The 221210-nt window shown below is 44.4% G+C and overlaps 1 protein-coding gene and 1 long non-coding RNA gene across 4 annotated transcripts; both read left to right on the plus strand.

Moving 5' to 3' along the window:
* Positions 1–40053: 40053 nt before the first annotated feature.
* On the plus strand, positions 40054–220247 carry LOC121656050 (spectrin beta chain, non-erythrocytic 1). Of its 3 annotated transcripts, XM_042011042.1 has the most exons (44): positions 40054–40169; positions 73020–73309; positions 95326–95477; positions 115804–115977; positions 121088–121179; positions 126166–126246; positions 127223–127338; positions 127422–127534; positions 133334–133521; positions 133669–133786; positions 136127–136285; positions 136673–136768; positions 136975–137181; positions 138126–138279; positions 138358–138509; positions 139144–139362; positions 139442–139522; positions 139683–139889; positions 139990–140201; positions 145075–145212; positions 145645–145765; positions 145955–146170; positions 146257–146676; positions 148621–148823; positions 159929–160019; positions 160103–160249; positions 160324–160587; positions 160680–160904; positions 161063–161152; positions 161241–161519; positions 161744–161874; positions 162129–162333; positions 162405–162779; positions 163436–163522; positions 174665–174822; positions 190970–191108; positions 191302–191386; positions 191593–191789; positions 191867–191967; positions 197864–197918; positions 206610–206803; positions 214813–214986; positions 216058–216100; positions 216952–220247. In XM_042011042.1, exons 2-44 carry the CDS (start codon positions 73159–73161, stop codon positions 217156–217158), a joined length of 7017 nt encoding a protein of 2338 aa, XP_041866976.1. In that variant the 5' UTR covers positions 40054–40169; positions 73020–73158; the 3' UTR covers positions 217159–220247. The 3 variants fall into 3 exon arrangements, with proteins under 3 accessions (XP_041866976.1, XP_041866975.1, XP_041866974.1); XM_042011041.1 differs by lacking the exon at positions 40054–40169 and having other exon boundaries at positions 72977–73309; XM_042011040.1 differs by lacking the exons at positions 40054–40169; positions 73020–73309 and adding an exon at positions 84286–84958.
* Positions 97643–110915, plus strand: LOC121656051. The gene is made up of 3 exons (XR_006013366.1): positions 97643–97655; positions 105729–105739; positions 110744–110915. It is a non-coding gene; the product is annotated as an uncharacterized LOC121656051 (long non-coding RNA).
* Positions 220248–221210: the final 963 nt, after the last annotated feature.

A 221210-nucleotide genomic window follows, 5' to 3' on the forward strand; every position in this document is an offset into this window, starting at 1 on the left:
TGCTTATGCACCAAATAGCAGTTCAGATTACCCACCCTTTTTGGAGTCCTTGGAGGGGGTGTTGGAGAGTACTCCTTCCAGGGACTCCCTCGTTCTGCTGGGGAACTTCAGTGCTCACGTGGGCAAAGACAGCGAGACCTGGGGGGGCGTGATTGGGAGGAACGGCCCCTAATCTGAATTCGAGTGGTGTTTTGTTGTTGGACTTCTGTGCTTGTCATGTACTGTCCATAACGAACACCTTGTTCAGACATAAGAGTGCCCACATGTGCACTTGGCACCAGGACACTCTAGGCTGCAGTTCGATGATCGACTTTGTAGTTGTGTCGTCGGACTTGTGGTCGCATGTCTTGGACACTCGGGTGAAGAGAGGGGCAGAGCTGTCAACTGATCACCACCTGGTGGTGAGTTGGCTCAGATGGTGGGGGAGGATGCCGGTCAGGCCTGGCAGACCCAAGCGTGTTGTGAGGGTCTGCTGGGAACGTCTGGCGGAGTCCCATGTCAGAAAGAGTTTCAACTCCTATCTCCAGCAGAGCTTCAACCATGTCCCGGGCGAGGCGGGGGACATTGAGTCTGAATGGGCTGTGTTCAGTGCCTCTATTGTCAAGGCGGCCAGCCGCAGCTGTGGCTGTAAGGTTGTCGGTGCCTGTCGTGGCAGTTACCTGCGAACTTGTTTGTGGACACTGGCAGTAAGGGATGCCGTCAAGCTGAAGGAGTCCTATCGGGCCTTTGTGGCCTGTGGGACTCCAGAAGCAGCTGATGGGTATCGGCGGGCTAAGCGGAGTGCAGCTTCAGCGGTCGCTAAGGCAAAAACTCGGGCATGGGAGGAGTTTGGAGAGGCCATGGAAAATGACTTCCGGACGGCTTTGAGGAGGTTCTGGTCCACCATCCGGCGGCTCAGGAGGGGAAAGCAGTGCTCCGTCAACACTGTGTACAGTGGGGATGGGGGGCTGCTGACCTGGACTCGGGACGTTGTGAGGCGGAGGAGGGAATACTTTGAAGACCTTCTCAATCCCACGGACACGTCTTCCAACTAGGAAGCAGAGTCTGGGGTATCTGGTGCTGGCTCTCCTATCTCTGGGGCTGAGATTACTGAGGTGGTTAAAAAGCTCCTCGGTGGCAAGGCCCCGGGGGTAGATGAGGTCCGCCCAGAGTTCCTTAAGGCTCTGGATGCTGTAGGGCTGTCTTGGCTGACACGCTTCTGCAGCATCGCGTGGACATCAGGCACAGTTCCCCTGGACTGGCAGATTGGGGTGGTGGTCCCCATCTTCAATAGGGGGACAGGAGGATGTGCTCCAACTACAGGGGGATCAATCTCCTCAGCCTTCCCAGTAATGTCTATTCAGGGGTGCTGGAGAGGAAGGTCCGTCGGATAGTCAAACCTCGGATTGAGGAGGAGCAGTGTGGTTTTCATCCTGGTCGTGGAAAAGTGAACCAGCTCTACACCCTCTTCAGGGTCTTTGAGGGGACATGGGAGTTTGCCCAACCAATCTACATGTGCTTTGTGGACTTGGAGAAGGTGTTCGACCGTGTCCCCCGGGGACTCCTGTGGGGGGTACTCCGGGAGTATGGAGTGCCGGACCCGCTTGTACGAGCTGTCCGGGCCCTGTACGATCAGTGCCAGAGCTTGGTCCGCATTGCCAGCAGTGAATCAGAATCATTTCCAGTGCGGGTTGGACTTCACCAAGGCTGCCCTTTGTCACCAATTCTGTTCATAACTTTTATGGACAGAATTTCTAGGTGCAGCCGAGGTGTTGAGGGGATCCAGTTCGGTGTGGCCGCAGAGAGAGAAGTCTGGGTTTCCCTGCTTTGGCAGCTGCCCCCTCGACCCGACTTCGGATATGCGGAAGATAATAGATGGATGGATGGATAGTTCCATGGCAACTCCCCTTATGTCCTTGCTCAAAGGTAATCCACGCTCACTCACCTGGAATCCAGAGGCCGACGACTTACGGCAATTACAACATGCCTTTACTACCGCGCCTGTCTTGCACTACCCCGAACCAGAGCTTCCTTCTACCACTGGAGTTTGCGCAGTACTTTCTCAACGCCTTCATCTGTGTGCCTTCTTTTCAAGGAAGTTAAACTCTGCTGAGTGTAATTATGATGTCGGAAACTGAGAACTTCTGGCCATCGAGTTGGCTCTGGAGGAGTGGTGACACTGGCTGGAAGGTGCCCAATACCCCTTCGAAGTGTTCACGGATCATAAAAACCTGTCATACCTCCACGAGGCCCGCAGATTGAACCCTCTGTGAGCAAGGTGGGCTCTTTTTTTTCACAAGATTTAACTTCTCCATTATGTAGATTCCAGGTACCAAGAATCACAGAGCAGACACCCTTTCCAGGGTGTATGAGAAAGAGGAAACTGCGAAGGACAAGGAGACCACTCTACCCTCACAAGTGGTGGTAGAGGCAATTTAATGGAATGTGGAGGATCCTATCTGGGAAGCCCTATTCTATTCTATTCTACAGTCATGTAGCAGATGCTTTTATCCAAAACAACCTACATTTGAGAGTAACAACAACACAAGAATAATTCAAACAAGATGGACGTCATCATTAAGTGATTAGTGATCAGATTACTGGGAGTCCAGTTGGACCCAGGTGCTGTCATGTAGTGCTAGAGGCAGTGCATATAAAAAAAAAATTTTGTCCTTTGTTTAAATTAAAGATCATGATGTCATCACACAACATCTTCTTGGGCATAAGTGCAGCAGCTTCTTCAGTACTTGGTTGAGCGAAAGAGCTGGACAAATCTTTCTAACTCCTATATTCTCAAACTGTGGTACGTGTACCACCAGTGGTACGCGAGAGCCCTCTTGGTGGTACTTAGAGGAAAGTCATAAATATTTTTAAATAAAATTATTAAACATTAAAGGTCGCGGGTAAGCTGGAGCCTATTCCAGCATTACCGGTGAGAGGCAGGTACACCTGGACAGGTTACCTGTCCATCGCAGGGCCAACACATAGGGGACAAACAACCACAACGGTGGAAGGAAGCTGTAGAACCTGGAGAGAACCCAGGCATACACGGAGAGAACATGCAGACTCCACACAGAAAGGCCACAAAGTTCGAACCTCCCCCTCCAGCTGAGATTCAAACCAGCGATCTTCTTGCTGTGAGGCTGTGGTGCTAATCACCACACCACCGTGCTGCCCAGTTCCTTTATGAACTCTCCATAGCTAATAGCTATGTATGTTATAGCTTAATATGTTTCCTACTGTATGTTCAGGTTTTTCATGATGGTGGTACTTGGTGAGCTCGATATTTTCTCATGTGGTACATACTGTAAAAAGTTTGAGAACCACTGTTCTAACTCATTCTGAGTAGAAGAGTTAAGCTACGTGTGGAAATGCTCCTTAAACAACTGAGTCTTTAGCTTGCTTTTAAAAGTGGATAAGGACTCTGCGGATCGGACGGAGTTTGGTAGATCGTTCCACCACCGGGGAACAACAGAGGAGAAGAGTCTAGCTACTGATGTGGCGCCACCTTGTGGTGGGAGCACTGGGCATCTTTCACTGGCAGAGCGTAACTGTGGAGAGGGAGTGTAGCTCTGGATTAAGGAGTGGAGGTAGACCGGAGCCGTTTGGGTTATTGTTTTGTAAGCCAGAAGCAGAGCTTTGAATCTGATGCTCTGCAACTGGAAGCCAGTGGAGAGCGATTAGCAGCGGAGTGACATGAGCTCTTTTGGGCTGGTTGAAGACCAGACGTGCTGCTGCATTCTGGATCATCTGCAGAGGTTTAACTGAGCATGCAGGCAGGCCACCCAGTAAGGAGTTGCAGTAGTCAATGCGTGAAATGACCAGAGCCTGGACCAGGAGCTGGGCCGTGTCTTCAGTCAGGTAGGGTCTGATTCTCCTGATGTTGTAGAGAGCAAATCGGCAAGATCGAGCAACCGAGGCAACATGGTCCTTAAAGGTCAGCTGGTTGTTCACCATGACACCAAGATTCCTGGTAGAAGATGTAAACACAAGCGTGATGGAGTCAAGCTGCAAGCTTATCTGTGGCGGTAAGGAAGGATTGGCTGGAAAGACAATAAGCTCGGTCTTGGACAGATTTAGCTGAAGGTGGCGATCCTTCATCCATGCGGAGATATCAGCAACATGCTGATATTCACATTGAGATGTTGCGTCGTCAGGTGGGAAAGAAAGAAAAAGCTGAGTGTCATCTGCATAGTGGTAGGAGAAACCATGAGAGCTAATGATGCACCGAGTGAGGAGGACTTGGTCCTCATTTAGAGAGTGGAAGGAGCAGAGTGAGGCACCAGTAGCTGGTTTGGTAAGGCTGAGTTGGTCCGGCTCAGTGAATTGGTTACTGATGGTAGCGACCTTTTCAGTGAAGTAGGAAGCAAACATTTCTGCAGTCAGCACAGTGGGAGGCTGAGCAGGTGGTGGAGATAGAAGAGAGTTAAACACCATGAACATGTCGTGTGTTGGGAGCATTGCGGATCTTGTTCTGATAAAAAACTATCTTGGCCGCCTTTAGGCTGAATGTGAAAGTTTCAGGTTTTTGCTGGTACTCAGACAAGTCAGTGTGCTCTTTTGATTTGCGCCACTTTCTTTCTGCAGCCCTGAGTCTGGCTCTGTGCTCCCTCAGAACCTCTGTGAGCCATGGACTGGGAGGGTTTCGTCTGGCTGGTTTTGACACCAGAGGACAGAGTTTGTCCAGAGAGGAGGCGAGAGAGGAGCAGAGTGTTTCTGTAGCCTCATTAACAGACAGTAAAGAGAAGTCTGAGTGGGAAGGGAGGGTAGAGGAAACCTCATCAGACAGCTGTGTAGGTCTGAGGAATCTCAAGTTTCTGCGGTAGGACGCCATTTTTGGAGCCGCTTGAGTGACATGAGGAAGGAAGACAGAGAATTTAACCAGGAAGTGGTCTGAGAGATGCAGCGGGGTGACGGACAGGTCGGCTGTGGAGCAGTTTCTGGTCAGTACCAAGTCAAGAGTATTACCAGCTTTGTGTGTTGGAGGAGTCTGAACCAGTTTGAGATTGAAAGAGTAGATGAGAGCCAGAAAGTCAGTTGCTGTGGTTTGTCAATGTGAATGTTCATGTCTCCCATGACAATTAATGGTGTGCCATCTGCTTTTGGGTCCTCTCCAAGTCAGGCTCCAGGCACTGTGGGGTGACTCCAGGCCAGGCTCCTCCTGCGTCTCACCAGGTGCAGTTCTGGTGCTGTGACACTAGTACCTTCTAGACACCATTCACCTTGGCAAAAGTAGCACAACAACCAGATACTAACTCACATGAAAAAAAAGAGAAATTATCTCTTAGTATACAAACACACTGAACACCTCAGTGACTGTGTCAGCATGGTAATTGGTAAATGGACTTGTACTTATACAGCGCTTTTCCAGCCAGTTTGACCACTCAAAGCACTTTACACTACTTATCACATTCACCCATTCACACACACATTCACACCCCGATAGGCACATCGGGAGGCAACGTGGGGTTAAGTGTTTTGCCCAAGGACCCTTCGGCATGTAGTCAGTGGAAGCGTGGAATCGATTTGCCTAACTTCCAGTCGAAAGACGACTGCTCTTCCTCCTCAGCTACAGCCGCCCTTGCATGCAGTGGATGAGGAATGAGGAGGGATCAGTGATGAAGAGTGGTGAGTGAGATCATGAAAATGTGACCTCGCCAGGTACCGGCCATCCAGGGCGGCCTGAGCGAAGGGTCCAGGGCCCAAACAATAACTCCAATTATGCTTCCAAACTGTATAACAACTTAATAAAGTTTTTAACATTTAAGAAATTATGACGTCCCATCTTGTTTGAATTCATGCTTGTGTTGTTCTTCCTCTCAAATGTAAGTCGTTTTCGATAAAAGCGTCTGCTAAATGACTGTAGAATAGAATAGAATAGAAGAAATGTACAATCTGGTCATCACTTACCAGCATAGCACATCACTGGTATCAACAAAACAGGCTATTTGAGCAGATTGTTCTTTAGGGCCTGGACCCTGGCTGAGCAGCGGGTACCGAGGTTCATGAACACCTTCTGAACTGCCTAAAAAATGTACTTAAGCTCCTTAGGATAGTTTAAGTTCAGAGTGTATGTAAGGCCAAAGAGAAGAGCAAATACTGATGTCATCTAGAAAAATCTGCTCTTCAACAACCGAGGCAACTCTTCTTGTAGTTGGAGCAGAGCTGACGGTTCCAACATCGTCTTCGACAGCAGTGAGTAGTTTCAAGCCTTTAACCGACAATTCCTCCAGGTCAGCATCCTGCAGAGAACAATAAGAATGTCAAAATATGCAAAGTACAGTTTTATTAGGCCAACACCTCCAAAAGCAAAAAGATATGCACACTAACAAACTGCTTACTTCCTATCAGTGTGTGCCATGTGGTATCATAGGGCCAGTTGTTCAAAAGATTTAATCTGGATCAGAATTATCCAGGTTTAGGAATCCCATTTTTTGCTGTCCGATCTGGTAAACCATCTTAGGCTGAATCCCATTTCACACCTTGGCCCTACCACTAAGCCCTACCCCTCCGTTTTGCGCATTCTTGTGTAGGGGTAGGGGTGTCCCAATTTCTTTTAGGACAGAGGGGTAGGGGTAAGTGGTCGGGCTATTAACCCCTTCAAACGAAGATTTTTCAGAGGCACACTTCAAACGGAGGGGTATGAAAAATATTCCATCCTATATGAAAAAGCAAGTGTTTCTACGCACATCACACTATCTTGAGGTGCAGGGCAACACACACTCACAAAAAACGCCACAGAAAAAAAATTATGCCTGTAAACACAATGTTTTAATTGCACGCAAAAGTTCTACATTAAGTCCTATTAAGGACTGTCGCGATAAGTAATAAATCAAATAACTGCACGGTAAGGAAAAAATTAGATACGTTTGCCGGCCGCGATAGTTTTCATTAGTTTTTTTTTATTTTTTTTTCCTGTCATACTTTACTATAGATTTTGGCCCAATCCCATTTCTCTTTGTATGACAACAGGTTTCACTATGGAGCATCTCGACTGAACGCTCTTGCGGAGCGATCTCTCTTGTGTCATATTTGACAGCAGCATGTTGCAGCACCAGACTGTGGTGAACCACCCGTGCGAGCTGGTTGCTGCATTCGTTTACAGGGCTGCCAACTCTCACGCATGTCCCGGCGTTAAAAAGACGCAGCGTCGCAGCAGCGCGGTTCACTCATTGCTCATCAGTCTGACACGCAGCAATGAGGGGAGATATCTCTGCTTAACAAACAGCAATGATGCACAGTATATATTTTTTTAATACAACTGGCAGTTTTACTGGGTTTTGAAAGCCAATTTTGTTTATAGAACAGAGACTTTATTAGGCAAGGCAGTTTATTTGTATAGCACATTTCATGTACAGGACAATTCAAAGTGCTTTACATAAAACAAAGACATTACAGATATTTAGAAATAGTAAAAGGCATCAACACATAATCAACACATAATTACAATAAAATAATAAATTACATTAAAATGATTAAAAGCAAGATAAGTTAAAAAGTTACCGTGCAGATTTCATGCATAGGCGCATGAGAAAAGAAATGTTTTTAACCTGGATTTAAAAATGTCTACATTTGGGGAAAGTTTAATCTCCACTGGCAGTTTGTTCCACTTGTTTGCAGCATAACAGCTAAATGCTGCTTCTCCATGTTTAGTCTGGACTCTGGTCTGGACTAGTTGACCAGAGTCTTTGGATCTAAGAGCTCTGCTAGGTTTATATTCTCTGAACATATCACAGATGTATTCTGGGCCTAAACCATTTTGGGATGTAAACAAGCAGAAGGGTTTTAAAATCTATTCTGTGACTGAGTGGAAGCCAGTGTAAAGATTTCAAAACTTGTGTGATGTGTTCAGATCTCTTAGTCCTGGTTAAAACTCTAGCAGCAGCGTTCTGGATGAGCTGCAGATGTTTAATGCTCTTTTTAGGAAGTCCTGTTAAAAGACCATTACAGTAATCCAGTCTACTGGAGATGAATACATGGATGAGTTTCTCTTGGTCTTTCTGGGAGACTAAACTTTTAATTCTGTTGATGTTTCTGAGCTGGTAAAAAGCTTCTTAGTGAAGCTTTGATGTGGCTGCTGAAAGTCAGATCTGAGTCTATCAACACTCCCAGGTTACGAACTTGGTTGGTGATTTTAAGAGCCTGAGTCTCCAGGTGTTTGCCAATGCTGACTCTTCTGACCTCTTCTCTTTGCTACCAAACAGAAAAATCTCAGTTTTATCTTCATTTAATTGTAGGAAATTCTCCTTCATCCAGGTGTTTATTTGCTCCAGACACTGACACAATAAGTCTATTGGACTGCAGTCGTCTGGTGACAGAGACACAAAGTTGTGTATCATCTGCATAACTTTGATAACTAATGCTATAGTTCTGTAATATTTGACCCAAAGGGAGCAGATACAAGTTGAACAGAAGAGGTCCAAGGACTGACCCCTGGGGGACTCCACAAGTCATGGCCACTCGCTCGGATTCATAGCTGCCGATCGTAACAAAATAACTCTGGCCTTCTAAACAGGACCTGAACCAGTTAAGAACCGCTCCAGAAAGTCCAACCCAGTTTTCCAGCCTGTGCAACAGGATTCTGTGATCTACGGTATCAAACGCAGCACTGAGATCCAACAGAACCAGGACCGATACTTGGCCAGAATCAGTATTCAACCTAATGTCATTTAGCACTTTGACCAGAGCTGTTTCAGGGCTGTGATGAGGTCGGAAGCCGGACTGAAATTTATCCAGATTTCCACTTTCATTTAAAAAGTCATGAAGCTGGTGAAATACAACTTTCTCAGTAATCTTGGAAATAAAAGAGGTTAGAGACGGTCTATAGTTGTTCATTATAGACGCTTCTAGAGTCCTTTTCTTTAGGAGGCTTAATAGCAGCTATCTTTAGTGACTTGGGAAAAATGCCTGATGCCAGTGAGCTGTTAACTATCAGTAGGAGATCACTTTCTACTGAGGTAAAAACTGTTTTTAAAAAGTCGGATGGTATCATGTCCAGAGTGCATGTTGTTGATTTCAGATGCCAAACTGTTTCTTGTAGGACTTTTAAATTCACCATTTTAAATTGCGACATGATATCAGAATTATTTCCGGGTTTTAGACACAGACTAGTTTCTTGTGTGACTGTGTGGAATTAATATTTTGCCTGATTGTTTTAATTTTTTGGCTAAAAAAGTTTGCAAATTGGTTGCATTTCTCAGTGGAAAGGAGCTCAGGGCTTATCTGTTTAGGAGGATTAGTAAGTTTTTCAATCATAGCAAACAAAGAGAATTGTTGACGTTCCTGTTAATCATTCCAGATAAATGCAGCTCTCTGGCCTTCACAGCTCATTGTTATAGTTACGCAGGCTTTGTTTCTACAGCTCGTAGTAAATTTGAAGTTTATTTTTCTGCCATTTCCGCTCAGTTTTTCTGCATTCTCTTTTTAGGCTGGTAATCACAGTGGTGTTTCTCCATGGTGTTTTCTGTTTGATCAAAGTGCTCTTGATTCTTATTGGTGCAACAGCATCCATTACATTCAAGACTTCCAGATTGAAATGATCCAGGAGTCCATCAACTGACTCTGCTCTGGTTGTTGGTAACATAGCTATGGCCTCCATAAACTTAGCACTTGTTCTTTCATTAATGTACCTCTTCCTAACCGAGGAGCAGGTTGGTTGGACATTCTGAGTGATCAGTAAATCAAACAAAGTACAAAAATGGTCAGACAAGGCCGAGTCAGTGACCGTAACAGAAGAAATATCAACACCCTGAAATAACCAGGTCCAGAATGTGACCTCGACTGTGGGTCGGTTCTTTTACATGTTGCCACAAACCAAACATCCAATATGGAAGAAAATTCCTTGACATTACCATCCGTCATGTTATCTATGTGGATATTAAAATCTCCAGTTATGATGAAATGGTTAAAATCAGTAGAGATAACCGACAATAATTCAGAAAATTCATCAATAAAATTTACACAGTATCCTGGACGTCTGTAGATGATTAGAAATAGGATTTTAGGAATGCCCCTTAAAAAAATTATCTATCATACTTATTGTTTTTGGCTGTGTTTGGCTTTCGTTCATTGTTAATGAGACTGAGAGTCCATTCTATTTATTGTTTTTGTTTTCTTATTTAAAATTTCTCCCAGTTCCAGTGTAAAATGTTCTTTCGTGATTACTGATAACGTATGTGATTGTTGAAGTGGTGTCCCAATTTGTAGGGGTTGACTTTTAGCCCTACCCTTTCTAGCTCAGTTTTTAAGGGGCAAGGGGTAACAAAGAGAAATGGGATTGGGCCTTACTCTCATGCTGGTTTTTCAAAGCAACATTGGACTGGATCACCCTGATCCAGATTTGTGGTTTTCAAGATTACCAAATCCCAATTACCAGAACTTAAAACAACATGGGCTATCAGGTATGTAAAGAACAGGTAGAAGAGCCGGTATGGGGTCACTAAGTGGTTTTCATTTTGAAACAAAACAAACAAAAACCCAAACCCATTTTGGGCTCATGAGTGTGTGTCCCAACATTGCAGGGGCTGGACACAGCACTAAGGCCCTCTTATGTGAAGCAAATGCTGATTTGTGGCCATATAAATTTGGACCAATGGCCCGTTGGTGGCAGACATGTGGTCCCACGTGCCCCAGGCACCTGGGTTAGTGTACTTTCCTCACGCCTGTGTGTCCCCTCTTTCTAACAGTCCAAGTTTGGAGAAAATCCGACACCTTCCATTTTCAGGGAAGTGCCCCGGTCTGCTGAGAGTAGGACCCTCGCGTAGTGCTCTTCTGCCGAAGCGCTGGCATGTCTGAATGGGGTGCATGCGCCCTACGGGCACCGCGGGGTAGCTGAGCAAAGTCGGTCATAATCCAGATTTCGGGGGAATATCCCAGAGGATGGGAAGGGGCCATGGGCACAACGAGGGTATTTCTACGACCGAAGCGGCTGGGCCTACAACATATCTGTGGGTCAGGGGCCTGCGGTCACTTTTTTGTCCGAAGTCTGCCCTGGCCCCAAACGAGCCTTGATCTCTCAAAGGGGGGGCATGGACTAGCTGGGAAGTGTTCAAACTGTCCCCCTAGGTCCCACGGTCTCAGAGGAATTCAGCTGAGAAATTAGTTCAAAAATGAATGGGGATCAATGTGAATGTGGCGTTTTAGAAGTACAAAATGGCTGCCACCACTGGGTTGGGGTTAGCGATGGGGCTATGAAAGTAGCCAAAACGGGAGCCTCGGAAGGGCCCGGACAAGCCCCCAAGTCGGTGAGTCCGTAACTCCACTTCTAAAATTACATGTATTCTGGCCTCTGGAACTCTGGAAAACTCAGATTCAGCTAAGCCCTCTGCCCCTCAATGGCTGAGGGAGCGGGGGATGGGCAGAATTACAGATTTTTACCAGAAGGTCTTAGAGACTCGCTAGGGGTGTCTACGGAAAGGTCAGACTCCCCTGAATGAGAAAATGCATGAATGGGGCCTCTGCAACCCACCGTTCAGATGCTAGGTGGTGCCAATGAGTGTGGGAAACTGGCACTTTAAGGCTCATTACCTCGCCACAGGAAGGCCGCAGAAACCAGACGGGGGAATCGTTGCGATCAGTACAAGAGGCCCGATTGCATACAGGGCAACTGGGCATATCGCAGCAACTTTTGGCAAAAGTTGTTGGCATGCCCCCCCCAATTCACACTACAAGTGGTGCTTGACACTGCGAGTGCAACTACAGGCCAACCACCCCCCGATTCCACAACCCGCCCCCACTTCTGCCCTTGAAAAACAACACCATAGCTCTGCCGCTCCGTCAGCTACGCACACGTGCCTGACATATGTTGTAGGGCGGGCTGGGCTCTACATGTGGCTCAAAATTCAACACTCTGGCTGCTTCCTGTGGGGTTGAAATGGCCTACTTCCACATTCCAAATTCCTATTTGTTTGGGTTAGTTAAAATAAAATTTTTATTAAATAGGAAAATGGAAATGGGCTGAATGAGATTAAAATGTGTGAAATGAGAGAGAATAGGCTACAAAGTATATTTCCTGTATATGTGAGTCTCCCTGACTAGAATGAGACCAATATGAGTTCAGTGGGAGTACCTTCCAATTTGGGTCCAATATTACCGAGATATGCCCACACTAAAAATTCATAACTTTGCCAAATCAACTTGTTTCATTCTTGCTCCTCTGAATAGCCCTGTAAAAACGGAACATCTGCAACCCACCGTTTGGACACTAGGGGTCACCAAAGAGTGTGGGAAACTGGCACTTTAAGGCTCAAGACTCGCCAATGGAAGGCTGCAGAAACCAGACAGAGGCATCGTTGTGATCGGTATTGAAGGCCCGAACTCATACAGGGTCCCTGGGTGTATTGCAGCAACTTTTGGAAAAGTTGTTCGCATGCCCCCCAAAATAACACTACAGGTGCCCCTTGACACTATGAGGGCAGCCACAGGCCGCCCACCCCCCAATTCTGCCCCTGAGAAATGACACCATATCTCTGCTGCTCTGTGAGCCACACCCACGTGCTTTATATATGTTTTAGGGCGGGCTGGGCTCTACATGTGGCTGAAAATTCAGCACTCTGGCTGCTTCCTGTGGGGTTGAAATGGCCCACTTCCACATGCCTATATATTTGGGTTAGTTAAAAAAATTATTTAAATAAGAAAATGGAAGTGGGCTGAATGAGTTTAAAGTATGTAAAATGAGTGGGAGTGGTCTGCAAAGTATATTTCCTGTATGTGTGTGTGTCCCTGAGTAGAATGAGACCACTGGGAGGTAAATGGGAGCACCTTCCATTTTGGGTCCCATAGGAATGAATGGGGTTTCAAAGTGGAAGTGGGCTGAATGAGGTGAAAATGAGTGGGAGTGGGCTACAAAGTATTTTTTCCATACGTGGGAGTCCCCCTGAGTGGAATGAGTCCACTTTGAGGTCAATGGGAGTACCTTCCATTTTGGGTCCCATAGGAATGAATGGGGTTTCCAATTGGAAGTGGAATTTTGGAAGTCTCTGAAGGCCTAGTTAGGAAGTCTTTTTCTTGTTTCTCTTCCAGTGCCTGCCTCGCTCCTGCTGGATTGTCAAGGAGGAAGTTCACCTCACATTTTCTTGATTTCTTTATGCCTCTTTTCTTCTCTTCAGCATCTTTTTGGTTTATGGTGACCTCGCTGCAACCTGCCATCCTTAGTTTTTGACAATAGTTGCCAAGCTTGTATTTGATGCTCATAACCCACCCATGATAACCTGATCCAGTTCCTGGGTCTTTCAGACATGGGTGCTTCTCCATTAGAGCAATAGCAGCTGACTCCATTTCCTGGTTGTTAGGATTTGCCTTGTAAGAAGAAATAGCCTTTGCTATGTTGTCAAGGACGTCCATTTTCATCTCCCTTGGCATAGTGAGAAGTGCTCCAGTTTCTCTGAACAGTTCATTTCCTTTTGCAAGCCTCAGTTCAACATTATACGAAAACAATGGGACAGAGACGGGTGATGGCCACTGCTCTGCTTTCTCCTGCTGCATAAGCTTTACTGTTGTACCTTGGCTTGCACTGGTGGATGGAAGAGCTTCACTTGAGGATGTCGTAGAGATGGAGGACAAAGATGCTCCTTCTTCCTGTTGTCCTGATACTTTATACAGGATCCTAAGTACTGCTTTGTCTTGAGGAAGCTCTTTAATGTCTGTTAAATTGCACAGTTTGTTTCCAAAATCAGGATCCTCATATTGAAAAGTCACCTCCAATTTCAAGACGTTCTTTAAGAATGTTCTTTAACTGTTCAACACAGTCCAGATTTTTTGATATCTCCACCTGTTTTCAGGCGATACAAAGACACAAAGCAACATGATCTGTGAAGGAATACATTTTTAAATTAAAGCATGGTCACTGACTGAAAGACACACTACTGTTTATTGTGAAATGTAAATACTTTTACCTCCTCTCCATTAACTTAATACCCTAACATCTTAATATTATCAAACAGAAGTTATACTTTCTTACCTTAATTGTTTCAGTGGAGGAGGAACTTCTTCAGAGAGATAACTGCCTTCCCTGAATAATGTGACATGGAAGAGGATGATAGTCATTTAAGTCCTCTACCTCAAGGATTTCAGCATCAGTTGTTTCATACACTTCATAACACCTTAGGTGTTCAACATACCATGAAGCAAGCTTTCTGCACAGGAAAGACACCTTGCTGCCTGAAGAGTGAACAAGGACGTAATAATGCTAAAGAACTCTGGCAGGCCACTGCAGTGCCCTAAGATAAGACCATGCTTTCCATTTGTGGGTATTTCTATGGACCGCTTGTTTTTGGGACAAACAGTCTGCACTTACAGTTCTGATGTTTTGCACTGACAACAACAGTAGAAAGAGGATAGGACCACTGAGACATCATGTTTGTTTACCAGAGTGAGCAACATATTTTTGACATCATGCACAACCTTTGTTGTTGATACAAGGCACCCATTGTATCCATTACTCGTTCACTCATCACTCATACCTGATGATGCTAAGCTACATGTAGCCACAGCTGCCCTGGGGCAGACTAATGTAGATGTGGCAGCACCTATGGCCTCTCCGACCACCACCCAACATTCTCCACATTCATTAAAATGACACTTGAGGCAAGGAGGGTGAAGTGTCTTGCCAGATGACAGATGACTTGGGGAGTGGGAATCAAACCGCCAACCTTGCAATTATTGGATGACCCTCTCTACCACCTGAGCCACTACCACCCCAGTTGGTTTGTAATTCCCTCCCATGCGTTTAGCTAGTCAGCGTTTTGTTAAATGTCCCGGCTATGATGTCTTTTCTTTTGTTAGGAGCGTCTCCTCCTCTTTCCAGTTGGGTTTTCTTTTTGATTCCATGTTGGTTTCAGTGATGCGGACAGTGGCTGCGGCAGGAATATAGTAGTTAAGAAACCAGCTTCAAGTCAACAAGCAGCAAGCACTACGTAGAACGACGTTAAACTGGAAATAAACCTGTACAAATACGTTTTTCTGATTCACTGCTAATGTACATATTTTGTATAATTTTGTTGAATATTGTTCAAATATAAACTTTATCCATTTAATGATTCAGGGATGTCGCTTTGAGATATTATGAGATATAGTTTTCTTAGAGAAATGGTTCAGTTCGGTGATTGGTCAGTTCAATGGATTGAAAGTCATCTATTTACGGCATCTAGTGCTGTCATAACCCCGCTCTGAGACCGAGGCCTAAGATTGAGTCCTACACTTCGCTAACAGTCTGAGACACTTGATGAGTTCGGTGCAGCTTTAGCGAGGACGTGGACGTGGACTCTTACAGACAGACAGACAGACAGACAGACAGACAGACAGACAACTTTATTTATCCCCGAAGGGAAATTGCGTTGTTACAGTAGTCCAGTGTCATACGTGGCATAAACTATGAATAAAAAATAGAAGTAAAATATACAATATAAGTAAAGTGGAATAGAAGTAGAAATAAAATATAGATAGAAATCCAGAGTGGAATAAAATTAGAAATAAATAAAATATGAATACAGAGTGGATTGGCAGATAAAGTGCAGTGGCAGTAATAATGAAACTAGCTATCAGATATTAATATGTCAATATGACTATGTAAATAAAGGATGTGCAAAGATGATACAGAATGTTGGATGTGCAAAGGATACAAATATTGTATAATTATATGATATATAATATCAAGCGACAGTTATAGGTTGCAGTAACCTGTGTTTTAGGAGTAATCCTAAGAAGCTGGATAAATATGGCCCCTGATCTTTATGCTGAACTGAATACTGGTCTGGGATTTTATCAGATGAGGACATCTGTTGGGTTCACATCAATATTGTCCACACCGCGGTGCAACCTACTTTCATCAACAGAAATGTTCTTTCATCCTTCAGTACAAGAATCCACTGCTTATATTCATCCACTTAACAAAGTCTGGAAGGAAATAATAATCCTGAGAAACCACTGTTACCCAGCACATCATCGTCCTGAGAGCGCTAATAACAAAATCTTTTTGTGATCACTTTAACTGATTATAACGGCTTAAAGTTTGTGACGTTAGAGGAAATGTTGTTTTCATTTGCTCTCTTTTTAATTGCAACCCATGTTGACGTTATCATCATAGACGTGGCCCTTGGTGATGAGACCCACCAGAGTTGGGTCGTCTGCAAACTTGATTTTTTTGTGCTGGTGATTTGTGCTGCAGGTTATTGTGCAGTGGTGTGTCAGCAGGGTGAAGAGCAGGGGGCTGAGCCCACAGCCTTGGGGAGCCCCTGTGCTCAGTGTGATGCATCTTGAGGTGTTGTCGCCTACTCTTACTGCTTGTGATCTCTGACTGAGGAAGTCCAGCAGCCAGTTGCAGAGGGAGGTGCTGATCCCAGTTTGTTCAGGTTGCAGATGAGGTGTTGTGGACCAACATTTTTTTAACAAAGCTCCGCACTGTCGGGACAGAGAGAGGTCGCTGCGTCATACATCATACATAATTATGTAGATCAAGTCACATCTCTGAGAACTGGAGTGCACCTTTCTCTCCACCTTCCTCGTCCTCTCCTCTCTCTGAACTATCTGCAGCTTGATTCATGATGAGGAAGTTTCTGGCTTAGTGGCTGCTATTATCACATTAATCATGACACAGTGGCAGTTAGAGAAGAGTTTATTTGTGACATAAACTTTTACATTGACTTGCTCTAAAATACCTCCTGATCTCCATTTTTTTCCTCGCTCCTGGAGTTCTGACTGAAGGAAACGTTAGCATCGCTGACACTAATCAGAAGTGCTAACCTAAAGCTAGCTAGGAGCGCTAGCTCTTTGAACAGAGTGACTGACAGCAGGAACAGCTAATCATGTAGCAACAAACACAAGCACAGAGCCAGTCAGAACAGTTTAAATAGTTAAAAAGGCGGGGCTTAAAGCAGCACAGTAGCTAGCTGTCCTGTGCCACGGAGCACGGCCGGGACCACACAGGGGTTGCTGGATATTAGTGGGACATGTCTATTGTCCCTACCCAGTTCTGCACTCACCCACCAGGGACGTATCATGATTTTTGTCATCTTATGTATTCATTATTCATCTGTCTTTACTCTGCAATGCATAAAAAATTGGACAGTAAAACCAGACCAGAATCCTAACGCTCTCCCTCCTTAGCCATGCCTCTGGCATGTAGCAGAATGTGCTTCCTCGTCATCTTCTAGAGCAGGGGTGGCCAATGTCGGTTCTCAAGAGCCACAATCCTGCAGGTTTTCCATGCATCCCTGCCACAACACACCTGACTCAAATTAAATGGATCCAACAGCCTATAAGGATTTGCACAATGACTCATTAGTTTGAGTCAGGTGTGTCGGTGCAGGGATTCATGGAAAACCTGCAGGATTGTGGCTCTCGAAGACCGACATTTGCCACCCTTGTTCTAGAAATTTTAATAGATGTCCCTGGAAAAAAGAAGACAGCAGTACCCTGATCCACCCCGGTACGTAAGAACCCTGATCCACCCCGGTACATAAGAACCCTGATCCACCCCGGTACGTAAGAACCCTGATCCACCCCGGTACCTTTTATTCCAAATGCAGTTAGTTAAGCCTTCTGTCCTCGGACGTTTGAATCCCATCTTCTGCAAAGTGGACCATGTAGAACTCAGAATACAGCAGAGACCAGAGGAAACTTCAGAAAGCTGCTGGACTTCATATCAGATCTCTGTTAGTTCATGACTTCATCGTTTATCAGGTTAGATTTTCTCTTCCTGACAGAAACGTGGTGAACAGAAGACACAAGTGCTGCAGTTCTTAATGAAACATTTTAGGTTTAGGAATAAATGTGGACCTGGAGGAAAGGGGGAGGAGAAGCTGCCTTATTTACAGATTCATTCCAGGGAAAAGAAATTTCATTTGCTGGTTTTACTTCTTCTGAACATTTTAGTTTTATTGTAAGGCTGTTTCTAAAATCCTGTTTTAATCGTCTCCAGACGTCCAGGACTCTGAGCAGAATTTACTGAAGAATTTTCTGGATTATTGTGGTTATCTCGACTGATTTTAACCATTTTATCTGAACATCCACATGGATAACGTGACGGATGGGAATGTGAAGGATGTTTCTTCCATACTGGAGGTTTCCATGGCAACATGGAAAAGAACCAACCCACATTCCAGGCCACATTCTGGACCTGGTTCTCTCTACAGGTGGTGATATTTCCTCTGCGGTGGTCGCTGACTCGGCCTTGTCTGAGCATTTCTGTATTTAGTGGGATTTCCTGATCACTCAGAATGTCCAACCAGCTGCTCCTTGGTTAGGAAGAGGAACATGAATGAAAGAAGAAGAGCTCAGTGTGTGGAAGGCAGAGCTGTGTTACCAACAACCAGAGCAGAGTCAGCTGATGGACTCCTGGATCATCTTGAATGTAATGGATGCTGTGGCCCCGATAAGAACCAGGAGCACCTTGAACAAACAGAAACCAGCATGGAGAACCACCACTGTGGTCACCAGCCTACAGAGAGAAAGCAGGAAAACTGAGTGGATGTGGCAGAAAATGAACTTCAGACTGACTCTGAGCATAAATGATTCATGTGCATTACAATGTTGTAAAAGAAACACCTTCATATTTATATTACATAACTCAGAAAAGTTTTAAATGATCTAATAATCCGACGACATGTTCATACAACATAATTACTCAGCTAACACGTCAGTCTGGCATCAGCCTGTAAACCAGAAACTAATAATATAAACGTCCTTATAAATTAAGCTAAATAAAGCAAACGGGTATAAACGGTTGTTGTTTGTCTGCCAGTGTGTCTACAGGTCCTCCCAGCACCTGACCGACTCTCCACTGAAGCGCTGGTCATCATGGAGGTCTACAGCCTGCAGCAGACAAACTTCTGGATCTGCTCTCATTGGTCCTCTTGGTGACTAATTTACACATAGTTTACAGTTTTTAGCACAATTTCTCGTTTTATTGTTTCAGTGCTGAAATTTCCATCAAAGATGTGAAATTCTCTCTCTACATTACTTGAAGATATTCTATACTATTATACGTTATATTTTATACATTTTTTAAATACTTCAAAAATGCCTTTGACACACTTTATTATTCATGTTTAAGTCATGTACAAAAACAAAGAAATTGCACATTTTTGCTGCACAAATAATATATATATATATATATATGTATATATATATATATATATATATATATATATATATATATATATATATATATATATATAAAAAACATCTAACTGTATGACTGCACACACACATCATCTTCATCATCATCATCATGTGTCTTATCCTCTGATCAGCTGATCTCCATCTTCTCCAGCCTCTCTGGTCTGTATCTGAAGCTTTCCCCTTCAGCATCAGGTGTCCTCTTCATGGTCTGTAGATCTCCAGGGTCTGCATCCTGGTGGACTCCGTCTCTGCTGCTGCAGCGTCTCTTTCCTCAGCTGATCGTCTTCTTCGTCCTGCAGACCTGCAGCGTTTGTGGGTGGAACTGATGTGTCCTAGAAGCAGGGATGGTGTCCAGTCTGAGCCTCCATCATTTCTTAAGCTGGTTGACCTGCAATCACATGTTTGTTATTAAAAACTAGTTAACACTGGATGCTTCCATTAGTTTCACAATCTGAACCACTTCATCCAACCAGTTAACATCCATCAGGTCTCAGAGAACTCTGGGTATTTACCTGCATCTCTAAAATCATTCACTCTGTTACGTTTTATATAAAGATGATTAAATAAAATAAACTTTGATCAAACACAAACAGATGAACTCATTTCTATTTCCCTCCATCTTTGGGATCTAACCCATAACCCTATCCCTCCATCTCTGCCTCTAACCCTAACCCTTTACAAGTGAAGTTAATGAATGTGAATATAGTGACTTTAAAAAGCCAAATAAAGTATATTCATTTACATTACTTACACAATAAAAACAAAAACTCTCCTACTTGCCTTTATGAAAATGCCGACAGCAAACAGCATGAAGAGATGGTGTTGAAAGTGACGTCCTTCCCTCACCGCTGCGATCCAATGCCTCAGTTACATCCTCCACCTGCTGTCCACAGCCTCTTTTAAAAGTGGAAACCAAACAAATATAACGTCGTGGCTACTTTTCTACCTTTTTTAATCGTGTGAATCAGTATGGCCGTCTTTCACATAACACGAGACTCCCATTTTATCAAAGATTATAATGCAGCAAAGACGATGCAGTCGTTTACAACGATGCAACCAACATGGCGACCGACTGCGGCTATCCCAAGTGTGACGTCAGCTGACAGACTGATAGCTGGTCTCTGACCTCCTTTATATCTAGACTATTGAGAAAGTTGTATTTCACCAGCTTCATGACTTTTTAAACGAAAGTGGAAATCTGGAAAAATTTCAGTCCGGCTTCCATCCTCCAGGGCTCAGTCCTTGGACCTCTTCTGTTCAACGTGTATCTGCTCCCTTTGGGTCAAATATTACAGAACTTTAGCATTAATGATCAAAGTTATGCAGATGATACACAACTTTATGTGTCTCTGTCACCAGATGACTGCAGCCCAATAGACTTAATGTGTCAGTGTCTGGAACAAATAAACACCTGGATGAGGGAGAATTTCCTACAATTAAATGAAGACAAAACTGAGATTATTCTGTTTGGTAGAAAGAGAAGAGGGTCAGCATTGGTAAACACCTGGAGACTCTGGCTCTTAAAACCACCGACCAAGTTGGTAACCTGGGAGTGTTGATAGACTCAGACCTGACTTTCAGCAGCCACATCAAAGCTTCACTAAGAAGCTTTTTACCATCAACAGAATTAAAAGTTTACTCTCCCAGTAAGACCAGGAGAAACTCCTCCATGATCCTTCTCCAGTAGACTGGAGTAGTAGTTAGGCCCAGAATCCATCGTGATATGTTCAGAGAATATAAACCTAGCTGAGACTCTGGTCAACTAGTTCAGACCAGAGACCAGACCAGAGTCCAGACCAGAGTCCAGACTAAACATGGAGAAGCAGCATTTAGCTGTTATGCTGCAAACAAATGGAACAAACTGCCAGTGGAGATTAAACTTTCACCAAATGTAGACATTTTTAAATCCAGGTTAAAACTTTTTCTTTTTACTATTTCTAAATATCTGTAATGTCTTTGTTTTATGTAAAGCACTTTGAATTGTCCTGTACATGAAATGTGCTATACAAATAAACTGCCTGGCCTTCCTACCACCTCCTCCATCCTGTCCTTCCTTCCTTCCCTCCATCCTCCTCCTCCTTCCTCCTTTTCTCCCTCCCTCCTGTATTATAGAAGGAGGGTCTCCGGTGGGGTCTAGTGGCCTGGGTGAAGAACAGCTGTGGTGGGTCGGGTCCAGGGTCTGGCTGACATGGTGGGGCAGATGTGACCTCAGCGCCATGACAAAGGGTTTTGCTTTTTGAATGTATAACAGGGTTTATCATGATGGAAATGTTCCGTTCATCTCTAAGTTAGATTAAATAGATCTGATCTCAGCCCTGATGGTTGGGTGTGATCATGTTGTTCAACCACTAGAAGGAGGTCTTTCACAGCATCAGAGTCCATTCAGGTTCTTCAGTTACATCACTGACACCAGCGGAAGGAAGTCATCATTTACTGCTGGAAGAACACATGAAATCACAATAAACTCCTGATGGATCATATATATATATATATATATATATATATATATATGTATATGTATATATATATATAGGGCAGTAGTTCACTTCAGATCTTCCTGGTTTTTCATACCAAAAGCAGAACTTGATTTGTGGTTTGAGTTTGAGAGAGTTTATTGTGCTTTCTCAGATGAGTGTGATAGATTGCCAGCTTGTTCTTCAAGCTTTCCATCCAGCATATCCAGTGAGGGAACCTCTCTCAGTCAGGCAAGGATGTTTGGAGATGAGGGCTCTCCTACTCTGTTAAACTCTTTGTCAATGACATAATTTTTGTACTGAAGTATTTCTTGCACTAAACCTTGTACAATGTTTGCCTTCAGTTTGTGATCTGGAATAAGCAAAGTACCAGTTTCCCTGTAAGCTGCATTGCCCTGCTGAAGGTTCAACTCTGCATCATAAGTAAACACGAAAGATGTTTGGCCAAAATGCCCGAGAGCTGGATGACTCTCACTCCGGGGAAGAAAGTATGTCTGTGTCAACACATCCACTGGACAAAGATGAAGATTCATCATGGGGCTGATGGGAGAGAGCTATAGCTGGCTTGCAAGGCATATTGGCACATATTGACTCCGATAGTCCCTCTATCCTGAACTTCATCCATTGAAGAGAGGTTCATAAAGTCATTTCCAAAAGGTACATCCATAAACTGCAGTCGGAACTTAAAGTTAAGTCCACACTGTCTTTGTACTTCATTAAAAAGTTTGTCAGCAGATCCAGGAAGTCCATGTTTTGGCTGCTGTTGTCACTCAGGATGACTTTGAGAAGTTCTGGGCCATTCATCCTTCTATCTCAATCTGTGGAGAGAATGAAAGAGAAAAATAGATTTTTTTCAGTTAGTGATTTTCTGTTAATATTTTTCTTGTTGAAAGACAACATTCATTCAACAGGAAGTCAAATTAATTTGATATACAAAAAACAAAACAAAACAAACAAACAACAAAACAAGAAACAAACACAGGCAACACAGCAAAAGTGAACAGACTGCAAATGTCAAGACAGAACTCAGCATTACCACCACAATGTGGAACACCTGATAAGAGCTGAACGATGCAGAAAAAAATCTTACTGTGGTTATTGTGATATTATTCAGAATGATTTGCAGTATTAGAGAAATTAATCATTTTATGTGATTGTCATATTAAATTCATCTACATAATCACAGAGTGACTTTTGTGGGGATCTGTATCAAAAAAGACAAAGACCGTGTGGGACAGGATGTCTCCATGCTGTCATTTTGATCAAATTTTATTAAGTGTTCAGCCCTACTGCTAATCACCACTTTAATAATCGCTCAGAGGCTCTGCAGTGTGCTTTCACAATGTGCAACAACCTCTCATTTATTACACACATCTGAATAATCTCAGCAAACTCTAGTAATCTACCTGGTGACCCATGGGCAACAACCATCCCATTGCTGTAGGTTATGCCATTGTTTGATGCCGTCTTGGCAAGATGCACTTCAGATATGCAGGGACACTTTAGTTTTATAGCCTCAGCCACTTCATCCTTCAGTACATCAACTGGAACTGTGGTTGGATACTTCTAAGCTAGTTGTACCGGAGGATGGTGAGTTTACATGGAATACTATCATCATTTGATGTTTTGAAGCCAAAGTCAGAGGTACATTCTTAAAAAAATTAGTGTGTTTCACAATGTTCTTAAAAAAACTATGTTTGGCTTCAAATCACATTGTCCAAACTGTGACTAGAGGGCCTAAACACCTTATCATCTGTGTGTAGTGCTCGAGGTAGTGGTGTTTGGGTAGAAGTCTGACACCAGGGAATAGCTCTTGGTACCTCTGTCTATGTTCAACAATTTTGCTTTCAAGGTATGAAATGGATTCATCTGTATGCACTGGAGCAACAACTAATTCCACAATATCTTTTAAATCCATCAAAACAAGCCATGCTGGCTCATTCTCTGGCACAAGAGGTCCTATCACAAATGGGAGCAACCGCAGTAGACTCCAATTTTCATGAGCATTGCCCCCAACAGTTTTTCGACTTAAGAAACTCTGTGGTATAATATGTGGCTTGTTTGTCTTGTCCGACCACTTGTATGGGAAAGCCAATATAGCTTTATTCAAGTCATCAAATGTAAATAACTTTTGGTTTTGGTAAAGACACACTCTCTTTTCACTCCAAAGCAGTGTGCATCTTTCTCACAAGCTAGTTTTAGATGATCTGCATGGCCCTCTCTAGTTCTGAGGCTAAAAGCACCAGATGCAACACATTGACTCCTGATATCACAACTCTTTCCTGTGCAAAAGCGACAGAAAAAATCTCCAGAAAATTTTCTACAAAGCCAGCAATGCTGTGTTCCCCTAAGTTATCAGCCACAATACTCAACACTGTACCTTTAAGAGTTTTACTTAATAAAGGAACACACACACCATGGTCCTCAAGAGTTTTAATATCTTGAAGTGGTTCCAAAACTGTATCATAACCATATGTTTTTAAGTCACTACTTCTGCAAATTACTGCAAGATAAATGGATGATAAAGCTGAGTGGGAGCCTGGTGGCAGGTTACCCAAAACCCAGTAAACACCACAAAGCTTGTGCTTTTTTCGGGAAGTGCCTGAGGGGTTGCAGATCTCAAAATCATCCATATACAGACGCAGTGATATTCGTAATTCCTCTGAATTCAAGAAGCTGTTGTCCTTATAATGCAAACCATCCTCAGGGCACCTGAATTGAAGAGTTGGACCCAGTTCAATGTCCTGCTGTCCTCTATCATTTTCAGTTATCTTATCAAGAATTACCTTGCTACCTAAAAATCTGCAATAAGGATTTTAACAGTGGAACATAATGAAAGGTGTGTTATTTTATGATCAAATATGTACGTAACTGGTTCCACAACACAAACATTTTCCTAATAATATTGTTTACATTGATATGATGTGCTAAGACGGCCACCTTTTTCATTTGCTTTTGGAACAGGGTTAGATGAGCAGACTGCTGTAGTAATTTCTGTAATTACAGAGTCATCAACCTGTAGGTTGTGATGCTGAAAGATATCTTTTACAACATCTCTAGAGAGTGGGATGGATGCAAGATTGATCAAATAGTAAAGTTCTTGTAAGAAATCATCAACTTCTGTACCTGTAAGTATTCCAACTTCAGTAAGGCTGCTGTTCAGTTGCACTTGGAAGTGCCTTGTGTTGCTCTAGGGATGTACCAGAAGTTTGCTTTTCCTCACACTCTTTGTCCTGACTATTGGCAAATAAATCATCTAATGACGGAGATACTGTACTTGTTCTCACAATGGCTGGTAAAAAAAAATCAGTTAATATATGAGGTGTGTGTCGCTGGCTCTTATGAGATTTAAAGGTTCCATAAATACAGGTTTGAAAATTGGAACCAGCAAACATGCAATAGACAACTTCATTTCTCTTCAGATGAGTGTTGACATGAAGAAAAATATGAAGCAGAAGCCAAACTTGTCAGTGATGAGAGGCAACCAGCTTTGCTAGAACCACAAGTTTTACCCACCCAAATGTGGAGCGTTAGCTTTGACAGGTCATCAAGAGCTGTGATGGGAGTGACATGTGTAGACGAAACAGGTGTAACAACTGTCCAGTTACCAGACTGCACTGCTGTAGCTGCGAGGTCAAGCAGGTGGATGCTGTGACATCAGTGAGAGGTGTGCTTTGTCAGTAGCATGCACTGTGCAGCACTGGGGAATGGAAATATTTTGTTCAGTGTGGACCGTAATGGACTGCTGGACGTGGTAATGCCCCAGGATAGATGCAAGAGAAAGACTTTATCCTATTCCTTGACTTTGCAAAACATACAATAGTCAGCGCAGAGAAAAAGGGTTTGCTTTTTTTAAATACACACTATTCACATCCTGTATATCAGTGAAAGCTTTGACTTCTGCAAAGAAAAGGGGGTTGTTCTACTTCCAGGACTCCTGGCCACTGCCTCCTATCTTTCAGCTCCAGTATGGACTCTGACTCCTCCACTATTCATGATGTAAGCTCCAGCTGAACCGACCACCTCAGGGTTGTCTCCTGCTCAGACATTCAATCCTTCAGCGATCTGGCCTTTTCCAAATGCAGGGCCAAGGAAAACTACTGGCAGCATCAGGAAGAAGAGGCAGTTTGAAATACTCACAGATACACCAGTAAAACCAGCATTGATGGAAGAGAACAGAAGAAGAAGAAGCAAAATCCCCCAAAAAGCTGAAAGGCAGAGTTGAAGACTGAGACTTCCGATGAGGACAAACTGCCAGTCGTAGTCTTCGGGTCCACCGAGTTTGAGGGGCACCAACATTCATCCTTCACCACTCTGATTTGAGAACATAGTCAAGCAAAACCGGTACACATTGGCCCTGGTTTTAGTTGTATTCTTTGTTTTTTGTATGCAAAAAGAATATAGGCTAGATATCACAGGAGTATTTCTCACACGAGTATTCATGGAGCAGCCATGCTGTTATAAAAGTTTGTTCAGGTAGTCACATTTATACACAGACACGCACACTCCTGATGCAAACATGAATGTTTGAGCCATAGTCAAAGAGAAAGACATTCTAGATTTTTCTTATTCCAATAAATTCATTTCTGAAGCGCATTATATGAAGTGACGTCTGCTCATGCCTGTTTGTCCAGTTGTTCCCTCCCCAGTATGTGCTACAACCTGCCCAGTAGTGGGCTAGGTTGTAACAGAGGACCACCATGTGCTGACATTAACATAGAGGTTTGAGTTAGTGCCTTTTTTAGTAGAACTGTAGCTCAAAAATTAAATGAGTTACAGGTGTTGAAGCAAAAACTGTTACTACCGTCCCCGGTCTCCCTCATATACAGGTGTTCGTCATAAATAAGAATATCATGAAAAAGTTCATTTATTTCAGTAATTCCATTCAAAAAGAGAAACTTGTATAATGTCGACATTCATTCCTCACAGACTGAAATATTTAAATGTTTATTTCTTTTTATTTTGATGATTATAACTGACAACTAATAAAAACCCCAAATTCAGTATCCCACAAAATTAGAATATTACTGAAGACCAACACAAAACAAGGATTTCTAGAAATGTTGCCCAACTGAAAAGTATGAACATGAAAAGTATGAGGAGTCCATCAGTCTGTGGCTCTGCTCAGGTGTTATGAGCCCAGGTTGCTCTGATAGTGGCCTTCAGCTCTTCTACAATGTTGGGTCTGGGGAATCGCATCTTCCTCTTCACAATACCCCATAGATTTTCTACGGGGTTAAGGTCAGGCCAGTTTGCTGGCCAGTTAAGAACAGGGATACCATGGTCCTTAAACCATGGAAGATGGCGGCGCGCATGGATGCAGCGGCTTACGGCTCCTTCCAGTGCTCTTTTCTCTTTCTTTTTCTGTGATGGGGTGATAAGGCTGCCTACAGGGAGGAGATCCTGAAGCTGGCTGCTTGGTGTTCTGAGAACAACCTCGCTCTCAACACCAAGAAAACCAGGGAGATTATCATCGACTTCAGGAGGTTCAGCACAGACCCAGCCCCCCTCTACATAAACGGCGAGTGTGTGGAGAGGGTCCACACCATCAGGTTTCTTGGAGTCATCATCTCGGCCGACATCTCCTGGTCAGAGAATATCACGTCAATCACTAAGAAGGCTCAGCAGCGGCCACAATTCCTGAGAGTCCTCAGGAAGCACAAACTAAACTCCAACCTGCTGCTGACCTTCTACCGCTCATCCATCGAGAGCCTGCTGACATACTGCATCACAGTATGGTACGGCAGCTGCACTGTAGCAGACAGGGAGAGGCTACAGAGAGTTGTAAAGACAGCACAGAAGATCACTGGCTGCCCTCTCCCCTCCCTGATGGACATTTACACCTCCCGCTGCCTCAGCAGAGCCAGAAACATCACAAATGACAGCTCCCACCCTGGCTCTGATCTGTTTGCCCTGCTGCCCTCTGGGAGGCGCTACAGGTGCATCAGGACTAAAACAGACTCAAAAACAGTTTCTTTCCAAAAGCAATAACTGCCCTAAACTCCTGTAGGACTTCAAATGTGAAATACTCTGGAAACTAACGACATATGTGCAATACATTCTGTCATGTGAAATATACAACATATCATGATAAGTGCAACAAATACTCCGAATATGCAATATATTTTCTGACTACATCATACTTATATCTGCAAATAACTCAAGTGTGCACATCTGTTTATTTCTGTAAATATTTTATAACTTAGATCTTTTATTTATTTATTTATCTTCTATACTGCTCTCTTTGCACTGACATTGGGGATGGCTTAATCTCATTGTATATGTGTATAATGACAATAAAAGGCATTCTATTCTATTCTATTCTAAACCAGGTCCTGGTAGCTTTGGCACTGTGTGCAGGTGCCAAGTCCTGCTGGAAAATGAAATCTCCATCGATTTTCTGCCGCTTATCCAGAGTCGGGTCGCAGGGGCAGCTGCCTAAGCAGGGAAACCCAGACTTCCCTCTCCCTGGCCACATTCACCAGCTCACCCGGGGGGATCCCGAGGCGTTCCCAGGCCAGCCAAGAGATGTAGTCCATCCAGCATGTCCTAGGTATTCCTTGGGGCCTCTTTCCGGTGAGACGTGCCCGGAATACCTCACCAGGGAGGCGTCCAGGAGGCATCCTAACCAGATGCCCGAGCCACCTCATCTGGCTCCTCTCGATGTGGAGGAGCAGCGGCTCTACTCTGAGCCCCTTCCGGATCACCGAGCTTCTCACCCTATCTCTAAGGGAGAGCCCGGCCACCCTGCGGAGAAAACTCATTTCGGCCGCTTGTATCCATGATCTGGTTCTTTCAGTCATTACCCACAGCTCGTGACCATAGATGAGGGTAGGAACGTAGATCGACCGGTAAATCGAGAGCTTTGCCTTTTGGCTCAGCTCCTTCTTCACCATGACAGACCGATGCAGAGTCTGCATCACTGCAGATGCCGGACCGACCCGCCTGTCCATCTCCTGCTCCATCCTTCCCTCACTCCTGAACAAGACCCTGAAATACGTGAACTCCTCCACTTGGGGCAGGACCCTATTGCAGACCCGGAGAGAGCACTCCACCCTTTTCTGGCTGAGGACCATGGTCTCGGACTTGGAGGTGCTGATTCTCATCCCAGCCGCTTCACACTCGGCTGCGAATCGCTCCAGTGAGAGCTGAAGATCACGGCCCGATGAAGCCAACAGAACCACGTCATCTGCAAAGAGCAGAGACCCAATCCTGAGGCCACCGAACCGGATCCCCTTAACACCTCAGCTGCACCTAGAAATTCTGTCCATAAAAGTTATGAAAGGAATCGGTGACAAAGGGCAGCCTTGGCGGAGTCCAACCCGCACTGGAAACGATTCTGATTTACTGCCGGCAATGCGGACCAAGCTCTGACACCAGTTGTACAGGGACCAGACAGCTCATACAAGCGGGTCTGGCACTCCATACTCCCAGAGAACCCACACAGGACATGGTCGAATGCCTTCTCCAAGTCCACAAAGCACATGTAGATTGGTTGGGCAAACCCCCATGCCCCCTCCAAGACCCTGAAGAGAGTGTAGCGCTGGTCCGCTGTTCCACGACTGGGACGAAAACCACACTGCTCCTCCTCAATCCGAGGTTCGACTATCCGATTGACCCTCCTCTCCAGCACCCCTGAATAGACCTTACCGGGGAGGCTGAGGAGTGTGATCCCCCTGTAGTTGGAGCACACCGGTCCCCCTTTTTGAAGAGGGGGACCACCACCCCAGTCTGCCAGTCCAGGGGAACTGTCCCCGATGTCCACGCGATGCTGCAGAGGTGTGTCAGCCAAGACAGCCCTACAGCATCCAGAGCCTTAAAGAACTCTGGGTGAACCTCATCCACCCCCGGGCCCTGCCACCGAGGAACTTTTTAACCACCTCAGTGACCTCAGCCCCAGAGATAGGAGAGCCAGCATCAGCTACCCCAGACTCTGGTTCCTCATCGGAAGACGTGTTGGTGGGATTGAGAAGGTCTTTGAAGTATTCCCTCCACCACCCTCAGAACACGCTTGGGTCTGCCAGGTCTGACCAGCATCCTCCCCCAACATCTGAGCCAACTCACCACCAGGTGGTGATCATTGGACAGCTCTGCCCCTCTCTTTACCCGAGTGTCCAGAACATGCAGCCGCAAGTCCTTTCTTTCTTTCTTTCTTTATTTCTTTATTAAGATCCCCATTAGCTTTTGCAAGGCATCAGCTATTCTTCCTGGGGTCTTTAAATTTTTGCAATTGACAATAAAAGCACAATTCACACATAATACAAGACAGTACATATAGTACATGAACACAAACTCACACAACATACCCACTCTCCGTAACACAAATGTAACACTAAGACTGCAACACACATCACAAGCTCCTACACTGAAACATCATTAAAGAAAAAAATATGAAAAAAAAAATAGTTAAATATACAACAAAATAATTGTCTTACTCTAGGATACCATGACCCCTCAACAGGCCTGAACACAAAGAAATAACAGTCAACTCAAATCAGTACAGACTGTTACAATCAACCTAAATAAGCTATATTATAAATCAAAATTACGTGCTAAATAATAATCTTTTAATTTCATTTTAAAATTTACCATATTATTCTGTTTTATTATATAATCAGGAAGTGAGTTCCATTCCTTCATTGCTCTAAATATCACTGTAGATTTGACAACTATCTTGCTTATTGGCAAAGTAAAATAACCTCCACTAGCATGTCTTGTTGTATAGTTATGCATCTCTGAACTGGAGGACAATTTACTATACAAAATAGTGGCTTTTTTGAAGTAATTATGTTTCTAATGAAGACCATCAACAGAAATAATAATCTATATTTCACCTCTAGCCAATGAAGATGGTCATGCATTTTACTTATGTTTGTCCGTATTCCACAGCAGAGGGCCACTCTTGCTGCTTTATTTTGTGCCATTTGAAGTTTCCGGATGTTATTTAATGATGTATTGGACCAAACAACTGTACAGTAATTGATATGTGACAAAATCAGAGCTTGACATACCTGTTTAGAAGTTTGTGGTGTGAAGAATTTATAACATCTTCTAATCATAGATAAAATATTTCCAATCTTTATTAGTATTCTCTGAACATGCTTAGTCCAGGATAGTTCATGGTCAATAATTACACCTAACAATTTTACTTCATTTTCTTGTTGAACTCGTGTACTTTTAATGGTAAGTTCAAGCTTGGGATTTGAACGCAGTCTGTGTTTAGATCCGATCACCATGCTAGTAGTCTTTGACACATTCAACATTAATCTATTGCAATTAATCCACTCTACTACAGACTTCAGTTCGTGATTTAAATTTGCATTCAGTTCCTCGATGGTGGCTTCTGATAAGTAAATTGTTGTGTCATCAGCATACATTGCCATTTGAGCTTTCTGTAATACTAAGGGAAAATCATTTGTAAAAACTGAATACAGAAGAGGCCCAAGGCAACTTCCTTGAGGTACTCCATGTTTAACATATTTGATGTCTGATTCACTCCCATTCAAATAAACCAATTGCTGTCTGTCACACAGATAATTTTGAATTGTCAATAATGCAGATGATGAGAAACCATAACATTTTAATTTTTCCAATAACAACTCATGATTCAGTATATCAAATGCTGCCGTAAAATCAAGAAACACAACTCCGATTATTTTCCTTTGCTCAATATTATTGTGCCAATCATCCACCATTTGTGTTAATGCTGTTTCTGTTGAATGTTTTTCCCTATAAGCATGCTGGAAGTTAGTAAACAAATTATTATTGGAAAAATAAAACTGAATTTGTTCATAAACAATTCTTTCCATAATCTTACCCAAAACTGGTAAAAGACTTATGGGTCGACTATTTAGCTCAGAGAACTGCATCTTTTTATCTTTTGGTATTGGTACAATTTTTGCAATTTTCCATGCTTGTGGCCATTTGTTCTTTGTGAAACATAGGTTAATTATATGTGTAATCACTGGAGCTATGATAGAAACAACTGGTTTTAACAGCCTTCCATCTAGAAAATCAACCCCTGGTGATTTATCTTTACAAGTCATTAACATCAACTCCACTTTAGATGTAGTCACACTTTTAAAATTAAAAATACAATTTTTGTTCATCATAATCTGCTCTATTGATCTCACTGTGATATCATTATTTGTATTCTGCACTGTACTCTTCAGTTTGTCAATCTTTTCAATAAAATAGTTATTCAAATGGTTTGCGATTTCTTTAGGACTTGTTAGAAGCTCTCCTCCTACTTCTAAATACTATGGTATAAATTTGTTATTTCCTTTAAAGTATTCCATAGTAGTCCGACGATACGACTACAAATTCGATCATCAAACTGTGGCCTAGAGTGTCCTGGTGCCAAGTGCACATTTGGGCACTCGTATGCCTAAACAAGGTGTTCGTTACGAGCACAGAAGTCCAGTAACAAAACACCACTCAGATTCAGATCAGGGGGCCGTTCCTCCCAATCACGCCCCTCCAGGTCTCGCTGTCATTGCCCACGTGAGCATTGAAGTCTCCCAGCTGAACAAGGGAGTCCCTGGAAGGAGGGCTCTCCAACACCCACTCCAAGGCCTCCAAAAAGGGTGGGTACTCTGAACTGCTGTTTAGTGCATAAGCACAAACAACAGTCAGGACCCGTCCCCCCACCCGAAGGCAGAGGGAGGCTACCCTTTCGTCCACCAGGGTAAACCCCAATGTACAGGCGCCAAGTCGGGGGACAATGAGTATGCCCACACCAGCTCGGCACCTCCCACCCGGATCAACTCCAGAATGGAAGAAGGTCCAGACCCCATCAAGGACAGTGGTTCCAGAGCCCAAGTCTTGTGTCGAGGTGAGTCCAACTATATCTAGCCGGAACCGCTCAACACGCTTCAACTGTTTTTTATTTTTTTGCTACCTTAAGAAGCACAACTGCTAATTGACTGTACCGCTACAACACCTAAATTTCCCAGCTTGGGATGAATAAAGTACTTCTATCTATCTATCTATCTATCTATCTATCTATCTATCTATCTATCTATCTATCTATCTATCTATCTATCTAACTTCGTGCACCAGCTCAGACTCCTTCCCCATTAGAGAGGTGACATTCCAAGTCCCTAGAGCTAGCTTCTGCCCGAGGATCAGATCGACAGGGTCCCCACCTTTGGCAGCCACCCAGCTCACACTGCACCCGACCCCTATGGCCCCTCCTGCAGGTGGTCAGCCCACGGGAGGGGAAGCCCATGTCACCCTTTCGGGCTGAGCCTGATCGGGCCCCATGGACAAAGGCCCGGCCACCAAGCGCTCGCCTCCATGCCCCACCTCCAGGCCTGGCTCCAGAGGGGGGCCCGGGTGACCCATATACGAGCAAGGGAAACCCTGGTCCTTCCTTTGTCATCATCATAGGGGTGATTTTAGCAATACTTTGTCTGGTCCCTCCCCTAAACACCTGTTTGCTATGGGTGACCCTACCAGGGCACGAAGCCCCCAACAACATAGCCGCTGGGATCATCAGGACACGCAAACTCCTCCACCATGATAAGGTGGCGGCTCAGGGAGGAGAGCTCTAGTAATGTCTGGAAAAATCCATTTAATTGTATTTCAATTCCAAACAGTAGAAACAGAAATAGAAAACATCCCTGGTGAAAGTGAAAGTATCATCTTGAATCCTTTAACCAGCAGCTCCAGATGTTCTCTGGTTAAGATTCTACAACATGTTACAGAAATTTAACTTTGAACATGTTTTCCTCCACAAGCTTCATTAACAGGCATTAACATGTGATGGTAAGCCAGGACGGGATCAGCCAGCAGCAGCTTCCAATCTGGTCCTGGAGCAGAGGAGATGTCTCTGGACCTGGAAGCTAATGGAGGGGGGAGGGGCCTACTGATGAGGGAGTGGCCTGTGAAAGGGGGCGGGGCAGAAGATGCTCATTGAGAAGAAGTCAACATGCTTTCACCTCAGTTTCTAAAAGTCTCCAGTAACACCAGAAAATATCTCTACATGTGTTGCTAGTCGCTTCGTTGACATAGAGTCACTAGACGGGTCTGAAAACTCGCTAAATATAGTGCCAACATAGCTAAATTAGCATCACTGATTTAGCCAAGATCTGATGTGTGCGTCGCTCTAATTGGTGTAGCAGAGCTTGTACAGTGACAACTCGTGCACGTTGTTTGGAACACAGTTAATTAAATTCATTTTTTGTAGTTAATTAATCATATTTCATGTGTTAAAGTCCCGCCCCTACTATATACATGTGTAAGAAAGCAGAAATGGACCTTTAGCCTGATGGTTAGCTTAGTTGTTAGCCTAGCTGTTGGCCTGGTTGTTGTGCCAGAGGTGAAAAACAGATCTCCTTGGAATGTTGCTTTGTTTACATCCTGTTTGATCAGGACTGCTTTGTTTACTCAGATCTCAGCTGCTTATTCTGTTTGTGTAACTCTGTTATTTCTCATACAATTAATAAAAACCCACCAAACTTGGTGTAAAAAGCAGGATTATTCTCTTTATGGGTGGAAGTACACTGTCAGAAAGGTCCCCACAAGTATAGTGGCTGCACGTATGAGTAGCTGCCGACTACCAACCGCTGGAGGCTGAACGCTAAGCCGTGTGTAGACGATAGTGGGTCATGAAGCCGACCAGTCCCATATGCAGAAATTATTTGCCAATAAAAAAAAGTAGGACATAGAACGTCCCCCCAAGTCTCTCTCTCTCTCTCTCAGCTCCAGTCAGTTTATGGCATTGACCCTGATCTGCTGAAATCTCCTCTAATCTACAGACACAAACTCACAGCTGTCCAATACAGTCAGATTCTCAGGCTAATGTATAAATAACTGGAAGAATGCTTCTGTTTTCCCATCATGCCTCCAGTTGTCCAGACACAGCCTCGACCCCCAACCTTTCCATCCCTCTCCACTTTTTGTCCCAGCACATTGAGGTTCGCCTGTCATGCAACATCTGCAGTCATGAAGTAAAACAATCTTTTTTAATCTAAACCAGTGTGTAGCAGCTGGAGCTTTTAATCCCAGTCAGCATCATACATGATGTTTCCAGCCTCAGCTGTCAGATTATGAGGCTAAAATGATGTAAAATGAATGTATGAGTAGATATAGCAGCATAAAGGCCGACCAGAAGAAGAAAGCAGAATTTATTACTAACAGAACTTTGTAGAAATAACACACAGATCAACAGTGACCAAGTCTTTTCTCATCTCATTGTTCTCTCAAGTCTTGGCTTTCAGGAGGAAAAATATTGTTATTAAAACAAACACACAACAGAAACTATTTCTATGTTTCCACTTTTTCCTCATTTCCAGTTATTCCTGCTACTATTTACCTGCTATCCTCACTAAACCAACTCCAGCTCAGCTGCTTTGTGGCGCCACCGTGCATCAGAAACGTCTTCTCTCTGATTGGTGGACAGTCTGACAGGAAGTGGCTTCATCATCATGTCCATTGTTTATGGAGATGCACCTTGCAACAAAGGCTTATTATGACAGTATGGCTGGATCGTAGCCCCAACTGGGCCAGATGACAGTAGGAAAGAGAGTTGTGGACCTGTTAACTGCCAAACCCTGGTACCTTGACCTTCTGGGTGCACCTGGCATGCTTGCTGATGCCAAAGAGAACATATATGCTTTGCCTGAGGTCATTTGATCATCCAGCCCCAAGTTCATCCATGTCCTGGGTGTCTGCCTTCAACCCTCCGGTTTCCTATTTACCCAGCCCATGACGATACATGGAAATGGAAATACGACGATGACTATGGAATGCATATGTGATAAGATTATGCAAGAACTGAGATGGCCTGCGGATCCACCATGCCAAGGTGAATGGTGTCCAGAAGGTACTAGTGTCACAGCACCAGAACTGCACCTGGTGAGACGCAGGAGGAGCCTGGCCTGGAGTCACCCCACAGTGCCTGGAGCCTGACTTGGAGAGGACCCAAAAGCAGATGGCACACCATTAATTGTCATGGGAGACATGAACATTCACATTGACAAACCACAGCAACTGACTTTCTGGCTCTCATCTACTCTTTCAATCTCAAACTGGTTCAGACTCCTCCAACACACAAAGCTGGTAATACTCTTGACTTGGTACTGACCAGAAACTGCTCCACAGCCGACCTGTCCGTCACCCCGCTGCACCTCTCAGACCACTTCCTGGTTAAATTCTCTGTCTTCCTTCCTCATGTCACTCAAGCGGCTCCAAAAATGGCGTCCTACCGCAGAAACTTGAGATTCCTCAGACCTACACAGCTGTCTGATGAGGTTTCCTCTACCCTCCCTTCCCACTCAGACTTCTCTTTACTGTCTGTTAATGAGGCTACAGAAACACTCTGCTCCTCTCTCGCCTCCTCTCTGGACAAACTCTGTCGTCTGGTGTCAAAACCAGCCAGACGAAACCCTCCCAGTCCATGGCTCACAGAGGTTCTGAGGGAGCACAGAGCCAGACTCAGGGCTGCAGAAAGAAAGTGGCGCAAATCAAAAGAGCACACTGACTTGTCTGAGTACCAGCAAAAACCTGAAACTTTCACATTCAGCCTAAAGGCGGCCAAGATAGTTTTTTATCAGAACAAGATCCGCAATGCTCCCAACACACGACATGTTCATGGTGTTTAACTCTCTTCTATCTCCACCACCTGCTCAGCCTCCCACTGTGCTGACTGCAGAAATGTTTGCTTCCTACTTCACTGAAAAGGTCGCTACCATCAGTAACCAATTCACTGAGCCTGACCAACTCAGCCTTACCAAACCAGCTACTGGTGCCTCACTCTGCTCCTTCCACTCTCTAAATGAGGACCAAGTCCTCCTCACTCGGTGCATCATTAGCTCTCATGGTTTCTCCTACCACTATGCAGATGACACTCAGCTTTTTCTTTCTTTCCCACCTGACGACGCAACATCTCAATGTGAATATCAGCATGTTGCTGATATCTCCGCATGGATGAAGGATCGCCACCTTCAGCTAAATCTGTCCAAGACCGAGCTTATTGTCTTTCCAGCCAATCCTTCCTTACCGCCACAGATAAGCTTGCAGCTTGACTCCATCACGCTTGTGTTTACATCTTCTACCAGGAATCTTGGTGTCATGGTAGACAACCAGCTGACCTTTAAGGACCATGTTGCCTCGGTTGCTCGATCTTGCCGATTTGCTCTCTACAACATCAGGAGGATCAGACCCTACCTGACTGAAGACACGGCCCAGCTCCTGGTCCAGGCTCTGGTCATTTCACGCATTGACTACTGCAACTCCTTACTGGCTGGCCTGCCTGCATGCTCAGTTAAACCTCTGCAGATGATCCAGAACGCAGCAGCACGTCTGGTCTTCAACCAGCCCAAAAGAGCTCATGTCACTCCGCTGCTAATCGCTCTCCACTGGCTTCCAGTTGCAGCGCATCAGATTCAAAGCTCTGCTTCTGGCTTACAAAACAATAACCCAAACGGCTCCGGTCTACCTCCACTCCTTAATCCAGAGCTACACTCCCTCTCCACAGTTACGCTCTGCCAGTGAAAGACGTCTAGTGCTCCCACCACAAGGTGGCGCCACATCAGTAGCTAGACTCTTCTCCTCTGTTGTTCCCCGGTGGTGGAACCATCTACCAAACTCCGTCCGATCCGCAGAGTCCTTTTCCACTTTTAAAAGCAAGCTAAAGACTCAGTTGTTTAAGGAGCATTTCCACACTTAGCTTAACTCTTCTACTCAGAATGAGGTAGAAAGATTTGTCCAGCTCTTTGGTTCAACCAAGTACTGAAGAAGCTGCTGCACTTATGCCCAAGAAGATGTTTGATGAAATCGTGATGTTTGTATTTAAACAAAATGACTTGCAAAATAAAAAAACTTAAAAAAAAACTTAAAAAAAAAAAAAATTAGATGCACTGCCTCTAGCACTACATGACAGCAGCTGGTCCAACTGGACTCCAGCAGTCTGACTTTCACTTAATGATGACGTCCATCTTGTTTGAATTCATTTTTGTTGTTCTTCCTCTCAAATGTAAGTCGCTTTGGATAAAAGCGTCTGCTAAATGACTGTAGAATAGAATAGAATAGAATAGAATAGAATAGAATAGAATAGAATACGAATGTTGGAACAATGATTTGCTAGCACAATGCTGACCCAACGCAATGGGATGCCAAGAATTTGTGGGCCAATCCCTCTTAGTTTACTGTCTCAGGTGAGTTTAGTTTCTCTGGTCGTTTCTCAAGTGAGTTTATTTTCTCAGGTGGGTTTAGTGTGTCAGGTGAGTTTTATTTACAGATTTATCTGTACGGTACAGCTTAACCCTTTGAATCTGGCCATAGGGAGGTTCAACCAGTACAACCTGAAAGTGGACCAGAGTTGGTGTAAACTTGCTTTAGACCCTGAGCTGGTTCCTCTTCCCCATTCAGCCATGGATCTGGCTTTTCTGGTATCTTCCTTCTGTCCACATGGGGTTACTTTCTCAGACCTGAAACCACATGCTGCTGTGTCGGAGATCATCTCAGCCCTGACGCTGTGCTTTCCTTGCTTGTTTTATGTCCATGAACGCCCCCAATAAAGGCCATCCAGTCTCACCTCTCCCACTCTGCTTCTCACATTTCTCTGTTAAAGCTGCTGCAAACAAAAACGCCTCCATGATGGTGCCCACCCACACTCTTCATCATCCTGACCTCTTCTGCCGCCTCCTCTCCCAGCAACTGCTTTGGCATCCCATAGTCATCTCCATGGAAACCACCCTGTGTCTGGGTGTTTTTGAGAGTGATACAGAAGGGAAAGAAAACTTGTTCTTGTTGTTCCAGCCGTCCTCTCTCCTCTTGATCCATTTGCTTTCTCCCTGAATATCAGCCCACTCAGTTGTCCCCTTCGTTCCCACCACACCTGAGTGGGTGCTGAAGACCAGCTGTTGCCAGGCAACATGATGAAGTTCAGTCCAACTTTGCTGAGACAGAAACTCTGGCAAAATCACATCACACTAGAAAACACACACACACACACACACACACACACACACACACACACACACACACACACACACACACATATATATATATATACATATACATATATATACTGTCTAGGAGCAGGTGATAGATTCATCTTCTCTCCATCATCTTCCTCACTTTTACTCTTTAATGACTTTTTCTTCCAAATGGAAGATGTAGATAGACCTCCCTCTCTCTCTCTCTCTCTCTCTCTCTCCCCTCTTTCCCTCCTCTCTCCTCTCTCTTCCTTTCTCCTTCTCCCTGCAGAGACTCCCCCTCCCACTCAGATCGGCATGGAAGTGCTTCATATTGACACCTATGCAGCTCAGATGGGTGGAGACAATGTAGTGATACAACTTGACTTCCTGGTTTCCAGTGAAACATGTTCAGAGATGTTTATGTGTTTTCTCGCTTTGTTTGAGTTTTATTTGTTTGTATAAACAATTTAATTAATAACTGAATGTTTTACTTACATTTATTTTAAAAAGATGCATAAGCTGCATAATTTTTCTCTGTAAAATGACTCTGCAACAAATGAATAAATAAATCATTATTTTAAATAGAAGGAGTTGTACTGGATCAGCTGGATGAAGACTCTTGGTGCATTCCAGTTATCCTTGGAACTCGGAATTCAGAGGAATTTCTTGTTTGTCCGAGCAGCCAACTCGTAAGTTTTAGAGGACCTCGAGATTCCAGATTTAAAGATGGTGGCACCCAGCGCTACCAGTAGTCCATTGTTGTCTTTACTGAAATCCTTTCAATGTTTAGTGTCATTAAGTTTCTAGTGTAAACAGCAGTAAGTTGTTATTGACGCTGTTAAGGTTAATTAATCGTTGTCACCAGTACCCATGGGGACACGTTTACAGTGGACCTGGGATTTTCTTGTATCACACATCAGCTGCTTTGCGTCAATTTGTTCCGAGTTGGTGCAGCTGGAGTTCCAACTTCCTGGTGATCGACTGCTCGGAATACCGAGTGATAGCTTGTTTTTGAAGTCAGGTATGATATCAGATGAAATCATTTAAATAATTTGTGATTTTCAAACCGGATTCTGTTGTCGGCTGAAGAAAATGGACGTAACGCTTTGACTGTTTACGTTTTGAACGGAATTCCAACAAATTCTGAACACTGAAAAAACTTTGTGCTGATATACGACCTGTTCTGCGGTTTTAAAGGGTTAAGGAATGTGTCTGGACTCTGTCCTTGGAGTCTCACGACAACCAGACTTGTGGCACCATTCAGGAACATTTAGGGTGTAGCTAGACCCTAATCTAGACTCCTGTGTCTAATAAAAAGTTCAACTCAGTTCCATAATGGATGGATGGATGGATGGATAAACATCTGCATGCGCCGTTAATGATTCACTGATGTCAGTCAGGTGTGTTTCAATAGGAAACATTTAAAACCTGCAGACTGTGGCCTTGGAGGTTCGGACTCGGCGGTCTCTGGTCTACAGGCTAAAGACATCTCTGCCGGTGTGTTCGGGTGAATGAACCGAGCGCCAAGCGCGCTGCAGTCCGGGCCGAGCTGAGGGCGGGGATGAAGAGGAGGAGGATTTGAGGACGTTGTTCTCCAGCCGTGTTTTCACTCCGAGCTTCCAGCCGTTCGTCCTTCACTCCAGCGGGACTTGAGCGTAGTTCTAACGGCCTCCAGGTGGGTAAAAAGCCGCCGTATGTCACATGTTTTCCAGGCTCTTTGCTCGAATTTGTGCCGCTGTTATCAACTGCTGGTATTTATCCACGCGCGCTACTGCTGGGCCGTAGCTGTTGCAGGGATGCGCGTGCCCTCAACGCCGCGGCTCGAGCTGATTGTTTCAGCCTTGGACTAAACCACCTGTGTGGATTTTGGTGCAGCGACGCGGGATTGGAGGAAGGAGAAGTCGGGTAGAAATCCGCTCCAGGCGTTTTTGTTTTTTATTTCGGGCTTTAAAGCAGCTGACGGCTGTTGTTGTTTGTTTTGTTCACACTCCGGACAGTTTATGACCTTTTCTCTCTGGGGTGACGATGGTGGGGATTATGGAGGCGTGGTCCACTGACCTCAGAGTAAAAAGCAAAAATTCCCAGATTTCCTGCTGTAACAATCCCGCAGGAGCTCTGCAGGGCGAAGATCTCAGACCTCTGTGTGCTTCATAAATCTTTCAAACCTTTCATTACTCTGTTGAGTTTTGGATATAGTTTGGGTGGGGACTGTGCAGGGTTTGGGTGTAGTTTGGATCAGGACTGTACAGGGTTTGGGTGTAGTTTGGGTGGGGACTGTACAGGGTTTGGGTGTAGTTTGGGTCAGGACTGTACAGGGTTTGGGTGTAGTTTGGGTGGGGACTGTGCAGGGTTTGGGTGTAGTTTGGATCAGGACTGTACAGGGTTTGGGTGTAGTTTGTGAGGACTGTACAGGGTTTGGATGTGGTTTGGGTGGGGACTGTACAGGGTTTGGGTGTAGTTTGGGTCAGGACTGTACAGGGTTTGGGTGTAGTTTGTGAGGACTGCACAGGGTTTGGATGTAGTTTGGGTGGGGACTGTACAGGGTTTGGGTGTAGTTTGTGAGGACTGTACAGGGTTTGGGTGCAGTTTGTGAGGACTGTACAGGGTTTGGGTGTAGTTTGTGAGGACTGTACAGGGTTTGGGTGTAGTTTGTGAGGACTGTACATGATTTAGGTGTAGTTTGTGAGGACTCTTCAGGGTTTGGGTGTAGTTTGTGAGGACTCTTTAGGGTTTGGGTGTAGTTTGTGAGGACTCTTTAGGGTTTGGGTGTAGTTTGTGAGGACTGTACATGATTTGGGTGTAGTTTGTGAGGACTGTACATGATTTGGGTGTAGTTTGTGAGGACTCTTCGGGGTTTGGGTGTAGTTTGTGAGGACTGTACATGATTTGGGTGTAGTTTGTGAGGACTCTTCAGGGTTTGGGTGTAGTTTGTGAGGACTCTTTAGGGTTTGGGTGTAGTTTGTGAGGACTGTACATGATTTGGGTGTAGTTTGTGAGGACTCTTCAGGGTTTGGGTGTAGTTTGTGAGGACTGTACATGATTTGGGTGTAGTTTGTGAGGACTCTTCAGGGTTTGGGTGTAGTTTGTGAGGACTCTTCAGGGTTTGGGTGTAGTTTGTGAGGACTCTTCAGGGTTTGGGTGTAGTTTGGATGCTTTCGGTATCTGCCTGAGGTGCTCCGATATGCCCTGTAATGACTCAGCAGATTTCCTTGCTGACCTGGGTTTAAACCCTGAACCAGATCCAGACCGGACCGCTGCTTTCACTCCTCCTCCCTCTTTTCTCTGTTCTTTTCCTTTAACTTCTTGCTTTTTCTTGCCTTTTTAGTTAGCTAATTTTTCTTTATTTTCTTCTTTCCCACTTCCATCTTCTGCGTCTGCATTTTTCCGTCTTGTCCTCCTCTCTGGGCTTCCTCCTTCCATTCCCGACTCTTCCTGAAAGCGGTCGTAGGAAACATTCCCTTGTTGACCGGAGCCTTAAAAAATGTGTCAGCGAGGTGTCTCCTGCTTCTAGTTTTCCTTCATAAATGCTGCAGTAAAAACAGAAAAACTCCTAATCCCAGTTTTCCTTCTGGATTTGTTTTTCTCCTTATTTAATGTATCGGTGAGTTTTCCCTACCAGCCAACACACTCGTCCTCCGAGTGTAAAGGGAAAGTCTTCTGTGGTGCAGATATTTAAATCCGTTCTTGATGCTCATCAGACCTGCGGAGGAGATTCGATTTTCACTGTTGGACCATCAGAACCAGGCCGGCTGCATTTAGTTTGAATTCCCATCTTGGATGCTGGTGTTTATTGTCCCATGAGAGAAGTTTGCTTACTGGAGTTCAGCATGCGGTTTGAACTCGGATCTACTGGATAATGTGGGCTTGGTGGTTCTGTCTGAAGACGTGTGGTGTTTCCATTGGCAGATTCGGATGCAAAGCACGGTGTTCTGGCTCCGAGTCAGGGTTTTCCGCTGATCAGTAGTGTGGATCCAGGCTTGGTGATGCAGGCGGAGATCTGAGGAGATCCGGGCCTCATGGTTCTCATACCGAGCATATTGAACCTAACTGCTCAGGCTGGGTTTCTTCAGCTCTGTCGGATGGCGGATCTGCAGCCAGAGGTTCATTTTTAAAACTCCAATAACTAAATTAAAGCTGCAAGCAGCACTGAAGGCCCTTGGACCTCTGGCGCCGCTCCGGCCTATTGCACCACCGCATCAGCCGGCAACCTCCTCCCGCAGCACGCTCGCTGTCGCCCGCAGATATGTGGCCATTCTTCCAGAGGTTGTCTACATTAAGGGGTGATTTTCCTCATGGGAGGATACACTGGCATCTCAGTCTGACCAGTGATGACATCTGAATCGTTCATGACCTCATTTCTAACAAGTAGTGTCATATTCCTACAAATGGGAGCATGATTTTATAAAGAGGAAAATTTCACGTGGCCACTGGGTGGCGCCATGGTCGTTTTTCATGTACAAACATGTTCAGGTTGGAACTCTGAGACCAGAAAAATATGACCTCTATTGGTCAACTGACAGCAGGGTTAGAGTCACTTCCTGTTTCATGGTGAATAATTTAACCATCACAGTCATATTTTTAACCATGAGTTCATGAAGGATGACATTAATGAGTTTTAATTGGTTTTACAGGTATTAAAAGGTTAAAATGGTGGGACTTCCTGTTCCCAGGGGGCGGGGCTATGGCGTTGACAATATCAGGACATGAAGAGGCTTTTTTGTATTTCCTGGCATGTTCTATAAATATGCCACATTTCATGAATGTCAGTCAAAGCAGTGGTTGGAGCTGATAGATTAAATATTTGTAGGGGGCGCTATAGAGCCATATTACCAGCATCTGTCTATTTGAATCAGTTCCAGGCCTGACCACTGTCCTCCCTGCCGAGTTTGGTGGAGATCAGGAGTACATTGGGTCAGTTACAAGTACTTCCTGTTTCATAGCGGTGGATGCCATTCGCCATAGTTTTGCTTGAGGAAGGAACTTGAGTTTTTTTTTCTGTAGTATCATGAAAGGGTTTGACCTGATCTGAAGCACTTTTGAGTGTGTGAGGTTCATTCCTGAGGAGAGGGACCCAAGTGTCTGAAAAAGACACTTCCTGTTTCAAGTGGGCGGGGCTTAGGCCAAGACCAGAAGTAGTTATATGTATTTGTTCAGGAGCAGACCCTGATTAATCACTGTAAGTGTGATGGTGATTGGATGAAAATTGAGGGATTTATACTGATTAATGATGTCATGGAGTCTTATCAAAGTTTGTCATGGCACCACGGTCTCGCCATGCAGCGTTGAGCAATTTTCAGGTGACAACATCTGGACATGTAGATGTGGTCGGCATGGAACTGAAGTGAAACGTGCAGTTTGGTGCAGACTGAGTGTTGTATGTCAGAAATACTGGATTCCGTGCTTGATGGCGAAACATCAAAACTTGATGAGGCGCCGCCGCTGAATGCCACCTCCTATTAGAAAATTTTTGATAACTTTTGACCACACATGCCTCTGGAGTGTTCAGACTGAGTTTGAGGTAAATACGATAAAATCTGTAGGAGTTCGTTTAAATGCAAGGCAAAGAAACATGCAAAAATGACCGCAAAAATGACACTTTTTTCAAAATGGCCGACTTCCTGTTGAAGTTATCATATAGGTCCAAGAGGCTTTTTTGTACATCCTTCCAAGTTCTATCAATATGCCGGATTTCAGCCATATCGGTCAATGTAGTGGGCGGTTGTGATCAATTAAATATTTGTAGGGGGCGCTATAGAGCCATATTGCATTTTTTCCAGCATATGTCAATGTGGCTGAGTTCTCGGCCGGTCCGCACTCCTCCCTGACGAGTTTGGTGGAGATCAATGTTACAATGGGTCAGTTACAAGTACTTCCTGTTTGATGGCGTCGGACCACTATTTGCCATCGTTACATTTGGCGAACGAACTTAAGTTTTTTATTGTGGTATCATGAAAGGGTTTGACCTGTTGTGAAGCACTTTCAAGTGTGTAAGTTTCATTCCTGAGGAGATGGACCCCGACGTCTGAAAAAAGCACTTCCTGTTGAAAGTGGGTGGGGCTTAGGACTAGACCAGAATTGGTCATACGGATCTGTTCAGGGCCAGACCCTGATTAGTCCCTGCAAGTCTGATGGGGATTGGGTGAGAATTGAGGGATTTATAATGATTTATGATGTCATGGCGTCTTATCGAAGTTCGCCATGGCGCCACGGTCTCGCCCTGCAGCGTAGAGCAACAGTTTTCTCTGGATATCATCGCCAACCTGTTTTCTGCTGTCTGATCCAGTTTGGACCTGGTTGTGTCCAAAATGTCAGAGAAGTGGGTCTTCGAGTAAAAACCATGACTTCCTGTCGCCAGGGGGCGTGGACAATTCATAATCCAAATATTGACATGTAGATGTGTTCAGGATGGGACTGGCATCATTTTGGTTCAGATTTATTGTTTAATGTGGAAGTTATATCACTTTTGTTTTTCATAGCGAGACGTCAAACTTTGAGGCCCTGCCCCCTCTATGCCCTTTCTCCTATTAGGAAACTTTTAATAATTTTAAAGACACATGCCTTATGAACATCCTCAGCCATTTTGGTGGCGGTACGATAAAATTTAAGCAACGTGAGCAAAATGCCAAAATGGCAACCTTGACCCAAAATGGCCTACTTCCTGCAGACGCAGTATCAGCTACGCCGTAGCCGACCGCATGCAGACTCCGTGTGTCAGGCACATAAGTGCCGATCACAGGCATAACGAGGGGGCATGACATCCATGGGTGAGCCTGTTGGTTTAAGCTGACCAGTTATGTCCTCTAAGACACTGAAGGACACCTTTTTCTGTGTCCTACTGATGTAAATATGCAGGAACTTCTCGCAGCTGCTAAAGATGCTTCCAAACCATCAGGACGAGGAGGTTTCCGGACACTATTTATGGTGTTAGAAAGCACACGGTGGTTCTGGGACAGGATGCGACCCGACAAATATTTAGTCTCAGCTGTTCTCACAGTCCTCTGATATTGAAGCCTGCTGCCCTTGAAAATTTCAGAAGACACCTGCAGCTTATCCTTCTACCACTCGCTCAGTCCTTCTAAACTCTTTCCTGCTGCACGAGTGGCATCATTCAGCCATGGCTCAGCTTTAAGCTTAGACGTCGTGTTTTTAACAGGCGACCTTGTCTAGGACGGCTTGGAAAGTTGTGTGAAACTGGGACAGAGGCCCGTTAGTATCAAAGCATGCATTGAAACCTTCGTTACCCAAAGAAGTTTTTAAAAACTCAGCTGAAAATATTGCAGGAGTTAACGAGTTAATAATCCTGTGTTGCTGCACACCAAGCGACAGCTTGACAGGGGAGGGAAATGTCACAAAAAAGGGGACAGTGATTGCTTCACAAATCACTAAGTTTCACACAGACAGACCACATGACTGGATCAGGAGTATGACCCGTCCATGAGTGGGACCAGAAAGCTGAAAATTAGGAGTCAGTAATATTTAAGAACTAACAACTATCACCAGCAGTCAACAATCTGTCATACCTGGGTGTCATTTAAGTCACAAAGTCTGAAAAATCTTTCAGAAAGTCCTAATTGTGCTTGGGTGGTCGGCACACCACAGAACACATGCTGATTACGACCCAGCTAGAATAAGTTTAATATTTAATAAGAAAAAGAAGCTGGAGGAGCTTCCTGCTCCGGTGTAGGTGAAGACCTTCACGTCCATTGGGAAACGTGAACAGCTGAACAATCCGTCTCCTTGTGAGGCTGAAAATCCTCATGCCTGAAAGGTTAGAAATGATCCTGCTTCCTGTCCTTCCCACATAAAAACACACATCTGAGTGTATTTTCACAATTTCAGGAGACTGGAACCAACAAGGCTTGATGATGTTATCTGACAGTTATTTAAATGTCAGAGGCCAGCATGGCCGGCGAGGCCGTTCTCATCGTCTCTGGGACCAACAAACGCGACATGTTGACCTTGAACAAAACTCGGTCTGATTAGATTTCTGTGTTGTCTGACTTCTTTAGCATACCTGATAAATGAACCATCGGGTTTCCACTACCCCCCTTGTCTGCTGGTGTTTCTAGTCCAGATCGGGTCAAGACCAGGACTTGTGGCTCACTATCCTAGCATGCTGGGTGTTGGAGAAAACCCAGCAAGTGAAATAGATTTAGGTCGCATGGGGACACCCGGAGGTGTCACTGTGATGGTGAGGGGCGGGGGCACTTGGTCCAGGTTTTACTTTTTGATGTGGAACTGGGACGGTGGTCCCAGGCTTCGTGTCGGACACTGGAACCAGACGGGATGTGGAACTGGGACGGTGATCCCAGGCTTCGTGTCGGACACTGGAACCAGACGGGATGTGGAACTGGGACGGTGGTCCCAGGCTTCGTGTCGGACACTGGAACCAGACGGGATGTGGAACTGGGACGGTGGTCCCAGGCTTCGTGTCGGACACTGGAACCAGACGGGATGTGGAACTGGGACGGTGATCCCAGGCTTCGTGTCGGACACTGGAACCAGACGGGATGTGGAACTGGGACGGTGATCCCAGGCTTCGTGTCGGACACTGGAACCAGACGGGATGTGGAACTGGGACGGTGATCCCAGGCTTCGTGTCGGACACTGGAACCAGACGGGATGTGGAACTGGGACGGTGATCCCAGGCTTCGTGTCGGACACTGGAACCAGACGGGATGTGGAACTGGGACGGTGATCCCAGGCTTCGTGTCGGACACTGGAACCAGACGGGATGTGGAACTGGGACGGTGATCCCAGACTTCGTGTTGGACACTGGAACCAGACAGGATGTGGAACTGGGATGGTGCAAAGCTTCAGACTCTGAGCTGAATTGAAAGTCTTTCATGTTTCAGTTTCTGCAGGACTTACATCACCCCCTCATCTGCAGCTGCAACATGATCCCATGTCTTCTTTCATCGGGGGGGTATTAAAGGGCTTTACAGCTGTATTTTCTTACCCACACATGCCTGCTGACACACTCGGCATCCTGGGAAATGCCATACCACAACGTAACTCACCTGAGATAAGAACCAACAGCCCATCCAGTACCCCCTCTATCGTTCTGGACCAGATCCAGAATATCAACATGATCTGGGTCAAACAATGTTGAAATATAACATCTACCATGATGTCTACATACCAGAATAATCTTTGGCTATGCTCCAACAGATGAACGAGGAGGACTCAGGTGGAGGAGCAATGATCAGCTCCTCTTACTGCAACAGGACCAAGTTAGGAGGCGATGTGATGCCGAGCCAGCATTCATCTCCAGCTAGAACATGGCCTGTCGGGGGATTTATAACGTAGACATGGTTGCACCGATGAAGCGGTCCTCCACCGGAGCTGCATCCATGTCAAGATGACACGCCATGCGTTCATTACGTAGTATTACTGGTAAATTACTACTATTACGTACTGCACGGTAAGTGGTGTTATTGCCTCTGGGTTCAGTGATCCAACCTGATCATCTTGATCAGTCATGCATCCAGTAAACTTCTGTCAAACATTATTGATAAGAAGAAAATGTGCCCTTTGTGGTCTGAACAGAAGCGATTGAGTTAAATCCCCTTTGATTTTGTCTCATATTGATCAATGGATCCTGAACCTGATGGATCAAGGGTCTGGTATTACGACCCAGTGAGTCAATAAAATATGGCCATCGAACTGGTGGTGAATTGATCATCAGCTGATCGGCCATCAGGACGATGGCGTCTGGTCTTCCATCGGCAACGCTCTGATGGAAGATTCTCTCCGACGTGGCTGGAAGCTTTATCATGTCTGACGTGAATAAAGAAGCTGTGAGTCAGGAGCTAAAACCTGGTCTGGTGGGTCGATAGCAGGCTGGAGCGAGAAGGAGGAGGAGAACGGAAGAGGAAAAATGGACGAAGGCTTTAGAGGAGAAATTGAATGTGTCGATTAAGTTGGTGGAGGCTGAAGGAAAATAATAAAAATATTAAGATAAAACGCCTGATGGTTGAAATGAGATTTTCTCAGACTTTCCTTCCTCTTTTCTTCTGCTCCTCACCCTCTTCCTTTCCTTCCTCCCAGCCTCCTTGACGCTCCACCCTCCTCCTCTGTGATCTGTCCAGCTTCTGTCAGAGTTTGGGAACAACCAGTCCTCTGCAGACCCCGTCTCCAGAGACGAATCCCCACCCATCCTTGTGTAGATTCTACCGGTCTGCAGAGCTGCAGCAGCCTCTGTCTGCTTCCCTGCTGCTTTAGAATCTGACGCACTTTATTAATCCCAGACTGGGAAATCTCAGCATTAACAGTGGCATAAAACACCAAATAAACCTTTGTGGCTTTCCCAGGATCCGAACTTTCCTACACTTTTGTGTCTCATCGAAGTTGCAACTTTGGGCTTTGGGATTTCTCATTGCAGACGTGTGGTTTCAGGGTTTTAGGGGCCGGCTGGGCGTTGGCCTCCTATAATAGTGAAGAACTAGGAGTTTATGAGGATTCAGCACCATCAGGATGCAGGAAAAACAGCTCTGCAGCTGAAGGACATGTCATGAATCTGACGTGATGACAGATTATTTCATGACTTTATTCTTCTATGACATGTTTAAATCAGAGGGAGGCCATTTTTACTTCGAGCGTTGCAGGAGTTCACCTTGAGGAAAAGCAGTTATAGTATCATCAGCTGGAAATTTCAGTAATATTGGTTGTGCTTAGGAAACCAGTTGTGTTTAAGGAAAACCAGTCGTGTTTAGAGAAAACCAGTCGTGTTTAGAGAAAACCAGTCGTGTTTAGAGAAAACCAGTCGTGTTTAGGAAAACCAGTCGTGTATAAGGAAAACCAGTCGTGTTTAGAGAAAACCAGTCGTGTATAAGGAAAACCAGTTGTGTTCAAGGAAAACCAGTCGTGTTTAGAGAAAACCAGTCGTGTTTAAGGAAAAGCAGTCGTGTTTAGGAAAACCAGTCGTGTTTAAGGAAAACCAGTCGTGTTTAGGAAAACCAGTCATGTTTAGGGAAAACCAGTCATGTTTAGAGAAAACCAGTCGTGTTTAGAGAAAACCAGTCGTGTTTAGGGTTCCTTCTTTCATTATTTACTCGTCCCGTTTCATAGGTGTTCTTCCTGGCTGATTTAATTCTCTTCATATCTTTGATGGGAAATGTTTGCAAAATGAGGCATTCTGGGTGACTTTCCTCCAGAAGAATCCTGAAACATTCCTGCTGCAGGTTCATGAAGACGTGGACCTGCTGCGTCCTGGTCTCTGTGCTTCAATTTGCTCTGTTTAGTGTAAGAGATAAAATTCCTCCTATAAGCAGTGAAAGGAGGTTATCTTTTCCCCGTGGAGTTCCATTTGAACCTCCTCTTCCTCCTCCTCCCAGTCCTCCTCCTGTCCTTTTACCTCAAGGTCACTAAAACAAAATGTCTGTTTCTTTCATGTCGGAGTGTTTTTGTTTAGAGCTGCAGACCGCTCTGATCCGCATCGGTCCCACTGCTTTCCACAGGTGATCAAACTGCATCTGTTACATCAGTTCTTATTTCCACTTTGTCTTAACCTCCACATCTTCTTTCCATATTTGTTTGACTGTTCTTCCACTAAAACTGATCCTGGGACAGTTTGCATTTCACCAGAATCAGAAACTGCTGCAGCATGTTTAGTCTGATGCATCAGAAAGAGCCGGTGTGCTTAATCCAGATCCTCATCTGTTCTTCATTCCCACGCACCCTGGATTGTCCTGATTTTTCTGGTTCATGGAAAGTTTAGGTTTTCCTGGTAATTTGATTGGGTTCTGTCTGAAAGGTCAGACATCCAGGCAGGAAAACCTGCTGTAATGAGAGGAGTAAAAAGACAGTTTCTCTCAGCTTTGGAAAATTAGAGCTTTACTGATTCAGTGTGGCAGCGTTGGAGCCGAACTCGCTTCCCGATGCTCCATCTCAATGTGCTTCTGTCGCTTTCCGAAGTTCCTGGACAACAATCGGCCATCTGTCTGCTTTCTCACACACACTATCCAGACATGGATATGAGGAAAACTGCTGTTCATCAGAGAATATAACATTCATTCCAGAGCCATGACAGCATGTGTGGAAGATTTGAGGGAGTGGGAAAAGGCGTATTTCAGGGCGTATTGATTACCAGGATAGTCCGGAGGTATTCTGCACCCCGCTGTAATGCTTTTAATGTTTAATGTAAAGCACTTTGAGTTGTCTCGTAAATTAAATGTGCTGTACAGATAAACTTGCCTTGCCATGAAAAATGTCCCATCTTCCGTTTTTCAGTCTGAACTTTACTAAAGCGAGCCAAACCACCTGGACAGCTTCAAGTAGTTAGAACACAGCCAAACACTGTCGCGTCACAGAGCCAAACACTGTTACTATCATGGAGCTAAACACCCTTTCTGATGATTAGCGTCATGGAGCTAAATGCCATTTCTGATCATTGAGCTTAACACAATTAGCATCATGGAGCTAAACAATGTTAGCATCATGGAGCTAAACAATGTTAGCATCATGGAGCTACACACCATTTTTGATCATTGATCTTAACACACTTGGCATCATGGAGCTACACACTAAAGGTGTCACAGAGCTAAACACCGCTAGCCTCATTGAGCTAAACACTGTTAGAATCACAGAGCTAAACACCGCTAGCCTCATTGAGCTAAACACTGTTAGAATCACAGAGCTAAACACCGCTAGCCTCATGGAAAATTTGGACTGGGACCCAGGAGGGGTAGAGTGTGAGGAAAAGGAGGGGACAGATCTGCTAATTATCACATAACTACCTGATCCATCCTGGCTAAAATCCTGCAGTTTGATAAAAACTGAGTATCTTTTATTAAAAGTATCATTTAGTGGAGGATTAGATGTTGGTGGAGATGCTAGTGAAGGAGGAGTCATTGGTGGAGGAGGAGACGCTGGTGGAGGAGGAGCCAGGAGACTCTAGTGAAGGAGGAGATGCTAGTGGAGGAGGAGTGGCTGGTGAAGGAGGAGATGCTGATGCTGGTGGAAGAGGAGCCAGGAGATTCTAGTGGAGGAGGAGACGCTGGTAGAGGAGGAAACACTGTTGGGGGAGGAGACGTGGGTGGATTAGCGGACGTTGGTGAAGGAGGAGATGCTGGTGAAGGAGGAGTGGCTGGTGGAGGAGGAGACACTAGTGGAGGAGGAGTGGCTGGTGGAGGAGGAGACGTTGGTGGAGGAGCAGACGTTAGTGAAGGAGGAGACGCTAGTGAAGGAGGAGACGCTAGTGGAGAAGGAGACGCTGGTGAAGGAGGAGACGCTGATGGAGGAGGAGTGGCTGGTGGAGGAGGAGACGTTGGTGGAAGAGGAGCCAGGAGATTCTAGTGGAGGAGGAGATGCTGTTAGAGGAGGAAACACTGTTGGGGGAGGAGACGTGGGTGGATTAGCAGACGCTGGTGAAGGAGGAGACGCTAGTGGAGGAGGAGACGCTAGTGAAGGAGGAGTCGCTGGGGAAGGAGGAGACACTAGTGGAGGAGGAATGGCTGGTGGATGAGGAGACGTTGGTGGAGGAACAGACGCTAGTGAAGGAGGAGACGCTAGTGAAGGAGGAGAAGCTAGTGGAGGAGGAGACGCTGGTAGAGGAGGAAACACTGTTGGGGGAGGAGACGTGGGTGGATTAGCAGACATTGGTGAAGGAGGAGACGCTGGTGAAGGAGGAGTGGCTGGTGGAGGAGGAGACACTAGTGGATGAGGAGTGGCTGGTGGAGGAGGAGACGTTGGTGGAGGAGCAGACGTTAGTGAAGGAGGAGACGCTAGTGAAAGAGGAGACGCTAGTGGAGGAGGAGTGGCTGGTGGAGGAGGAGACGTTGGTGGAAGAGGAGCCAGGAGATTCTAGTGGAGGAGGAGATGCTGGTAGAGGAGGAAACACTGTTGGGGGAGGAGACATGGGTGGATTAGCAGACATTGGTGAAGGAGGAGACGCTGGTGAAGGAGGAGTGGCTGGTGGAGGAGGAGACAGTGGTGAAGGAGGAGACGCTAGTGGAGGAGGAATGGCTGGTGGAGGAGGAGACGTTGGCGGAGGAGCAGACGCTAGTGAAGGAGGAGACGCTAGTGGAGGAGGAGTGGCTGGTGGAGAAGGAGACGCTGGTGAAGGAGGAGACGCTAATGGAGGAGGAGTGGCTGGTGGAGGAGGAGACGCTAGTGGAGGAGGAGTGGCTGGTGGAGAAGGAGACGCTGGTGAAGGAGGAGACGCTAGTGGGGGAGGAATGGCTGGTGGAGGAGGAGACGTTGGCGGAGGAGCAGACGCTAGTGAAGGAGGAGACGCTAGTGGAGGAGGAGTGGCTGGTGGAGAAGGAGACGTTGGCGGAGAAGCAGACGCTAGTGGAGGAGGAGTGGCTGGTGGAGAAGGAGACGCTGGTGAAGGAGGAGACGCTAATGGAGGAGGAGTGGCTGGTGGAGGAGGAGACGTTGGCGGAGGAGCAGACGCTAGTGAAGGAGGAGACGCTAGTGGAGGAGGAGTGGCTGGTGGAGAAGGAGACGCTGGTGAAGGAGGAGACGCTAATGGAGGAGGAGTGGCTGGTGGAGGAGGAGTGGCTGGCGAAGGAGGAGACGCTGGCGAAGGAGGAGACGCTGGCGGGGGAGGAGACGCTGGTGGAGGAGGAGACGTTGGTCCACGAGGAGACGCTGGTGAAGGAGGAGATGCTAGTGGGGGAGGAGACGCTGGTGGAGGAGGAGACGCTGGTCAAGGAGGAGACGCTGGCGAAGGAGGAGACGCTAGTGGGGGAGGAGACGCTGGTGGAGGAGGAGACGTTGGTCAAGGAGGAGAAGCTGGTGAAGAAGGAGATGCTAGTGTAGGAGGAGACGCTGGTGGAAGAGGAGCCAGGAGACTCTAGTGTAGGAGGAGATGCTAGTGGAGGAGCAGTGGCTGGTGTAGGAGGAGATGTTGGTGAAGGAGGAGTGGCTGGTGGAGGAGGAGACAGTAGTGGAGGAGGAGACGCTAGTGAAGGAGGAAACACTGTTGGGGGAGGAGACGTGGGTGGATTAGCGGACGCTGGTGAAGGAGGAGACGCTGGTGGAGGAGGAGACGCTGGTGAAGGAGGAGACGCTAGTGGAGGAGGAGTGGCTGGTGGAGGAGGAGACGTTGGTGGAGGAGGAGACTCTAGTGGAGGAGTGGCTGGTGGAGAAGGAGACGCTGGTGAAGGAGGAGACGCTGATGGAGGAGGAGTGGCTGGTGGAGAAGGAGACGCTGGTGAAGGAGGAGACGCTGATGGAGGAGGAGTGGCTGGTGGAGGAGGAGATGTTGGTCAAGGAGGAGACGCTGGTGAAGGAGGAGATGTTGGTGAAGGAGCAGACGCTAGTGGAGGAGGAGTGGCTGGTGGAGGAGGAATCATTGGTGAAGGAGCAGGTAAATTAGATTCTGTTTCAGGGTAAATTAGATTCTGTTTCAGGGTAAATTAGATTCTGTTTCAGGGTAAATTAGATCCTGTTTCAGGGAAAATTAGAACCTGTTTCAGGGTAAATTAGATTCTGTTTCAGGGTAAATTAGATCCTGTTTCAGGGAAAATTAGAACCTGTTTCAGGGAAAATTAGAACCTGTTTCAGGGAAAATTAGAACCTGTTTCAGGGTAAATTAGATCCTGTTTCAGGGAAAATTAGAACCTGTTTCAGGGTAAATTAGATTCTGTTTCAGGGTAAATTAGATTCTGTTTCAGGGTAAATTAGATTCTGTTTCAGGGTAAATTAGAACCTGTTTCAGGGTAAATTAGATTCTGTTTCAGGGTAAATTAGATCCTGTTTCAGGGTAAATTAGAACCTGTTTCAGGGTAAATTAGAAGCTGCCGGAAGACAGCTTTTTCTAGAACCTGACTAAGAAAGGGGAGGTTTGTTATCGGCCTGTAGCTGCTCATGAGGGACGAGTCCAGGTTTTTCTTTTTCAGTAGCGGCTTGATGACAGCTGTTTTTAGGGTCTGAGGGAAGACGTCTGAAAGCAGAGACGTGTTTATAACCTGGAAGAAATCTAAGGCCATGCATCCTGAAACATTCTTAAAAACCCGGTTGGCAGGACGTCAAGACAGCAAGTGGTGGTTTTCAGATGGACAAGGATCTCATCCAGGTTTTTAGGACTGACTGGAGAAAAGTGTGTCCTGGTGTGACATATGTCCTCCCCCCTGGCATGGAAGCACTGACTGACTGCCTGGTTTTCTGGATGTAGTCAGTAAAGAAAGAAGCAAACTCATTCCAGGCCCGGTTGGATAGAAGTTCTGGGTTAGAAACTATGGAAGGCTGGTAGAAACATTTCAGTGGGATTTTTACCAGTGTACCGTTTTATGATAACCTCTCTTTGGGCTTTTTGTTGACATTAACAGCATCTCAAAGAAAAACCCAGGAATGATCAGACAGAACAACATCAGTTGTTCAGCAGTTCACGTCATCAGAAACGCTGCTCAGTGTTTAGGTGGTCTGTATATGTCAAGGACCACCACACGAGAGGGGAGGTCATCTGGAGAGACAAAGTTTTCTAAGATACCTGCTGCATTGGAGGGAATTATTAAAGCAAACGGCCCCTCCTCCACCTTTCTGATGCGATCTAGCTCCACCCACAGAGCTGAAGTCTGGAGGGGTTGCTTCTATAAGAACAAGCATCATTTTCTCTGTCTGACCAGCTTTCTGGTGAAAACTAGACATTAACTTTGTGCTTTGTAATAAAATCATTGATTAAAATGTTTTTCCAGCCAGAGATCTGACATTTAGCAAAGCTAGCTTCAATGTACTAAAAACATTACCTGTCCAGGTGTTATTCTGGTCAGGCTGAGGCTGATGAGGAATGAACACAAGATGTGATAAATGTTTAGAATGTATTGGGTGAATCTGGCTTTTCTGAACCTTTATCAGTCTTACTGTTGCCTATAAAAACAGGGACAAAGGAAACTACCTGCATGTTGGCCCGGCTTATCGTGGAGAACCATGAGTACCCACAGAGCTGCAGCCTGGACCAGCTCAGATCCATCAGATGCTGGTTGTTATCAGGCTGGAGACAGATGAGGAGTTTGGTTCAGTCCAGGAGGGAGGGGAGGATGGGGGGATGGGGAGAGGGAGGGTGACCTGGGTATGATGAGATGAAGGGGGTGGGTCCTCACTGCAAGCTTTGGGGGGTTCTTCAGGAGGGGCTGAGGTGGTTTTTCTCAAGGTTTCCTCTAGGCGGTTATCCTCCTGCTAGACTCACCTGGAGAAGCCCAGCTCTGTGTGTGTGTAGGCGTCCTTGGTCCTGGTCTCGGTCCTGGTCTTGTCTCTCTTCAGCCTCTGCAGACATACGGACAGCTGCGTTCCGAAGAAGTTTGTTTGTTTGTTTATTTAAGATCCCCATTTGCCTTTGCATAGCAGCAGCTATTCTTCCTGGGGCTGCACAATTTATATGGTGACGATTTAACTCTGCGATTGTCGGACTGATCACTGAGGACCACGACATGGACTACAGAGGACTGATGCAGAACTTTGTGGACTGGTGTCAGCAAAACCGCCTCCTGATCAATGCAGGAAAAACCAAGGACATGGTGGATTTTCAGACGCCGGTCTGCTGTCCCCTCACCGGTAAACATCCAGGGAACAGACATTGAGAAAGAACTTTTATAAGCACCTGGGTGTTCACCTAAACCATAAATTGGACTGGACTCACAACACGGACCATGGTACACGAAGGGTTTAGAGCAGGTCTATCTTAAGAGGAGACGGCGGTCTTTTGGAGTGAAGGGGGGTGTACACACTCACCCTGCAGACCAGAAACTGGACATGTTTTTACTGACTGTGTGCTTATGCAACTCCACCTGTACTGTTCCCCACTGAGGGACTGATAAAGGTTTCTGTTCTCTGCTTTTATCAGAATTTTCTGCTTGAATCTGAACAAAACAACTCGCCCGGCTGAGCAAACGTGGCCCCATGACTTATTGATGACCGCCCCCATCTGTCTGGCTTGCTTGGTTTAAAGTCGGCTCGACACAGGTCAGGCTCAGTGTTTTTGTGACAGATTTTTACAACAAGAAAAACACAAGTTATTGATCATTCTTATTAGTTTCTCATTATCATCATAATCAATCCCTGAATTCTCTCGTTAGTCCTCCTGTGGTCACCCTGGAGGTTGTCGGGTAGGTGGAGAGTAGCCTGAGGGGGCCGGGGAGCGATGGTGCCCTTTTACTATATGGTGTGGATGCAGGATGCACGAGTGATCATTAGATGGTGGAGGTGTTTGCACATGTATTTGTTTAAAAGGGTATGAATGGGTATGTTATTATTATTATTATTATTATTATTATTATTATAACGATTTCATATTATTATTACTACTGGTACTCCCCTCTCTCCAGGGTGTGGTGTGGATCCCTGGCTGCTGTTACTTTGGGCTCTGGGCTTGGTGGGGCCTGGTTCGTCCTGCCCTGGGAGGGGTCCTGAGAAACGGGTGCCTGCTGCTCCCAACGGGATGGCTCTTCTGGGAGGAGGTTCATATCAATCCTTAAAACCCTCCTTCCCCTACTCTTCCATTTACATCCACAGACTTGGTTCTTTGGGGAGCGTACACGCTGCATGGGTGTGGTGGAGGAGGTCTTAGTGACTGCTTCTCCTGCACCCTGGGATGGCTTGCTCTTCAGTTTTAATCACACTTTAACCTCATTTCCACCAGTCGGTCAGGATGGGACGGTTAGGGTGTGGATATGGTCTGTAAGCTGTAATCTAGTTGCGTTTCCACAGCAACCGTAACCTTACCTGAGAGGCGGAGCATCAGCTGGATAGCGATTGATGCCTCAGCTGCGTAGCAGCATGATGCCATCGCAGCGCGGCTCCTTCCTTAGAGTAGAGCCATAACATGGCTCAGAAACTAAGGAGGAGGATCGAGGTCATCCACCAGTTTGTGTTCTTTCTTCTTGGCGGCGCTTCGTGACGCCATTTTAACGGAGATTTAATCAACAAAAAGAAAATCTGCTGCTCTAAACAAGGATCTGTTCCTGCTTTGTTTTTATGCCAAGGCGCACTGGAAGGGACGTTTTTTCTCAATCAGTCATCGGGTTGCAGTGTGTCAAGCTCCAACTTTTCAGGTCGGTTAGATTGGTACCCCAACGGAAGGGTCCCAACAAAGTAGGACGGGTCAGATATTGGGGTTCCCTTCCTAATTTTCACATGTTGAAATACAAAGAAATGCTCCCCAACCCAACCCGCACACAAGGCTTTGGGGGCGAGCTGTGTGGTATGTGGTAGGCGGGGCGCTTTAGTCTTCCTGGCAGGCGATGCCACCAGAGCTGCCCCTCAGTTTGATTAACTGCTTTACAAACATACACTGTCCAAGTACTTGGGGGGGGGGGGGGGGGGTCTTTGTACAACTTGGTTTCCTGGGAGCTCCCTGGGGGGGATGGTTTGGTCTGCTGGCTTGGGGTCTGGGCTGGCATCACTGCTGGGGGCCTGTGGTACTGTGCTTCTGAGGGGAGGGGGGTACATGCTTAAATACTTAAATATATCCTCCGGAGACCCTGCAAATGCATGTGTCTGAACTGGCCCTGCCGCCCCGGGTGTCGGGCTAGGCCTTCCCTGGGGTGGTGGGTGGCCCTCGGTCTTGTGGGGTCCTGGGCTCTGTCCATGGCTCATGCACGGGGGCCCGGTGCCCGGTGGGCCTGGTGGACTGCTGTTGAGTTTCTCTGTTGAGCTCTGATTGCAGCAGTTGTGGTTTGTTTTCTGTCTTCTCTCTTCCTGTTTCTCCTCTATCCATCTTTTTCCTTCTGTTTCTCCGGTCCAGCAGTTAGAAGCAGAAACATTTTATAAATAATAACAAAGAAGAACATTTAGTTTGAAGCGGAGCCGCATGTCCAGAAGCACATCCTGACAGAGTAAATTAGTTCAGGACAACGCGGCAGCCAGACCATCATGCTGCCGCCACCATGCTGGATGTAAACATGTAAACAAACATGTAAAGTGGATTTAAATCCCGGCTCTTCTCAGTTTTAAAGACCTGGTTTTAACCTTGATTCAGGGAATCCTGCAACCGTATGACTTCAGACTGTCTGCAGCGTTTCGTGCATCACAACTTCCTGTTTTTACCTGCTTGAGATCACACCTGTCTGAGAGGTTACTGTTCTGCTAATTCCGAGTGTACCCACCCTTCATATTATTGCTGCAGTCCCAAATCAATCTGGTCCGGAATATTCTCCAGAAGAATCCTGGAAGCAGAACAGTTCATGCTGCACCTGGATTAATAATCTGACATGAATCTTCCTGGAGATCCGTCCTGCTGAGACCTTTCTGCTGCAGGTTTGGCTGCTGTAGGGTTCGTAAAGTTTACTGATGATGATGGTGATGAAGACAACCGGTGGGAACCAGGTCAGTGGCTCGGTATTTTTTTTCTCTCCGTTCGTCCCATGCTCGTTCTCCTAGCCATCTCTGTTGGAGTGACCTCATCCTCTCCAGCACATTCCTGCTTTCCAACCTTTTAATCTCCAGCCTTCCATCGTTGTGTGAGCTGGAGAGGAGGGGGCCCCGGGCCCCTGAAACCCTCAGACTGCTTCAACTCCTGCAGGTTCAGAGTCTGGGAAGGTTGGTTTCTTGTGTGACTGAAGGCTCCATCTGCAGGCGTGAGCGATGCTTTAGAGGACGGGACGATGCCAGGAAGTGATTCAGTGTCAGGTCGTAGAAGGTTTAGGATGATGAAGATGTGCTTCGTCCACATGGAGATGCTCAGAAAGATCTGGAAGCAGCTTCAGCTGGAGGGGAGAAGCAGAGAAGGCTGCTTTGCATGTCTGTGTTTTTGGCCCATTTTACTTTTGATTGATCAGTGTAACCATGGCAACCGCTAACTGCAATAGCAGCCAACCTTATCAGATAACCTAATTTAGGGGAGCAGAGATGTGGAGTGTCATACAGAGAGTTTCATCTTTCTCAACAGAGGTCCTGCAGCCGTGTTTGGTCTGACAGGCAGCAGAGGAAAGCAGGTAATTATACAGGAAGTGGCCGGACCGATCTGATTGGCCCACAGACGATCACACTTCAGTTCACCTGTCAACAGATGCAGGAGCATAAAAACACATCTGTCATTTCATCAGCTGTTTGAACAGAGGCGACTCGGCAGGGGAGAAACCGCTCGCTGGATCGTAAAATGGAGAAAGATGACATGATTCCAGTTTGAATCTGGGAGGAGTCTCTGTTGGCACCAGATAAAGGACCTGCTGCTGTTTGCTGGTTGCTGTGTGAGACGAGGACGTGAAAACACACCGTCATCCAGTCGGCTTGCTGCCTCCCAGATGTTCATGGTGATGTTTGAGTGGAAAGAAGATGATGAAAATGAGATCAGCTGCAGGGCTAAAGAACAAGTCTGTTTCTGTAAACATGGAGGGCAGTTGGTTTCCATGGTTACTGGTGACTGAGTTGCCCTCCTTGGTGTTAAAAAGCAGGATTGAGTGTAGCTGGCTGCTGTGGACGGAGGGACGCTGGACCCAGGCTCCTGAATCTGGGTCCAGTAGTAAGCTGGTATATAGGCCACCTCATGGTGGACGCAGCGCCCCCTGCTGACCACACAGCTGCTTGTTTACGGCTAACTGAGGATATAAAAAGGCTGTTGGGTAAAACGGGTCTGACGGAGTTTTAAATTCTCGTCCATCATCAGCCTCGTGTCTTTGTTGTTGTTGTCCTGCAGTGTTACTGAAAGAACACAAAGACAGAAATCATGTCAGGTTTCACTGGAACTTGATGAATCTGGTTTTCCCAAACTGGAAGTGGTTCCATCCGTCATCAGGATGAAAACGTTGCTCCATCTTGTCCTCCGCCCGCCGTGGACAGGCTCAGGTCAGATACTGCTGCTGTCCTACATGGCTCTGCAGCGTGTCCTACATAACGCTGCAGACAGAGCGTGATGGATGACGTTCCTGCTCCATGTCCTACATAAACACACCGCTTCCTCATCGCTGTCTGTAGAGGACTGAAGGTTGGACTGACCTCATCCAGAACTTTCAACATGTTTCTGAGTTTAGACCAGAGACCTGAACCAGGAAGCTGGATTTTCTCTCATCCAGGTAGGTTTGGGGTTGACCCTGGGTTTTCTGTCCTACGAAGCTGGTTCACTTCTTACCGGGTAAATCACCATGGTAACTTACACTAGCGGCTAACCTGATCTGGACCAGGTTCTGTTCTGGATCAGAGATCAGTGAGTATAAAAGCTCCACCTCCTGACCAATCAGATCTCTCTCTCCTAACACCCAGCACCACCCCCTCTCAACACCACCTCCCCAGCACCACCCCCTCTCAACACCACCTCCCCCAGCACCACCTCCCCTCAACACCACCTCCCCAGCACCACCCCCCAACACCACCTCCCCTCAGCACCACCTCCCCTCAACACGACCTCCCAGCACCACCTTCCCTCAACACCACCCCCCCAACACCACCTCCCCAGCACCACCTTCCCTCAACACCACCTCCCCCAGCACCACCTCCCCTCAACACCACCTTCCCCAGCACCACCTCCCCTCAGCACCACCTCCCCTCAACACGACCTCCCCAGCACCACCTCCCCTCAACACCACCTCCCCTCAACACCACCTCCCCAGCACCACCTTCCCTCAACACCACCTCCCCCAGCACCACCTCCCCTCAACACCACCTTCCCCAGCACCATCTCCCAGCACCACCTCCCCAGCACCACCTTCCCTCAACACCACCTCCTCTCAACACCACCTCCTCAACACCACCTCCTCTCAACACCACCTCCCCAGCACCACCTCCCCTCAACACGACCTCCCCAGCACCACCCCCCCTCAGCACCACCTCCCCTCAACACCACCTCCCCAGCACCACCTTCCCTCAACACCACCTCCCCCAGCACCACCTCCCCTCAACACCACCTTCCCCAGCACCATCTCCCAGCACCACCTCCCCAGCACCACCTTCCCTCAACACCACCTCCTCTCAACACCACCTCCTCAACACCACCTCCTCTCAACACCACCTCCCCAGCACCACCTTCCCTCAACACCACCTCCCCTCAACACCACCTTCCCCAGCACCACCTCCCCTCAGCACCACCTCCCCTCAACACGACCTCCCCAGCACCACCTTCCCTCAACACCACCCCCCTCAACACCACCTCCCCCAGCACCACCTCCCCTCAACACCACCTCCCTAGCACCACCCCCCCTTAACACCACTTCTCCTTGCCACCGCCTCCTCCACCACCTCCCCCACCCCGTCGCTGTTTGTCATCATGAAGAGGTCGGTCTGACAGCCGGCTGTAGGCAGCTCGTCCTGCGTGGGAGTCTTAATGCTGCTCTGGATGCTGCAGGTTACAGTTGCCATGGTGAACAATTCATAGTTAAAATGGAAAGTTGTCAGGGCTGCTAAAAATACTGAGGATGGAGATCCATCTGCCTCTATCAGGCAGGAAAGTGCAAACCGGTGCACATTCAGGAGATTCGGTCCATCCCAGCTGCAGATGTCCGCCAGCTGATCCGTCCTTGCTTACAGTGAGATATAAGTGTCCACCTTATAGACTGTAGACAGCATGCTGTAGTCTCTTCGTTATCGACCGGCTGGGCTTGGTGACGCGTTACTGGGACCAGTTAACTGCGTGTCTCTGGAAGCCAGAGAGGATTAATGCATACACAGAGAGAAAATGCTAATTCCACACACAAAAGTATTTTTTATTTAGTGTAGTTTGTTTTTTAATCAGTGCTGAGCAACAAATAAAATGTTTTTTTCACGATTAAAATTAAATGATAATGTAAAATTGGTTTATTAGAAACTTTTATAAAAGTTCCTTCATATGAATAAAAGTTCAAAAACTTTTGTTTAAAAAGATATTTTTGTAAAAAAATAAGCTGATTTTTAATATTAAATTTAGTTTAATTTTTTCCACGGATTCAGTTTGGTTCTGATGGAGAAAACAATTCACTGTGTTTTATGTTTTCTCTTTGTGTTCTTTAAACTAAAGATAAAAAAGTTCAGACGGGTTCAGACTTCCCTGATGAACAGGAAGAAATTAAATCTAAAAAGAAATAAATTCTTTTTACACTTTTGTTATTTATAGAAAAAAAATCTCCAAATAAATTTATTACATTTCTGTTAATCAATCAGTGATCAATGAACTCGTAAATATAACAAAGGTTTTCTCTTGACCCAGCAGTTCTGTAGCACTTAGTGTTGGTCTGGGTCTGGTTCTGGGTGTGGTTTTGGGTTTAGGTTTGGGTCTGTTTCTGGTACTACTTATGGGTCTAACTCTGGGTGTAGTTATAGTTATGGGTCTATGTTTGGGTCGAGTTCTGGTTCTAGTTGTGGTTCTGGGCCTAAGCCTGGACTTGGGTTTGGATCTGAGTCTAGTTTTTCTTTTCGCTGAAGCTCCAGTTGAGTTTTTGTGAATGCTGTCGATTTGTTTTCATGGGTGACCTCATACACAATGGATGCCGGGCCAGGTCAGATGCCGGGTCGTTTTTGTTCTGACAAATGAGAAGCACTGCTGCTGTTGACCCCTCCCATATCCCTAGCAACGATGGAGCTTATTACGTCACAGGCTGTGTTTGTAGCCTAGCAACGATAGAGCTTATTACGTCACAGGCTGTGTTTGTAGCCTAGCAGCGATGGAGCTTATTACGTCACAGGCTGTGTTTGTAGCCTAGCAGCGATGGAGCTTATTACGTCACAGGCTGTGTTTGTAGCCTAGCAGCGATGGAGCTTATTACGTCACAGGCTGTGTTTGTAGCCTAGCAGCGATGGAGCTTATTACGTCACAGGCTGTGTTTGTAGCCTAGCAACGATGGAGCTTATTACGTCACAGGCTGTGTTTGTAGCCTAGCAACGATGGAGCTTATTACGTCACAGGCTGTGTTTGTAGCCTAGCAACGATGGAGCTTATTACGTCACAGGCTGTGTTTGTAGCCTAGCAGCAATGGAGCTTATTACGTCACAGGCTGTGTTTGTAGCCTAGCAACGATGGAGCTTATTACGTCACAGGCTGTGTTTGTAGCCTAGCAGCAATGGAGCTTATTACGTCACAGGCTGTGTTTGTAGCCTAGCAACGATGGATTAATTCAATCATTTTTACCAATTAAAACAATTTATTTAAATTGGTTTAACAATTTTCTTTTTACAGTGCAATGAAACCAGAATAATTAAAAAAAACCCTCACATTTTATGTTTAAATCTGTTTCATCTTCAGTGTAGAGCTGTCAGCTGTTAAACTGAAAGTCTGATGTCATGTAGAGCTGCTCTCTGATTGGCTGATACCTCTGACCTCCATCCCATCCCTCTCTCTGCAGTCCACTCTGTATTCTGGCTTCTCCCACTGACGTTTAACTCACCCAATGAGATTATTGCTTGTCTAAGGAGAGTCTGCAGAGCAGCAACCGTTGCTGTGCACACACACGTTCACACTAATGTTCTGTGTGCATGCATGTGCATACTGCCACCCACTTACAGCCCAACAACCAGTCAGGATGGAGCTGCTCATGTTGCTACGCTAAAAATACGCCACCACCAGGACCCTGACGGCGTGGGAGCATTTCCAAAGAGAAGCCGACACAATGTGCTCTCATGTAGAAAGAATAGAGCCCACACACACATGCACACCAGCTGGGTCACAACACACACACCGGAGACTGGGACCATGGAGCTATATAATGGCAGATAAATGCTTTGATCCAGAAAGTTTGTGGAATAAAAAATGGTGCTGTGAATGAAATCTGAGATCTTTAATCCTGAAAGAGGAAGAGCAGAAAGTAGTTGAAAGCTGTTCTGAAACGGAGCTGGAACAAGTTTAAATGATCACCTCTGTCCTGAAACCACTTTCATCTGCAGTGGAGGTGGTCGATGTCTCCATCTCTGCAGCATCACCATCATCCAGCAGGTTGTCAGCAGGTCCTCCAGAGAAAAAAGATGCTTGACTTGTTTTAAGCAAATGTTAAAATGCATCCAGCTGTTCTACCTCGCCTCCTTTAGGAAGATCAGACCATAGTCTGGTTCTTCTCACCTCCACCTACAAGCCCATTGTTCAGTCTAATGAAACTGAAGCTGCTCTGAGAACTGCTTTGAGGACACAGACTGGAACGTCCTCTGTGGACCACATGGAGACATTGATGCCGTGACAGAGTGTGAGACAGATTATACCAAATGTGTGGACAGTGACACCAGCGACCCTGCTGCTAAACATCAGAAAGAAAACCTTCAGGGATGGATAGAGGGAGTTACTGAAGACAACACAGCTTAAAACAAAGATGAAGAAGAGGGAGGACTAGAGGAAGCAGGTAGAAAGCAACTCCAGCAGAACAAGGTGGTCAGGAATGAAAAAGAGTTAAAGGGGATCGAACTGATGGAGGTCTGGACAGAGCTGATGAGCTGAACATGTTCTTCAATAGGTTCACCTCCTGACTCCAGCCCAACAGGCCACACCCCCTCCGAGAGCCCGCAGCCTTCCTGTCCCACCTCCACTCTGCCACACTGCAGCTCAGTCATGGACCTAAACATCCTCATCTCCCTCCACATCAGGACCTACTGAGACGTCCTCTGCCTCCACCTCTAGCCCGTCAGTCTCCTGCAGTCATGTGAAGAAACAACTGGAAAAACCAGAACAAGGCTGCAGGTCCAGATAGTTTCAGCTCCAGGGTTCTGAAAACCTGCTCAGAACAACTATGGTGGATTCGTCAGCACCTTTTCACCTAAAAAACCCCAACCATCTGAGCCAGATGGCTACAGTTCTCCTAACATCTCTCATCATGAGTCCTGCAGAGGCTGTTATTGGCTCACCTCAATAAGCAAGTCAGCACCTTTCAGACCAGTTTGTGAGACTAGAAGCTTGTGTGTCTGAGGTGTGGTCAGCAGATCTGGAGCACCACACAGGACTGGACTCTCACCATTTCACTTCACACTATACACCTCAGATTTCCAGTACAACTCCGAGTCCTGTCAGAAATGCTCTGATTTCTCTGCAGCTTTGAGGAGTATCAGAGATGGACGAGAAGCTGAGTACGGAGAACTGGTCAGTGAGAAACACTCACCTCATCTAGAACACAAACTAGAGGATTGTTGACTTCAGGAGGAACAGAGTAAACAAAACATGCTGGGAGAAAAGGTGGAGGTGATAAAGGAATACCAGTACACATTTTTCTTTTTTTTGAAAAAACTTTCAAACTTTTTTTTGCAAGAAAAAGTCCATTGTAGCAGGATCAAGTCCATCGTAGAAGGGACAAGTCCATTGTAGCAGGATCAAGTCCATCGTAGAAGGGACAAGTCCATCGTAAAAGGGACAAGTTCATCGTAGAAGGGACAAGTCCATCGTAGCAAGAACAAGTCAATCGTAGAAGAAATAAGTCCATCGTTGGAAGAACAAGTCCATCGTTGGAAGAACAAGTCCATCGTTGGAAGAACAAGTCCATCGTAGCAAGAACAAGTCCATCGTAGCAAGAACAAGTCCATCGTAGCAAGAACAAGTCCATCATAGAAGGAACAAGTCCATCGTAGAAGGGACAAGTCCATCGTAGAAGGGACAAGTCCATCGTAAAAGGGACAAGTTCATCGTAGAAGGAACAAGTCCATCGTAGCAAGAAAAAGTCCATTGTAGCAAGAACAAGTCCATCGTAGAAGGAACAAGTCCACTGTAGCAAGAACAAGTCCACTGTAGCAAGAACAAGTCCACTGTAGCAAGAACAAGTCCATCGTAGAAGGAACAAGTCCACTGTAGCAAGAACAAGTCCACTGTAGCAAGAACAAGTCCACTGTAGCAAGAACAAGTCCACTGTAGCAAGAACAAGTCCACTGTAGCAAGAACAAGTCCATCGTAGCAAGAAAAAGTCCATTGTAGCAAGATATATATATATATATATATATATATATATATATATATATATATATATATATATATATATATATATATATATATATATATATATATATATATATATATATATATATATATATATACAGTACAGACCAAAAGTTTGGACACACCTTCTCATTCAAAGAGTTTTCTTTATTTTCATGACTATGAACATTGTAGATTCACACTGAAGGCATCCAAACTATGAATTAACACATGTGGAAGTATAGTACATAACCAAAAAGTGTGAAACAACTGAAAATGTGTCATATTCTAGGTTCTTTAAGACATGTGAGTGGGTCCTGCCCCAAGTGGAGGAGTTCACATATCTCAGGGTCTTGTTCACGAGTGAAGGAAGGATGGAGCGGGAGATCGACAGGCGGATCGGTGCGGCGTCTGCAGTGATGCGGACTCTGCATCGGTCTGTCGTGGTGAAGAAGGAGCTGAGCCAAAAGGCAAAGCTCTCGATTTACCGGTCGATCTACGTTCCTACCCTCACCTATGGTCATGAGCTGTGGGTGGTGACTGAAAGAACAAGATCGCGAATACAAGCGGCCGAAATGAGTTTCCTCCGCAGGGTGGCCGGGCTCTCCCTTAGAGATAGGGTGAGAAGCTCGGTGATCCGGGAGGGGCTCAGAGTAGAGTCGCTGCTCCTCCACATCGAGAGGAGCCAGATGAGGTGGCTCGGGCATCTTGTTAGAATGCCTCCTGGACGCCTACCTGGTGAGGTGTTCCGGGCACGTCCCACCGGAAAGAGGCCCCGGGGCAGACCCAGGACACACTGGACGGACTACATCTTTCGGCTGGCCTGGGAACGCCTCGGGATCCCTCCGGATGAGCTGGTGAATGTGGCCGGGGAGAGGGAAGTCTGGGTTTCCCTGCTTAGGTAGCTGCCCCCGCAACCCGACTCCAGATAAGAAAATGGATGGATGGATGGATGGATATATAAAATATGTATACACACACACATAAAGAAAAAATTAATGTAATACTACCATGTCTTTTTGGTAGTTCTGCATTTTTTCTTCCCTTCCTTTCTCTCTCATCTTCTCAGTTCTGTGGGTTTTTTTTTTTGTCTTCTTTCCACTCTTTCTTGGGGGGGTCATTAACTGATACAGGGGTTTAAACCTATAGAGCCTTCTTTCCCTTCTTTTTCCCCCATTTCTCCATCTAACTGGCAACGTCCTTCCCCCTTTCTTCTCTCGCTCTCTCTCCAGGGTTCTAGAGAGCAACCTGGATTAGAGGCTTCTCCTTGTGGAAGAGGCTCAGGTCAGAAGTGAAGAGCTCTGTGTCCTCCTCCTGCTCCTCCAGCCATTATTCATCTCTTCCAAGAAGTGCTCCTTTTGTCCTCCACTCATCCGGATCCCCAGCTTCCCCAGCATCTCTGCAGCCCCAGGCAGTGTCTGAAAGGTCTCGTCTCCGGTCTGCAGACATCTTCGTCATGCTGGATTCAGGCGTTTTGCTTGTACATCCTTCTTCTTGAGTTGTCTGACGATGTCTGGTACTTTCATTCGTCTTTTCTTTAGATCTGGAGAATAATCACAATGAAAGAAGATTCGTTTGCCTTGAAGCAATACTTCTGTTAGACTCCATGCTTGTTTTATGATCACATCTTTTGTTGAGGCATCTAAGAATCTCACTATTGTGGATCGGGGCCCTGGAGGAGCAGAGGGGGCCCTAGAGAGAAGGATGTGCTCTCTCTATTTTAATATCTACATCTGGTGGGAGCTTGAGCATCTCTCACAAATCTGACCATTTCTCCTTTTGGCTGTCTTCGGATTTCACATTTTGCTGCCAGTTCAACACCACGATGGAGGAGTTGCACTATCGACCTCTGGTGGAGGATGAGAGCATAGTCTTTCCTCATTTCCACCATTCTTTCTTCATGTTTTTCTAACTTGCCTTTCCTCACCTTTCTCAGTTTCTCCATTATATCTCTTTCTTGTTGGTCTCTGGCACTGCTCATGCTAGTGTCAGCCTTCGTTGCAGCCCGGTCCAACGTCTTTCTGCCTTGTAGTTGAGCTCGTCGTGGGAACTGTAGTACAACTGAATTGCTATTTTGGCACTTTATTGTAGTTTTCGTCCGGCAGAGGAAAAGCTGAAAGTTACGGCCATGTCTGTGACGTCACTGAAAAAGTCCCACATTTTCATTTTTATTTCTTAATTCGTCTCTTTATGTATATACCCGAACAAATGTTCTTTATTTATAATCTTTGGAGACTCTGTTCTCTGCAGGAGCTAGAACAGGATGGTCATGTCAGACGTGGACATGCTGATGAAGACCTGAAAGCTGCTGAGTCATGACTCTGTTTGCTGATTCGTCCTGGATGGATCAGACTCCCTGAGGGCCAGCGAATGCATCAGCTGCAGCTATAACAGCAGTGATGCCTGCAGCCGTCTCATATTAAAACAGCAAAGTCCAAACGACAAAAACCCGAAGTATTTTCTCTCCACAGATTATAATATATGTGTGTGTATATATATATATATATATATATATGTATATATGTATATGTGTGTATGTATGTATGTGTATATATATATATATATATATATATATATATATATATACAGTGTGTGCAGAATTATTAGGCAAATGAGTATTTTAATCACATCATCCTCTTTATGCATGTTGTTCTACTCCAACCGGCACAGGCTTGAAAGCCTACTACCAATTAAGCATATCAGGTGATGTGCATCTCTGTAATGAGAAGGGGTGTGGTCTAATGACATCAACACCCTATATCAGGTGTGCATAATTATTAGGCAACTTCCATTCCTTTGGCAAAATGGGTCAGAAGAGAGATTTGACGGACTCTGAAAAGTCAAAAATAGTGAGATGTCTTGCAGAGGGATGCAGCACTCTTAAAATTGCCAAGCTTTTGAGGCGTGATCATCGAACAATCAAGCGTTTCATTCAAAATAGTCAACAGGGTCGCAAGAAGCGTGTTGACTCTAGGGGACTCTGGCAGGGACTTCGTGCCATCACAGACTATAAAGCAACACACACACACATCCGGTGAGTGCCGACGCTTCTCTGGCTAACGAACTGAATATCTTCTTCGCACGCTTCGAGTCGGGAGTCCGACTACCCGTTGCGCTCCCAGCTGGAGAGGAGGAGACATTCACCCTGACGGAACGTGATGTGAGGAAGGTGTTTAAAAGTGTAAACGCCAGGAAAGCGGCCGGACCAGACGGCATCAGAGGACGTGTCCTCAAAGCCTGTGCTGATCAGCTGGCGCCTCTGTTTACACAGATATTCGACCTCTCCCTGAAACTGTGTGTGATCCCCACCTGCTTTAAAAAGTTTGTGATAGTCCCGGTCCCTAAGAAACCAAACCCCAGCAGTCCCACTGACTACAGGCCCATAGCCCTCACACCTGTGGTGATGAAATGTTTTGAGTGCCTGATAAAAAATTTCATCACCTCCACACTGCCCTCCACCCTGGACCCACTACAGTTTGCTTACAGGCCAAACAGATCCATGGACGACGCCATAGCCCTCCTCCTCCACAAGACCCTCTCCCATGTGGACACAGGTAAGGGGAACTATGTGAGAGTGCTGTTTGTTGATTACAGCTCAGCATTTAATACCATAGTCCCCTCCAGACTAGTGTCAAAGCTGTATGACCTAAGAGTGAATCCTTCACTATGCAGGTGGGTCCACAGCTTCCTGACCGGACGACCACAGGTGGTTAGGCTGGGACACCACTCCTCATCTCCCCTCACCCTCAACACAGGATCCCCCCAGGGCTGTGTGCTCAGCCCCCTGCTGTACTCACTATACACTCATGATTGTGAGGCCACTTCAGACTCAAATGTCATCATAAAGTTTGCTGACGACACAGCCGTTGTAGGACTGATCTCCCACAACGACGAGACTGCCTACAGGAGGGAGGTCTCCCACCTGGAGGTCTGGTGCCAGGAAAACCATCTCCTGTTAAATGTCAGCAAAACAAAAGAGCTGATAGTGGACTTCAGGAAACAGCAGAGGAGCCTCCATCCACTCCTCATCAGTGGCTCTGAGGTGGAACGTGTGGACACTTTCAGGTACCTGGGAGTGACCATATCACAAGACCTGACCTGGACTCAGCACATCACAACAACTGTGAAGAAGGCCAGACAGCGTCTGTAGCTCCTCAGACGACTGACAGACTTTAAGCTCCCTCTCAGGGTGCTCAAGAACTTTTACACCTGCACCATTGAGAGCATCCTGTGTGGGAGCATCACCACGTGGATGGGGAACTGCACAAAGTAGGACCTCTTGGCCCTAAAAAGGGTGGTCCGAGCAGCTGAGCGGACCACCAGAACAACTCTCTCCAACCTGCAGGACATTTATGTGGAACGTTGCAGGTTAAGGGCTAAGAGGATCCTCAGACAGCCCAGCCACCCCGCACACTCTCTCTTCTCTCCACTGCCATCAGGCCGGCGCTTCCGCTGCCTGAGGACTAAGACTGAGAGGCTGAAGAAGAGTTTCTTCCCCCTGGCTGTCCGCTTGCTCAACTCTGAGCACTGAACACAACAAAAGTCACTTCTCACTCCTATTTGCACACGTAAATATGTATGTAAATATACATAAGTATGCTGCTATTCTTTTATCTTATTTAAAAGAAAAAAGATTTATCTTTTTTATTCTATTCTATTTTTATTCTATTTTATAAATATTTAGCTTATTCTTTCTATTCTTAAAGGATGCAGGTACAGAATACACATTTCACTGTACAATTGTACTATGTATAACTGTGCATGTGACAAATAAACCTCTTTGACTTGACTTGACTTGAAAAAACAAGGCGCAAAATAACTGCCCATGAACTGAGGAAAATCAAGCGTGAAGCTGCCAAGATGCCATTGGCCACCAGTTTTGCCATATTTCAGAGCTGCAACATCACTGGAGTGCCAAGAAGGACAAGGTGTGCAATACTCAGGGACATGGCCAAGGTAAAGAAGGCTGAAAAACGACCACCACTGAACAAGACACACAAGATAAAACGTCAAGACTGGGCCAAGAATTATCATAAGACTGATTTTTCTAAGGGTTTATGGACTGATGAAATGAGAGTGAGTCTTGATGGGCCAGATGGATGGGCCCGTGGCTGGATCAGTACAGGGCAGAGAGCTCCACTCCGACTCAGACCTCAGCAAGGTGGAGGTGGGATACTGGTATGGGCTGGTACCATCAAAGATGAGCTTGTGGGACCTTTTCGGGTTGAGGATGGAGTCAAGCTCAACTCCCAGTCCTACTGCCAGTTTCTGGAAGACACCTTCTTCAAGCAGTGGTACAGGAAGAAGTCAGCATCGTTCAAGAAAAACATGATTTTCATGCAGGACAATGCTCCATCACACGCATCCAAGTACTCCACTGCGTGGCTGGCCAGAAAAGGTCTAAAAGTAGAAAAACTAATGACATGGCCTCCTTGTTCATCTGATTTTAACCCCATAGAGAACCTGTGGTCCCTCATCAAATGTGAGATCTACTGGGAGGGAAAACAGTACACCTCTCTGAACAGGGTCTGGGAGGCTGTGGTTACTGCTGCACACAGTGTTGATCGTGAACAGATCAAGACACTGGCAGAATCTATGGATGGCAGGCTTTTGAGTGTCCTCGCAAAGAAAGGTGGTTATATTGGTCACTGATTTGTTTTTGTTTGGTTTTTGAGTGCCAGAAATGTATATTTGTAAATTTTGAGTTGTTATATTGGTTTCCCTGGTGAAAATAAATAAGTAAAATGGGTATATATTTGGTTTTTGTTAAGTTGCCTAATAATTATGCACAGTAATAGTCACCTGCACACACAGATATCCTCCTAAGATACTAAAACTAAAAAAGCCCCACTCCAACTTCCAAAAATATTCAGCTTTGATATTTATGAGTCTTTTGTGTTCATTGCGAACATAGTTGTTGTTCTATAATAAAAATTAATCCTCAAAAATACAACTTGCCTAATAATTCTGCACACCCTATATATATATATATATATGTATATGTATATGTATATGTATATGTATATATATATATATATATATATATATATATATATATATATATATATATATATACTATAAAATTGGACTTAAATCAGATTTCTGTTCTGTCAGAATCGATAGGGTCTGTCTGGGCAGTCTGTTGTAGTAACTAGTTGTGACCAGATGGAGGTGCTGTTGTTTCAGTTTACAGGTGAGTTCAGAGCATAAACAGACTAGCAGTCATGTTACTTCACCAGAGATGCAGAACCTCTTTATTGCAGAAAACTTCAGAAGGACAGCAAGCTTTTTTTTTTTTTTTACCCTGATTCAGAAATTAGACGTTATTTTCATTAAGTGCTTCACTGATGGATGTTTAACACACAGGATGGTAAGTATTGATCAAGAGACCAATGGCCTCTAAAATGGAAGTAAAATTCCAAAAATAAACCAAGCTGATGGTTTGAACTGAAATCAATAAAAGGAAAAAGCTTTTAGAGAAGTTGGCTTCAGATGAACTAATGCAACAATGAGAACCGTGTAATTAGCAGATACTGAGATTAAATCTGTAGTCAAAAACCCACTGGACTGCTCACGTTTCCCTTTCTGGTTTTTAGTTGATGTTTTCAGTTTAGTTCTTGTCCTGATCCTCTGATCTGCTCCTATATTGTTTCCGCAGGCACCACAACTTCAGCAAAATTCCTCCTCCTGCTCTAAATCTGAAAGGAATCTGAGTACATAGGGGCAGCATGAACCTAGGACAGGGTCAGACCGGTGTGGGAGGACTTCTCCTAATTTGTCTTTTTGTTTAAATCTCTGCAGGTTTTATTCTGTTTGTGGGCCACCTGTCCAAGCCGGCCTGAGAATCTGTGACGGTCCTCGTTGATACCTGGATCAGGTAACAGGTGGAAGGATACCAACATAGCAGAAGCAGTGGCGCCAGAGTCGTGGCGAGGTGAAGATGACGTCGGTGGCGGCGGAATACGACCACATGGAGATCCAACAGCAGTACAGCGACGGTGGCGTCAACAACCGCTGGGACGCCGACGACTGGGACAACGAGAACAGCTCGGCTCGCCTGTTCGAGCGCTCGCGGATCAAAGCCCTGGCAGGTACGATGAGGGCGTGGCCTGAAAGCTGGTCTGTGATAGCTTGTCTTGGTTCCAAGGCTGGGGTTGGACAGTGTGTGGTTTTCCAGGTCCTAGATTGTATCGGTGTGGCATTTTCAGGCTGTTTCAGGTTTAATGGCAGCTGAGGGGGCTCAGGATCACCTGATTCAGCCAATTGAAGGAAGTCCTGGATTATTAGAACCACTGAAGACCTTCAGAGGCAAGACTGTCCATGATGCTGCTTTCATCTGATCCTGGATCAGCCAGGTTGATCCTGGATAGTTTGCAAGTCAGATTCAGCTGATTCTTCTTCATTCTGCACATCTTTGACATTTTGTCCAAACACAGGAACTTTAATGCAACTTTGGCCAATCAAAATGCTCCTCCACAACACTCGATACATTCGTCATCACCTCTAGTACTTGTTTCTGATTCAGATCGTTGTGAGTTCTCAATGCAGGTAGAGGCGAACAGTAACATTGTGGTGGAAGAGGAACGAAAGTCTGAAGGACTGAAGTTCTGAGATGAAGAACAGACCAGAGGAGTCATCATGGTGGATCCACATCTGATGAGGATGATCAAAGAAGAAGAAAAGTTCTTTTTCTGCTCGATGCTTGAACAGACATCTAAAATGCTGTCCGAGCCAAAGCTAACAGGAAGTCAGAGGAAGGAGGCAGAACTGGGTCCTGGTTTTCAGGTCCAGTAATGAGTTTAGATGGTACCCGAGGACGATCATTTACAGTCGTCAAACATATTCTGAATATTCTGTAAATCAGCTGTTAGAAACCTGGATATCTCCATGAAAATGCTTCGTGTTGAACATGAGCAGGTGGAGTGTGAGCGTGTTGTTGGGTCAGTTTGTCTCTTGCTGCTGTTTTAAAACTGATGGTCGTCTCCTTCAGTGGTTCCCACTTCACTAAATTATTCACTGCAGTGTTAAATATGCAGAAGGCTCTGTGTGTTCGTGTGTGTGTGCACGTGTGTGTGTGCACATATGCGTTTGCATGTGTTCGAAGGTGTGGGCGGAGCTTGTTTCCTGCTGTTCAAAAAAAGGTTAAAAAAAAATCTTAAATACAAAAAATTCTGTGTCACATAAAATTCTCCTGATGTTCAGGAAAAGAAAGATAAAAAATAAAAGAATAAAAAAGATTAAGAGAAAGAAGATGGTGTAGTACACCAGTTTATACCAGTTAATACCGGCTCAGTGGATTTTATTTTATGTACGATCTGAATATGTGTGTTGAAAAAGGACAAATAACGTTTGAGGGGGACCGATTTCACCGCTGCACCACTAACCCTGCAGCAGCGCAGCTGTGGTGTTGGAGGTGTTTAGCTGTGAAAATGATGGAGGAAGTTCAGAAAGTGGAGCTGCAGCAGACGGAGGGCGTATCGATCAGAACTCCACCTGATGGAGTCGTCTCGTCCGCTGTCAGAGAAACCAACTCTGAAAACTGATGCTGAGACCTGAACATGTGTGTGTATGTGCCTCCATATGATATCCTCGGGAACACAAAACCAGCGGTCACCATGGAAACGCAGAGAGATCTGCTTACAGTGCAGCAGGAAACAGAAGCAGTGAAATCCTGCAGTAGAGCTCAGATGTTCCACCGGGTCTGAATCTTTGCTTTAATCTTTGCTTTGATCTTTTTATTTATTTGAGACAGTCCAGGTAAATGACATCAGAACATAAACATCATGATGTAAACATGTCGGATTATAGCAGAGGTGCTAATTTCTGGGAACTCACTTTGGTTAACAACCCCCCACCACCCTCCCAGTCCAATACCAGGACCAGACTGGAGCAGTTCAAGTCCAGCCCTGATACTGTACCAGTTCTACTGCTTCTACCTGAAGGGATGAACCAGAGTTGTGTCAACACATAACAGACAACTTGACAAAGAGCCGGTTTAAACTGGATCTTTAGGCTCTTTGTTACTAGCAGCCTGATTGAAATGGTCTCCATGGAAACATGGCTGTCCAGAAGCCATTCTCAAGCGCCACTTCTGCTCCCTTACATACATAAATAGTGACGTTCATTTCAGACGTTGTCATATGTTGCCTCCCTCTTACTTCCATGCGTCTTTCATGCTGCCATGGTAATGAAGTCAGTTCCTCCACTAGGGGTCAGTGCTGAGTTCTGTGTTCACTCCTGCAAGCGGACATCAGTTTCAGACGCTGGTTGGTGGCGGTGATGCGCTACTGTTACACACCTCTACATCGCTGAAACGGCGTGGAATCATCTGCACAGACAACGAAACAATAGGCAGAAACATCCAAAGAAGAGCTCTGGAAATATTCCTGGAAAGTCCTTCAAGGACCCTGCCGAAGTATTCCTGGAAAGTCCTTAAAGGACTCTGCAGAAATATTCCTGGAAAGTCCTTCAAGGATCCTGCAGAAATATTCCTGAAAAGTCCTTCAAGGACCCTGCAGAAATATTCCTGGAAAGTCCTTCAAGGACCTTGCAGAAATATTCCTGGAAAGTCCTTAAAGGACCCTGCAGAAATATTCCTGGAAAGTCCTTCAAGGACCCTGCAGAGATATTCCTGGAAAGTCCTTCAAGGACCCTGCAGAAATATTCCTGGAAAGTCCTTCAAGGACTCTGCAGAAATATTCCTGGAAAGTCCTTCAAGGACCCTGCAGAAATATTCCTGGAAAGTCCTTCAAGGACCCTGCAGAAATATTCCTGGAAAGTCCTTCAAGGACTCTGCAGAAATATTCCTGGAAAGTCCTTCAAGGACCCTGCAGAAATATTCCTGGAAAGTCCTTCAAGGATCCTGCAGAAATATTCCTGGAAAGTCTTTCAGGGACTCTGCAGAAATATTCCTGGAAAGTCCTTCAAGGATCCTGCAGAGATATTCCTGGAAAGTCCTTCAAGGACTCTGCAGAAATATTCCTGGAAAATCCTTCAAGGACCCTGCAGAAATATTCCTGCAGAAATATTCCATTAAAATCCTGTGTTGGAGCTTCTTGGAAAGAAAGGTGGATCTTTAAAGAAGACTCACTCAGTCTCTGCTATTACAGGTTCTCGTCATAAAATGAGAATATCATGAAAAAGTTGGTTTATTTCAGTAATTCTTCTCAAACAGTGAAACTTCTATGATGTCGACATTCATTCCTCGTGGCCTGACATATTTCAAATGTTTATTTCTTTATTTCTTTGTGTCTTTGTCACGTTAAGTTTGTACCCTGAATACTGTCCATATTCCTCCACTAAGTCCGTTAACCGAGGAAAACCCCCATCTGGCTGTCCTATGAATGCTATCACGTCATCTGCAAATAGACCCAGTTTGTGCTCCGTACCTCCCGCCTCCACCCCTTAATGTTCTGGTTCTGCATAGTTGTTTGGGCCAGCGCTTCGATGAAGATATTAAAGAATGTTGGAGATGAACAACATCCCTGTCTTGTTGACCTCTCCAGGTCAATTCGACCCGTCAGGTTCCCCTTCACCTTCACTCTTGCTGTCGGCTCTTCATACAGTGATTGAATACTTTTGACAGAGTCCTGATTAAAACCAAACTTTTTCAGGACTTTATACAGATATGTCCACCTCATGCTATCAAATGCCTTTTCGGCATCCATACTCACTCGCTATCTTTCCTCTTTCTGGCCTCCTCTACTACATGTCATGTTTTCCTTATGCCATCCTGTGCCTGCCTTCCCCATATGAAGCCAGTCTGGTCCTCCTCTATAATTTCCGGCATGAGTGTGTCAAATCTTTTGGAAACTATGGATGTATACATTTTATAATATACATTAGGTATTGATATTGGCCGGTAGCTGCTACACAGCTCCTTACCTTCCTTAGGGATTATAGAGATTATAGCTTCTTTCCACGACGGGGATTCTTCCTTCTCTCATTGTGTGCTTAAATGATGTCAGCATTAGTGGGCTTAATTTCTCGTTAAATACCTTATAAAATTCAGAAGGGAACCCGTTGCTACCTGGTATTTTGCTGTTTTTCATTCTGCTTGTTGTGTCTTTCACCTCTTTTTCTGTAATGTCTGAGTGTAACTTTCTGTCCTGGTGCTCCTGTTGACGGCAGATCCAGCTTTCCTGGAAATGCTGGAAATGCTTCGATTTTCTCTCTTGCTGGATCTGGTTGTGTGTTTAGCGCCTCATAGTACTCCTCAAATGCCCACTCTATCTCCTCTAGTTCACTTAATACTTCGTTATTTTGAAGGTTTCTAATTTTATGGATGGTGTTTAAAGCTTGTTGATTCCTGATCCTTCTGGCCAGCAGCTTGCTTCGGGTTCCTCTTCGTATTTTGTCTGCTTCACAAGCCTGGCTTTCTTTTCCACCTCTGTTAGTGATATCTTAGCAATCTCTTCTGATTTCCCTCATCTTTTTAAGTGTTTCTGGCTCTTTATTAATTTTGTGCTGTCTCTCAAGTTCCTTTAATTGTCCGTTGAATTCATGATATCGTTCCATTTTATTTTTCTTCACGGAGGCGGCTTGTGCTCTTAATTTCCCTCTAATCACTGCTTTCACTGCGTCCTAGAGAATGGTGGATCCACTTCCATCATTTTCTTCTCTGGATCTGATTATATCTTTTTTTTATTTCCTCCACTACTTTTTTGTTAGTCAGTAACCCCATGTTTAGTTCCTCTTCCTACTAGTCAGGTTTACTGTCAGATATATCGCGCTGTGGTCTAACAGGTCTGTTACACCGATCCTACCCTGCACATGTCCTTTTGTTCAAGTAGTGCTCAGTTCTAGAGTAGGTTGAATGTGGGTGAAAAAATGTGTATAGTCCCTATCTAATGTATGCATGTCCCTCCAATTATCTGTGATCCCTTGTTCTTTTAGTTAATACTTCAGGTATCTTGAGATATGTGTCCTAGTCCTCCTTGTATTTGTGGTATCCAGGTCATAGTTTAATATCACATTAAAATCCCCCACAGATCAATATTCCCTCCATTTCCATCGCTATGATATCAAATAAAGTTTAAAAATTTTTTCTCACTGTCTGGTGATGCATAAACATTCATTAATGTGACCGTTTGTCCCTCCATTTTCCCTTTGACCACCACATATCTTCCCTCTTTGTCATATATTTCTTTGATTCTTTCAAATTTGAGCGAGTTCCTTATCAGCATCGCCTCCTACAGCTGAAATGAACGACAGAACGTGTTTGTGTAACCGTACGTTTCAGTTCTTCTTGTTCTTGGACGGCATGTTTTTCTTGCATGAAAATAACCAGCATCTCCTCTTTTCTAAATTCTTTTGACCAGATTGTTCATTCCACTGACATTTAATGACACCTTTTAATTCCCCTCTGTTGCATCACATTTTCCTTCTGTGCTTCTTTCACTTTCTCCCGTGTCACAAAATAAAGCAAAACCTCAGAAATGGCTGAGCTAAACAAACAAAAACAAACCAAACCTGGTCTTCCAGGCATTCGGGGTTTCGAACTTAACCTGCTACCCTGTTGGTGGGCGGGGGGTAAATCCCCTACTAGTGGTGGAGATCTCCTTGTTAGGTGCTTTCCAAGCTCATTATACGGGTCCAGCATTTTAATAGATGTCCAGGGCTCCCGGTCGAAGCCTTCCTCACACCATCTTTCAGTTTACAACCCTTGTTCTTAATATATGTTCCACGTGTGAAATAAGGTACCCCTTCCCCCTCATTTCCTAAAACCAACTGGAGTTCTGAGCAAAACAAGTTCACATTTGTTATAATATTCAACTTTTAAGCGTCTGTTTAACGATGTAATGGAATCTTTTAAGCATTTGTCTTACTCTCCCACTGGGTGTTCAAGGTCCCTCTACAAGCGTTCCATGTTCTAATTAAATACTATGCTTCCCCCTCGTTCGTTTCGGGTCATCTCGCCTTCATTTCCCGGCTCTGGACCAGGTAGGCGCTGCTTCCAGTCTCTGTATCAGTGTCGGCTCCTCGTCCCCGGGTCCGGTCCCGGCCATCCTCCCTGTGGTAGACCTGAGATCCTCCGGCCGGTGGGTCCGCAGTGTGTCCATCGGTGACTGGAACCGCATCCCGTTCTCTTTAAGGGTTTTATTAAGCCCCACATATTTCCAATGTTTGGCCACCACTTTGGCTGCATAGTCCTGATCGAAAGTCACTCTCCACCCGTCTCCTTTCACCTCTTTTTTCCAAGCCGTTCTCAGGACGGTCTCTTTGATCTCAAACCTCAGAAAGTTCACAATGATCGCTCTCGAGGGTTTATCTGCTCGTGGTTTCGGGGCTGAAGCCCTTTGTATCCCCAGTTTAACATCGACTGCCAGCCCGAACTCTGTGTGAATAAGTTTATATACATATTCCTGGACAGAGTCTTCCTCTATTCCCTCCTTAAGCCCCCAAAACGGATATTTTTCCTTCTCGTTCTCCCTTCTGTCGGTCAGTTTCTCCTGTAGCTTTCTTTGTTGTTCCAGTGAAGTCCTAATAATATCGTGGACGTCTGTGCTCCACTCCTCTCTCTCCATCACGCGTTGTTCCAACATTTCTATGTCTTTCCTCTCCTATGTCTTCCTCCTGCATCTCTGTGTCCACGGTCTCAAACTTTTTAGTAGTTTCTTCTCTGTAGCTGTCCAGCCCTCATCTCATCGCTTCTCCTAGTTTGTCCATGAACTCTTTCAGTTGTCCCATATCTTTGTGTGCTCCTGTCCAAATGTCCTCAGTTTGTTTGCCAGTTTTGTCCAGCTTGGCATCCATGTTGTTCTGGCCCGTTTCTATTTTAGCCACTTTAGCTTGTAGCTCTTTCACCCAGCCAGGCTGGTCTCCGCTAGCTAGCTCTTCGTTAGCCTCGCTGGCAGACTGCATCTTTCCTGGCATTCCAGACTTTGTTTTTCTTTCTTTTCCCTTTGTAATTAGAATTTATCCATGTTAAGTATTTGCCTGTCTGTGAGTAATATCTGTAGGGTTGTCCTTTGTTTTTAAGCTTATTCAACCGGGAGCTCCTCGTTTTAGCTGCCGATCGCCTCATTTACAAACCGGAAGTCCAGAAGATTTTTTTATCTGTTTTGTTTTCTTATATATAAGCTGAAGACTTTAAATTCCAAGACAGAATAAATATAAACCCTCAAAGTAATTTGGAGGATTTGAGGGGATTCTGGGATATTTGGAGTTTTTGGTGGATCCAGAAGGATTCAGGGGGATGTGGTGGATCTGTCTTCCTGTTATAAGAAGTGAAAACCTCGGCTGGTCGTCTCTCGTAGCGGGCAGGAAGCTGCGTTCATCACCTCATGGGTCGGGCTGTTTTTGGCTCCAACATGGCTGCCCTGCAGATGCTCCGACCTCATAGGAATGTGCTTGTGTGGTCAGGAGGGTGAGGTGGCGTTTCAGTGTGAAATTCACCATGATGGCGACACATGTTTGAACCCTAAACGCAGCACCAGCTCTGGACTGGAACGGTAGCAGATGCTTGTGCAGATAACGGCATCGGGACAACAGAAAAGCAGATTCAGATCTCAGAGTTTCAGGAAGTCTGCCCTCCCCCCGAGGCGTTCTCTGTGAGCAGTGATGGTGGTCGGGCTCCATGAATGCTGCATTTGGCTCGACGGTGGAGCCGCCCTGAGGGGGCGAACCACGAGGAAGCCGGATGACGGCGGGGAAGGCAGCGTGACGCTGAGCGCTCTCATGACCAGATTATGGACATAAAGAGGTTTCTGTCAGTTCCAGAAACGTTTGGTCCATCTGGTGTCTGTTTGCCGGGATGTGACCTCTGACCTCTGGCTGCACGTGGTGGCCGAAGCTGTTTCCAGTTTGGGTTTAACCAATCGGGGCATCCCGAGTGGATGGTCCTGACTTCAGACGTATACTTGAGCCTTGATGAGAACCTGTTTGCTGGAGAAGAAGGTTTTCCTGGTTCCTGGTCTCTGTGGGAAAGATCATGCTGGTGTTCAGCATGAACAGGAAGGCTAAAATAAATCACAGAAAAACAAAAATGTCCAAAACATCACAATAATATATAAAGTCCACGATACATGAAACCCGTTACAGGTTCTGTTGCTAGTTGCATAGATCGCCTGCTGTTTGGAGGTTTGAGGACACACATATTAAACCAGCTGTAATCCAGATTATTATGAGCCAACCGAAAATTCATCAAACTTTAACATTTGATCTTTCAGTTGAGTTCAGATAAAAACAAATCAAACCAAAATAAAATAAAAGAACCTGCTTCAAGCTGAGTTCAGAGGTTTTCTGAAATTCGAGAGAAAATAGGAACTAAAAAGATTCTTCTAGTGTAAACACGTTTAAAACAAATTAGTTTTATAATTAGGAGAATATTTCCTTCTGAAACCCGTCTGGTCAGACGTCAGCTGTTTGTTGTTTACATGGACGATAAGGTTCAATGATGGCGACGTGAACCTGAACCTCCACCTCCACAGAACCTCCACCAAACCTTAACCAGACCTTGACCTCCACCAAACCTCCACTGAACCTCCACCTCCACTAAAGCCCCCTCTGGACCTGATGGAGAATGTTTACATAATCCATTTTTATTTCTTCTTCCAGGAAGAAACGTGGCCAGAAAAACGTCCTGAATGATGGTGATCGGGGATTTAACGTCTGGTGGAACCAAATGGAAGAAAACCAGCAGCAGAACTCAGGACCATGTTAAATAGTGAAAGTTAGAACAACCCCCCATCCCTCATATTGACACATATCCTGTGTTTCTGGAGTCAGGTGACTTTTCAGTTAATAATTAAAGATGGCTGAACTGGACGCTCGTGTCCTCACATGATCCGATCTGAGTCGCTGGCTTTAAGGAAGTTTTACTTTAACAGAGACCTTTCCTCTGGCTGTATCAGTAAATGACCGGCCGAGCCCATCTGAGGAATCTGTGTTTAACGATGGGTCAAAGTTTCTGAAGTTTACATCCTTGGGTGGAGCTCTGCAGGAGGAATCGTGCTGGATCGGGTGGGGTGACTTCTCTGCTGGCTCAGTTCAGCACCAGCTGCTTCTGAAGTTCTTAGAAATAAAGTTTCATTATTTCTTTTCCATCCACCTCATTAAAGCTGGAATTCTGCTTCCTGTTGAAAGCACGTTGCGACACGGAGGAATTTTCTGTTTTTGGGGTTGCTTCAGGGTCACATGAAGATTTGTTCCGTGTATTGTCTGTTATGACCTTTGACCTTTTGTCTCCTTGCCACCATCAGCTCAGTGAAGCAGGAAGTGAAGGTCTGAAATCTGTTTGGCGTCTCCACCTTTTTCCAAACTTGCAGATTTCTGTGTGTGTGTGTGTGTGTGTGTGTGTGTGTGTGTGTGTGTGTGTGTGTGTGTGTGTGTGTGTGTGTGAGATGACGGACGACCGGATCAAACAGGAAGTCCTGGCTGGTCTGAGACAGGAAGTCTATCTCCAATACAGACTCTAATATTAGAGCTGAGGTTGTCTCAGGATGTTTGGAAGTCTGAGAGCAATGACCTGCACACATGCACACACATGCACACACGTGCACACCATTGGCAGCATGAAGCAGCTGAACCGTCACGGATGTGATCACATGGAGCTGCTGAACATGTTTGATCAGCTTCCATTTCACACATTCATGATTTACACACTATTTATTGATCAGACTTTATCAAGTTTTCTGCAACATGACGGCAGAAGAATCCGAGAGAAAGCTTCACACGTGAACTAGGGAAGAGGTCCTGCAGGGGTGAGACGTTTCCCTCCTTCAACACACCTGACTAGGTTGATGGACCTTTGAGCAGAACTTGACATCAAGCTGTTGGACCCGTTGGTTTGAATCAGGTGTGTTGCAGCAGAAGCTGAATAGCACAGTGTTGTTGCCATGGAAACGCAAGTAGTAAAAGGAGTGTGTGAATGAGGTGATACCACCTGCTCAACCATCAGCTGTTGTCAGTCGGAGCTTGGAGTCCAGCCAGTGGGCAACAAGCTGTGGAACATCGATCTCAGCACGAATTTAACGTGATCGATTTTACGAAGCTGTTCTGGTGACATCAATAAAAATACAAGTCTTTCGTCTCAGATGACTAGCAAGTGGTAAAAAGATTTACCCGTGATGATCTGAGCTTTGTGACATGGTGCATTATCCTGCTGGAAGTAGCATCAGAAGATGCTCCACTGTGGTCATAAAGGGATGGACATGGTCAGCAACAATACTCAGGTAGGCTGTGCTGGTTAAACCAGGCCACGTTGGTACTAAGGGGCCCAAAGTGGGACAAGAAAATCTCCCCCCACCATTACACCAGCAGCAGCCTGAAGCGTTGATCCAAGGCAGGATGGATCCATGTTTTCATGATGTTTCCAGCAGATTCTGAGCCAAGCATCTGAATGTGGAGCTGAAATGGAGACTCATCAGACCAGCAACGTTTCTCCATCTTCTATTGTCCAGTGTTGGTGAGTGTGTGTGAATTGTAGCCTCAGTTTCCTGTTCTTAGCTGGCAAGAGGCACCCGGTGTGTCTTGTGCTGCATCCTGGTCCAGACAGCTGCTGCTCTGGATGTTTTTTCTTCTTCAGACCATCTCTGGAAACCCTGGAGATGGTTGTGGGTGGAAATCCCAGTAAATACTCAGACCAACAACCATGCCACGTTCAAAGTCTCTTAAATCCTTTTTCTTCTTCATTCTGATGCTCAGATTGAACTTTAGCAGGTCGTCTTCACCACGTCTACATGACTACATGCTGCCGTGTGATTGGCTGGTTGGATAGTAGTGTAAACAGGAAGTAGAACAGGTGGAGGTGAGTGGATGGGGAGTGTGTGGATTTCAGATCCCTGCTTCACGTTTGCAGCAAAAAAAAAAAAGATAAAATTTTCCTTTTTAGTCTTCAGTGAGCAGAAACAGCCATTGGTTTGTTCTCTCTCTTTCTCTCTCTCTCTCTCTCTCGCTCTTGCTCTGGCTCTTTCACTCACCCTCCTCCTACTCTTCCCCAATGCAAATGAGTCATGACATCATCTCTGAGTCAGAGGGCTGTGATTGGCTGCTGGGCGGAGCAGCCGCTCCTACTGCCGTCCCCTCCCCCTCAGCTCTGGTTGAAGGTGTTTTCAGTGTGTGCACACTGAAGGACAAACCCACACTTTCATTCTCTACCTCCCTCCATCGCCGTCTTCTCCTCGTTCGCTGTGGAGCTTGAACAGAGGATGGGTGTGATCCTGCCCGGAGGGAAGGTGTGATCTCTGAAGATGTTGACGGATGGAAAGATGGAGGGAAAATAGAAGCGTGATGTTGCCGTGGTGTCTGCTGAGCCAGCGATTTCTGCCTCACACATAGAGAGAGAGAGAGAGAGAGAGAGAGAACTCTGCAGTTCATCTTCAGTGTCTCTCGCTCTCTTAGTCTTTCTGCCTTAAGCCTGAAGACGTAAAACTCAGCTCATTTTTAACCTAAAACTCTGAGTACTTCCGGTTTCAGAGTCTGCTGGACTCCCCGATCCTGGTGGTTCTGGAAGTTCTCAGTGGACTTTCTGGTCCATGTGGACCCATCTGGTCTGAGTCCTCCTACTGTCCTCTGGAGTTTTTAAATCATGGAGCTTCAGAGCGCCACAGCTGGGCTCCCTGGCCCGCTGTCTCCCCCTTCCCCAGCCTCGGACTATGCCGGGCTGCTGTCCCCATCCTCCGGCCCCGGTCCATCTCATGGTGGCAGCCCGGGCCGGAGCACCAGTCCTGGTCCTGGGTTCCCGGGACAGGCCGCCTTCAACTACAACCAGCTGGAAGGGAGGTTCAAACAACTTCAGGGTAAGAATCTGCCTCAGGAAAGAGTTCTGGGTCAGGACTGGTTCTAGTTCTAGTTCTGGGTCAGGGCTGGTTTTAGTTCTGGTTCTGGGTCAGGTCTGGTTCTAGTTGTGGTTCTGGGTCAGGGCTGGTTCTGGTTCTGGGACAGGGCTGGTTCTAGTTCTGGTTTTGGTTCTGGGTCAGGTCTGGTTCTAGCTGTGGTTCTTGGTCAGGGCTGGTTCTAGTTCTGGGTCAGGTCTGGTTCTAGTTCAGGGTCAGGTCTGGTTCTAGTTCTGGTTCAGGGTCAGGGCTGGTTCTAGTAATAGTTCTAGTTCTAGCTCTGGGTAAGGGCTGGTTCTGGTTCTGGGGGCAGGGCTGGTTCTAGTTCTGGTTCTAGTTCTAGGTCAAGGCTGGGTCTGGGTCAAGGCTGGTTCTAGTTCTAGTTCTGGGTCAGGTCTGGATCTAGTTCTAGTTCTGGGTCAAGGCTTGTTCCAGTTCTGGTTCTAGTTCTGGTTCTAGTTCTGGGTCAAGGCTGGTTCTGGTTCTGAGTCAGTGCTGATTCTACTTCTGGTTCTAGTTCTAGGTCAAGGCTGGTTCTGGGTCAAGGCTGGTTCTAGTTCTAGTTCTGGGTCAGGTCTAGTTCTAGTTCTGGGTCAGGTCTAGTTCTAGTTCTGGGTCAGGGCTGGTTCTAGTTCTGGTTCTGGGTCAAGGCTGGTTCTAATTCTGGTTCTAGTTCTGGCTCTGGGCCAGGGCTGGTTCTGGTTCTGTTTCTAGTTCTGGGTCAGGGCTGGTTCTAGTTCTGGTTCTGGGTCAAGGCTGGTTCTAATTCTGGTTCTAGTTCTGGCTCTGGGCCAGGGCTGGTTCTGGTTCTGTTTCTAGTTCTGGGTCAAAGCTGGTTCTAGTTCTTTGATCGGCTCAGATCAACTTTATGGTTAATTCAGTTTTATGATGTGAAGGTTTGAGTCCGCAGACCTGATCTAATCTAGAAAACTCTAAAACCGCACCCTGACCCTGATCCTGACCCTGATCCTGATCCACATCCACACAGAGAAATTATTTGCTGCTTGCCTTGCTCAAGGGCAGTGGGGTGTTTCAGTTCCCACCCAGATTTTCTCAGCTGTGATTTGACCAGCGCAGTGAAACCCGACCCGATCGGACCTGCTCCTCTTCCCGGTCTCCTGGATCTCTGGGCTGTTGTTCGGGTGACGATAATCTGAGATTATGACCCAGAAAGCTTTTTAATTAGTCACATTTCCAAAATCCTGTTGTCTCTGTTGCTGGAGAAGAACTCCCTTTTCTCCAAGTGAAAGTCACAAAGCCAGATCAGCTCATCATGTCGGATCTTTGGGATCCAGATTCGTAGATTCCAGGCCACTGTTCCTCATCAGCTGATTTCTGAGCCTGTTGTTCGTATCAGTTCGGTTTGCTCCAGAAATGTTGTTCCGTTTCCAGGATGTGGAAGCTGAGGCTGACGTGAAGGATTTGTTTTCCTGCTGGAAGTCAGCAGATTCCAGGATTTTCCTCTTCATTAGTTTTCTGGTTACTTCCGATTTGTTGACTTCGTTTATAGCGAGTGGACGTAAAGATGTTCCGGATCGGATCCAGCTCGGATCAGTCTGACAGATCTGACCGGGAATTTGATTAGAAATAGAAAGAGAGGAAAAATAAAATGATGGATGGAACAGTAGAGATGAAGGGATGTGTCAAAAGATGGAGGGTAGAAATGTTGGATGACTGGATGGAGAAATGTCTGAATGAAAGATGGGTGATTTAGAGGATAAACATGGTGGAAGCTTTGTTTTACAATCCAGAGTGGGCGGAGCTACAGCTCACCTGACATCAGTATGACAAACAAAATATAAATAAAGTTGATAAATACAGTCATCCACCTCCCCCCTCCTCCCATGGTGCCCTGATCCAGCCAATCAGACGTCTTCTCTCCGGTCTGTGTGTGTTTTAGGGGGGTGTAGAGGATTAAAGGGGAGGAGGATGGTGTGAAACCAGGAAATCCCCCACATTGTCTCTGGAATGGAAAACAAGCAGCTCCTTGTCCTCATCAGTGTTTCATGAGGCTGCGCAGGACGTCTGGAGCTGCCCTCCATTCCTCTTTCCATCCCTCCATCCATCCATCCATCCATCCATCCATCCATCCATCCATCCCTCCTTCTATCCCTCCATCCCTCCCTCCCTCCCTCTTTCCATCCCTCCATCCATCCATCCATCCCTCCTTCTATCCCTCCATCCCTCCCTCCCTCCATTCCTCCTTCCATCCCTCAATCCATCCATCCATCCAGTCATCCATCCCTCCATCCATCCCTCCCTCCCTCCCTCCCTCCCTCCATTCCTCTTTCCATCCCTCCATCCATCCATCCATCCATCCATCATCCATCCCTCCTTCTATCCCTCCATCCCTCCCTCCCTCCCTCCCTCCATTCCTCTTTCCATCCATCCATCCATCCATCCATCCATCCATCCATCCCTCCTTCTATCCATCCATCCCTCCATCCATCCCTCCCTCCCTCCATTCCTCTTTCCATCCCTCCATCCATCCATCCATCCATCCATCCATCCATCCCTCCATCCATCCAATCCCCATCCCTCCTTCCATCCCTCAGTCCATCCATCCATCCATCCATCCATTATCCCTCCCATCTATCCATCCATCCATCCATCCATCCCTCCCTCCTTCCATCCCTCCATCCCTCAATCCATCCCTCCCATCTATCCATCCATCCATCAATCCATCCATCCATCCATCCATCCATCCCATCTATCCCTCCATCCATCCCTCCATCCATCCATCCAACCATCCAATCCCCATCCCTCCCTCCATCCCTCCATCCATCCCTCCCATCTATCCTTCCATCCGTCCATCCATCCACCCATCCCTGAAATGCGATCCTGAACTGTTCTGCAGAGGAAGACTTGACGTCACTCGTTGTGTTGACGGAGTTAGAAATGGGTTCTACATGTGTTCGTGTGGCCGATGAAATTATGACCAACTGATGAGGGAAAGGACGAGAAAGAGAGAAAGAAGAAGGCATTTAAACTTATTTCTGTGCAGCTGCTTCCTCTGAACAAATACGAAGTTGGACCCTGCTGCCATTTCTCATGTCCACTTCAATTCAATCATGTAAAAGTTGGATGAAATACGACACAACTGTCCGATCTACTACCAGATCCGACTAAGGCCTGGATCGGGTCTGTTCTGTTCAGATAGTAATATTTAGATCAGATCTAGGTTACATGGGGACAGAAAAGGCAGATTTAAATCCGATTTAACTGGAGTGTGGACGGAACCCTAAAAACAGGATTTTCAGCAGGTTTTTAATGATGTGGACTCTAGTGTTTATATGATCTGGAGTCCATTGTGTTTTCATTGATGTGGACTGTAGTGTTTTTATTGATGTGGAGTCTAGTGTTTTTATTGATGTAGACTCTATTGTGTTTTCACTGACGTGGAGTCTAGTGTTTTTATTGATGTAGACTGTTGTGTTTTTATTGATGTGGAATCTAGTGTTTTTATTGATGTGGACTCTATTGTGTTTCCATTAATGTAGACTCTAGTGTTTATATGATCTGAACTCTATTGTGTTTTCATTGATGTGGACTGTAGTGTTTTTATTGATGTGGAGTCTTGTGTTTTTATTGATGTAGACTGTTGTGTTTTTATTGATGTGGACTCTATTGTCTTTCCATTAATGTAGACTCTAGTGTTTATATGATATGGACTGTAGGATGTTTTTTTAGTTGGTCTCCATTGTGTTTTCATTGATGTGGACTTTTGTGCTTTTATTGATATGGACTTTATTGTGTTTTAATTGATGTGGAGTCTAGTGTTTTTATTAATGTGGACTTTAGTGTTTTTATTGATGCGGACTCTATTGTGTTTTCATTGATGTGGACTGTACTGTTTTTTTTATTGATGTGAAGTCTAGTGTTATTATTGATGTGGACTCTATTGTGTTTTCAATGAATGGGAGGCTAGTGTTATTATTGGTGTGGACTATTGTGTTTTCATTGATGTGCAGTCTAGTGTTTTTATTGATTTGGACTCTATTGCATTGTAATTAATGTGGCGTCAAGTGCTGTTATTGATGTGGACTCTATTGTGTTTTTGTATTGATGTGGAGTCTTGTGTTTTTATTGATGTAGACTGTTGTGTTTTTATTGATGTGGACTCTATTGTGTTTCCATTAATGTAGACTCTAGTGTTTATATGATATGGACTGTAGGATGTTTTTTTAGTTGGACTCCATTGTGTTTTCATTGATGTGGACTTTCGTGCTTTTATTGATATGGACTCTATTATTTTTATTGATGTGGACTTTAGTGTTTTTATTGATGTGGACTTTAGTGTTTTTATTGATGCGGACTCTATTGTGTTTTCATTGATGTGGACTTTCGTGCTTTTATTGATATGGACTCTATTGTGTTTTAATTGATGTGGAGTCTAGTGTTTTTATTGATGTGGACTTTAGTGTTATTATTGATGTGGACTCTATTGTGTTTTCAATGAATGGGAGGCTAGTGTTATTATTGGTGTGGACTATTGTGTTTTCATTGATGTGGAGTCTAGTGTTTTTATTGATTTGGACTCTATTGCGTTGTAATTAATGTGGCGTCAAGTGCTTTTATTGATGTGGACTCTATTGTGTTTTTGTATTGATGTGGACTGTAGTGTTTTTATTGATGCGGACTCTATTGTGTTTTCATTGATGTTGACTGTAGTGTTTTTTTATTGATGTGAAGTCTAGTGTTATTATTGATGTGGACTCTATTGCGTTGTAATTAATGTGGCGTCTAGCGTTTTTATTGATGTAGACTCTATTGTGTTTTTGTATTGATGCGGAGTCTAGTGTTTTTATTGATGTGGACTCTATTGTGTTGTAAATAATGTGGCATCTAGTGTTTTTATTGATGTGGACTCTATTGTGTTTTCATTGATATGGACTCTAGTGTTTATATTATATGGACTCTAGTGTTTTGATTGATGTGAACTCTAGTGTTTTTATTGATGTGGACTGTAGGATTTTTTTTTTGTTGGACTCTATTGTGTTTTCATTGAATGGGAGTCTAGTGTTATTATTGATGTGGACTATTGTGTTATTATTGAGGCGAAGTCTAGTGCTTTTATTGATGTGGACTCTGTTGTGTTATTATTGATGTAGACTCTATTGTGTTTTGAATGAGGTGGACTGTAGTGTTTTTAGTGATGTGAAGTCTAGTATTATTATTGACATGGACTCTATTGTGTTTTCATTGAATGGGAGTCTAATGGTGTTCTTATTGATGTGGACTATTGTGCTTTCATTGATGTGGAGTCTAGTGCTTTTATTGATGTGGACTCTATTGTGTTATTATTGACATGGACTCTATTGTGTTTTGATTGATGTGGACTGTAGTGTTTTTAGTGATGTGAAGTCTGGTATTATTATTGACATGGACTCTATTGTGTTTTCATTGATGTGGACAGTAGTGTTTTTTAGTGATGTGAAGTTTAGTGTTATTATTGATGTGGACTCTATTGTGTTTTCATTGAATGGGAGTCTAATGGTATTATTGATGTAGACTCTATAGTGTGTTTTATTGATGTGGAGTCTTGTGTTTTTATTGATGTAGACTGTTGTGTTTTTATTGATGTGGACTCTATTGTGTTTTCATTGTTGTGGAGTCTAGTGTTTTTATTGATGTAGACTGTTGTGTTTTTATTGACGTGAACTCGAGTGTTTTTATGATCTGGACTGTAGTTATTTTTTAGTTGGACTCTTAGTGTTTTTATTGATGTGGGCTCTATTGTGTTTTAATTGATGTGGAGTCAAGTGCTTTTATTGATGTGAACTCTATTTTGTTTTCATTGGTGTTGACTGTATTATTTTTATTGATGTGGACTATTGTGTTTTCATTGATGCGGAGTCTAGTGCTTTTATTGATGTGGACTCTATTGTGTTATTATTGATGTGGACTATTGTGTTTTCATTGATGTGGAGTCTAGTGTTTTATTGATGTGGACTCTATTGTGTTTTTATTGATGTGGACTGTAGTGTTTTTTATTTATGTGAAGTCTAGTGTTTTTATTGATGTAGACTCTGGTGTTTTTATTGAATGGGAGTCTAGTGTTGTTATTGATGTGGACTATTGTGCTTTCATTGATGTGGAGTCTAGTGTTATTATTGATGTGGACTATTGTGTTTTCATTGATGTGGAGTCAGTGTTATTATTGATGTGGACTATTGTGTTTTCATTGATGTGGAGTCTAGTGTTTTATTGATGTGGACTCTATTGTGTTTTTATTGATGTGGACTGTAGTGTTTTTATTGACGTGAACTCGAGTGTTTTTATGATCTGGACTGTAGTTATTTTTTAGTTGGACTCTTAGTGTTTTTATTGATGTGGACTATTGTGTTTTCATTGTTGCGGAGTCTAGTGCTTTTATTGATGTGGACTCTATTGTGTTATTATTGATGTGGACTATTGTGTTTTCATTGATGTGGAGTCTAGTGTTTTATTGATGTGGACTCTATTGTGTTTTTATTGATGTGGACTGTAGTGTTTTTTATTTATGTGAAGTCTAGTGTTGTTATTGATGTGGACTATTGTGCTTTCATTGATGTGGAGTCTAGTGTTATTATTGATGTGGACTATTGTGTTTTCATTGATGTGGAGTCTAGTGTTTTATTGATGTGGACTCTATTGTGTTTTTATTGATGTCGACTGTAGTGTTTTTTATTTATGTGAAGTCTAGTGTTTTCATTGATGTAGACTGTTGCATTGTCATTGAGGTGGAGTCCAGTGTTGTTATTGATATGGACTCTGGTGTTTTTATTGAATGGGAGTCTAGTGTTGTTATTCATGTGGACTATTGTGCTTTCATTGATGTGGAGTCTAGTGTTGTTTTCTATGTGGACTATTGTGCTTTCATTGATGTGGAGTCTAGTGTTATTATTGATGTGGACTATTGTGTTTTCATTGATGTGGAGTCAGTGTTATTATTGATGTGGACTATTGTGTTTTCATTGATGTGGAGTCTAGTGTTTTATTGATGTGGACTCTATTGTGTTTTTATTGATGTGGACTGTAGTGTTTTTTATTTATGTGAAGTCTAGTGTTTTCATTGATGTAGACTGTTGCGTTGTCATTGAGGTGGAGTCCAGTGTTGTTATTGATATGGACTCTGGTGTTTTTATTGAATGGGAGTCTAGTGTTGTTATTGATGTGGACTATTGTGCTTTCATTGATGTGGAGTCTAGTGTTATTATTGATGTGGACTATTGTGTTTTCATTGATGTGGACTCTATTGTGTTATTATTGATGTGGACTATTGTGTTTTCATTGATGTGGAGTCTAGTGTTTTATTGATGTGGACTCTATTGTGTTTTTATTGATGTGGACTGTAGTGTTTTTTATTTATGGGAAGTCTAGTGTTTTTATTGATGTAGACTGTTGCGTTGTCATTGAGGTGGAATCCAGTGTTATTGATATGGACTCTGGTGTTTTTATTGAATGGGAGTCTAATGTTGTTATTGATGTGGACTTTTGTGTTTTCATTGATGTGGAGTCTAGTGTTTTTATCAATGTGGACTCTATTGTGTTTTCATTGATGTGGAGTCTAGTGTTTTTATCGATGTGGACTCTATTGTGTTTTCTTTGAATGGGAGTTGTGTGCTTTAATTGATGTGGACTCTATTGTGTTTTTTATGATCAAGGGGGTATTCCGTGGCTTATCTTGATAAGTTTGGCCCATTTAAGCCAGAGTTCCGTTCCATCAATGTGGCTTATGTGAATGAGTAACCATGGTAACTGATGCACCAGAACTAGCCTGCTCGGGGGCAGACTAACGTTCAAAGTTAGCTTAGCCATGTCTCAAAGGTCTGATACAGACTCCCAAAAGAAAGTTCCACCAAATGCAGAGTGGAAGGCAGAAAATTCCAACACCTGCATCTTTACTTGGAAACGAATTGTGAACAAAGTTTTCTTCTACTGGTGTCTGGACAAAGCCGCCTACAGTCAATCTGCATGGGAATGAGCAACTGGAAAACTTTTATGTTTTCATTCTCCGTTCATCAGGAATGAAGAAATCTTTGAACAGATTTTAGGAGACGTTTACGTGAAAAATTCCCTGAGTGCTGGACAGAGGTTTGTAAAATGTTTCGAAGACACAAGTTTTCCCTCGGCATGAACGTCAGGAAGATTTTTACTTCTGCAGACTTCAGCAGCTCTGACAGCCTTCCTGCTCCTCTGGAGGAAGTTCAGGAATGCTGGAATCCTGGACCTGCAAAGTTACAACTGTGTATTTTGATAAGGAAATCTGATCCGTGTGTGTGCGTGTGGTTGATGTCATGTGATCTACTGGGAAGGGCCAAGAACCGGGTTAGAGCTGCAGATATGGGAGAGTGTAATTTAATCGAACATTACTCCTGTGGGTTTTTCTGCCCTGACTTATGTCTGTCTGGTTGCATCTTTAAGCAGCTGATGAATAAAGGAATCTGATTGGTGGAGTAGGTTTGAATCAGAAACAGTCTCATGTTAACAACAGTTCTCTTTTGCTCTGTTTCCCTTTATTCTTTCTTGTTTTTAAATTTCTCCACGCTGCTGTAGTTGCCCTTTCCACCCTTTTTCTTTGTTTCTGTTTCCTTTTTTAACCTTCTTTTCCTGTTATCTGGTTTGCTATTTTCTCTTCTTTTCTTTTCTCCATCCTTAAGTTCAACTCTTGTTGTTTCTTCATATTCTATGTTTTTATTGTTGGACTAGATTTAGTTTCTGTTCAAACTTCATGATATTGTCTCTAACCTGCCGTATCACAGCTGACTTCCACTTATTGTTATTTATGAGCATGACGCATTCCCGCAATGGTGGAGCGATGATGAAACTCACATGATGTTCAGGCTGCACATTCCTCTCCATTAAGGGTTTTTTGTTTGTGTATGTTTCTCTTGGCAAAAGTATTGATTTCCTTTGTTTTTTGTACCAGTAGAGACAAGACTACAGCCAAGTGTGGTTTCTGTGTTTCCTTGGGCTCAAGTTAAGGTCGTCTTCTAAATGTAAGGGTGGGGAGTAATCGACTTGCATATATCCCCCCTATCAATAAATCAATGTCCTCTGTGGCCCTTGTGAAACACACTCAGAAGATTCTTTTGGACCCAGCAGAAAATGAACCTGAACTCGCGGACATTGACTTGTGCCTCACTGTGTTTGGCTTCACCTTCTGCAGGTCGAACCTGTTTTCACTGCTGCACCAGTAAACCTGAAGCAAGAATCTGTCTGGGGGGGGCGTGCGTGTGACTGGTTTGGACATGTATGTGCCAGGTTTGGGTGTGCGTGTGACTGGTTTGGATGTGCCTGTGACTGGTTTGAGCGTGCCTGAGTGGTTTGGACATGCATGTGCCTGGTTTGGGTGTGCGCATGACTGGTTTGGGCATGCGTGTGACTGGTTTGGGCGTGCGTGTGACTGGTTTGGACATGCGTGTGACTGATTTGATGTGTGTGACTGGTTAGATGTGCGTATGACCGGTTTGGGTGTGCGTGTGACTGGGCGTGCGTGTGACTGGTTTGGGCGTGCATATGACTGGTTTGAGCATGCCTGAGTGGTTTGGACATGCATATGACTGGTTTGGACATGCGTATGACTGGTTTTGGCGTGCACGTGACTGGTTTGGGCGTGCATATGACTGGTTTGAGCATGCATGAATGGTTTGGACATGCATGTGACTGGTTTGGACATGCGTATGACTGGTTTTGGTGTGCACGTGACTGATTTGATGTGTGTGACTGGTTTGAGCATGCGTGTGACTGGTTTGGGCGTGCGTGACTGGTTTGATGTGTGTGACTGGATTAGCCGTGTGTGTGACTGGTTTGGGCATGCGTTTGACTGATTTGGGCATGCATGTGACTGGTTTGGGCATGCCTGAATGGTTTGGACATGCATGTGACTGGTTTGGGCATGCGTGTGACTGGTTTGGGCGTGTGTGTGACTGGTTTGGGCGTGTGTGTGACTGGTTTGGGCGTGTGTGTGACTGATTTGGGTGTGTGTGACTGGTTTGAGCGTGCGTGTGACTGGTTTGGGTGTGCGTGTGACTGTTTGGGCGTGCGTGTGACTGGTTAGATGTGCGTGTGACTGATTTGGGTGTGCATATGACTGGTTTGAGCGTGCTTGTGTCTGGTTTAGGCGTGCGTGTGACTGTTTGGGTATGCATGTGACTGGTTTGGTTGTGCGTGAGTGGTTTGGACATTCATGTGACTGGTTTGGACATGTGTATAATTGGTTATAGCGTGCGTCTTAAGATCTTAAAATTTAATTTAAGATTGGTAAGATGTTGCCTAATGTGAGGATGTGGTTTTTGTCACATTTTCCTTTTCCATTCATCGTTTGTGTCTCTCTGTCTTTGGTCCAGATGAGCGTGAGGCGGTGCAGAAGAAGACCTTCACTAAGTGGGTGAACTCCCACCTGTCCAGGGTTTCCTGTCGAATCACAGACCTCTACATGGACCTGAGGGATGGACGCATGCTCATCAAGCTGCTGGAGGTCTTGTCTGGAGAGAGGCTGGTGGGTCACTTCACCTTTAATTTAAGATAGAGAGGCAGAGGGAGCAAGCCAGCTGAGCAGAATCATAACTGAAACTGTTTAACTGCCTTCAGATGTCTGACTCCATTCAGCACATTCAGCCGTGTTGCCGTGACAACAGCTGAATGATGCTAACTTTTTCTACATCTGAAAATGGCAGAAGTTTGAATGACTCTAGCAGCACAAGGAGTAAAACATCTTTCACACAGTTCAGTTTCCCAGACAAGGTTTAGACCAAGTTTAGGCATTTATCTGGAACTATTAGTCTGGGATTAGAAATATAGATCTGTGAACCACAAACTGAGTACAGAATAACAACTAGAGTGTGAAGTACTCAAAATGGATTTAAAACCAGTTGTTAGTTTGAAGTAGCAGCACTGAGGTTTCCCATAAAACACAGAAAATAACCCAAAAATGTAAAAACTGGATGGAACTTGAGGAGAAAATATGAAGAGGAAATGCTGTTGACCAAAAAACTGCGGTAATAAATCTTCAGAGAGATAAAACCTCAAGACACCTGATGGATGGAACACCTCCTACTGTCCTCCATGACGATAGGAGGTGCTCATGTCCCGGCTGTTACTTCTTCCATCAGACTTTAGATCAGAGTTAGATCAGAGTTAGGTCAGATGGTGGGATATGTGCGATATGGACGATGCTTAATGTTTGATGCTCAACTTTCAGGATAAAAATCACAAAGTGCTTAACAATAAAACAGAACACAAAATAACACAGAGAACATAAAAACAAATAAAACAAAGTAAAAGCAAATTTAAAAGATGCGTTTTTAGCTGCTTTTTAAAAGAGATCATGGAGTCCACGGATCTCAGGCTGAGAAGAAGGAGTTCCAGAGGGAAGGAGCCAAGGCTCTGTCACCTTTAGTTTTCAGCCGTGTTGGCTTAACAACCAGCAGACCTTCATCACTTGATCTCAGGGACCTGCTGGGCATGTAGTGCTGTAGAAGGTCTTTGATATATTTAGGTGTTTGGTCATGACGATAAGTTAAAACCAGAATTTTAAAATGCACTCTAATAAATGGGAAGCATCTTAGATGGTGATATAACTGGACTTAGCTTGGCAACATTTTTGAGATGATAAAAACAAGAGTGAACAAGGGATTTTATATGAGCATCTAAAGACGTTGCAGGGTCAAGAGTTACACCAAGGTTCCTAACCGAGGGCTTAATACATGAGACAAGTGGGCCGAGACTCTCAGCTATCTTAGAGAAAAATCTGTCAGGGGCACAAACAAGGACCTCAGTTTTTACATCATTAAGTGGAAGAAAGTTATCATTCATCCAGCTCCTGACAGCATCCAAACACCCAAGCAAGATCTGAATCTTAAAAACATCCTGAGGTTTAAAAGAAATAAAAAGCTGAATATCATCAGCATAACAATGATAATAAATATCTTTAAAAGAACCTATAATGTGCTGCAGAGGCAGCAAATATAAAATAAACAATAAAGAACCCAGAACAGATCCCTGTGGAACACCAAAGTCAAGAGATATTTGATTTTTCTCTTTCTACAAACATTTTATTCCGAACCGGGAACCTGCTTTCAGAAACTTAATAAAACCAGTTTTCCCGACTATTATATTAGAGGGTCGCCCCAACCCCCCCAACATCAACCCCTACCATCCTGAAAAGATCCAGTTTATTTTATTTTCTATAATTACTTTATTAATATCTGATATAATTTTTCATTCAATTATTTTACATTAAAACATAATCTTACTTTATTATTTAGGTTATTTAAATTTTGCACCAGCTCTCAGCAGCCGTAATCCAGGGTTCCCGTTCCTCTAGACCAGGTTTATGTTTATTCCTTTCATTAGAAAAACTAAGCAGCCTGGTTTTATCCATCTTATTCTCATGTTAACATGTAATTACGTCGCATCATGTCTCTACCTGCCACCTGCACACACACAGGTGAGCTGCACTCCCACCTGCAGAGAGAGGGCACCTTAGGAATAGTCACATCAACCACCTGAAGATCAGCTAGAAGCATCTGGTTTAATAAAATCAGATTTTATTAAATAGGAGCAGGTGGAGAAGTTTTCTGCTCTGATGAACTAAGAACTTCATGTCCATCAGGACGCGAGGAGCTGAACCACCGTCTCCTCATTGCCGTGGTTGCTGAGTTGAACTACCAGTGACGTCTTGCATTCAGCTTCCAACTCTTAATGATGCTAAGCTAGCTAGCTAACTTCATGCCCTCTCCCTGCCTCCCCTGAAGCAACAGCGTGCATGTGTGCATTAGAGTTTTCTGGATGGGAGTGAGCTGTCTGCTGTGACTGAGAGAAGCTAGCCTATGAAGAAAATCATATGTAGACGCTTTATAACGCCGCTCTGTCAGTTTGTACTTGATGTCCGTGATATAGACATTTTATTTATCACATGTAAAACTTTTCGGGATACATTGTGTATATCCGACATATCACCCAACCCTATTGTGAAGTGCAGCCATTTGAGTCCAAGACAGATTTCCCCAAGAGAACAATAAAGTCATGTTGGATGTTGATCCAGGACCAGACTCAGTCCTGGATTATTGGGCACCATTACTGTGGAAAAAGATCTCTGTGAGTCTTCATTACAAGGTGGTTTAAATCTAGTTCCAGTCTGTCTCTCAGTCTGAAAACTGCCTCTGAGACATCCATATCACAAGGAATAAAAGGTTTAATAAAACCAACTTCACACCCCATGACTTCACATTCAACCTCTTTGTTGGACTGTGTACTTTGTGATGTCTGTCGTCGCCATAGCGACAGGGATACATCCCTGTCTGTATTCTCATCACGCGCAGAGACATTTAATCTGGCTTTAAAGTTGGTCAGCCACCCCCCTTTGCCTTGTGACTTCCGGCACTGACAGCCAACCTTTCTTCTTCTTCTCCTCCCCCCCTCCTCTTCCTCCTCTGGCCCGTCTGTCCAGCCACTTGGACCCTGAACCCTCCTCTCTGCTGTCATCCGGGCTTTTCTCAGCCTGTCAAACACACACAGAGAAAAGCCGTCTCTCAGGCTGGACTCCGTTCCAGCCTTCGTTCAGCCAACGCACAGCTTTTCAGATGCTCGCATAGCAGGAAGTAAAGAAATGAAAATGGCAGTAAAAAGAAAGTTTGGGAAAAATGGAAGTGTAAATCGGGACTGAGAGGGGAATAACGTGTCAGAGTTGTGAAAGGAGTCATTGAGAAACTTTAAGGGTTGACATGAAGCCAAAATGCCTCCAGAGGCATCAGAAGAATCTGCCAGCCTGGCTGTTTCTGTCTCAGACAACACAATCGTTTTCCTGTTGTGTTGAAATCTTTTAGACAACATTTCAAATTCATTACGAAGAGGATGAAAATGATAGGAAGTGCAGGTCAGTGTTTTGTGGTGGAATATGCCTCTTTTTAAAGGTTTTACATTTCAGGAAACAAAGAAAAAAAAAATTCACCTGGTCCTCACCTTGAGGCCTCATTTCTAAAGCTGGCGTAGGAACAAAAACCGGCGTACGCCAAGTATAGTCACCTTCTGGGATTTATAAAAACCAAACGTGACGGAAAAATGTTCCTACCTCCACGCAACTCTGACCATGGCGTACGCACAAAATCAGGAAAACGGAATAACTGCGACACCAATGGTCCAGAATAAATCAAGGAAATGGTGTGAAATGGGAGATATTTCTGCACAATCCACTATTACCTTTCACACCACATGTTAGATATTAAAGCTGTTTGCAGAAATGAATAGACGCACATTCCATATTAATTCTCCTGGGAGTACATGTGCTTCCACACACACAGAAACCAAAAAGCTACGGAATCAGGCTTTACAACAGAAACGGATATGTATGTGAAACTACCTGCCATTAGATGATGTTAAGCCGTTGTGGAACAATACTTACATATAATTATGAACTCCATTGATGCTGCTAAATAATAAGGTGGGCATCCAGCTGCTGAAATGTACTATACCATTTAAGCTCTACTTAAATAAGGACAATTACAATTACAATCACATGGCAGTGGGGCAATAATGCTTGTCAGTTAGGCTACAATCAGGGTATTTCCCCACCTGTAGCTGCTGAGGGAAATACATCTGTGGATAAAATTGTTGGTACCCTTTGGTTAATAAAAGAAAAACTCACAATGGTCACAGAAATAACTTGAATCTGACAAAAATAATAATAAATAAAGATTCTTTGAAATTTAACCAATGAAAGTCAGACGTTGCTTTTCAACCATGTTTCAACAGAATTATTTAAAAATAAACTCATGAAACAGACCTGGACAAAAATGATGGTACCCTTAACTTAATATTTTGTTGAACAACCTTTTGAGGCAACCACTGCAATCCAACGATTCCTGTAACTGTTAATGAGACTTCTGCACCTCTCAGCAGGTATTTTGATCCACTCCTCATAAGCAAACTGCTCCAGTTGTCTCAGGTTTCAAGGGAGCCTTTTCCAGATGCCATATTTCAGCTCCTTCCAAAGATGCTCAATAGGATTTAGTTCAGGGCTCATAGAAGCCACTTTAGAATAGTCCATGTTTTCCTCTTAGCCATTCTTGGTGTTTTTAGCTGTGTTTTGGGTCTTTGTCCTGTTGTAAGACCCATGACCTGCGACTGAGACCAAGCTTTCTGACACTGGCCAGCACATTTCTCTCTAGAATCCTTGACAGTCTTGAGATTTCATTGTACCTGCACAGATTCCAGACACCCTGTACCAGATGCAGCAAAGCAGCCCAGAACATAACAGAACCTCCTCCATGTTCCACAGTAGGGACGGTGTTCTTTTCTTCATATGCTTCATTTCTCTGTCTGGAAACATAGAGCTGATGTGTCTTGGTAAAAAGTTCCATCTTTGTCTCATCTGTCCATAGGACATTCTCCCAGAAGCTTTGTGGCTTGTTAACATGTAGTTTGGCTTTTTTATGGTTTGTTTTTAACAATGGTTCCTCCTTGGTCGTCTCCCATTAAGTCCACTTTGACTCAAACAAGGACGGATGCTGCGATCTGACACTGATGTTCCTTCAGCTTGAAGTTCACCTTTAATCTCTTTAGAAGTTTTTCTGGGCTCTTTTGTTACCGTTCGTATTATCCGTCTCTTTGATTTGTCATCAGTTTTCCTCCTGCGGCCACGTCCAGGGAGGTTGGCTACAGTCCCATGGATCTTACATTTCTGAATAATATGTGCAGCTGTAGCCACAGGAACATCAAGCTGCTTGGAGATGGTCATATAGCCTTTACTTTTACCATGCTGGTCTATAATTTTCTTTCTAATCTCCTGAGACAACTCTTTCCTTTGCTTTCTGTGGTCCATGTTGAGTGTGGTACACACCATGTCACCAAACAGCACAGTGACTACCTGTAGCCTATATATAGACCCACTGACTGGTTACAAGCTTGTAGACACCTGTGATGCTAATTAGTGGACACACCTTGAATTAACACGTCCCTTTGGTCACATTATTTTCAGTCTTTTCTAGGGGTACCAACAATTTTGTCTACGTGTGTAACTGATGGCTTGATATAAAAGGGACAGCGTGAAGATGCTCAATGGCTTATCTGGCACTGCTGGAGTATGTGGGGTGTGGAGGACTGAGGCGTGAGCGACAGTTCAGAGACCAGCTAGACTTACTGCCACTCGATGACGACTGGCTAATGAGCCGGTTCAGACTTCCCCGCACTGTGCTGTTAGACCTCTGTGATGCTTTGGGCCTGGCATTGCAGAGGCGCACCAGGAGGACCCACGCCATGCCAGTCCCTCTGCAAGTGATGTCAACATTGGGTTTCTGGCAACCAGCACCTTCCAGAGGGAACTGGCAGACAGGTCTGGGATATCATCGCCAGCCTTCAGCTGTGTTATGCCAGACGTGTTAGATGGCATCACTGGTTTGTCACAACAGAACATACGATTTTCTTACACAGTGGATGAACAGGCATATATAAAAATGCAATTTGCAGCAATGACGGTTACCCCAACGTATCCGTCGCTATTGACTGCACGCATGTTGCAATAAAGGCACCAAGTGAGAATGAATTTGCCTTCGTTAACCAAAAGCATTTTCATTTAGTAAACATCCAGATCATATGTGACGCAACCATGTTGCTCACTAACGTAGTGGCTCGTTGGCCTGGGTCTACCCATGACTTTCATTCTGAGAGACAGCTGTGTGGGCACTGGGGCAGTGCAGGATGGCTGGCTTCTACGTAAGGCTTATTCATGTGACAAGGTGCTTTTACACACTACTGCAGTACCAAAGTCGTCGTCCAACATTGCAGGTGACAGTGGATATCCCCTCAAAAGGTGGCTGTTCACTCCATTCCCAAACCTGCAGAGTGCAGAGGAGCAGAACTACAACATGCGCCACAGCCACATGTGCTGTGGGCTGGCCTTAGGCCTCCTGGAGGGCAGGTGGCAATGCCTTGATGCCACGGGAGGAAGGCTATTTTACACGCCGGCAAAGGTGTGCAAAAATTGTCAGGGCATGTGCTGTGCTACACAACATGGCTCTAAGGGCAAACCTGCCACTACCACCACAGCCTGTTGTTGCCCATGACTTTGTCGTAGAAAAATTACCAAAAGTCTGGAATGAGTAAAAGTAAGACAAAATTTATTAAAGGAAAAATTAACACAGACAATTACTTGCAAGTAATGACAGTGGTTGTCCTGACTCGTGTGAAGTCAGGAGAGACTCTGCTGGACCAAAGTCAGAGAAAAGTTTTATACCTTTCTGTTTATCATTGAAGCTCATCCTGAACAAATAAGACCAGGACAGAGTGGAACCTCCCTTCCTCAGAATCTGGAGTTGGGTGTCGTAACCAACCTGTTATCTTTAAAGAGTTAAGCTATTTCCCAGATGTGTCTGTACCAGCCTGCACCCACTATCAGAGTTCTGAGAAGATTGGCGGTCACTTTGTCCTTTCAGTGAACTTAAAACAGAACAGAACACAATGCACAATGAATAAGTGTAATATAGGAACTGTCAGTGTGAATACAATTAGTAAATGAAAGAATAAATGTATATAATAAAGGAAGTAATTATAGGTATGATTATAATATATAGAGCATAAAAAGTTACATTTCTTCCACAACCCCGAACCCGATCCCCTCCTGTTTGAGCCACCTGCCGCTGTACGCCAGCGCCAAGTAGTAGTGCAGCGCTTATGAAAACACACAAGGCAGGTAGATGATATTCTTATTTATACACAAGTTTATTCAGTGTGCCTATGTTATTTGTCCTTGGCTACATCGGTAATGGCATCGATTGCGTCCCTCTGCACCTGCAGGATTTCCTCTGTGAGGACACGGCCCTGCAGATAAAACCTTTTTGCTTTTTTCAACGTGGTCCATCAGGATCTCTGTCTCACACGCAGTAAAATTCCGCTTCCTCCCTCTTTTCCCTCCTGAGCCATCATGGAAAAGATGTGATGAATATTTATTATAGTCATTGACCTGACCTTTTATAGCCACCATGTGGGCGGGGCAAGGCGCTCCCTCACGTGTGCCTACTTTCGAGTTGATTCTGATTCATAAACAGAAACAGGCGTAGGACGTGCATGTGCATGCTTTCATAAATCTGGAAGTTGAAGTGCGCTGCAGACGCCGCCTGTAGTTCACTTTGTTACGTACAGTTTAATAAATGAGTCTCTTGGTCTTAAAATTCAGAAGCTCCAACCTCAGAAGTTCATCCCGACAGATCAGACTCACTCATTATTTACTGAACAGAAACGAAAAGTCAGAACCAAATGACTGTTTCCCCTCCAGGATCAGCTTCTAGAAGCTCCTCCAGCCGCAGGAAGCTACAGTCCTGGTTTTCTGGATGACATCAGTCTCTTTCTTGGTGTTGGAGGCTTGCAAGACTTACTTGAGCTTTGATCAAATTACGAGACACAGTAACGTATCCATGACAGACTATATAACTGATTTTGAGCAACGGTATGTGCAAATGCTTAAATACAAGATGGAACTTCCAGATGCAGTATTAGCATTTAAGCTGCTTGACACAGCGTGTTTGGATGAGAAAGACCGATAGCTAGCACTGACAGCATGTGCAGATTTAATATTTGCCACAATGAAGTCAGCACTGAAAAGGATTTTTAGAGGAAAAGGTTCTGGTTCAATGCTAGGAATTAACCAGGATACTGCTTATATTGCTGAACAGAAGAAACAGATGGTCAAACCATGGTCCCAAAATGACAGACAAAAGACACCCCTGCCTGGCATTAACACTCTGGACAGGTATGGTCGTAGATCAGAATGTGCCATTTGTCAGAGCACATTCCACTGGGCCAAGGATTGTCCCCACGGATCTTTATGACAGAGTGTTTTGGCTCTGCAATAATTGACACTGCATGCACCCGTTCAGGTTGTGGACAAGAATGGCCAGAAGGCTACTTTAGCAAGCCAAGTCAAAATGAAGTGAACAATCTGAGGAAGTCAGAAATGCACAGTGGCAGACCCTTTAGATTTGGAGATGGAAATTTGGTGAACTCCACCAAAAGACTAAAGTTCCTGCCTGAATTGGACAGATGAAGTGTTATTGAATCAGAAGTTGTCCCAGCCAAGATTCCACTGCTTCTGAGCCAGGTATCAATGAGAAGAGCAGGAACTGTGCTGGACATGGAAAATGGCCGTGCTGTGATGTTCAGCCACCCTGTAAACCTTGGCTTTACAAGCTCTGGTCATTACTGTGTCAACATTATGGACAATGAAGGCCGGGACATTTTGGATAATGAAAAGGTCTTGGTCAACAAGAGTAAAATAATGAGGAAATGCAGAGTCAGGTAGTACTGACAATCCCAGAAAAAAAGACCACTGCAGAGAAACTCAAGATCCTGATGAAGCTTCATCGACAGTTTGGTCATTTCTCTGTCCAAAGACTTCAGAGACCCCTAATCAGCTCAGGCAGCAAAGATAAAGAATGTGGCATCATCCTACAAAGAACTGTTAATGAGTGTGAAGCATGTCAGAGATATAGCAGAGCCAACTGGGGTTCTCACCTGCCATGTGGATGACTTCATATGAGGGGTTTCTCCACAACTGTAATACCTGAACTGAGATCTGCTTTTCAAGTTGAACGTGAGGAGCATGACAACTTCTGCTCTGTGGAAATAGATGTTGTGTCTCTTCACAGAAAAGTTGAGATACACCAGGAAAACTACATCCAACATCTGCAGCCCATGCACATGGATACTTACAGCAAGACTCCCCTCTGTCTGCAGAGGAGCAGGATCTACTCAGGTCCAAGGTTGGACAGATTCTTTGGGTCGCAAGGCAGAGCCGACCAGATGTTTGATGTGAGCGTTTTGGCCTCAAGGGTTAAAAATGCAGCTGTGCACACAATCCATGAAAGAAACACAACAGTGTGCAAACTGAGTCCAGGAAGGTGGTCCTGAACTTTGAACATTTAGGCAAAGACACTGCGCTTAGGTTGATGGTGTTCAGTGATGCCTCGTTCGGTCATCTTTCAGACAGAGGCACTCAAGGAGGACACCTGATTTTCCTTATGGGAGAACATTGGAAATCAAAGAGAGTAAAGAGGATTGTGAGGAGCTGGAGAAACATTGGCAATGCTGGATGGAATAGACAATGTACTTTTTCTGGCAACGCTGTTTTCTCAACCAACAACTGGCAGTGCTGGCCGTGTCACAGACGGCCATTCTCTTGCTGATGCCCTGAAATCTACAAAGTCAGTCACTGAAAAAGACTCAAGGAACATCAAGGAACTTATTCAGACACAGGAAGTTGAGCAAGTGTAGTGGCACAACACCAAAGAACAACTTGCAGGCTGCCTCCCCAAAAAGAGGGCATCTACGTTCAAGTTATTTAAGGCATTGAGAGAAGGACAATGGAAACTTGAAGCGTTAAGTACAGGTCACATTCGGGTAAATGTGTTTCTTTTGGACACCAAGTTGTTTAATTTTTGTTCATTTTGTCTTGGTGCTTAGAGATGAGGGTTTATTCTTAAAGATAAATATGTTAAAGAAAACTGAAAGTGATCTTAAGTTTAAAATACAGTTACTGTTATTGGTTGATACATACTAATGTATTTGTTATGTAGTCACATGCAAATGCCATTATTGTGAAGGGGCAGAAGTGTGGTGGAGGGGGTGAAGTGGAGAACGGATGTTGTCAGGATCAGGTCTGGACTCTGACTGGACTAGGTGTTCACCTTGGTTCTGGTGTAGAGCTCCTGCTGTGGTTGGGATCATTGTCCTGCTGCATATAGTTCGAGCCAAGCTTTAGCTGTTGGACAGGTGGACTCACATCTGACTCTAGAATACTTTGACATCCAGAAGAGTTCATGGTCCACTCAATAACTGCAAGGTGTCCAGATCATCATCCCTCCACCACCGTGCTGTGAGGTGTTTAGACAAGACAAGGCAGTTTATTTCTACATTTCATGTTCAGGAGAATTCAAAGGGCTTTACATAAAACACTAACAGCACCACCGATGGAGCAAAGAAACTTTCAGAAGCAGTAAAAGCAGCAACAAATGGCAAGAACCCCAAAAACACCAGAAACTGCATAAATGATGAAAAGCAGATCAGTTAAAGTCAGCGGCAGATTCCTGCAGAGACGACGAGAACAAAATGTTTCATCTGCATTAAACTTTCTTCTCCATTGCAGCAGAACACCTACCTGCTGCTCCAGGTTTACTCTGGGCCCTGGTCTGGAATCTGGTCTGGACCCTGGTCTTGACTCTGATCTAGACTCTGGTCTGGACCCTGGTCTGAACTCTGGTCTGGACTCCAGTCTGGACCCTGGTCTTGACTCTGATCTAGACTCTGGTCTGGATCCTGGTCTGGACTAGGTGACTAGAGTCTCAGGCCATGTTTATATTCTCTGAATATAGCAGATGGATTCTGGACCTGAACCGTTCTGGGATGTAAACCATCAGAAGGGTTTAAAATCTATTCTGGGACTGGAAACCAGTGTAAACTAGAAACCAGTATAAACTGGAAACCAGTGTAAACTGGAAACCAGTATAAACTGGAAACCAGTGTAAACTAGAAACCAGTATAAACTGGAAACCAGTGTAAACCAGAAACCAGTATAAAGATGTTTTAACTGGTGTAGTGTGTTCAGATCTCTCAGTCCTGGTAAAAACTCCAGCAGCAGATGTTTACTGGTCTTACTGGGAAGTCCTATTAAAGACCAGTACAGTAATTCAGTCTACTGGAGATGGATCATGGAGGAGTTTCTCCTGGTCTTACTGGGAGACTAAACTTTTAATCCTGTTGATGGTAAAAAGCTTCTTAGTGAAGCTTTGATGTGGCTGCTGAAAGTCAGGTCTGAGTCTATCAACACTCCTACTAGACCAGTCCTCTACACAGTGACCAGAACCAGGACTGATACTAGACCAGAACCAGAACTGATACTAGACCAGAACAAGTCTTTTACCACTGTGACCAGAACCAGGACTGATACTTGACCAGAACGATAACTGATACTTGACCAGAACCAGGACTGATACTAGACCAGAACCAGGACTAATACAGGACCAGAACCAGAACTGATACTAGACTAGAACCAGGATTGATACTAGACCAGAACCATGTCTAATACAGAACCAGAACCAGTCCTTTACCACTGTGACCAGAGCTGGTTCAGGGCTGTGATGAGGTCTGAAGCCGGACTGAAATTTATCCAGATTTCCACTTTCGTTAAAAAAGTCATGACACTGGTGAAATCCAACTTTCTCAATAATCTGGTTATAAAGGAGGTCAGAGACGATTTAGAGGTGTTCGTTATAAAGACGTCTAGGGGAGGGGCTTAATGGCAGCCATCTTTAGAGCCTGATGCCAGCGAGCTGTTAACTATCAGTAGGAGATCAGTTTCTATTGAGGTAAGAACTGCTGTAAAAGTGGGATGGGATCATGTCCAGAGTTCCTGTTGCTGGTTTCAGATACTAAACTATTTCCTGGAGGATTTTTAAATCCACCACATTAAACTGTGACATAACATCAGAATTATTTCCAGGTTTTAGACACAGACTAGTTTTCTTGTGTGACTGTGTGGCATTAATATTTTGTCTAATGGTTTTAATGTTTTGGCTAAAAACTTGGCTTCCTCCCACCGTCCAAAGACATGATGTTAGGTTAACTGGTCACTCTAAATTCTTCCAAGGAGTGTGTGTGTGTGTGTGTGTGTGGTTGTTTGTCTCTCAGTGTTGAACCTGTGATGGACTGGTTACCTGTCCAGGTGTCCCCGCCTCTCACCTGCTAAATGATGGGTTAGGCTCCCGCTGTTCCATTTGATTCATTGAACAAAGCAGTACAGATCATGGATGGATCGATGGATTTAATCATTTCTTTTGAGAGAAAACACTTATTTTCCAATAGTTTCTAAACCATATGACCCACTCACTTAAAAACAGTTCTGAATTGAAGCAGGTGGCCATCCAAAGAAGACGCAAGTCTTCTTGATTTCGTTCAGCTCTTGTCATATTTTATATCATTTTTTCATATTAAAATAATCATTAATCACTATTGGAAGCCTATTAAGTAGTTTCTAGCTGTGATTTTCTAGGAACACACAGTCCTCCTGCCCTCTTTGAATGCTTATTATTATTTATATTAATAACTTTGTGCAAATAATTGGTCAATCCTGTTAGAAAACTGTATTTCATTATTATAATATAGTTTTTGAACATATGTCCATCACACATCCAACACTGTTTTAATGTATAAGACATTGAAACAATAAAACCCATCTGTTGTACTTAAGTTTGTACCTGGGAGCTTGAGGGGCCTCCAGTATTTTAGCTGTTCCTAGGACTGAGCTCTTCTGGAGATATCTGATGGTTCTCCAGGTGTTGTTTGTACACAACGCAGAAAAAAAAGTGGGTGTGGAACCGCCATCATCTGCCACGGGGGGCAGATGGTCAGCAGGAGCAAAGTGGCAAAACAGGGCCAGAAGTTTTCAAAGTTGTCATAAAAGTAAACAGAAGAAAATCTGACCCATGCATGGAGAGGAAAACTGATGTACTGTATGAGGAGTTTTTAAAGCTCCCATATTATACATTTTTTCAACAACTTCATATGGGTGTCAGAGGTCCAACGACATTGTTTTCAAAATGTGTGTTACCCCAAATTCAGCCTTGGTCCTTAATTTCAGCAGTTCCAGATGTGGCTCTAGTGATCCCTACTATGACCTTTGGAAAAGAATCCATGCTGCCCTCTAGCTTTCAAGTACCAGCATTTGAAGTTGAGACTGTTGGAAAAAGAAATGTAGCTTTCATGAGAGCAAGGCTGTTTACTGTTTCTACAAGAACATAAGATCAGAGGAAAAGGGGAAAAAATCTGTTTTACAGTGATCTATTTCGGTGAAGTCTTGCACAATAAAAAACAAAGAAAGTTCAGACCTGATATACTTGCGTCCAGGAAGACTTGTTTGGATAATCATCGGCTTCAGTTCAGCTGCGGTTTGAAGTGACTGTCAGAAAATAAGTTGTTTTTTTTTCTTAAATGAAATTATTAAATTTCCATTAAAATATGAAGCAATCCAAAAAATTTGGGACCCTGTAAACAAAAAAACTGTTTGTGTTTACATAAGTTATGCTTTTCTTTGGAGACACTGAGTCATATGGACAATTTATTGAAGATATTGTTTTGTGGAAAGTCGGTCATTTGCTGATGGTCCCTAAAAGGGACGCTGATGGCTCCAGTTTGAATATCTGTGGAATATCCAACCTCAAAGTGATTTCATCGCAGTTGAACAGCACACCGGGCAGCTTGGCCAAACAATGGGCACGAGCCTCCACAATAGTACATTTTCAAAACTATAGTCAGAGCAAAAAGGTGCTTCAAACCGCTTGGACAAAAACAGATGATTGATTAAATGACCAAGACTTTAGCACCTGGGTGTTCAAGGAGTGCAAAGCAAGAAAACACCTGCAGGAAAGAAGGATCAAGTCTTCCCCCGTTTCCCCCAAGCTGCAGCAGATGGACTACGTGAACATGGAGATCCCAGCCGGTAAGCTGGACTTGGAATGTACGCTGCAGGCAGCGGGCCGGCAGGTGTCCCGGTCAAGGAGCAGGAGATCATCAGCCGATGACCTGAAGACATTACTGGATTCTCTAGATCGGCATTAAAGCGCAAAGAACTGAGAAGGTTTTGCTAGATCCAAAAATGTTGGCTGTTGCGCTTGCATTCAAAATTTTAACGCAATGAATTGTGTATGATAGTTCCCGCCATTAACCTGTTATTCTTCAGAAAGTATAATAAATGAAATAGTATGAAATGGTCCAACTATAAAAATGGTTTGATGAAAATAGGTAATCATTAGCCTCAACAAAACTAAGTTTATGGTTTTTACAAATAAAGAAAAGGATGGAAATTTTTCTTTGACTGTAGGAGTGGGGCTTTGAGTTTAGGCTTTTGGGCGTAATCTCATGTAGCCAATATTATAACAAAGATGTCAGAGAATTTTGCTGTTTTGAACAAAGTATGTTTGATTGTAGTACATAATGAAATTTGACTTGTTCTGCCATATTTAGGTTATTGTTTGGAAGTGTGGGGCAGTACATGTGTTAATAACATAAAGCCCTTATTTAACAGAAAAGAGCGAAGCGGATCCCTGACCGCTCACCGACACACCGTTTAAGTCAGGATTTATGAAACTTAAGGATTTAATTGAGCTATACACATTATTATGTACAAAGCAAAAACATAAAGTACTCCCAGAAAGTCTGCAGAAGTTGTTTGGTTTTAGTTCAGAAGATCAGAACAATAGAAGGAAATTTCATTTTCAAACATAAATTGTGGAATTCATTCCAGACAGCTGAACCAGGTCCAGGACATGGCCTGGAATGTGGGTCGGTTCTTTTCCATGTTGCCATGGAAACCTCCAGTATGGAAGAAACTTCCTTCACATTCCCATCCATCATGTTATCCATGTGGATGTTCAGATAAAATGGTTAAAATCAGTCGAGATAACCACAATAATCCAGAAAATTCTTCAGTAAATTCTGCTCAGAGTCCTGGACGTCTGGAGACGATTAAAACAGGATTTTAGAAACAGCCTTAACATAAAACTAAGATGTTCAGAAGAAGTAATACCAGCAAATGAAATCACTTTTCCCTGGAATGAATCTGTAAATAAGGCAGCTTCTCCTCCCTCTTTCCTCTTGTTCCACATTTATTCCTAAACCTAAAATGTTTCATTAAGAACTGCAGCACTTGTGTCTTCTGTTCACCACGTTTCTGTCAGGAAGAGAAAATCTAACCTGAGAAACGATGAAGTCATGAACTAACAGAGATCTGATATGAAGTCCAGCAGCTTTCTGAAGTTTCCTCTGGTCTCTGCTGTATTCTGAGTTCTACATGGTCCAGTTACCAGATTAGATCCATTCACCCACAAGCTGTTCCAGTCCTGATTTTACTAACACAGGAATCCTGCTGGGTCCAGATCTCTGAACAGCTGTCAGAGACTAGACATGTCCACTCTGGTCTGTCCAGAGGCCCTTGTTCCAGAAGTCTGGTAGTTTGTTTGCCAGCCTAAGCCCTGCCCTAAGATCTGGGGTCTGGATCTGGACTGAACCTGAAGGGATGTCATTCTCTCTGCAGGAGGATGGACTCCAGATCGTCTGGAAATGACCTGATAACCCTCCATGAATGATGCAATAGTTGCTTCTCTAAGATCATGGCTGATGTCTTTCCTCCTTAGAATCATGTTTTTCTTCTGCGTTTTTTGAGGAGCTCACACTGATGATCAATTAATCAGAGCATTGATTAGCAGTGTATAAATGGAAGTGTTTCTTTTTGCTGGAAGCTTCCTTCACTGGTGAATTATCCAAAGTTTAATTCATGTGTGATCAAGTCTGAATAACTGACAAACTTCTCTCTGAATGTGGAGATATCGCTAGTCTTATCATGGGAGGAGGCCAGAATAATGAAGCCTGGAGGTCCTAGTTGAGCTGAAGTTTGATATAAACCCATTTCAAGCCTTAAAGAATGACCACAGCCCCCCAGCTCTGGGACAGGGGTTCAGTCTAGTTTCTGCCACTTGAGGCAGCTGGCAAGAATGAAGCTAGTTTTGTTAGGAAAGGATTTAGAGAGACTCGTTCAGGCTTTTGTAACCATGAGGCTGGACTATTGTAGCGCTCTGTATGTAGGGTTAGTCAAGCTGCTCTCGCGCCTGCTGATGGTCCAGAATGCAGCTGCTCGCTTGTTGACCCGTAAGTCAGAGCCCATCTCACCTGTTCTGGCTTCACTTCATCGGCTTCCTGTTGGTTCTAGAGTCCATTTTCAAGTTCTTCTTTCACCTCTACATCCTCTAATGGTGTAGCACCACCGTATTTATCTGACCTGCTTCAGCCCTACACTCTGCCAGGACTTTTAAGGTTTACAGAGAAACATGCTTTGTAAATGACTTGATTTATTGTTCAGCACTTTGATCAAGAGGGTTGTGTTAAGGTGCTCTATAAATAAATTAAATTATATTGGAGACCTTAATCTTCTCCACCCTGCTGATGGAGGTAATATAATGATTTTATCATGACGGATGGAGGAGCTGATATTTCACTGTGTGAACGGACAAAGTCCACGTTGCTTTGCACTTTGTTTGTCCCACCAGCAGAAAACTGAGCCAAATGTCTGCAGTTTGAGTCCAGATCCTGAATCTTGGGTTCAGCTGGGGCTTTTCTGTCTGTGAGGAAAAGCAAAGACAGCAGTGTTATTGTTGGACGGCATCATTAAGGACATATTCTGTGGACAGCCTGCAGGATGTAGCAGCTAACTCATTCATCTCACCTCACTTATTTATTCTTTCTGTTTCTTTTTTTTTTAAGTTTCGGAATTTCTTCCCAATTTAAAACGTTATCCTGAACACGAAGGAGACAATCCACCAATCAGAACTCACAGGACAGTCTGGGCATCAGGAGGATGAGTTATATAATTTACGAGTCTGTCTGTTTAGCCGGTTTCCAGCCATGGCCTGGCTTCAATCCATTAACCCTGGTCTAAGAAAAGCCCAGAAAAAGACCTGGAACTCTGTAAGACCTGGTGCTGCTTTGAGAGGTAGCTGAAATGGACCCTGATAAACGATACTTACAGAGTAGTTCGACTCCTCCGAGGTTGTTGTGATGTGAATGTTATCATCAGTGCATACACAAGCCTCTGCAGACAAAACTTGTTCCTGAGACGCCAAATTTATCACTACTTTCCCTCTGAGATGAGTAAAATATTTTTTATTTAATTTATTCATGTTATCTGTCGATGTGAACGTCCACACGGTACCATTAATTAAAAATATCTTAAACCCTGTCAGAAACCAAAAGATGGCAATCTAGTCCCGCCTCTGAAGCCTTGTTAACCAATCAGAAGACAGATCCAACTAATGGGAGTGTTTTCTGTATTGTGTCCTAGTGTTTCTATTATGCAGCAGCCGTTCAAAGCCAATTAATAATAATAATAATAGTAATAATAATAATAATTAAGCTGCTTCTGTGTTTTTAACTTTCCATCTGTCAGATTTCTAGTTATTGTGGTGAATATAGATTGTGTTGCAATGATTCTCTTTGCATAACTAAATGAATCTGGACTATCAGCACTTTTACAGTTAATTCATTGTTTAAAAAGGGAATTCCTGTTGCCATAGTTTCCTCTGATCACAGATTAAACGAGACTCTCCCAGAGCCAGATTCTGTCCCATAGACTAATAAAACTAATAGAAGGTCATATTGATCAGACAGAGATGGATCTGGGCTGTTCTCTCGCATAACAAGACTTGACTTAAAAAAACAAAAAACAAAACAAAAAAAAAAAACAAACCAAACAAACAAACAAAAGAAAGAGTTAAAGCTTAAAGTGTTGCTCTGAGAGCGTCTTCATCCGTCTGCATCTGTTTGCATCGTCTGCATCCATCTGCATTGTCTGCGTCCGTCTGCATCGTCTGCATCGTCTGCGTCTGTTTGCATTGTCTGCGTCCGTCTGCATCGTCTGCATCGTCTGCGTCTGTTTGCATTGTCTGCGTCCGTCTGCATCATCTGCGTCCATTTGCATCGTCTGCGTCCGTCTGCATCCGTCTGCGTCCGTCTGCATCGTTTGCAACGTCTTCGTCCGTTTGCATCGTCTGCATCATATGCGTCCGTTTGCATTGTCTGCGTCCGTCTGCATTGTCTGCATCCGTCTGTGTCCGTCTGCATCGTTTGCAACGTCTTTGTCCGTTTGCATCGTCTGCATCGTCTGCGTTCGATTGTATCGTCTGTGTCCATTTGCATCGTCTGCATCCGTCTGCATCATCTGCGTCCTTTTGCATTGTCTGCGTTGGATTGTATTGTCTGCGTCTGTTTGCATCTTTTGCATCCGTTTGCATCGTCTGTTTCAGTTTGCATCGTCTTCATCCGTCTGCATCCGTCTGCGTCCGTCTGCATCGTCTTCATCTGTCTGCATCCGTCTGCATCCGTCTTCGTCCATCTGCATTGTCTGCGTCTGTTTGCATTGTCTGCATCCGTCTGCATCATCTGCATCCGTTTGCATCATCTGCGTCCTTTTGCATTGTCTGCGTCCTTTTGCATTGTCTGCGTTGGATTGTATTGTCTGCGTCTGTTTGCATCTTTTGCATCCGTTTGCATCGTCTGTTTCAGTTTGCATCGTCTGCGTCCGTCTGCATCGTCTTTATCCGTCTGCATCCGTCTGCGTCCGTCTGCATCGTCTTCATCCGTCTGCGTCCGTCTGCATCGTCTTCATCTGTCTGCATCCGTCTGCATCGTCTGCATCCGTCTTCGTCCATCTGCATTGTCTGCGTCTGTTTGTATTGTCTGCATCCGTCTGCGTCCGTCTGCATCGTCTTCATCTGTCTGCATCCGTCTGCGTCCATCTGCATTGTCTGCGTCTGTTTGCATTGTCTGCATCCGTCTGCATCCGTCTGCGTCCATCTGCATTGTCTGCGTCTGTTTGCATTGTCTGCATCCGTCTGCATCCGTTTGCATCATCTGCGTCCTTTTGCATTGTCTGCGTTGGATTGTATTGTCTGCGTCTGTTTGCATCTTTTGCATCCGTTTGCATCGTCTGTTTCAGTTTGCATCATCTGCATCGTCTGCGTCCGTCTGCATCGTCTTCATCCGTCTGCATCCGTCTGCATCCGTCTGCATCGTCTTCATCCGTCTGCATCCGTCTGCGTCCGTCTGCATCGTCTTCATCCGTCTGCATCCGTCTGCATCGTCTGCGTCCGTCTGCATCGTCTTCATCTGTCTGCGTCCGTCTGCATCGTCTTCATCCGTCTGCATCCGTCTTCATCCGTCTGCATCCGTCTGCATCTGTCTTCATCCGTCTGCATCCGTCTGCATCCGTCTGCATCCGTCTGCATCGTCTTCATCCGTCTGCGTCCGTCTGCATCGTCTTCATCCGTCTGCATCTGTCTGCATCGTCTGCGTCCGTCTGCATCGTCTTCATCTGTCTGCATCCGTCTGCATCCGTCTGCATCGTCTTCATCCGTCTGCATCCGTCTGCATCCGTCTGCATCTGTCTGCATCGTCTGCGTCCGTCTGCATTGTCTTCATCTGTCTGCATCCGTCTGCATCCGTCTGCATCGTCTTCATCCGTCTGCATCCGTCTGCATCGTCTTCATCCGTCTGCATCCGTCTGCGTCCGTCTGCATCGTCTTCATCCGTCTGCATCTGTCTGCATCGTCTGCGTCCGTCTGCATCGTCTTCATCTGTCTGCATCCGTCTGCATCCGTCTGCATCGTCTTCATCCGTCTGCATCCGTCTGCATCTGTCTGCATCGTCTGCGTCCGTCTGCATCGTCTTCATCTGTCTGCATCCGTCTGCATCGTCTTCATCCGTCTGCATCCGTCTGCATCGTCTTCATCCGTCTGCATCCGTCTGCGTCCGTCTGCATCGTCTTCATCTGTCTGCGTCCGTCTTCATCGTCTTCATCCGTCTGCATCCGTCTGCGTCCGTCTGCATCGTCCTCATCCGTCTGCATCGTCTGCGTCCATCTGCATCGTCTTCATCTGTCTGCATCCGTCTGCGTCCATCTGCATTGTCTGCGTCTGTTTGCATTTTCTGTTTTGGATTGTATTGTCTGCGTCCGTTTGCATCTTTTGCATCCGTATTGCATCGTCTGCATCCGTTTGCATCGTCTGCATCCATATTGCATCGTCTGCATCTGTTTGCATCGTCTGCATCCGTATTGCATCGTCTGCATCCGTATTGCATCGCCTGCATCCATCCATGTCCATCTGCATCCGTCTGCGTGCGTCTGCATCGTTTTGCAACGTCTGCAGCCTCTGTGTTGCAGCTTGGAGAAGGTCATGCTTACTCCTTTTTTTTTTTGGCTGTAGATAAACTGACTTCAGTTTTTTCTGTTGCAGCCGAAACCTACGAAGGGCCGGATGCGGATCCACTGTCTGGAAAATGTAGACAAGGCTCTGCAGTTCCTGAAGGAACAGAGAGTTCACCTGGAGAACATGGGCTCCCATGACATTGTGGATGGAAACCACCGGCTCACTCTGGGGCTCATCTGGACCATCATCCTTCGATTCCAGGTGAGATGTGCATCCTGAGGACAGGTGAACTTCCGGTTGGCTTGACTAATGATGCATGATTTTTGTTTACTTTATTTATCCAAAGCTGCTTTTTTCCCACTCTGTCATTTGATGAAAGATTTCTAACTGCTTTATATCCTAGAAGATGTACAACAGAAACAAAAGGTCATAGAGTTTTGAAAGTCTAAAACAGATAGAAATTCAGATGTTTTTATGAAACTGAGTTGGGTTCGTGTTGCTAAATGAACAGACAAAAAAAAGTTATTTGAAATCTATCTTTTTAGTTTGTTTCTGAATCTCTGTTTATATACGCCGTGCAGGTTTATTGTAAGTTCTCAGCGGCTCCCTCACTTGCTCCTCCGAGAATTTCCTCTGCAGATGTGCAGAAATAAACAGGGATGGATATTAAGACTTATATAACTCACACTAATGTAAACTTAGCTAAAACTACTGATGTTGTGCTAAAAACAAATCAACTATTCTAAGCCTGCTGAGGAACTTAAAAACCAAGGAACTTTCTATGCTATACTACTGACTAAATGTGGTCAAATCTACTGAAAACCATGGTAAAACTAAGATACGCTATAAATGGCAGAATAAAAAAAATTCTCCATCTCTACTCTGGCACCTGTTTTTAAATCACTTTAAAAATCTGGTAACAGTGAGCTGATAAACAGATTACTTTTGTTAGAACAAGCAAAGTTCCCTCAGCCGCCCACCGTCACATCCCACCCAGATGCGGCAGGCCGGGCATTCCCCAGAGTCAGCAGCCCCCGATTAGTGCAGCCAATCCATGTACCAGCTCCTAGGGCAACCACCTCCCTCTGCCCGCCCCCAGCAGCGTCCCGGGGAACAGAGGTCCCCATTGCGCTCACCCTCCCCACTCATGAGCGAGGCCACACGATCAGCCCCGCCCCCCATCCAGTACATGACACATGCCCCCCAGAAGTTGTTTGTGTTGTGTTCGTGTGTTTTGATGTCTAAGTGTAAATAAATCTGAGAGGCAAGTCGCCACCGGTGCAGCCGAGGAGGCCACTTAGACACCCCCTCTGTTTCAGACGATTGTTAAAAAATATTTATCTCCTGCACATGAAAGTGAGCCTTAAATAATTTTTTAGATACAGCATCAAGATTCCCCAGAATGGGCTGGAGTGTCACTAGGGTGTGGGAAGTCTGGGTCTCCCTGCCGAACCTGTTGCCTCTGCTATGATTTTAGATAAATGGATGGATGGTTGAGTGGTTAGATGTTTGTTTCTGAACATTTCATCAATTTATCAGTTTGATGAGAAACAACCAGGCGTTTGACTTCCTTTCTTTTTTCGTCCTCCGCTGCTTCAGATCTATTCTATTCTATTCTATTCTATTCTATTCTATTCTACAGTCATTTAGCAGACGCTTTTATCCAAAGCAACTTACATTTGAGAGTAAGAACACCACAAGCAAGAATTCAAACAAGATGGACGTCATAGTTAAGTGATAGTCAGACTGCTTTGAGTCCAGTTGGACCAGGTGCTGTCATGTAGTGCTAGAGGCAGTGCATATAATTTTTTTAAAAGTTTTTTTTGTAGTTTTTGTAAGTCATTTTGTTTAAATACAAGATCACAATTTCATCAAACAACATCAACTTGGGCATAAGTGCAGCAGCTTCTTCAGTACCTGGTTGAACCAAAGACCTGGACAAATCTTTCTACCTCATTCTGAGTAGAAGAGTTAAGCTAAGTGTAGAAATGCTCCTTAAACAACTGAGTCTTTAGCTTGCTTTTAAAAGTGGATAAGGACTCTGCGGATCGGACGGAGTTTGGTAGATCATTCCACCACCGGGAACAACAGAGGAGAAGAGTCTAGCTACTGATGTGGTGCCACCTTGTGGTGGGAGCACTAGGCGTCTTTCACTGGCAGAGCGTAACTGTGGAGAGGGAGTGTAGCTCTGGATTAAGGAGTGGAGGTAGGCCGGAGCCGTTTGGGTTATTGTTTTGTAAGCCAGAAGCAGACCTTTGAATCTGATGCGCTGCAACTGGAAGCCTGTGGAGAGCGATTAGCAGCGGAGTGACATGAGCTCTTTTGGGCTGGTTGAAGACCAGACGTGCTGCTGCGTTCTGGATCATCTGCAGAGGTTTAACTGAGCATGCAGGCAGGCCAGCCAGTAAGGAGTTGCAGTAGTCAGTGCGTGAAATGACCAGAGCCTGGACCAGGAGCTGGGCCGTGTGTTCAGTCAGGTAGGGTCTGATCCTCCTGATGTTGTAGAGAGCAAATCGGCAAGATCAAGCAACCGAGGCAACATGGTTCTTAAAGGTCAGCTGGTTGTCTACCATGACACCAAGATTCCTGGTAGAAGACGTAGGCACAAGCGTGATGGATTCAAGCTGCACGCTTATCTGTGGCGGTAAGGAAGGATTGGCTGGAAAGACAATAAGCTCGGCCTTGGACAGATTTAGCTGAAGGTGGCGATCCTTCATCCATGCGGAGATATCAGCAACATGCTGATATTCACATTTAGATGTTGTGTCGTCAGGTGGGAAAGAAAGGAAAAGCTGAGTGTCATCTGCATAGCAGTGGTAGGAGAAACCATGAGAGCTAATGATGCACCGAGTGAGGAGGTGTATAGTGAAAAGAGAAGAGGGCCAAGCACCGAGCCCTGAGGCACCCCTGTTGTCAGCCCATGTGACACGCCCCCTCACCAAGATACTTTGAAGGATCTTCCTGTGAGGTAGGACGTAAACCACGAGAGGACAGATCCTGAGATGCCAAGCTCCAAGAGTGTGGAGAACAGTATATGATGGTTGACCGTGTCAAAGGCAGCAGACAGGTCCAGCAGTAAAAAGGACTGAGGATTGTCCAGCGGATCTGACAACCCGTAGGGAATCAGTAACTGACAGGAGAGCAGTTTCAGTAGAGTGGCCTTGCCTATAGCCAGACTTATATGGATCTAACAGGTTGTTGTCTTGGAGGAACTGTGAGACCTGACTGAAGACGGCACGCTCTAGTAGTTTAGACATGAATGGAAGCAGTGAGACCGGCCGGTAGTTTCCAACCTGGGCTGGGTTGAGTGTGGGTTTCTTTAGCAGCGGGGGAACCCGAGCTTGCTTGAAGGCAGAGGGAAAGACACCGGATTTAAGAGAGGAGGTGATAATATGGGTTACTGCAGGTTTGATTGTAGGTAAAATGCTCTGCAGGATGTCAGAGGGAACAGGACCAAGAGGACAGGTCGTGGGTTTTGAGCTGAATAGAAGTTTAGAGACTTGGTCCTCATTTAGAGAGCGGAAGGAGCAGAGTGAGGCACCAGTAGCTGGTTTAGTAAGGCTGAGTTGGTCCGGCTCAGTGAATTGGTTACTGATGGTAGCAACCTTTTCAGTGAAGTAGGAAGCAAACATTTCTGCAGTCAGCACAGTGGGAGGCTGAGCAGGTGGTGGAGATAGAAGAGAGTTAAACACCATGAACATGTCTTGTGTTGGGAGCATTGTGGATCTTGTTCTGATAAAAGGCTATCTTGGCCGTCTTTAGGCTGGATGTGAAAGTTTCAGGTTTTTGCTGCTACTCAGACAAGTCAGTGTGCTCTTTTGATTTGTGCCACTTTCTTTCTGCAGCCCTGAGTCCGGCTCTGTGCTCCCTCAGAACCACTGTGAGCCATGGACTGGGAGGGTTTTGTCTGGCTGGTTTTGACACCAGAGGACAGAATTTGCCCAGAGAGGAGGCGATAGAGGAGCAGAGTGTTTCTGTAGCCTCATTAACAGACAGTAAGGAGAAGTCTGAGTGGGAAGGGAGGGTAGAGTAAACCTCATCAGACAGCTGTGTAGGTCTGAGGAATCTCAAGTTTCTGCAGTAGGACGCTGTTTTTGGAGCCGCTTGAGTGACATGAGGAAGGAAGACAGAGAATTTAACCAGGAAGTGGTCTGAGAGGTGCAGCGGGGTGACGGACAGGTCGGCTGTGGAGCAGTTTCTGGTCAGTACCAAGTCAAGAGTATTACCAGCTTTGTGTGTTGGAGGAGTCTGAACCAGTTTGAGACTGAAAGAGTAGATGAGAGCTAGAAAGTCAGTTGCTGTGGTTTTTCAATGTGAATGTTCATGTCTCCCATGATAATTAGTGGTGTGTGATCATCAGGAATGTCAGAGAGAATCATGTCCATATCAGAGACAAACTCATCTATGCTGCCACCCGGAGGCGGTAAATGACCTGAATGTATGCAGTGATGGATGTAGAGACCTTTACTGGTGATACTCAGGTGATGAGCAGGTAGCCATAGCACGGAGAGGTAAAGTTCCACTTTGTAGAAATAAGAAAGCCCGTTCCACCTCCTCATCCAGCTGAGAGAGGTGTTTGGGTAAATTCTGCTTTGACAGAAAGGGCAGCTGGTCTAGCTGTGTTTTCTGGGCGGATCCAGGTTTCAGTCAGGGCTAGGACCTGAATGTCTGAGACATTTATCAATGAACTGATAATTCTGTTTTGTTCACTACAGACTGACAGTTCCAGAGACCGAAGGTAACAGAGGGTGTGGCTGACGTGCATGCCATTGGAAATGATGGGTTTTGTGGATTGTGGTGTCTATGAGTGACACGTCTTGGGTCTGTACCATATCTGACAGGGATGGGTTTGATGCACATTGTGCGTTGATTTAGTAGTGAGGAGGTTTAAGCTCGGGCCCTTGCTCGGTGGACTCGTGCAGGTAGACTTGCAGGTCTTTACCCTTTGTGGTCTTAACCCGACGTGGGCCGACACAATGGCTGATGCCTCACTGACGCTTCAGTGCACCATGTGTGGTAAAATACCTGGAGCTGACACAGCTGAGCTCACATTGCTTGATTGCAACCAGCTGAAACCGCCTGTATCTGCTTTACCTGAGCAGTACACAGTGGGTGTGGCCTGCGTCACTGCCTCAACTGGTTGTAGAGAGAAGGTGCTAACGAGAGACCCCACACCAGCAATGTAAACAATAACCCAAAACCAAGGCAGAAACTCAGGCAGTACTGAAATCAGTGCTTGTTCTTCTGAAATTCTCTCTTTTATATGGGATTTTCCTCAAAATCTGTTGGGTTCATGCAGCTACATTAAGGTCCAGTTTTGTGTTTGATATTGCAGATTTGGAAAATAGCACTTTCTGTCTTTGTGTCTCAGATCCAGGACATCAGCGTGGAGACGGAGGACAACAAGGAGAGGAAATCTGCTAAAGATGCTCTGCTGCTCTGGTGTCAGATGAAGACTGCAGGGTGAGTCAGTACTGAGACACAACATCTGCATTTATCCAGATGTTTGAACAGGGAAATTGGTTTAAAGTTGTTTGTAACGGTTTACCTTCAGCATCGTTTCTTGGCTCCTGAAATGGACTGCATATCAGAGCAGGAGGACATGATGGTAGACATCCGTCTCCGTTTTATGTCTCTTATCTTCTGGTCCTGATAAGCGTCCCAAACACAGCCCTGTCCTTTGAGCTGGTTTCCCACACAAGTGCAATATGTCCAGTGACAGGCCTCACCAAGGTCCAACAAGAAAAGAAGGAAAGAAGGAAAGTCAGAAATCCGAGCCATGTTATCAAGCTGTGATTTTTAATCCAACAGTGTTTGAACATAATGGATCTTCATCTTCCTCTTCGCCCCACCTCCTACTGTTTGTTTATTTCATTGTTATCTAACCACAAACTTAGATTAATGAGTGAATACAACAATGCACATACATCACAGTCACTGCAGACCACAATCTCAATCCCAAACATTCCCAAACACATCCTGAAGATTCAGGGAATTTTTCCGTTTTTTTTAATCAGAGGAAGCTGGGTTAGAGTTGAGGTTCACCACTAACCTTAACATTTAAGAGCTTTTTTTCTGGTTTGGTTGCATAGGCTAAAGATGGAAAACAGAAGATTATAAGTTGCAGGACTTTTTTGAAGGATATAAAGTAGGGCAGGGACTCGATAAAAAAAATGATCTTATTAATTAGATGTTTTGTAATGGATTCATTTCAATTAATATCATTTTAATCACATAACAATATTTGCTCCAAAAGCAACATTTTTTTCATTTTAATGTATTTTTGTGGACGACTGAATCAAATAACAGATGCAGACATTAATGTTGTAAACTCATCTCTAGTAATGTCTGGAAAAATCCATTTAATTGTTTTTCAATTCCAAACACTAGAAACAGAAATAGAAAACATCCCTAGTGAAAGTATCATCTTAAGTCCTTTAACCAGCAGCTCCAGCTGTTCTCTGGTTAAGAGTCTACAACATGTTACAGAACTTTAACTTTCTACATGTTTTCCTCCACACGCTTTATTAACAGGCATTAACATGTGACAGTAAGCCAGGACGGGATCAGCCAGCAGCAGCTTCAGGGGTCTGAAAACTGGCTAAATATATCGCCCAAGCTCTGTCATGTGCGTTGCTCTAATCGGTGTACCAGAACTAGTGCACAGACAAACATTCAGTGTTGTTTGGAATGCAAACTGCAGGTAAATACATAAAATTTAATGCAGAAAGGGGATTTAAGAGACTTTGAACGTGGCATGGTTGTTGGTCTGAGTATTTACTGGGATTTCCACCCACAACCATCTCCAGGGTTTCCAGAGATGGTCTGAAGAAGAGAAAATATCCAGAGCAGCAGTTGTCTGGACCAGGATGCAGCACAAGACACACCGGGTGCCTCTTGCCAGCTAAGAACAGGAAACTGAGGCTACAATTCACACACACTCACCAACACTGGACAATAGAAGATGGAGAAACGTTGCTGGTCTGATGAGTCTCCATTTCAGCTCCACATTCAGATGCTCGGCTCAGAATCTGCTGGAAACATCATGAAAACATGGATCCATCCTGCCTTGGATCAACGCTTCAGGCTGCTGCTGGTGTAATGGTGGGGGGAGATTTTCTTGTCCCACTTTGGGCCCCTTAGTACCAACGTGGCCTGGTTTAACCAGCACAGCCTACCTGAGTATTGTTGCTGACCATGTCCATCCCTTTATGACCACAGTGGAGCATCTTCTGATGCTACTTCCAGCAGGATAATGCACCATGTCACAAAGCTCAGATCATCATCAAATGAAGAGGACGTCCCTGTACTAGAAGGGGGACCTAATGAAGAGGATGGGGACAAAATTGTGTCTGTACATGTTTAGTAAAATACCAGATTACACATCATCAGTTAAATTAAATTGACGCTGAATGTCAGAATCCATCCATCCATTTTCTGCCACCTATCCAGAGTCGGATTGTGGGGGCAGCTACCTAAGCAGGGAAACCCAGACTTCCCTCTCCCTGGCCACATTCAACAGCTCATCCAGAGGGATCCCGAGGCGTTCCCAGGCCAGCCGAGAGATGTAGTCTGTCCAGTGTGTCCTAGGTCTGGGCCTCTTTCCGGTGGGATGTGCCCGGAACACCTCACCAGGGAGGTGTCCAGGAGGCATCCTGACCAGATGCCCGAGCCACCTCATCTGGCTCCTCTCGATGTGGAGGAGCAGCGACTCTACTCTGAGCTCCTCCCGGATCACAGAGATTCTCACCCTTTTTCTAAAGGAGAGCCCGGCCACCCTGTGGAGAAAACTCATTTCGGCCGCATGTATTTGAGATCTTGTTCTTTCGGTCACTACCCACAGCTCATGACCTTAGGTGAGGGTAGGAACGTAGATCGACCGGTAAATCCAGAGTTTTGCCTTTTGACTCAGCTCCTCTTTCACCACGACAGACCGATGCAGAGTCTGCATCACTGCGGACGCCACACCGATCCACCTGTCGATCTCCTGCTCCATCCTTCCCTCACTCGAGACCAAGAACCCGAGATACGAGATCTCCTCCACTTGGGGCAGGACCCTATTGCAGACCCGGAGAGAGCACTCCACCCTTTTCCGGCTGAGGACCATGGTCTTGGACTTGGAGGTACTAATTCTCATCCCAGCCGCTTCACACTCTGCTGCGAATCACTCCAGTGAGAGCTGAAGATCACGGCCCGATGAAGCTAACAGAACCACATCATCCGCAAAGAGCGGAGACCCAATCCTGAGGCCACCGAACCGGATCCCCTCAACACCTCAGCTGCACCTAGAGAAATTCTGTCCATAAAAGTTATGAACAGAATTGGTGACAAAGGGCAGCCTTGGCGGAGTCCAACCCGCACTGGAAACGATTCTGATTTACTGCCGGCAATGCGGACCAAGCTCTAGCACCGGTCGTACAGGGACCGGACAGCTCGTACAAGTGGGTCTGGCACTCCATACTCCCAGAGTACCCCCAACAAGAGTCCCTGGGGGACACAGTCAAATGCCTTCTCCAAGGTCACAAAACACATGTAGATTGGTTGGGCAAACTCCCATGCCCCCTCAAAGACCCCGAAGAGGGTGTAGAGCTGGTCCACTGTTCCACGACCGGGACAAAAACCACACTGCTCCTCCTCAATCCGAGGTTCGACTATCCGACGGACCCTCCTGTCAAGCACCCCTGAATAGACCTTCGTGGGGAGGCTGAGGAGTGTGATCCCCCTGTAGTTGGAGCACACCCTCCGGTCCCCTTTTTGAAGAGGGGGACCACCACCCCAGTCTGCCAGTCCAGGGGAACTGTCCCCGATGTCCACGCGATGCTGCAGAGGTGTGTCAGCCAAGACAGCCCTACAGCATCCAGAGCCTTAAGGAACTCTGGGCGGACCTCATCCACCCCTGGGGCCCGGCCACCGAGGAGCTTTTTAACCACCTCAGCGACCTCAGCCCCAGAGATAGGAGAGCCAGCACCAGCTACCCCAGACTCTGCTTCCTCATCGGATGACGTGTTGGTGGGATTGAGAAGGTCTTCGAAGTATTCCCTCCACCGCCTCACAATGTCCTGAGTCGAGGTCAGCAGCCCCCCATCCCCACTGTACACAGTGTTGACGGAGCACTGCTTTCCCCTCCTGAGCCGCCGGATGGTGGACCAGAATCTCCTCGAAGCCGTCCAGAAGTCATTCTTCATGGCCTCTCCAAACTCCTCCCATGCCCAGATGTTCCCAGCAGACCCTCACAACACGCTTGGGTCTGCCAGGCCTGACCGGCATCCTCCCCCACCATCTGAGCCAACTGACCACCAGGTGGTGATCAGTTGACAGCTCCGCCCCTCTCTTCACCCGAGTGTCCAAGACATGCAGCTGCAAGTCCGATGATACGACTACAAAGTAGATCATCGAACTGCAGCCTAGAGTGTCCTGGTGCCAAGTGCACATGTGGACACTCTTATGTCTGAACAAGGTGTTCATTATGGACAGTCCATGACGAGCACAGAAGTGCAACAACAAAGCACCACTCGGATTTAGATCAGGGGGGCCGCTCCTCCAAATCACGCCCCTCCAGGTCTCGCTGTCATTGCACACGTGAGCATTGAAGTCCCCCAGCAGAACTAGGGAGTTCCCGGAAGGAGTACTCTCCAACACCCCCTCCAAGGACTCCAAAAAGGATGGGTACTCTGAACTGCTATTTGGTGCATGAGCACAAACAACAGTCAGGACCCGTCCCCCCACCCAAGGTGTAGGTAGGCTACCCTTTCGTCCACCAGGGTAAACCCCAACGTACAGGCGCCAAGTCGGGGGGCAATGAGCATGCCCACACCTGCTCGGTACTTCTCACCGGGAGCAACTCCAGAATGGAAAAGGGTCCAGCCCCTCTCAAGGACAGTTGTTCTAGAGCCCAAGCCTTGCGGCGAGGTGAGTCCAACTATTTCTAGCCGGAACCGCTCAACCTTGTGCACCAGCTCAGGCTCCTTCCCCGCCAGAGAGGTGACATTTCATGTCCCTAGAGCTAGCTTCTGCAGCCAAGGATCAGACTGCTAGGGTCCCCGCCTCTGGCAGCCGCCCAGCTCACACTGCACCCGACCCCTATGCCCCTCCTGCAGGTTGTGAGCCCACGGGAGGGGGTCCCATGTCACCCTTTCAGGCTGAGCCCGACCAGGCCCCATGGGCAAAGGTCTGGCCACCAGGAAACCTTGTTCCTTGCTTTCTCATCATCATAGGGGTCAGAATCAACTTTCTAATTAAAGGGTTTATCTTTTAATATTTCCTGCAATATCTAAAAACAAATTAAGTGAAAATTTTCGACTGTTCAAAAAGGAGGTAAACAATAATAATAGTCGACCTGTTTAACCAATTTTCCTTCATTTGGAGGAAAACTAGTTCCCTTTAATCCACTTCAGTCTGGTTGAGTTGAGCTGAGTAAAACCTGTACTTTTCTCTTTTCTCTATGTCCAGATATCCAAATGTCAACATCCACAACTTCACCACCAGCTGGAGAGATGGGATGGCCTTCAACGCTCTCATCCACAAACACAGGTAAGAGATCCAGAAGCACTCACAAGCTGAATTAAAACTTTAAAATATGAAAATAAAACCTTCATGTGCTGGATGATGATGAGAACAGGAATCAGCTGTGAATTTTGCAGAAAGGCTGAGTAAAATTACAAAGCAAAGATTTCTGATTCACAGCTGCCTGATTCTGTTTCTTTAAAAAAACAGAAGTTGGTGGATGTGATGCAGCAGAAAGTTTTTACTCAATGGAAAAATATGTTTTCTAGGTTAAGTACAATAAAAGTTTAGAGAAGGTCCCACGGAGAAGATATACTGCAGTTCTGCAGTCAGACAGCAGGGGCAGTAATTTTCCTTAAAAAAACACTTAAGAACCAGACAAAGAGGGATGGATGGATGGATGGATGGATGGATGGATGGATGGATGGATGGATGGATGACTGATCTATAGATGGGTGGATGAAGTGATGGATGGGTGGGTGGATGGATGGATGGATGGATGACTGATCTATAAATGGGTAGATTAACATCAAGCTGCTATTCTAGGTATTGATGAGACAAAACCTTCCAATGGGAAACATTCATCTGCTTGATTCAGCTCGTTTACCTCCTTCCCAGAAGTCCAGCCACATCCCCATCCTTTTGATTTTCCACATTTTCCTGTTATGTAAGAGATGATAATGGAGCAGTTTCTGTGCAGATCAGTTAGTTCGACCCAAAGCAGACCTTGAATGTCTCAGAGGATGCTTCATCTGTTAATTCTGTGTTTGTTTCAGTCACGCTTTCATCTTTCAGATGACTAACTTTTCCGGAAAGGAAAGACACTGAAACTGTTTCAGATTAACGAAACACCAAAATTTGACTCTTGACAGCAAAACAAAAGTTTGAGCTTCACAGTTGAACAGAAAATAAAATGAAACATTGACCCCATCTGGTTTACTTTTGTTTAGAGTAACAGCAGCAGTTTTAAACTTGGTATGTTTGTGTGTGTGTGTGTGTTCAGGCCTGATCTGATCGACTTTGATAAGCTGAAGAAATCAAATGCTCACTACAACCTGCAGAATGCCTTTAACCTGGCCGAACAACACCTGGGCCTCACCAAGCTTCTGGACCCTGAGGGTGAGACCGCACAAATACATCAATTCACCTGGACTATCTCCAGGAATCAGATTTCACGGTCTTTATGTTTTGTGTGTGCATAGACATCAGTGTGGACCATCCTGATGAGAAGTCCATCATCACCTATGTGGTCACCTACTATCACTACTTCTCCAAGATGAAGGCGCTGAAAGTGGAGGGGAAGAGAATTGGAAAGGTGACAACTGATATGCACGGTTTCATCATCTGTTTCTATATTTGATCTGTGAACAGGAAGAATTCTAATTTTTATTCCAGTTTGTCATATTTATGTAGAATTTTGGCACTTTTTAAAAATGAAAGTTTAAAATTTAAAAAAATCCCTAATGAATCCATCAGCCAAAAAGTTGCATCATTGCAGCTGCAAAGAAATCCTCCCATCTTCCCTGGGGAGGCTGGGTCCATCTCCAGTTCGAGTCCTCTACCAGAGTCCTGGGAGCTTGAGGGTCCTCCAGTATCTTAGCTGTTCCTAGGACTGCTCTCTTCTGGATGGAGATGTCTGATGGTTCTCCAGGTATCTGGTGGAGCCACTTCTCCAGTGTGGAGGACACGACACTCCAATCACCACTGATACTACTGCTGCCTTCATCTTCCAGGCTTTCTCCAGCTCTTCCTTGAGTCCTTGGTATTTCTCCAGGTTCTCGTGTTCCTTTTTCCTGATCTTTCCATGGTTAGGGATGGCTACATTCATCACTACGGATTTCCTTTGCTGCTTATCCATGATCACAATGTCCGGTTGGTTGGCCACCACCATGTTGTTGGTCTGTATCTTGAAGTCACACAGAATTTTAGCCCTTAGACCTAGGGGTCTCCAATCCATATTCTGCAGATGTTACTGTACTCTATGCCAGCTACTTGGTTATGGCGTTCCATATATTCTTTGCCTGCCAGTATCTTGCACCCTGCTGTTATGTGTCAGCGTGTGTTAGTGTTTGCGGTAAGATGTATTGTGTCACTTCCTGTGTACCTTGGTTTTTTGATCTGCAACGCTAGCCCTGTTAGCAAAATTGATATTCTCTTCTGTTAGTCCTTTCCACACCACATAACAGTTAACACACTCTCCTTCTGCTTTACCCTTTCTTTTATATTTAGGTTCCGTATTATCTGCTCTGTTTTAAACACTTTCGTAAAGCTATCCATATTAGCATGACTGCTAGTTCTCTTCCTCCATCTCCTGCCTTCTCTTGCTAAGTGTGTCAGATGCTTAGTTACTCCTCTGCCTCCTTCAGTGATAATGGTCCGTGTAACAAATGCAGCCTGTTCATAACTTTGGAGGCTAGGCTCTGCGAAGTGGAGGCTCAGCTCCACACTGTGGAAAAGAACCCAGGAGCTAGCCAAGCCACTGCAGCTGGTGGGGAGCCACTTGAAGAGGCTAACCCACTTAGCTGCGCCCGTGCAGCCAGTGTCCCAGGCTGATTGGGTGATGGTCAGGAGGAAGCATAGCCTTAAGCTGTGGCTCACCACCTGCCTGTCCATGTTTCTAACAGATTTTCCGCACTTAGCGACACACCCGCTGAGGAAAAACCCTGGTAATTGGTAGCTCCATAGTCAGAAACGGGGCATTAGAGACACCAGGGACCATAGTTAAATGCATTCCGGGGCCAGAGTGGGCGATGTAGAATCTTATCTAGTCTTCTGGGTTAGTGCTTCAAGATGGCGGTATAGCCCCATAACACTCCTGGTCTATAGTTGCAAAAACCAACTTAAATACAAGTGTCGCTCTCACAAAATAATAAAATGGCTTAGAATGAGTGGGGCTAGAAGTAAAAAGACATCGAGTGGAACCAAGAAAAATGAAGACAACAACCAAAACAAAGAAAAGAGGAAACTGATGATGGAGGATATAACTAGCATGGAAAAAGGAGACTCTGGTTGTGAGGACCTAATGGGTGTCAAAGCTATCCAGAACCTATGGACATTCAAATCCTGAAAACAGCACTCAGACAAGACCTACAGAACTTCAAGAATGATTTTAGACACAATATCAAACAAGAACTTACCTGCCTTAAGACGGAGATAAATCAAAAGCTACAGAACATAATGGGAGATATACGTAACCATGGCTCAAGGCTAAATGAGGTGGAAAAATGGGTGGATGAAACTAGGGCTGCAACTAATGACTATTCTGATAGTCGATTAGTCATCGACTATTAAAACGACCAGTCGACTAATAGGATTATGTAGCTCATAATAATTAAATGGCTCTTATTTCACTAAGCATGGGGTTATTATTTTAGTATGACGTGCGTCTTTAAATGTTCGAGCATTGCAGACGTACTTCCATAGTACGCAAGGTCCGCGTTACAAACCTCACATGTATTTAAGTTATTTTGTTAGTTTGATGTCGGGGGGTCCCAGACCTTTTTTTCTCATACAAAGAGCAATTTATTGTAATGTGTCGGAACAGTTTTAGTACAATTCATTTATTCAACCTATTCTGTGGTTTAGAGTAGAAGAGTAGAAGTTTAGATTTGCTCTCAGTCTCTTCTCAGTTTCACTCATTCTCTGGTAAACTTTTGCTACAATCTCTGACAAAGTATGCAAGTAAATCTGTTCACTGAAATCCTTGTTGGGGTATTATCATGGGACCTCGTAAACTCTTAGGGTCCCAGACTTTTGACATCCTCTGCTGCTGTTTTGTACCCTGGTCCGCCGCCATATTTTTCCCCTGGCGGACTTTATTGCGCATGTGCAACCTTTAGCAGAGGTCACTAACTAGCAGACTGCGGTCCAGATCCGGACCCAGAACCAGTCCCACATGGACCTGGAGTTAGAGTATAAAATCTGACTGGGTCCGTTCATATTAACTGGCGTAACTTTTACAGTCTTTACAGTAGCAGTCAGGAAACATGCGGACCAATTGCACGTGAGGTAAGCCACCCCACATGGTGCACTTAGCCAATCAGTGTGTGAGGCTCCCGGCCTGGCGGTAAACTACCGCTAGATCAAACAAAACAGGGATAAAGACGACTGCGCTGGAGAAAGGCAGCACGGTTGCTAAATCTGCCTGTTATTAGCAACTTTGAGCTGGTTTTTATGTTAAGGCTCTTGCAAATATCTTCAGTTGTGGGTTTCTGGGCTTGTTTTTTTCTGAGTGTAGCTGCTTATTTGGGCTGGTCCTGCTCCTGTTATGAAGCCCCCCTGATTCTCTCATAGCTGTCCACAATATCAGATTTTTTTGTTAGAAGAGTCCAGACTATAAGAGGGGGGATCTAGGTCACAATTTCTGACAGTCATCAGAACCCCCTCCACACTGCACTAAAATGAACTCAGACTTAAATACAAGTTTTCAAGACTTCACTCGTCTTCAAAGACGTACATGCTGACACAGATTTTGATGGGTCACAGGTTTTAGTGTAACACCTGCATGCCCCTATTCACATGCACGTTCAACTTCACTTGACAGAGCAACAGTGACAATGCCCGTGAATAAATAGGAGATGTGTAATATATATATATAATAATAAGTAGACAAGAGAGTGTACTGGAGAGCTCATCATGCAGACCCTCTAAAAATCTTCTTATCCGTGAGACACAAATCAGTTTCACTGTCATCACAATGTAAAGAGAAAGTTTTCATTTGTTGTTGTTTATTTGTTACCCCAGGTTTTTTCTTTTAAAGATTAGTCATGTATATCTTATTTTGAATAAAGTTAAATTTATTAAATGTTTTCATTGTAAACCTCCCAAACCTTGGCTCCAAAAATTTTTCTCTAACAGAACCTCTTTAAATTTTAGTTGAATACCCTTGCTATAAGTTTTGTTTGTTTTTTTCTTTGCCGACAATAAATTCATTGTTGACTATTTTTCTTGTCGACTGTTGTCAACAACATCAACTAATCATTGCAGCCCTAGATAAAACAGAGATGGCTGATACAGAGCAATTTTGCAAATCCAGCGAGCCCACCCGTCCATCGGCTCAAAACGAGACCATCTCAAGGCCCATCCTGATCGCATTCCAGATATATTAAAGAGAAAATACTCAAAGCAGCCTGGGCAAAGAAAGTTTAGTGTAAGCGGAAAATGGTCATGTTTGTTCATGCTTTGCCCACAGAGGTTAATAATAAACTCCAAGAGTACAAGGACATCAAGAAGATCCGTAAGCAAAAGCAGATTCGCAATCAATCAATCAATCAATCAATCAATCAATCAATCAATCAATCAATCTTTATTTGTATACCACAAGGTACCCTAAGTGCTGCACAAGTAAAATAACAATATATAAAAACATCAAAACAACAATAAAACAAACAACAAAAGAGGAAAGCCTGTCCTAATGATGATGCTTAAGTTAAAAGCCAATGTAAAAAGATAAGTTTTTAAAAGAGATTTATAATCATTCAAGGTTCTGGCAGACCAAAAAGAGGGAGGCCATTCCAGAGGCCAGAAAGGTCTGAAAGGACTCCTTCAGTTTGACGGCGTCCCTTACTGCTGGTGTCCACCAACAAGTTCGGGGGTTACCCCCATGACAGGCACCGACGACCTTACGGCCACAGCTGTGGCTGGCCACCTCGACAATAGAAGCACGGAACACAGCCCATTCGGACTCAATGTCCCCCACCTCACCCAGGACATGGTTGAAGCTCTGCCAGAGATGGGAGTTGAAACTCTTTCTGACAGGGGACCAGACGATCCCAGCAGACCCTCACAACACGCTTGGGTCTGCCAGGCATCCTCCCCCACCATCTGATCCAACTCACCACCAGGTGGTGATCAGTGGACAGCTCCGCCCCTCTCTTCACCTGAGTGTCCAGAACATTTGGCCGCAAGTCCGACGACACGACTACAAAGTCGATCATCAAACTGCGGCCTAGAGTGTCCTGGTGCCAAGTGCACATGTGGACACTCTTATGTCTGAACAAGGTGTTCGTTATGGGCAGTCCGTGACGAGCACAGAAGTCCAACAACAAAACACCACTCGGATTCAGATCAGGGGGGGCTGTTCCTCCCAATCACGCCCCTCCAGGTCTCACTGTCATTGCCCACGTGAGCATTGAAGTCCCCCAGCAGAACGAGGGAGTCCCTGGAAGGAGTGCTCTCCAAGGTTTCCAAAACGGGTGGGTACTCTAAACTGCTGCTTGGTGCATGAGCACAAACAACAGTCAGGACCCATCCCCCCACCTGAAGGCGGAGGGAGGCTACCCTTTCATCCACCGGGGTAAAGCCCAACGTACAGGCGCCAAGTTGGGGGGCAATGAGCATGCCCACACCAGCTTGGTACTTCTCACTGGGAGCAACTCCATAATGGAAGAGGGTCCAGCCCTTTTCAAGGACAGTTGTTCCTCAGCCCAAGCCCTGTGTCGAGGTGAGTCCAACTATATTTAGCCGGAACCGTTCAACCTCGCACTGACATTCTAGAGCTAGCTTCTGCATTCAAGGATCAGACCACCAGGGTCCCTGCCTCTGGCAGCCGCCCAGGTCACACTGCACCCGACCCCTATGGCCCCTCCTGCAGGTGGTGAGCCCACGAGAGGGGGGCCCATGTCACCTTTCGGGCTGAGCCCAACCGAGCCCCATGGGCAAAGGCCACCAAGCGCTCGCCTCCATGCCCCACCTCCAGGCCTGGTTCCAGAGGGGGACCCCGATGACCTACATCCGGGAAAGAGAAACCTGGGTCCATGGTTTGTTGTCGTCATAGGGGTGATTTGAGCCACACTTTGTCTGGTCCCTTCCCTAGACACCTGTTTGCCATGGGTGACCCTACCAGGGGTATAAAGCCCCCGACAACATAGCCGCTAGGATCGTCATGACATGCAAACTTCTCCCCCATGGTAAGGTGGCGGCTCAGGGAGCAGAAAATAAGACTCAATCATCCTAAAATAAAAGACCAGGATATTTTGTTCTTCTCTTTGTTATTTTTCCTACAAACACCTGAACAGGAGAAAACACAGAATCAGTTTAATCTCTTCAATTGCTGTGAAACTAATCTAAAATTCAGCAGAAATGTGACATTCTGGAAATCTGCATCATCTTCCAGGTCTTGGATAACGCCATTGAGACGGAGAAGATGATTGAGAAGTACGAGTCGCTGGCGTCTGACTTGTTAGAGTGGATTGAACAAACCATAATCATCCTCAACAACAGGAAGTTTGCTAACTCTCTGGTTGGAGTCCAGCAGCAGCTGCAGGCCTTCAACACGTACCGGACTGTGGAGAAACCACCAAAGTAAGTAGCCTTCACTCCTTGGAAGTAGTAACCTTCTGTGATGCTGTGTGAGGTCAGAGGTCAGAACTATGCATGTTAACGATCATAAACATGTCATTTCTTTAACTTCAATTCAATTTAAGTTTATTTGTGTAAATATGTGTGCAGGTTTACAGAGAAAGGGAACCTGGAGGTTCTTCTATTCACCATCCAGAGTAAGATGAGAGCTAACAACCAGAAAGTATACACTCCTCGAGAGGGTAAACTCATCTCAGACATCAACAAGGTGAGCACACCTGTTTCTGTTCATCATGATGATCAGTCAGGCCATTAAGCTAGGATTCCTCGGTTACCCTGGCTGGCCTTCACTTGGTTTGATATGATTAAATTAGATTAAATCATACCAGATCAGATTAGGTCTGATCAGATTAGCTTTATTATCATTGTACAGTGGGGAAGCTTTGTTTAGGAGTGATCTTCAGCAGCAGCCATGTATCAGATGTGCATATGTACATATAAACAAACAGTCACATGTATATAAATGAATAAATACTCAGGCGACTATACAATAATAAAAGTAAATGCAAGCTGAAAAGTTTGTAGGATTAATGACAGTGAAATGTAATCAGGAGAGAAGTCTTCAATATAGCACAGGGTGGTTGGGTGATATGGGGGGGGAGGTCATTTTCTGTGTTAGTCTCTTGACAGCCATGGGGAAGAAGCTGTTTGAGTCTGTTGGTCTGAGTTTTTGTGACTCTGAGCCTCCCAGAGAGGACGGTGATAAACAGAGAGTCCTGAGTGGGTGGGGTCGCTCCAGATCTTTCTGGCTTCTCGGAGGAGACGACTCGAGGAGATCTCGTCCAACTGTGAGAGTGGGGTGCCAAAGATCCTTGATGACACAGTGCAGCTGCTGCGATAAGCTGGCTACCACACCGTTCAGCCATTAAGTTAGAACTCCTGAGCACCTGGGTTAGGGGTTAGGGCTAGGGCTAGGGTTAGGGTCTGAGCACCTGGAAAAACAACATCTTCACTAAAATAATCAATCAATCTTAATCGATCAGCATCAAACATCCATGACAACATATAAGGAGACCCAGAGCCTGGGCATTGATCTCTAATTCATTACTTGCTTTCTAGCCTTCCACACTAAAACATATAGTCAGGTTAATAATTAGGCTAACAATCATGTTAATAATCAATTTAAAAGTCAGGCTAAAAAACTGGTTAACAATGAGGCAAATAATCAGGCTAACAACGTGGCTAACAATCAGGCTAACAGCCAGGTTAACGATCAGTCAGGCTATTTCTTCCACTGGTCGCATGTCAGCTATTCTGCTCAGCACTGCCCCCACCATTTCCAGTGGTATTGCTCCGTCTTCTGCGTCAAGCGACAGATAGCTAAGCTCCCGAAAAACGGACCAAATTGTGTGCGTAACCGACGCAGAAAACGAACAAAACTATCCATCACGCTAACAGTCAGGCTAACAGTCCATATGTCCTTCTAGTCTGGTAGCTATTTATTATCTGTGGAATAAAAGATTCTACTCCTGGCTGTTTAAAATTAATTCACCAAAATCCTGGGTCACTCCCACTGCGTACTACTCAGGGCAAGGCAGAAAAAGACTGTTTCAATCAAGTGAAGTGACATCAGCTGTACCAGCTCCAGGTACTTTATCACATGGTTCGCTGAAGCGTCAGCGAGACATCGTTCATTGTCCTAGCCCACATTGAGTTAAGACCATATAGGGTAAAAACCTGTGAGTTTACCTGCGCAAGTCCACCGAGCAAGGGCATGAGCTATAATCTCCTTACAACCCATCCAAACCCATCCCCATCAGACATGGTACAGACCAAGACGTGTCACCCATAGATACTGCAATTCGCAAAACCCGTCCTTTCCGATGGCATGCACGTCTGCCACATCCTCTGTTACCTTCGGTCTCTGGAACTGTAAGTCTGTAGTGAACAAAACAGAATTTATCAGTTCATTGATAAATGTCTCAGACATTCAGGTCCTAGCCCTGAATGAGACCTGGATCCGTCCAGAAAACACAGCTACACCAGCTGCCCTTTCTGTCAATGCAGAATTTACCCAAACACCTCGCTCAGCTGGACGAGGAGGTGGAACGGGCTTTCTTATTTCTACAAAGTGGAACTTTACCTCTCCGTCCTATGGCTACCTACTCATCACCTGAGTATCACCAGTAAAGTTCTCTACACCCATCACTGCATACATTCTGGTCATTTACCACCTCCGGGTGGCAGTATAGATGAGTTTGTCTCTGAAATGGACATGATTCTCTCTGACATTCCTGATGATGACACATCACTAATTGTCATGGGTGACATGAACATTCACATTGGCAAACCACAGCGACTGACTTTCTGGCTCTCATCTACTCTTTCAATCTCAAACTGGTTCAGACTCCTCCAACACACAAAGCTGGTAATACTCTTGACTTGGTACTGACCAGAAACTGCTCCACAGCCGACCTGTCCGTCACCCCGCTGCACCTCTCAGACCACTTTCTTGTTAAATTCTCTGTCTTCCTTCCTCATGTCACTCAGGCAGCTCCAAAAATGGTGTTGTTGATGATGAGGATGGTGATGATGATGTGTGTTCTAGGCATGGGAGCGCCTGGAGAAGGCGGAGCATGAACGGGAACTGGCTCTGAGGATGGAGCTGATTCGCCAGGAGAAACTGGAGCAACTGGCTCGACGCTTCGACCGTAAAGCCGCCATGAGGGAGACGTGGCTGAGCGAGAACCAGAGGCTGGTCTCCCAGGTAACGCACACAAACACCTGATGTTTGGGGGTGTGTCCTTTGACATACGCAGTGTGGCTAAAATGATTAGAAAGCTTATTACAGTGATCAGGATATTCCTCCAGCCATCATCTATCCTCCATAATGTCGCCTTTTCTCCCACCTCGTCACCTTGTGTCCTTCCATTTTTCTTCCGTGCTTCCTTCCCCCTTTCTCACCTCTCCTTGTTTCCTGTTATCTCTCCTTGTTTCCTGTTATCCGTCCTTGTTTCCTGTTATCTTTCCTTGTTTCCTGTTATCTCTCCTTGTTTTCTGTTATCCGTCCTTGTTTCCTGTTATCTCTCCTTGTTTCCTGTTATCTCTCCGTTTTTCTTCTTATCCATCCTTGTTTCCTCCCCTCTTCCCACAGGATAACTTCGGATTTGACCTCCAGGCCGTGGAAGCAGCTACAAAGAAGCATGAAGCTATAGAAACCGACATTGCAGCCTATGAGGAGCGAGTTCAGGTCAGTTGCCTGCAGGTTTCTTTAAATCAGTGATTATTGATAAGTGATTATTCATTACTAGTTATTGGTTTTCGATCTGAGCTTTGACCAGAGTAAACCCTGATCAGAGGGGATAAAAGTACTATAACATCATGCAAATGTTGATGGATCTGGCCCATGCCTCCTTCAGTTGGCCAATCAGAAACCTTTTCCTCTCACTGGTGCAGGCGGTGGTTGCCGTGGCGAAGGAACTGGAGGCAGAGAGTTACCATGACATCAAGCGCATCACGGCCAGGAAGGACAACGTGATCCGGCTGTGGGAGTACCTGCTGGAGCTGCTGAAGGCCCGGCGGCACAGGCTGGAGCAGAACCTGAACCTGCAGAGGGTCTTCCAGGAGATGCTGTACATCATGGACTGGATGGACGAGATGAAGGTGGGATGGGCGAGGCAGCCAATCAGGAATGAACACTGTAATTCTTTAATTATGAAGATGTTGTCAGTTTGTATAGAAGTCTTTAACTTACTGACGTGTATTTACTTTACGTTTATTAATATCCAGTCCATGTTTAAAATTTAAAAACTGAGAAAGCAATGAAGGAAGTACAACAAATGAATCACTGCTTGGATCATCTTTTATGATTCACATACTAAGAACAAAACAACTTGATTTATTATACTTTCCAGCTCAAAAAATAGTTTAAATAATTCACTTGTTTTTTGTCCAAAGTTTTCTGTGTAAACAGAATATTTATTTATTGAAATCTCATCTTGTTGCAGCTCGTTTTTAATCTAGAAGTAGCTGGATCCATACAACATGAGCATATTTTTCTATATGAGAATCTGAAGCACATGAACCCTAAATGTCTGACTCTGTGCAGCCATTGGCTACCAGCCGATTGATTGTGACCAATCAGGAATCAGCTCCAGTGAGCATGTGCAGTTTTACATCTTGTTTCAGTTTATTTAGAGAAAATAATACATTTGGATGAATCAGCATGTTCTAGAAAATCTTTGTCTCCATTAGCTGGTCTGGGGTCAGCAGGGGGCGCTGTAGTCTTTGATCCACATGGCTGTAATGAACAGAGCTGTGGTCACGGACAGGAAACTAATCCTGGAGCAACAAGACCCAGACAGAGAAACATCTGCAGGTCTGCTTTTTCTCTCCTGGACATGTGTATTCTGGAGAAGCAGAAACAGCTGATCCATCATGTGATCAGCCATGTGGGTAATGTGCTGGCAACATTAAAAACTTTCTTTTAGAAAAACGTCAAAACTTTTTCTGAAATTCTGAAGAAGCTTTTTTAAAGTTTCAGCAGCTTTTTGTCCTGTAGGAGCATTTTCATGTCTAGGAGATGTGATCCTGATGTCCTCCTGCAGATGCTGCTGCTGTCTCAGGATTACGGGAAGCACCTGCTGGGGGTGGAGGACCTGCTGCAGAAACACGCCCTGGTGGAGGCCGACATTGGCATCCAGACCGACCGGGTCCGCATGGTCAACAGCAACGCTCAGAAGTTCGCCAACGACACTGAGAGTATGTCACAGTTCATTACTTTGATTTAGTTTTGATAATTTTCACTCATAATGAAGTTCTCTTCATCGTCCTCCTCAGGTTATAAGCCCTGTGATCCTCAGATCGTGAAGGACCGGGTCGCTCACCTGGAATTCTGCTACCAGGAGCTGAGCCAGCTGGCGGCTGAGCGCCGAGCCCGCCTCGAGGAGTCCCGCCGCCTCTGGAAGTTCTTCTGGGAAATGGCTGAAGAGGTTCTCCTCATTTTTATCCTCCAGGCAGAGACATTAAATCCCACCCTCAGCTCAGTCTGCATCTCAGTTCTGATTCCACATCTTTATGATAAATCTGTGTTTTTATGTGCACAACGTTCGGGTGGAAAGATATGAGGGAAAGAGCTGCTCCTTTAAGCTGGAAAAACAGGTGATTTAGTTTGGGCTGCAGGATATGAAGCAAATGTCCTGCATATGATCAAAAAAATACTAACAGACAACAGGAAATTCATCATCATCATCGTCCTCATCATCCCAGTACATAAATAAATGTTTTCAGTGTTTTCAGGTGAGATTTCAGACACCTGTACAATAAAGGTAGCAGCTGACCTTTAGCCAGATGAAATACAGCATGGTGTTAATAAAAGTTAAACCAATACAGTGACCACAAGATGTTTCCTCTACAGCCCATAAAATCAGCGTAAACTCTCCCAGAGATCAGCAGAAACTGGTTATAATGATGGTGAGCGTGAAGCAGAAATCATAGAAACATCTAGAAAAGATGGAGATGAATTAAAGCTAATTAAACACTGTTAAAGAGGAAGCTGTGACACCAGAACACGGCAGCGTGTCACTGAGGACTACAATTAACATGACATCTTTTTGTGGCTCGTAGGAGGGATGGATTAGGGAGAAGGAGCAGATCCTCTCCTCCGAGGATTATGGGAAGGATCTGACGGGCGCCTTGCGGCTGCTGAGTCAACACAAAGCTTTTGAGGATGAGATGAGCGGTCGAGCCGCCCACCTGCAGCAGACCATCAAACAGGGCGAGGAGCTGGTGGCTGACAACCACTTCGGAGCTGACAAAATCAAAGAGCGAATCCAGGACATCCAGGTATGCCGAGACAGGAATGAGGTCAGAAACAGAGCACAATCAGAGCTCTGCTTACCTGGTTTTCCTGTCTGTGCTGCAGGAGCAGTGGGCAGCTCTGGAGCATCTTTCTGCTGTACGGAAAGCTCGTCTGCAGGAGGCCTGCAACCAGCATCAGTTCCAGGTTCTCTCAACACAACCCTCACTTTCTACTCGCTGCTCAAAATGTTGCACACTGCCCTTATTTCTGGTTATCCAGCATCCAAAATCCAGGTTCCTGGAGGTCCGGAAAACATTTGGTTGGATGGGTGAAATCATGTCTGCTCTTTTCCATCTTTGTGCAGGCTGATGCAGATGATATTGACACGTGGATGCTGGACGTACTGCGGATTGTGTCCAGCGTCGATGTCGGCCACGACGAGTTCTCCACACAGGCTCTGGTGAAGAAACACAAAGATGTTGCAGAAGAGATCGGCAGCTACCGACCCGTCATCGATGCTCTGCACGAACAGTCCAGAACTCTGCCGCCTGAGAAGGCCAACTCTGAGGAGGTAGAACTCCAACAACACTAACACCACTGGACGGGTGCACATCTCCAAATTTCCTAGTTGAGAAGTCTGAACTCACAGCTTTGAGTCTTTGTGTCTGCAGGTCCAGAACCGGCTGGCGGGCATTGAGGAACGTTACAAGGAGGTGGCTGAGCTGACCCGACTCCGGAAGCAGGCGCTGCAGGATGCTCTGGCGCTCTACAAGATGCTGAATGAAGCCAGCTCCTGCGAGCTGTGGATTGATGAGAAGGAGCAGTGGCTCAACAGCATGGAGATCCCGGAAAAACTGGAGGACCTGGAGGTGGTCCAGCACCGGTAAAAACCACACCCAACACTTCTGTCAATCCTGGTTCCTGCAGGGGCTGGATGGTACAGGAACCAGTTCAGAGAGTGTTTCTTCTAGTCAGACAAGCTGAGACTAAGGGCTGGAATTTAGTTGATGTGCACATCAATATTCTGCAGCGTTTGTGTCGATAGGCCCATCCAACGGCTGTTTTGTGTGTTGCGCCATCTTGTGGCACCACATTGCTTGCTGTTAGGCTGGCAAACTGAGGCCTCATTTATGGAGCTGGCGTAGGAACAAAAACCGGCGTACGCCAATCATAGTCAACATTTGGGATTTATAAAAACCAAACTTGACTGGAAAATGTTCCTACTACCACTCAAACTGACCCAGGCGTATGCACAGAATCTAGAAAAACTGGAAACAGCGACACCAACGGTCCAGAATAAAACCAAGGAAATGATCCACAATCTACTATTACCTTTCACACCACATGTTAGATATCACATCTAATTTAAGGGTCCACACTCAACATGATCACCACCTCCTCCAAAGCAGCAGAATCTCTCCACGTCTCCATCAGGTTTAGTAAATTTTTCTGATCTGTGTATGCGCAGTTTCCTCATTCAAAGAGGAAAACCCAAATTTCATGTTTCATGCTCAGATAATAAAATGTATCAGGCTAATTTCACGCTTTTACAATAATCTTTGAGGTTAGAACTAAAGTCCAAATGTTTTTTCCTTGCATGGCAGGTCTACGTTTAGCAACATTTCACATTATCTTCCAGATGAGTCATTTCCTCTCCGCAGCAGGGCACTGCTTGTCTCTTAGTCCATTAGCAATAACTAGCATAATAACCATGACATTGCACCATGTTTAGCTTGACATAAACATGGAAATGAAAAATTTAGTGTCGGATTGACAACTTAAATAAACTTAAGTAAAATTCATCCATCCATTTCCTGGCGCTTATCCGGAGTCGGGTTGCGGGGGCAGCTGCCTAAGCAGGGAAACCCAGACTTCCCTCTCCTCGGGGACATTCACCAGCTCATCCGGAGGGATCCCGAGGCGTTCCCAGGCAAGCCGAGAGATGTAGTCCGTCCAGCGTGTCCTGGGTCTTCCTCGGGGCCTCTTTCCTGTGGGACGTGGCCGGAACACCTCACCAGGAGGCATCCTAACCAGATGCCCGAGCCTCCTCATCTGGCTCCTCTCGATGTGGAGGAGCAGCGGCTCTACTCTGAGCCCCTCCCGGATCACCGAGCTTCTCACTCTATCTCTAAGGGAGAGCCTGGCCACCCTGCAGAGAAAACTCATTTCGGCTGCTTGTACTCGCGGTCTTGTTCTTTTGGTCACTACCCACAGCTCATGACCATACGTGAGGGTAGGAACGTAGATCGACCGGTAAATCGAGAGCTTTGCCTTTTGGCTCAGCTCCTTCTTCACCACGACAGACCGATGCAGAGTCCGCATCACTGCAGACGCCGCACCCATCCGCCTGTCCATCTCCTGCACCATCCTTCCCTCACTCATGAACAAGATGCTGAGATACGGGAACTCCTCCACTTGGGGCAGGACCCTATTGCAGACCCAGAGAAAGCACTCCACCCTTTTCCGGCTGAGGACCATGGTCTAGGACTTGGAGGTGCTAATTCCCATCCTAGCCGCTTCACACTTGGCTGCGAATCGCTCCAGTGAGAGCTGAAGATCAACCCTAACTCGATGACGCCAACAGAACCACATCATCCGCAAAGAGCAGAGACCCAATCCTGAGGCCACCGAACCGGATCCCCTCAACACTTTGGCTGCACTTAAAAATTCTGTCCAAAGTTATGAACAGAATTGGTGACAAAGGGCAGCCTTGGCGGAGTCCAACCCGCACTGCCGGCAATGCGGACCAAGCTCTGACACCGGTCGTACAGGGACCGGGCTGCTCATACAAGCGGGTCCGGCACTCCATACTCCCGGGGTACCACCCACAGGAGTCCCTGGGGGACAAGGTCGAATGCCTTCTCCAAGTCCACAAAGCTCATGTAGACTGGTTGGGCAAACTCCCATGCCCCCGCAAAGACCCTGAAGAGGTTGTACAGCTGGTCCACTGTTCCACGACTGGGACGAAAACCACACTGCTCTTCCCCAGTCTGAGGTTCGACTATCCGACGGACCCTCCTGTCAAGCACCCCTGAATAGACCTTACCGGGGAGGCTGAGGAGTGTTATCCCCCTGTAGTTGGAGCACACCCTCCAGTGCCCCTTTTTGAAGAGGGGGACCACAACCCCAGTCTGCCAGTCCAGGGGAACTGTCCCCGATGTCCACGCGATGCTGCAGAGGCGTGTCAGCCAAGACAGCCCTACAGCATCTAGAGCCCTAAGAAACTCTGGGCGGACCTTGGATCGGGGCCTTGCCACCGATCAGATTTTTAACCACCTCAGGGACCTCAGCCCCAGAGATGGCAGAACCAGCACCAGCTACCCCAGACTCTGCTTCCTCATCGGAAGACGTGTTGGTGGGATTGAGTAGGTCTTCGAAGTATTCCCTCCACCGCCTCACAGCGTCCCGAGTCGAGGTCAGCAGCCCCCCATCCCCACTGTACACAGTGTTGACGGAGCACTGCTTTCCCCTCCTGAGCCGCCGGATGGTGGACCAGAATCTCCTCGAAGCTGTCCGGAAGTCATTCTCCATGGCCTCTTCAAACTCCTCCAATGCCCGAGTTTTTGCCTTAACGACCGCCGAAGCTGTGCTCCGCTTAGCCCGCCGATACCCATCAACTGCCTCTGGAGTCCCTCAGGCCAAAAAGGCCCGATAGGACTCCTTCTTCAGCTTGACGGCATCCCTTACTGCTGGTGTCCACCAACGAGTTCGAGGGTTACCGCCACGACAGGCACCGACAACCTTACGGCCACAGCTACGGCTGGCCGCCTCGACAATAGAAGCACGGAACACAGCCCATTCGGACTCAATGTCCCCTGCCTCACCCGGGAGATGGGAGTTGAAATCCTTTCTGACAGGGGACTCTGCCAGACGTTCCCAGCAGACCCTCACAACACGCTTGGGTCTACCAGGCCTAACCGGCATCCACCCCCACCATCTGAGCCAACTGACCACCAGGTGGTGATCAGTTGACAGCTCAGCCTCTCTCCTCACCCGAGTATCCAGAACATGTGTCCGCAAGTCCGACGACACAACTACAAAGTTAATCATCGAACTGCGGCCTAGAGTGTCCTGGTGCCAAGTGCACATGTGGACACTCTTATGTCTGAACAAGGTGTTTGTTATGGACAGTCCATGACGAGCAACAACAAAACACCACTCGGATTTAGATCAGGGCGCCCGTTCCTCCTAATCACGCCCCTCCAGGTCTCACTGTCATTGCCCACGTGGGCATTGAAGTCCCCCAGCAGAAGGAGGGAGTTCCCTGAAGGAGTGTTCTCCAACACCCCCTCCAAGGACTCCAAAAAAGGTGGGTACTGAACTGCTATTTGGTGCATAAGCACAAACAACAGTCAGGACCCGTCCCCCCCACCCGGATGCAGAGGGAGGCTACCCTTTCGTCCACCGGGGTAAACCCCAACGTACAGTCGCCAAGTCAGGGGGCAATCAGCATACCCACACCTGCTCGGCGCCTCTCACCGGGAGCAACTCCAGAATGGAAGATTGTCCAGCCCCTCTCAAGGACAGTGGTTCTATAGCCCAAGCCGTGCGTCGAGGTGAGTCCAACTATATCTAGCAGGAACAGCTCAACCTCGCACACCAGCTCAGGCTCCTTCTCAGCCAGAGAGGTGACATTCCATGTCCCTAGATCAAGCTTTTGCAGCCGAGGATCAGACTGCCAGGGTCCCCGCCTCTGACAGCTGCCCAGCTCACACTGCACCCGACCCCTATGGCCCCTCCTGCAGGTGGTGAGCCCACGTGAGGGGAGGCCCATGTCACCCTTTCGTGCTGAGCCCAACCGGACCCCATAGGCAAAGGCCCGGCCACCAGGCACTCGCCTCCGTGCCCCACCTCCAGGCCTGGCTCCAGAGGGGGACCCCGATGACCCACGTCCGGGCAAGGGAAACCTTGGTCCTTGCTTTCTCATCATCATAGGGGTGATTTGAGCCGCACTTCATCTGGTCCCTCCCCTAGACACCTGTCTAACCCTAACCCAGAGACTCCCTGGGCTCAGGGAGGAATAAAATCTGTTCTGTTAATATACTTGACCCACTTCTGTCCAACGTTGCTGTCCTCTGTCCACCCAGAGAATCTCTGCTAACCCAGAGGTCTAAGACAGGTACAGCCTTTCTGACTTCACAGTCCATGTTCTTCACATTCAGTTTTGTTCCATAATTTAAGTTTTCCACTGCTGTTAGAACAACCAAGAACCACGCATGTCCTCCCAGATCTCACACAAGTGAGACACAAGTGCCACAGCATACATGGTGGACGGTCTACTTCCGGTATTTTCCAGACTAGTCTATGCTGTCTGCATGTAAAGTACTTTGAGATGCTCTTTGCATGAGAAGGACTATGAATAAAATTTAGAATAATTTGATTTGGTAGTTGTGGACAAAGTCCAAGAGGCAGTCCTCAAAACTATCATCCATTATGTTGACCTTTGACCTCTTGTTTATTCTCTTCTTCACACGAGTGCCTCTAGTGTTCAAGCCAGTATTTCAACTTGCGATATGCCTAACTATCCTAGCAGGCAGCCATGACACGTACGTAGACACATTGCTGACAGCAACTACATCCCAACCCTTCAAGGTTTGTCATGGTTCTGGTTTGAGGGGTCAGAGCCCGTTAGTTACAGATGTTAAAGAAGATCCTCACAAATCCAGGTTGCATCTCCAGTGATCACAGAGCAGAAACCCAGAAAAAGGAAGTTTGTGGATGTTCCTGATGGTTCCCACCGCACCTCTTCTATCCAGGTTTGAGAGTCTGGAGCCGGAAATGAACAGCCAGGCTTCCCGGGTTGCCGTGGTGAACCAGGTTGCCAGGCAGCTGATCCACAGTGGACATCCCAGTGAGAAGGAGATCAAAGCTCAGCAGGACAAACTCAACACCAGGTAATCGAACCAGTTCACAGTCTGGGATTAACAGATTATTAAACGGGGTTTAATGACCCGACACAGAATGGAGATTAAACCAGACTTCATGGAGTTAAACTCGATTTAACAATTCTGTTTTATCAGTTTAATTTCAAATTTTGAAATCAAGGTCTGATTAAAGAGCAGCCAACATGTTTATTGTGCTGTAAACTGGGATTATCACAGACTGAACTGGGTTTAAACCAGCAGCAAAGGTGCTGTTTACCAGGATGTTCTAATCATACAACAACTCAGTCGTAAATAAAACCTAACCCTAACCCTTTTGTTATCTTCTTCTTTAAATGGGACAAAAAAATCACATAAAAACAAAAGGAATATTAAGATGAAACAAATCAATAAACTTAACAGATAAACATTAGTATCAGCTCAGACTTCCTACTGTCTGTTCAGCTGGAGTCAGTTCAGAGACCTGGTGGACCAGAAGAAGGAGAGCCTCAACTCAGCTCTGGGAGTCCAGAACTACCACCTGGAGTGTAACGAAACCAAGTCCTGGATCAAGGAGAAGACCAAGGTACCTGCCTCAGCAGCAGCACATCTCAGAGTATAGACGAGTGTTTTCTGCAGAACTAAACCTGTTTTTTGTCAGAAGATCAGAGGATGCATCTCTAAATTCATCCATCCTATGAATAGTTGCATTTAAATGTAAATGAATAAAAGTTTGACGAGGAGACCTCGGGATCATGATTTCTGCGTCCTGTAGGTAATTGAGTCAACCCAGGAGCTGGGGAACGACCTGGCCGGCGTCATGGCTCTGCAGAGGAAGCTGACAGGGATGGAGCGTGACCTGGTGGCCATCGAAGACAAGCTTGATGACCTGGGAAAAGAGGCGGGCCGCTTGGCATCTGAGCATCCGGAACAATCCGAGGCCATCAAAGGGCGTCTAGCTGAGATCACTGGTGTCTGGGATGAGATGAAGGTTGGAGCTGTTTTCACTGTTTGATGAGGTTTGGTTCCAGAATGGAAATGTTTTGCAGATGTTGACACTCTCTTCTCTCTTAACAGGACACCTTGAAGAACCGGGAGGAGTCGCTGGGTGAGGCCAGCAAGCTTCAGCAGTTTCTACGCGACCTGGACGACTTCCAGTCCTGGCTGTCACGGACACAGACAGCCATCGCCTCTGAAGACATGCCGAACACGTTGGCAGAGGCCGAGAAGCTGCTGGCCCAGCATGAGGGAATCAAGAACGAGATCCGCAACTACGAAGAGGACTACCAGAAGATGAGGGACATGGGTGAGATGGTGACGCAGGGCCAGACAGATGCCCAGTACATGTTCCTGCGTCAGCGGTTGCAGGCGCTCGACACCGGCTGGAACGAGCTCCACAAGATGTGGGAGAACCGACAGAACCTGCTGTCCCAGTCTCACGCCTACCAGCTGTTTCTCCGGGACACCAAGCAGGCCGAAGCCTTCCTCAATAACCAGGTAACACCCCTCCCCCTGTGATGATTCACACCTGAACCACAGGCCGCAGAGACACATCAGTAACACCTGCTCCTTCATAAGTCTGTTGGGCTTCGTGGGCCAGAAAATCTCCTGAGTGGGTGAAAATCTCCACCCAGTTTTTCCAGGCTAAAGAGACACTCCAATCCTCTGCAAAATCCAGTTTACTACAGTCCAAACAGAATTCAGTTAAATGAAATTGATCATGGAATCCACATTAGTTTTAGTCATAACCCTTTAAATCTCTCTTTGATTCTATCCTCCATCCTGAGCTGCACAGGGACACAAACCTCCATCAGGACAGGATTCTTGAAGGAAAACCACAATCACGACCAGAACCAAGAAGGAAAAACTCCATCACAACCAGAATCGAGTCCGCCTTCTAGTACCGGGTCGTCCTCTTCATAAGGTCCGCCTTCTAGTACCTGGTCTTCCTCTTCATCAGGACCACCTTCTAGTACCGGGTCTTCCTCTTCATCAGGACCGCCTTCTAGTACCGGGTCGGACCTTTTTAATCCTGGTGTGATAGATGAAGCAGGTGGTGGAAACCTTCCTCAGAGGTTTTCTCCATATTGACATGACAGCATCACACAGTTGCTGCAGGTTTGTCGGCTGCATCCATGATGAGAATCTCCCGTTCCACCACATCCCAAAGCTGCTCTACTGGATTGGTTGTCCTTCTGATCTGGATGCAGAAGATTGCCCGATTTCTCACTATGTAAACTGGAAAGACTCCCATCAACCTGCCATGACGGATGAGAAGGAGGATGGCAGGAAGCAAATAAATCAGAAGGAATTCTTTTTGTTTTGGAAAATTCCAACTTAATCTGTTTTCATTGGATTTGGATTGTTCAACTAGAATCACTTTGTGGGAAATGGTTGAGGTTGTATAAGTTCCTGTAGTAAATGTTATTCCATTGGGTAGTTTGAGCCTGATTAAAACACCTCAACCAGTATTTGGGTGTCTCTTCAAAATGAAACTAAGACAGATGGAAATATCTGTAAATTCTCCAGATCCTTCTGTCAGATTTAAACAAGAGTCCAAGCCTGAGGTACAAACAGTATTTATTACTCATATCATATCATATCATATTTTGATAGAGTTTATAGTTATGGATAATCCCCCGTTTGGTCATCCTGGTGTCACTGTACTCGACCGGGTTGTACATTTTACAACTTTTCCCACAATCAGTTTGTTTTTATCGAGCTTCTCACTCTCTATCTAAGGAGGAGTCCAGACACCCTGAGGAGAAAAATCATTTCAGCCACTTGTTCTTATGACCTGGTCCTTTCGGTCACTGCCCACAGCTGGTGACCATAGATCAAGATAGGAAAATCCAGAGCTTCTCCTTTCAGCTCAGCTGCTTCTTCACCAGGACAGACCGATGCAGAGTCCACATCCCTGCAGTGGCCGAACCAATCCTCCTGTACATCTGATGACGCTCCCCCTTTTTCTGGCATGAAACCTAACCAGGTGGCTCATTATCTGGTTAGGAAGTGTTCTGGAAGCCTTCGTGTGAGAGAACATACAAAGGATGACTTCCTGTCTGGTTTTTGTCCAGCTTGTCTCAGCATCCATTCTTTTCCAGGGTCTGTCCAGTCCAGGCATTCTGAATCATAAAACCTGACTCTCCTGTGTCTTGTGGCGACCACTTTTTCTTAATGTTTATCCTGTTTATTTAGTTTCTTCTTCTTTGATAATTTTTTCAGCAGGTAACAAAGTGAAAACAGACAGTAACGTTTATTATCTACAGCGTTATTCTTTCATTTAAAGGTGTACACAGCTCAAACTCAAAGTTTCAGTTTGGAAAAGTCCCGATGTTCATAGACATCTTTGCAGTCATAGATTTACTGGGATCAAACACCACCTGGTGGTTAAAGTTTGCAGCTGCAGCCTCAGACTTTCTCTCTTGTGTTTCTGATCAGGAGTATGTTCTGGCTCACACTGAGATGCCCAGCACTCTGGAGGCTGCAGAGGCTGCCATCAAGAAGCAGGAGGACTTCATGACCACCATGGACGCCAATGAGGAGAAGATCAGCAGCGTGGTTGACACCGGCCGCCGTCTGGTTGCCGATGGCAACGTGAGCTCTGAGCGCATCCAGGAGAAGGTGGACTCCATCGACCAGAGGTGACAGATGTGTTGGTCAATAAGATTCAGTCAAGGTCTTTTTTTGAATTTTATTAATCAATGTTTTGTTAATAGTTTCTGTAAAATGATCCTCAGTTGACGCAGTGTGTGTGGTACTTTAAAGATCTATTTTAGGAGGAAGAAATTTCATTACAGTTAAAACTACCAGCAGTGTTGGGAAAGTTCAGTTTCTTCATGAACTAGTTCAACGTTCAGTTCACACATTTTAAAATGAACTGGTTCATAGTCCTTTTCTCCAGCATGCTCCTGCGAGATTTTCCCCTCAGGATACGACATCTTCCTGTTGTCCACCCATCCAGTCCAGCTTGTAGCAGCTGCAGCTTTCACTCCTACAGGATAAAAACATGAGGAAAACTTGCTGGAATGTTTTTTTAATCAGGAATTATTAAACTATCTGAAGTAGGAAACAAAGGATGGACCTCAAAGTGCAAAATATTTAAACTTTATGTTTTTATTATGTCACTTCTCATTTTTTTATGATGTATTTTTTCTGACTTATTTGTACAAAGAAAAGTTCTAGAACTTGGGTCATGAAAGTGCAGAATGCAGCCCAAATGAAGAAGTAAAAAATTTCCTGTTGTGAGTTAGTTAGTGGATCAGGGTCAAGGATCTAGTCCACAGCTCCTGCGACCTCTGAACATGGCTCTCCTTAATACTCGATCTGTGCCTAAAAAAACCTTTTCTGTTGAACGATTCATTGCTTCTGACTGAAACCTGGCAGCACGCCTCGGATCTTTCATCTCTCATTGAACTCTGCCCAGCTGGTGACTCCTTCATCAGTCAGGCTCGGACATCTGACCAAGGAGGCGGAGTTGCTGCGGTTTTTAGGACCCGTCTGGCATGTCGATCCGTGAACGTCGGACACTTCGCTTCGTTTGAACTGCAACTGATTAAAGTGGGAGATAAGAGCCCCTTTTACCGTCCACCTGGTCCAAACAGTCGGTTTTTAATTGAATTTAGTGACTTCCACTTTGAAGCTGTCCAGCCTGTTTATAGTTGGTGATTTTAACATACATGTTGATGATGACTCTGACCTCTTTTCCAGAGGTTTCATCAGTGTCATGGATTCTTGTCATTTGACCCAGCATGTGTCTGTGCCCATTGGACCTTGTTTTTACTTCAGGTCTGGATATTGATTGTCTTTTTTCTGAGGACATTTTTATTTCTGATCACCTCTGTATTTTTTAACTTGTCCTTTCCTGTGTCGATCTCTCCTGCTCGGAGAGGTGAGCTCTCGTATACTCAACTCTGCTGCTGGTGTTTTATCTGAAGCTTTTTATTTAGTCTTATTCTCCGATGACGATGTTGATCTCTCCATTGATCTTTTAAGCGATTATAGTCTTTCCATTTTAGATAAAGTATGTCCTGTTAAAACCAGATTTACTTCTGTTGCTAAGTCATCCCCTTGGTTAAACGACAGCACTCGCTGTCTAAGACGCTGTTGTAGAAAAGCCTAGTGTTTATGGAAGAAAACTGGTTTGCATGTCCACCTGCTTTACTTGAAGTATCTCCTGGTTTCCTTTAACGATGCTGTTAGAGATGCAAGGTCTGCCTACTTCTCAAATTTAATCTCAAAAAGTCGTGGTAATCCCAAAGTGTTATTTAACACCATTACTAAATGAATTACTCCTACTGCTCCTGCTGTTCCCATTGCTTCAAATGAGGATTGTGAAAAATTCTTGGCCTTTTTTTTTTTTAAAAAGAGTAAAAACTGTGAGAAGCTCTACGTCTCCATCAGCTGTTACTGTCTGTTCCCAGTCCAGCTCGGCCTGTGATTATAGATCATCTTATGAAACATAGGTGCCAGTGTATTCCAGGATTCCTTACAGAACTCTGCTGGAAAACCATCTGGGCCTGGGGCTTCTTTCCTGGCTTCATGGAGTTCTTCTACTGGGAGGTGAATCCAAAGCCAGAAACAGCTCATGAGGAGAATTTGGGAGGCTGATGTTACTGAGAAATTTATTTAACTCCAGGTTCTTATTCTATTTAGCATATGTCCATCTGGGGATGCACCAGGTTGAGGTCCCCTCCGTAATCACCGTGTTTTCTCTGTGATCCGAGTGTGAAGCAAAAATAGAGTGAAAAAAAAGAGGCGTTATCAACATTTGGACCATATATATTAGCAATGTATAGGTTAAGATTGTAACTAGATAAATTAAGTATAAATCTACCGGATCTACAGCTACGCTGTTTAAGGTGAAATGTACTTTTCTATTTAAAAGGATGCTACACCTCTCTGTTTGGAGTTATAACAGGCCGAGAACACCAGAGGAAACTGAGCTGAGAGGATCTGCTGATGTTTCAGCCAGATGTGTCTCTGGTAATAAAACCTTGTCTGCCTGTAGATCTTTTAATCCATTAAAGATTTTTGGCCTCTGTAACCAGCTCCATGTACATTCCAGGTGTAAACCTTAGGCCTGGTACACACATGAGGGTTTTTTTTAATCTTATCAGATTTTTTTTTATCTGGTCAAGACCTCACACATGAAGATAAAAATCTGGCATGTAACAGCGTTGATGGTGCTGTGTGTGGCGGCTCCGATAATCTCAGCACATAACACACACACACACACAACGATGCCGTCCGCAACCGATCCAGAATCTAGTCCTCCGAGCTCCGAAAACTCATGTGATCAAACCATGGCAACAACCAGAAAACACACCACCCGGCACATGATGAAGGAATGATGGTGGTCTTGGGACTACTGTTAACAGAAAAACCCAGAACTGAATAAATAAGCGACTGGAGACGGCATGAACACAGACTTTCTATCCTTCCTGTTCCCCAGCCAGCTCGCTCTCTGATTGGCTACATTTCGTTCCTCGTCACCATCCACACAGTCACGACTCAGGAGTCGTCGGCTTTCCTCACACGTGAAGATTTCTGGTTGTAAACATTGAACATGTTTTTTATTGATTTCAAGATTTTATAAAGAAAAAAAGAAGAAGGTTGGCTGGTGCACCCCATCCCTACCCCCTTTTACAGACACGTTACAGCTACAGAACATTTCAAACATGCTTAATCAGTTTCCTGCAATCTGCTGGAAATAAGTTTATCCAGACAAAGTTGTTTAGATTTCAGTCTTTTTTCCACCAGTTCTTGTTTGGGGTAGCACCAAATACTATCCCAGTCAGTGTCTCTGTCCTCTGTATAGAATTTCAACTTATATAGCATAGACTCATAAGAGGCAGTCTCTGTCATCGCATTGATCCAGTCTTTCAGTTCAGGACTTACTGTGGTCTTCCAGTGACTCAGGATAACCCTGGATGCTGTCACTAGCCCAACCATATATGGATATTCAAGACCCGCTTAGGAACCTTAGATATTTGGGATCTTTCTGCTAATAAACACAGTTCAGGAGTTAAAGGCACCTGTGAGCCAGACCAACCACTCAAAACTTTTATAACTTTACTCCAAAATGGAGGTATGACAGAACATTCCCACAGACGATTTAGGAATGTCCCCACCTCGTTTCTACATTTTTAACATATGTTATCATAGTTTCATGCTACGTAGTCTGACTGGAGTATGATAATATCTATGCAACAGTTTATATTGTATACATTTGCTTATAGCTTCTTTTACATATTTCCCATTATCCAACAAAATATTTGACCATCTCTCGTTTGAAAAATATGTTTTTAGGTCTTTCTGCCATAAAAGTTTAATATTTACAGAGTCACCACTACGACTATCATTTAAAAGTCTATAGAAGTGGGAAGCTGTGTGGCGCTCCTGTGGCAAATTTATGTACTCTACCTAACAACTGCTTTATCAAGTTTACACACTATTTTAAGATGGTAGGTGGTATTGCAATTGGTAACATCATAATTATATAATGAAACTGTGGAGCTACCATCATTTTTATAATATTAATTTTCCCCACAGTGACATGTTTAGCTTTTTCCATTTTTCCAAATTTGTCTTAATTTTTAGTAAGACTGAATCAAAATTAAAATGAAGTAGCTCATCCAGATCCAAACTGAGTTTAGTCCCCAAACATTTCATTCCTTTTGGTACCCATTTCAATTTAAACTTCTCTAACATATGTAAAAAACAATCAGAAGACAAAGACATGGCTTCGGACTTGCCCCAGTTGACAGTGTACCCTAACACCTTTGAAAAAGATTGTGTGGTGTCCATCAGATGTGGTAAGGACAATTGTGGATCAGCAACAATAGCTATAATATGCATAGAGAAGCCACTTGTTTTGTTGTTGGCCACATAGCACCCCTTTTATTTCTTTATTCGATCGAGTGCTATAAAAATAAGAAACAAAAGGGGGCTTAGTGAACACCCTTGGCGGGCCCCGCATGATATTATACCATTGGTAACAACTATCGCCTTTGGTTCCTTATATAGTGTTCTAACCCATTTAGTAAAATGCGGATCAAAGCTAAAGAGCGATAAAGCAGAGAAAAGAAAGCACCATTCCACTTTATCAAATACCTTCTCCCCATCTAAGACGAAGGCTGCTACTGGTACATCTTTGGACTGACTTAACCACATTATATGTAATAACTTTTGAATATTATCGGAGGAGGAGCGCGTTTTTATAAAGCTTGTCTGATTGGAATCTATGAAACTATTCAAAACTCTTTGTAGATGCAGGGCCAGTACTTTAGTAAGTATTTTACAATCCAGATTTAGCAGGCCACTTGGCCTATTATTTGATGGGTCCGTATTGTCCTTGTCCTTTTTTTGGAATCAAGGATATCAATGCTTTATTAAAAGTAGGAGGGATGCGTTCCCTTTCAAGAGCTTCATGAAACACTTTTTGTAAAACTGGCGAAAGGATAGGCTATGTAAGTTTTATAGTACTCTTCAGGTAATCCATCATAACCAAGGGGTTTCCCAGCTTTCATCCGTTAAACTTTTCTAATTTCCAACTCGGTTATTGGAGATTCAAGCAATTAACTTGCTCCTGTTGAAGTCTAGGCAGATTTAGTTTGGAAAAGAATGCTTCATTTTCTTTCTGGAATTCACTCTCATACAGAGCAGAATAGTATAAAGTTTCATAATAATGTTTAAAAACCTCATTTATGTCCATCATGGAACTTACTAAATTATTTCCTCTATTAATATCAGGGATGGCATTAACAAATTATTGCTTTTTAACCCCTTTAAGCCCTAGGGTTGTTGGAGGTGTAGTTCGCCTGAACAGACCTACCCAAATGAAATCAACAATAATTCTGTAATTTTTAGGTCAATATACATAACCTTGGTCTCAATGGATAGGTAAGACCCTATGGAATATAAATCCAGTGTCAGAAACATTGTGAATGTTCATATGTCTGTGCAAATTGTGATAAACCATAGGTAAAAATAAAAAAAATTATCCTCGCCTAATTGTTTTTTTTTACACAGATGAAAACATGATAGAAATCATTCTGTGCATAAAGATACCACTGCATGCATTCAGCAACTCCTTGACTACAACTGTACAAAGTTTTAATGAGACTAGAACAAAGCTTATAGCTTTTATGCAGGTTTTAGTGTGGATAGGACAAGACGGACTTTCTATTTGGCCACTTGGATACCCAAACTGTGCCAAATTGTGCTGTGTCTGTATTTCTTCCAGAGCTTCTAACACAGTGTATTTGTTTTTTTATAATTTCTTGGACATGTTTATGGCTTTTATCCTTCGTTCTAAATGGATAAAAAGTTATAATGAAGCAAAGAAATGAACGCTGTTCGATATTCGCTCTTTCCGGTGCGCCCACGTGCGTAACTGCAGCAAAATGGCAATGATGCTCCTTTGTTTAGGCGCAAGCATTTATACCTGACAGATAAAGTCTCGTTCAAGTGTAAGATATCGTTGGAAAGCTCATATTATGTATAATTTGACCAAACTTTATTTACACTGCCAAGACCCACAACAAGACAACAAAATGGCTGTGAATGGGAGCATATGACATGTTAGCGCATGACGCAGTTTCACCATTATGGATTACTACGCTGTGAGTTTTGGTCGAAGAACAGTGTGGATAGACTGAAAATGACCACAAACAGGTAAGGAAATAAAAAATGTGGCTGTTTGTGAGAATATCTTTGGGATTTGGTATATTTGGTGATAAACATGCTAGCTGATAAGGCTGCTGTGATATGCGACGGTTAGCTTTGTGTTTGTTTTGAGACTGACGTGAGGTGCTTGGCGAATATCTTTTTATGCTTGGTCTCATATGAAAGTGCAGCTTTTCTAGTTTCATTTGATACCCAATATGTTGGGGTGGAGTGAACGGATCACGCGTTGTGTTGCATTTTGTTTCGGGTGTTAGGGGTTAGGTGGTGGCGCTGTTGTTTGTGGCATACGTATTTTAAAGTTGTTATTAAACAAATACTTTGTTGACTAAATGCACTTGAAAAGTTGATTTAGTGGCATTAGGTATTCTTCTTTAGGACACATTATAAATAAAATATCCTAACATCTAGAGCAGGGGTAGCCAACGTCGGTCCTCGAGGGCACCAATCCGGCAGGTTTTCCAGATTTCTGTGCTCCAACACACCTGACTTAAACTATCGAGTCATTGTGAAGATCCTTATAGGCTGTTGGATCCATTTAATTTGAGTCATATGCCATATGCTATAAGCTTCCCCCTTACCTGGAGGCTTTCCAAACATTTTTAATATACTTTGTACTTCTGATATTCCATTCAAAAAAGGTTTTAAGATCCTCTCTGAGTGATACATTGAAAGACTTATCAAGAAACATTCATTCTCCACCTATATCCCTCCATATTCTCCTCACCTAATTTAAGGCAGAGATCCATGGCAGCATGATCAGTAAGTACAATAGTTTTTATGGAGCAACTCGTCATATTGTTTGAGTTTGCAACCAAAAACATATCGAATCTAAGATAAGACTTGTGACTGTGAGAATAAAATGTATATTCCCGCTTAGATGGATTAATTATATAAATACAGCCCATTTACCATTTCTATCTCAAACTCCGCTTCATCCATGTTAACACCAAGCCCCTCCAACAGCTTCTTCCGAACACCGCTCACAAGTGTCCCATCCGCACCGATAGTTTCTCTTAGTCCAATTATTCTTATATTGTTGTGTTTGCTATGATTTTCAAGCACTTGAATGTGGTCCCACATCGCATTAACAAGCTCGTCTCTTTTTCCTGCAGCTGCTTGTAGCTGGTTGGTGGTATCTCTGAGGCTTGAAATATGTGTCTCAGCCTCTTTTATCCAAACTTTCAATTCTCCCACGGTTGTTTTCAGCTCAGAAGTTGTCTTTTTGATTGTAGTAATGTCAGCCGCGACAGAACGTAGTGTACCGCTGACTTTCAGAACTTCAGTCAACAAGTTGACATGATTTGCGGAAGCCTAGCTTTGGCCTTATTCCTCACCTAGTCGTGTAGGGCTCGACGTTGTCGACAATAGTCGACAATAAAAATAGTCGACAACTAATTTAGCCATCGACTATTGTCGGCAAAAAACAAAAAAAAAAAACAAAGACTACCGAGTGAAACATCGTCTTCTAATCCTGTCTCTGCTGAGAGTTGCACAATGCACATGCGCAAAGAGGGGAAAAAAATACAGAGTGAAACATCGTCTTCTTTTTTTTTATCTCTGCTGAGAGTTGCACATGCGCAGTGAAGTCCGCCAGGGGAAAAATATGGTGGCGGACTAGGGAAGAAAACGGCGGCAGAAAACGTTAAAAGTCTGGGATAACTTCACGTTAAACTTACAAAGTAAATTAAATACATGTGAGATTTGTAAAGCGGACCTTGTGTACCACGGAAGTACGTCTGCAATGCTCGAACATTTAAAGAGGAGGAACGTCGGACTTACTTAACAACCTTATGCAAAATTTCAAAGCTGAAAGTGAAATAAGATCCATTTATAATAATCATGAGATACATAATCCGATTGGTCGACTAGTTGTTTAAATAGTCGGTGGCTAATCGACCATCAGAATATCATTAGTTGCAGCTCTATTTTCGTGTAGGACTGTTGCGTGCTGTCATATTACTACGTTGTCTCAAAGACATTTGAACTTTTAACGTAAAGTCTCCTCAGAAAGACCTTCAGGGAGCTTTTCAGTAACAAAAAGGGGGAGAAAGTATATCAAAATATGGGCCACTCACACTAATAATACATCAAAATCAGGTCAGAAGGCGGAGAGAACCTAACCAGCTGCCATCTTGTCCGCTGCGCCCACGTGACTCCTGAACATGTTCAATACTTCCGATTGTCAGCCACAACCCGTTTCAGAGCTGATTGTTGGAATGAATTTGTTCGTAAAACACCTCAGAGCACAGGATCATTTATAGGAAAATCTTAAAAGACTCAAGATAATCAGCTGTTTGCTGTCCTGTTCGGGAAGGGGAAACAGCCCGATAATTTTTATGTGTACCAGGTCTTAGTGGCTCATGCCTAAGTTATTGGGATTTGTGTATGTGTGTGTGTGTGTTTGTGTTAAATGTTGCTGAGTATTTTGTGAGTACCAGTATGCGTATATGTCCTGTCTGTGTGTTGAATGTCTGTGTGTGTTTGTGTGTGTAGATGTACTGTGTGTATTACAGGTGGGATGTATTAGGAAGTCCTTTCAGGTGCAGTGCATATTTACATTAACCCATAAGAGCCCAACATGACATATTTATCACATACAGTTTCTGAGACATTTTGCTTCAATTTATGGTTTAAACTTTGCTAAAAATCCTGTTGAACACAATCTGATACTTGTCTTCTGGCCCCTAATAGATACTCAGAAGCAGAAAACCACATTATAATATTTTTAATATATCACATGGTAATAACTGGTAGATTACCCCCCCCCCCCCCCAAGAAAAAGGTACATTTTTTTGTTACATTTTGTTAAAGGGCCAAATAAAGACCTCATATTTAAAAAACTGGACTTTTCTTTTTTTTTTTTTTTTTTTTTTTTTTTTTTTTTTTTTTAAAAACTGGACTTTTCTTACAATCTTTTCATTGCTCGGGCCTTAATGGGGTAATGGCATAAAAGAAACTAGAAGTGCAACAAGTTGGGGTGAAGTGAAAGGAAGAAAAGAAAGTAAGGAAACAGAGAAAAGGTGGTAAAAAGAAAACCATTTAAACTCAGTACAAACCTGATCTCCATCCTGGAAGCCCATGTCTGAGACTGGCAGTGATGTTAGTATTTCCATTTAACACAAGGAAATCAGCTAAATGGATATTTATCACCAGCTGTTTAGGGAGAAACGGATTGGTCCCTGTAGAGCACCCCGTTTACAAGTAGCCAGTTCACGGAGATGACCACACATGAGCTGCCCTCCATGAACCTCCTTTGGATCGGGACCAGGATCTGTCGACCTCCAGGATCTCCTGGGGAACTGGTGGTTAACACTACCGTCTGTCCCTTAATCTCTCTGCCTCACCTGTTTCACCTGCTCTTTCTGTTCAAAGCACTCCAACTGTGCCAGGATGGGTTGGGCTCTGCCACTGGCAGGTTTCCTAGATCCCATCCGGTGGACCCGGTGAATGTGAATGTGGAGCCATCTGTAAGTTTAAGCTATGTTTTGATGAAGATTTTCACCATAGCTTCGGGGTCTTCTTCAGCCTGCTCAGGGATGCTTGAGAAAACCAGATTTTCTCTCATGCTGAAGCATCTCAGTCTGAAGCAGATCTTGGTTATTGCAGTTTCATCCAGATCCCAGATACAAGACATGACAAGATCAGGGTATCACATAAGTACCTTGCAGACTGCTGAGGCAGTTTTATTTTCTCACAATTCCAGACAATGTGTGTTTGGTCTGAATTCGCGTTAGTACAGAGAACACGGTTGCTGACTTTGTTTACTTGTAATTTGGGGTGTTATAAGTGTCTGATGTGGTTCTTCCAGGCGAGTTCTGGACACCTCTGTGGTTGTGTTGTAGTTTGGTGAACTTCCCACATGTCCTACCACATCTCTTCACCCAGCTCTTGTTCCCACCTCGCCCTGACAGACAGAGTCAACTTTTCTTTTGACTCCATAAGACAGCTATAGATGATTAACCCAACCTTGGGCGTAGCATTACTGCAGGCCAACATAAATGTCTTTATTATGGGATGTATTTTATCTTGTTTTAATACGCTACTCATAGTAGTCTGGTATTTGTAGATACCTGAACAGGTCTTGATTTGTTAGATATGTGTCATTAAGTTCCTGCAAACTTTTCATTTCTCCTTTTTTAATAGTTTTGGACATGGCTATTAGACCTTCTCTGTCCACTGTGTGAATCTGGAGTCGTGTTGTCCTGGTTTAAATCTATCATTGCGAGCTAACCATTCCAATAATCCCAGTTCTTTTCCCAGTTTTCGCTGTTTTACAACAGAGTACCATCTTTCTAGGGTAAATTATATAATTGGATTTAGGTCCACATAGTCTCCGATACAGACTGGGGTCTCAGTTTCGCCGATACTCGTTTTAATCGGAAATTTAAGTGCAGAAATTTCTACATCCTTCCACCGGGCAGCGCAGCAGGTATCGCACCACTACACTAGATGTGTATTTGGGCATCATTAAAGTACTCTTTAAATTCTACAGTCTTTAAATGTGGCAGAGCCAGTCCCCCTCTTGTCCTAGATAGCTGCAACGTAGTGTAATGTTATCGTTGTCCTTCCCAATCTTAAGTTTATCCCATTAGTGGAACTGGGTTTGTGGTACATCTATTGGTAGAGATAGAAAGAGATATAAGAGATGTGGTAGTGTATTAATTTTTGCAACACTTCTTTAGAGAGAGCCTTATGGATGGGTGGACCGCCTTTCAATGTCATTCCTCATGCTGGTGTCTGTGTTTATAATTACTTTGATATAGTTTTGTTGGGTTTTTAGTTATATTTACTCCTAAATATTTGAGCTACTTTGCTTCCCATGTTATTCTCCACTCCCTCAGGCCTTTATTCTATAGCCAGAGCACAGACCAAATCTATCAAATATCCTTTGGGGTGGAGAGGACAGGAAAGAGAGACCAACAGGAGCCACAACTTTTATCCAGGAAGACTGGTTGAGAGAGGAGAAACACGTTAAATGACAATGTTAATAAGAGCCCAGTGCATCATGGGACGTCCCTCAGCAGTCTAAATTAGAAGCTCACTGTTTCTGTTTCTGCAGACACAAAAAGAACCGACAGGCTGCCAATGACCTGCTGATGAAGCTCAAGGACAACAGAGACCTGCAGAAGTTCCTGCAGGACTGCCAGGAGGTATATTAGACCACTAAACATGGAGCAGTTCACAGGACAGGGTGCAGTCCTTCATTGGTCATTTACTGGTTTTGTCTCCTCAGCTGACCCTGTGGATCAATGAGAAGATGCTGACAGCTCAGGACATGTCATACGACGAGGCCAGGAACCTCCACAGCAAGTGGCTGAAACACCAGGCCTTCATGGCTGAGCTGCAGTCCAACAAGGAGTGGCTGGACAAGATCAATAAGGTGAGGAGGGGAGAAACCAAACCCCAGATACTCAAAACCCTGATTTCTGTTTAAATTCTGATCCTCTGTTTCAGGATGGCCAGACGCTGATGGCAGAGAAACCAGACACAGAAGCCATGGTGAAAAACAAGCTAACGTCCTTGAAGACTATGTGGGAGGTCCTGGAGTCCACTACCCAGACCAAAGCCAAGTGTCTGTTTGACGCCAACAAGGCCGAGCTCTTCACACAGAGCTGCGCTGACCTCGACAAATGGCTGATCGGCCTGGACGGACAGCTGCAGTCAGATGACTACGGCAAAGACCTGACCTCCGTCAACATCCTGCTGAAGAAGCAGCAGGTGATGAATGGGGGTGGGGGTAATGAGGACATCTAGTGGTCAGTTCTGTTTTTCTCTTCCAGTCTGAGCCGTCTCCTGTCATCCTTCTGTAGATGCTGGAGAACCAGGTGGAGGTGCGTCAGAAGGAGGTGGAGGAGCTGCAGAGTCAGTCTCAGGCTCTCAGCCAGGAGGGGAAAGGCTCTGAGGAGGTGGATGGCCAGAGGATCAACGTGGAGAAAAAATTCCAGGCCCTCCAAGAACCGCTAAAAATGAGACGAGAAAACCTTATGGCTTCGCGCGAGATCCACCAGTTCAACCGAGATGTGGAGGATGAAATCGTGAGTAGATCATCTACATGTTTCACTGAAACAAGTTAATTTGTTAAAGAGCTGAAAAAGAAAGTGGGACCAGAAACGAGAGAGGAGGAAGTTTTAGGTTTCCAGTAAACTGGAACAGGAATGGTATAAAGCGTTTAACAAGCGCTATGTGTCTCCAGCTGTGGGTGGAGGAGAGGATGCCTCTGGCCACGTCCACTGACCACGGACACAACCTGCAGACCGTACAACTGCTCATCAAGAAGAATCAGGTACATTTCCCCTCATTAAATCTCTCTGGAAAAGGTTTGTAAAATAGGAAACTCAGGTTCTAACTCAGCTCTCCTCTGATGTCCTCAGACTCTGCAGAAAGAGATCCAGGGACACCAGCCTCGCTATGACGACATCTTCGAGCGCAGCCAACACATCCTAAGGGAGGGCAGCCCCACAGCCGAGCTGATCCGCCAGCGGCTCGCCGACCTTCAGTCACTGTGGGACAAAATCCAGAAGGAGACAGAGAATCGCCACGTCCGACTCAGCGAGGCCCGCGAGGCCCAGCAGTACTACTTCGATGCTGCCGAGGCCGAGGCCTGGATGAGCGAGCAGGAGCTCTACATGATGTCAGAGGAGAAGGCAAAGGTGAGGAGGAGGAGGGGGAAGAGGAGGAAGGAGAAAGAGGAAGAGAAGGAGGAGGAGGGGAAGGAGCAAGAGGATGCGGAAGAGGCGGTGTCAAGCTGGGAGTTTAGATTTGTGTTGTGTGGAGGCTAAACTTGAATCACTGCTAATAAATTTATTTCAGGAACAGATGTAGAAATGAAAGCCATCAGGATCAATCGTATTGATTGGACAGTGTTTTTCTCTAGGACGAGCAGAGCTCAGTGGCCATGCTGAAGAAGCACCAGATCCTGGAGCAAGCCATGGAGGATTACGCTGATGCCGTCCACCAGCTGTCCAGCACCAGCCGGAGCCTGGTAGCTGCAGGACACCCCGACAGGTGAGGGACAGAGGGTGAGGGGAGGATGGGATGAACCGTGTGACAGAAGGCTGGACGAAGGATGGGATGGAGGGCTGGAGGGTGTGACAGTAAATGCAGTTCAGGCCAGGGACTAGTTTCTCTGGCTGAGGGAAAGAAGAAAAGGAAGAAAAAGGCTAAAAATGTCTAGCAAAACAGAGTAGGGGGAAGGGAAACTATCAGATGAGGAGGAGGAGGATGATGATGATGGTGGGTGTCGTCTCCTCAACCTTCAGTGAGCGTATCGGGATGCGTCAGTCTCAGGTGGACAAGCTATATGCCGGGCTCAAGGACTTGGCCGAGGAACGTCGGGGGAAGCTGGACGAGCGTTTCCGGCTCTTCCAGCTCAACCGAGAGGTGGACGACTTGGAGCAGTGGATTGCTGAGAGGGAGGTAGTGGCTGGATCTCATGAACTGGGACAGGACTATGAACATGTCACGGTTAGTCCAACACACACATCCTGGAACGCTGATCTGTGAGGACATACACTGACATTAAACACTTCTTTCAGATGCTGCAGGAGCGTTTCCGGGAATTCGCCCGAGACACCGGGAACATTGGTCAGGAACGAGTGGACAGTGTCAACCGGCTGGCGGATGAGCTGATCAACTCAGGCCATGGTGACGCCGCCACCATCGCCGAATGGAAAGATGGCCTGAATGAGGCCTGGGCCGACCTGCTGGAGCTCATTGATACCCGGACGCAGATCCTCGTCGCCTCGTACGAGCTCCACAAGTTCTACCATGACGCCAAGGAGATCCTCAACCGCATCCTGGACAAACATAAGAAGCTTCCGGAAGAACTGGGCCGAGACCAGAACACGGTGGAGGCCCTGCAGAGAATGCACACCACCTTCGAGCACGACATCCAGGCTCTGGGAACCCAGGTACAAATACAGAAAACAACAAAGCAAAAACAAGTTGGGGTCATTGTTGGTTTGTACCTTGGACAAAAAGAGAACTATGAGGTGGAATAGTTTAAAAAATCAATTCCGTTTAGATTAAATCCAGTTTCGATTTATGGACTTTTTTAATACATCCCCTGATGTTTTCATCCACCTCTTTAGGTTACATTCACCTGTACACTATTTTGCAGAGTATATTACCGCTCAAATTAGCAGCTAACACTAAGACATAAATCCGATATGGTGATTTTAAAATCACATTTCCTGTAAAACAGGAAATAGGTCAGGTTCCTAGAAATGAGTCGATTCATGGAAATGAAACGATTCATGGAAATGAGTCCATTCATGTCACTGTTTCCAGCTTTGCTAGAGATGGCTTCAGATGTGCTGTTTTTATATTACATAAAACGTTTGCACAAAGACTGAGTTCAGCAGCTTCCCGTGAAGATTCCAGTTATACAGTTTCCCATTTTAAGGTCTGAATTCATGGCTTATGTCTGTAGGTAAATGCTTCACATTGTGTCAGTGTTTCTTTCCATTTTTCATTCTTCACAGTAAATTTGCCAGCAAAGACTCCTGTAAATCTGCCCCTGATGCTTTGGCTGACTTTAACTTGAAGGTTTTTCTTCCTGCTGCAGGTCCGGCAGCTTCAGGAGGACGCTGTCCGCCTGCAGTCGGCTTATGCTGGAGACAAAGCTGATGACATTCAGAAGAGAGAGGGAGAGGTGAGTGTTAGATAATGTCCTGTTTTCAGTATTTCCTCCATGTTGGTGTATGTAAAGTTAGCGGTACGCAGCACTGCTGCTAATGACGTTGCCTCCTGCATGCTGCACTGGTCAGCTATGTTTGGAAAATCATTTTCTCAGACAGATGTTATTCCAGCAATTAAAATAATTAGTTCTGAACACATTGTGAGATGTTAAGGGCATGGTCCAAACTGAGAGCACCTCAGAGTGAAGTTAATACAAATTTGAACTAAAACTGGAAAAAGTGAGGATAGGTCTCTCTGTCTAAGATGAATTTAGCTGTCCAGCTAAATGTTTGTTTTTATTGATGATCTGTGTCTGACATCCAAGAAAAAAACCGTCTGGTCTCATTGGATGAACAAAATAAAACAGACTTAGTGGAAACAGACCAGTTTAAATGGTGTTCTGATGTGACAATGTGAGGGAAAATGAACTTTGTCTAAATCCTAGACTGAAAGCTGTGGATTTGTGGTGGAAATAAAAACTCCTGTAATAATCAGCATTAAAAACCAAAAATAATAATAAATGACTTGACGTCATGAAAAGAACCAAACAGCATCAGAAATGAAAACAATGAGAGAATCGCTGCTTCTTCTCAGTCTGTGAATCAGCTGGTTGACGTTGATGCTGTTTCCTTCAGCACCACATTTACAACCACGCCGCTGCCCCTGAATGACTTCAAACTTGAGACCAACTGCTCCATGTCCTCACATTTTCGTCTAAATAACCCAGAACCAGAGCATCAGCTGTTGTTACCAGCTCCGTTCAGATGGGTTAAGCTTTCTCTCCACCACACTGATTCCAGGATGGAGCTGGAACACCGGATTCTGCTTCTCTGGACTTAGTTGAGGGACCCGGTCTGATCCTGGATGAAGACCTCAGATGTGGCCTGTGTTTATTTATGCCAGTAATCTGGATTTAATGATGAATTTCCAGCAGTAGGACCCAGAGAGGAAATGATCCTTATCTAATAGCTGATTGGATTACATGCTCCAATCAACTTTGCTCTGTAAACAGAGATTATGGCCTTTTAATAGGGCGGCACGATTCAGAGAAAAATGTGAATTATGATTTTTTTGCTTAGAGTTGAGATCACAATTCTCTGGCACGATTTTTTTCATGAAATGTTTTTTTGCACTGAACTTTAACAAAACAAAAAAAGACATTGAAATGGTTTTCAGGTACGGCAGAGTCAAACACACAGCAGGCCAAAAAGAAAAAAACTGGAACAAGTTGAAGTCCGGACCGGTTTGATGTTGATTAAAAACCTTTTAAAATCACCTTTATGCACATTGAACCTGGAACTAATGGAGCCTGCTAGTTCTTGCCTATAAAAGAACATTAATCATTAAATAAATTCAAAAGTGTTAAAATATATTGCATTTATTTCTTATGGCTCTATATGCATTTTTTGTTGGAGTAATTTAATTGAAAACATTTTCTACAGACCAACAACCAAAAATAATTTCCTCATTTGAAAAGTCAAATACCGTTATAGCAAAAAATTAAACTGCACTGAAGTCAGTTTTCTACAGGAATATATTACATTTATAAATATATTACACACACACATTTTATATATGATATATATCATCCAGAGGAGGGACAGAGTATTTCGGTGTATATGTATACACAGAAATATAATATAATATGCATTGTACAGGGTTCCGGTTATTGACATCTGTTTGTTTCCTGTTTCTACGGCTTCATCGTGCGATGCTTTGTGGTGACGTTTAATGTGATGGTAGAGGTTTGTGGTGCTGCAACCAGGGAAAAACCCACTTTACTATTCAGCTCATGCTGTTTGTCATCATCTGGCTTAAATCCTGAATACTTCCACACCGCTGCCGAATGCCAGTTCGGTTGGGGTGAGGGGGGGACTCTTGCCACTACCAATTTGTTTCCGTCGCCATGCATTTAAATCTCCTTCCCACAGTATTTCCTCCACTTTCACTCTTGCTCACTCCTTCCAAACACTCGACTGCAGACGGCTTCCTCCACTGAATCACGTGTTGTAACGGCGCTTTGCCATTGGTTGAGGAGGCAACAACAGTGCTGCGTTTGGGTGCGCTTCATTAGGAGGAAATAGTAGCGTTTGTGATGCAGCTCGTGATAGAAAATGCTTTAGAATCATCGTGTGTAGAAATGAGATGTGTATGTGTGAATCGAGATTGTGAGTTTTTAAGGATTTATCGAGCAGCCTTACCTGCCATCTAATGGTTTATTAAACCATTAGATCCAAAATATATGAAAATGCTTTGAAATCATCTAAAAGATGTGGACTCGAGTCCCTTTGTTGAGATGCATATCTAGTTTTCAGCTACCTTCAGGTACCAGAAGAGGTCTTCCTCCAACCTGTCCAGCTCTGTTGTTATACCGATGCCATGTGTGTCTTTATTTCTTTGTTTCTGCTGACAGACTTGAAGGCTGTTTTTTGCTCTGATTCGTTAAGCTGACCGTCTGAAACGGGGCTGAGCAGAAGGCAGTGTTGACCTGTGTTGTTGATGTGTTTTGACCATTCCCTGTTTGTCCGTTTCTCTGCATCCTCCCTGTCCACCCAGAAGAGAAAGCGAGAGGTGAGACTCCGCTTCCAGTAACATTGGCTTTGCATCAGTCTTCATTTTGGCTGCAGTTTCAGACTTTCTTTGAATGTTTCGACTAAAATGTTGGTGAGCTTTAGAAACATTTTAGTCTGGCTGAGTGTTGACTACCGACCTGCTGATCTGACCGGGAGGATTTTATCCTTCTCAGATCCATGTATGGCTGCATATTGACAGTTTTTCTGATTGACAGCTGTGCGCTCCATCCATTGTCACCTCTGAGAAGGAAAACATGCTTCTAGTGAAAAGATGAAATTACTTCTTTGTAGCTCAGTTTCTGCTTTTGGAAGCTGACTTTTAAATGAAGGTGCCACTCACTCGTCTGTAGTGAATCCTGCAAACTGTGAACTTAAAATGACCAAACAGAGAAGCAAACTGGGAAAAGTCCTCATAATGGACTAAAACATTCAATAATTTGAGCAAAAGATTAAATTCTTTCCACCTGACGAGTTACTGTTCGTTAGAGCTGATGAGCATATCGGGATGTGAAAGAAGGTTCTGGATGTGTTTGTGAACATCGGAGCAGAACCCACTGCTCTGCAGAAAGTCAGCTTTACAAAATAAGTCCTAAAAATAATCACAGCAGACTTTATTTTAGCCTCTCAGACTCCACTGAGCTGTGAATGTTGTGTCACTGGAATTTTTTAGGTTTTGTGTTTGAGGGGTGATCATCAGCAAATGGTGGCGCGCAGCAGCTTCTCGAGCTCCTGGAGTGAGGCTCCCCGCTAGTACACTTTTGGTTGGTCCTGAGGCCAACCTTATTGATTATGCTTATGTTAATAAGCGTAAAAAGTACAGCCAAACCAAACTTATAAAGATAAGGGTTGGTTCGGCCATGAGCACAACATTATGAATCAAGGCCCTGCTGGGGAGACTGCAGATTCAGAGGACCCAGAAATGGCGCTGGGACGCCCGTTGGATGAAAGGCAAGAGGAAGGGGTGTGCACGGAGGCAGAAGAGGGGAAAACGGGGCGGACTGTTAGCCAGGCTGAAGGCTAATACCGGGAGAACACAGATCCCATCTTTGTTCTTGTCCAATGTCCGCTCCCTGGACAATAAGCTGGATCTACTCAGACTGAGGTTGGGGTCTTACCGTGAAATGAGGAACTGCGCGGTGCTTTGTCTAACGGAGACCTGGTTGAATGACAAAATGCCGGACACGGCCTTTCAGATCAATGGTCAGCTTCTCTTCCGGGCGAATCACAACCAGCAGTCGGGGAAAACCCGTGGGGGATTATGCGTCTACATGAATAAAGGTTGGTGCACAAATTGTACTCTGGTAAACAGCCACTGCTCAGAGGCGATAGAGCATATGACTGTTAAATGCTGGCCACACTATCTGCCTCGAGAGTTTATAGCGGTGTTCGTTATGGTTGTTTATATTCCACCAAGTGCTAAGGCTAAGGAAGGGCTAAAAGAGCTTCATAATAACATCAGCTTGCTCCAACATAAACACCCGGAGGCGTTTTACGTGGTTGTGTGGGACTTCAATCATGTAAACCTGACAGACACCTTACCTAAGTTTTATCAGCAGGTCACCATTCCGACACGGGGGAATAACACGCTGGACAGTGTTTATACCAACATATGGGACACATACACAGAACGTCCCCCAACCCCACCTGGGCTTCTCTGACCATATTTTTATCATGTTGGTCCCTGCCTACCGTCCTCCACTCAAATGTCACATACCGAGACAGAGGACCATCACAGTGTGGCCCAGTGATGATGCTGTCCCCACATTGCAGGACTGCTTTCAGCGCACGAACGGGCAGATTTTCAGGGATGCAGCGCTCTGTGTAGTGGACCTGGAGGACTATACATCCGCTGTCCTCGGATAAATCAGGAAGTGCATGGAGGACATCACCAGCACCAGGAGAAAAACAGAACATCCGAACCAGAAATCCTGGTTGAATGTGGAGGTCCAGTCTCTGCTGAAAGCCAGGGATGCAGCGTTCAGGTCTGGTGACAGACCGGCACTCAGAGCGGCCAGAAGACAGCTGATTGCGGGTCTTAGGAGAGCCAAGGCCGCATACGCCTGGAGGATCCAGGAACACTTTATGTGCAATGATCCCAGGAGTATCTGGAGGGACATAAAGTGTATCACAGACTATGGTACCAAAAATGCACAGTGCCCCGGGGACCCTTCTCTACCTGACACATTAAACAGCTTCTATGCCCGCTTTGAGGATCCAAACATCCCTACCAGCACCAGATTCATCCCTCCACCAGGAGAGGAACCCCTAGGGTGACTGCAGCAGAGGTGAGGAGGACCCTTCAGAGGATCAACCCATGCAAAGCTGCCGGACCTGATAACATCCCCGGGCGGGTACTGAGGGGCTGTGCGGACCAGCTCACCGAGGTGTTGACAGACATTTTTAAAATCTCTCTGCTACAGGCGGTGGGCCCCACCTGCTTAAAGACTGCCACAATTATTCCCATCCCTAAATCATCCACAGTGACAGGCCTGAAGGACTACTGGCCGGTGGCTCTCACCCCGATAGTCATGAAGTGCTTCAAGAGAGTGGTCATAGCCCATATAAAAGACTGTATCGACGTGACTGTGGACCTGCATCAATATGCATACAGGAGAAATAGATCCACAGAGGACGCTATTTTTTCTGTGGTTCACTCAGTTCTCACCCACTTAGAGAATAAAGACTCTTACGTCTGCCTGCTCTTTGTGGATTTTACCTCGCCGCTTAATAAAATTATACATCAGACCCTGGTACAGAAGCTTGCAACACTCGGACTGAGCTTCACCCTGTGTAACTGGGTCCTGGACTTTCTAACAGACAGACCGCAGTCTGTGAGGATCCATGACGTCTCCTCCTCCTCCATCACCCTCAGCATCAGCTCTCCCCAGGGCGGTGTGCTGAGCCCCCTCCTGTTCACCCTGCTCACACATGACTGCTCGGCAAGACATCAGAGCTGTCAGGTTGTGAAGTTTGCAGACGACACAGTTGTGCTGGGACGGATCGTCAGTAATGATGAGGTTGCCTACAGGCAGGAAGTGGAAGACTTCGAGGGTTGGTGCAAAAAAAAACAACCTTAGCATCAATGTGAAAAAGACCAAGGAGATGATTGTGGACTTCAGAAGGGGTAGGCATCCCCCCCTCCCTTGTGCATTGGAGGGACTGCAGTGGAAGTGGTTTCCTGTTATAGATACTTGGGCATAAACATCTCCGACGACCGTACCTGGAGAAACAACACTTCCTGTCTGATTAAGAAGGCACATCAGCGCTTATACTTTCTTAGGAGGCTGAGGCACCCTGGGCTGGGGAGTACAATCCTGACCTCCTTTTACAGGCATGTGGTGGAGAGTGTTTTGACCTCTTGCATGACTGTATCGCCTGGCAGCTGCTTGGTGGTAGAGAAGAAGGCTTTGCAGAGAGTGGTGAAGACTGCACAGAGGACTGTGGGGTGCAGTCTACCCACCATCATCATCATGGATATTTACACCTAGAGATGCAGGAAGCGAGCCTCCTGCATCATGAAAGATCCCACTCACACTGAACATGCTCTGTTTGTCCCTCTCCCCTCATGCAGGAGACTGCGCAGTATTAAGAGCAGGTCCACCAGGCTGAGGAACAGCTTCTTTCTAGAAGCTGTGAGACTGATGAATTCAGGAGGACCCCTGTAGCCCCCCTGTCGTCCCCCACCCCCCCTGCTCACCCACCCACCTTCCCCTTTCCTCACATCCCTCCCCTAACCCGCTTCCCTCTCTGATGGACACCATGGAAACAAACACTGTCTTTATTTAATGGTATATTAGTGTCTTTTTTATTGTATATTAGTTATTGTTATAATGTTATATTTTAACTTTTAGATGTATTATTAGGAGCCTACTTTGGATCGGATCGGAGTAACTAATTTCGTCCCACCCATGTCCTTGTACTTGTGTGGAATGACAACAATAAAGAATCCTTGAATCCTTGTTAGTGTTCCTCAAAAAGCTTTATGATTTTAATATTTCTGTATGCAGATATGAACTCACTGAGAATGAATAATGAAATCATGGTTATGAGTTACCATATCCTTTTGGAATGGTGAATATAAAACCATCCTGTGGAGAAGAACAAGAGGAAAACATGACGAGCTGAAGTATTTGGATAAGTTGAGGCTGGGGAAGCAGATCAAGTCCTTGGCCACTTTTCAGCCTCAAAACAAAATGCAGTATTTCCATGAAACAGTCTGGCTCACTGACCTGCAGGTTAAAACGTTAAGAGGAACATCCAGAGACCAGGACATCCATGTGAACTGATTGTTGCTCAGCTGTTGTCATGGTGCTTCTGCAATCTGCATGAATGTATATGCATTTGTTTCCTTCATCCCATTTCTCTGTCCCAGGCTATTATGCTGCCTGCTGGAGCTAGGGGTGGGTTACCAACCCTACCCCTACCCTACACCAACCTTACCCTACCCCTAACCCTATTGCCCAAAAATGATATTGATGTCTTCGGCCAAACAAGTCACAGCCTCAGTAAAATCCTTCCATCATTTGCCCGACCTGATATAAGGTGTACAGCAAAATAAAGACTTGCTTGTAGCATATACAGGTGGTCGTCATGAAATGAGAATATCATGAAACGTTGGTTTGTTTCAGTAATTCCATTCAAAAAGTGAAACTTGTATAATGTAGACCTTCATTCCTCACAGGCTGACATATTTAAATGTTTATTTCTGTTAATATTGGTGATTATAACTCACAACTAATGAAAACCCCATATTCAATATCCCAGAGAATTTGAATATTATTTAAGACCGACACAAAACAAGGATTTCTAGAAATGTTGGCCAACTGAAAAGTATGAACATGAAAAGTATGAACATGTAAAGTATGAGCATGTACAGCACTCAGTACTTAGTTGTGTCTCTTTTTGCCTGAATTCCTGCAGCATGTGGCTTGGCATGGAGTCCATCAGTCTGTAGCTCTGCTCAGGTGTTATGAGCCCAGGTTGCTCTGATAGTGGCCTTCATCTCTTCTGTATCGTTGGGTCTGGTGTATCTCATCTTCCTCTTCACAATAGCCCATAGATGTTCTACGGGGTTCAGGTCAGGCCAGTTTGCTGGCCAGTTAAGAACAGGGATACCATGGTCCTTAAACCAGGTCCTGGTAGCTTTGGTACTGTGTGCAGGTGCCAAGTCCTGTTGGAAAATTAAATCTGCTTCTCCATAAAGTTGGTCAACGGCAGGAAACAGGAAGTGCTCTAAAACTTCCTGCAAGACGACTGCGTTGACCATGGACCTAAGAAAACACAGTGGACCAACACGAGCAGATGACATGATGCCCAAACCATCACTGACTGGAAACTTTACTTTAAACTTTAAACTTTACCACCTCAACAACATGGATTCTCTCCTCTTCCTCCAGACTCTGGGACCTTGATTTCCAAAGGACTTCAACATTTCCTTCATCAGAGAACATAAGTTTGGACCACTCAGCAGCAGTCCAGTCCATTTTGTCTTTAGTCCAGGCGAGACGCATCTGTCTCTTGTTCAAGAGTGGCTTGACACCAGGAAAGCGACCTCTGAAACCATGTCTTGATACGTCTGTGCTGGTGGTTCCTGAAGCACCGACTCCAGCTGCAGTCCACTCTTTGTGAATCTCCCCCACATGTTTGAATGTATTTCTTTCCACAATCCTCTCCAGGGTGTGGTTATCCCTACTGCTTGTACACTTTTTTCTACGCATCTTTTACTTCCCTTCTTCTCCATTAATGTTCTTGGACACAGAGCTCTGTGAACATCCAGCCTCTTTAACATCGACCTTTGTGTCTTCCCTCCTTGTTCAAGGTGTTGATGCTTGTCTTTTGGACAACTGTCAGGTCAGCAGTTGTCCCCATGATTGTGTAGCCATCAGAACTAAACTAAGACCATTTGAAGGCCTTTGCAGGTGCTTTGAGTTAATTAGCTGATTAGAGTGGGGCACCAGGTATCTTCGATATTGAACCTTTCCACAATATTCTAATTTTCTGGGATATTCAATTTGGGGATTTCATTTGTTGTCAGTTATAATCATCAAAATTAACAGAAATAAACATTTGAAATATGTCAGTCTGTGAAGAATGAATGTCTACATTATACAAGTTTCACTTTTTTTTTAAAGGAGTTACTGAAATAAACTAACTTTTCATGATATTCTCATTTTATGAGGAGCACGTGTGTGTGTGCGTGTGTGTATGTATGTGTGTATATATATATATATATATATATATATACATTAGATATATAAACTGAAATATTCCCTCCTTTGAATGATTTCTTTGCTGTATTATATTTAAAAAACACCAGTAAATGAACATGGAAATGTATTCAAATTAGTAAATATGTTCTTAAAATAGCTTATCCAAATGTTTTTAATGCTAACCAAAATCCATTTGGACCCATAGAGAAATTTAAAATACTAAAACTGAAGTCCACATCATTTATTCCTGTAGGTCGGTATACTGCAGGATAACCACCTGTCCTGCAGGTTTTAGACGTTTCCCTGCAGCAACACACCTGATCCCCATCACACCGGATCTACATCACACCTATCCCCATCACAGTGGATTTATATCACACCTGATCCCCATTACACCTGATCCCCATCACAGCTTTTTTTAAAAGTAATGACCCATGAATAATCTAACTCAGGTGTACTGCAACAGGTAAACATGTAAAATCTGCCAGACAGGTGGCTCCACAGGTCCAGTTGGCGATCCTGCACTAGTGCATCAGAAAGATCTAAATATTTTTAAGGGGCTTGAAATAACTGACAAATATTAATTTTCAACTCTTCAAATTTGGATAAAAAAAAAACTCAGTATTTTAAATGATTTAGATCCAATACTGGCAGGTCCAATAAATACTCCTACATTCCCAAACCAGTAACAGCTGGACTTTTCTAATACAGTAACCCAGTAAAACCATGTTATTTACAACGGGTCTGAGCCCAGTTTGGTCCCAGTTTAACCTCATTCTGGTGTTTACAGCGGGTCTGGTACCAGTTTAGTCCCAGGTTAACCTCATCGTGGTGTTACAGCGGGTTTGAGCCCAGTTTGGTCCCAGTTTAACCTCATTACTGTGTTTACAGCAGGTCTGGTCCCAGTTTGGTCCCAGTTTAACCTCATTCTGGTGTTTACAGCGGGTCTGGTACCAGTTTAGTCCCAGGTTAACCTCATCGTGGTGTTTACAGAAGGTCTGAGCCCAGTTTGGTCCCACTTTAACCTCATTGCTGTGTTTACAGCGGGTCTGAGCCCAGTTTGGTCCCAGTTTAACCTCATTCTGGTGTTTACAGCAGGTCTGGTCTCAGTTTGGTCCCAGTTTAACCTTATTCTGGTGTTTACAGCGGGTCTGAGCCCAGTTTGGTCCCAGTTTAACCTCATTGCTGTGTTTACAGCAGGTCTGGTCCCAGTTTGGTCCCTGTTTTAGCTCATTACTGTTTACAGGAGGTCTGGTCTCAGTTTGGTCCCAGTTTAACCTCATCATGGTGTTTACAGCGGGCCTGGTCCCAGTTTAAAGGGATCATGGCAGTCAGCTGTTTATGGAAACTGTTCAGTAAATGTCTCGTTCTTCTTCTGAACAGTGGAGCCAGTCTGATGAGTTAACACTATTTTTTTTAAAAAGGTAGCAACAAACCAACTTTACACCGCTATAGCTCTAAGCTTGTTGCTAACGTAGATGGTAACATTAACTTTAAATTACAGTTACTAACTAAGGTGGATGAAGGTGGATGTGGTGGATCCAGCCACAGAAGTTGCAGTTTGCTGGTCCTATATTGGTCCCTCTTTAATAAGTTCTTAAAAGTTAAGCGGTGCTGAAGCAACAGCTTCACCCGCGCTGTTGGTCAGAGGTTTGATCGCAGACACGACAGTGTGACGTTACATCTAGCAAAATGACAGCTGACAACACAGTCAGTATAGAAGAGATTGATCTGTCTCCAATAAGAGCTCAAAAGTATGAATTTGTCACTACTCCTGCTTTGAAAAAGAGTTGCTATGAGGGCCTAAGAGTCCTCTCAAAATATAGCCACAGAGTTGCTAGGTTGGCAGCATTAAGGTAAAACGGTGTCGGGTCTACTTCCGGTATTTGGCCAAATTCACCATCAGGTGCAGCAGAAGTGTGCTTTAGGAACATGTGAATCACTGTTTATTTTTTGTTTGAAGCCGAAATCAACATTCTATTTATTTTACAGCTGCAATCTGCTGTGGTCCGCCATGTTTCCTTGTTTAGCAGAGCGACACAGTGCTGTGTTAAATAATGTCATCAGGCCAGAAACGTGTGATCATGTGATATTGCGATATTACATTTTCTGCTGGTGTTAAAAACTCTACCGGTATTACCATGAACTATATAATATTGCACACACCTAGGTGCAGCTTGTTCATTAATGCTGCATTTAAAGAGATGGAAACAGCCGCTATGAAGTTAAGAAGTGTGATCTGATGTTGAACTTCGTTCATCCTCTCAGGGGCTCAGCCAGCTGTTTTTATCCTGGAAATGCATCTGAACCCTTCTGTGTGTGGTCCTCCTCCAGGTCCTGGAAGCCTGGAAGAACCTGCTGGAGGCGGTGGAGGGCCGACGGGTGAAGCTTGCAGACACTGGGGATAAGTTCCGCTTTTTCAGCATGGTGCGCGACCTGATGCTGTGGATGGAGGATGTCATTCGCCTGATCGAGGCCCAGGAGAAACCCAGGTAGGAGAGAATAGCTGTTAGGTTTATATCAGCGAGACCGGCCAGTGTCAGTTGGGCTCAGAAAGGGTTTTTGGTGGTAAAGAAAGACTCCATCATTGGTTCAAGGGAACATTTTGATTAAACCTGTCTGCAAGGGTTTCGCCAGCCATCTGAGACTTTTCCACACAATGATTCAGTTTTCAGGCTCAACTTCTGAACCGATGGCAGTAGAGGGAAGGTGAAAAAACCTTGTTTCAATCAGGTGTGGTTCAACGTCCAAACTGGACAACTTGCTGGCCTCAAGATTACTGCCAACATTGGCCATCAATCGTTTCTAAACAAAAACTCCTTTAAAATGAATTCACTGATTGTTAATGTGAGTTAATGTGACTAACGTTCAACAATAGGAGTGATTTTTTTTATTAAAGAAATATATATATTTTTTTTATTTTAATTTTTTTAACTAAAAATAGGAAAACACAAAATTCCCTGGAGACTTGAGTATTTGGAAAATGGGCCCCCTATTCAGCATCTACATGTGGAGTTTTTTTTTTCATATCTCACATGGCTATACACAAGCAGCACAAAAATATACAAAAACAAATCAAAAGCACATCTTAAAGCACAACCATGCTTGAAAAGGAGCAGGAAGAAGAAAACTTATAATACCTGCCCCTTTTTAAAAACATAATACACCAGTAAATAATTTATCAGTTACCTAACAATACTTAATAGAAATACTCATATTTTACATAATAGCCATCATTCAGCAAATTCATACACTTTAATTATATATATATATATATATATATATATATATATATATATATATATATATATATATATATGTGTGTGTGTACATACATATACATACACACGTACACACACATGTATACATCAAAGTGCTTCTGTCCTATATTTATGTAGTATATGATTTTTCAAAATACTTTTAAGTTTATTAGGAGTTTGACAATTTCATTTCATCACTTAAAGTGTTCCATAGCTTGACTCCTTTAGTTGTAATACAATGATATTTTGTTTTCGTTCTTACCATATAGATGTTTTTAGCATGCTTGTACCTCGTAGTGCATATGTACATTCCTTTATCTGAAACAACCCCTGGACACTTTGTGGTACTTTTGGATGAATTACTAAGTACATGAATTGTATTATTTCAAAGACAACTAGATCTTTAAATTTGAGTGCTTTCAGATTGACAGAGTTGGTTTGTGGGTTGTCTGTACTGAGCATTGCAAACAATTCTTATTGCTTTTTTCTGAATAATATATATGAGTTCTGTATTTGTTTGTATGTGCTCCTCCAAAGTTCCATACAATAAGTCAGGTATGGGAGTATGAAGGAGAAGTACAAAGTATATAATGAGGTTGAATTTATAAGATTTTTGGCTCTAAGTAATATTGCAATTGATTTGGATATATTTGACTTGTTGTAGCTAATATGTGATTTCAAATTTAATTTATCATCAATTATTCCTCCAAGAAACTTGACAGCTGTTACTATTTCTATTTTGTTTATTCTCAGTTACTTGTTTGAGTTAATTTGACGATTTCCAAAAATCTCTTCAATATTGAGACTCCTCTTTCCACTGTATCCAGGAGCAGTTGCAGATTCTCCCCACTACAAAATAAATTTGTGTTGTCTGCAAATAATATGGGTTTCAGGTTTTTACATGATGCATTTAAATTATTTATATACAAAATAAACAGAAAAGGGCCCAGTACTGAGCCCTGGGGGGACCCCACAGGTAAGATTCTGTGTTTCAGACTTTACTTCTTGTAGTTGTACATATTGTGTTCTGTCCTGTAAATAACTTCTAATCCAGTTTTGTGCTGTCCCTCTAATTCTATATTTTTGTAATTTTTTAAGTAATAGTTCATGGTCCAGTCTAGTAAGGAATATTTTCTCCAGTATTTTTGACAGTTGTGGCAACAATGAAATGGGCCTGTAACTTGATAGCACCTGTTTGTCACCTGTTTTATAAATGGGTATAACTTTAGCTAATTTCATTTTCTGGGAAAATTGTCCTGTTTTCAGGGACTGATTACAGATATGTGTGAAAGGTTTGACAATGTATTCAATTATATCTTTAATCGGTTACATGTAAACTCTATCACAGTCACAGATAGAGACAGAGGTGGTGATTTTGAGGAAAATCCCGTATAAAAGAGAGAATTTGTTTAACTTCCGCAGAACAAGCACTGATTTCAGTCAGGGTTGGTCCAGTCAGTTTGGTGAGTTACTGCTTGGGTTTCTGTCTTGGTTTTGGGTTATTGTTTACATTGCTGGTGTGGGGCTCTGTCGTTAGCACCTTCTCTCTACAACCAGTTGAGGCCATGACGCGGGTCACACCCACTGTGTACTGCTCAGGTAAAGCAGATAGAGGCGGTTTCAGCCGGTTGCAATCAAGCAAAGTGAGCTCAGCTGTGTCAGCTCCAGGTACTTTACCACACATGGTGCGCTGAAGCGTCAGTGAGGCATCAGCCATTGTGTCGGCCCACGTCGGGTTAAGACCACAAAGGGTAAAGACCTGCGAGTCTACTTGCGCGAGTCCACCAAGCAAGGGCACAAGCTTAAACCTCCTCACTACTATATTAACACACAATGTGCTTCGAACCCATCCCTGTCAGACATGGTACAGACCAAGACGTGTCACTCATAGACTCTGCAATCCACAAAACCTGTCCTTTCCAATGGCATGCACGTCAGCCACACCCTCTGTTACCTTCGGTCTCTGGAACTGTCAGTCTGCAGTGAACAAAACAGAATTTATCAGTTCATTGATAAATGTCTCAGACATTCAGGTCCTAGTCCTGACTGAAACCTGATCCGCCCAGAAAACACAGCTAGACCAGCTGCCCTTTCTGTCAATGCAGAATTTACCCAAACACCTCGCTCAGCTGGACGAGGAGGTGGAACGGGCTTTCTTATTTCTAAAAAGTGGAACTTTACCTCTCTGTCCTATGGCTACCTGCTCATCACCTGAGTAAAGGTCTCTACACCCATCACTGCATACATTCTGGTCATTTACCGCCTCCGGGTGGCAGTATAGATGAGTTTGTCTCTGAAATGGACATGATTCTCTCTGACATTCCTGATGATGACACACCACTAATTATCATGGGAGACATGAACATTCACATTGAAAAACCACAGCGACTGACTTTCTAGCTCTCATCTACTCTTTCAATTTCAAACTGGTTCAGACTCCTCCAACACACAAAGCTGGTAATACTCTTGACTTGGCACTGACCAGAAACTGCTTCACAGCCGACCTGTCCGTCACCCCGCTGCACCTCTCAGACCACTTCCTGGTTAAATTCTCTGTCTTCCTTCCTCATGTCACTCAAGCTGCTCCAAAAATGGCATCCTACCGCAGAAACTTGAGATCCCTCAGACCTACACAGCTGTCTGATGAGGTTTACTCTACCCTCCCTTCCCACTCAGACTTCTCCTTACTGTCTGTTAATGAGGCTACAGAAACACTCTGCTCCTCTCTCGCCTCCTCTCTGGACAAACTCTGTCCTCTGGTGTCAAAACCAGGTTCTAAGGGAGCACAGAGCCGGACTCAGGGCTGCAGAAAGAAAGTGGGGCAAATCAAAAGAGCACACTGACTTGTCTGAGTAGCAGCAAAAACCTGAAACTTTCACATCCAGCCTAAAGGCGGCCAAGATAGCCTTTTATCAGAACAAGATCCACAATGCTCCCAACACACGACATGTTCATGGTGTTTAACTCTCTTCTATCTCCACCACCTGCTCAGCCTCCCACTGTGCTGACTGCAGAAATGTTTGCTTCCTACTTCACTGAAAAGGTCGCTACCATCAGTAACCAATTCACTGAGCCTGACCAACTCAGCCTTACTAAACCAGCTACTGGTGCCTCACTCTGCTCCTTCCGCTCTCTAAATGAGGACCAAGTCTCTAAACTTCTAGTCGACTCAAAACCCACGACCTGTCCTCTTGGTCCTGTTCCCTCTGACATCCTGCAGAGCATTTTACCTACAATCAAACCTGCAGTAACTCATATTATCACCTCCTCTCTTAAATCCGGTGTCTTTCCCTCTGCCTTCAAGCAAGCTCGGGTTCCCCCACTGCTGAAGAAACCCACACTCAACCCAGCCCAGGTTGGAAACTACCAGCCGGTCTCACTGCTTCCATTCATGTCTAAACTACTAGAGCGTGCCATCTTCAGTCAGGTCTCACAGTTCCTCCAAGACAACAATCTGTTAGATCCATATCAGTCTGGCTATAGGCAAGGCCGCTCTACTGAAACTGCTCTCATGTCAGTTACTGATTCCCTACGGGTTGTCAGATCCGCTGGTCAATCCTCAGTCCTTATACTGCTGGACCTGTCTGCTGCCTTTGACACGGTCAACCATCATATACTGTTCTCCACACTCTCGGAGCTTGGCATCTCAGGATCTGTCTTCTCGTGGTTTACGTCCTACCTCACAGGAAGATCCTTCAGAGTGTCTTGGTGGGGGGCGTGTCCAGATCACATGGGCTATCAACAGGGGTGCCTCAGGGCTCTGTGCTTGGCCCGCTTTTCTTTTCACTATACACCTCCTCACTCGGTGCATCATTAGCTCTAATGGTTTCTCCTACCACTGCTATGCAGATGACACTCAGCTTTTCCTTTCTTTCCCACCTGACGACACAACCGTCTCAATGTGAATATCAGCATGTTGCTGATATCTCCACATGGATGAAGGATCGCCACCTTCAGCTAAATCTGTCCAAGACCGAGCTTATTGTCTTTCCAGCCAATCCTTCCTTACCGCCACAGGTAAGCGTGCAGCTTGAATCCATCACGCTTGTGCCTACGTCTTCTACCAGGAATCTTGGTGTCATGGTAGACAACCAGCTGACCTTTAAGAACCATGTTGCCTCGGTTTCCCGGTCTTGCCGATTTGCTCTCTACAACATCAGTAGGATCAGACCCTACCTGACTGAACACACGGCCCAGCTCTTGGTCCAGGCTCTGGTCATTTCACGCATTGGCTAATGCAATTCCTTACTGGCTGGCCTGCCTGCATGCTCAGTTAAACCTCTGCTGATGATCCAGAATGCAGCAGCACGTCTGGTCTTTAACCAGCCCAAAAGAGCTCATGTCACTCCGCTGCTAATCGCTCTCCACTGGCTTCCAGTTGCAGAGCATCAGATTCAAAGCTCTGCTTCTGGCTTACAAAACAATAACCCAAACGGCTCCAGTCTACTTCCACTCCTTAATCCAGAGCTATACTACATTTAACCAGATAGAAAAAACCCCATTGAGATCATGATCTCTTTCACAAGGGTGACCTGGCCAAGAGGTCTGCAACACGTCATAAACAGAAAAACAAAACAGTATGAGAACCAAAACAAAGAAACAAAACAAAATTAAAACATGCAATATCACCAAAGCAATAGCATTTTCAACATAGAGTGCGTGTACTATCCAAGCAATTCAACAACAGACAGCGAATTAAAATTTATAACACAGGCACTGTCCAATAGTCGCACTCTGTCTGTCCTTTAATATGACAGCACCAGGGTCCAACTGGACTCCAGCAGTCTGACTTTCACTTAATTATGACGTCCCATCTTGTTTGAATTCTTCTTGTGTTGTTCTTACTCTCAAATGTAAGTTGCTTTGGATAAAAGCGTCTGCTAAATGACTGTAGAATAGAATAGAATAGTCAATAGATTTTTTACTTTTAAGTTTTCTGACAGTGTCAATAATCTCCTCTTCATCCGTTCACTTTATAAACATGGTGTCTTTAATACTTGTACTTTCCCCCTCTAGAGTCTGTTTATCTCCAGTGATTGCAATATCCTTAGCCTAATGAGGACCAACACTTACAAAAAAAGATTAAATTTATTAGCAGCTGTCTTTAAGTCGTTAATTACTGCATTGTTTTTATCCAGAAAATTGTTGGGACAGTCTGTTTTCCCACTTCTCTTTTTAGTTACCAAGGCTTCTGTACATAGTTTTGTTTAATCATCTGTTCTATATATGGGCAATTTTTTTTCGTACAAAGGTAACAGGATGGCCAAAAATTATTCATAGGCTTCATCAGCACTTTCTACATACACACTATTCCAATCCTGCTTCCTTAACTCTTCTTTAAGTTTACTAATGTCATTCTGTGTCATTTGTCTCGTTATTTTAAGGATTTTGTTGTTTTTCCTGGTCATGCTACAGTTGTGAATAATTGCAAACAAGATGATCACTAGTATCATTGATTATTAGTCCACTTTCTATTTTCCTGCCAATAACATTGGTAAATATATTATCGATAAGTGTTGCACTATGAGTTGTTATTCAGCTTGGACGCATTATGGTGGGATAAAAACCCAGACTATACATGGCATTGATGTACTCTGCTGTTATATTTTGTTCTTGTGGATTTAACAAGTCAATGTTGAAATCTCCACAAATGAAAACCTGCTTCATATTACCAATATTGTTTGTTAATTCGGATAATCTCTCCTTAAAGGTGTCAATGGAAGAACCAGATTTTCTATAGATACAGCTTACAGTTTTTCTCTATTGCCAAAACACAAAACCCAGTACTCTAAACCAAATGACCAGTTGCCTAAACACATTTAGTAAAACTCCCCCCCTTTTGCCACAACCACAAACACAATTCACCTGTAGACACTGTTCACAAAACCCATCCCCTTTTTCTCAAAACTCAAAACAAAATTTGCTGTGCTAAAACACATTTTGCATATAACTCTGCTCCAATATGCATTGTGAAGCTCATGTGATGCAAAATGCTACCCACAATCAGCAAAACTTGAACACAATGAACATACCTGGTGTCAATCAGTAAACACAACGACTCATAATTGAAAACACCTATTGCAAATGATGTGACCACACCTATATAAGTCAGTGCAGTTTGCTGAAAGTTCAAAAACAAAAATGGATGATGAAGACAGAAGAAGAGGAGTTTGTGTCAGAGGAGGGAGAGGAGTTTGTGTCAGAGGAGGCAGAGGAGTTCGTGTCAGAGGAGGCAGAGGAGCGGGCCGAGGAGGGAGAGGAGCAGGTCAAGGAGGGAGAGGAGCGGGCCGAGGAGGCAGAGGAGCGGGCCGAGGAGGGAGAGGAGCAGGTCAAGGAGGGAGAGGAGCGGGCCGAGGAGTGGGCCAAAGAGGGCGAGAAGCAGTCCAAAGAGGAGCAGGCCAAGGAGCGAGAGGAGAAGGAGGGCAAGCAAGACAACGCATTTTCATTACAGATGAAATGAGAGCAACAGTCATTGTCCACGGCATGACAATGACCGAAGCGGGACAACGAGTCCAACCAAAACATCACTCTCTGCGCTGCCATGAGTTCTAGAGGGCTTCTCCACCGGCATGCTGAACTTGGTGCCTACAACACTGAGCGTCTCCTCACCTTCCTAGGAGAGCTCAGAGATGTTTTGCATGACAATGACCACCTGAATGCTCGGCCAGCAGATCACCACGACCAGCAGATTCCTGGACCGGCTGATCTTCCCATATACGTCATCCTCTGGGACAATGTTAGCTCCCATCGCAGCATCCAGGTCAGAGAGTGGTTTAACATCAATCAGCAATTCATTAATGTGTGTCTGCCACCCTACTCTCCGTTCCTAAACCCAATAGAGGAGTTCTTCTCAGCATGGCGGTGGAAGGTCTATGACCGCCAACCTTACACTAGAGAGAACCTTCTCAGGGCTATGGACCTGGCCTGTGATGATGTGGCTGTGGAGGCGTTCCAAGGCTGGGTGCGGCATGCCAGGGCATTCTTCCCACGTTGTTTGGCTATGGACAATATTGCCTGTGACGTTGATGAGGTCCTGTGGCCCGACCCAGCCCGACGACGTGATGCCTCTCCATGATTTCGGTGTCAACATACAACATACTGTGTCAATTTTCAACGTACTGTAATAAAAGAAATCGCACCCTGAACATTGTGTTCTCAATTGTTACTGTACAGTATCTATTGTGTGTAATGGATCCTCCATGGAGTTTAGTACTCATTTTTGCATTGAGTTGTGATATTACTGCATTTTCTGCATTATGTAACTATTCCCATGAAATGCACAAATCTATAGAAAATGCCCAAAACATATTTGAGAATAAATAAGGGTTGCTCAAATGCATCCTGGCAGTTGTGAAACTGTAAAAAGAACAGTCTCACACTGTGAAAATTGTGCTTTCAATTTTTTTGGTAATGTGGTTAATGATGCTCAGTAGTGTTTCCATTTTTGCAGGCCTTGAGTGGTATTTTGGTGTCAGAGTTTGCTTTTGAGCATATGAGCAACTGTTTTGGTGTGATGGGTTTGCTTTTGAGCATATGAGCAACTGTTTTGGTGTGATGGGTTTGCTTTTGAGCATATGAGCAACTGTTTTGGTGTGATGGGTTGGTTTTGAAAAGAAACTGTGAGGTTTAGTGTACGTAGCTTTAGAAAAGTGTTTTGTGTTTAGAGTTTTGTGAAAAGTGAGGGCAGTATCGTGAAATGTGTTTAAGCAATAGAGAAAAACTGTATTACAACATTTTTTTAACTGCCCATATGTATTTCTACTGTAGCACATTCCATGATATTGTCCATCACAAATGACATATTGCAGATGAAATAACTTTGGTAACTTTTGTCTATATATAAGGCAAATCCCCTTCCCTTTGTTGCTGGTCTATTTATAAAATAGCTCTCTTATCCTGTAATCTGTACCATATCAGCTTGTTTCTCATTCAACCTGGTTTCTGATTTTGTGCCCAATTGTCGTAGACAGTATTTAATTTTTAAAAGGTTTAAATTTGGACTCCTACTGTTGAAGTGTATAATTGATATTGCATAATCAGTATTCATATTTCTTTTCATGAATTGGTCTTCTGTATAGTATTTGCATTCATTATAGGTATTGTTGTAAAAGTGATTTTCAGGGTCAACATCATTTTTAAAGTCCTGTGATTTATGATCAGTGTAACTGAAGGTTTCCAAGTTCAGTTTTTCATAATCTGGTAAATGTCCAATCATGTTTTGTTTAGTGTTGTATCAGTGACCATTATTTTGGGCAGTTTCCATTTGGATACAGTACTTCCCCCCTCAAATATGCTTAATACCTGTCCAGATCACTGATGTCTCTGATGACGTGCACTTTTGCTTCCTCTGGTGTTGATCCATTTTGTTTGATGTAAATGCATTTCGCTGTCCACGTTGCTTGAATCTTTTTAAGTTTCCTCAGCATTCGAGCTTTCTAACAATATCTGCGTTCTTTTTGGTTAAGTGCTCATTAATATACACATCAGTTCCTTTGAGTTTCCTTCCTTGTTTTAGCAGTGTAAATTTTTTCTTTTGGTTTGTAAAACGGATGATTATTGCTGGCGGGGTATTTTTATTTTTACTGGGCAGTGTATGACAGGCCTTGATGTCTTCACAGTTGATCGTAATTCCTTTACTGTCCAGAAAGTTTGCTACCTGATGCTCCAGTGATTGCTTTTCAGCCTCGGTCTCCTCGACTATTCTCCTGTCAGTGTGTTCCCCAGTATTCGCCACCACACCGGCATAGACCGATGCCTGGTTCTCAGACCGCTGATGATCAGGTCGTTCTTCCGGGAATACTGCTCCAGATCATTTACTCGTTTTTCCAATGTTTCAATTTTTTTTTGTCCCTTTCTTTAATTTATTGCTTCAGTGCCTGGATTTCAACTACCAAGTCCATTATTTATTTATTTATTTATTTATTTTTTGCTGCACTGCAATCGTTATTTCCGCAGAAAGAAAGTCCAGAGACTTTTTGATCTCCTCCACCTCCTCGGGGGACGGTGAGTTTCTCTTAGGCGCCATCACAGTTGATATAGTTTATTTAATGTTTGTTTGTCAGGATGAACATTTGGGACGGGACTTCAACTTCTGAAATGCTCCAATAAGTGTCCCAACAAAGTAAGATTTCAGCCGCTGTGGGTTGCAGCCTTTTCAGACTCTTTAATGAACATCTCCTTGTTCCTCAAGGCTCCATACTAGATCCCCTATTGTTCAGCGTCTACATGCTTCCACCAGCTGAGATCATGGAAACAAACCAAATATATGGTCATAGTTATGTTGGCGACACTCTACATTATTGTTTCACCAGGGAAATCTGATCCCAGACAAAGCTTCAGTTTGTGTCTCGGTGGATGTTCCAGAAGTTTCTTCAGGTAAATGAAGATAAATCTTCAATATTTGTCTCTGGAACCAAAGATGAGCATCTAAAAATGAGTGTCTAGCCTCAGTCAGCAATGTTAAAAGCACCGGATCATCCAGAAATCTTGGTGTTATTTTGGTCTCTGAGCTAAATTTTAACAGCCATATTAAAGCAGCAGTCAGATTCACCTTTTACCACCCGAAGAATAGATTTACAGCATGTTGGCTGGAAAACTCAAAACTGAGGGCTAATAGAAGTTTGATGATCAGCAGCTTCTCTGATCAACTTTTCTTATTTCTAAATGTATTTATTTACTTTTAGATATTTATCAGGGCCATTACTTATTCATAAACATTTTCTGATCAAGGACACTGGCTTTTGTTTCTTCTCTTCAAATTTTATTCTGGATTCTACTGTTTATTGTAGCAGCCATGTGGAACATATCCTAAAGCAGGTGAGCTCAGCTGATTGAGATTTAGAATATCACATGAAATCAATAAAAAGAAAACTGGCAAAGGCAAATTTATTTGTATAGCACATTTCATGTACAAGACAATTCAAAGTGCTTTACATAAATCATTACAGCAGGTGCAGAAAGCAAAACAAGTGCATTAAAATAAATAAATAAATAAATAAATAATTAAAGATAAAAAATGCAATTAATGAAATAAAAGCAGAAGGAATTTGCTAAAATAAAATAGATAAAATGCAAGAAATAAAGTTAAAGACAATATTAAAACATGATTCCAGCTTAAAGAACCAGATCCAGATCTGGTCTCTAAATAAAAACTAGTCCATGCAGCAGAGAACAGGTGGGTCTTTAACCTGGATCTAAATAAACTGAGTGTTTCAGCTGATCTGAGGCTTTCTGGGAGTTTGTTATTTATTTATTTATTTATTTATTTATTTGAGCGGGACAGTGCATGCCAATGAACAGACAGGCTTATATAGCATGAATGCAAACATACCAGATTATAGCAAAATGCTACTTTCCATCCGTTGTCCTGGGGATTTGGGGGAAATGGGAGAACAATGTAATAAAATATATATATATATATATATATATATATATATATATATATATATATATATATATATATATATATATATAAAACACTTAATATTTACACATGACTTATAAAAATATACAAAAATATACACATTCTTATATCTAAAACAATAGACTCACATATACAATTACCAACCCCCTACTTATCAAGGCTCAATGAACACTACATACTTATAAAACCATCCAGAGTTTTATTTATCATAAATTAAAGTTCATTTTACATGTGGGTGCATTCCTGATTCGACCAAAGCCAGCTTTTTAATTGGGTTTTAAATGAGTTATATGTTGGATACTGTCTTATTGTTTGTGGTAGATTATTCCATAGCTTTCCACCTTTGACAGATAACACACCCTGGCCAAATGAGGTACGTCTGTGTGGGATTATCACATCTCCTCTAGAGGTGGCTCTCGTTGTCCTCTGTTCACTAATGCCACAGTTAATGAAATCTCCCAGTGGTGGGGGTGCTAGAGAGTGTAGCACCTTATAAATCAGACAAGCATTTTTTAAGTCCAGACATGTGGAGCACAGAAGCTGAATGCAGCTTTTCCATGTCTGGTTCTGACTCTAGAACTGATAAGAACCTGGATCCAGATGACCTGAGGGTTCTGGTAGGTTCATACTGGGTCAAGAGGCCTCTGATGTATGTTGGTCCTAAACCATTCAGAGCTTTCTAGACCAGCAGCAGAACTTTAAAGTCTATCCTCTGACGGACCGGCAGCCAGTGTAAAGACCTCAGAGCTGGACTGATGTGGTCCACTTTCTTGGTCTTAGTGAGGACTGGAGCAGCAGAGTTCTGGATCAGCTGCAGGAGTCTGACTGATGTTTTAGGTAGAACCTGTAAAAATACTGTTACAATAATCAAGCCGACTAAAGATGGAAGCTGGACTGGTTTTTCCAGGTCCTGCTGACACATCAGATCTTTTATCCTTGATATGTTCTTAAGCTGACAGTAGGCTGACTTTGTGATTCCCTTCATGTGTTTTTCAAAGTTAAGGTCTGAGTCCATCACTAGACCCAGATTTCTGTCTGGTTGGTGGTTTTAGGTCTGAGTCCATCACTAGACCCAGATTTCTGTCTGGTTGGTGGTTTTTAGGTGTATAGACTGAAGCTCTGTGGTGACCTTTAATCGTTTCTCTTTGGCTCCAAAAACCATCACCTCAGTTTAGTTTTTGTTTAACTGGAGAAAATTCAGACACATCCAGTCATTAATCTCCTCAATACATTTACCAAGAGCCTGTACGGGGCCTCGGTCTCCTGGTGACATTGTAATATATACCTGTGTGTCATCTGCTAACTAATTTTGTTTTTCCTCATGACCTGTGCCTGCGGGAGCATGTAGATGTTAAATAGAAGAGGCCCCAGGATGGATCCTTGGGGAACTCCACATGATTTCCCTCCACATAATTTTTCTCTGTTCAGATGAAAAATTACCTATTGACACAAAGTACTTTCTGTTCTCTAAATAGGATTTAAACCAGTGCAGTACCAGAGAGGCCACCCAGTTCTCCAGTCGGGAGTAATATATTGTGGTCGACTGTATCATTTTTCCATCGCCTGACATTTTTCCATTGTCTGTATTCAAACATATGTGATTAATGACTTTGGTCAGAGCATCTCGGGGCTGTGGTGCCGTCTAAAACCTGACTGGAAGACATCGTAGCAGTTGTTTGTGTTAAAAAGTCGTTTAGCTTAATGAAAAACGGCTTTTTCAATGATCTTACTTAGAAAAGGAAGATTTGAGATCGGCCTGTAGTTGCTCATTTGTGTCTAGATTGTCCCTTTTTAGCAGGGGTTTGATTACAGCTGTTTTTAAAAGTTCTGGGAAGACGCCAGGAATTAAAAACCAGTTCACAATCTGTTACAGATCTGGCTCCAGAGTCTTTGAGACCTTTTTGAAGAAACCTGTGGGCAGGATGTCCAAGCAGCAAGAGGAGAAGTTCAGCTGACATAAGATGTCGCCCAGATCTTTGCTGTTAATGGGATTAAACTGTGTCATGGTGCTTAAACTGGTTTTCAATGGACACAGTATGTCTGTTGAACCTGCTGTTGATAAACCAAGTACTTTTCTGATATTTTGGATTTTTTCCATGAAAATTTTGGCAAAATCATTGCAGGCTTTGGTGGAAAAAAATTCAGGTGCTACTGACACAGGAGGGCCAACAATAGCGAATAAGACCCGAGCATTATGATAGTTTTTGCTAATAATTGTTAGAGAAATAGGACTTTCTTGCATTCTTCAGTTGTAGATTATAAGAGTGAAGTTTCTCTGTATACATGTCATACTGGATATAAACTGGATGCAGAACTGTGACCATGTGAAGAGTCTAGTCGTGCATATGAACCCAGGTCTTGGTCTAGTCCTGCATATGAACCCAGGTATTGGTCTGAGTCCTTCTGCATGGATTCCTGCCTCCATGCAGCGTGGAATGGATGTTACCAGCTTGTGGTCCTGTTGGGTGGAATAAAGACCAGGATGCTTCCGTCCTTCAGCTCCGTCTCATGTGTCTCATCTTCCTCTTGGCAACGCTCCATTCTATGTTTCTATGGGGTTCAGGTCTCGAGAGTCTGCTGGCCAGTCCAGCCCAGTAATCCTTGGTCCTTGAACCAGGTTCTGGTTCTTGTGGCAGTGTTGGCAGGTGCCAAGTCCTGCTGGAAAATAAAGTCTGTATCTCCACAAAGGAAGCAAGAAGAGCTCTAAGACCTCCTGGTAGACACTGCGTGGACTCTGCACTTAGTAAAGCCCAGTGGACCAGCACCAGATGACATGGCTCCCATATCACCACCCACTGTGGAAACTTCACATTGCACTTTAAGGGTCTTGAATTGTTGCCTCTCCAGTCCTCCTCCAGACTCTGGGACCTGGATTTCCACTTTAGATGCAGAACTTGCTCATCAGAAAAGAGCCCTTTGGACCACTGCTCAGCAGACCAGGAGCCTCATTTATCAAATTGAATGTATCAAAGCAAACTACAGGCGGCATCTGCGATGCAAAAGGAAATGCTGCACTTCCACTTCCAGATTTATTAAAGGGTGCACACGCACGTCCTCCACCTGTTTCTATTTATAAACTAAAATCTACTCTAAAGCGAACACACGTGAGGGAACGCCTTGCCCAGCCCACATGGTGGCTATAAATGGTCAGGTGGACACTAATAATAAATATTCATCACATCATTTCCATGAAGGCTTGGGAGGGAAAAAAAGGAATTTTTCGGAGTGTGAGACAGAGATCCTGATGGACCACGTTGGAAAAGGTAAAAATGTGTAATTGGTGGACACGGCGTGGACATTACTGGTGTCAGAAAGACAGAATAGTGGCAGCAGGTGGAGATGCTGTCATCACAGTGTCAGAAAGGAAGACATGCCAGAGTCATCAGAATGTACAGCTGGATATCTCAGTTGGTAGAACATCCGTCTGCCATGCAGGAGACCGAAGTTCGATTCCCACAGGGGTGAACAGTAACACCTTCCAGGTGGGGCCTTCAGCAAGATGCTGTGGCCCACAGTAGATCATTGTGGAGAAAAGCTGCTAGATGACAGTAATGATGCTGGTAATTTGTTTTAATGTATAAAATAAATATGTACAGATACATCTAAGATTGGTAGCAGTTTATTTGGTGGTAATTAATATTTCTTTCTAGTTCCTGGGTGTTCAGACTGGTTCAGCAGTGCTGCAGCTGTGGTCGGAGAGACTTGCAGCATCGCAGCAGCCATGTCCTCAGAGGAAGTCTGCATGTGCAGAGGGACACCACTAGTAACCAGGTGGACGAGGAGCTGTGGGAAATGGAAACAGTCTTGATGGAAATTGGGACAACAATTATAAAAGGATTGTATAAGAATAAATAGATAAACAAAGGAAATTCACCTCTTGTGTGTTTCATAAGCGTTGCATCACTTCTGTTCCACTCTGCTGGATCTCTGAATGAATCTCTGAACATCTTCTTTTACTGAGTGGTAAATGTTGGCTCTGCACCTCATCATCTCCTTGGTTTTATTCTGCACCAGATTCTATGTGTACGCCTGGGTCAGAGTTTTCGTGGAGGAAGGAACGTTCTCCCGCCAAGTTTGGTTTTTATAAATCCCAAAAGTTGACTATACTTGGTGTACGCCGGTTTTTGTTCTTACGCCAGCTTTAGAAATGAGGCCCCAGGTCCTGGTTTCTTGAGTCCAGGTGAGACGTTGTGTTGTGTTCAGGAGTGGCTGGACTAGAGGAATGTGACATGTGAAGTCCAGGATCCGTCTGTGTGATGGCTCTAGAAGCTCTAACTCCAGCCTCAGTCCAATCCTGGTGAAACTCCCCCATGTTTCTGATCGGCCTTTTCCTTACTTCCTCTCCAGCTGCTTCATCCTGCTGCTTGTTCCAGCTTTTCCTTCCACTCAGCTTCTTCTTGATGAGCTTTGATGCAGCACTTTAAGAGCACCCAGCTTCTTCTGCGATCAGCTGGTGAGGCTTTCCCTCCTCGTAGAGGGAGTTGATGGTTTTCTGCCCAGCTGTCAGGTCAACAACCTTTTACATGATGCTGGGCTCTACTGGAGCAGACTGACATCATTTAGATGTTCCAGAGGCCTCTGCAGGTGTTTATTAGAGTGACTCTTTTCGTTTCACTATATTGAAATTTTCTGAATTTTAAATTTGTGGGTTTTCATCAGCTGGAAGCCAGAATCATCAACATTATAACTGATAAATGCTGGAAATATCTCACTTTACATGTAATGAGTCTAAATAATAAGTTAACCTTTTAGGTTGAATTACTGAAATAAATTACTTTTTGTGCGATATTCAAATTTTTTTAGTCTCACGTGTATATACATGCATATGACAACATATACAAATATGTAAAAAAAAAAAGAAAAAAGATTGATTCAGAATTACCTGTTCACATTACAAACAGCTGCAGAACTCTTTCTGAACATTGTTTTATGGGTTTGCTTGTTGGTGGATTTCAGGGACGTGTCGTCGGTGGAGCTACTGATGAACAACCATCAAGGTATCAAGGCGGAGATCGATGCCCGCAACAACAGCTTCACTGCCTGCATCGAGTTGGGGAAAGGCCTGCTGGCCAGGAAGCACTACGCTTCAGACGAGGTGAGACACCACCCACTTTGCCAAGTCAGAGCATCATGAAAACCAAACAGGACATAAGCAGGAAAAATGATCCTTTAAATTATAGTTTATTTGTTTTTCATCTAAACTGTGGTCTGCAGCTGATAATTCAAAAGTTAAGTTTGATGTTGAGTATTTAAATTTTATCCATCCTGAGTTTGTTTTCTTCTGACAGATTAAAGAAAAGTTGCTGCAGTTGACGGACAAGAGGAAAGACATGATTGACAAGTGGGAGGACAGATGGGAGTGGCTCAGACTAGGTATTTTTTTATTTATTTTTGTTTATTCTACTTCATTAATCCCAGCTGGGAAATTTTTTCTCTGCCTTTAACCCATCCTAGCTGCTAGGAGCAGGGGCTACCAGATTCCAGCGCCCGGGGAGCAGATGGGGGTTGAGGGCCTTGCTCAGGGGAAAGGAATACATTGTTATGTAAATCTGGCTTAACATGGAAATGTGTGTCTCCAGTCCTGGAGGTGCACCAGTTCTCCAGGGACGCGGGTGTGGCCGAGGCCTGGCTGCTGGGACAGGAGCCCTACTTGTCCAGCCGGGAGATGGGACAGAGTGTGGACGAGGTGGAGAAGCTCATCAAACGCCACGAGGCCTTCGAGAAGTCTGCTGCCACCTGGGAGGAGCGCTTCGCTGCGCTGGAGAGGCTGACCACGGTGAGATGCTCAGGATCGAACCTGATCTCAGGTGTCCGGACTGTAGTTCAGAATGTTGACCCTGTTTATGTGTCCAGATGGAGTTACTGGAAGTGAGACGAAGGCAAGAGGAAGAAGAAAGGAGGAGACAACCCCCACCATCTGAGGATCAGGCTGCTGATGCTGCAGCACAGCCAAGGTGAGACGGTGCAGATGTATTCGTTCAGGTGGAACAGAAACATCAGATTACCTGCAAATTAAACCACTTCAGTCAAAAACGATACCTAATGACCTGTAGGTGTCCTTAATTTAAGCAATGCCTAAAGGCTGTCATCTGAAATTAACATTTATTTGTTTAAAGGGGTTAATTTTGCAATATTAACATGATTCATCAACTAATGGAAGGGGTCTGCATTCACGCCAAAAGAAAAAAGACTCGGCTTTAGTGTTCTTCACACCATTCAATATGAAGGAAACCAGCTTCTCAGCTCTCTGTATGTGCACTGTGGATATTAAGTTTGAGTTCAGATTTATTTATATAGCTCATTTATTGCAACCCCAGTTGCCCAAATTGCTGGACAACAAAACAACTACAACATAAAACTAAGGCTGTGAAAAATAACTTATTAACGACAGTATAATTTATGTAATTTATTGCATTAAAATTTCTACAACGAGACGTGGAGGTGCCTAGAGGCAACATGGTGGAACAAGCTGGTTGGCTATATGGATAGATTTGAGAGCATCACACCTGCTGGGGATGGGGATGCTTTAATACCCACCCTTTTCCTGGTGAGAAGGTTCATCACCCGCAGTTTTCAACTTTTCATAGTTTTGCACAACCGTTGCTCCTCTGGTCGTTTCTGTCTGCGGCAGCCTCCCAACCAGGGGAGCTCTCCTCTTTAACACAGAAGTCGACAAGGTGGTGGAAAGGGTTTATACTTCAGCTATGCAGGGGCTGGTCTAGAAAAGTTTTGACGGGGGGTCAAGCAGGAGCACTGACCAGGAAAAGGGGTGCTGAAAAAATGCTGGTGCAGCAGCTCTAACAGATACTAGGAAGCCAAACATTTAAGGCTTTAAAAACAAGTAATAAAATGTTGTTCTGAGTCCTAAAACTAATGGGAAGCCAATGCAAGGTAGCAGCAGGGGTCATGTGACCATGTGGCCTCCTCCCTTTAAGCAACCAAGCAACTACTTTTTGAGGGAGCTGCAATTGGTGCAAAGATGGCTGATCATGGCCATAATACAGGGAGCTGCAGTAATCTAAGTGGGACATGAGGAGCATGTGGACGACGTTTCTGGCTCAGACAGGTAGGGCTTTCTCTTGCCAAACAGCCTCGATGAAAGAAACGCTTTAAACTACTGAACTGACCTGCCGGTGGAAGCTATTATTATTATTAAACCTTTATTTAACCAGGAGGTCCCATTGAGATTCAAAATCTCTTTTTCAAGAGAGACCTGGCCAAGGTAGTTAGAAGAGATATCAACGATCACACCCAGATTTTCCACATGGGTTCGACAGAGTGAAGTAAGTAGACCAAAGACTCAACAATTTCAGTTTTTTCCTCGTTTAAATGAAGAAAGTTTAATTCCATCCACGCTTTAAATCTCTCAAGCAACTAAGCAGATTAGTATCATAGTTTTAAGGGGACATAAATCTGAATATCATCTGCAGAGCAGTGGTAGGCAATGCTGTACTTTTGAAATATAAACTCCAAAGGTAACACATACAAAGAGAAGAGTAGTGGACCCATAATGAATGCTTGTGGGACCCCACAACTGAGAGGGGCTACAGCTGAGGAAAACTCCTGAAAATGATAGTAGAACAACTGATCTGAAAAATAGGGAAATAGTGAAGGGGAACCACCGGAACCAGTGAAGGACAGATCCTCTGATACGACACGTTTCTCGAAGCGTGGCTGGAGGATTTGGTGGTCCACTGTGTCCAATGCTGCGGTTAAGTCTAAAAGAACCAGGACAGCAGGACGTCCAGAGTCAGTAGGTACAAGAAGGTCATTAAAAACTCTTAAAAAGGATGTGTCGTTCGTGGAGCTGCTGATGAACAACCATTAAGGCAGAGATTAGCCACAGTGACAGCTTCACCGCCTGCTTCTAGTTGGGGAAAGCCCTGCTGGCCAGGAAGCACTATGCTTCAGAGGAGGTGAGACACCATTACCTTTAAGTCAGATCATCATGAAAACCAAACAGTTATATTTTTAATGTTAGGAGTTTTTATCCATTCTGCCAACTAAACAGGATATAAGCAGGAAAAATAACCTTTAAAACTGCAGATTATTTGCTTTTGATAGATGTGCAGTTTCAGTGCTGTGGAGGGACTGAAAACAAGACTGAAACTGTTTATAAACATAAACATATGAACATAAAATCCAACTCAATCAAATCAATCGCACTTGCGAGCCTGGTGATGAGGATGAGGAGCAGCCATAGGAAAAGGCCGGCATGATGCAAGCAGCAGATCAGGGTCTACCGGAGACCAGACTCCACTGACTGACAAGTGAGGCAGGATACAGGGAAAAGGCCTAGAAAACCACCACTAGTGGAGCACAAGCAGGCCCTGAGCCTCACAACACTACCACCTCGCCGTCCCCTGCAGGAAATAAAGCAGGCAGCACGGCGCAGGTAAGCTGGAACCACAGATGGGGGGTGATAAACAAGTCGAGCAGGAGCAGTATGACAGCAAACACTTACTAAAAGTACTAAAAAAAAAAACAAAAGGCTGAGGCAACGTGACCGCGCACACTGCTGGTGCCGTCATGCATCCATAAATTTAAATAGTCGTATATAGATAAATGAACAAATAAAATCTATAAAACTTTCTAATAAAATTCAGTCACAGCAATCTGGCCACTCAAGTTAATTTTACTAAATAAATAAATTTGTTAACATAGAGAAGGTGTCAGTCATTCCCTCACTTGTAGGAAGTAAAATCAAAATAATAATCTAAAGATCTGTAATTCGGTCTAATCCTGTAGAACAGGGGTGTCCACTGTCGGCCTCCAGGGCTGCTGTCCTGCAGGTTTTGGATGTTTCCTCCTGCAGCACCTGAATCAGATTATTGGGTCAATGTGTTTGGGCAGAACTTGACAACAAACTGTTGAGGAGAGACATTTAATTTCAATCAGTTGTATTGGAAAAGGAAGCATCTAAAAGACGTTCAAACCCATGGCCTGCAGGGCCCCATCCGGCCTGTGAATGAATTATTTTTGGCCTGCATGATGTCATCTACTCACTATTAGAGCTGCCTGCTGATAGAGCGCACGCACCACCATACTACTACAAGTCCCACAATGCACTGCCAGTACGCTGGTGGTCCATCACGGCCTGGCTCGTTCTCTAGCAGCCTGACGGAGCTGCTCACCTTTCCCAACGACCCCTCTCTTCTGGCTGAAGGAACGTGGAGTTAGAAAGCAGAGAGTCTGTGGTTGGACGTAAAGCCGAGTGTCTGTGGAGACAGTGAGGCTGGAATGAAAGAGGACAGATACAAGCACCTGGACAGGAGACTAAGGCTCCAACAGGTAGAAGAGGTATTAACCCTTTAGGCGCCAGACTTCTAGTTTTAAGGGAAACTGTGAGAAAACATGTTGAATAAGAACCAGGGTTTGTGGTGGCTGTAAAATGACTTCTCTAAGTTCATATTGTGGCCTCACAGGCTGGCAGCTGTATTAGATTCCATATGTTTCACTGTGAACCATGACACGCCTGTATACCTGCCTGTAAACTGAGCTTCAGCGCAGCTTCACTGCATGTCTTCTATTTCAGGACATTTGATTTTTCAAACAAGTAAATTATTTTGGTTGTTTGGGTGTAGAGCACATTTCCCTTGAAATTATTATGAAAAAGAGAAATGCACATGGAGCCATAAGACATAATTGCAACAGATTTGAACAGACTCTTTTTTTATTGATTGATTAATGTTGTTTTATAGGCAAGAACTAGCAGGCTGTTAGTTCCTGGTTCAATGTGCAATAAGGTCATTTGTTTGTTTGTTTGTTTTCCAACAAGGTTCTGCGTCTGCAGATTTCTGTCAATAGGAAAAATGAGAATATGAAAACAAATCCACATGTATTTTGTTGTGGTTCATTTAGATTCCTAAGTCCAGTTTCCTTCCAGGTATGAAACTGAGGCTGTTCTCAATCAATAGAGCTCGGCAGAGCCATCATACTAGCCAATCAGAGAAGTGGGCGGGTCTTTACCGCAGACACCTGTCAGCATGAGGTTCACCTGAACTTGTGTTTTAACTGTTGGAAGAACATCACAAACTGGCTCTGATGACATGAATGGAAGTGATGATGCTAGACGTTCTCTGGATGAATGAAACTCAGTAAGTCCACATGGACTTGAGGGTGGAGTACCTTCTCCGGGTCTGCAATAGGGTTCTGCCCCAAGTGGAGGAGTTCACGTATCTCGGGATCTTGTTCAGGAGTGAGGGAAGGATGGAGCGGGAGATCGACAGGTGGATCGGTGCGGCGTCTGCAGTGATGTGGACTCTGCATCGGTCTGTCGTGGTGAAGAAGGAGCTGAGCCAAAAGGCAAAGCTCTCGATTTACCAGTCGATCTACGTTCCTACCCTCACCTATGGTCACGAGCTGTGGGTAATGACCGAAAGACGAGATCATGAATACAAGTGGCCGAATTGAGTTTTCTCCGCAGGGTGGCCGGGCTCTCCCTTAGCGATAGGGTGAGAAGCTCAGTGATCCGGGAGGAGCTCAGAGTAGAGTTGCTGCTCCTCCACATCGAGAGGAGCCAAATGAGGTGGCTCAGGTATCTGGTTAGGATGCCTCCTGGACGCCTCCCTGGTGAGGTGTTCCGGGCACGTCCCACCAGAAAGAGGCCCAGGGGAAGACCCAGGACACGCTGGATGGACTACATCTCTCGGCTGGCCTGGGAACGCCTCGGGATCCCTCCGGATGTGCTGGTGAATGTGGCCGGGGAGAGGGAAGTCTGGGTTTCCCTGCTTAGGCAGCTGCCCCCGCAACCCGACTCCGGATAAGCAGCAGAAAATGGATGGATGGATGGATGGATGGAAGTCCACATAAACAGCGGAACGTAACATCCAAGGACAGCTTATTACTCATGAGTGGTGTTTCTTTACCTGTGCTGCTGGAACACCTGCCGCCTTCATCTATGTTGATTCGCTCCGTAACAGCTGGAATACGCATTCGACTAAACCTGGACCTCCTTGTGATTGGTCATTAAGCTGTTTAAAACACGAAGAAGAGAAACACACTAGCTGGGGTTAGTTTAGCATGTGACTAGGGACGTCTCTGCAGGAAGTGCTGGAGATGTTAGTGGAGATGGCTTGGCTGAGAGAAACGGGCTAGAAAGGAAAGATTGTGGGTTCGTGGTGCAGCCAGCTGCCTGCTGTGCACAATATGTCATAAAACCAGCAACAGTAGTTAAATGTTCCACCCTGTAAATATTACTGTCTGCTGGGAATTCGCTTAATTTTCTGTAAATATACAGATTTTCTTTTTTACTTATTTATGTGTGCCTTTTATATTTCTATTTATTTATGTGTGCTTAAGCTGAGAAACTCATTAAAATTTCATTGCATAACTACAATAAAGATCTTGAATCTTGAATTTTAAAACAGAAGAAGCTGCTGCAGACCCTCAGCGAACATTATGTTGTTATGACATCCTGAGATTTATTTCTGGACTTTTTCACATTTGGTTGAGAAAAATTTGTGTTAGCAAAGCTGGTTTTTCTACCAGTTTGCTAGTACCCATTAGCACACGTTTTTAGCTTAGCACTCTGCTAGCAAAGGCTAGTTTTTCTTCACTGTTATCCACTTAATAAGACTATAATTATTTTCACAATTCATTTGACAGTTGTTTCCTTTCAAAATGTGAGAACACTGTGAGAACTACTGCTGTTTTTCCTTCAGATCCTTTATTCTGAAGAACCAAAATAGCCAGAAATATTGAGTTTAGGCCAAAGACAGAAAATCTTCACCCCACTAAATCTTGCAGCTCCTGAAAAAAGAACAGTAGAGTAGTTAAATTTCTGTCAGGCTGAATCTTAAGCGCTGGTAATAATGTGTGTATAACCATGTTTATGGTGTGTTTCTGCAGGGACGGCGAGCCGGCATCTCAGAATGGGCTGCCATCCGATCAGGAGTCTCCCAGGGTTAGTTACCGCTCTGTTGCCTACCAGAAATACAGCAGCACCCTGCAGAGCCGCAGGACCGCTGCACCCTGACACGTTCATCATGTCTACAGCCCTACACATCACTGCAATATTCATGTACCTCTGCTTTGTTTCCACCTCTTCACTGATGAATACCTGATTGTACAGTTTAGCAAGTTTCACTGTCAGAATTGTGTTAATGTTTGTCAGAGTTATAATTGGGAGGCCTTTAATCACCAGCAACTGCAGGCAGCTTACAGATTGTAAGAGAGGACCAATTGTTGTCACTTAATTCACATTCAGTTATAGTTTGGTCAGGTTTTTACACGAGCTGCATGTCCACCTGAATCCTTCTGTTCAGCATTCCTCTGATGTGGCATCTGTGCTCTGAATTTTAATCAGAGATATTCTGGTCGACTTTCTGCACATCAATTTAAGTAGAAGGTAGAATTTCACAATTTTTCCTGAAATACTGCCACTAAAAACATCTCAGAAACTGTGATGGTGACAGAGCAGGATTTTCTTTCTGTTAGATGTTGTAAAATTTGATTAAATGCTTCACACCTGAAGTTGTCAGAGTTCCTTTAATCCGAGTTTTTAAGGAGGTGTATTTAACCTTGACATGTTTCGACTGGAACTTCAGTCTTTAGAAACATCCAACCTGTATTTATCAGCTGATGGATCCTGGAGACGTGGCCAGCCCAGCAATTTGACAGGTTCCCTGCCAGCTGGCCACGCCTCCTGCTGCCCGATGGTCTTTGCAGTAGAGAACGCCATGTGTGGGGTAGCATGAACGCCCCCTTATCACTTGGCTCGCCTCCTGGTTTCTATGGCCTCTTTGATCCAGCGTTTGAATGTGTTGCTCTCTGATCCGATGATTTTTGCGTTGTCCCTGTCCACGATCTGGTTTTTTCCTTCTGCAGTGGTCTGATTCGGCTGATTTTAGGTTCACCCGTTCTGCTTTTTCTTTCTGTGATCTTGCGAGTCGTCCTGTTGTTTCCTTTCCACATTCCTTTTTGTGTTAAATCTTCTCCCTGTCTCTCTGATGTTTCAACTATTTTGCAGGGGTTTCATATCGCTGCTGTCGCGCCAAAACCTCCTATGTCCAAAATTTGTGATTTTTGTTTTCCTTCATAAATCAGTATTATTGGTCACCCTCTATGTCTGTCTTTTGTTTTACAAATATTTAACCAAAGATATTTGATTAAAACATAATACAAAGTTTGATGACATTATGTCCAGTTATTACAAAACCATTCCGTTTTTTTCATTTTTTGAAAAATGACAGTTTTGGAGATAGGAGGTTTTTGCCCGACAGCAGCGATATATTATGTTGCGATCTGGTCCTTTGGGTGAACTAGGAGCTGGCAGAGTTTGGTGTGTGGTGTTGCTGTTTTCAATTTTCGGTTTGGGGTTTGTTCTGTTTCCTTCATGCTTGTCTTGCTGTGGACTTGCCGTGCTCCTTTGATTGTGGCCCATGTTGGATGTTGGCAGTGTGTCAGTGCGTCGTATATGTTTGTCTGTCCTCGATGATGATACTGGCCCGTTTGTAAAGTGTCCTGACGAAAGAAAATTTGTGGGTTATTAGGTGTTTCGAAGTCCAGAGAAGGTGTTGACTGGTGTGTGTAGGTGTTCTGTATACTGTGGTTTTTGTACCACCATCGTCTTTGTGGTGAATTTTCATGTCCAGGAAGTTTCTGGTTCGGTTTGTGTCCTTGTGTGAATTTAAAGCTTCCAGTAGTGTCCATTTTGTTCTAAAGTCTTTGAGTTGTGTGTGTGGCCAGATTTGATCGTTACCGGGGGGTTAGGGTTTGCATTGTGGGGGTACTGTAGTTTAGGCTTTTGCTTGCAGATCTTCCATGAAGAAACTGCTCATGATGGCTGACAATTGGTCCCATTTCTGATCCTCCTTTTTGTCTGGAAATCTTCTCCCTGAACTTGACATAAGGGGACCTAGCAACAAACCGTTGGAGGTGGGATGTGTCTTCAGCTGTGAACCCCTTTCCTGTTATAACCGAGGTGTTCTTGTACGATTCGTAGTGTGACATGGACATGGTTTTGGTGAATAGTGATGCAACGCTGTGTGAAATGGAAATCTCGTCATTTTTTGAGTTTGTGTGCCAGTTGCTTAGTGTTTTTGCAGTGTTGAGCTGTGAGTCCGAGGACGGGTTCAGACCGGAGCTGTTGGTCCCGGTTGTATGTGAGGCGACCAGTGCTGTCTACGGTGGGGCGTAGTGGACGGTCCTATTTTGTGAATTTTTGGTGTGCCATAAATCCTGGGGATGATGCTTGCGTTGGTATTAAATGATTATACATGACCTGAGTTTTTTTTTTCTTTTTTCTAGCAGGGATTTCAGGAGAACTTTTAACTTTCTTTTTATTGTCTTCTGTGGTGTGTTTCTTCAACTTTTCATACATGTTCTTGTCTCCTAACATAGTTTCCATCTGGGTTGTGTAGGTTTTTGTTGCCCATAACCACTGTTGCCCTGCCTTTATCTGCCGGTAATAGAGTAATGGTTTTATCTATTTTTAGTGCTTGTATTACCTTTCCTTCTTCTTTTAGGATGTTTCTTCATGGTAATTGTGCAGTTGTTAAAATTCCTGTGACAGCGTTATGTAGTTCTGCTTTTTCTCTCGGTTCTTGTATCTTCTGAAAGGCTAATTCTGGTGCTAAAATGAATTCCTGGTACGGGATGTTTTTTGGAGTGAGCTAGGTGTGTGTTTTGATAAGTTGCGTAGCCACTTCTCATTGATTTTCTATACATGTAGGCTGTTTTTCTTTCATTGACTTTTTCTAGTTTCCTAATTTGAATCCCCCCAGATTCAAGTTTTAGATGTCCGTTAATTTCCTTTTCTGTTTCTACTGCCAGTGGAAAACGTTCCTTGAACATGTTTCGTCCCTCTTGCAGGTCTTTGCAGACTTGTTTGATCTTGTTTACTGTTCCTCCTCCTTTCTCTCATTAACTCTTTTCTTACTTTCTGGATAATTTTTTTTTCCACATCATTCATGTGGATCAGATTATTGATGTTGGGGCTGGTGTAATATCCTCATCTCTGCACGGAGGTTGAATCTGAGATCATTTTTGTGGCATACTTGTGTTCTTTCGAGTCTTCCCAGCCGGTGGAAAGTTTTGACACAGTCTTGACGATCTGCAAAGACCATTGGAGGCTGGTCCCGCCTCAAGGATACCATCAGCTGATTAAGTGACGTCACAACACACGTTAGATGACATTTCTGAAGAAGACTGAAGTTCCAGTCGGAACATGTCAAGGTGAAATTGCAACTCCTCAAAAAACTCTGATCAAAAGAATTCTTACAACTACAACTGGAATAGACTTAATGAAGCTAGCCCTGCTTCACACCTGATCCAGTCTGAAACAAGTAAAACTGCAGGTGGTCTGCTGGAAGTCAGAAGATTCAGGTGGATGCTCAGTCTTATTTGTGAATTTTGCTTTTGTTTGGTAACATATTTCCTACTAAAAGTAACTTCTCTAAAATGCCTTTTATTGTTTTTAATTTGGCACTTTGTCTTAAGGACTCAAATCAACTAAATCAAGAAATTTCACATTCCTGTCGTTTTCCAATCTGACCTGGTTCTAGCATTGCTTTGTGTACTTTTATTTGAAGAAAAATATAAGAATAAGTTAAAGGTGCTGTATAACAATAATCTGTACTCTTTCAGTCTCAAACAACCAAAATAGAAATTCATGTTTGCATTTTAAGCCTGAATGAAGTGTGTGTGACCACATAAATACGACAAAATGTCCAGTTTACAACTTTAACAAAACCTTTTTGATTTAGTTTTTATCCCTCCATCCCTTCATTTTCCCCCTTCCCTCTGTCTCTCTCAGCTCGACACTCCCGTCATCCTCTCCCCTCAGCTGCTCATGTTTCTGCTCATCTACGTTATCGTTTACAAACTCACCCTGTGGAATTTCAACACCTAAGACACACCCCCAAAACACCTGAGACGTGTCCCCAAAAACACCTGAGACAAAACACGTCCATGAAAACACCTGAGACAAGACATGTCCCCCAGCACACCTGAGACATGTCCTCAGTGTGCAACATAAAATCAGGTTCCAGACGTATAAACACTGAAAAGCAGGTTCTAACGTAAATGGTGGTCTCACCAACGTATTGAGAAATCCTGAAAAACAAAACCTGAAAAATACATTGATAATTAGTACTTCTGTTAACATTAGAACATTTTAATTCAAACTCACATTCAAATAAGTCTTAACTTTGTCTTCAAATAAAAATATTGTGTTATGAGTTTAAGCTTGGTTAATTTATTTACATCTCACATTCATCGTCTGTTGCCCCATTTAGATAAGGTTGCAGAGGCTATAGAATAATCCATCAGTATGAATAAGCTGTAACGGTTACGCTTGTAAGTTACCTGATTACAGAGCTAAAATAGCAGTAAAACAAATACAAAAATTATTTCTTTTCCTTTGCCATATAATTTTAAACATTTAGCAGGAAACATTTACACCTGTCCCAGGTATGTCTCCATCCAACTGCTCATTTCGTCATATTATTCATAATTCAGCATGTACAGCTAACCATCATGTTTTCCATCACATTCCACGTTTCTTCCATGCACAAACCTTTTAAAACTGTTGTATCTCTAATAGGTTCTAACATACTCAGTTATTGAATATTGTGTACAATTTAAAAACCCTAAAAAATATGAGGATAATTTTTTCAGTGCGGATTGGACTCTGCCAAGGCTGTCCTCTGTCACCGATTCTGTTCATAACTTTTATGGACAGAATTTCTAGGCACAGCCGAGGTGTTGAGGGGATCCGTTTCGGTGGCCTCAGGATTGGGTCTCTGCTCTTTGCGGATGATGTGGTTCTGTTAGCTTCATCGGGCCGTGATCTTCAGCTCTCACTGGAGCGATTCGCAGCCAAGTGTGAAGCAGCTGGGATGAGAATCAGCACCTCCAAGTCTGAGACCATGGTCCTCAGCCGGAAAAGGGTGGAGTGCTCTCTCCGGGTCTGCAATAGGGTCCTGCCCCAAGTGGAGGAGATCACGTACCTCGGGGTCTTGTTCAGGAGTGAGGGAAGGATGGAGCGGGAGATGGACAGGCAGATTGGTGCGGCGTCTGCAGGGATGTGGACTCTGCATCGGTCTGTCGTGGTGAAGAAGGAGCTGAGCCAAAAGGCAAAGCTCTCGATTTACCGGTCGATCTACGTTCCTACCCTCACCTATGGTTATGAGCTGTGGGTAGTGACCGAAAGAACAAGATCGCAAATGCAAGCGGCTGAAATGAGTTTTCTCCGCAGGATGGCCGGGCTCTCCCTTAGAGATAGGGTGAGAAGCTCGGTGATCCGGGAGGAGCTCAGAGTAGAGTCGCTGCTCCTCCACATCGAGAGGAGCCAGATGAGGTGGCTCGGGCATCTGGTTAGGATGCCTCCTGGACGCCTCCTGGTGAGGTGTTCCGGGCACGTCCCACCGGAAAGAAGCCCCGGGGAAGACCCAGGACATGCTGGACGGACTACATCTCTCGGCTGGCCTGGGAACTCCTCGGGATCCCTCCGGATGAGCTGGTGAATGTGGCCGGGAGAGGGAAGTCTGGGTTTCCCTGCTTAGGCAGCTGCCCCCGCGACCCGACTCCGGATAAGCAGAAGAAAATGGATGGATGGATGGATAATTTTTTCAAAAATTTACTATAAAGTTCTGTAATTACACAATTAACTGCTGTATGAATTGGCTCACATGCAACTTACTGCGTCTGACATACGTCAGTTACAGCTTACCCATAAAGCTTATTTCTAACGTAATTTTACACTGCACATGGAAATATTTTTATTTCATAATTCGCACATAAAAGCCATTTTCAGATGTTTTCTATTAATCTGACAGCGACGTGTCTGTTTCATGTCTAGATCACAATATCCTGATATAATTTCCATATCAATAGAAAAACCTCTGGATTTAGGGTATTTACTTTCCTTTTTATTATTTTCTTTTTACTGAATTCATACAGCAGTTTAACATGTTCCAAGAAAACTCAAGGAGGACTTTAGGTTTATACCTAACATGAAATACCACCTACATCAGTGTAAACATCACATACATGACTAAATGTCATCACATTATCATATTAATAAAGACACTTATTTCACTTGATTCATATAACATCTGCCAAAAATCCAACATTTCTATTCCTATAAACAGTCATTGTAATTCAAACTAAAATCATTCCACATATTAACATTAAACCATATTTTTTCATTCGTTTAGATCCCACATGTCAGATTGTATGTGTGTTGGATTCTCCTTTTATTATCAGTTGTGGTTGTTTGATGTTGGTGTTGTTGTTGTTTACTGTCATCATTTGTTTTCAGTGTTTCTGTTGCATGTTGATTTTTCCCCAACTAACACATTCCCAATAAACCCAGTCAGAATCAGCCAGTGCAGTCTGACCCTTGCTGGTTTTTCCTTGTGTGTTATCCTGTTCCAACATGGTTCTGTTTTACATGTTTTCATTTCTGCCACTGTTAACGTCTTTATTCCATGTTCTCCACCAGTTTGCTTCCTGGGGCTCTGCATTCAGTCCTTCAGTGTTTAAGTTTGTGGAACAGGAGAGCAACTCATTTAAATGTTATAACCTTTGAAGAAATACAGCAAATATCAATTTCTGAGAAGGATTTAATTTCTTAAAGCTAAAGTTTTTAATGTTGAAAGATGGAGGTTTCTGACAGAGCCCTGCCTCAGGTAGATATGACTGCTGCAGCTTCTCAAACGTTTGTTTCAAACACAGATTTTATGGGATCAGTCAGCCCTATAAAAACTAAATCAAGATGTATTTATTGACAAAAAAAGCCACTGAAATGTCCAGGTTCAGGAAGCATTAGCAAAGCTGTTAATGTTCCTGGCTGGTTTAGTTCCTTCTGAGCTTTAAGTAAAAAGCTCCCAGGATTGGTCCAGCTCTGCAGTTAAAGCCTCCAGGATTGGTTGGACCTCTGACCTGTTCTCAAACACAGCATCCTCCATTCATCAGACCCTCGAGGAGATCTGTAACAGGGTAATAAGCATCATGTTGGTGTGGAAAAACAAAATCTCTTTGCTTACCATTAATGATGCCCAGCAAAGAATTCCAAGCAATTTTGTGGATAATTGTTTGAGATTGTATTGTTTCTTCCCTCTCTTCCCCTCCTCTTTATTTCCACTCTACAGTGTTGTGTGAAGTGGTGTATTTGTGATCATGCATGTCAGAAAATGTGTAATCAGTGCATGATTGACCTGGGTGCTGTGGATATACATTTCTAATCAGGACTGATGAATAACATGCCAGCAATGATTTGATGAATGGAGTTCACATTTTTTTCCTTTATGTTCAGTGAGTTTGTTAGTTCCAAGTTTGGGAAGATGATACATTCTTGACTTAAGTTTGATTAGTTTTTACAGTACTTTTTAAATAAAAATTGTGGAGCTGCAACAGAAAAGTGCAGTTTTAGAGCAATCTCATTGTGATGATGCTTAAAGAGCTACAAGCATTTGAATTAGTTTGACCAAACCTAAAGTGTGTTAAATCTTCACATTTACTCATCATTGCCTGGTTTTGGGAATGCTTAGAGGCTTTTAAATAGTGTACACAATATATCCAAGATTTATAATTATTGCAGCATGTCCAATATTAATATTGCATTTTGACATTTTAACTTGAAATATGACCGTTTAATGTGTATTCATAAGGGGTGTCTTTATCTTGGAGGACATTCTGCTTTGTACATTTTCTCCAACTGATCAGCATGCACAGGTGCAGAAGTGGGATGTAGTCCCTAATACGCCATGTATTGAACTATTTTTACGTATTTAACAATTCATGAAATCATTAAAAAAAGTTCAACAATAATGTTACACGTAACTTGTTTTCATAAGATTGTATAGGACCAGTTTTACAGGCCTGTGATTGTTCTCTGCTCTGCATGCTACAGCTCTGATTTACTGCTTCTGAACATCTAAAAAAATAGTTCATCTACACACTGTGTGATTACAGCCATCTTCACAGTGTGACATGCACCCAGTGATCTTAAAGGCCCATTTATGCTGTTTTATGTACATAATAGGTATAAGTGTTGTTATACGTTACCCCCCTTCCTAGTTCCATGCATCTTTTACGTTGCCATAGTTACAGAATCCATTCATCCACTAGTGAGCAGTACTGAGTTCACTCTCACGTTCTGACGCCCGTTTATTGTCCGTCTGCCTGCCTCTCCATCTTCTGTATCCAGCATAAATTGCCTCTGTCAGGTTTGATGGATGATGATGGTGTGGCAGCAGTGGAAGACAGGAAGAATTTAATTAGCACCTTTCCCTGATAAAAATCACAAAATACTTTATAGTAGAGTAAAAGAAATAGCACGTAAAAAGACATAAAAGATAAAAAAACAAAAAAACAAAACAGATATAAACCCTTTTTAACTTAAAGCGAGCTTGAATAAAAAAGCCTTTAAGTGCTTTATGAAGCATTTCTTTACTTTTTTTTGTTTGAATTCCAAAAATTACTCTCAGCTTGTTTGGCTTCCATCAACTGAGCATGTTTGTTTTGTTTTTTTACAAAACGGTGAAGGTGTTGGGTCTTCCTATTGGTTGCTTAAGCACACAGTGTGTACCCGGCTTTAGAGACCACCATCCATCCCCAGTCCTCTGACTCTCCTTTCCTTTGCTCCCAGGATAACATTGAAGTGGTGAATGGGGTGTCGGAACCCAGCCCCTCGGGGTCTCCCAGGGCATCACGCAAGGGCAAGCCCAGCCAAGCAGCCACCCTGCCCGCCAAAACCCAACAGGATGCTCCCACGTCCCAGCTGGAAGGCTTCCTGCACCGCAAACATGAGTGGGAGGGCCACAACAAGAAGGCATCAAGCAGGTAGGAGTCGACAGAAGATCATCTACTGTAAATATTCATTTATTTTTTGAATGGGACAGTGCTTATTAATAAATGTTTGAATGCAAGATGCTAATTTCCATCTGCAGTCCCAGAAGAAAAAAAATCAAATCAAATTTATTGGTAGAGCACGTTTACAAAACAACCAGAGTGCTGAACAGTTTTCAGAAGCAATGGATAAACAACAGTAAAACGTTTATTAAAAAACATGCAGTTATTACTACAGTAAAAGAAATAATGATTAAAAATAGATAAAAAAAAAAAGTTTTTAAAAGATAACACCCAAAGCCTTTGAAAAAATTAGTTGGAAGCTGAATCTTAGACTGAGAAGGTAATACTGTTCCAAAGCTTCGGAGCTGCTATAGAAAAAGCAGGATCTCCCTTTTTTAGGCCTCTAGATGAGGGAAGAGTTTGGGATGATTGATTAGCAGATTTGAGACATCTAGTGCTGTTATATGGGTTGTGGAGTTCTACAGTGCTATGGGAGCTGCACCTTATAGAGCTTGCACAGTCACACAATTGCACCAGAGTTAGCTAAAAGCTAATTTACATCTGCAGTCCATGGGCAGTAAATACGGAATAGAAAAACAGTACCTTACACATAAAATAATAGACAAACAATTTAAAAAAACTTAAACAAATACAGATAAGACAGTAAAAACATATAAATACAGCATAACAATTTATTCCAAATAACACAGGAGTAAAAATATGAGATGTACAAAGCATAAACAGTGAATGATAATATTAAAAGGCCCTTCTATTTCTATAGGCAAGACAATGCAAATTTATTTGTATAGCACATTTCATCAATCCATCCATCCATCCATCCATCCATCCATCCATCCATCCATCCATCCATCCATCCATCCATCCATCCATCCATCCTTCAATCCATCCATCCATTTTCTTCTGCTTATCTGGAGTCGGGTCGCGGGGGCAGCTGCCTAAGCAGGGAAACCCAGACTTCCCTCTGCCCGGCCACATTCACCAGCTCATCTGGAGGGATCCCGAGGAGTTCCCAGGCCAGCCGAGAGATGTAGTCCATCCAGCATGTCCTGGGTCTTCCCCGGGGCCTCTTTCAGGTAGGATGTGCCCGGAACACCTCACCAGGGAGGCGTCCAGGAGGCATCCTAACGAGATGCCCGAGCCACCTCATCTGGCTTCTCTCGATGTGGAGGAACAGCGACTCTACTCTGAGCTCCTCCCGGATCACCGAGCTTCTCACCCTATATTTTACAAATAAAATAGATAAAATGCAAGAAATATAGTTCCATTGTGGGGAAAGACAGTATTAAAATATGATCAAGTTTAAAGATTGTTATGCAATTTTAAATTATTTTATTCTTGTATTATGTATTATGACATATATTGATTTATTTATTTTATTTTATTTAATGATAGCCAAGACATTTTATCTGCTATGTTTTGTACAGCACTTTGATCAGCTGAGGTTGCTTTTAAATGTGCTTTATAAATAAATTTGACTTTGACTTTGATTCCATCTTAAAGAACCAGATCCAGATCTGGACTCTAAATAAAAACTAGTCCATGCAGCAGAGAACAGGTGGGTCTTTAACCTGGATCTAAATAAACTGAGTGTTTCAGCTGATCTGAGGCTTTCTGGAAGTTTGTTCCAGACATGTGGAGCATAGAAGCTGAATGCAGCTTCTCCATGTCTGGTTCTGACTCTGGAACTGATAAGAACCTGGATCCAGATGACCTGAGGGTTCTGGTAGGTTCATACTGGGTCAAGAGGTCTCTGATGTATGTTGGTCCTAAACCATTCAGAGCTTTCTAGACCAGCAGCATAACTTTAAAGTCTATCCTCTGACGGACCGGCAGCCAGTGTAAAGACCTCAGAGCTGGACTGATGTGGTCCACTTTCTTGGTCTTAGTGACGACTGGAGCAGCAGAGTTCTGAATCAAGCTGCAGGTGCCTGATTGATGTTTTAGGTAGAACCTGTAAAAACACTGTTACAATAATCAAGTCGACTAAAGATAGAAGCTGGACTAGTTTTTCGAGGTCCTGCTGAGACATCAGATCTTTTACCCTTGATATGTTCTTAAGCTGATAGTAGGCTGACTTTGTGGTTCCCTTCATGTGGTTCTCAAAGTTAAGGTCTGAGTCCATCAATACACCCAGATTTCTGGCCTGGTTTGTGGTTTTTAGGTCTGAGTCCATCACTACACCCAGATTTCTGGCCTGGTTGGTGGTTTTTAGGTCTGAGTCCATCACTAGACCCAGATTTCTGGCCTGGTTGGTGGTTTTTAGGTCTGAGTTGATCACTAGACCCAGATTTCTGGCCTGGTTGGTGGTTTTTAGGTGTATAGACTGAAGCTCTGTGGTGACCTTTAATCATTTCTCTTTGGCTCTAAAGACCATCACCTCAGTTTAGTTTCCAGTTAACTGGAGAAAGTTCAGACACATCCAGTCATTAATCTCCTCAATGCATTTACCAAGAGCCTGTACGGGGCCTTGGTCTCCTGGTGACATTGTAATATATACCTGTGTGTCATCTACGTAGCCAAGGAAGAGAAGAGGCCCCAGGATGGAACCTTGGGGAACTCCACATGTAATTCTTGTCTGCTCCGATGTAAAGTTACCTATTGACACGAAGTACTTCCTGGTCTCTAAATAAGATTTAACGCATCTTTAAAAGGTTTAAGCCCTGAGTGTGATTCAGTGGTGTAAAATAATTGAGCTGAGGCATTGAATCATGGTTCCAGTCTTGTGTGGATTTTAGCCAAAGTTCAAGTTGTTTTTTAAACCATGCAATGCTACCAGAGACCCTCTAATATCAGCAGGAAAGGAATTCCACTCTCCCACTACAGATCCCAACACAGATTTTTCCAGGCTTTTCTTAAATTTTGGTATCCAGTCTCCTCTTGAAGATGCTCTGGTTCTCACCTGCACAGTTTTACCACTGTCAGGTGAGTTCAGGCTCACTCTAAAAGGGGGAGGTGCTGGCCCATTAATAATCTTGTACATCAGCATATGTGTCAGTATAAAATGTCGTTTTCAAATTTCAGGTTATATTTGTTTAGAATATTACAGTGGTGATACTTTCATGGTTTTTTATCTAATGTTTTTAAGATCTGTTTGTAGAGAGAGTAAACTGGTTTAAGGGTGGTCACACCTGCCTGGGACCAAGTTGTTATGCAATGATACAAGTGACGAATGGAATGTAGAAAAAGTTTTGCAGCAGAAGTGGACATTTCTATTCTATTTATTTGTTTTATGCTACAGTCATTTAGCAAATATTTTTCTCCAAGAGAAAGAAAGTCACCCACAGAAACCAACCAGGAGGGACGTCATTATTAAGTGGTAGTCAGACTGCTGGGAGTCCAGGTGGATCCAGGTGGATCCAGGTGCTGTTATGTAGTGCTTAGAGGCAGGGCTTTCTTTTTTCCCCTCCCTACAATAGTCCTTTGTTTATAAACTTATAAACTGTTTATAAACTTCATAAACGTCAACTGGTTCAGAATGCAGCAGCCCGGGTCATCACAAGAACTGCATCCACCCATCACATCACCCCTGTCCTGCAGCAGCTCCATGGGCTCCCCGTCACCTATCGCATCCACTACAAAATCCTGCTGTTCACCTATAAGGCCATCCATAACCTTACTCCTCCCTACCTTTCTGACCTCCTCCATGTCTCCATACCAGTTCATTCCCTCAGATCCTGCTCCTCCATCCACCTCACCGTCCCCCCAGCCTGCCTTGTTACCATGGAGACAGAGCTTTTGGCTGCTCTGCTCCTCATTACTGGAACTCACTCCCCCCAGACATCCGTAACTCGGATTCTATACAACTGTTCAAATGCAAACTAAAACACAGCTGTTTAAACTGGCATACTCACTATTGTTTTATGCATCCTTTAATTTGAGTGTATTTATTGATTTGTTTTATTCTTGTTTTTTATCCTGTAAGGTGACCTTGTGTGTCAAGAAAGGCGCCCACAAATAAAATGTATTATTATTATTATTATTATCTGTGGCGGTAAGGAAGGATTGGCTGGAAAGACAATAAGCTCGGTCTTGGACAGATTTAGCTGAAGGTGGCTGATATTCACATTGAGACGGTTGTGTTGTCAGGTGGGAAATAAAGGAAAAGCTCAGTGTCATCTGCATAGCAGTGGTAGGAGAAACCATGAGAGCTAATGGTGCACCGAGTGAGGAGGTGTATAGTGAAAAGAGAAGAGGGCCAAGCACCGAGCCCTGAGGCACCATTGTTCTCAGCCTATGTGATCTGGACACGCCCCCTTGCCAAGATACTTTAAAGGATCTCCCTGTGAGGTAGGACATAAAGCACGAGAGGACAGATCCTGAGATGCCAAGCTCCGAGAGTGTGTGGAGAACAGTATATGATGGTTGACCGTGTCAAAGGTAGCAGACAGGTCCAGCAGTATAAAGATTGTGGCCTGATGATCTTAAAATTATTCAAATTGAACTTTACCTTTGTTTTTACTGTGCTGACATCTTTTTTAAAAGACACAATACTGTCCATGACGATTAAGTATTTAAAGTGGTTTATAGCTTTTATAATTCCCCCATCAAACAAAATTAATCCCGTTTTACTAGTTTTTGATGTAAAATATGTGCAAACTGTTTTACTTATATTAAGAGTTAAACATAATTTTGCAAGACAGACACCTGTAATGATTTCCAGGGGAGGAAGAGTACGGACCCACTTTCAGGCAGTTAAGGATAGGAAGAAGAATAGTGCAGATGATGAGCAATTTATTCCAGAACCAAAAACAAGACTTGACATGACACCGATTAACCTAAAACTGGAAACTGGGAAAATAGACGTGAAATACTCTGACAAACCGTGACGAAGAAGCCATGAGGCACTCAGGATGTAACCATGTTGAAACCAAGAGCACCTGACAAGGAATGACACAAACCCAGGAGTATATATACACAGCAAAGGTAATTAAGAGCAGGTGACATGAATGACAAATCAGACCAGGTGTACTCATCAACCAGGAACAGAAAATAGAGCACATGAAGGAAGACTATGACCCAAGAACCTGAATACACATAACAAAACCAAAACCCATGATCTTTACAAAATAACTCTGACAAGAAACCTGAAACATGATCTACACATAAACTAAACATGACAAAACCCAAAATTATAACCCAAGATCCTAATTACACATGACAGAACCCAGAAACTTAAACTGTGATCTTAAGAACTAAACCCATGATCCTAAAACAAGATCTTAACATGAAATACACATGACAAAAATCAAGAACTTAAACTGTGATCATGACCAAGCTAAGACCAGGATCAAAACAAAATTATAACAGAAACTAAATATGGCAAAACCCAAACACAAGAAATAAGACCGTGAAACAGTATCGTCGGACTTGCGGCTGCATGTCTTCGACACTCGGGTGAAGAGAGGGGCAGAGCTGTCCACTGATCACCACCTGGTGGTGAGTTGGCCCAGATGGTGGGGGAGGATGCCGGTCAGGCCTGGCAGACCCAAAAGTGTTGTGAGGGTCTGCTGGGAATGTCTGGCAGAGTCCCCTGTCAGAAAATGTTTCACCTCCCATCTCTGGCAGAGCTTCAACCATGTCCTGTGTGAGGCGGGGGACTTTGAGTCCAAGTGGGCTGTGTTCTGTGCCTCTATTGTTGAGGCGGCCATCTGGAGCTGTGGCTGTAAAGGTCATTGGTGCCTGTTGTGGCGGAAATCCCTAAACTCATTGGTGGACACCAGCAGTGAGGGATGCCGTCAAGCTTATGCAGGAATCCTATTGGACCTTTCTGGCCTGTAGGACTCTGGAGGCATCTGATGGGTATCGGCAGGCTAAGTGGAATGCAGCTACAGTGGTCGCTGAGGCAAAAGGAGTCCGAGGAGTTCGGAGAGGCCATGGAGAATTACTTCCAAATGGCTTTGAGAAGATTCTGGTCCATCATCCGGCATCTCAGGAGGGGGACGCAGTGCTCCAGTGACTTTGTGTAGAGTGGGAATGGGGGCTGCTGACCTCGACTAGGGACATTGTGGGTTGGTGGAGGGAATATTTTGAAGACCTCCTCAATTCTAATGACATGTCTTCTGACAAGGAAGCAGAGTCGGGGGACTCTGTCATGGCCTCTACTATCTCTGGGGCTGAGGTTGCTTAGGTGGTTTAAAAACTCCTCGGTGGCAGGGCCCTGGAGGTGGATGAGGTCCGCACAGAGTTCCTTAAGGCTCTGGATGCTGTAGGGCTGTATTGGCTGACGTGCATCTGCAGCATTGCATAGATATCGGGGACAGTTCCCCTGGACTGGCAGACTGGGGTGGTGGTCACCCTCTTCAAAAAGGGCGACTGGAGGGTCTGCTCCAACTACAGGGAGATCACAATCCTCAGCCTCCCTGGTAAGGTCTATTCAGGGGTCCTGGAGAAGAGGGTTTGTCAGATCTTCAAATCTCAGATTGAGGAGGAGTAGTGTGGTTTTCCCCCCGGTCGTGGAACAGTGGATTAGCTCCAAAATGCAAAGCCCTTGATATACCATTCGATCTACGTTCCTACCCTCACCTATGGTCACGAGCTGTGGGTAGAGACAGAAAGAACAAGATTGCAAATACAAGCGGCTGAAATGAGTTTTCTCCGCAGGGTGGCCGGGCTCTCCCTTAGAGATAGGGTGAGAAGCTCGGTGATCCAGGAGGGGTTCAGAGTAGAGCCGCTGCTCCTCCACATCGAGAGGAGCCAGATGAGGTGGCTCGGGCATCTGGTTAGGATGCCTCCTGGACGCCTCCTTGGTGAGGTGTTTCGGGCACGTCCCACCAGAAAGAGGTCCCGGGGAAGACCCAGGACACGCTGGATGGACTACATCTCTCGGCTGGCCTGAGAACGCCTCGGGATCCCCCTGGATGAGCTGGTGAACGTGGTCGGGGAGAGGGAAGCTGCCCCTGCAACCCGACTTTGGATAAGCAGAAGAAAATGGATGGATTTGAGAACTGTCTCCAAAGTTAGGAGAATTTAGTCAAAATCAGATCTTGAAATGATCAATCAGGCGTTTATCTAATCTCAGATTGATTATTGTAATTCTGTTTTCACTTGTTTCAATAAGGCGGACTCAACACACTTCAGTTAGTGCAGAACTCTGCTGCCAGATTACTGACAGGTTTGTCCAGAACAGCCAACATCACCCATATTTCATCAAGACTTCATTGGCTTTCAGTCAAATTTCATATTGACTTTTTAGTTTCAATATTGACTTTCTGGGCATTACATGTTCAGGCCCCCCAGTCTCCCTACTCCTCAGAGTGCACCATTTGGTCTTCAGGCCTATGCCTCCTGAAGGTTCCAAAGACCCGTTTTAAAACCTGGGCAAACCTCGCTTTTCAGGCTGTAGCCCCCAGAATCTGGAGGGACTTGCCTCGTCCCTCTGTGTGGTCGACTCTGTGGACTCTTTTAAAAAGCAGTTGAAGACTATTTTATTCAGGAAAACTTTATTTTGATGGTAATTATTTATTTTATGGAATTATGTTTTTTTATTGCAGCTGTTTTATGTCTAGCACTTTCATTTTTATCTGTGAAAAGTTCTTTATTAATAAACTTTTACTTGTAATGACTTAAATACAGGTGTCACTATGGCAGTTTTCCAAGGAACTGTTAAGTATGATTTTGTTATTGACAGTTTTATTATATGGGTTAATGGCTTACTTTACATTTCTCTGTGGAACAAGATGTATTTTGTTCACATTAAAAGCTCTTAATTTCTTATTTTCTTTTCATAGCTTTTTGAGTATCTTTTTTAATAATATTTATGTATTTATTTATTCATTAATTTGATTAAACATTTATTTTGAAGGTTTCAGTTCATAGGTTTTTACATTTTTTTCAGTGTTAAAGTAATTCGGGATTTATGAATTCACTATTTCACAGAATGGGATCAACATCTGCTTTACAGAGGAAGTCAAACTACTGATGCTCAGAGCTAAACCAGGTGGAGGTTGGCTGATGATCTGACCCCTGCTGTTTCCCTGCAGGTCATGGCACAATGTCTACTGTGTGATCAACCACCAAGAAATGGGTTTCTATAAGGATCAGAAGAGTGCCAGTCAGGGAATTCCCTACCACAGTGAAATCCCTATCAGCCTAAAAGACGCTGTGTGTGAAGTGGCGCTGGATTACAAGAAGAAGAAGCATGTATTCAAGCTCAAGTAGGTGTATGGAGTGCCGGACCCCTCGTACGACCTGTCTGGTCCCTGTACGACTGGAGCTTGGTCCACATTGCCAGCAGTAAATCAGATTTGTTTCCAGTGAAGGTTGGACTCTGCCAAGGCTGCGCTTTGTCACTTATCGTTTGACTTAGTTCATGATCAGCAGGTGGTGCAGACTGAAGCACAGTATTGTTAACAGTATTATAGAAAGGAAGAGCAAAAAGTTCATTCACTTTAAAAGAGTCATCCAGCTGACACCTTAATCTCACATCCAAAAATTGAGGTTATTCCTGCAACGATCTGTACCTAAAAAACTGAAACGTGTCAACCTGAAAGTGGACAGGGATCTTTGAGATACCTGACAGTGTAGAGTACTTTAACCCTTCCACAAAGTAACCTTTTCTATGTGGACAAACTTAAGAGATCAACAGAGAAGTTAACTTAGTAATCAGTTTATTTATTTATTTTTTTTTTACAGTTATTACTCCTCAATTCCACACCTTTGTGTCAGATGAAAGTTGGGGTTAGCTCTGATTGTTGTGCACAACTCTGCCACGCAGAAAAACTCCAGTTTAGACTTAAGTAGAAATCAAAACTTCTAGTGGAAAACTGCACCTGCACCAAGAAGTCCGTTCCAGTCAAACTGGTCATATTTTGCTACCATTAGTATTAAATCTTTAAATAATTACTACCAGGCAGACACAAACATATTCCATAAACCTAAACCATAACCCGGATTTCTGTATTTCATCCATCTGAACAAAGATGTTTCCCGACATGAAACAGTAGGGAGCATAATTTCTTTATTACAGACAGAATGTGGATGAGAGCTTATTTATACTTAAACTCTTCCATTTGGGAAAATTTATTATGTTACAAATTAATATAAATTCTGAAAAAATTCAATCAAAATTTTCATGCATTGACAGTTGAAGTTGAATCTGTGCAGCCTGACAGGTGAACATTGAAATAACTGCTGTCAACACAAAGCTGCTCAGAAAATGAATATTTTCTCTGATTGTTCTTAAAAAAATTCTATAAACACTCATTGGTGTACTTGAACCTTTGCAGGATAACTGATGGGAATGAATATCTCTTCCAAGCCAAAGATGATGTAAGTTTTCAAATGAAAATCCTTCACATTTTATTTCCAGAGAAAATGTTGTTGCCATCGATTTTCATTGACTTAATTTCTTATGTTAAATGTTGTATTTTATAGATTTGATAACTTTTCTGTTGTTTTTTTTATGTCAAACTGTGCTGTTCCTAATTTGAAAATGTGTCATCTTTAGATTTTGTAATATAAGATAAGACTTTATTGATCCCTCATTGCCACAGCAGCAAGAATGTAGAAGACAGTGGATAGGACACACAAAGAATAAGAGGGTAATAGCAACAACAATAGCTGCAATAGTTACTATATACATGTTCTACAGAGATAGACAGAGTGATGGGGTGGGAGATAGGCGGGTAATGGGGTTGGAGACAGACAGGTGATGGGGTGGGAGATTGACGGGGTGATGGGGGGGAGATAGATGGGGTGATGGGGTGGGAGATTGACGGGGTGATGGGGTGGAGACAGATGGGGTGACAAGGTGGCAGGAACTCTACGGTGGGTGTTTTTATACAGTCTGATGGCTGCAGGATTGTCAGTTACTTCCTGCTCTGAGGTGGAGCAACCTCACACTGATGGAGCTGCTCAGAGCTTCTACAGCTGAATGCATTGGGTGGGTGGAGGTGTCAATGATGGATGTTAGGTGGGCCAACATCTGTCTGTCTGCCATCTCCTCAATGGAGTCCAGTTTGCAGATCCAGCTCTGTTAAATCTCTTCCTGTCTCTGTGCTGCGCCCTCCCCAGCATGATGGCATGGAAGGCTGCAGACGCCACAACCGTGTCATGAAACACTGAAGAGCTCCATCTTCTTATCTTAAAAGTATAGTGTGTTGTTTTTCTTTGTCCTGCAGGAGGAGATGAACACATGGATTTCAGCCATCTCCATCGCCGTGACGGGTGACAAGTCAGAGGTCACGCCCAGCAGCCATAGCACGCCTGTCCCAGCTGCACGCGCTCAGACCCTGCCGGCCTCTGTCGCCACAGCTGCAGAGTCGAGCCCGGGCAAACGAGAAAAAGAAAAGGAGAAGCGCTTCAGTCTGTTCAGCAAGAAGAAATAGACGCTCTTCCCCCTCCCCTTCTTCCCTCTGGGGCTGTTTGGTGTTGGCCCCCCTCATCAGTTGATCTTTGGTTGAATATTAGCTAAAGATGTTGCCTCAATCAGCCAAACTATCGATTTAGAATGTGCTCATAGCAACTGATCCTGTCATAACAAAGAATTAGTAAAATAACTGCTCAGAATGTAGTTACATTTATTTAATGTAAACCGTTTAGTCTTAAATTACCAGATGATATTAACCTGATTCGGTTTTTAACACCATATAACAAACTATTCCTTCCGCTTCTAGCAGTTACAACCTGCACAGTTGCTCTGTCAGCTCCAATCCCAAACAGCTACTATTCTCTTCTTTCTTCCTGTTCCTCCTCTTCCTCTCAAAGCGTGACTAGCATAAGCTCCGAGGCAAAACTCTGCTCCCTGTGCCTATCAACCGTCCGGTCGGCTCAGAGCTACAGTCCAATGCACCACCTCCATCCTCCGTCAGTCTACAGGAAGATACGGAGCAGGAAGGAGGTCTGCACGCTTCAGGCAGCTGTTTGATGCTCAACAACACCAACGTGTGGAGGAGTTCCCAGCTGATCCCATTTATTATTCTTATAGCTATTCTTTGTGTTTTATATCTCCAACGTTTTTTTTTTTATTTTCCCAGCTTTCTGTCTGATCATGTTCACTGTTCTGAGTCATTTTCAATTTTTTTTTCAACTTGTAGGTAGGTAGCTCCTGTTCAGGGCCATCCTTATTTTATTTTTATTTTATTTTATTTTTTTGCAACCCTTTGTCATTGCAAGTTGACATGTATCCCTCTGTTGCAGGGAAACTGAGACCACAGCAGGGTAATCCTCTGAAATTACATCTGAAACTTAAAGGTTTTGAAAGTCCACACTCCTTTTGTGAAAGTGCAGATTAAAAAGTGAGAAAGAGTTGTGCGCACTGAATAATATGGTGCATATGGTATGGTATAATGGTGCAATAACCAGTGAGAAGCAAACAATGGCGGTCATGCTCTGTTCAGCTCTGCTTTGGTCTAATTCCTTCAGCAGCACTGAGAACAAACAGTTCACCTGCGGTGCTTTGAACTATATGTATAACTTGTGTATAACAAACTGTTCAAAATAAACATGTTATTATTACTTGTACTAATGAGAGTAACCATGAAAAGTTTCGTTGAATAAAAGTTTCTTTCTGTGAAAACACTTCAGAGGTCTGAATGAAGGAGGCGTTGACGCAGAGTGATGGACTAGTAAGTTACTGAGACTAGTAGGAATGCTTAATAGCTCAAATTGGAAAACATCCAGTGTGATTTTTTATTTACATTTCTGAAACTTTGCCCTTTACTTGCCTGAAAGGTGTTTTGTTTCCATTCTCTTTGTTTGTAAGGTTCATTTGGTCAGAGTATGAAGATGTTCTGTACAAGCATTGCTGTTAAGTGGAGTGTTGGTCATAAAAGGCATTTACTGGAATGTAGTAATGTTGCAGAATAATGGTTGCTTGCTTGTAGGCTTCAGCTCTCTTTTTCTTGTATTTCAGACTTTTGCTGCCTTTGTAGTGAAAACTGTTGAGATTTTGTCTTTCAGATACCGAAGTTCCTTAATGACAGTATAATTAACCTGCTTCATAAATATGCTTTTATTAAACTAGACTATCTTGTAAAAGGCCCAAATTTTCGCCCCACTACAAAAAAAGAATCTTGCTCAGGAAACACTGCTCACTTCATGTTCATCAGTTAAATAAACTTTAGTTCAAAATTAATGTAAAACACGAACACATTGATGCAAAATAATGTGGGCTAAACAATGCAAATGTGCTCCAGTTTTTAGGAGGCAATTAGGAATGTGATTTTGGAACTTACAGACTATGCTAATATGTTTAGTAGTTTTGCGCTGAGCTCGATTTCTTCTGACTTATTTTTTGAGAGTCAGCATGCTAAAGAAGTCCAAAACTTTTCTGGGTACTTTATCTTATTTGAGCTTCTGCACCAACACTTAAATATGCTAACCTCTGAACCTTCTACAAAGCTCGTCTGTCCTCACTTTGCTTTATTTTCAGGCAACTAATCAACTGTTACTGTAGTAACCAAGAAATTAGAGTTGTTTTGCAGAAGGTCTCCACCAGGGGGTGCTTTGGAGACAAATTTTAAAGCAGGGCTGTAATTTTAAGCTCAGGTCTGCTTTCCCTTGTTCAAACTGTGTAGTTGAAATAAAAATCATGTTGGCCCTGCTATAGGCTGGCAACCTGTCCAGGTGTGCCCTACCTCTTACCTGGTACTTGCCAGGATAGGCTCCAGCTTCCACACGGCCCTGAATTGGACTAAGTGTCATAGAAAATGGATAGTTATGTTGAAAGCAAATATAAAAGTATTAGAATTGTCATCATATTAGTTGGTGCTTTAGCTGGTGCTTAACTTTATTTTGTTAAGACCCCAAAGTGATTCTACTACAACCCCTAACGGTGAACATCACATTTAAACCTAAAATTTTCTCAGTAATTTTAAGGTTTAACTCATCTGAACCTTCACTTTCAGCTGGTGAAGGGAGGTTATGGTTTATTCAACAGCCAACAACTGAAATTAGAAAAAAATTGCCAACAAGAACATTTTGAAGCGACCATACCAGAAAAGGTGAGTTCATATTTCAAGCTGATATTCTTGCTTGAAGGTTTCCTCTTGTAATTTTGTCATTAATGAACTTCTGCAAATGCAAGCGATAAAAAGGGTGTGTAAACCAGCATGAATGAACCCAAATCTGTGAGAAATGGGTGGTGGTGGAGGGGTCAGACTAAGAGTTGTCCACATCAGATAACTTATAAAACTCTTCACTGGGTGTTTGGCCGCCTTCTGTTTTGTGCTAGAATCTGATCATTTTATAAATATTGTGTGCATTGTTCTGTCACTTTAACTATAGAAATGAGATATTACTTTGTATTGCACAATTAATGCCACGACAAGGGTGGGTGGGACTTTGGAGGGGGGGATTTGTAGGTGAAGTGGTGTGATGTGGACTGGGAGTCACTGCTCGTTGGGTGTGCATTTGTAGACTTCTCCCCTTCATTCTGTTACATATGTGCAAAAGCCATTAAAATGCTTCTCAAACAAGATGGTGCAATTGTTTCATGCAAAGTTTATATTTCCAGTTTATTCATTTGGTAGCAGTTTCATCCCCAAGATGTCACCACAGCATTCACACCTAACCTTTAACACAAGTATAACCTCATAAATGAACATAGACTGAGAAAAAGACTGCTAATTTTACACAAATACTGGCAGCATGGTTGCTGTAACCTTATTGTAACAATTACCATTTTATACTGTAATTTCAGAATAGACTTTATTGTAATGAAGATAAAGGTGGTTTGGAATGTAGTGTAAATTTGCAATGAAATTCCCTGATTTTGTGGGGGGGGCGTCTGCTCAGTTTTGTGTTCTTAGCTAGCACCAATAAATTTTTAAACCCTACCTGTCCAGTTTACCTGACCCATCCAGTGTTCAAGCATGTGGGATGCAGTGAGTCCAGTGGATCCGGTTCCTGTCAGTGTGGAAGTTTTTGGTGGAAAGGCAGGGGATGAAGTGGCAGTTCCAGACGATGTGGTCGTTGAGGGTGAGCAGGACCTGTTTCTCAGCTCGTGGAAGGTTGGCTGAGAAGTTCAACTTAGGGACCAAGATGGTGGCATCCAGGAAGCGGGTTGTAGCTGCTCTCAGGGCTCCTTGTAGCTGTTTCACAGCAGTGATGTGTGTTTTTTGGGATCTGCCGTTGATCCCAAAGGAGAGGATCACCGTGTCCACCTTGATGTTGCAGGAGGCCTTCTGCAGCAGGGCCTGTGCATGACGGAAAGTGGCCCCTGGGAAGATGTGCACCTACAGGTCCTGGTGTTGGAACGGGGGAAACCTGGCCACGCTGGAGTCCCCGATGATGAGGACTTTTTTCCTCACACACAGGCTCCAGTCCAGCAGTTTCCTGTTGGTGCTGAGGTGTTTAGTGGGTCTGCTTGTGGGGGTGTGTGGCGGTGGGGGATGCAGTGGTTGTAGGAGCTGCAGGGTGCTCTGGATTAGATTAGATT

Source organism: Melanotaenia boesemani, chromosome 16, assembly GCF_017639745.1.
Source record: "Melanotaenia boesemani isolate fMelBoe1 chromosome 16, fMelBoe1.pri, whole genome shotgun sequence".
NCBI classification, from domain to species: Eukaryota; Metazoa; Chordata; class Actinopteri; order Atheriniformes; family Melanotaeniidae; genus Melanotaenia; species Melanotaenia boesemani.

Bases quoted from the DNA above. Each gene is read 5' to 3' on its own strand.
- LOC121656050 (XM_042011040.1), top strand. From the start codon at position 84,748: ATGGAGCTTCAGAGCGCCACAGCTGGGCTCCCTGGCCCGCTGTCTCCC. The intron at 115,978-121,087 runs GTGAGATGTGCA...TTTGTGTCTCAG, and splicing joins CCATCATCCTTCGATTCCAG to ATCCAGGACATCAGCGTGGA. The intron at 197,919-206,609 runs GTTAGTTACCGC...CTTTGCTCCCAG, and splicing joins CCGATCAGGAGTCTCCCAGG to GATAACATTGAAGTGGTGAA.